This window comes from Dermacentor albipictus, chromosome 3, assembly GCF_038994185.2.
Source record: "Dermacentor albipictus isolate Rhodes 1998 colony chromosome 3, USDA_Dalb.pri_finalv2, whole genome shotgun sequence".
Classification (NCBI taxonomy): Eukaryota; Metazoa; Arthropoda; class Arachnida; order Ixodida; family Ixodidae; genus Dermacentor; species Dermacentor albipictus.
This window is the reverse complement of record NC_091823.1, coordinates 43,024,739-43,278,687: the sequence shown is the minus strand read 5'-3', so window position 1 is coordinate 43,278,687 and position 253,949 is coordinate 43,024,739. Positions and strand designations below refer to the sequence as shown.

Here is a 253,949-nt window from a genome sequence, read left to right as displayed (position 1 = left end):
GGCGTTCGACTATATAAATCACAGTATTCGTTTGACAAAGTGAAGCCACTGTGGGCTACGCAGTCTGCCTCACGAACTTTTAAGGAGTTATCAAATAGATTCCTATTCGTTTCCATAGGTGATGTAGCGTCAGCAAAAGATGAAAAGATTTTCCGAGGTTTCTCAAGGCAGTCTTCTTAATCCTTTGCTTTTCAACTTGTACATACATGGCATAATCCACATTTCTCCCGTTCATAAATATGTAACATGTGCTGATGACACCAGCATCTTCGTAGACTCTTCGCCTCCAGAAGAGGCTTTTTCAAAGGTGAATAGGGTTATCGGAGAACTAGACTCGTGGAGAAAAATAAACAAGCTAAATATCAATACAAATAAAACCAAAGCTTTGATTTTAAAACTAAAAACAAACGAATTTTCGAAGAATATAACATCACTTTTCGTTCTTTGCAAATAGAGATGTGACGTTAGAAGAAAACTTTAATGAATTTCGAGATGAATTAATATAAAATCAAGAATAAAATAGGAGTATCACTAGATAATTTTATCAAATCAATAAGGTAATTGTTTTGTGTCCCCGACAAAGTTGTAAATTACAATAAAGGCGTCCCTGTGGCTGAATCCCAGCGAGGACGCCCCAAAGAAGATAATGAACGGCGAAGTTAGTGAAAGCCCAAGTTGAGGATAAGAAACTTCCAAAAGGTTGCTTTGTCTAGAAAACAGGCGGCATGATAGAAAAGATACTCGATACATTCCGGTATATTACAAACATAACACAGACCCAATAGAGCCAGACCAGAGTTACGTAAATAATATATAAACGACAGAATACGGCATCACAGCTTTGCAAAAAGAAACTGCCTCGAGGGACCCCAATTATCATTTCAGTGGAAACACAGATTATGGGTTCAGGAGACGATGTGAGAGTAAATGTTCTGGAATCTTGAAATATTTATTTACTTATTTATTGATTTATACACACTGCAGCCCGGTTTGTCAATAGCAGGAGGGAGCAAAAAAGTACAAAGCACACACGCACATTGAATCTTAATGATGCGAAAGTAGCAGAAGTCGAGGAGTGTACAAGATTATTTCAAAGTAAAAACTGCAAGACAATCAAACAAACTTGGATAAGAACAATGCCACGTGGGTACGTAACACACCTAGTTATACATTTTCTACACTAGGTTAGAGCATCATTAAAGTTCGAGCATTTGTACTATGTTAGAACACTGAACATCGATAATAACGGATTTGTACCAAGCAATAAATTCCAATGATCGATTGCGCATGAAAAAAAAATAATTTAAATATTTCGGACAGTAAATTATTTTCGGCATGTGTGTGAAAATGTGAGACCACAATCAGAATAGGAATTTATTCATAGAAGTTGGGTCAAATTACAGGTATTTAGTATGCAGGAGGAGGTCACATAGTCAGAGAGAGCATTGTGACATGGAAAGCATGTTTAGAGCATGGTGACTTCGAGTAAAAGATTGGCGGCGATAGTTAGATTGTTATTGGAGAAATACCATAATGAATTGGCGACACAGTGTAACTTCAGTCCCTCATTTTTCCACTGCACTGAAAGTTGTTGAAGGTTAGATGTGCGAAACGCTGATGAGGGTGAAAAATCACGGTCGCCATGTTGATAAAAAAGCCGTATATCATTTCTTTCTATGGCCTCGACTGGATCAATTTCGCATTGTTTATATGGATTCCCAGACGCAAGAAGCCTATTTTAAAATAGGGTGGATAAGTGATTTGTACGTTAGTAGCTTGGTTTCTTTCGGCGCTTTTGCTGATGTTCGGCCTAAGTAATCTGAATTTCGTCATTGTGTTAGAAGGTATATATTCAATGTGTTTCAGCCATGACACGTTAGAAGTGAAAATAACACCCAAGAATTTGTACTTGGTCGCCCTCAGGAGTCAAACATCCTGATCCTCGCAACAGCAATCAAAAAGCAATAGTAAGTGTTTTCTAGAATATGTCATGTTTTTAAGGTAATGGTAATTTGCCAAGTGATACCCCATTTTCGAAAACATGCAAACGAATTGTTAAGGCGACGATTGTCATCAGGAGCGGTAATTTTATCATACAAAGCGCAGTCGTCAGTCTACAGAGAGATTTTAGGTGCAATGTTACGTGGTGAGTCGTTGAGAAATGTTTGTGCCTAGCCGAGGTCACATTAGCCAAAGTCGGCACAACAGAGATAACAGGGCCACCGAGAGATTCTTGTGGAAGCGAATCCGCCATTTCATTCAAGTACAACCCACGGTGACACGGTACCGAAAGCAAGCGAATCTGACGTAAGCGCCGACGAAACACTGAACAAAATGCCCGCAGAATTGTCATAATTGAGGATGCAGTAAGTGCTGCGCATACATTAAGAGTCAGTCACGTACCATAGCGGCTAATGAAGCATTTTGGGGAAGTTTTCATAAGGCTAAGACAATCGCTAGCAATTACGCTTGAAATGTGGTTGCGATTTTGGATAGGCGGTGAGAGAGAGAGAAGTGGTTCTTGTGGGTAAGGAGAAAAGGCTAGCGCTATTTTCTGCAACCCATGCGGGAGCACGGCTGAGCGCCAGCAGGGTGGCGGGGATGGAGTTAAAAGAGAGAGAGGGTAGGAGGGAGAAAGGTAGAGGGTCGTAGAGATGGAAGCGAAATAGTGGCCGATCAGGAAGACCGAGGTGGTGGGATGGCCGTTAGGCCATCCTTCTTTGTAGAAATGTCCTATAGTCTCGCCGAGAGCCCCGACGAGTCGAGCTACTCGATGACACTTAGGAAGGCTGGTAGCTGATTACGACAGGGGAAGAAGATATTTTCCTGTCGTGAACATGGGAGCCCCAGTATTACCATTGAATGGATTCAGATAAGACCCCCTCCCCCACCTGCCTTCTCGTTGCACAAAGAAACGTCAGTAGCTATTAGGTTGTCAGTATAGCGAGCAGGATTAGGTGGTCTTGCAAGATAGCAAATGTCTGCAGCGCAATATTTTAACATTATTTGGAAAGATATCCTCGAACTGAATTTTGAGGAATGGTTGGACATCATTCGAAGGATAAACTTGACATGTGTGCCCATTCAGTGGTTGTAACTGCGCTTGCACAGATATAACTTGAGGCATTTGTAACCGCGACCACGACACGTCTGAACAATGCGGAAGGCTCAGTGATAAATGCATATTGTAAACGTCTCCAATAATATTTTTTTAATGTCTGAACCGTCAGAATGTGGAATCTGCAGGCCATATAGTGGGTGTACGAGCTTCCTGACACAAAACGACCCTGACAAGGAACTCTGGTAGTCCAAGGCGTAAGCGTATCGCTTCCTCTTTCTTAAGGTCAAATCATTAATTTTTTATAGGCGGGGCCACTGGAAAGAATACGCAGTCCAATTCCATTATGGTTTGAACACACATTCTACATGTCATAAGTAGAGTATCCCGGCATTAACTTTTTATGGGCGGGGTCACTGGAAAGAATACGCAGCCAAATTCCAATATGGTTTGAACACACATTGTACATGTCATCAGTAGAGTATCCCGGCGTACTACAGCGCGACTGGCGATGGAGCTGGTTCAGCTCTGCCTTAGATGCAATGTGCTCAACGCGAATAAGCTAGTCGAGCATGCCCTCGTATAGTATTTATTATTATTTATAAAATACCTTACAAGGCCCCTACATGGGGATTGAGTAAGGGGGGCATACAATCAAGTATATACAATGTATTAACAATACTAACAAAATAAAACAGCAGCCAAGTGCACAGCCTAAAAGTCAGAGAAACATATTAGCTACATAAAGGTGCATATGATTACAATAAAAAGGAACAATATAAGTTTGTAACAAACGTATAACAGTATAACAGTATAACACCAAGGTACTTAAGCGAGTCAACTTGAAGAATGATTACTTGGCGTCAATCTCACCATACTACTACCGCCATCTTCGTAGGCCGTGTCATTCCAGCTGTCGTTGTTTTTAATGGCACTCTACCAATTATCGTGCCGAAGTAATCATCTCCCACTGTCACTGATTAATTAAACGCTCCAGAAGCTTTTGATCCTGTGGGTAAAAATGATTCGATATGAAATATTTCTTTGAATTCGAACACGAACACCTATTTGGCTCAAAGCTTCTCTATCCCAAATTGTTCATTAACGATAAATTTAGCGCACTTCCACTATATTCTTGGCATCTCAATAAATGACTGCGCCAATTTGGCGGACGGTCAGAACTGTCGAACAAATAATGGTCAACATTTCCACGGATTGCTGTTAAACCTCCTTCTGAGCTTGCGACATGGTCTGAACAGGAAATCCCTGACATACCCCTCCTTATGTTGGAAAATTAGATATCAATTCTATTTTTATAGCAAAATAAAGATAATCACCATATCCCGAACTTCAATGACGAAAAATAATTTAATTGTCATAGTAGAAAAATTCTGAAAAAGAATTAGGCATTAGCAACAGAGATGAATGTCTACGTTGAGCGATAGCTTCCTGGTGTTACCTGCTAAGCTCAGCGTTGATGTCGAGTGAGTCGATAAAGCGGAATACCGATAAGACGCGGAAGTTCGCGCCGGCGCCAAAATTCAGCATGTCCGGCCCTCGACATTTCGGCTTGGTGCCTCGCTCCGTGTCGATGCAACGCCAGGCGTAACCAGCCGACACCTGTGGAAACTGAATGCGCACGCACCTCGCCACCCGGTTGGTGACGTCACTGCATCTTTCAACCAATCTGGAAACTCCTCTGTTAGAACGTTTACATTGACTCTCCGCCACACGACTTCTTGTGCGCACTCATCTAGTGCTGGTGCACTCATCATGCTAGTGACAGCAGCGTTTGCTCCGACCAACACGGGCACCCCTCTGCTGGAATGTTTCCATTGTTCCCTTCTTTACTTTTCTCCTTGCGCACGCTCCTGACCACCCTGCTGGTGACGTCAGTCCGACCAACCCTGTGCTCGATCCGACCAACCTCCCGGTTGCTCGATCCTGTGCCCTTGGAATGTTTCCATTGCACCACAACCTTCGTCTTTCTCCTTTCCGAAGTTATTGGAACAGGGTTTATCCAACACGGGGGAAGTACGTAGGCGAAGAAAGCTATCGCTCTGAGAAGTCTAAGAACTGCACCCCAGCTCCAGCACTTTTCTGTGGTCAGTCATCCAGTCGGCTTAGGGTTGCACGGAGAGGATGTATATAATAGAGAGTTTTAGGATAGGGGCCCCAAAAGTTTGGGGCCCCAAAGAGATTTGCGGTTGTAAGCGTTGGGGCACGCAGGAGTGAAGAGTTTTAGAATAAGGCTTTGCGTTTGCGGATAATGTCTTGCGCTGACAGCGCCACTACGGCGTCAAAGAAAAGCTATTAGAAATAACTGCATAAAATATACCATTTTATGACAGCAATAGTAATTTTGAGTTGCGTGTATTCGCGTTGAATTACAATTTAGAGGTTATTCTATTAGTTGCGCTTAGTTTTGAGCAAACCAACTTTACGTGCCTTCACCAGCCAAGCTTAGCCGTGTTAGGCCTACGAGCCATAAAATCCACAACCGATTTCGGAATCAGCAGCGTCTAATGAATCAATCTTCATAATACACGCTAGTTGGGAGAAAGCGATAACCGCAGTCACTTCTCCTAGCTTGCGAACTTCAAGCGTTACCACGAATCGAACCCAGTTTGGTGCTATAGGTTAGAGCCGTCGCTTCAATGGGTGCCGCCATGTTTGCTGACGCAAAGCTTCTGGGGCCGCTGTTTGGGCTACCGCGAAATCGATGAAATAGCGTTCCCAACGCAAAACCCAAACGCAATTAGCGTTTCGCGCATGCGCAGTGGCTTCGACGCTGTTTTCATGGGGCCCCAAAACGTTTGGGACCCCTATTCTAAAACTTTCTAATAAGTAAAGGAAGAGCACAGCCGCAAGCGTTTGTGAAGTCGACGTGGGCTGAAAAAAACCACGCGGTATATTGTTCCGAAGCATACTTTTATTGTCACACACACCACACACAAAATCAACTAAGCACATCACTACACAATATACTGGCACTTCAGCCTTATTATAAGCATAGTGCCGCGATTTCAACAAATGCAAAATTGAAGAAATGGGAAACAAAGAATACAAAATTCGCTTCTCGTTAACGCAAAAAAATGGTTAAATAAGTAAGCTACGATCACAGCTTTCTTTGACTTGAAAGAAGCATGTATGGTGTGAGCAATCGCTGGTAAATATTGCACATAGTTAACAATGTGTATGCATAAACAAACCCGGTGGACAATACGTTCCCTTAAAAGGTGTTTACAACGTAGTTATCTTTTTTTTTTCTTGTTCACTGGTTAAATAAAGAGCACATACAAACAAACCCATTTGACAAAGAAACATGTACTTAGCGAGCGAGCAAAAATGTACCAAGGTCAAATTTGCTTTCGTATCACAGTGAGCCAAGTGTGTTTAAATAGAAGAAACCACATCTCCGAATGCTTCACTATTCAGTACAGCTTTGTCTGATTCACTCGTATGCCAATCGCGGTCCGAGATCATGGCGCTCTATTGTTGCCACTGGCGATGCAGAGATATTTTAAGCGCGTATGCGGTTTTTCGTAGATAACGTTCCGTGCTATCACTTGCCTGACTGACGTGAACCTTTCGAGGTGTAATGCAGAGGCCACAAGTGGGGTGCGTTTCAATTCAAGGAAACACAAATAACCAGTTAGTACAGTAAGTCCGCGATCCACTTTCTTTCTGTATTTTATTTTACAGCGGGAACACGTAATTCTGTGGTAGGATGTCTAAGAATTTCAGAGAGCTGTGCCGATAGTTTCAGCGTCGCGCACAATCACGACGACAAGCTATAGAACGGCTTCCCAGGCATTGTAATCGGGCCGCATCTGATCTGTTATTGTTGGCATTCACTGCGAATTGTGCCACAAGGAAATCTGGGTCACCTTTACGCATCAACTCTGAAGCCCTTTCTTAGCAGACCCTCCTTTAAAACGAGTAACCTCGACCGACTTCTTTTTGGCGTGGGACGCCGCGACGCAATTTTTCCGCGATAAGAGCGCGATTTTCAAGCGGCGTGAAACCTCCGAAACATACCTCCGCCTGACAACGTCGAGGTGAAAATACACACATAATGTTGTCGTGCGCGAAGTGCGGCTGCTATTTATCTGAGACCCTAATCTAACGACGTAGCGGGTCGATTTACTTGCCCGTCTCCTTCTTGACGAGACGCGTAGCGGCGGAGATCAGCAACTGCGGAATGTACTATGAGCCGCAAAACAAAATAATTATTATCTACAGGACAGGTGGTGAAAGGGGCTGGGATATCGCGCCGGCGGGAGCCGGAGGAGGCCTAGGCGACCTTGTCTTCCTGCCTGCGCACCCTCTGCAGCACGCCTCGGGCATCGGGCGCGTAGCGCGATTTCCAGGTCATGGCGACCGCGGAGTCGGCGAACATGCTCGGGAGGTTGAAGAGCAGCAGCGCCAGCAGCCAGCCGGCGGTGCCGTCGCAGCGATAGTAGCGCCGCGGCCGCGCCCTGGTGAGCGCGTGCGCCATGGCGTCCACCACCTCGGACAGCTCGCACCGGGACACGCTGGACAGGAAGCGGACCATGGCCCGGCAGCGGTCGCGAGCGTAGCCCTCGCCGTACGCGGCGCGCACGTGGTCCGGGACGGCGGCGAACCGCTTCAGCAGGTCCTGCTCCACGCGCGGGTTGATCTCGGTCCTGCGAAGGCAAGGGCGGGGCGACCGAATGTAAAACCCCTTAAACTTCGTAAAGAAGCGACACTCTCCTTCTCCGCCTTCACTCCTCCTTGTTTCTCCTCTCTTTTACGCTCCCACCTCGACCGTGGCGCCGCCTACATTGCTCGAGCGTAGCAACGGCGCCAACATGCGCTCCTCGCCACTCCGTAGACGCTCCTCGAGCAAAAATGGAGCTGATGCATGGCGCGAGGGCCCACGTGATGCTAATAGGCCAATAGCGACGCCGCGTCGGCCTCGGCCAGAGCGCGCGAGGAGGAGGCGGCATTCTTCAAAGCGTGGCAGTACTTTATGAAGTTTAAGGGGCTTTAACCGAATGTGGAGACCGCTGTGGCAACTGCTCGGAGCGCTATTAAAGCGTCCGTCTTTCTTTATTATGACGCCAGCGCCACCGGACTCGCCGGTTATACGCCGATCTGTGGCCGCGGCATGCACTCACACGTAGTAGGTGGGCTCGATCGTCGACACTCCGACGCCCCACTGGGCAAGCTCCCGCCTGAGGCCGTCGGCGAGTGCGATGACGGCGGCTTTGGTCATGGCGTACGGCACGATCCACACGGGAGCCACGCGACCTGCGCACGTGAGAGGAAGAACACGAGGCGAAAGCTTCGCAGTCTGGAGCCGAAGTGAGTGTGACTGGTTCAGGGAGTCGACCGGATATCGCCGGCACATACATATATCGCGGTGGAACGGTAACCATAGTCTTTCGCGTAATAACAACAGCGCAGAATTGGGAAAAAGAAATCAACTAAAGTAGTGTATTGTTTCCACCTTCTTGCGAGTATAACATCTTTAATCTTAAAGGTCACGTTGATTCGGTCAAGCTATGCTTAGAGGTGCTCTGAAGATACGTGGTCATGTGCAGCGGTGATTCTTCTCTCCATTACGAGACCGAACAAAAAGAAAAAATCTTATTGCTCTGAAATCGGACTATAACATCCTCGACACTTACGACGAACGAGAGCAATGCGTATAGGGCACACACACAGTTCGATTACGCATGGCCTACTTTGCACTGGTGAAGCAAGTTCGGTTACACACTTCGGGAGAAACTCGGTAGTAGACGAGGCACAATACCCTTCCTCAGAAGCTACACAATGGGAACACAAGTATAGTGAAATAAAGAACAAGAACAGGTCACAAGCTATTTTAATTAGATATCATATTATAAGCCGACTGTATATCCATTTCTGAGGTATCCGTCTTTAGAAAACTATGGGCTGATCCCGAAGGCAGTGTACTTTAACTGCGTTTCTAACACTAGCTGTCTTGAGGGAAGAATGCGGTAAACGGGCATGTGCCAGACGTTTCAAAGGGCGACTTTGGAACTAAAGAAGCATGCGGGCGATCGTGCCCTAATGGTTAGAACATTGGGCTGCTGCGCTGGAAGACAGAGACTCGATGCCACCATCGGTCACTAATTTCTTTATAGCATTATAGGAAGGCTTCACGCCTCCTTGCAGGTATATAACGGAAAATTCGAGGTGCGTTGAGCGTACGCGGTCGCGTCACAGTGTGCCCGAAATCGCAAAAGAGATACGAGGCACAGACACGTCACTGGTCAATGAGAGTGCGCAAGGTCACCTGCGACGCACGCACCTTTCAAAACTACGCAATCTAAGCGTGATGTCGCATAGTTAGAGGCGTTTAGCTCTGGCCTAGTCCTTTTCAGCAATCTCTCCTTCCTGGCATCCGTACACGCACGGCTTCTCTCACGGAAATAAAAACTCCTAAAATGTCATCGAGAGCGGGCTGAGATACACATATTTTTCGCACTTAACGAGATCAAATTCGTTCCAAGAACACGACACCTTCTTAAAAAGGCATTACTTGCAATCGTGAGTGCAGCGCGGCATTTTATTTCGGATAAAATTTAAAGCTCACGAGCATCTTCTGAGAAATAGGTCCACATAAAGCAAAGAGTGCGGAAACAGAGCATTGTAAAGAGAAAGGCGCTCACGCGAAGAGCTTTTTCCCGCAGCTGCGCACACCGAGGGTAGTTTTTCTCTTTCCGCCGTGCGTGACTGTGCGAAAGGAATGATTTCTGGGACGGCTCCATGGCCTTGACGCAACCAGCAAAGGGGGACGCGTAACAGCGTCACCCTCCGTGGTTGCTTTATGCCTATGGTGCTCGGCTGCTAAGCACGAGATCGCGGGATCGAATCCCGGCCACGGTGGCGGCATTTCGATGGGGGCGAAATGCGAAAACACCCGTTTGCTTAGATTCAGGTGGGCGCTAAAGAACCCCAGCTAGTCAAAATTAATCCGGAGTCCCTCACTATACGGCCTGCCCCATAATCAGATCGTGATTCTGGCGCGTAAACTCCCATACTTAAAAAAGAAGAAAGCTTTCACCCAGCATTAAGTGATACAAAATCAGTGCACCGTCTTGTACCACGATGAGAAAGCCTAATCACAAACTTCAAAAAATTCAGCACCTTTGAGAAGTGATGTCACCCGCGTAGCACGACGACCTGTCGATTTCAATGAGGGGCAGGAACAAAGTTGAGCGGGCTCATCTCTTACCAGAAAGTGTTGACCTGGGCTGGTTCGTTACGTTCTATGTTGTGAACAGCATGGCATACAAGAAAACCTAATTAAGCCCCATCATATTCCTTCGAGCTGTTTACAGCGTGCGTCGTCGTTCGTTGTAACTGTTCACTGCAGAGTCCGTAACGAGAGTACCGGGCCACCTCCATTATATTTCAACATACAGCGCATAAGAGATGGGTACTGCCGTAATGTCTTAGAATACATTACCGATGTAACGACAGGTTTGAGGCATGTATAGACTAAGTTCCACCGGTAGGCCCGGACTGCGTTCGTTCACATACTCATGGGTCCGGGGGTCCGCGCCGGGCCGGAAAATTCGGCCCGGGCCGTGGTCCAAGTTGGTACCGCGTGGGTCTACACGTGGGCAGTCGGGTGTTGCTGACCAGAGCTAGGCTATTGCCTCGGACACTAGAGAGTTTTAGTTTAGGGGACGCAAGCGGCTTGCTTACGCATGAACTAGGGGCGATGGTACTGGGCATGCGCAGACACCTACGTCCGGATCTGCGCATGCGCAGTACCCTCGCGTCTAGTTCTTGCGTACGCAAGCCGTTTGCGTCCCCTAAACTAAAGCTCTCTACTTTCATTACGGGTTGTAAAAAAAAAAACGAACTGTGACTTCTCTTTCTTCTTGAACGGACCTGCGTAGCTGGCGACGAAAACGAGCCTGCCTCTGGAGCGGCGCAGCAGAGGCAGGAAGGCCCGCGTGACCCGCACCGTGCCGTGCACGTTGACGTCGAACATCCAGCTGACCTCCCTCTGGGTCGTCCACTCGAACTCGGTGAAGATGTTCACGCCGGCGTTGCACACCACGCCCCACAGTTCTGCGCGACAAAATGCCGAGGCGCGTGCGACAGCCCACGAGTGAACGTTACTGTTTGTACGTTCCTGAAACGACGTGCATACCGCAGCACACACGATTAAAATCATCAGGTGCGTGTGCTATCACGCAGATTCAAATGTGATGAATTGCGTAAACTACTCCAATGGGTTGTTACGTTTCCAGGTCCATCTGCATTTGTAACAGTGTCTTAATTCAGACTTCGGAATGTACACTTGATTGGGGCTATATACTCCATGCTTAGAATCCCGCACAGACCGAATGCACCTCGCACCTCCATGTAATTACGCATATCATGCGTTCTGAACGGTTATTTCCTGATCGCGTTTCAATTTATGCTGATGTTGCACATGAAACACGAGTACGAAGGAACAAAAAAAGAAGAAAGAACAAGTTAAACGTCCATTAGCACGTTAAGGGTTTGTCGGCACCAGCACGTTTTAAAGGTTCACCGGAACATGCACGACTCTGCATGCATGTTGCTATGAACGCAACGGTTTCTAGCAATAAAAAGATAAATTCCATCATTCCTACAGCCATATTGATTATGTGACTACGGTGACACATACATTACGGGAAGATATAACTTACCAAGACCTACCGTAACTAACATCCCAAGCAGGAGCCACATTTGATCACTGTTGGCTGCTGTTTTGGTAAACCTTGGGGAATTACAACCGTTAGGGCTCATCATATGTTGCTTCTGAAGCCATTATCTTAATGTTTCAAAGGTTCAGTGCTTTGTCATCGAAATTTAACAAGAGCCAACTCAAACATTACGCTTCCATACTTTATTCTCACTTAACCAAAAGTAAAAAGGCATTGCTTTAGCATTTGCTCTAGAGAATCAGTAATGCAGAAACACTACAGAAGATCATATATACTGCTTTTATTTGTGACCATACCAGAGTACGTGTAGGCTTGCTCGTATCGGCTAAATACCATCAATATGAACTTCACCTCAGATGACAACTAGCCCCCTGACCGGGAAGTTTATGCCCACGCAGTTTTTTAGCCGTTTATAATATACCGGAACCCCTCATTTTGAAGGAGAAATGACTGATGAGGCTAAGACAATACGAAAGTCTGAAAGTGAGCTATATATTACTTCAATGCGAACGTAATGAACAGTGCTTTCTTTAGAGCTTGCCCTCGTTTGCATACTTCAGGGGTAACACTTCAGCAGGTATATACTTTCCGGCCGCATGTGTCAGCGCTATACGAGTACGGCCCCTATTGCGAAACCTCCCCGCCTCGTCGTTGAAGAAACTCACGGTGTTGTCCCGCCAGTTCCCGCTCGACTAGGGTCACTGCTTCGGCGACCTGCTTGTCGTCGGTGACGTCCAGCGGCACCACCCGCAGGCCGGAGCTGCTGGCTTCTTCCAGTTCCGAGCGGCTCTGCTCCGGGAAGAGACAGCCGGCGAACACCTTGTAGCCCTCGCTGTCCAGCCGCTTCGCGAGCAGCCGGCCGAAGCCACGGTCGCAGCCTGCGGCATAGCGCGGGATATAGGAAGACACGTGTGGGCCCGCGGTGAACCGGCGTGGTCATCACACCGACTTCCGTGGTTATTCGTCGAGCCTAACGTCCCGGAGCAACACAGGGGCTATGAGAAACACCGTATATCGGAAGGATCCGGATTGATTTGAGTGCCTGAGATATTTAGATGAGCACAGAATTATGCGGTACGCGAGCGTTCTCGCGTTCCGCCGCCATCAGAAAACGCTCTCTCTCTCTCTCTCTCTCTCTCTCTCTCTCTCTCTCTCTACGGCAGGAATTCGAACCCAAGAGCCCGTGCTAAGCAGCAGTGCACCACGTGTGTTGTGCACCACGGCCTCGCTGATATGGTCACAAACAGTGATGTTTGAATTCATCGGATACCTTGTCTCGGCACTAAGTGCGTCTATTGAAGTATAACTAACTTTGACATGTCATGTAGTTAAAGATTTGTTATCTCGTTTTTATGTGTACTTGACCATTGCTTATGCAAAACCCCAGAACAGGAGTACTCGGGCAGGTAAATAAAAAGACTTTAAATAAATACTTAGATGAGTAGTGCAGGCGAATATCATCATATAGAAAACAATGCGGCGATGTCTTAATCACGTGCTTTGTTTTCGACCACTTCGGGTGCGTTCACCGACATTCGTCGGGTTCGTTCTCCCCGCGAAGCCGGCACGTGCCTCGGGCAGGCGGCCTGTCCGCCTATGCGGGCAAAACGCTGATTAGTTAATCAAGCGGCTCTGTAAAAGAATTCACTGACACATATACATATCGCTTATCTGAAAGGACGAGAGGAGAGAAAAAAATTACCGGAAGCGTATGGAGCATATCGCTTAGAGAACTGCGATGGACATCTCCCGTCCCTCTCATTTGGCACAAGTAATTTGCGGTCTTATTGGATCACCGAGGAAGGGGCTCTATCTATTGTGTCAACAGTGCGACGAAGCCTATAGCGATCTTGTCTCATCCTGTACTCAGTTATATGACAGAGAAGAAATTATCTACCTGCATGCACACCTTACAGGAATGAAAATATGAATTTCAGACGTTTCCCGGTTATCAAACTGAAGCGTATATACTGTATACTTATATCAGCTTGTATTGCGGGTTTTCTTTTGCTGACGTTATTTACGCCATCCAAACAACCGGCGACGTTCAACGACCCAAATGGTGGCTAATGAAGCGGATCAACGCGTTCGCTCGGCTTGCGCTGTCCCGGATGACCGAGGAAAGACAAAGGATGCGAAAACAATTGCAACGCAATCGTTGCCACTTCCTGGACGGGGCTTCAGACCGCAGTAGCGATTCCGCGGCGAAGTGTGTGTGCCAGGAGCCCCGTATATCGACATTTTTTTTTTTTCGTAAACCTGTGTAAGCAAGCAGTATAAACAGAGTGCTATATATTAAAGGCAGAGTTGTCGCTGAGCGCGTTTCTCGAGACAAAGGAATTAGCAACCTTCTTGACGAATGACGTCGTGGTTGAGACCATAGCTTGAGACGCGGAGTGTATATTTCCTATCTTTGACGTCATTGCGTGCGAACAGACGAGCAATTTCCAGCGTATTGGAGAGTGCGCTAAAGAATTACATAAGCACTGACCATCAGCCGTAGGATAATCCATTTACAGTGTCACGGTATAAGATTACGGAAAACGTCGATAAGATGCGTCGTTTAACTTTCGTTATACGCTTTTTTTTACTTTTTTCTTTCCTTCTTCCGTAAAGTGGTATGTTGCCCCGATGGCCGTGGCATTGCGATGACGTCTTTCACCGAGAACTCTTACAGCTAGAAGACAGCTATTTCCTATCCTTTGTGGCAGCTCCCTTTACTATATGCTTTACAGGGGCGTTATCAGAGTACTATCAGAGTACTATGTTGGGCTAGTTGGTGCGTAGCTTAAGAGTGATGTGCGGTGCAAGATCAACGTCAGCGGAAAAATTAAGAGGAGACAGAAAGAGCGCCATACTCGCAACTAATTTTATTCCAGGAAGCATCCAATACATAGGCACATATATTCACACAATGACCACACGCGTCACACGTGAAGGAATGCGGACAAAACAGATGAACTTGCAGGACAGCTATTTCAAGCCAGACAGACTGTGAGCAAACTGAATCTAAAATTTGACATTCGCTTTTGTGATGTGAAACCGGTTTTATCCGGTCTTAGTGTGTCTGAATCGCTGGTTCGGGGCCTGAAAGGCGTCAGCAGAAAGGTCTGGGCTCTTGCAGAGAGAGGAGATAAAAATTTGGAGGACGCTTAAGTTTCGCCTTTAAGAGTGGAACGCGATAGCCTTCAAAGATGCCTGACAGCTTCTCACGCTTCCCGGCAACTGCAGCTTATGTAACTTTAATGTTTACGGAGAAACGCTGGCGGCGGACACTATGCACGAAGGCGAGCTTTCTGGTAGAAACGCGGCCTCTTGCCTGGTCCAAACCCCGAGGTAGTGCCCAGCCACGCCAAAAAAATTAAATCATTTTCAGGTTTTCGTTATCGTTTCGTACATTTAATAATTCAGTCAGAAGATTAACATATAAGGCATGCGCTGTCGGTATATTGTTTCACGACACTTGTTTTTTCGCGGCAGTAATGAGCAAGGGCAGTAAATTCTTGAATGCTTTCCTTGTTAGAACAGAAATAGAGACTTTATTGCAATGAACAGCAATAGTATTCTCGTATGCTAGTACTTTCACATGTGCTGTCTGTAGCTTAAGACCTTTATGCGCTCATTGTTTATGATCCCCAGGCAGAGAGGCTCTAGATAGGCCGCGAACAGCAGGTGTGACAGCGGACAACCTTGTCTTTCCGAAGAGCGCACACAGATGCTGTCAGTGAGCTCACCGTTTAAAATTAATCGCGCCGTGCAGTTCACATACGCCAGCCGGACGCCGTTCGATATGACGTCACCGACGTTTGAGTGTTCCAATAACATAAACAGGACATCATGCGATAGCCGGTCAAATGCTTTGACGAGGTCCGGTTGCATCATTGTTACTCGGGAGCCGGTCACATCAAAGCATTCCAAAACTGTTCGTACAACGTGTACATTTGTTGCTATGCTACGGCCTTTAATGCCACCCGTCTGGTGCGGTCCAACCAGATTTATTATCACACTTTGCAGCCTTTTGGCCAGTATATTCATGAATATTTTGTAATCCACGTTGGTGAGGCTTATTGGACGATAGGACCCCACCAACAAGCGTTTTTCCGGATCGTCCGACTTGGGGATCAAAACAATACGTGAACAGGTAAATGACAGCGGTAGGCCTGCCCACTCTCGTATGATTCAACTAGACTTTGAGCAGAATATTGGCGACGTGGAACTTAAAAGGTTTGCAAAAAGCAGCGCTTAGCCCATCAGTTCTTGGAGACCTTACTGTGGGGAGTTCGTCTATTGCGCAGTCCATTTCAGCCAAAGAAATGGGTCTTTAGAGAGTTGTTTTGAGTTCATCATCAAGCTTTGCCATTAGGTGCAAGAATCCTGTGTGAAAGCCGTATTTCACCTCAAGTCTGTGCCAAGGCAATTCATTGTAGTTTTCTACAATCGCGTTTCGGATCGCAGCAGGCTCTGTAGTGCGACGCCTCTATAATTATATTGCCGTATTTATTTTTGATTCCCGTATCGCTTCTCGTCGGGTAACGCTCGCTTTGTTGTCGTTTCACCCGCCCAGAATTTTTCAGACCTCGCTCTTATCACTGCTTCCTTGTACTTTTCAGTATCAAGGCTTCCAAGCTGTTGTTTCACTTCTTTTATTTATTTCGTTTATTTTCCTGGTTGGAAGCTATCCATGATAACTAAATAATCGAGTTCCTCATGCATTTCTTTCGTTTTTTCTTTTCCGCCTGTCGAATTGCACCGGCTTTTTCGATCGCCATAAGATTTACTCTCTGTTTCATCTCTTCCCACTCAACCGTATAGCGGGAGGGCTGCGTTGAAAGTAATTCTTTTCATTTCTTTCGCTGTCTCTGTTATGAAGTTTTTGTCCTGCAAAAGTTTCGCGCTCAATTTCCACAAATGCCAGTTAAAACGTCATCTCCTCTTCATTGTGCCAAAAGGAACGTTGTGCGAGCAACTAACTGACAGCATGGTGTCTTCTTTCCGTTCTTTGTATACGATTTTCTGCGTTTGCCATTCTGTCGGCGCATCGAGTGACTGCACCGTATTTATTCGAATGAGTCTGGGTATTAATTTGATTTCTGCTGTTTCCACTCAACGCGGTATTCTGCTCGTTGTTCATCTTTTTGTTTTCGAAGCTGAACTGCCGTGCTATCTGCATTTACGCTCCGAACGTCGAGAGTGAATGCCAAGCTTTCTGTGAAGCTATTGAAACGCATCTGAGGCGCGACAAGGTTCTAATACAGCTAGGGGACTTCAATTGCGTTTGTTTTGCTCAAGACCGCGCAAAAGCTTTGCCGCTGAGCGATAACAGTGCCCAATTCCTTAACTCTATGGTCAATGATTGTAACCTAGACGATAGTGGCCAGTTGTTTGCTAGCAACTCAACACAAATATGCACATTTTCAACGATATAGCCACGCCAGATTAGATCGAGTGTATGTCTCTCTAGGACTTGTTCTATTGTGCAATGGGTATGACGTTAAGCCCGTAAGCTTCAGTGACCATTGTTTAGTTATTGCGGCATTAGGCCACAATTGCGCGCATGCTTATACCGTGCCAACGCCAACTATCACTTTGAGACGATTGACACGTGTGTCACATCGCGTGTATCGTGGGTGCGCGGGAGAACATGTGGGTGCACCAGTTTCTTTTGGGCCAAGGAAGTAGAAATAAAATTAACAAATTTATAGCATGAATAACGGTTTCACGAAAGCTCCTTTCTTTCGCATCTGCAGGCGCTTGCGTTCATTTGCCCTATTTTTGAACTTTCATTGGACTGTGTGTAGCACGTGTGCGTTTGTCTTCATGTGTGCGTTTAAATGTAATATAAATAATTTTTGCTAGACGTTACTGATATTCCCATTCAATAAAGAGGAAAAGAAGTGCGGTTGCACATCTTGTAGTAAGCGGGTTATAGTGTGCTACAAACACACGGACAACAGAAGTAGAAGCGGACAAAAGTGGACTGTCCACTACTACTTCCGTTGTCCGTGCGCTTATAGCACAGTAAAAGCCCATTATTACAACATGAACTTCCACCAACTAGCCCAACTTGCTGCTCTACGGCGGTTGTGGCCTAACACTGAGAGCATCGGTCTGCTGTGTTGAGGTGACCGAGGTTCGACCCCACCATCACGCACGTAATTTTTTTTCTAATTATGAGCTACTGAGCAAGAAAAGCAACACCACCCTTCAGTAAGGGTCATACATTTCCTGGAGGGTCTGCAAAGAAAGCTTGGCCTTTAAAAACAACTGCAGCACGGGTAACGCTTTACGAGACGTCGGCGTCCCAGCATATCAAGTGGTATAACGATATGTTCCGGGAATTCCGAGTGCGCATCGGTATGTCCATACGTCACAGCACCCATAGGCCTCCCAGTATTAACCGTTAAATATTGCAACGGACCAAACCGATAAGTGTCCCATCAGCACATATCAACAGATCTACCTGGCAGATATAGCTTGACATTTCCGGGAATTTCTACTCTCGTTTTCTCTTTCTCGGAAGGGTGCCCCGGCTCACCTGTGACTAGCACGGCTTTGCCCCTAGAGCTGAGCTTGGCGTTGGGCAGCAGGAAAGTGGTGAGCGCCCAGCCGAGGAGCAGCGTGAGCGCCAGCAGCGTCAGGAGGGCGCCCAGCCACCACAGCGCGTACGACCACCCGTGTTCGTGGGACCCGGGAAGCCATCGCCACAATGCCACCAAGCAGGCAGCCGCGAACAGGTGCACGGCGGCGTCCCGGCGGACCTGCAGCTGAACGTTTAAAACGTCATCGATTTAAAGGGACACTAAAGTGGAACATTAAACCAGATTAGATTGGTAAGGTATCCCTCCTAATCTCTGTTTTCGCCAATATTGCAATAAGAGGTTCTTGCTAGGTTCTTACTACTGTCATGTCGTCGATTAGGGACCTCCTCCTGCACATTCTTGTTGTCTATTTAAACTTCAAGAGAAAAATAAATTACTGCTACTACTTCTTTCCACTGTAGAAGAGAAATTGAAGGCCAACATTCCTCTTTTTTTAATTTCGCGGTGAAAGCTCGGCGCTGTACGTCAGTGTGACGTCATGGAGTTCACAATACTTTCTCGCTCGTATTTGGGACGTTGTGTCGCATTAAATGTTCTCGAAATTTGCCAAGTCCATTCTCTGGCTCCTTTAGAGCACAACGTGGTCGATCATTACCAATACTGAAAAAAATAAGGCCTGAGCAGGCACCGTCAAAGTCCATGACGTCATGGCTGACTGGCGCGAGAACTTCCAGGAGGCATCGCCACCCGTCTCTGGACTTACCAATCCTCCTCTCAGGATAAGGGCGACTTTTCGGTATTGTAGAAGGCTAATTCACTAATACAGCTCAAATTATTTTTCTGTTTAGTGTACCTTTAACAATTTGCAGCTGCGGCCACCGCTTAACACTTAGAAGTGTGACATACTGAAGCAACTTTTATGTTACAGCGAAGCTATCGTTGCGTTTAGACACGTTGGAGAATGTAAGCTCCAAAGCGGATGCACAAATGTTTGACGAAAATTTGTTGGGAGAACCAATACAGCTAGCGCTAAGAAATTTAGAGCGTATCTTCTTCATGTCGAGCGTCACGTATGTGGAAATGTAAGTGTGTATAAGCAATTACACGCTTTGTGTGTAACCATACCCAAGTTCTCTTAATTGCGCTTAATATAGAACTCGCTGGAGTTGTAACGGAAATTCAGAACTGTTATACATGTCAAGACAAGGCTTAGTAGGAATGACAATGTGATTGACTGAAGTGAGAAACATGGCGCACAAATTTTTAGCACCATAGATGCTTTTGGGCAACCGTGCGAAATTATCAAATATGTGCCAATTGGCGTTCTCAGTACTTTCTGGGGGACTGAAACGTTGGTCGGGGTTACGATTAATTCATCGCCAAGTTCATTAGAGCAGCGATAAGCGTGCGAATGACAGAGATGACCGAGGCAAGAAAAGGTGAGTTCGCTGAGGAATACAACGGGAGGAGGATTACGGTACATGCAGTGTACGCTATTTAGACAGCCACGACCGGGTATACAACGCTATGGCCCCTCAGATTACATCCGTGCCGACTAAAGCGCACATCAGGGGCACTTTTACGCCTGAGGCCGTGTTTAGTTGTCGCTGCGTCAACATGTTTTCATCAGAACCCGCTGTTGGCCGAGTTGATGAAACATTGCAATGCGCGCACACACTAGATGGCCGTCAGTCCGAGCGCTTGTCGCTTTTCCTGTGTAATTTTTTCGCGCTCAGACCATTTTCATACTATCGTGGTGCTTCGACTTTTCCGCTTCCAGTAAACAATCAAGCACTTAAGGAAGGCGTCACGCGGATTTCCGTGCACGTAATGCGAAAAACGAGACGCAAAAAGAGGACAAATAGAAAGCTGTGCCGCCTTTCTTTTGTGTGTCCCGTTTTAGAGCAGTTTCTCGTATTGATGGCTTGCCAAATTGAGTTTCCGTTTCCGCGTGAGGTTCTGGCGAACATGCGCGTTCCAGCTCCAGGAAGGTTCGCCGTATTTCATATCCGAGTCGCATAAGTGAGAAGTGCGGCACCCTGCAACAGCCGGTTGCAGCACGACCGCGTTCGTATGGATCTCGTCACTTTCGGTGCTGCGTACTCGACTGCATGGTTGCTCACAGCAAATACAATGCCTGCGAGAAACGTGTAGTCGCGCCAGTGGAGTCTTGCATATCCGGGCCTCGTCATGCATTACAGAAAAAAAAAGTAGAAGACTTCGACTCCAGTTTAATTGTAGCTCCAGTTCCGGAGCTACACGCGCGTCATGTATCCACAGTTACGTTATAAAAGTGCAGCTGGCGTTCAGCTATCTGCGTGCGCTTGCAACATGCACCGCAAGCAAGGACCTTAGACTGCGCCCCCGCATTTACGAGCCTTGGTAGGATTACTCCGAGAACAGAATAATTCCACAATTCTAGACACGCCCTTTCAGATGTCATGTGTGCTTGTTGTTTCCAATCAAGTACGCGGCTCCTACCCACCATGGGGGATTGGTCAGGAAATAAATTCATTATTCCAAATTATAATGAGGAATAAATTTCCGAACATGTATGAAATTAGCGCTGTAGAACGTAAAATTATCTTTTAAGATAAATCCAGTGAAGTCAGATCGAAAGAATGATAATTAATGTAAAAGTACAAAAAAAGGAAAATTTAGCAGGGCATTCGGTTGGATTCCATAATACATTTTTGGACACGGGAGCAAACATCCCTGTGGTTGAATCCCGAAGTGGAGGCCAAACAAAAGAATAACAGGTTTTGTTAAGTCCAGGCCAAGTCTTGGAAGAGGTATTTCCGATATTCTTTTTCTTGCTGCCGTCGTTTAGTTGTTGGTCTCGTCATCGGCGTTTCACTGTTCCTATGCGTATATCTTATCAGCTCTGTTTACGAAGCTAAACCAGGTCAAATTTATTACAACAGATATTGTGTCCTTTCCATAACTTATCAGCAGTTCATTAAAAAACTATGACACATACAATAGTACAATAAAATGACACTTGAACTACCTCAAATTAGTCTTGTGGAGATCCTCCAGGTGGAACAAAGTCCCATGAAAATGGCAAAATTGTCTTCCGACCGAAAACTTCACAAGATGTCTCCGCGCTACCCTCGGGAATGTAGGCAGACCTTGCGCCTCAGAGATGTCCGGGGCACTGTGCAATTGAGAGCGTCGCTGTCTATGCTAAGCCACCTTGACTCAAGAAAAGAGCGGTGCAGATGCTGACGCGATATCTAAAAGTATACGCGAGAATGCGACCGCTGCTGTGTCATATGTTGTCTCTTGTCAGCATTGTTATATATATATATATATATATATATATATATATATATATATATATATATATATATATATATATATATATATATCGGCATCCGTGTTGTCGTGGCTACACCACTTGAGAACGTTGGTGTCCCTACAGCCGAGTCTATTTAAAGTTTTTTCACAGTATTGCCGGAAGTCATTTTGCGGAAACCGCAGGGCACCACAAAGGCGACCGATAACAGAACTTGCGTCATTAATGAAGGCGTATACGAGAAGAGCAGGAAGAGGCGTAGTCGGAACTTGCCGCAGAGAATTAATGGCAGTGGCATTCCTTACTGCCCAAGCTCTCCTGACGTACAAAAAAAAAAGAACGGCAGTCACGTGACGGGGTCGGCGCTTGTACTACACGTGCAGCTGTGGAGAACAGCGGATCCTCTTTTGCTGCTCACTTTGTCCACGCTGTAACAATACGCCCACGAAGTTGCTCATCACCGCGGTCTCGCGCTCTTAGGTTAAGCACGAACGCGCAGCCGCAAATTTCCTAAGTCGAGGGCGAGTTTCGTTTTTCTTTTTTTTTTCTGGCGCTGTATTTTAAATTATCCTGTATAAGGAGACTTTCATTGCGAAACTTGTACAAGGTGCGAAACGTTTTAAAGGCTCGTTTTCAATTTTTTTTTTCTTATGCTGAAGACAAACCACATAAAGTAGTAACAGACAATGAATACCGAGAAAGCGTAGGGGATGATAATTGTCTTGGTTAATTTAAATGTAGAAATAATCAGGGAGAAAAAGGAAAAGTGAACGAAAGGGTAACTTACCAAAGGTGGGGACTGAACCCGCACCCTCCGCATTAGTCGTTACCAATTATGCAGCTGCGCTGGCCATCCTCTCGTTCACTTTCTTGGGGGTTTTGTGTACAGGAGCGGCCCTGGCAGTGCTAGCCAGAGCCGCTCATGGCCAAGGCGGCGAACGCGGAAAATCCGCCGGCATGTTATTTTTCCGTCAACTTTTCGTTTCTGTTTACGTGGTACTGTCTAGAATTGAAATAAACGCAACAATTAGCTTCCCCGAACCTTTGCCTGGCTTCATTGTCTGTTACTTTGTATATAATTAAGAAGGGGGAGGGCGACCTATGGTGTAGCACGCTGTGATATAGAAGTTACATAAACAGGAAAAAGGGTGCCTCAGAAAGGCTGGCCAACGTTTCGATAGGTTAACATATCTTTGTCAAAGGTCTTGGTCCAAAATAGGTCCACCTATCGAAACGTTGGCCACCCTTTCAGAGGCACTTCAGCCTGTTTATAGAACTTCTGTATCACGGTTCGTGTATTATTGTGACTAACAAAAAAATGCAGCTTCGCGGATCCGCTGCTTCGTCTCGCTCATTGCTCGCTCCTTATCTGTTTTACGAGAACAGTTTGAGTTGCAGACCTGCGAAACAGAAGATTTAGAGAAGTTAGGATTGTTTGGCTCTCTAAAAAAAAACAATTTCGCAACTAACGGCAGCTCGTGGGTGTTCGCGTTAAGCATTAAAAAAACAGTGCGCGCACACCAATGGGTTCGTGGTATCGTTAAATAACCTATGTTAATAAAATACGTGAGACAAAGCTCTCTTGTGGATGTTGTTACTGTGGAAGTGGCATTTGCACTGTATATTGCTAAAGAACAAATGTGCTTGCCGAAACCCTTGAGTTTACTTACCACGTTCGTTCAGATTTGCGAAATATTCTAATTCGGTGGCTTCACCCCATCACAACAACTATTCAGAGACCGCGCCGTCCAACACCATCTATCCACTGCCGCTCTTATGGCTGCATAGAATTTGCGTGATGACACAGGGCAGCAGAAAATTTATTTCCCGATCGATGCAGGGGACGGAGGCCCAGAGGCCAATACTCGAATACTAAATAAAAACGTTTATGCAGCCACCACCTGGCAGCCACCGAGAAAGCGATGACCTAGATATTCTAATAGGGTAAGCGCGCGTTATTGACCTTGTTAAACGTAAACATGGGAAGTTGAGGCACTCGCGGCATATACTATCAGAGCAAAGCATCGAGGTCATCTGGAGGCTATCGCGTAACGTGCATATTTAATGCGCAACTGCTGAATTTGTTTCCTGCGGCGCGTGCTGATGCGATATCAATGCGCTTGGAAATTTTTTTTTGCGTGTGTGTGTGTGTGTGTGTGTGTGTGTGTGTGTGTGTGTGTGTGTGTGTGTGTGTGTGTGTGTGTGTGTCTACAAAGGACTACAATTAAAAAAACTGTGGGCATGATTTCGCGGTTGGAAATATTCGCAGAGCTTTCGGATAAGAGCAAGCTTATTGTTTCGTGCACGCAGCTCGGTAAGTATTGTAATGCCGGGTACGATGTCATGGTGGGGCGCTTTTACTTCAGCGAAGGTATATTATAGTTCCGAAATAGCAAAAAGTATTGCGACCAACGAAATGCCACTTCACACTTTTTTTCGTCAACCTCATCCTTTCTATAGGTTGTGTTCAATAACGAGAACCTTTTACTCAGAATCCTAGGTATCGGAGATTTAGAGATAGAAAAAAAAACATTGTTTCAGTTGAGCACAGCTCGGTTGCTTTTGGACATGTGGAACCGTGCTAATTTTGAAAGATTGTAGCGTTTTGACAACTACAGCACATATTGACTAGCACATTGTAATTTGCATTTACGACCTTCTAAGAAAAATTCAGAGGCTGTCGTAAGTGACAGCAATACCATAGCGAACATTTCTACAAGAACAGCAATGTGAATAGGGGAAACACTGTACTTTAATGTTTAGCCTTTAACAACCCAAAGCTTTACTTTTAGTGTCACAGATCCACGGTCAAGGTTATAATTTGATCATCTGCTGTTCTTTAACCTGGATTTAATCTGAACACTCGAGTATTGCGCATTTCGCATACAAATCTCGCTGCCACGGGTCAGGGTTCAGCCCTTGACGTCCTACCCCATAGTCCACTCCAAGTCCCACATACACCGCCATATACCGTCGGGTGGCGCCGGTTATCAGGGAAGCCGAAACCCAGTACATAATGTGGGGCTCGGCGTACTACTTAAGAATCAACAAAACAGCGCACAATCCCCGTTGCAGCCCATGCATCCTAAAGAACGAAGTAGGCGAACGGTGCTCGTAGGGCACTATCCGATGCAGCGTTGCTGCAAACATACCAGGCCGCCGATGAATCTGTCCGCGGACAGGGACGTGAACATGGGCTACGCAGATTCGGCGTCCCCGGCGCCGCCGCATGGGAGGAGCTGCACGACGCTTGCCTGCAACGCGGGAGCACAGCTCGCTACAGCGTGTGTTGTGAGTATGGTGCAGCAGCAGGCGGCGGCTGCGGCGGGCGGCAATGTGGCGCAACGGAGCAGCCCTGTTTCCTCGAGCCACTTCGAGGTCAGGGCTGTCGTCTTCTCGCCGGCCGGCTCCTCCTTGCCGCTCCAGCGGCTGCGCTGCACGGCGGCGTCATCGTCGCAGTCGTCGCCCCCTCGAGATACCGGCCCTCTCGCCGTGCATGCGTGTCCAGCAGATTCGTTCGGTGACGGGGTTCACGGTGTGTAGCGTCCCAGAAACCGCCCGCGCGAGCGCGCGCGCTTGCGCTCTCGCGTTGTGCAAGTCACCGACGCGCGCGCGCGAAGCCGTCGCCGCCACGCAACCGCCCCGCCGTGTGCAGCGCGGCGTAATTGCCATCTACATGTTGCGCGCACGAATTCTGAACCGTGCATACGGAGCGCCCCACATAAGCGGTGCTGCTCCCAAGGTTCAAGATGCAAAACTAGCTCTTGAAAGCGTGGGTCAAACCGGCTGACGAACAGGGTGGGGGAAAAGAGATTGACGGCTGCAGGTCAGGACGAGTACAAAATAAATGTTTGCACCTAAGTTCTCTTTCCCTTCTTCCCCACCCAACCACCCCCCTTTCTTTCTTTCTCTCTCTCGTTTGTGGTTCTCTAGTATCCAATTGCGAAGTTGAATTGCTTGAGCGCTTGAACTGCTCGAGCGCTGTGAATATTTAATTACGTGATTGTTTTGATTGCTTATTGCTACCAGTACCGGCTTCAATTTCAGGCGTCAAGTCCACCGTGAGGCCGTACGCTTTCACACGACGTCGTGAAGATTACAGTTGATGGCCAAGTGGTATCATAAACAGCTGGCTTGACGATGTGCGTATGACTACACACATATGCGTGCAGGCATATGCAGGCTTACCCACCGTGGTTGCTCAGTGGCTATGGTGTTAGGCTGCTGAGCACAAGGTCGCGGGATCGAATCCCGGCCACGGCGGTCGCATTTCGACGGGGGCGAAAAACACCCGTGTACTTCGATTTAGGTGCACGTTAAAGAACCCCAGGTGGTCGAAATTTCCGGAGTCCTCCACTACGGCGTGCCTCATAATTAGAAAGTGATTTTGGCACGTAAAACGCAATAAATTTAATATGCAGGCTTCGGGCCACAGACCGAAGTATGAGGTGCGTACACATTTCCTTCACCTCCGTGCTGATTCTTTCCTTCTTCCTCGCTTGAGGAGCAGGAGAAGGAAATAGAAAGGGAGGTAAGGAAGTGTAAAATCGGCTGGCTGCCCTGAACTGGGGTAACGGAATGTAGGAAATTAAAGATGGTAGACGAAGAGCTGTAATAAAATAAAGGAAGAGAACAAAAATTTCCCAGAAACCATCGACAATGATCGTCAATATAAGTGAAAAGCCTAAGTGAAACGAACGAACGAATGTTTTTTTCTTGCTGAGTTCTACCACTGGCCTACAACGAAAACAGACGAAAAAGGCAAAGGAGATTGCCTTTAAAGAGTAAGAAGGCGAATTACTGGCCGTCGTCGATGCGTCGCTGATGAGAAGAGCCAGATATACGCGAACGCTGCTTTCACTAGTGATGCAACTAATGTTTCAAGGCCGCAGCAGCTGTTGCAACTCCATGGACACTATAAGTTAACGGATTATTTAGGCACCACCTTGGCATTTCTTCTGTGGTTCCCGATTCATTGGGCGCTTTTGTCTTTTCTGTCTCCGTAATGGCGAAACAATATCTATAATCTGTAATTCTGGGCACAGCAGTGGTGGACACACTCAGAATGCAGTTTGACTGGGCGCACCCTCGAATATGTTCAGTACATTTTCGCATTGTTTCTTTCGGCTGGCAGCGTGCACACGAAAGGTTTTATGCAGCTGCGAATGTGTCCGAACGTCCGCCTTAACACCCTGAAGAGTACCCGCGAAACACGGTTTCTCAACAACAAACAGCCTTGCGAGGAGAACTACGATTCCCTCGTTTTCAAGGCGCAAAGCACAAAGTGCCCGTCCTTGACACCATTTATACGAGCTTGTCCAAATTTTCTGTCATGTAGGCACGTTTCCAAGCGTGGTTAGCAAAGCCACTAACGTAGGCACATCTACTTTCGTCAGAACGTCGAGTTCAAAAAACTAAGCTGGCTCTACGCGCGCTGGGTTTTGTTGCGATAAAAAAAATCAAGTAGAAGCCAACGATTCCTCTTCCCAGCAAAGAACGCAAGGGGCGGCGCGCACAAGGAAGCGAGCGCGCCCTGGAAGGTAGTGACCGTGGGTGAGCAATGTTGCTCAAAGATCAGAACCGAAGGGATGAAGAACGGGCTGCAGCTCAAGCGCTCAATATTATTTGCGATCAATGCTCGGTGGGCTTGGTGAATCGTAGATGAATCGATTAAGAGATTAAAATCATTTGAAAAAGGAACCTGCTCGCACAAAAAATGAACTTATGTTGTAACGCTGAATGCGCGGCTATCGCAAATTCCTCTAAATAGGACAGACGGACAATGCATGCCGTCTACCTCAGTACTCTGTACGTATCCAGAGTAAACAAAGGCGTTTGGACAGAACCTAGAATCCAGCCAAGTTTCATATCACGCTGTTCAACTGTTCAAACAATACAGACACTCACAGGAAGACGGACGCTTGAAGGGATCAACAGTGCTAAAACAAAGAATGTTTCAAGTTGGAGCCAGTGTTTTGGCACGGGGACCTGTCTTTGTCAAGTCGAAACAATACTGCATTGCGCTCAGATGTCCTTGTGTGATGCACAGAAAAAAAAAAAAATCCGACTGACAAAAGCTTCTTGATGGCTTTCTCGATAAGCTCAATGCATAAAATAAAATTTCATTTTTTAAATATAATCCTATACAATGCAGACAAAACCTTTATCATCAATAGTAACAAAGCGGGTGCCGGTCGTCGGGTGTATCAATGTGACTCAGAAACACCGAAACCAGTCTAAAGGTTATGTGGGAATGGCTATCGAAGGGGAGTGTATGACACTGTGGGAGGCGCCCGAAGGAAGCGCAGGGGCAGCAAAGCTTTATGTTCACTTTTCTTTCTTTTCTTTTCCTTTTTTTTGTTCATTTTGCTAAGTGGGCCATCGGCCATGTCTTGATAAATGTACCTGAACCAAAGCAGTATTTGGCTCGGTCAGTCCTTACAAAAGAGAACGCGTGGGAACGCATGGCTCCCGATGCCTCTCCACCTCTCCGTCTGCAGCGGAAGAGTTCGGCTGTCCTTGAGCGAAACAGTTACTGCACGTACGCGGCAGGGGTATGGGCAAAATATAGAACCGCAAAGCATATGCCACTCTTCTCCCAGGAGCCCCTGAAATCTTATTCTACCTCGCCGTGAATACTACGTTTGACAATAGGCTGTGCACATGCCATAGTTAGAACTCTTTAAAAGTGACTTGTGCATACCGTAGCTCAAGTTTTCTTCCATAAATAATGTATAGATTCAAATACAGAAGTACGGTAATCTTCGTTAAACGGAATTGCCTTATTTGTAGGTTGTTTTTTGGCGTGTGTGTGTGGTATAGTTCGCAGTGCATGAATTATCGAGCGTATTATTCCAAGCGCCGGACGCTTTCCGCCACACAAGTCACTACTTAGAGAGACCAGGAGAGGTTCCTCCGTACTCTACAAGTCAATACACTCCCACCCAACCAGACATTAATTTCATAGCCTCTACACAATTCTCTTAAAGACGCCTATCACGTCATTTGAGCGGTGGGAGGTACAGCTGACCGGCGATACCCTGGCGGAACAAGAAGCTCTCGTCCAGCAAGTACGTCGAGCAGCCATGGCCAGTGGAGTCCTGGAATGAGGACACCACCCACTCGACCTCAAGAGCAACCACCTCGATGGTACGAATAAATGTATTCTCTCTCTCTCTCTCTCCGCAATGCAGCTTCTGCGGAGAGTCCAGGTCCCTTAGTAAGGGGTTGCAGACAGGCACCACTTTTGGTGGTGGTGTTTAATTGGCACAACAGTGAGAAATGGTACGTGCGTCGAGAAATGCGAGACGTATATAGTGAGCATCATTCGACGTGTCGATTCCGTGTGCCTTCTTGCTGAGACTATGATCGTCACGTTTCTCGCTGCCACCATGCACTGTTCTTCCGGTTCCCGCATTAGGGTGCCTCCACGTCCCGCATGGGGCCCCCTTCGCCACGCTGCTCGTACATCGCTGAAGTGCCTTTGTTTATCTATATTTGCTCTCTTGTGTATGTATGTAAATAGTTGTCTTCTTTACTCTCTCCTCTCTGTTGCGCCCTCTCCCTGCCCTATTACTCCCCTGACCCCATCCCAGAAAACGCTGACCGCCGTTCAGGTATCAGCAAACTGCGCTATAGAGACAGTTACAGTGCGGTTGCCAATTATCTCCTTTCCTATTAACGCGAAAGACTTAAGTGGCTCGTTGCAATGGCTCACACCCGAAAAAGTCGTCGTCTAGTCCACTGATGCAAAAAAAAATATCATCGTCAGGAATTGCACTTACCCATGTAAGCAAGCAAAGATGCAATGGCTGCATATGAATGAAGAAACGAAAGAAAGAAACAACGAAAGAACAAAGAAATAAAGACGGTTAGAGAGAACGAAAGCAAGAATGGAAGAACCTTTAGGTAGTGCATTAGGTGCTCGCATGCGTAGCTGAGGAGGTCGACCTACAGCGCGTTAGATGCGGATATATACAGAATGAAAGGCAACGGACCTAGAAGATTAGGGGGCCCCTTGCGCATGGGGCCCTATAAACGCTTGCATCCCCCTAATCCAAAGCTCTCTTAATTTGTGCATACGGTGTACCTCAAGGATCCATTCTGGGTTCGTTGCTATACATTCCGTATATAAAAGACATCGCTAACATTTCACTTACCCCGGATGTCATTCCTTAAGCCGATAATACTAGCTTACTTTTTCAGGAAGTAACTTAGGTGAAATGGAAATAGCGGTTAATAAATACATGAGTAAGTTAATCATTTGGTTTAGTTTACAAAAACCAAATATAAATTTTAAAAAGAAACAAATTTATTGTTTTCGAGCCTAGAAATAAACTAGCTAATACTGATATTTGTATTCAATTCAACAGTTGCATGATAGGGCGGGTATCCGTTTTTAAATTCTTAGATGTTGTTATTAAGTAACTCTCAATTGGGCAGCACATGTAAACAAAATACATAAAAGTGTGTCAGGATTATCAGCCGATTTTTACAAGTGTATATTTCTTCTTCCGCAGTGGCTGAAAAGAAAGTCGTATTTCTCACTCATTGAATCCTATCTGAACTACTGCTTATTAATATGGAGTTTAACAAGCAAAACAAACATAGATAGATTAATAATTCTGCAGAAACAAGCAGTGCGGTGCATTGAGGACCTTAATCGTGAAGATCATACGGCAGAATTCTTTCTAAAGCACGGTATTTTAAAAGTTAATGAATTATTCGATTGAAAATTCCCATCATACATATTCTGTAAGATTTGATTATATGAGTCTTCATTCTATAATACGTACCTACCCAGAAATACTCAATGAAACGTTTGATATGTTCGCTTGAAGACACCGCAACACACAACCAATTATACAACAAAATAGCTTAATTGTCAAATGCCAATCTTCTTGCATGCATAAGGTTTCATCGGACTCGTAAAGCAATCAACATCATTCTTCAATTAAAAAAAAAACATGATAAAATCATACCTCCAGTCCTATTCTACTAAACAATAGGAAATTATGCCTGTTCATGACAGGCGTTATACTACATTTATGGTATGCTCATTTTGGCATTGCACTTCTGTATTTATATTTTACTTTGATGAAATAAAGGTGTTGGTTAAAGGGCATATGTACGTAAATTATGTACGTATATGTACGTAACGTTTTCAACATTATTCAATATTTACATTTACTCTATAGGATAAATTTACAAAATTTGCGTACATATGCCCTTTAACTAACACCTTTATTTCATCAAAGTAAAAAACAAATACAGAAGTGCACTCGCATGTGCAATTACCACATGAGCTATGTACGAGTTGCAGGGTCACTGCCAGGCAGGCATCATCTGCCTTTCTGTCATCCAAGACTAAGCTGTGTCTAAAACCATAAACGAAGGAAGGAAACGCGTCATGTATGAGACGCACACTGCAGCCGGGCTCCTCACCCTTCGCTCTGGACACGCTGCGATACATACAGGGTGTTTCAGCGAACACTGTCAAAATTCTTTAAAGGTTGTCTGTGGCAGATAGCACAATTCTAGCTTATGAACCGGTCTACTGGAAGCGGCGGACACTACTTGCACGCACAAAAAAATGAAATGCAAAATCGACTAATTAACAAGACTGCACTAATTAGCTTTTAGCTAATTACCTTATGACGCATATTGCAATTTACAAATTCTAGCAGTGGACTTCGCAGGTCGGGTTCACCTGGAGCGAATTCGAAATATTCTAAATACCCGAACTTTGCGTAGAAGTGCATTGGCGTTCCGGTTACTTGTGTGCTTCAGTGCATGAAAGGACGTTTTGTTAACAAATGAACTGGAACGCCAATGCAGTTCTCCGCAAATTTCTGGAATTTATATCTCGAAACTGGTGTCTTCCTGAGAATTCGTTCCAAGTGGACCCGCCTTGCGAACTCCACGGCTAGAATATGTAAATTACAATATGGATCATAAGATAATTAGCTAAAAGGTAATTAGTGAATTCTTGTTAATTAGTCGATTTTGCATCTAAACATTTGTGCAAGTATTGTACGCCGCTTCGTGTAGACCAGCTCATGAACTAGAATTGTGACATCTGCCACAGGCAACTTTTAAAGATCTTTGAAAGTGTTCGAGAGGTTTAATGGTAGGAATGGTGTAAATAGCAGCCGGAAGCACCTACAAAGTGAGGGTGGGTGGGAATGATGATGATACCTTATATAATGGTACTGGCTCATTGTGTGGGATAGGCGGCAAGAGGTAAAGAAGCTTTGCTGTAAGAATTGAGCACATGCTCCGATTATACTGATGATGATTATGATGATGATGATGATGATGATGATGATGATGATGATGATGATGATGATGATGATGTGCCTTCAGAACATCGCTCGTACCCACTAAGGGGGATGGCCCTGTAATCGAGTGATTTACGTACAGTTAATTAATTTTTCTAAAATGAGATTGAAAAGGCATAACTGGACATAAAACAATAGTTTAAAAAATGGCTACAAGTGTATTCATGTGTGTTGATACATTTATATCTTCATGAATCTTCTTCCTGTGTATCTGTCATGTCTTTTTGTACATGCATGGATATGTAAATCTTAACCGTTAGGTAATACCCCTCCATTCACAGAAAATAAAGAAGAAGAAGGAGGAGGAGGAGCGCGTAATTGTGAAGTGGCACCAGATAACTTAGCAATTATATTTTGGAATAAATAAGAACACCCGCCCTGGTTGCTTAGTGGCTATAGTGCTGGGCTGCTAAGCAAGCGTGGATGCGCGATCGAATCCTGGCCACGGCGGCCGAATCACGGCGGGGGCGAAATGCGAAAACACACGCGTACTTAGATTTTAGGTGCACGTTAAAGAACCCCAGATGGTCCAAACTTCTGGAGACCCCTGGTATACGGCGTGCCTCATGATCAGATCGTGGTTTTGGCACGTAAAACCCCATAATCTAGTTTCTTTTTTTCTTAATTCATTAAACAACTTCGAATGAAGGTGATTTAGAAACATTTACAATGTAGAATTTACCAATTACAATAGGAAAGTGGCAATCAGAATTTCGCACTGGCCTTCGTCATCTTCCTTCGGCCGCACGTTGTCGTGGATGGCCCCGGCACGCACATTGACAGTGGCGCAGTGAGGGGGCGGCCGCCGGCATCGCGAGCACCGCTTCGGAACCCCCCCTGCGAGCCTCGCTGAGCCCGCCGCGCATGTAGCCCACGGGGGGAAACCCATTCACCAAGGCGCTGCCCGCGCGGAGCCACTCGGACCTGCAGCGAGAACAGAGAACCCGCCGCCGCCATGTCCACGCTGACCACGGAGCGGCGAACCACGACCACCAGCACCAACGTGTCGACGTCGACCAGACCGCGCCCTCGGTCATGGTAAGGGAACCTCGCTGCCTTCGCTTCGCTGAGTTACGGGAGCGTCCGCGCGTGCCGGAAAGACTGGGCGAACTGTAAGAGCCTCTCCAGGAGCGTGAGAGTTATTAGCCTGACGGAATCCTGCGAGGTCGACACGCATCCTGTGGTGACACCCAACATCCGCGGGCGCCTCGCCGGGCTCGTTTTGTCAGCGGACTGACAGAAGGAAGACGTTGTTCGCGTTATTCACACCTCGCTTGCTCTTGTTTTTTTTTTTACATACGTCACTACGTTCGCCTGTTCGCCTGCGAGGTGTCACGTGGGACAAATCGCATGTTCTAATTGAATCTTGCGCACAGAAGCACTCAAGCTTGGTGCGTGCTGTAGAAGTTACACCGCTGTGGATGCCGTAGTCTTTTCGTGGAAGCCCTATTGTTGATACGCGAAGTAAATCACTGCTTCCTGGTTTGCTGCTCTTCGCCGCAACGTTCCATGTGCTCAACCGCGCTCAACATCTGCTGAGACGTTGTTTCTAGCTTTCAGAAAGAGAAAAAAAAATGTGAAGTAAGCATAGCAATCACTGCAGCGTATACGTTGGTATATGGTCTCATCCTTGGTCCGCGGTTTCCTTATTAGCAATCTTTGGTGGAGAGAACTATGTGTGCGCTATCACGTCTAGCGACTTATTAAATAGTGCTAGTAGCTTACGATTTTCGAAGACCCTTTAAATTTGTCAACGTCTCCTCTACATAACATAATTTCGTGGATCTAAAACGTCGACATAACCTATCTCGATATCGGCTTGCTTACATACAAGTACACTTGATGAGACAGCTTCTCGAGAAATTTCGTGCCGCTCTTACTGGCTGTCAGAATAAAGGTGAACCATGCCAAGGCTACATCTGTTCATGGGCCGTTGGTTGAAATACCAACTTAGTTCTACTACTTCGACAACCATTCCAGCGGTTAGCGGGTAACTAAAATCAATTAAACCAATTACGCTAGCTTTTAATTCAATGGTTTATACACGACGGCGTACGCTAAATATATTTATTTTATTGCCAATGTTTATGAAAGAGTATAGTGCCATTCAGTTAATCATGCAAATCACATTATCTTGATTGCTTTTGAGAAATACAATGTAACATATTACTTCTTTTTCATTTGAACTGTTGAACTTTCGGGCTCGAATGGATTGCAGCTGGGGCAAACTCGATGAATATATATATATATATATATATATATATATATATATATATATATATATATATATATATATATATATATATATATATATATATATATATATATATATATATATATATATATATATATATATATATATATATATATATATATATATATATATATATATATATATATATATATATATATATATATGTGTATATATATATATATATATATATATATATATATATATATATATATATATATATATATATATAGGAAAGGAAATTGGCGCGGCTAGATTCGGTTCACGTGACCAACTCTGCTCACATGTCGCACTACATTGCCTCTAGTATCCAGAAATACTTTGTTTTTTCACATAAGAAAATGATTACAGAAACTGCTATTGCGATCGCACTTTCCTTTTTTTTTTCTGCGAGCGTAGGCTCGACATGATCGAGGAGAGCCCGAACCGGCGCAAGATCGAGGTCGGACTCATCAGCAGCATCTGCCTGGTGCTCCTCATCGTTTTGTCCCTCACACTCTTCGTGGTGCTCACGCTGCAGACAAGCCGTGAGTTGATTATCGAACAGGCATTCGAACAGGCATTTGGCGGACGTTCTAGAATTCTCGTCGTCGGCGCGAGCTCATTTACAATATTCGGTGACACATGTATCAAAGCTAAAAGCGGCCACACACAAGCACCAGCATAATATTCGACGACTGTCAACCACGCTTGCTGCTTTGGTCACCGCCGAGTTTGTGCTTTGCTTTTTTTTTTCAGGGCGTAAGTTTGCGCAATAAAGTGTTCGCTGTTTATTCTTTCTCTTCGTATTTCCTACCGGCCTGAGCACCGTCACTTGCACGTGACATCTGGTGGAGGCGTGCGGTAGAGTCGAGACTACGGCGATCGCGGCTTTGTGTGTTGCGTTCGTAAAATTGAACGCTTGTGTTTTCGAAGCGCGTGCGCGTGAGAGAGTAACTATGTTGAATACATAGAGAGATTGTAGTGAGTATCAGTGCCAATAACGCTTCTCTTGTGGTACTTGTTTGTGTTTATTCTGTGCACAATCAAAGTAATGAAGATCCGGAGAACGTACCCCGAAATTCGATTCGTGTGCCTGTAGGATACGTACCAGTCATACGACGTGCTTGTGTCTGCGTGCTATTAGAGATATTTAGGCTACATAGCGTTTGGTGATCTTTGTCAACCGCCCGCGCGACCTCTACGTAGTAAAGTTGTGTAGATAAACATAGAGATACCATTCGCTGGCGCTTTCTGCCGCGATAGCCGTCACCACGCAGGCGCAAGCTTCCATCGTGCCTTCGTTTTTTGCAGCCGTGAACAAAGCACCGGTAAACCTGCAGAACGCGGTGTTCTGCGAGAACGCCACGTGCTTCGAGCAAGCCCGTCGCGTCATGGGCTACGTGGAGTGGAGCCGCGAACCATGTGACGACTTCTACACGTACGCGTGCAAGGGATACCACGTGAGCGTGGCCAACTCAGCCTCGAAGTACCCCATCACGCAGGGCGCGCAGGAGCAGCTCAGGGCCGCTGTCGAGGAGGTGCTCGCCAACTGTGAGTGGGCGTGCCTCTCTACGTCGCCTGCTGACTTGGATAAGAATAAGTTTGCCTTTTTGCGTGCACGAATAAAGAGAATAACGAGCTCGAATATTGCACAGATTACTTCTGCAATCCCGCAGGAACAATGTTCCACCAGTGACGGTAGGGTTCATTAAGTCTCGTGGACACTACGTCTGTAGCGAAAACTGTTTCGGCCTCGGTCAAAGCATCGGTAAAAAAAATCACGATCGAGCATTGACAATGGACAAGGTTATGCGAAGAAATTATAAACCAAATTTCGCCAATGATTTTCGCTGCAGTCGCTGAGCAGGATAGGTATGCTTCTGGGGGCTACGTGATCATTTTACAGCGAAGCAGTATGCCTCTACCGTCCAAGAAAATTTTTGTGTCGTTGTTGGCGTGATAAGAAAGAAACTCCCCATACGTGGGCCGATCCCGGAGATAGGGCAATGCCGGGCAGACCAGCGGCGGAGGTGAAGCAGGCGTTAAGCACTCCCCATACGTGGGCCGATGCCGAACATCGTGCAATACCGGCCCGACCTGTGGCGGAGGTGAAGCAGGCGTTAAGCACTCCACATACGTGGACCGATCCGGAAGATAGTGCAATGCCGGGCCGACCCGAGGCGAAGGTGCAGTTCGCCATCAAGGGGCCCGAATACACAGCTTCGCTGGTCAACCTTCTTCACAGAGTGGAAGGGCACTGATTTTTTTGTTTGTCTGCTTGCTTTTTAGAGGTACTCAACAGCGCGGAGCCGCACAGATGTGCCTGCAGCAACTCGCATCGAAACATTGGCACGACTGATTCGCGCGCGAGCTGATTAAAACAACTGCAAGACCGTTAGATAGAAAAGGCAATGCCGCGCTAAAATTATACGAACAAAAGTTGCTATCTTAGGCTGCCCTATAGTAGCACAAACATTGGCTCAAGGTCTCGTCGTCTTCCAGGGCACGCCAACATGAAACCCACGGACAACTTCTACCTGCGTTACGGAGTGAACCTGTTCCAGGAGTGCATGCAGGGAGGTAGGTGCACCGCGATGGCGTACCGTCCGCGTCGTTCAGACGTGTTGCGAACGCCTTCACTATTTCGATCCTCTTTTTGTACTTTTTATTTCTCGCAGTGACGGACGCCAAGGAGCAGTTGCAGAGCGTGTTCGCCGACATGACGTACAACCACAAACCGTTCTTCCTGCCCAAGAGCTTCGACCTGGAGCCGCACACGCTGGCTTCGCGCGTGGGCCGCAACTTCTGGTTCTTCCCGCTGATCACGGTGCGCAAGGACGTCGACCTCGAGAACCGCCAGCGCATGATCGTCCACCTGGACGAGCCCGAACTGACGGCGCCGCGCGCCCTCTTCGACGACGCCGATTTCCAGCGAGAGTACATGCAGGTTAGGGAGAGTACGGAGAACGCACGTTGATGATAACGGCGCGAGAAAGGGGGCATGGACAAGGCACGTTGCTTGCGCAGCAACAGATGCGGTAGCCACTTTATGTAAGCGCAATAGAATGGACGCCAAGCGAAGGGGAGCACGATGGTGGATGCAGGGAATGAGCTGAAAAGTTCACAGCTTAGTGGTGGACGTAGTGCGCTTAATATAGGACAAGGACAAGCTGGTGAATATAATTATCGTGGTGATTTGCACGTGAACTTGTGGCAGGGGTTTAGTTTACCATAGTTTGCATTAGTTCCGTTAGAAGTTGTCAGGAAGAAAATTACTGCGGGAATCCTGGAAGAAAGTGTGGTACATGGATCGAAGCCTGACAGATAGTGCTACACTAATAGCACGTTAGTTTTACGTATCTAGCGCACGTGCTTATATCATTGGCCATTATATTTCCCTCCTGTATCGTTAAAAACAGGCGCCTGTAGTGTTTACATGACTTTTAAGTTATTTTTCGCGAACTTGCAGCCGGTGCATTTTGCATCCGTAAGAACATTTTCACTCGCCACAAAGCAACTTCAACGCCAATATTTAACGTTGATAGACATTGAATTTTTTTTTTACTGGCTGCTACTCTAATTTTCTTTGGCAAGAAAAGAACACGAGAAATCTGATGTGCATGCGCCACCGAGCTAGGCATTTAAATATGAACTCGGTGACTTAATGTCACTTGTATTACGGCGCGCCCTAGACTCCTGGTACTACTGGCTCTAACCAGTGGTACGCTCGACTTGTTTTGCCTCGTTATGACTTGTATATCGGTGAATGTATGCTAGTACGAGTAGGCGTGGTTATGGTAAAAAAAAATCACAATCTCTATATTTAGCATCCGGCATATCACATAGACGTAGTAACTACATGACAATGTGAGACGCTTGAGACAAAACGCGTGATATTGTGTCTAACCTCAGGCGATCCGCGACCTGGCCATCAATCTGGGCTTCGAGAACGTGAACGAGACGGGACGCATCTTCAAGCTGGAGCAGATGCTGTCCAAAGGCACCACCAGTTCTCGGGCACGGGCACCGTACTACAAGAAGGTCAAGCTGGGCTCTTTGTTCCTTGACAAGGTAACCGCATTGCGCCCTTTATGAAATAATAAATAGTATTGTTCTTTCTTTTTGATGAACCTATAGTACCCTCTTTAATAATTACCCAACTGATCTCGTAGTGACTGACCTACCCGGCCGACTCACTGACTGACTCGCTCCCTCACTCACTCAAATGACCCAAGCAAGCAAGCGACCAACCAACCATCGCCTACGAACGCAGCATAGCATACGTGAAATGAAATCAGACTGCGGAGTTTAACGTTCCAAAAAAACACACGAGCATTAAGAGCCGGTGCATAGTAGGGGCCTCCGGGTTAATTCGATCATCACAAGTTCTTTAAAGTGCGCCTAAAAATGAGCGTACAAGGGCGTTTTCGCATTTCATCCTCTTCAAAATGCTATCGTCGCGGTCGGCAGTCGAACCTTTGACCTCTTGCTCAGAAGCAGGACGCCATAGCCACTGAACCACCGTGTCGAGTGCGCGTGCAATACGTGGACATAACGTTAATTTGGTGAGAATGCATTCAGAGCGTTAGTTTCTATCGTGGCTGCTGTGCTCAAACGTGAAACGAGCAAACGAGTTTGTAACGGTTTACTGGTGTGAATTCTCTCATACAAACGCCCGGTCACGTGTTCATCCCTTTTTTCTCTCTTTTAACGACGCAGTGGAACATCTACATGTACCTGAGCAATGTGCTCGGCGAGAACATGTCTCCCGAGGACGAAGTGGCGCTGCGCTCAGAGAAGTACTTCTCGCGGTTCCTCAAGTCTCTCAAGACAACCGAATGGTAAGCGCGTCTGTGCAATTATGGCGTGCAGAAGTCGCGTCTGTTTGTGAGAGATTGCATGACACTCGCCGTCGGCTGATGTGCTGAGCCTGCTGTCGAACCGAACCGGAACTGAACCCGAAAATCAGAGTTGAACCGTTATTTTCCGCTGAACCGGAACCGAAACGAGCCTACGTTTAACCCGCCATCTTGGAACCGAACCTGAGCCGGAACTTCTGGCAGGAACCATTCTGAATCGCTTCGACAGCAGATCCCACCCAGAGTCGTCGTTGCCGAAATTCTACGAAAGCATACGTGCCTCTTGCGAAAGTTCGATGCAGCGCACGGGGTTCTGGCGCGGAAATAGTTATGTGGCTCGCCAGTGATATCACTGGCTCACTGAACTGTACGTGTGGTCAGCTCAACTGTACACTGTGCGAAGAGTCGGTGCTCACTGTCTAGGCAGACCGTCGCTGACGCTGCGTCATGGATTAGGGTACCACTTGTGCTCAGGGCACCTGTTGTGTTCAGGAACAGTACCGAACTGACTGCACTATCCAATAAGCGTGTTGTCGTTTGTGCTGTACACCTCCAGTGACTGCTGTTACTTCCGCAGTATGACTGTGGCTTCCCGCAAATTTTCCACGGCAAAGTCCAGACAGCGACAACATAACGAAGTAGGAGCGGACTTGGCTTCGCGGCGCTTGCCTATTATTCACGAGTTTGTCATTTTAGACTCTCTCTATAGCGTTTGAATTAAAATAATTATTCGTTTGTGAAGCAGTTCCCGCGAGCAGTCCTGGTCACGATGTCTTGAAAGTGCTACGTCGTTCACCAGCTTTATATTTAGATAAATTCCGGGGAGAGAGGGGAGGGGCGACACGTAAGGGCTAAATGAATAAAAATTGATAAGTGTGCCAGAGCTATGTGAGCGTGTTTTATGAACCGCGTAGGAAGTCTACTTCATGTCCCGAAACAAGCCGTCGTGCCACAAAAAAATACCATTTCAAGTTAATATGGTGCATCCCATGAGTGATGTGGGCAGTTTCAAGAGCACCACTTGATTACGAGCATTGCAAAAATCCTTAAGCAAGTGTTCGAAAATGTTATACGGCCGTTAAACGCTGTTTCCCAGAGGGGACTGTGCACGATACTGAGTTCATATTCAGTGGAAGTAGGGGCCGTGTTAGCAGGCACCTGCGAAGAAAACTTAACGTTTCTGCTTAATTATGAGCTTCATAAATAATTAGTTAGCCCTCATTTTCTCCCCATTTCCATGCATTATGGAGTAAGTTTTCATGCAGTAACTTATCCCGGTGTTCTCTGTGTAGTAAACAAGCCACATTGTTTATGTTTGGAGAAATTAAGGAGCCTTGTACGGGTGATGTGTACGCATAGTTCATATTGCATAGTGCAATAGTGCACGCATAGTGCAAAAGAAAATGGTTCGAAGTAGTTCTAACCCAAGCGAACTTGTCTCTCCAAATGCACCGCTCGTGTTTGTGGAAACCGGAGGCACGCGAATGTATTTATTTCTTCGTAACCCGTTTGAGCGCGAAATAACCGGTTTAAACACACACACGCACACAGTTACGCGTCAAGGGCGTGCATTCAGAAAACACAAGGGGGAAGGGAGGGAGAATCATTGGCTCGAAATTACATAGCCCGCGAGTTCACTTTTATGTAGTTAAGCTTCGCTGCAAAGCAAAAAAAATGAATAAGTTCTGCTTCACCTGTATGTTGGTGTGCAAAGGGTGAAGTTAGCTTGCCGGTTAGGTGCGCAAAATTATTGATCTATATAATATGTTACCATTGTGCATGCGTCTCATTCCCCAGTTGCCACATCTCTTATCTCAACGAATATTAGTAATACGAATTGTCATTCTGTGACTCCATGCAGTCAAAGGGGTGGGAAAAAGGTTCGTTGACAATGACATCGGAACTCTACGGTGACACGGAGAGCGTACGAGTTTAGCACGGTTCCTTGCGAAATAAATCCTTCTGCAGAAGAAGAAAAGAAGTAGGGTACGACTGTACAACACAGAAAGTGTTAGTGACAATTTCTATGAGCATTGTTAAAAATGTTAAACACCACAGAAATGACAGACGGAATACAGGAGAAGAGTGCCTCTGCACACATTTCAACAGTTTTCGTTCATTTTCTATGGGTGGCGTGCGCCTGATAGGCCATACACTGTGACACCGTGCATACGTCGACATTGCGTGGTATTTCTACTTGAGATTATATCAGAGTACATAGAGAATAACAATTTTTCTTCTATAGTCGTTATGCTTAATGGCACTTGTCCCTTTATTGGCGCTTTCGGCATGGTGTGAAGCTCAAGGCTTCTTTACCCAAACTATATATTCTCTCCACCGTAACCCCCTTGTACACAATATACACAGACGTCCTAACAACTACTGCAACTTCTACGATTTTAACGATAAGAAATACACAAAAAAAGAAAAATACGCTATAAGACAGACTATAAACTGCGAGAACGAGAAACACGTCAACATCTTGTTGATCGGAAATCTAGGAACTTTTAAAGTATTCATGAATGTTTACAGAAGCAAATGCGGTATATTCACACGTAGTTTTTTCACCAGCGACTCCGTCTAGGCCCGTGGCGTAACGGACACAGTTACCTGCTGTGCCATTCTCCGATACTGGTACTAACTTTCAAGACGCTGTCACGTTGTTCTCTCATGACTTTTGCCAGTTTTCGTGCGCGCTTTCAATTCTATGTCGACCGCGTAGATTTGCTGTAGCTTGCATCGCAAGTCGTTGCACCGCTTCTTGCTGGCGCACTGTTCGAGATACAGCGCTCAAACCACGTGCTGGGTGCGCGATTGACGGCTCGTCCGCTCCGCGCGCTGTGCAGGGGCACGGTGAACAACTTCATCGTGTTCCGGCTGGTGCAGTTCCTGAGCCCGCTGCTGATGCCCAAGGAGTCCAAGATACTGCAGTTCATGTACAAGTACGGCCACGCCTTGCGGCCGCCTCCCTCCAAACGAACCCGCTGCCTGGACATCATGGAGCCTTACTTCAAGCCGCTCCTGCTCACCGCCGCCAAGGTCACCTTCAAGGACACCGAGACCAAACGGGCCGAGGTCCATCCGTTATTTCGTTGATTCAATCGTTCCTTAAGACGCGTTAAAACACATTCGCTGGGCTTCCTTCCCTTTAAAAAAATGCCAAATTGTGATGAAAGGTTTATTGGGTCCATTCGTTCATTCATTTTTCATGCTTCAAGACGTGTTCTCACATACACCTGGCTTCCTTATTTTAAAGCAATTACCGTAACAGTGAAGCAACAAAAGGTCGATTCTATCCTTGCCGGTAAAAAACAAGTACCGCTTATTTGCATCTAGTTCGACCATAGTTTTCCATTCTCTCTAACAGCTCCTTTCATTATTTCCTTTTTTTTAATTAAAAAATGGAAATACGAAATGAGAAAAATAAATAAAGACGACATGTTTTGTGTCTGCGTCACGCAGGCGAGCCGCGCCATCGCCAACCTGAAGGAGTCGTTCAAGCGCATGTCCATCAGGTCGTTCTACCCTCACACGGAGCAGAGCACGCTCAACAACAAGCTGCGGCGCATGCGCATCTACTACTTCTACCCGTACGAGACCAAGGAGTACCAGTACATGAAACAGTGGTACCGCTCCTGGGTAAGCATGCACGTGACCCTCCCTCGACGCGGTTCATGACTGCGCACCCCCGACGAGAACTTAGTACAGCTGACGCTAAGGGTTGTTTGAGAACTATTGCTTTCAATAAACTCCATTTTATAGCAGTAGTTGACCACATGATTTGTAGTTAACAAAGTTAACGGGTTAAGATGTTAATGAAGCTCCCAACAGTATCACAAAAATGTGAGTAAGATTAGAATTAAATTTTACCTCAATGCCTGTCACATCTCAAGAAGTGTAAGTTGCCTTACAGTGCAAGTAGACAACAGCATTGACAAAAAGTGAGCGAGGACAAAGTAAAGCTTACTCGGCGTACAGCAGAATAGTATACTGCGAAAGTTTATGGCCGCCTTGTTTCTGTCGTAAATGTAAATTTCATCGCATTGGCTTATTTATTTTCACGCTGCTGTTCACTATACCTCGTAGCGTACCATTGCCGTACGCATAGAGAAAGGTTATGAGGTGAACAAGGGTGGTTGCTTGGGCTAGTTGGTTATTCATGGTAAAAACTACGTACAGCGCAGAGGACAAGGACTGCGAGAGACGACAAACACAGGTCAGATTTCGCGCTTTTAGATAACGTGGGCGTGAAACTGCGCGGAAACAGTGCCTACAATTATTCAGGACGTTTCGCTTCGAAAACTTTCAGAGGACAAGGTGGAGGCCGACATCAATCTTCCACAGAAGCATTTAAGATCTTGTTGCAAATATAACCGCATTGCACATCGCAGAACAGAAAATTTGCGTGTGTATATAAGGCTGTACATTACCGTACATATGTATAAAAAAGTCGTATGTGACGTTCTAATGCGTTATCTTGGGGCGTCTGTCCTGTTCTAACCAAAGCCGTTATTTTTCTCGTCCATGGCGAAATGCAGAAAAAGCTGCAGTACAAGTACGGCCAGATCGTCAAGAGTTTCCGGAATGCTGGCTTCGAATTCGCCAAGTCCCAAGCTCACAAGACTATCCAGGACTTCGAGTAAGGAGTCGTGCCAAATGATTTTGCGTTTGCGTACTTTCGCGCATTTCTGACTGTTTGCTGCTGCTACTTCGCTCAGGTGGAAGGGCTCCGTGTTCCAGCAGGACCCGTTCTACGACGCCGACAACAACGCTCTTTGTGAGTCGTTGCCGTTAGCTTTCGCCTACACTGTAGGACCACGAATAAAACTCAAACAAATATACGTTCAAAGGATAGTGTTGTTGTTGTTGTTGTTGTTGTTGTTGTTGTTGTTGTTGTTGTTGTTGTTGTTGTTGTTGTTGTTGTTGTTGTTGTTGTTGTTGTTGTTGTTGTTGTTGTTGTTGTTGTTGTTGTTGTTGTTGTTGTTGTTGTTGTTGTTGTTGTTGTTGTTGTTGTTGTTGTTGTTGTTGTTGTTGTTGTTGTTGTGTACACGTCTTGCAAAAAATTGATTGCTTCACTTTGTTTGAGACAATTCTGCATCAGAGAACTTTCAATCGGTGTATTTCGTTGTAAAGTAGACATCTGTTGCTTTTTTTTTTAGAGTTGCAAAGATGCTCACTTCAAAGCAACAATTTAAAGAGTAAAGCTGTTTAAACAATAACAGCAAGTAACCGTTTAACTGTTAGTCCTTGTTCTTACGAATAGAGTATTCGCGAAGAGAGTAATTCCCAATTCCATTCGCACGAAGAATTGCGAAATATTAGGGAGTAAACTTGGCGTATGTGTGGCAGTAACCGACAGGCTTCTTTGGTGAATCCCAATGTTATAACACTTACATTGAACGAAAGACATGTTTAGGCACCTTAAATGCGGGCAGCAATATAGCATGAAATTCTGGCAAAGATATGGCAAAAAATTTCTCACTGCTAGCAAAATCTTTTTTTTTTCTTTATTCCCTCTCTGTAAAACAAAAATTAAGTGGCGACCTACGGCGTGAATTGAAACATCTATATTGAAAATCACATTTTATCAGTAGTATACTTTTATGCTTACCACAACAACTGGTTTATATTATTATGTATATATTTTTTCAGACATCCCTGCAAGCTTGTTCGAACCGCCGCTGTATTACGGAGACTCTTTCTTGTAAGTTGGCGTCGTGTTTATACGTTCCACACTGATCCTAATTTATTTACAGCCTCGTCAACTGCTGTAGCGAATCACCGAGACATGTGCAACATGGTGTTGTGTAATTCCGTCTTGTCACTGCGTGCAGGCCATTCTCCATTCCCATGTATGGCTGGCGAATAGGCGTGAAGATGTTCCAGGCCATCGACTACCGAGGTGAGAAAGATGTGTTCACATGCGTGCACTGCATGTGGCTGGCTGGCTATAGTGGCCGGCTATGACATATGTCCATCTGTTAACGTAACAGTCGATGTCATATATGCTCTTCACTGCACGGAAATAAGCGCAAGAATGAGATGTTCCATTCAGCATCAGGGCACACGGACCACCAGTTCGACATACATATCATGGACTTCGGTATTCTCGAAGTATACTCTCCAAATTCTTTTTTTTTATATTTACCTAGTTATCCTCAATTTGTTTTAAGTACCTTTCATTTTATTGTGCTGTAATTTCTCTGATTTACGCTACTTAATTATGGGTCGATCCCTCCAGAGTTTGCATTTACCAACGTACCGTAAGGCTCTGCTCTGTCTTCTAGATGTACACTGAATTGGTTCGAGGTTCGCTTGATAGATCAAACAAAGAACTGCGCCACACGCGCCGCTTATTTCACATTTGTTGTCTGTGTTGATCGGTCAAACACTAGAATATTTTAGACAAGTATCTCCGTCATACGATATCTCCGTCATACGAGAATATAGAGAAGTGCCTGAGCCAATGCGTACCGTACTCAATCAAGGTCGTGCACATTGCCACGTGTCATCTTCAAGCTCATCTGACCTCCAATCCATGTTTGCTTCAATCATGCGTCTTCGAGTGCGATCGAAGTGTTCAATGCAGGTCGAGCTTAGTGAGGGTCGAAAGCGGCCGTATGGCAGCATGCAATGTTATCGGAAACGACTCGGTTGCGTCCGATAATAAAGACCTTGCTAAGAAATAAACCTTGGCAAGAGGTAAAGAAAACTTACGCTTCGAACGCTTAGCCAAAAACGAGTGAGAACAAATGACCGGTGCTAGCAACTATAAATTTTAGTTTGAGCATGTCGCACACATTTTTAGAAAGCTAAAAACAGGAGGTAAGATTCCAAGCAATCTCTTGAAATGTGTGTTGTTCGTTCAAAATAAGATTTAGCGTGTGTTAGCGCCCATTTTCTTTGTTTTCACTAGTCTCTATAAATGTTTATTTCTCCATTATCTTCCAGGACGTATTAACCTGGCAACATGCATAACGTTTCACAAAGTCCTACAGCCAACGTGTCTCAGTAGCACGTAATTATTACAGAGTGCACGTTTCATAGCCGTCTTTTGAGAGAACTGCGCGCTACTTAATGATATCTGAGACGGCACATTGGCCCACCGGCCTGTTTGTTCAATGTACACATATGCCCACAACAAAGACGAATAGTGTACACGACTCCCGAACTGCACGCGGCAAAGTATTCACGTGCTTCCGGCGGCACGCGCTACCTATAACGAAGTGCCCTGTACCCTTCGTTGCAAGAATGAAACAGATGCGACCGAGTTTGTGGGGGCGCGCAAAATAGAACCTGAACACAAAAACCGCTTCGGTGTTTTCTCCCCACTGCTCGGTTTCAAATGTGCTCACGACGCGTGCACGCAGGCCGCACCATCACGGACAGCGCGCAGTACCGCAACTGGTGGGGCGAGACGCTGATGGCGCGCTACAACGAGGTGGAGAAGTGCTTCCGCAACGCGCACGGCTCGCTCAAGCTGGCGGACGAGTCCGAGCTGTACGACCACATCGCCGACAGCGCGGTGGTCATCGTGCTCTTCCGGGAGTACAAGCGGGTCGTTCAGTCGCGCGTAGGGCCCGACAGGGACATCCGGCTGCGGGACATCAAGCAGTTCTCCGGCGACAACCTCTTCTTCCTCTCGCTGGCGCACGTGAGTCGTTGATGAAAAACTTTATTTATCCCTCTTTAAAGGGAAGGGGGCAATGGAATAGAGGGTGGGGGAGGAACTACTTGAAGTAGGCCTCCTTTATCCTCTCAGCCCACTCCAGGATGGCCTCTTGAAGATCGGGCCTGGAAGGCAGCCTCCCACTGCTCCTCACTAGATATTAATTGCTTGAGGAAAGGGGGAAGGGGGCGCTTAGGGCAGCCCCACATGATGTGGTTTAAGTCTGCTTTGGGAGAGACACAGAATTTACAAGAGGGAGAAAAGTAAATTGCGGGATGAATGCGGTGGAGGAGGTAAGGGGACGGAAAGGTGCGAGTCTGCAGCTGTCGCCACAGAACTTCACACCTACGCGGGTATTTGCCCATGAGTGGCGGAAAGGTTAAGCGGTCTAATCGGTAGTGTGTGCAGATGTCGTGGTAAGTAATATGTCGATCCCGCGCTGTAAACGGCGCCTCCTCCGTGGCGAGGTCCGACACATCTGATGCCTGAGCCCGGACAGTAAATCCTCGGGCACTGGCATGAGCCGCCTCGTTTCCGGCAAGGCCCGCATGCGCGGGAGTCCAGATTAATGCCACAGTTTGATGGAAAGGATGGACCAAGAGGAGAGAAAGGGCTGGCTTAGAGACCCTACCCGCTCCGAAGTTATGTATGGCTGAGGATTGACTGGCGATGCACTAAAACCGAACAAAAAAGAATGCCTGCGAAAGCGTGAGGGTGCGCAATTAGTCCTAAAAACCTGTCGTTAGTCTCTGTGGTGACTAAATGCAAGGACGTGTGCCTCATAATCAGAAAGTGGTTTTGGCACGTAAAAGCCCATTATTCATTCAAATGCAAGGACGAGTGAGCCGTGGCACAAATATTGAAGTCCTTCGTCTTCGGACGGAAAGATGGTCCGTATTGTGTGGTGCGTCATGAAATCGAGTCAAATACAGTCGAAACATTCGTTTTCTACAAATTCAGAAAACAATATCAGCGTAGGGGAGCTTGCATGTTACTTTCTGAAACTCGCGTGAGCACTCCCAGTTAAAATGCCGAATTCTGCAAACTATTATGCAAAGGAGCAACAACCACTCTTTATACAAGGAGCTGAGGGGGTCATTCCCTACTACTTAGTCCTAGGGGACCAACTGCAGCTATAACCCAAGCATTTAGTATTCGATACGATTTTTAGAACCTTTTTTGTAGGCTGTAGGTTTAGCGTAGGTTGAGAATTACTAGAATAGCAACCAAGCATTCGTGGCAGGAGAAGTACACTTGCCACCTACGCGATAACTCTTTTTTTCCATCAGTGACGTAGCCGGGGGGCGGAGGGGGGAGGGGCACATCGAGCATGAGCCTCCTCCCTGAAATTTCTGTATTAGCAGGACTCTGGTGCTAGTATGCGGCTTGCCCAGCGCCCCCCTCCCTCCCTTCTCTCCCCTCGCCCTTCCCGTCCCTGTCGAGTGCATCATGTGGTTGCACGGAGAGGGAAGGCGAAGAGGGGGCTGGCTACGATCTGCCCTATCAGTGCAAGGGGCTACCAGTCTGTATGGTAAGAAATTTGGACAAGTTATTTTAGTCGTCTTGTTTCGCGATTCACGACAAAAGAAGTGCGATATAGTTGCTTGGCTAATATGGCTGCCAATAACGATAGAGCTGCAGTAAACAGTTATGGCCTGCAACAGAACTAGAACCCAGACCAAAACGAAATCGCATTTATGTTTATGGTAATGCAACAGCATGCAAACGAGAAGGACGTGCAAACGAGCTGTCAGGCACTGTAAAAAAAGAAATTTGGTCTATTAATTGTCGCCGAGTAAGAAAAAAACTCAGAAGTCGGGACATTTGGCCGTCCCGGATGGGTTAAGTTGGGTCTCGGGACATTCACGCAGAAGTCACGACTGCCCCAATAAATACGGGATGGCTAGCATTCATAGCTGTGTCCTGTTCGCCTCTGTGTGACGTAGCATGACGTCTGTGATGTAAGGTGACAGCGACCAAGCGATGCCAGCGTCAGTGGCAAGGACGCTGTGTTGACAAGGTCACGTATCATCAAGCGGCAGTATGCAAACCGAACACGCAGCCTCCGACCTTTCTCCGATCTTGTTCGTATTTTAGCCCTTGGATTTGTTTTACATCGTGGCTAAGAGGGTGAAGCAACTTGACCTTGAAACGGCGACAGATGCAGCGGCATGGTGATTATGAAACTGGAGCCATTTACCAGAGAGTGGGGGGCCAAGACTGGGAAGAGGACGCCATACAATGTCACAATCTCACGGTACTCTTGGTTAATTTGTTCCGTCGTTTGCGCTGTCCACAATATTGGAGGTGAGCAACTAACACAGCTTAGAAACCCTCCATCTCGTCGTTCACCATAATAACACGCTGTTTTGCGGAATTAAAACGGGCAAGTTAATCTTTCTTTATTCCCTCCATTTCTCTTTTCAGGGTGTATGCACGCGGATTTTCAGTGACGCGGCGCAAGTACAGAAGAAAGGCGGGAAGCGCATCGCACAGGAGAGGTGAGGCCTGCGTTACGTCAAATTTCTGTTCAGCAGCAACAGGAAAAGGAGACGCAGAATTGGGTTGCATTATTTTTCGAGGAGGTGTTGAGAAACTGCCAAGCACCGCTATCTGAACGACCAATGGTCCTGCTTGTTCGCTGCTTCCATTGAATGCAAGCATGTACTGTGGGCAACTGGCCCGGAGACGACGCAGACTAACTTCCTTTTCAATGAAATATTTGATTCTAAAGAAAGCTACAACAGCTCGTGAGGTTCCATTGGTTTTATATTGCGCGGGAGAAAGATTATAATGCAAACGCACACAGATTATACGGGCTATCTTCTTTTCTTTTCGTCGATGAATAGACGTGTTTGTCCTACGTGCGGCAGGCAGTTACTGACGCCACATGGCGAAGGGTTGGATGTGGTACCAGCTATCTAGCAGGCCAAGTAAGCCAAGGATATTTAGTTTATCGTCACAGCCAGACGTTGAGGCGTTGCAGCTGATAGTCACGCATGTATTCGTAAGTACACTTTCAAAACAGATGCGTTCGTGCCACATTTTTCACGTGACCTGTCCACCAGATGGATGCTGAAATCATTATTACTTATCAACTTATTGCGAGGACACCTCAGACGTGGGAGTAGCCCGCTCTATGGGACCTTGCGCCCCGTAGCTCGCAGGACCTTTCTATAAAGTTACTCCATCCATCCATCCATCCATCCGGCTGCTTCGCTATGCATGCATTGAGGACTCAGCGGTTCTCGGTTAGCAGCTTTAAATATACGAGCACATGTCCCTCAGTAAAACGGACGGAATCAGTGAAGCGGGCTTCTTCACATAGGCTGTGTCATAGTGGCGAAGCCAGATTTACAACCGCTTTGCTCACGGGTGCGCGCACCCACAGGAAGAGAGCGTAAACTTTAATTTCAAATCAGCAAGATTTGAGTCCGGCGTCTTTTAGTGGGTCTGGGCACCCGCCGCGGACGCGGTTCCGAGACCTTGTCTCGAAGCGGCTTCCTCGGCTCGCTGGACGGCCCAGAGTTGTGCTGTCAGGTCAGAGCTGAGCAGTGCGGTCATCCAGCGTGACTGGAGGCTGGCGGTGGAAGAGACAGGAAGAGAAAACTTCGTTTTAATATGGACGCAATGGACGACACAAACAGGACAAGCGCAAACAAGAGGTTACAACCAGGAAGCTCTTGTGTCAGTTGTTCATTAATGCGATTAGCATTCTTTGGAAAATTCACTCAGTTTGCGTTATGTCTGTCTGTCTCACCCTATGTAAACTCTTTCGCGCCAACTTTGGCCACTTGGTAGTCCATGGTCTAGTGGTTAAAGCATCGGGCGACTGTGATGAGGGAACCGGCTTTGAAACCGACCTTCCTACCAACTTGGATCAGCGGGTATGTGATGGGTATGTGCCACCCTTCAATGAACCTCTTTCAGACAAACTCGGGTAACTGTGTATGTGTCACTGCAAGGGTATGCGACAGAGGGTATATACAACTCTTCAATGACAGAAAAAAAGTACTTCGAAAGTTATTCGGTGCTGGGCGGAATCTACCCCTGTCATATATAAATGCGCACAATTTTGTCAGAATATACAGGGTCTCCCATCTAATTTGTGCCAAATTTTTAAAATATATGCGAGTGCCACGTAGTTAAACAGAACCAAGGTAATGTTGTTTGCCGTCTCTTCGAGCAAGTCAGACTATCTTTTGTATTTTGTCTACTTACATTATTAGTTGCTAATTACTATCTTCCCAAATATTATAATCAGAAGAAAACTGCCAATCAGAAAATTATAGGCCCTCATAAAATATGCCCGATCGATCTTCCGGTTGCTGTATACGCGCTACATAAGTGTGCGTGCGTGCGTGCGTGCGTGTGCGTGTGTGTGTGTGTGTGTGTGTGTGTGTGTGTGTGTGTGTGTGTGTGTGTGTGTGTGTGTGTGTGTGTGTGTGTGTGTGTGTGTGTGTGTGAAGTAGTGCCACGCTTTGAAGAATGCCGCCTCCTCCTCGCGCGCTCTGACCGAGGCCGCCGCTGCGTCGCTATTGGTCTAATAGCATCATGTGGGCCCTCGCGCCTTGCATCAGCGCCATTTTTTGCTCAATTAGCGTCTACGGAGTGGCGAGGAGCGCATGCAAAACCGTTGCTACGCTCGAGCAGTGTAGGTAGCGCCACGGTCGTGGCAGGAGCGTGAAAGTGAAGAGAAACGAGGAGGAGTGAAGGCGGAGGAGGAGAGTGTCGCTACTTTACGAAGTTTAAGGGGCGTTACTCCGCTCGACCGAGTGAGTGATCGCTGAGCTAAAGCTCTTGCTTTCGTGTGGCGCACCGCTGCTGTCACCGCTCGCGCGCTGGGCCCGCTGACCCGTAAACCCGCTGGGCTATAACTCTCCATTACCTTGATTCTGTCCAGCTGCGTGGTATTCTCATGTTTTTAATTTTTGGCACAAGTTACTTGGGACACCCTGTACATTCTAACATGCCACGCGGAACCTTATCGTGGCGCCGCTAGATGGTGCGGCGTACCTGGAGGGAAGTGCGGGAGAGGAACCTGGATGCAGTACCCGCCTCACGCGTGGTGCCTTTCGATGGTGGTAATAGTGCGTGTCACTATATTGCTTCGATGATGATCGCATTAACATCGACAGTCATCCTGAAATATTGTTCCTACCGTTCTTTTTTTCGTTTTTTTTTTGCGCCATTCTTATCAAGATATTCGTTGTGCTGCGTGTAGTGGTGACCTTGGTTCTATTACCTTGTGCACCACGCAGGCTAAACATGGCCCTGACGCACTGGCCCATGTTCAAGAGTCTCTACGAATGTCCATCCAGCGCGCACATGGTCCCCCAGAGAAGATGCATGTTCTGGTAGACGGCTGGCGATGAGAGCCCCGCGGGTGTCATCACGACCAATATAACCTGTTTCTCTAATCCCACCGAGCACAGCATTTCATCGCTTAAGACGCCTTGCATGCTATGTTATTATATGAACCACGCACACACACCCACTGGCACAGCCAGACCTCTTTCTTTTTTTTTTCCTAAGAGGGGGTTGGGACTTGTGAATGGTGACCCGCCCCTTGAACTCCACCACCCACCCACCCCTTTCCTTGGCTACGCCATTGCACGACGAAAGAACGAAAGTAAGAACAAAGAAACAAAGACGTAAAGAGAGAACGAAAGAAAGAATGAAAGAACCTTTACGTAGTGCATTAGGTGCTCGCATGTGTCGCTGAGGGGGTCGACCTACAACCTCATACGTTTACTTCGCACTGCGGCTCGTTATGTCTTGCGAGAAGTCTGACCCCTTCGATCGTGTAGCTTAATGTATTATCACTTGTGCGACAGGCTTTCGTCTTCACGTGTTGCAGCAGAGTAACACGCTGCCGAACTTTTTTTTTTTTGAGTAAGGTATACGGAACCTTTTCTCTTTCGTAAAAGATGGGGGAAATGCTCCAACTGGTGTAATTTCGTATTCAAGAAAACACGGACAGAGCCCACAAAGAGGTAGGAAACAGGAAAAGTGATGTCTATTGACATGTGCGCTTTTTTTTTCTTACGCTTTGCGTTTCTCATGCCCGCGATTTGTTTTTGTCGTGATGCAAGTATACCAGCTCGCCCAGTTCACTGACCGTCAATAGTTTTCACATATAGCTTTGCGTTTCGTTTGTTGGCGCAGCTGCGTTTTCTCGCTGCGGAATGGAACGCCCTATATTGCATTTTGAAAGGTTATAAATGCCCAACATCGACTCCGAACGTTAAATGTTTCATGCAAGTCGAACTGTTAATGAATAGGAAAACTATTTAGCACATATTCAAACACCGTGTTGAAAACCACGCGCCGCGAGTAATATTTGCTTGAAGACAGTCTGTGTACCCTTTCATATTGCTTAGGAGTCACGCGTGCGCTTTCCAACGCGAAGGAAAGCGGTAGCAGAAGACTCCTGCGTCAGCAGCTTGGAAGCAGAGAGGACAACCCACTATTTTATTTTTCAATCACATTACTACCCGATTCATGGCCTATCCTTCATAGTGGGTTTGTTCCATTAATTGAGGCTTCATCATCATCATCATCGTCAGTCGCTTGCCTGAAACCATGGTCTATGACATGCACGCTTTACAACAAAGGCAATCAAAGTCATTTGCCATTCGATTTCCTTTTTTGCTAATCTCTCATCTTTGAAGCATATAGTAAGTTTAAAGGTCGATCGCTTCCGAAATTATCACTGATGCCTTGCCCAGAAATCTCTTGCCCCCCTCCCCCCGCCTTTTCCCCCTTCCCCCTGGACGAAGAGGAAAGTAAAGACCTGCCACCATCTTTTCAACCTCTTCCAACATCCACGTTCAGCTGGGATTGCTGGTCGGCCTTGCTGTTATCCGGAAATGTCCTGCAGTCCTGCAATAAAGGAAATTCCCAGAATCGGGAAAAATTTATTCCATCAACCTGTTTGTGGAGATCGAATCAGTAAAGGCACATTTGCTGTGTGCAATGGGGAAGAAAACTGTGATTTCGAGAATTATTTCAAGATAGCGAGTGTTCCGCATGCGATTTAATGCGCTGCTACTTAATGCGATTTAATGCGCTGGTTTTTCAGGAACGGGGAGTCTCTGCTGCATTAATCGTAGTTAGCACGAAGCATATATTTTCATATTGTAAGAAACTCTGCCAAGAAGCACAATTTTTTTATAAACCATATTTTATTTTCTGTGTAAATTCATTTGCGACATTGGCATACAGTCGATGTTGTCGATCGTCACCTAATAGAAAAAAATGTATCCTTTAAGTTTGAGATCTCCACTTCTTTGTGGCTGGCTCATCAACATGCACTTATCTGGAGTAAGTTTACCGGGCGGAATTTATCAGAGGAGGAGAACGAGGACTCGGTTTTTCTTGCTTCTCTTGCCTATCTGGACTGATCTCTGCTAAAATAATTCTTTAGCGATTCTTACTGCTAGGTTAGTTCGGCTTTTCTCGAATTTATATTTTGGCTACCTCGTTAAAGCAGTCCTCACGCTATCCTTGAAGGAAGGAAGGAAATCAACTTTATTCAAGGTCTCGCAGGCCACGAGAGCTTTGGGGCTCTCATGGAGTGGGCGTCTCCCACAACGGAACCGGGAGGTTGAGTTTCCTGGCGGCGTCGTGAACCATGCTGGATGGCCCAGAGTTGGGGAGCGAGTTCTTCGCTCCGGATTGCTTCTTCAAACTTGCGCTTGTCCGGTTCAGAGTTTATGTGAGCTTGCGAGCACGGCCAGAGTATATAAATGACAGACGTTAAGGGACATGTATTGCAATTGGTGCAATAAGACTTGTCGTAGAGCTCAGGCATGTAGTGGTGTAGTCTGTTTTGCGTGTCTCTTTGTAGCATTCTGAGTGTAACCGCTTGAGCTCGAGTGAGCGTGCGGTGTGGCGCGCTATACTCCCCAGGCAGCACACCAGCATTGGTCCAACCATGGCCCAATGCTGGCAAAAATTGGTGCCAATGTTGGACCAATGTTGGCATATTGGCAAAGTGCAACCCAATCCAATGCTGGCCCAGCGTTAAAGCCAAGATTGGACCAATGTTATGCCAATGCAGCAGCCATTGTGCTGCCAGCGTAGGACCAGCGTTAAAGCCAAGATTGGACCAATGTTATGCCAATGCAGCAGCCATCGTAGGACCAGCGTTAAAGCCAAGATTGGGCCAATGTTATGCCAATGCAGCAGCCATCGTGCTGCCAGCGTAGGACCAGCGTTAAAGCCAAGATTGGACCAATGTTTTGCCAATGCAGCAGCCATCGTAGGACCAGCGTTAAAGCCAAGATTGGGCCAATGTTATGCCAATGCAGCAGCCATCGTGCTGCCAGCGTAGGACCAGTGTTGGGCCATATCGTTGCCATTATTAATGCCAGCTTTGAGCCAATGCCCTTTGAATGACGAATATTCTAGATATGCTGGCTTTAGAGCACGCACATATTCTTACAGCAAACATTTTGCTAGCGGCATTTTTTGTAGCAATTGTCCCCTTACCGTCTTCCTCAATAGTAGCTAGGAAAGCTCGACAAAAAGATGTCAAGAAGCAGAAGTCATATATGATTGCAAATAATAATAAATGAATACTGAAATTGACGTTTATGACAGTTTATTTGCGAATAAATTTTCACAAACAGGCATTTTCCGTGGACCTAGATGGGTGACGCTCGGTTATCTTCGAACAGTTTATTTACAGGCACTGCCCTCAGGACAGGAATTGGGCAAGGTGCCGAGGACGGTGGGCTGGCCAGGGGTTTCAGGGCAGGGAGCTGACGTCGGTAGGCAGGTTTGTCAGTGCTTGGATGACAGCGGGCTTATCAGGCCCCCGAGGACCACGATAACGCGGTGGTTTCGTTGATATTGCCACCATAACTGTAAAATGAAAAGAAACATTGTCAGAGATGTTGGTATGACAAATGTATGTGGGAGAGTTTTCATTTGAAAAATCGCCATACTGCAACAATATTATAAGTCTGAGCAGAGAGTTCGAAGGGGTGAATCAAGAAACTTTCTTGCAAGAAATTTGTCAAGTAACACTTCTTAATATTTCGACATATATGACATACCTTGTACAAGGTGTAACGTAATATTTAGAACAGACATAAAATGCGCAGGATCCGTCCGCTTTGTTTACAGCTCATACCTAGTCAGCGTAGCACTTTAAAATTAAAAATTGCAGCAAAACCTGCTGCAGCACAAAAAGCCTAGTTTCAGACTGCGTAGACACAATGCGGCCTTCGTGCGAAATTTTTAATGTGCAAACCGAGAAGTTCCGTCAAGAAACACTAGTAAAAGAAGCATTTAATATACGAAAAGAAATACTGTCAGCTGGAAATGATGTTTGACCTATACCAGTGAGAAGAAGCGTGGTTCCTCGGTATCACTAGCACGATCAGGCCGCACGCGTGGCTTGATAAAATCATAGTCCTGGAATTTGGGTGAAATTCACAGAGATTTACACGTGGTTCTACTACAGGCACTATTCAAAGGCTGCAAATAAAAAGAGCTTTTTAATTACAGGCACTCTACATTAGCCAGGCCTGTTTCAGTAGTATATATACCACGTGATATTGCTTGGGTGATATTGCTTCTGATAAAACTTATAACATGCGCAAAACAAATGCACTCACCATTGTATGATCCATGCTTCTTTATATCCGAGTTCATCCCACATCGAAGACGGTGGCCACGAGCGCCGACTTTTTTTCTAATTGTTGTTTCGCCTATATTAATTCTAACACTCACAAAAATTCGTGGCCACATTGCTGCGTATTTCAAGATGTAGGCTTCTCAGTAGGAATGACGACCGCAAGCAAGCATTTTTCACGAGAGGAGTGCGCTGGCAAGAACGGACGGCAAGCACTCAGGCGGTGTTGCACCCAGTCGGCGTGCTAGCGACGCATAGAAGGAAAGAGTGAAATGAAAGGGTGAACGAAGAATACGGCGTAAACGCCACTTTCCCCCGCTGGGCCTAGCCCGAACGGGTTTTGGGGTGGCAGCGATGGAGGGCGACAAGGAGGACAATAGTGACCCCGCCGCTTTCCCCCATGCTTCCGAGAGCACCCAATTCGACACAGCAGCTTATGGCTGTCTGAACGCTTGACTGATAGCACTGACCAGGCTCACCTGGGTGCGTGGGGGAGAGGCAAGGGGGGGCTGAAGGACGGAAAGCTAGGCCGAAAAAAAAAATCCGGAATGCGCCGTGCCTACTAAAGGCAAAGACAAGAGGTTGTTGACACGCAAATGCCAAAACGTGCAAATAATTTTTTTTTCTGTCAGGGGCATTCATACAAGGAGCTTACTACACATGCACGAACAAACAAATATATTAGAATAGGAGCATGATGTCGCCGCAACATGCCATGCATGCTAAACAAACAAACAATAGTTTCACTAATGCATATGCGCTCCATCTCGATGCAATAAAACGGTTCCATCAGCTCTGAGGCACTGTAATTCTCGATTCTCCTCAGAATCCTGACCCACTAAAGCCGCGGAGCGTACATGCAAAAAATACAATGCGCAGGCAAATTCGCAATACCGTTGCTTCTTATGGAAAGCTCAAGTTCTTATTCACAATCAATAAAGCAGCGGCTAAATTTATGCGACTTCCCCTGCTTGCTACGTGGTACACTGGCTTTTCTCTTTAGGGGTCACATTTCGGTAAACAAGTGCAATAATGGAGGTGTACCATTCATGGAGTTGACATGGGAGAACATATTTTTGGTTCCTGCGCAGTGTGCCTGTGATCACCCAGTTGAAAAAAACAATTGGACCCAATTGGAAAATTTCCACTTGTTTCCAATTGGTCCCATTTGTGTATTAGTACCCAATTGGGCCACTTGGAACAATTGGGCCAATTGGTTGTATACCATCTGGCTCAAATGGTGCAGTTGGCATAAAACCAATTGGTTGTATACCATTTGGCTCAAATGGTGCAGTTGGCATAAAACCAATTGGTTGTTGCCAATTGGGTCACATGGTGCAGTTGGCATAGAACCAATTAGGCCAATTGGCATGGAACCAAATGGTGCAAATGGAGCCGCTCGACGGGTCAAATGGTTTCGACTGTGCACCGCCTGCCTGCGCTGTGTGAATCTGGCAAACTAGCACAGCAATAAGGAACCACATTATTACGTGTTGCTCGGCTAGTTGGTTCATATATATTGTGATCTAATATGATGCAATACAATACGAACAGCACAAAAAGAGAATCTCTTCATTAATACTCTTCCCCATGCTTTTCTTGCTTCACATCATATCACACAAGGAGCCACTACTTCCTTAAGATGATAACTACATGTGACAATGAGGCAACAAGTGAAAAGTAGGATTTAAAGCTTTATTGCTAAGAAAAATGCAATGCGGGATACTGTTCATGGTCCTTTTCCGGTCTAGTCGCGCCACAACCTGCAGAAATGGATAAAAAAGAAAGACAGCATTGTGTATGGAATCCTGAAAAACCTGTTGCCCTCAAAAGCTGGCACGACAGGCAAGCTGATATTAGATAAAAAGGCACCTCAATTTTAATATTCAGCAATCCAACCAGGCTGAAGAGAGTCACAATTTGCGGTTTATGTAGCTAAGGTTCAAGCAGCAAATGCAAGAAAATTGTTCTAATCAGTATATATTTTTCGCTGTTCTGTCAATGTCAGCAATGTTCTCCCCCACGTAGTGATTCATACGTTTCACCAGTGCTGTCACGACGCTCTCGGGGTAACCTTGCTTTTAAAGAAACGCTCATGCAATACACTTGAAGCATTTTTGTCGAAATTAGTTCAGTGCATCATGCATATTTGCTACATTACACAAAAGCGTATACATATATCTGTGCAATCATTTAACTCAAACGAGTGTGCGTGACCCGTGCACTCGTGTAGTGCAGTAATGCAAATTAATTACAAGAGCTTTGGAAACGCGGAAACTTACCTCCGACCTGCAAAATTCTGGCAAGGTAGTGGGCACACGTGCCGGCCGCGTTTGTCCACTTCACCATATAAAAACCCGCCGAAAAGTCGTCGTCAGGCTTGAAGTTCTTTATGTCTGTCACTGGCACAATTGCCAAATGTTTGTCGATTTCGTGCCGCACGAAGCACGCAAGGCGATCAGGACAAAGCGCAGAATGCAGTGCAGCACGCAAGCACGACTGTCGACGACTTTTTTTGTTGCTGCCATGGTTGCTGCACACACGAGCACATGTTGCTAATGTTGATGTCGATTATGCTGTCCCGTTCGGTCGCCAAGGAAAAATGACGCTGAGAGAAAATTTAATTCCAAGGAAGAATTATTTCATAGATGTGAAATATAAAATTTAAACAATATTGCTAAATTACGAATTGCATTGCGCCTAAATGTTATTTGAGTCGTGTGTTTAAGAAACACATAAAAAAGTGCAAGTTTTTTTTTTTACTGTTTAACATGATCAATACATCGCGACCACTTTTTTTACGGTTGTTCCCCATTTACTTGCCCTCCAAATGACAAATAGTGTCTTCCAATCTCACGAATCCAATCTCGAATCTCGCGTCCAAATCTCAAAAGAGAAATCTCAAAAGGAAAAGAGAAATCTGCAAATTTTGTACACAAGAGACATTAACATTTTCTCACTTAAATTTTATCCAAATGGTTTTGATAACTCCAATTGGACCATGTGGCAATTCTGATTTACCCAAATGGTCCTGCTGGAGACTCCATATGAACCAATTGGCCGTTCTAACTGGTCCAAATGGTCCTGTTGGAGAAAACACTTGGTCCAATTGGAAATTGCCGTTTCCAGTTGGACCCATTGATATTTCCAAATGGTTTCAATTGTTTTTTTCGACTGGGCAGTGCGTTAGTTTTCAAAACACGTTGTTCAATCTCAGCAAGTCGTAGAGCACTAAAAGCCGACAAGGCGAAAATTAGCTTATTACGGGCCAATGTCCTCCAAAGAAAGCCAACTAGTAACCCATATTGGCAAATCCATACGAAAGTCGGTCCAATAATTCCCGCCTTGTTGAACGGCAGTGCCAATATTGTTTACTGACTGTGTAAAGTGGGCCAACATTGGATCTCTATCAGAATGGCACAGCCAATATTGTTTACTTACTGTGTAAAGTGGGCCAACATTGGATCTCTATCAGAATGGCACAGCCAATATTGTTTACTGACTGTGTAAAGTGGGCCAACATTGGATCTCTATCAGAATGGCACAGCCAATATTGTTTACTGACTGTGTAATGTGGGCCAACGTTGGATCTCTATCAGAATGGCACAGCCAATATTGGCGCCACGCTGTTAACCTTAGGCCAACATTGGGCCAGGAACCAGAATGGCACTGCCAATATTGGAACCACGCTGTTAATCTTAGGCCGTCATTGGGCCAAGATGTGCCAATATGTTTCCAACGTTGGCCCAACCTGACGTGCCACCTGGGTCTGTACGTTGTAGGTAGTATAGTGTTTAGTGATTTCATTGTATGTAGTGGGACGTCCTAGGACATCAGCGTCATACGGCAAACATAAGAAGAATCCGAGTGCCAGAAAGACTAATGAAGACGAAGACCGTGCCCCGGCACCCATACAAGCCACGCTTCGAAACTGTCACTTTTTAACATGTGTGTTCAGACTGCGAAATTGTATTATTAGATTTTTTACTGCCTGGTTGCGCTGCGTTTACAGTGGTTTATCCGTACCTCCCGAACTTAGGGATAAGTTGTGATGGCTAGCTAAACGAGCAGCCGCAAATCGAATCATACGCTAATAAAGGAATGTGCAATGGCATTGTTGCGCCGATTCAGTAATAAAAGCACAGGGATGCGTAGAGCTGCGTTGCTGATGATTTATAGACTTTACGTCCGCACCAGTCTCGAGTTTGGCTGTTTTCTTTTTTCAGGGTGTGGTGCATACAAGCTAAGACCTTTACTACTGATAGAATTACAAGCGCTGCGTCTATGTCTTGGGTTGCCACGCTTCGCGGCTAACGACGTGCTTTATCTGGAGGCTGGAATCCTTCCGCTTGAGTCCGCATTTAAGCAACTTACTGTCCTGACTTTTCTGAAGCTATACAATGCAATCCTTTCCCGTTTGCAGTCCATCTTCATCAATTCTCCCGATTCATTTTTCAGAACACATTGCCGGCGTTATCGACAACCACAAGTTGTTTTTGTTCAGACGCTGTTATCGAAACTTGATGCTCGGCTACCGTGCCTGATTTCTCCAAAAACTAATTCTTTAAAGGGACCCTGAAACGATTTTGGCGATTTTCTACAAACGTACTGAGTCGTTAGAGTAGGTTCTTCTGATCATTAATTGATGCATCTAAGTGCTCTGCGTAAAGCGTGGAATTTATTATAAGCTTTTAAAAATACACATCGCTGCCGATCGTAGCGCACTGCTCGGCGGAATTTTAAGCCGCCCCTACCCATATGATGCAAATAACCCATATTACGTCACATGGGCGAGCTATCTGATTGGCTGACCAGGGCGCGTGGTCGATAATTTTTCCAACTTTATGCTGAACAAATGATGCTCGTAATAGTTGGAATGTTAGTTACTTTGTTTTTGTAAAAAGAAAATAACTTAAAGAGAATACACAAGAATAGTTTTTTTAGTACACTTCAGCACTTCCGGCACACAGCAAGTGTCGTCTGCTTGTGTTACAACGTACTCCATTTTGACGAGAGCTCCGCGGTCAGAGTCGGTCTCAGTCTTTTCGCGAGCACTATGATTCGACTTTGTTGCCTTGTGGACTGCAAACCTAGCGCCCTGCAAACCGCGAGTCCAGTATTAGGGCAAACGCAAGCGCAAGGGGACAGGGTCTGGCCGCTTGACTGTGCCGGGATGAGCCACGAGATGAGCAGAAGAGCAAATGTGAACAGTCTGCACGGTGCAGCCACCTGGTGGCACAGAGCTCAACCATACACAGTAGCAGCAACAAAGTGTATTCTTTGCTGCTGGTGTGTATTTTTCGCAGGAGTGTAATCATCAACACGTTGATTTATAAATGTTTAAAATGTTTTACACTTAGAGCAATATTCGCGCTTTGTTTGACTGGTTAAGCGCTGCGCCAGCAAGTGTCTGGACCGTGCAGACCGATCAGGCTGCTCACGTACGTCTACGCTAAAGTTCCTTCATCAGCTTGAGTTTATGCCTCCAGTCATTTGCCGAAATGACCAGCTTGCCTGTTTTTAGCGGAGTACCGGACACGTTCGGCGCTACGACAGAATGCTCGCAACGCACGCTGCTTCGATAGCTCTCGGTCGAAGGCCAAGCGGCTAGCGGAGAGGTCTCGCGCGGGAGGGGGCGTGCTCCTAAACAACCGGAAGTGAGCGATGTGACGTCGCATCGTGACGCTGAACCAGTGAAGGCGGAGCTTAGCGCCGCTCGCTCGGCGAGCGAGTTGAGGAGGAAAAGCATAGCTAGGGAGGAGAGTAACTTCTAATCGCTTGCAGCTCCTTTAATACGTAACGCTTCACTTAAATTGTGGTGCGAATGTTCTACTTAAGCTGTACCCTACGCGCCTACAAAATTTGTCCGAACCGTTTCAGGGGCCCTTTAAAGGTGAAACTGATTTTTGATGACATTTTTTTCCAAAACACGCAAAATTTCTTCCAGCGCGCATACTTGAAGGTCTGCTTCAAGATCATCTTTGTAAATTTCGGTCTAACTTGGTTATTTCTACAGATGCATCACGATATTTAGGGAAGGCCAGAGTTGGCATCTTTTCATATCAGCTTAACTGGTCTCTTGCTCTCCGTCTCGCTGATTATACCCCAATATTTCTTGCAGAATTTCTGGCAATTATTCTAGCTATGAGAAAGTTGGGTACACAGAATTCTAATGTAATAGTTTGACTTAGTAGTACTGCGGAAACCCGCAAGGTGGAGAGAAGTAATTATTAAAGGGAAAATCAGACATCCACCCGTTCGTAGCAATTGCTACAAAGGAAACCCATATGGGTTCCTCGAAAAAAAAGCCTCAGAGTTGTAGAAAAAAATAAATTCTACAACTCTGAGGCTTTTCTACAACTCTGAGGCTTTTCTCTCGAGGAACCCGTATGGGTTTCCTTTGTAGCAATTGCTACGAACGGGTGGATGTCTGATTTTCCCTTCATTAAAGTAATAGTTGTTACTGATGCACTTTCGGTTTGCATTCATTTAACTTCTAATAATCGGTCACACCTTCCGAGTATATTTTCGACGCTTGCCCCGAACAATTTGTCTGAAGTCCGCTTTGTCCAGGTCCCCAGTAGTGGAATTTTTTTAAATGAATCAGCTGACTCGCTGAATAAATATTCTTAAATATTTTTCCTGATTTCGCTTTTATAACAAGAGCTAGATTTAACGCCTTTTATTGATGAATTGTAATGAATCATCAATATTTTCCGCAGATGATTTTCGACATCTAAAATTTCGGTGGAACACGAGCAAATCCTTTCACACTAATGTGAGGGGACGTTATCCCAAGTAACCACGGATATCCGGGCGACGTCCGACGGACGTCCTTTCTGGATATTCGGGATGTCCGTGGGATATCCATGAATGTCCGACGTACGTCCGAGGGACGTCCCTGGGGAATCCAAAGGTAATCGCTTTGGCATCCGTAGTACGTCCGACGCGGACATCCAGCATGGACATTCAGGGGACGTTCAGGATATATATATATATATATATATATATATATATATATATATATATATATATGTGTGTGTGTGTGTGTGTGTGTGTGTGTGTGTGTGTGTGTGTGTGTGTGTGTGTGTGTGTGTGTGTGTGTGTGTGTGTGTCTTCCCGGGGATATTCCAGATATACACATGCCTTGAAGCGACAGTAGTGGCCGGGACACATTCAAGCACCGGACCATTATATATACATATATTACATTGGTCTAATGCTTGAATGCATTCTTGTTTTAAATAAACGAGAAATGAACTTACACCAACTTCCAAATACAATTAAACGTTTATTGTCGCCTTATACATATACATAAAAAGACCAATAAGCAGATATATGCGTACTGTTCAAAGAACAAATAAATACACGGATAAAGAAGAAAACTTGCAATTTCAATAGCACAACACAAGGTAGAGAACAGCAGAACAAAAAATACTTATTGCCCACCCTGCTTTGACATTTGTGTTTGCAGCATGGAATAAAAAGAAAGAGCAAAAATACATCAATTAGCATTATTAAGCAGCGAAAGCAACAGAAATGACATGAAGGAATTAATCTTGACTACATCACTTCACTAGCACTCTGCGACACGGGCACAAAAAATGACATTAACTGGCTAATGCCTTAAACTTTAATGTCATTCGCGGGGTGCCACACGGACATGCTTAATGGTATTGCAGCTTAAATGTTATTCGCGACGTAGTGCGTTCTCGTAAGTCAACTTGCCGTCAAATGCGTACTCTCGTTCCCAATGTCTCCACATTCTGACGTGGCTGAACGAACTATTAGTGAAGAACAATCAATATATTCTTCACTTTCTTTAAACAATAGCTCTTTCTCGTGGCGTAGTGCGTTCTTACAATTATTAAAACTCACTTGGCCATCGAATGCGTACTCTCGTTTACAATGTCCCCGCCGTGGCCGTAGTGACCATATTCTCACGATATTAAACAAACTTGTAGATAAAAACAACTAATATATTCTTCACTTTTTTAAAAGGAGCTTTTTATTTTTCGTAGAGATCAGCAGGCGATCTTGCTGCTACTGACGGCTACAGCTCTGATCATGAGCGCATTAGCCAGGAGAAGCTCTTTGCCAGGAGAATCAAAAGGGCGCCAATGAAGAGTCCGCGGTAGCTAAAGAAAAATGTAGACTCCGGGGTCCTGCTTACCAGAAAACCCGCATTGACTTGTGCGTACACCTCTCCTAAGGGATCCTGTTCCGTTCTCACAGCGAAGTGAACCATCCGAAGCGTCACGTAGAGTATATCCATCAGGGAAACAAGGCACATTGTCCTTAGTGAGCGTAGTGTCACAACCACCGTCCTGAACTTCCGATGTCGCCTCGGTGCAGCGACCAACATCACAAGGCGTACAAATGTTTGCAGGGACAGCCCGACCGCACATGTTAATGCATGCGTGCGGGGTATACGCGCCACTGCACAGTTCTAGACTTGCGAATTCTCGAGCTGTTGACTGCTGGCTGCCGGTGCGAGATCCGAAGTCCTCGAATATCGTCTTTGTTTCCAGCGACGCTCTTTTTTCGCGCGTGCGGCTTCTCCCGCAGTCTAGGCATCCTGGCACCTGTGAAGAAAACACATTTCAATACCCAAACGAATTAAAAAAGAAATCGATGTAGCTGTCATACCTTGGTAGCTGAGTAGGAGACTTCGGCAGGCACGGAAGGTGACAAACGCTGCTCCGCTGCCCTAAAACGATCGCAGAATGAAAAAATGGCGTGGCGACGATGGCTAGAGCTTGGATTGGATTGGATGACTGCAGCGTTCTGCTTTGCCAAGGTTCTAACACTTCCACGTGCATCTACGCAAACATAAATAGGTTTTTTAAATATTCTATTATTACACAGTTAAATATTTACTTATTCTGGGAATATTCGGTATCTGATTTTCGAGTTTTTTTAGTTTCTGCTAAAGCTGTCGGCGCCAGAATAACATAGCCTTTGAGATTACTGTCAATGCATGGCGGCTCTGGCGCATTATAGCTTTCGTAATCGCTTTCAACGCATGCAGCCACCAAAAGCGTAGCCTTTGAGATTTGTTTTTGTTACCTATAATGATATTATTGTATGCACAATTGAACACTGCAGACAACTTCCTGTTTTAAGAAACCAGCCAAAAACAGGCGCACACAGGAAACATACGAGAAGACAGGAAAGAGGCTGGAAGAGGCCTGTCTTGTGTATGTTTCCTGTGTCCGTCTTTTTTTTTGCTGGTTTTTTTCTTAATACAATGCACCAACTAGCCCAACAACGTGTTTTACTTCCTGTTCCAATGATAAACCTGAACCTACATGTTAGGAGGTCAGGACCAAAACTCTATGATCAGGAACTTTTCATAATGAGGGGTAACTTGAGTGCTTGGCTCTAGGTCGAATAAGTGGCTTCAAATGGGCGCTTATATATTCTGCTAGTCATCCACAAGCATTTTTTTTAAAGCAAACTACAAATTGTTTGTATGACCCACCGATAGAAAAAAAATCGTAGTTTAATACTGCGATGTTAAAGTGGGCAGAATTTATATCAAGTTGGAAATATATTTATTTTGCTTTGAAAAAAAGAATGAACTGTGTCCGATAGAGAACAAAAATAAACAGATATAATATGAACAAACTAAAATTTCCGGCAATATATTTATGCTAGTTTATATATAACTCACTAGTGTATATCCTGGGCATGCCTATTTATGGACAGCCAGCGGACGTTCAAAATGGGATGTCCCATGGACATCCCGGTGGGATGTCCTTCGAACATCCAAACAGGATATGGACTTTTCATGTACGTCCCACGGACGTCCGTGTTGGATATCCGGATGGATGGACGTTGGGACTTATGGTGGACGTCCCACGGATATCCGTGGTTACTTGGGATCAAGCTTCCGCTGTAGAATTCCCCAACTAAATTTTTACCTCCATAGATTTGGTTTATCCATAATTGACCTCTGTCCTTGTGTAATGAACCAAAAACTATCGACCATTTCTTTCTTTCTTGCTGCCGCTTCTCCTCCCTCCCCAGAATGTCCCTCATATTTCCAACTAGAAAACTGGGTTTAGCACTTACAACACCAAACATGTTGTGTTTTGGTGCCTGTCAATTAGGCAGCTCGATTATTACTGATCTGCACAAGTTCATTGAAGCATCCGGAGGATACACTGCTAGGGTACCAACTGTGGGGCATTTTCTATCATTTCTTTATTTAGTTTGTGTATAGGTCCTCTCAACATCTGTGTTATCAGTTAGTTGCCAACTGCTCGTTCTGAATGTTCGCCTTTACCCCTTTTGGTGTGTTGTTATTGGGTGTACGCTTCTATCCATCGACTGTGGCCAATACCCCTCGTGTGTACGAGCCATGTTTTGAGACAACAATCCACCCAAACTAGAGTCCCAGCTTTACGCAACCAATCGATCACCCGAGTCCCAGCTTTTTCTGCGATCTCCTTGCAGATATGTTTGACGGTGTATATGTAGTCGTGCCTACACTTGGTCCGCTGCAAGCCGGCGCTGAAGGTGTAGATGTAGATCCTTGTGACCTGCTGGCAAGTACCCACTCTTAGGGATCGGCAAAGAATCGGGTAGGTTATAGTGAAGTGCAAAACAAGTCAAAATTGTATAATAGGCAAGCTATAATCGAACGATAGAGATTGTAGAGCCTGCACAATTTTATGAAACTGAAAATTCTACCAATTACCATAAATTTGCTGGGGCGGCAAGGCAGCTCCGCCTGTGGCCAACATCCTCCTCCTACTTTTCGGAATAATTGCTCGAAAAAGATGTGAAATATAGGTACTAAAAATTAATTCGTGAAATTAGTTCGTGCAAATTAATTCGTCATGGTGGCAAGCGTCCAACGATTTGCGTCTTTATTGGTTTCCCGGCCACGCGGCACGAAGTCCGTACCATTGAAAAATCTCACGCACTAACCGGCAGCTCGGACGTCGCATATGCGAAATCGCAAGTAAAATCTCGCCATGTGAAACGGGAAACTGGCGCCGTTCGCAAACCCGGCTATCGTACAGCAGCGGTTGTCTGAAGCCAAGTTAAAAGAAATCGCCGACTGTAGGTTTTTAATTCATTCGGTGCACTAAAACTGCTTTCCGTTATCCGACAAAGGTGGAGTCATAAAATTTCAGCTTTGACAGCGCCTGGCCACACTGATGAGGGCGGCCTCCGGTCGCCATATTCTTTTCGCTGTGCATGGTGGGCAGGCAGGTGAGTTCCCAGTGTTCAATTTTTTTCCCAAGATTCTTCGAGTGTCTTCGGATGCTGTTTCATTGGTGTCGACCGCGCAGCGTGTTTGAGCTGACAAGTGTGGTCAATTTTAGGCAAAAAATCACCCATAACGGTTGTTTTTATGATCGCAAATGCTCAAAATGTGCTGCGAGGTTGCCATTTGCCGAAACGAGATGCCGTCACGTCGTTCTTTAAATGGTGAACTATGCCCGACACGTTGCTAGCCTTGCTTGTTTTGCAACACTCGCATTGAGGTGCACCATTACGTTAAGGGAGGCACTGCGTAGTCCCAAAAGGGCTATTTTATATTCGGCATCGTAGTTTGGAAGCACTCAGTGAATGTCAGACGCGTACCTTTTGACAGCTGAGCCTCGCCACAGGTTATGCAGCCTTCACGGCCGGCCAAATACCGGCCCATCCTGCTCTTGCCAGCCGCGTACTGCGAATTACGCACGTGTTCTCTTGTTTAGTTCGAACTCCTTATTAGTTCGTGACGACGACGTAGGTAGTGCTGCTGCGTGCGATACATTGGGATAACAAAAATAGTCTTTTGAACGATCTTGGATTGTGAATCCTTTATCCTGTGAGAAGGCTGTTTTCCATTGTTGTAGCGCAGGCGCAAAACACTGACGCATGTGCACCGCTCACTGCAGTGCATATCTATACGTTCAATGCCCACAATACACAAACTTTCAGCTGCATGTTTTGCAACCGTGCTAACCAGAAAAGCCATGCGCTTTGTTTCTGCCGGTGCCTGTTTGGTTTAGTAGGCAACTCGGGCAGTTTAATAAATATATTGAAAGGACACTTTGTATGTATCTTTACTTACGTCAGTACATCATGCAGGTCTAGCAGCTTCGAATGGATGACCAAGAGAGCAATGAAGGAGCCAGTAATGTTCAGGAAGTCGTCAGCCTCCTGCTTACTCCAAACGTGACCTTGGTAGGCAAGACACATTTTCTGAAAGCAGATTTATTTACTTTTGTTGTTTGTTGTTTTTGGCTCAAGGTGGTGAGTATGTCTGAATCCTAAATCTTTTACGATTGGTTCTGAAGCATACATTGCTAAACTGTTCATGCTCCCACAAGTCTTTGAGGCACACGCGCACTAACCTTCTTTTCTCTTCGATATATGTTTTCTTAAATTTCAAGCTGCAGCCAAAGAAATATTTTCAGCTGCCAAGCTTTCGTTTCATACTCTTTATTATTAAACATTGGCTGCTGTCATATTCAGTGCTTAGTTTGCAGAATGTAAAAAGTCGAGTTCACCACAAGCTTTCTTTTCATAATTGATTGAGGTAAGCACAATATGCTGTAGATGCCTTGCTTGCCTAACTTTTTCATAAAGCGTGCTCTTTGAAGCACTTCTCTAGCAATATCTGTGGACAGCTCTGAATTCATCGAATTCTAGTCAAGCTAGAACCCCAAGGTTTTCACATACTGTAGTTTATGAGTTTAATGGCGCAAGGGCCATGTATGACCAAAGAGTGCCAAGTACACACTGCAGTTGAGAGCCAGTATGTATGACCGCGACATCACAGAAAATCTGCACTCACTGGAGCAAACATTTATTGACCACGACATCAGCTAATATTGAATATTTCTTCAAGCACAGCCATCCAATGTGAAGTTGTCGCAGCTTATTGCATTGGTCTGCATGCTTTGGCTGTGAATAAAAAAATAAATTTTGTGCCATTTTGCTCTCCATACTTTTCATGGTTTATTGTACACTGCAACTGTAGATTAAACTACTTGTAAAGCAGTTTCACTGATATTTGATGCATTTAAATGAAATTGTTGTAGAAAATCAGATAGCTCTGGCGAAAATTTGTTTGCTGGTGTGTAATAGTTTTCATGTTTGTCAGATTACACGACTGTATAGCAGCATTGTTTTTTTCTAAACTTGGATGGACTGATGTAATTGGTTGTTAGCTGGCTGATGTAGTGTGCTACAGTACAACTGTACAAGTACCACGTGTGTAGCGCTGGGTTGCATTTTATAGTGTCGATATCAGATGAGCATTCTTTGACAATAACCCAGGAACCATTTTATAAACTGGTTATCTAACGTTTGTGCTAGGGGTGTGCAAATAATTGGACATTAAATAATTTGTCTTGGTGTTTAATTCAAGCACTCATTGTACAGTATAGTCAAATATTCATTTCTCTTCTAATATAAAGGATATATAGAGATTTTAACACTTATGGGAGGCTCGAGGAAGAGCAACCGATGGGTGAGGGAAGTGTTCCAAGCATTTCGCTGCAGGACAGTCACAGCTGCTGTGCAGAAAAATGAGTTTCCAGGCAAACGCAAGTAACAGATAACTTTTGCTTCAAAAATTCCAGTCATTCAATAATTATATAGCTCCAGCTTAACATGCTCCAGGCATTAAAGGATTGGCTAAGCTCTTTATTTTTTAATCGGCCAGTCTCGCGAGGTCTCTATCTTCTTGAAACAGCGTGGTACCTTAATATCACTCTTGTCTCCTTCAATGAACATAACATTCTGCATGTGTCTGCTGGCGGGCTCCTCCCTCGTTTTCTTACTGCCATTTCCATGGTTCACTGGGTAACTGAAAGCAGTTCTATCTCTCCTCAGTTAACGACTCCATGTGCATGTATCAAATAATTTACATAAGGTTATTAAGGCAGCAATGCAGGAAAGACTAAAAGGACCAATTAGCCCATCCACACATGCTAATTAAGTATTCTTTTTTTACAATCATATGGACCTCATGAAAACTTTATATATCACTTTCTTTTGGGGGGGGGGGGGTGAGAAAATATTTTGTGTTTGATTCAGTAGTCAAAGGTCGTTTTTCTCTAATAATATTTTTATTCACTTCGATATGGAAATATTTCTATTCAACATCCCTAAATTTAATCTCTTCTAGACATGATTTTCCAAGTCATGCTCAAAGAATGAAGGGCTCAGCTTTTAATGCCATATCAGATTAGGCCAGCAGTCATGGTTGACAAGGGATGTGTAGACGAGTTGCTGTGTCATGCGCTATGAGAAGGAACTTGTTGTAATGTAATAATTTCGTATAAAGAAAAGCAAGGCAAAAAAAAAAGGATGACACTACATTTCACTACCTGCATGAATCAAACTTGCAACCTCTGCCTTACACGCGGTGCTCTTATCACTTGACCTACGTTGTACATATGTGCATGCACACAGACACGCACTCACACACTAACAGGAAAAGCAAACAGATGAAAGAGTACTGGTTACTCACAATGGGACAACCTGCTTAGGGACTGTCTGATGTAGACACTTGTACAGTGTTATGAAACCGTTTGAAATTAATCGGCCACCATGCCGTTTGATGTACAGCTACAATGTCAGTCACAGAGCTTTTGTTTCTCAGGATGAAGATGTCGCGGTGGCAGGAGCAGAGGTAGAAGAAGAAACATCTAACCAAGACCTGTGCGATCCTGGAGGGGCCGAGGTTGCCTCGGCCGTGGCTACTCTTGGTCTCTCACAGGTCAGTCGCGCAAGTTCTTTTTTCGTCTTTTCTTTTTTTACCCAGTGTTTGTCAGAAAATTTCGCTTTGTCTACAAGACACGAGAAAACTGCCCTCTTTCTAACTGTCCTACGTAAAATACCATATTTGCACAATTACAACGCACACTTCTTTTTAGTAAAAGGTGTGTTCAAATTTGCATGTGCGTTACAATTGCAACTAATTCTATCAAAATCAAAAATGAAACTGATTCTTACTAAAGTATACATGTATCTACGCAAGGTAGTTAGCTGCACGGCCATTAAACAGGTCGTTTGAAGAAAGCGACGCTTGGAGACGTCGCAAGGTAAGTTAATAGTGCATGGAAAGCCCTCCCGTAGACTGTGGTTATGCAAGTTTTCAAGAAGCGTGGCATTTCTAATACATTAAATGAAACTGAAGATTACTTACTGTTGCCAGTAGACATAAAAGTAGGTGGCGTCTGTCTATGATAGTGACTAGCTAGCTGCTAAGATTCAGCTCTGTACATGCCTGTGTGCCTTTGTATGTTCCATAAAATTGTTTCTGCATGCTGTGCGTCGACTCGGGTTTCGTTACTTGATGTGCGCAGTAGAATCGGCACCAAGTTTTTTTAATATTTGGGTGGTAATAAAACTACGCATTACAATTGGTGGCACGGCAGAATCGTACAAATATGGTATTTATAACCACACAAGTTATGTGCGTCGAAATACATTTCTGTGGGACTTGGCAAATCTTGAAAATTGAACAGTGCCACTAGGTGAACATTTCTCAGTATGATTAAAGGGCCCCTTGCCAGGTCTGGCCATTTTGAGCTGACAAGCACAGAGCATACAGTGCACGCTAACGGTCGTGTTTGCAAATAATTACATTGCTATGTGCCCCGGAAAGATCTGAAATTTCAATCCGAACGCCGTTTTCCCTTTACCCTTGTGGCGACCGCACTCCAACCCGGGGGGTAACATAGTCGTTTCCGCAGTGTGACATTGCTCGTGATGACACATGACTTTGATAATTATTCAAGGCAACATCTGTAATTTGTTTGATCTGTTGCTTGAATTGACGAATTGAAGTTTAGAGAATTAATAAAACACACAAACGACATGTCTGCCTTTTTTTTCTTTTTTTCTTTAACTTTGCACTGAAGCAAGAGAGATGTCGTGTAGTCACGTGCACAGGTACGGAAACTATGCCATTTTCTACCGTGTTCCAGCGCATGATCATGCTCTGCGATCCGCTTGGTCTGCCTCAGTATTCGTGTAGCACAGAATTATACCGCTAATCATGTTGCCTTGTGCACAGCGCGCTAAATCATGCGCTGCGCGAGACGAGACATCATAACAGCTCACGCGCAAAGCCGTCAGCAGAAGTGTACAGCACCGGGGAAACAAACAAAAAAAAAAGTGAGAAAAAAAAGTGAAGGCGGGGCCCGTGATGTATGCATCACGCTATCCTCGAGGTCCAGTATGGGAGAACGCAGGGAAGGAATTTGCTTGCGGAGGCTAGGCGGTGGAAGTGGAGAGAGTGTCTCGCTATGCAGTGGAGCTTGCCTTCTGAAATCAGGAGTTCGCGGCACTGAAATATTTCTATCTTGGCTATTAATGAGTCGAATTGAAAAATTTTTGTGGCAGAATGCTACCTAGAGGACACGTAACAACTTCCAGCGTATAACCAAAATTTGCTATGGGGCCTGGTGAGGAGCCCTTTCATAGAGCACATACAAGCTTTCCAGTACTGTGCCACTTGTTCATGTAGAGGTTAAGACAGTCTCTCGTAGAGCACTGCATTGGTCGTTTTTTCTTCTGGCACGTGCTTGGCCCGAGCTCAAAAGTATCGTGAACTGGCCCACCCATGCATGGCGCGGTGGTTTAAAACCTGGCCTGTACCCGCAAGGGCCTGGAAAATATGGACCCGTCCTGGCTCTCCATCCTGAAATGTGATACTCAGAGCGCAGGTTTGCTGGCCCTCGTTAGCATCACTGGTGGCCACTAGGCACACAGAGTTGATGCATTTTCTATCACATGAAAGAGAGAGCCTTCGTGATGCATCATGACTGCATTACAAGTCACTCTCCCATCCTAAACCCAAAGCTCTTAGGCCCGCATCAAAATTTTCTAAAATCAGCTCTTGGGCCATGCCAGGTCATGGCTTTTGAGAAAGCTCAAGCCTTGCAGTGTGCCCTTTTCTATTGTTTCCTTTAGCTACGTCTCTAAATGTTCTAATCAGCTCAATAATAGTCATGTCAGTCCTGGTGAATGTGCATGGTGAATGGTACTGTTTGCAACACCACAATCCACCTTGTTGAATTATTAGCCCTGAATTTTCTGTTTTATCACTGTGTTCTGTGTATAACAGGAAAGCAGTTTGAAAAATTACCGGTTTGAAAGCAACTGCCAGAGTTGTGTCAGATAAAGTTTCACATCAAAGCTGCCATTTTGATCCTGTTTCATGAATGAGGCCATATGTTAACGTTGCATGGGTGTCGTAGTTATTGGTTCCCTTTTTAAGCATAAGAATTACCTTTAAATTTGAAGTTCTTTAAATTTCTCTTGTACGTGCCATAGGAAGTTGACCCATGTGGCCTTGGAGTCAAACTGGAAGATGGCTCAACGGCATTTCTCCAAGGCTTAGATCCCAAGCTTCTAGGTGGAACCACACATGCCATTACCCTGGAGGATGGCTCCACAGCCTACATACAAGCTGGACCAAGGGGAGCCATAGGTTGGTTGGCCAATTACATCTTTGTCATTCTAAGGTGACACGGAAGGAACTTACAAACATTACTAGCTGCACATGACACAGATGATTGTTACGTGAAGGAAGAATAAACAACTGTTAACTTTTCATCATTAAACTTATCCTATCAGACCGTAAACCTTCATCGCAGTCTTACGTGCTCCTGTTAATGACAGAGTCCTCTTTAACCCTTTAAGTCCCAAATTAATTCTGGAACAACTACCAGAGTTTCCAGATTTTTTATGTTGTCATAATTTTTGCTGTCATTCTGATTCTGAAAATGTATGACTTGTTTGGTTTCTGGTTAAAATTAACACTTTTTTTTTTGTTAAATAAGAAGAATGTCTCTCTTGAGGGCAACTTTTCCTCAATGCCAACTGTAACTCATCCTTGGCAGGGGGAGCAGCACAACATCAGGCTGAATGAGCGTGACTGGTCATTGGCAATGTTGGTACAACCTCCCATGGCGAGTACAGCTTGGGATTGATTGGTGGTTAAAGGGCCCCTCACCTGTTTCGGATGTTGCTAATACACAAGCACGGCGGACGTAGATCACGCGGTGGCAATCATTTCTGCAAAGTGTCACGCGGCTGCACTGTGCAAAAACAGCTGAAATTCCAAACAAGCTCACGCACCCTGATCTTGTGGGATCCCCAATTCCAGCCAGAGAGTCAATGTCACACGGACAGATGCCTCTACATAAGACACAGTGTCAACTTCACCAATTATGGTATGTGTCCCCGGTAAACCACTCAATGCACAATGCACCCACTGGGAGTGTGCCTTGCAGAAGGAGGAGTAAGGAGAAGAAAAAAAGTGAGTCAGAGCTTGTGACATAAATGTGACCAATTCCTTGGCTCCTGTGCATGAGAAGGCAAGGAAGGAATGTTGCTTGTGGACCATAGTCGAGGCAGAAGAAGAGCGTGTCTACGTTGGTGGGTAAGCTTGCCTCCTGGCATCATGACAATACGGAATTTCAATTTCTTCCATCTCCTGTAGTTGTGAACACATTTGAAAAATTCTTCCTTCCAGTGAGATGCTGCCTTAACGGTGCCCTGCAACCTACGGTGTGTAACCAAGGGATGTATTTTGGGACGATCACTTTCGACAGTACTATCGCCTCAGCCATCAGGCGTACACTGATTGGCTGGTTGAGCAAAACTGGATGAGCTAATTGGCTAGTGTCACACTGTGTCTAGAGAAGGCGATAGTATAGCCGAAAGTGATCGTCCGAGAATAGGTCCCCAAAATTTCCAATGTGGCCTGGTGAGGGGCCCTTCAACAGTTTCAACATGTTAGGAGACTGCCTGTAGACTTTATGCAGTTTTTTTTAGCTACTGGAAATGCATACATATGCTATTGCTCTGAAAACTAAAGAACTGTAGTAAACCAACAACAGGGCTTTATTACAGCTTCTGGTGCAGTCTAGTTGCCTCTGCACTAGGGAAAATAAAAAAGGACTTGAACACTGCTACATGTGCAGTGCGGTGACACCAAAACCATGCAAGACAGTGTGTTCTCAATTGAATCTTCATCCTTGATAATACTGTAATGATGGCCTTCTGAACATAATGAACACCAAGGAAGACGAGCTGTAAAGGTCACTTACCGCTGTAGTGACTCAGTTGCTGTGGCATTGCACTGCCGAGCACAAGGTCACTGACTCTACTCTCCTGCAGCAGCTGAATTTCGATGGGGGAGGAATGCAAAAACACTAATTGAAATCTGGGGTTTGAAGGGATCTGGCCTAGTCGGAAGAGGCACGACAAATAAAAGGTACACTTTTTCTTAGTGATAAATTACAAGACATCAGGGCTCCCGTGTGGGAGCTGAAAATTTGTCTTGGTCGGTGTTCCCTTTTTTTTTCGTCAAAAACGCTCGTTTACCATTCGTTTTGGTTGCATGTTGAAGAACCCCAGATGGTCAGGTTTAATCCGGAGTCCTTCACTATGGCAATCCTCATAACACATAGTGCAGTTTTGGAAGGTTAAATTCCACAATTTAATTTTGCAAAGTTCACAAAAGGAGGTAAGGCTTAGAACTTGGTATTGAGCTCCTTAAGTGTATGCACCAAATGAGACGGAGAGTCAGTGGTGCATTGCTTTTTCTCATTCAAGATCCTGCCTTGCAACAAGCACTCTTTTTTTCTCATGGCCCTTATTGTGAATTGAGCCACAATTTTTGATTCCATCTTCTGCCTCTAGAGGGCCTCCAGGCGGTGACCTTAGAAGACGGCACAACTGCCTACATCTCCACGACGACAACTGCTGAGCAGTTGTTCGGCTCTGATGTGTCAGAGGCTACACTTGGCTTAGAAAGCATTGCTGCTCAGGTAGGTCCTCCTTTTACTCTTTTTCTTTATTTGCATTTCCACATTAAATATACATTTCACAATAAATATAAATATATGTCATTGGACTATTGCTGAACATATGCATGTAGCATTCTCATGTATTTATGTAACAGTAATGAGTTAACATACTGTCTATGTTATGTGCTTATGCAAGAAAAAAAGTTAATTTGAGGTGATGGTTACAGGCATTGCAGTCATTTACCTCTTCATTTAGTCAGAGTTGAGTAAAATATTCCACAAGCAATTTCAGCCAATATAATTGCACACATATGATGTGAAGCTATCTCTGCATTAGGTTTTAGGTTAGAATCTTATGATGACTCGACTTTTCCTCGAGGAAACTGGTTTCTCTTACAAGAGTGTCGGCTTTTGCAGGCTTCAGGTGATAACATTCAAGAAGAAGAGACTGGTGCTAGATCTACAAATGTGAGTTCAGTTCTTCCTAGCAAGCAGTACATTGGCTACAATAATGTGCCTTAGCTGAAATATTCCTGAAGTGTGAGTAGCATATCCTCTGCCCTCATTATAGAAGAGGCACACAAAGTCAAGTGTTTCCTAATTGTTTCTCAGCTTTTCTACAATGCAGTCTGCCAGTGAAATGGCAATACATTCAGCTTTTGTGTCACAAGGTGCATAGATAAGGTGTTAGCTGCAGAAGATGTTGATTTGTCTCGCATGGTAATCTCGTTTGCAGCTGTCAAGAGCTATAATATACTCACTTTACACTTTCTTTTAGAGCACAGCTCTTAGGCGCCCGTTCCTACATTGTGTGTTGGCGAGGCTCGGCGTACTTCGGCGTAACCGAGTGAACGAGTGCAGCAGTAGATCAAAGAGCGCGCGAGGAGGAAAGTGGAGGAGGAGCGGAGGAGAAATGGCCTGTGCATTTGCTGAGTTGTCGGTGGCCACGGCTTCCACAGCTGCATGGGCAGTTTCATCTGTGCTTCCGAGGGGGCGGGAAGGGGCGGGGGGGGGGGGGGGGCAGGGTGGCGTGAGGTAGGAAGGGCTATGCTCGTCCATAGCGTCAGCTGTTTAGGTCAGTCCGTGGTACCAGCGAGTGGGGCGGGAATCACTGATCTTTCAAGGGGCAATGGCAAGCGGCTACAAGTAAGGCTTGATGTGATGCTCCCTTGGGTGTTGTCGCCGCTTACACTGGTGGTACAATTTCCACACGACGAAGGGACGCTCTCGTGATTGGTGGAATGAAAGTGTGAGACGAAAAGTGTAGTGCTACGCAAGACAGGCTGTGCAGCGACGATGGCTGTGATTTGGCGCCAGAGTAGCACACATCATCTGTATGGAAACAAAGCGTGCTACTCACAGCATTCTCTTCGTAATATAAACCATGGGCCTATATACAGCAAAAGCTCGTTAATTAACAACTCATTAATTTGAAATTTCGCATAATTCAAAGTAGCCGCCGCGGTCCGTCCGGCAATGTATTGAAACCAATATGTAACACATCTCGCTAATTCACACTGAAATCCCCACCGTTGCCGATAATTCGAACTCCATGCCATCGCGGATGGGGAGTGCGCTAGTGCGCGTGAGTATGGTGGCAACGCTGGCGGGCCACGTGGCTTTGGTTTTTCCGTCTGCTGCCCTTTGTTTAGGCCTGACTGGAGAGAAACACATTTGCGCCTGGCCAGGCATGGCCAACGCCTCTGTTGCAGGTCGCTTCTCCTGTGAGGTTCCGTTTAAAGCTTAAGGGCAATAAAATTGTCGCCATGCGCCGTATGCTATATGTGTGATCGAAAGCGTGGGAGGGTGGGCCGGCATACGTGGCTCAGTCTCATGTGCGCGAGCGAGGAAGGCGGGGCAGATGTTCACCCTGTCCTGTCGCACGTGAGGCACGGGGGTGAGGCGGAAGGAGGGAGCAAGGGGGGCGGGACATTCTTCTTCGGCAGCAGCTGCTTACGGCACGACCATGCAGGGGCTGTATCTTTGACGCGGCCAAAGTGCACGCCCGCATGGGCCTCATCTTCAAAGTGATCTGCCATATTTGCAGAGTGCGCGTAGTGCTGGTAGCTTCGTATGCAATGTGCTTTCCACGTTTCGTTCGCGTTGAAGCAAGAGCTATACGAAGGTCAATCCTCTCGCTGTTACTGCCGCGATTCCTCACTCCAGCGTTTTTCAGTGAGTTTCCACAGTCATCGAGCAAGATGTGTTCATGTTTACCTTTGCATCCATAACACTGTAGTTGTTAATTTAGTTAGTAATAGAATGTTTCCAAGTTTATATGGCCGACAAAACTACTATCCTTACTTTGTATAGCTATCTACTAATTTCCTATCACAATCGATGCTTCGCTTTTCGGGTGAAACTGCGGGAAAAAAAATTTTCTGCACAACGAACGCGCAGATGGAGCAAGAGCCACATCGACGTCGGCACATTGGACTACGTTGACCGCGTCTGGTTACGTTGGCTGCGCCAGTGCTATGAAGTAGACATTGTTGGTCACGCCACCATGACGTAGCGTATGTGCACACGTGCCACACCACATCGAACTGTATACACGCCTTGACCAAGCAATCTTTTTCTCTGACTCTCATTAGTTCGAATTTTTGTAGCATCCCTGGGGAAATTCGAATTAATGAGCTTTTACTGTAATCATAATACAAAATATTGACACACGAAATGAAAACACGTGTAGAGCTGCATGCAAATTTCGCATTAGAGAGTATCGTAATTGTTGGTGAATTTTGTTTTTGTTTTGTTTTTGTTTTTTTTCAATCGGCATCATTTCATTGATTATTAAATGTGCAGTGTCTAAAAGCGTACTTAACAATAAAAAAAATTCTATCGTGGTGCATCTTTTAATCACGTATTATACATGTCTGCATTCTCTTTTCTCCTTCGCAGATTGTTCATATTTCAAATGGGGGCTCCAGCAGTGGGACGCCAGGTGAAAAAGCATTTATGTGTGCTTTTGAAGGCTGCGGCAAAATGTACACTACACCCCATCACCTCAAGGTATGCATTTAGCTGTATACATTTAGCTGTGTTTCTTAAGGAGACTCTGAAACAACGATGGCTGTGTTAAAATTCAGTGAATCACTAATGAAGTACCTCATGAATTAATAGAAAGGTGAAGCTCAAGTACTTTGCTTAAAACCATGAAATTTTTTAATCAGTATTCTACATTGTACCTATTAATAAAGGGAGCAATTGAAGAAAAATTCGTCCTGGTCCGGAACTCGAACCGGGCACCACTGCCTTTCCGGGGCAGCTGCTCTACCATCTGAGCTAATTAGGAGGTTAGCAAGCGTCAAACTCTTGCCTTTGCTTCGAGTTGTTCATAAGTTTGGCGTCACCCTGCCATCTGCTAACCGCCTGGTTAGCTCAGATGGTAGAGTGACTGCCCTGGAAAGGTGGTGGTCCCAGGTTCGAGTCCCAGGCCAGGACAAATTTTTCTACAACTGCGGCTCCCCCCCCCCAAGGAACTCGTATGGGTTTTCTATGTAGGAATTGCTACGATTGGGTGAATGTCTCATTTTCCCTTTATTAATTACTTCTCTTCACCTTGCTGTTTTCCCCGGAACTATTACATCAAACTCTTGCCTTCGCTTCGAGTTGTTGATAAGTTTGATTTCGCCCTGCCATCTGCTAGCTGCCTGTTTAGCTCAGATGGTAGAGTGGCTGCCCTGGAAAGGCGGTGGTCTCAGGTTTGAGTTGCGGACGAGGACAAATTTTTCTACTACTGCGATGCTTTTCTTTCGAGGAACATGTATGGATTTCTTTTGTAGCAATTGCTACGATTGGATGGATGTCTCATTCTTCTCTTTATTAATTACTTCTCTCCACCTTGTGGGTTTCTGTAAAACTAGTACATCATTTGCCTATTCATGAGTCATGGCAATGCAAGCGTTGCTTGTGTTGTAATACTATGATGATCATGGCTGTGGACTTCTTAAGGCATTATGGCAAGCTTCTCATGGCAAAATGAGCACAGCGTGGAAGGCAGGAACACAGAAAGAAATACAGTCAAACCTGGATATATTGAACCCACATATAACAAACTATTGTGTATAACGAACAGCAGTAAAATCAGCTTGAAAATTTTTGTATAGAATTTTTATTTTATATATCGAATTACCTATATATTGTGATTTTTCGTGATCTCCTTTAGATTCAATATATCCAGGTTCGACTGTACGCACATGAACCTTTTTCTTTTGTGCCCATGAACCAGTGATGGTCCTTAATTGGATATCGGAGATTGGATCGGATGCCAGACCAAGACCTCCTGGGTCTACCACAGCATCTATCAGAAACGTATATATGGTCTCTTTATCACCGATAAACATTGTTATAATTCAGCAGCGTGGGAAAGATTGAGGAAGCAGTAAAAATGGCCACAGCATGAAATCACCGAGAAGAAAACTTGGCGTAGGACAAGGCAAGGTGTATGCAGTGAAAGGTAAACAGGATAATTTCATTGGCAATTTTGATGATATAGTGGAAGCACCAGAAGCATTCTATACTGGCCTTTTGTGCAGTAGTCAGAGCAGCCATGCTACCTTCATTGGAAGGGATGATGTACAGGATGCAAAGGCTCCTTATATAACTAGAGATGAAGTTAGGAGGGCGTTGGAAGACATGTCCTGAGAAAAAGCGGCAGGAGAAGATTGATTAACAGTCGATTGAATCAAAGATGGAGGAGATGTGCTTGAAATGTTTGGGGCCCTTTATAAGCAATGCCTCACGGCTTCAAGTGTACCATAGAGCCGGAAGAATGCCAATATTGTAGTCATCCATAAGAAGGGAGACATGAAAAGTGAATTATAGGTCCATTAGCTTGCTCTCTATATTGTATAAAATATTCACCAAGATAATTTTCAGTAGAATGAGAGCCACATTTGACTTCAATTGGCCAATAAAACAGGTTGGCTTCAGGAAGGGATATTCTACAATAGATAAATTGATGTCATCAATCAGGTATTTGAGAAATCTACTGAGTGCAATCAGCGTCTCTATATGGACATTAGCAGTGTGTTCAAAGGGGCTGGTTGGTTCATCACAGGAATAAAGCAGAAACAGTGCGACGCAGGACGAGCGAGTAAAGAGCATAGTAAACAGTGCGCCCAGGAAATCTTCCAGGCCTTTTGCATATTCACAAGTGGTGACCCACGCGTCAGTTCTGTTTAGCTCACGCTATCAACAAAATAACTGAATTATCTTCATGGCTAACGCTTACCCATATTCTTTTTCTTTCTTTTATGTCACCTTCAATGATGTCTTTATATGCTGCTTCTGCAAATAAAGCATTTGGTTGCTAGTCAGCACTCTGTCCTCTGCTGTTTACTCGCTTGTCCTCTGTCGTGCTGTTTCCGTTTTACTCCGTGTGGCTTTTATATATTATGAAAAGGCATTTGGTTCATTAGAGATACCTGCAGTCATGGAGGCATTGCGTAATCAAGGAGTGCGAAAGGCATGAGTGAGTACTTTGGGAAATGTCTACAAAGACTCTGCAGTTCCCTTGGGTCTCCACAAGAAAAGCAGAAAGTTATCTGTCAAAAACAGGTTCAGGCAAGGAGGCACAACCTCCAATGCTATTCGCTGCTTGCTTTTTGCTGCACTCGTGCTGTGCTCATCTTACCATGAATTACCCTTATCAGGTTTCTCATAGATATTAAATGGAGTGGTCTGTATGCAATCCAGCCCAGATTATCTTGTGATTGTTGGGCTGTGTGGGCTTTGCTGCCATATCCTGTTGTCCCTGGTTGAACAGGTGCATGGACGCATACACTCGGGTGATCGACCCTTCAAGTGCCTGGTGGTCGGCTGCAACAAGAGCTTCGTTACTGGCTATGGCCTCAAGAGCCACACGCGCGTCCACACAGGCGAGACGCCTTACCGGTGCACACATGACGGCTGCACCAAGACTTTCAAGACTTCAGGAGACCTGCAAAAGCATGTTCGAACACATACAGGTGTGTCTGTGTGGTTGTCTTGCAACGTACGCTGTCTCTGTAACCTATGGATAATAATTAACCAGCCCTAAGTTCAGACATGGCATAAGATTAGTGCTGGACTATGACTGATCTTTAAATGTTGCGAAACCTCTTCTGTGCCGCTCATGGACGCACTGCACCATTGGACAGGAAAGAAAGGAACTATATTTTAATTTCCTAATCAATCTGCATTTTTCTCAGTTTGTGGTCATTTTTGAACGCGAACGCGCTTTCAAGTTTTGCGATCGTCGAAGTAGAAAGCAAAAATAGCTGCCTCCGGAAGCACCACACACACTTTGAAAGATTGCAAATCTCTTTATTCTGCTGCTCTGTGGCTGATTTTATCAATAGATTTGGCAGCAGTGAGTCGGCATGTTGCCTTTTCGTCAATCTTTTACTCTGAGAGCGATGACGAGACAAACCAGCCTGGAAAATCGGTGGCCGCAGCCCAGCTAGTTTCGCTTTTTGCTTTGGTCCGTTGTCGTTTGCAGTGCTTGATAGAACTTATAAAAACTACAAGAAATGCTATGACAGGAAATTTGAGCAGAAAACAAGTGTTTACTGCAAAACATGCAACATTCCACTATGTTCTACATCGAGGAACTGCTTTGCTGCATGGCACGCCCAACTGTAGCACTTGCAGTTAAATTTTTGTAGTGGTAGACCTGTATACCTGTTATGAGACAACAGTACATCTTGTATATCTCGTAATTCTTGTTACACTTTCTTTTTTTAGTAGATACAAGCATGTCCTTACAACCTTTGTTCAATTTCATCCCACAATCTTGATTATGGCAATTATATCTTTTTTACGACATAGACCTCGTTAATAAAACTTATGCATGAAAGGTCCAGCAGTTCCTTCAGAAAAAGAAACCTGGTGTAACCTACAAAAACACCTATTTTCCTCACAGTAGGGAGAGAGTTAACGCCTAATCCCATGTTGTACTCGTCATAGCAGGTTGCGCCAATATCGCGAATGACAAGTGACACTCGTTCAGACCAATGTTGTGCAGCTTCCATCGCCAAAGACGAGTAATGGTTGATAATTGGCTTTAATTTCAATTTTTAACATTAAAGGGCAGTAGAAGTCCAGAAAAAAAAAAACACATTTAGCACACTTACTATGTGTTTAGCCCAGCAACGGATATTTAAAATGGTGGCACACATGAGGAATGCATGTGTCAGCGATGTCTCTAGAAAAAGAGCAGCTGCTTGTAGTAGTTCTGACAGCAGCATTGCTGAAGACCTCGAATTTGTCTCAGAGAGCGACCCCAACTTTGTTTACGAGTATCAGACAGCATTAGGTGATGACGAGGACACAGTGTGTAGTGCACATGAGTCCCAGTGCGGGCTAATTTTCATGTTGATTCAAACCAGAAACCAATCAAGTAATGTATTTTCAGAATCAGAATGAAAAAAAAAAAATTGGACGACATAAGAAGATTTGGCAAATTTGGCAAGTCTTTTTCGGAATCAATTTGGATGTTAAAAGTGTTAAAAAGCAATTGCAAAAGTAGTATTGCTGATAAAGCTTTCCCTCAGGCTGAATTCTGGGGACATACCGTATAGAATAGTGTAGACTAATATATAGAATAGCGTAAGGGCAGTACCCCCTGCTTGGCAGCCCCAATTCCCAACGGAGAAGCAATCGCTTTCGGTGCCGAGATGCCATTTGCACATCGGCGAATTTTTGTGCGCTGCGCACTTCCCCGTGCCGCTACTAGAAAGCGAGAGCTGCGCATTGACCTTTGATGCAGTGGCACATCTGGGGTGTGCACAAGTCACTGGCTGCGCTGTCACCATTTTGACCAGGTCCCGTGTGAGAGCTGTTCCGTGTCCAAATTCTGAAAAAGAAAGTGTGAACCTTACACGTCTACTATACAGTATTTTTTTATGATTCCTTTCATTTACCACTATGGCTCTTCATTAATTGGCTCACATGAACCCACGCCTCTGCTATCAGGACTAATAGTGAGAAAAAGGATTGTTGCAAAATACTCCGTGTTTGTTACTGAGGTAATAAGCTCTGCTTTAGATGTAAGAGCTCATAATTTATCCTGTGTTCATGTTCACCCTCCCGTAAATCAGTTGGCTCATTTTCAAAAGTGGCGCAGTCTGTAACTACAATCGAACCCAAATATAGTGGAGCCATATCAAGCAAATTATACTCTATATCGAACGTCTGAAACCTACTGAGTGATACTCGTGTAAAACACTAGTTCCCTCATAATGAACCAGACATTTGAAATATCAAACTCTGGGTGTCCAAGGACATCTTCACTCTTGAATGTGAAGATCTGGCTTGCCTGATGCTTCAGAAAGCACAGTGAATGTCCTGCACTGGTGCTGCTCCAACAGTGAAGTGGGCTGGAACAGGTCTACACTATCTTATGCATTGAGAACAGCATTCTTACCCCCGTATGCAGAGATGCAACTTAAGTCGAAGCACATGCTTGACTTGATCCGAGTGACGCCTATCGGGAACGCGCCGAAGGAAACGCAGTGAGCGTCTCTGGGCACGTTAACGCCAGGCGTCATCTAAATCAAGTCAAGCATGTGCTTCGACTTAAGTTGAATCTCTGCATACGGGGGTTAGTGATGCTGAGAAACAGGTGAATGCACAGCCTAGCATTATTGCTTACTACGTGTTGTTTAAGTTCTAAGAAGATAGGTTCCTTCCTTGCTCCTTTACTTTACTGGAGATTCTGTATGTAACGAATGCATCACAAAATTCGTTTATGTTTGTTATAGACATGTTTGGTTATATCAATATACCTGATAAATTGGGCAGCTTATAGGTAATAAGCATAGTCGTTATAACCCAGTTAGACTAAGCGAATGCAGTCACAGTTTTTTTTTAGTTTGTTTGGCATTGTTGAGCTGCAGACATTCATTGCATATCTTGAACGGTGCGGCATTGTTTACCTGTACAGGGGAACGGCCTTTCAAGTGCCCTTTTGAGGATTGCAATCGTGCCTTCACCACCTCAAATATCCGAAAGGTGCACATGCGCACACACACTGGCGAGCGACCTTACGTCTGCAAAGAGGAGAACTGCGGCCGTTCCTTTGCCAGTGCCACAAACTACAAGAATCACATACGCATTCACACAGGTTTGTATGGTGGGAGGGCTGCCCTGTTCCTGGGTCTTTATTCTTGTTCACCTGTAGCAGGCTCAAAGTGATTTAGAGTGATTTAGAAATTTTGCAATAAAATCAGCCCCCCCAGCTTGGTGAGCAGGCCCAGTGGTATCACATGTGGTCGCCACATGTACTGTGTGTTTCAGTGTTGGCCTTCTCTAATTAGTCAAAATAGGGGATTTGAGAAAAAAGGATCAGTTTTGCTGAACGAGTTTCACAGCAGTAGTGAACATAACCATAGGCTTTGGGGGACAAGGTGTAATGGCATAGTTGAAATCGTAAAGTACTTGAAGCATAAGCTTTTGCTAGAAAGTCTATACCTTGCACGAATTCTCAGATTCTAAGAGAATTCTTGCCTCCTTGGAGCAGTCTCAACATTTGATTTCCTATTACTCAATCAGACACTTTCAGGGCTACTACCAATCCATACCTGCCAAGTCTCCAGAATTTGTCGGAAAGTTTACGAATTTGGGCTCGTTCTACGATTTTATGAATGTTGCATCAATTTTTACGAGAAATGTGCTTTGTTCACAAAAATGTTAGGTGTGGAAGGATAGGGCGACCTAGATTGAAGAAAAAGATGCATACAAGAAAGAAGTTGCGGTAGTACCTGTGCCACCTTTTTTGTGGCGATGCAAGGCACTAAATAGAGGGCTACTGCTTCAGGCATGTTTATTGGGACATCTTCCTGAAGCAGGCTAAATGGGCAAACGCAAAGGCACTGAAAAAGTCACAGTGATCTAAGAACACTGCATTGCCTCTAAGTTTCTGCTTTTCCTAGCTTGCTGGTTCTTATGTTGTGCGTCTATATGTAAATAATCATAAATAAAGCTCAGTTTATGAAATTCAATGTTCATGAGTTCGCAGCTATGTAAATGTTCGTTAACAACTATCAGTGGGGATGAGAGTGGGGCATTACAACACAGGCAATTTCATTTTACAGTTGCTTAGGGACTGAGAGAACAGTTTTTTTGTCATAGTTTAATTTCTGCATTGCACCTTCTTAAGCTCTGGCGTGGCATTGAGACAGATAATCATAGCAGCATCTCATTTCAGATGTCATGCTGTTTTGATGCCACACCCGCCTAAGTTACTGAGAAAATAGAGCAGCATACCAGCATGAGTGCATAGATGTCGCTCTTTTTTTTTTATTTATGTAGGAATTACTATTACTTCCTTTATCATAGATGATGGCTGTTAATGACTTATACTCAGAGCTGCTAATTGTGTAGATTTTCAAAGTCACACTGAGTCACACATAAACCTGACTGTTGCAAGGGCTTTCATCAAAGGGGCATCATTGCACATGCAAGTGCCAGAAAATATACTGTTCTCACTAGCTGCACTGATCTAATTGATATGTGTGTCTCTGGTTCACGCTGTGCGAGCCTCAGGTCTTCGACAATTCCAATTTTTGTCGTTTGCTTCTTGCTGCGTGTGCAGGCGAGAAGCCATACGTGTGCTTGGTGGCATCCTGCGGTAAGCGCTTCACCGAATACTCGTCCCTGTACAAGCACCACGTGGTGCACACGCACAGCAAGCCGTACATGTGCAATCTGTGCGGCAAGAACTACCGGCAGACCTCCACTCTGGCCATGCACAAGCGGACAGCCCACGGCTTGCTCATGGACGACCCTCGCCTTGGTATGACTCAGCACTTCTATGAGTACTTGTCAGCTTTTGCTACCTCGTTGTCACCCTTCTGGGGCCTTCAGCACCACGTGCATGTGTGCAAGTGTTTTTTTAGTACTCTTACCATTGATGTGTCATGCGTTTTACTTCAAGTAGCATTAGTGCTGTACGCATGTGTGTGGGTGTTTCCTCAACTCTATGAGCTAAGGTATTGTGCATGATATTGCAGATGGCGTTAGGCATTCTACTACATTAAAATCTTGTTAATTTGGATTTCACAGGGCCAGAATAAATGTGCCAATTAACTTTGAATTATCAAACTGCATTAACGTGCCTTTATGTACTATATATAAATCCGCTAGTCTCATTTTTATTTTACACAAAATCAGCGTCGAAGCCGTGATTCTCATCTTCTCTTGACTGATAAGTGCCACAGCGGCGAGGGCCTTTGAACTTCCTTCACAGTATCTCATCAGCATGAGATGCGCATTTTTATTCAAGTACATGTGATTTCCACTACTGCACATACGTCCCGATTATTTTTTCTGTCTGTAAGCTGTCTAGGAATTAATCGTTTGTCGCAATTTAGCCAATCAGTTTGAATTCAGTTTGACGCCAGTACGAGGGATGCATTAAAACTGCTTTTCATCCTTAGTGGTCTTTGCGGTGTTTGCAGCATCACATGCTGTGCACTAAAACAGAACGAAACTAGTGCTTTCCACAGCTGATGCAGAAAAATTCGGGGTTGCTATTTTTGCCACCACGGATAGCAACCATGCAGTACTGCAAGCACACAGCCAGACTCTGCCGCTTCCATTGGACGCTAATGCTACCTACCCTGCTCTTGCTCTTTTGCGTCGCACATTTACCGTTGTTCTGTGTGCACTGGCAGTAGTCTGTATTAACTATTACACAGCCAAAAATGTTTGAATTAATGAGAGTTTAATGCCATTAAATAATCTATATGCTTGCCAGGACAATAGGATGAGTCCCAATTATCATATTTCCCGAATTTACTAGATTTTACTGTACAGATAGGCTGGGTGCTCAGGGTGCGTTACATCGATGGCCCTTAAACGAGCCAAAACATCAGAAGTTGAATGAGGCTAACGGCCTTGTGCTGCTGCTGAACTAAAAGCAAAGAGGAGCAAGAACAGCAGTTAAAAGCAGGATTAGGACAAGGTTCTGCCAAAAACATTGTACTACGTATAGATGTGTCGTACTTCCAGGTGTTGTCACCCACGGCAATGGTGTAGTGATTGTGCCGGCGTTTGGTGTTCTCACTTTTCAGGCATCATATAAAATATGGTTTGCTGCTGTGTCACGGTGTATAGAAATTTGCAAAATCCTACAAAAGTGCAACTGGCAACATGAGGAACCTGGTGGGCAATACACAAAAGATATACACCCCAAGTGTATTTGTTAGTGTCCCTGCAACACTTTTTGTGCTAGACATGAGACAATGCTGCTGTGAGCACACAAGCCAAGTATTACTCGCTTTCATGCAAGCAAGTAATGTATAAAGATTGCTTCATGCTTTACTGCAGCTTTGTCAGATCCCTGCCATTTGAACTCCACATGATGACTCAGTGGCACCCTCGTATGGCTATTTGCTGGATTTTATGGAAACACCACCAATCAATGATTATATTATCAAAGGCCACAAAAGTGTCTCCAAAGCTAACAGTGTTCATATTGCATCACACGTCTAAAAATGACAAAATTCCACTGCGTCAACAGTCTTATAAAAATTCTGTTATGTACTTTGGTATTCGGCATCCGTCATCTTCTCAAGTTATACCGGCTCCTCCACAGTGCTAAAGCCTGTTTATACACATGGTGTTGTTTGGATGGAAGGGCTCTACGCAGTGCAAGACCGCGCCACCAGTGAAGTTTCACTGACCTCTACCATAGTGTGCATCTGCATTTTGCAGTTTTGCGGGAAGCATCACTACTTTACATAACATTGCACGGTGGTGCATCAGGATATATGTCGAAGTGCCCGCAGCCGCCGAATGCTTTAGTTGTTGCAAAAAGAGGTACATCATCGTATGTACAGCACGAGGGAGATCTCATGGCCGCTAGTGCAGCAAACTACAGCAAAACGGCAAAGACTGTGTAGTTTCTTTTAACTCTTTCGGGACCGGGGAAAAAACAGGCAATTCTGATGGGTGTCAAAAATTATTTTTTATTACGAATAGTCATTACGCTATATTGCTGCAATGTTTATCAAAATGTAGCTAATTAGATGGTCTTTCATGCATACAGAAAGGTTAGACTTAAAAGTGATATATAATATTTTTAAAAAAATCTCAAATTCAAGATTTGCTGAAAGAACAACATAAAAAAGTTGGAAAAGTCATGGATATACAAGTGGAAAAACATAATAAAAAAAATTCAAGATATACAAAATGTGCTACAATGCCTCCTTTCTTGCTTGTGAAAATTTGGCACGCGTATCTACAACTGTCTTTTTTTTGTGTGAAATCTAGCTTGCACCAGTGGTCAGCCACTCAGGTCCCACGGTTCTTGTGCCACTCGACGAAGCAGTTCCGGGCAGTCGTAAAACACAAGTGAACTTGGCATGTGCTTCAAAAGACATTAGTTTTGAGCTCGATTTTCTTCTGCTCATAGCACAGCTTGCAGTTTCTGCGTTTTGCCACTTTTTCCGGCTTGTGGAGTGCATGTTTTGCGACGGGTGGTGGAGGCGTGTGTGCTTGCTTGGCACCGTCAAGATTCAGAAGCTGCCGAATGAGCTCTTCTCTAAAAGCTAGGTGGTCAAACCCGGCAGTCCGTGCCAGCTCAGGAATCTCTGGGTGCAATGTGCGGTGAGCTTGGAAGAGTACGAAACTGTTCACACATGCAATATCAATGCAGTGGAAGAACAGAGTCTTCCACCACCGTACGCTTCTCATGAGAACATTATAATATCCAATCATTTGATCCGATTTATCTACGCCTAGCATGCCAGCATTATAATCATGGATCAGCAGAGGCTTTGTTATAGATATCTGAGTCCAGGAGTTTTGCCTTCTTTCCCTTCTTTTTGCGGTGACCGTGTCATTTGCAGTATGAACCGTGCTCATCATGTTGACAACACGCCGGTCTTTCCACTGAAGGTACAGGATGTTCTGATCGCGCAACCATCGAATGTCGCCACGTCGAGCTTTTTTTTCCCACCGTGCATCCTTCAGTTCGGCAGGAAATCCTCGGCGATCCTTGCGTGTGGTTCCGCAAGCCAATGTTTTTCGGCTGAGAAGATGACTGAACAGGCTAGTAGAAGTGTAAAAATTGTCCATAAAGATCCTGTAGCCCTGATCAAGATATCTGTGACACAGCTGGCAAACTACGTCGAAAGCTAAGCCATGGGGCCCTGGCTGCTCACGCTTACCGGTATACACACTAAACTGCACAGTATATCCGGTGCCAGGGTCAGCTAGGACCCACAGCTTGTAGCCCCATTTTGTTACTTTATCTTTGATATACTGTCGGATGCCTGACCGCCCTTTCGATTTCACCATGCGCTCATCCACGGAAAGATCGCGATGTGGCTGGAAAAGATTCGCTGACACTTCGTTCATGTGTTGCAGGAGCCACCACATGTATCGGAGCTTTCCTCTTGAACTTTGAGTGACATCGTCCAAGTCTGCAACTTGCAACATTGCGAGTAGAGCTATGAACCGGCGTCGCCGCATGATCCGTGGTGGGAGCAGACCGCTGTACAGATCTCCTACGTTCCAATACAGCTTCAGCCGAGGAACCTTCACAACGCCCATGTAAATTACGAGTCCGATAAACTTTAGCATTTCACTTGGGGTGACTTCTTCCCAAGATCCATCGGAACAAGCATGCGTTGGTTTTTCCAAAATGTGAGTCCAAGCATACCTGTTCGTGTTGTCACAAATTGTTTCGATCACATTCATCGAGAAAAAAAGAAGAAAGAAGTCCAGAGCAGTCAAGAATTTCTTTGATCCGCTTCTGAGCGCCACGCCCACTTCTGCGTCCAAGTACACGCCAGGTTCCCGTCGCGGCGAAAACTCAATCCGCTTCTGCGCTGGCGGCAGCAGATCATTGCCGTAGCTTGTTGAGACCCTATCAAGTAAAGATAAAATAATGAGAACATATAGCGAGCCCGTTCACCTACTCCAGAAAGAAATGAATGTGGAACTATGCTCACCTTCGGCTACTAGATGAAGTCCGTGGCTCATCATCATCCGAATCGGAGTCCGAAATAAAATCGGAGCTGCCGAAGTCGTCTTCAGACTCTTCGCTGCTCGGTTCATCAAAAAAATCCGTTGCCGAAGCAGCGGAATCGCGCGATTGACGGCGTTCTTTTCGAGCGACCGGACGCGAGCACGACGCCATTTTCCACTGCGTCCGCCGCCGCCGCAATCGAGAAAATTCTCTCTCGCGTATCGCCACCTGCTGGAAATGAAAGAAACTATGCCGAAACCGAGAGTCTAGTTCCTGACGACCTCCTAGATGGAGCTACATGTCCAAGCGCGCGGAAATTTGAACGGGGCAGTGCGCGCAAAACCATCGATCATATATGATCGATGGCCTATGGGCCGGTCCCGAAAGTGTTAACTTGTTTGAATGCCACAGCTAGAGTGATAGTGCTCACCGTGGGAATCCATAATTTGTATATGTAGTAACTCAACCGTAAATTAAAGGAGAGCCTTCAAGTTTAGCATGTCATGTGCACCAAAACCGGTAATGGCATTCGCATGAATGTCCAAAATGAAAATTAGACTGTGCATTGTGATCACAAGCAGTGAGAGGGGTTGAGAGCACCGCCCTGCTCAGCTGGCGCGTCTGCATGCACCGCGGAGAGGACGAAGGGGGATCTTTGGATAGCTCCAGTTCTATTGAACACATTAAAATATTTTTTAGTTGAAAATATTGATACTATAAAAGTGCCCTTTAATTGAAAAACAGATTCAAATACTTTTTATGCGAAAGAATCAAATGGCCCATTGAGTGAAAAAGCCGATGAGGTCTGCAGCAGTGAAACAGCACCTAAACTTCCATTGGCTGCGAACCACGTCATTAGCATGCCTCGACGGAGGAGGGTGGGCAAAAAAGCACACCTGCTGCTGCGGTAGCATGCCAGGTGTTGCGTGAGGGAAGAGGGCATCATGCCACGCCACGTCACCCTTGCTCTCGCTCTCGGAAGCTGGCATGTGGTCCGTATCTCTTTTACCACCACTGGACTTGGCTGCTCAGCGCACCTGCCGGCCTTGGTGGCCGCTGCTGCTTCCTCGGTCCCTCGTAACACAGTATGTTGGTGGCAAGCGGCATGGGCACCGCAGGCTGCTGCTGCTCGCTGGCTCGGGCAGCCCGTACCACCATAGTGCGTAACTTACAGCGCAAAACTCCGGACTCCTCAGCGGCGTTCAATTGGACATTAGTGCTTTCACATTCAAGTAAGAAGTACCTAGGTGACCTCGGATTTCTTGTAGCTTTGAGCAACCCGTCGCATAACTAGTACTCTGACCACCTGGCTACAGACATCTGCAGGGATGGTGGATGGACACAGAGAGGGGGGTGCCTCACGAAAATTTGCCATGACTCGCCCTATTTCAGAGCCTTACACGGGGACAAATGATGCTGAACCTGACCATGAAAAGGCACCATTGGCGCAACCTTGGTAGACCTGCACAGCACCAACTATGGCAATGCACGAAGCCATGATTCAGTCCCGTGATGCGCAGTTCATGCAGATTGACCATCATGAGCTGATGAAAACCCACAAAACTTACCTGTCCGTAAAGCTGGGAAAACCCTTCTGTATTTTGGAGGAAAACTGGAAAAGAAAACTTTATATGCAATAAAAGGTTGTCATAAAAAGAGGTAGATTATTCTTCCAAAGTAATACTAAACTAATGCCCTTTAACGGTAAATAAATTTCACGAGTTCATTAAAATGTGTTGAAAACCCCCTTTTTCATCACATTTGACGTAATAGTTCTACGGAAACCCACAAGGTGGAGAGAAGTAATTTAGGGGAAATTAAGACATACACCCAACCATAGCAATTGCTACACAGAAAACCCATAGGGGTTCCTCGAAAGAAAAGCCTCACAGTTGAAAGAAGAAAATTTGTCACCGTCTGGTACTCGAACCCGGGATCCACCGCCTTTCTTGGGCAGCCGCTCTACCATCTGGGCTAACCAGGTGGCTAGCAGATGGCAGGGTGAAGTCAAATGTGTCAACTCAAAGCAAAGGCAAGAGTTTGACAAAATAGTTCTGCGGAAACCCGCAAGGTGGAGAGAAGTAATTAATTTATGACAAAAAATAAGAAACTCACCCAATTGTAGCAGTTGCTACAAAGCAACCCATACGAATGTATTCCCGCATCAGTTTTTTGCTTTTATGATTCACGAGTGGAATCAGTTAGATGCGAGTGTCATCCATGTTCCCACAAAAAAGTTTTCCTCTTGCTTGCAAGATGTATGCTTTAGTTGAATTTTCAAGTGACATCTGTGCCTGTCTGCTTTCCTATTTTGATTGTGGCTCTTGTTTCAACCCCCCTAAAATAATGCCCAACTGGGCAATGTAGGTTTATAAATAAATCAGTAAAAATTTACTTCGGTGTCTCTCGATGGACCTGTGCAAAGTAGTGTATCGTTGGCCCCTTATCACCTGCAGAACTGGGTGTGGAGGAAGAGCTGGAAGCAGACCTGGATGAAGCAGAAACTATCCAAGACGTAGAGGTCATGCATGAGCCAAAGCCAGCTGGAAGACGCCGTAGGGCGGCGAACATGTCCAGCACGGCTGCCACTACGACAACCCTGGTGGTGCAGCAGGCAGGCTCTGCAGCTGGCGACACCCTGCGCCTCTCGTTCGACCCCCAGACATTACAGGCAAGTGTTTATCTGGAGTCACTGCTGGTGGTATACCTGGCAGTTCCGAATTTTTGTAAAGTTTATGAATTTTGGCTCATTCTGCGATTTTAGGAATGCCGGGTCAAGTTTTACGGAAAATAAAAGCTGTTTGCAAAGAAGTTGTAAAGGTGATCAAAGGTGAGGCAATGCAACGGCAAAAAGAAATTCATGCAAGAAATAAAATGGTGGTACCTGTGCCGTTCTGATGTGGCAGCACGAGACACCATGTCAGATAGTTATTTGCTTCAGACAAGCTCTGACAAGTTTCTGAAGCACGTAAAACCGGCTACAGTGCAGTCAATAAGTCACTGTGTTCCAAAAACATTGTTTTGTTTCTCAGTTATCACTATTACAAATTTAATTCTGCCTTTGTGCTGTGCCTAGAGGTAAAGAGTAACTAATAAGCTGCATGATATTCAACATAAAGTGCACAATTGGTGCAAACTTTAGAAAATGTGTGGTATTCCTCCCAAGGAGCACCCGCTGCGGTGGCTTGGCGACTGTAGTGTTGCACTGCAAAGCATGAGGACAATGGATCAAATCCTGGCCGCCACAGCTGCATTTCAAGGCAAAATGCAAAAACACCCATGTCCCATGCATTAGGGGCACGTTAAAGGGACACTAAAGTGAAAAATGATTTCTTCTGCATCAGTAAATTACCGTTCTACAACGCCAAAAACACCACTCTTACAACGATAAGACGTTCGGTAAGCCAGAAAAAGTGCAAGAACGAAATACGGGTGGCGACGCCTACTTAAGTTCCCGCACCTGGAGGCTGTGATGTCTTGGATTTTGATGGCATCTTCTAGGGCCTACTAATTATATATAGCGGTACAGATTGACTACATTGTCTTCTAAAGGAACCAAATATTAAACATGGCAAGTTTCGGGAACCTTTATTCAGCCAACGCGGCTGAAATGCGAAAACATACTTTGCAATCCCTGACGTCACGCTGATGTACCGGCGCTTGCGTTTCGGCGCGAAATTCAAATACTGATACTTGGACCTTCATTTTCTCATCTAATAGTCAAACTATTGTTTTGAAACGACTGCCTGCAGTTTCTCAAACAACGCTTTATTAGTCTAAACTGATTTGTTGTTTCGCTTTAGTGTCCCTTTAAAGATACCCCAGTGGTCAAAATCGATCTGGAATCTGTGTAGCTCAACCTTTTCCAGTACGTGACCCCTTTCAGCAGTACAGTCGGCTTCTGTTATTTCGACCCTGACGAGACCAACGAAATTGACTGACTTGCACAAGATGCAGAAAAAAACATCCAAACAACTGCTGATTCATTTGTTAGTATTTGCTCAATTCTAAAATGCCTCTGAATCAAACACGCACCTGCTTTCTATGTGTCAAAAGTAAATAATATAGAGATAACGTTCATGCTCCTAAAAGAAGTTGAAATCTAACATGCACCCAGGTTTTTAGCAAGAAAAGGGGGCAATATGCATTGCATGGTGGCATCCAGTTTCCTAAAGTCACCTTCGCCGTAACACAGACACGTTGCACAGCAGACCATACAAATGCCGTGAAGGCTGTTTTCGGCTTGATTTTCTTTTGGGAGGGGAAGGTCATCGTCATCTGTTGCATGTTAGAACCGGTTAAACATGTAATCAGACATTGTGAGCAGCCGTTATTGCTTGAACATAATCCTAGCGCAGGCTGAAAACAGGCATTTTCAACAGGAGATTTTACATGTGTTTAATGCATTCACTATCCCCTAAGTTCTTCCAAGACAGATGCTGCCAGTAAAGTGGTTGCTACTGGGGTCACCATACGAGTCATGCATGTGAATGTTGACTGGTCAAGTTCAAATTATCTACCTGAGGCCAATCTTAGGACTGAAATAATGAAAGTTTGGGCCCATAGGCGCGTACTTTCATTACGGGCATACGTGCCGGCGGGGACCTTCGGTCAAGATTAAATTGACCAAAAATTTAAATTGACCAAAGCCAAGTTAACGTAAGTCTACTGTACCGAACCTACCGTGGTCCTCTCCATCTCTATACACCTTCTGAACATATACCTTTTTCAATGACACAGACACGTTAACATGTTAATTTATTTAACAGGCATTAACCACAGCAAAGAGAGCAACCAAAAATACTTTTTAATGTTTTTAACAAGGATTCATTTATTCATGTATTTTAATAAAAAGGATATATTCGGTTTCTTGATAAAACTATGTGCTGAACTGCCCTCTTCTACAGTTTCGGTGACACAAGACTGGCTGGAGTTGGAAGTCCATGTTCGGTGAAGTTTGCTTTGTGGCGACTGAAGGTTTAGGTCGCTGTCTGTCTCTCCATTTTGCCGTCCATCTTATGGCCAAACCTAATATTACATTCTGCATAATAACCTACCTTTTCTACCTTTTCAAATGGCTACCTTTTCAAACGAAAAGAGCTTGAGCTATGCTACAAGGTAAACAGAACAAGTATTTAATTTCAACAGTTTTGACCAGGGGACCACTCTTTTTCAGGTTTTACGAAAAAGTGTGCATGTGTGTGCGTCTGTTACTCTTTAAAAAATGGCATTGAAATAGTATAGCCACCTAGACTGACAATTCATTTCTGTTCCGGCAATCAGAATGTATATGTAATTGGACCCTCCATGACCCCACAATAAACCTCATGAGCCGTTTGGGAGTCATGACCCGCAGTTTGAGTAACACTGCTTTAACGTGTTAATGCAGAAGTAGTTTACATTCATGCCACTGTTATACAATGTTTAGAAGCCAGCTTGCCAGAGGTGAGAGAGCCTTTTGCTAAAAAACTTTGAAATAGAATTGCTTTTAATTAAATAAAAAAAATTTGTTTTCCTCTCTGCATTTCTTGTCACATTTTCAGATGCTGAAAAATATTGAGTATACTTGGTTTGACATTAAAGAAGCCCGATCAATTGAACAGTATTCATATTTGATTCAGCTAAAAAATTTCACTGTTCGAAAACTTCTATGGAGTGCCATTTCGTACCTATCTCCTGTGGGCAACACTCAGTACATTAACATGTGTACATTGTTCATCTTTTTCCGGTGACTGTTTTTCACTGGCCAACCACTGCTACAATGTTATCATTCTGCATTCAGAACTATATATCAGAACTTTCTTAAATATTGTCACTGATTCCTTAGTGAAAGAATCTTGTCTAATCAGCAGGCTCAAAGCGAATAGTGCTGTACATTCTTTAATGTACACAAGCCCCAGTGATTACACTGTAATGTACGATGAGTCATGTATAAATAGCCAACGCACTTGGCCTGTAGACCGGACTTGTCAAGTACATTCTTCATTTCCAAAAATCCTCGGCCCATGCGCACACACGCCTTCAATCTTCTCACTCCTCGCCACCCACCGTTGCCTACCGTCCTGTCCTTGCTACTCTACACAGTTGCCTACCGTCTCGTGCTTTCGACTCTACGCCACCTGGCGTCGGCTCGGTACCCTCACAGACTTTAACGACCAGCGACTGTGCTCACCGCCATCATTGTACTTTCAGTGTTACTTTTATTTCTGGACACAAGTTCGCCCAATGAAGAGTTGGATTCTTGTCTCACAGTTACAGTACTGTCTGGTTCAACGTTACTGCAACTTGACAATATGAACCACTGTCACATAAAAGACTAGAAATAGCCTGAAAGACTGAGATATGGTTTCACTCTTTTGTTCTCTCTCCAGGAGGAAGGCACACTAGTGCAGACACCATCCGGCCAGCAAATCTTGCTCGTGGCTAACCCTGCTCAGTTGCTGGCACTACAGCAGTTGGCACTTCAACAAGACCAAGCCTTGACTGCATCCGAAGAGCAACAGGACAGTGTCCTCGGAGGGGACGATGTTGTCATCGCTACGGCCTCCATGTCCGACCATTGAGCATTGGCTTGCCTTCATCTGTGTTCACCACCAATGTTCATTGTCTCCTTCCTTCTTTCTTATTTTTTTTTCTTTGTACATATTATGAGGCATTACAGCATCCACTGGCACTAGTTACCAAATGTAAGGCATTTTGAGACAATGTCACAATTTCTTGTTGACCAATGTTTATAGCAGAAGTGGTGTAGTAATCGTAAGTTTGTTATCTAAAAAAACTTTCGTGGAGATATTGCAAACATGGAATTCAGGGTAGTTGATGTGAAAGCACATCCACTTGGTAGGAATTTGGAGATTAGCACCAGTTTCATGATATCTATCCCTAAACTTATTGCAGTGTATTGGCTTTCTACCTATAATTTGCCCTACAAAACCTTTCTTGGGATTGCTGGACAATGTGGAACATCGGTATGTTTCACCACTGGTCTAGCAACATTTATCCCAAAACTGGTGACAGTCTCAGGATTGCTGCTATAATTGAACATGCGTGGATCGCTGACCAGCCTGAATTTCATAGTTGTTGAATGTTCACTAAAGTTTTTACTTTAAAGGTCTGTATATAAGTGATGCTTTGCTAATTAATGAATTGTTGTCAACTCAGTTTCTGGTGTAGGTCACCACTAGGAATTTTGGATCACAAGAATTGTCATCTTGTCAAATTTCCTTCTGTAGTTAAAGAAAGTCACCTTATGAACACGTCGAATGTAAATCAGTGTACAGGATAATAAAAATGCCTTTGAGCGCACAAACTAATGTCGTGTGACTCTGTGAAAGATAGATTGAATGAGTGACTTTTTGTTTTGTATAAAAATGCCAAGGCATTGCTGACGCTGTGCATCAGAAGTTGTCTTTGAGTGTAGAAATAAAGGATATACCTAATGTGTAGTCTGGTTGTATCTTCTTCCTTATTATTATTATTATTTTATTTTTTATTTTTTTTCTTGCACTGTGCTCATGTGTTGTGACTCCAAGCTAGAGGGAAGGTGTGTTCTGTCATGTTTGTTATATGGCCTCCAAGATTGTGGGAGTGCCATGCCTTTAGTCTCAGAGGCCATAACATAATCACTACTGTTTCAAAAGACACTATGCTGTGCCTAGTTAGCTGCACGCAGTGACATGCAGCACGTTAAGTTGTGAAGTAGAGCTTGTGTGTTAAATAGCCCTAGTTACCAAGACATCTGTCAGCCTGTCCATGACGTGCCGCCCTGGTCCAGCCCCGCTTATTTCACTTCTACAGTGGTTTCAACTGTCGGCCTCTACAGCTTTTGATTGTAAGTGAAATAAGTTAAGAGGAAGCTTCAGGCTCGGGCCCAACTTCGATGCTACTTATTAAATGTAAATGTATTAATGTAAAACACAAGTGCTTTTCTGAGGTAACCACTGGGCCAATTTTAATGAAACTTGTTGCATTTGAGAGAATATTAAATTCTAGTGACTTTAGGAAGCAAAATTTCATTTAGGGCCGCAATTTTTTAGGAGCCTTTCGAGAATTGGTAAGCTAGAAAAGATGGAAGCACGAAGTTTGGAGCTCTGCACTAAAAGCAGATATTCCAGTTCTGTAAACTGCATCCGTCAGAGCACCCAAAGCGGACAAATTTGATGTGTCAATTCACATCTTGCGTGAATTTGATGCATTGTTTGCAAGAGTTTTGCAGAAGTCCTACCCACATATTAGCGGTCTATTTGAAAGCCATGTAAAATAAATTTTGTCCACTTTAGATGTACTACTATATACGATTTGCGCAATTGTGATATCAGAGAGTTCCAAACTTTATTGCTTCATTTTCTGAAAATACAATTTTCAGCAATCTTTCCTTAAAAACTTAAGAGCATAAATCAGATTCGTTACCACCATTCACTAGATTTTAACTTTTTCTTTTAGATGCACCAACAAGCCATCAAATTTGATGCAGTGGTCGTCGAGAAAAATTTCTGCTTTCCAACATATTTAGGTACGAGCCCCCGCGCTAAAGCTACCTGTTAAAGCCGAAATTGTATAGACTGGGCCACAATTAAGTCCGTTATGTCGATGACAATTGGCCGAGTAATTGAATAAAAAATCATTTTTGCTCAATTTTAAAAGACTTCGAAAACTTAGCCATGCTAATTTTGCAAACTTCCACAAATAGGATGAAAATGTGCGAAACTCGCAAAATTGTAAACTTTTCCATGACCTCGCAAGCACCAGCTTTGGCGCGAAATTAAAGAAATTAAGCTTATTTTCTCGACCAATAGTACACTCAACACTCTTAAAAAAGTTTACACTCATTGGGGCTTGTGCAAAAACGATAATTATCATCTACCTTGCATGCGTTTCCTATCTTGAAAACTCTGTGCTCGCTGCTTTCCTGTCGAGAATGCTGTGTCACGCTGATAACGTGCAAGCCGTTCTCGACTTGGAAGTACCAGGGTCGAAGCGCTAAAGAAAGGAAAAGTGGGCAAGACAGATGAAAATTATCGTTGTGGGACAAGATACACTCTTAGAAAAATTTACACCCTTCGGGACTTATCTTGTCCCACAACAATAATCGTCATCCGTCTTGCCCGCGTTTCCGTTCTTTAACGCGGCGAGCCCGGTACTTCCCAGTCACGAACGGCGTGCGCGTTATCAGTGTGACGCAGCATTCTCGACAGGAAAGTAGCGAGCGCCGAGTTTTCAGGAAAGGAAACGCAAGCAAGGCAGATGACGATTATTGTTGTGGGACAAATTTACACCCCAAAGGGTGCAACCGTTTTGAGAGAGTATGACCCAAGGGTGTAAACGTTTTTAAGTGTGTAAGAAAAGTTAGCGCCCTCTGGGGTTTATCTTGTCCCCAAACAATTGCCTTGTAACTTGTGTGCCTTTCAATTATTTAACGCTGTGCACCCAGTACTTTCAGGTCACCAACAGCTTGCGCATACACTCTTCAAACAGTTGCACTTTTTGGGCTGTATATTTGTCCCACAACAATAACAATCTGCCCTACTTGCGTTTCCTTTTGTGAAAACGCTGCGCTCGCTAACGCTACGTCACGCTGATAAAGCACATGCTGTGTTCGTGACTTGGAGGTACCGAGCTCGCAGTGGTAAAGGAAATGCGGGTATACCACTCTTAAAACGGTTGCACCCTTTGGGGTGTATATTTGTCCCACAACGATAATTGTCATCCGCCTTGCTTGCGTTTCCTTTCTTGAAAACTCGGCTCTCGCTACTTTCCTGTCGAGAAGCTGCGTCACGCTGATAACGCGCATGCCGTTCTTGACTGGGAAGTACCGGGCTCGCAGCGTTAAAGAAAGGAAACGCGGGCAAGACCGATGACGATTATTGTTGTGGGACAAGATAAGCCCCAAAGGGTGTAAATTTTTTTAAGAGTGTAAGACATACTCTTAAAATGGTTGCACCCTTTGGGGTGTATATTTGTCCCGCATCAATAATCGTCATCTCCCTTGCTTGCGTTTCCTTGAAAACTCGGAGCTCGCTACTTTCCTGTCGAGAACGCTTTGTCACTCTGATTACGTGCAAGCCGTTCGTGACTTAACCGTGACATAGAAGTACATTTGCTTAAGAGTGTAGACAAAGGTACACCCTTTGGGGTGTATAACTGCCACGCAACAATAATCGTAATCTGCCTTGCTTGCTTTTCCTTTCTTGAAAACGCCGCGCCCGCTACTTTCCTGTCGAGAATGCTGTGTCACGCTGATAATGTGCAAGCCGTTCATGACTTGGAAGTACCAGGCTCGCGGCGCTAAAGAAAGGAAAAGCGTGCAAGACAGATGAAAAATATCGTTGTTGGACAAGATACGACCCAAAGGGTGTAATTTTCTTTAGGGTGTAGTTTTTAAGAGAGGAAACGCAAACAAGGCAGGTGGCGATTATTATTAGGAGACAAGATAGGCCCCAAAGAGCGTAAACTTTTTTTAGAGTGCACTTTAAAGAAATCCAGTGCGATTCCACTCTGTGAAGAAGGATGACCAGCGAAGCTGTGTATGTGGGCCCCTGAATGACGAACTGCACCTCCGCCGCAGGTCAGCCCGGCATTGCACTATCTTCGGTATCGGCCCACGTATGGGGGCCGATACCGAAGTATCGATACCGATACGTTACCGATATCGATACCGATACGATACCGATACGATAATTAAGTATCGATACCGATACTTAACACCTACTTCCAGTGGCGTAGCTAGGTCGTCTGGCACCCGGGGCTATTCTGTCGCCTACACGCCCCCCCCCCCCCCCTGGGTGTATTCGAGGATATCGACAATTTTCGAGTGTTTTCAGACGTATACGACCCCCCCCCCCCCCTACTGGCCCCGTGCACCCGGGGCCCACGGCCCCCCCGTTGCTACGCCACTGCCTACTTCACCTCCGCCGTGAATCGGCGCGGCATGGCACTATCTTTTGGATCGGCCTACATATGGGGACTGCTTAACACCTGCTTCCCCTCCGCCGCGGGTCGGCCCGGCATTTAACTATATTCGGGATCGGCCCGCGTATTGGGAGTCCTTAACGCCTGCATCACCTCCGCGGCAGGTCGGCCCGGCATTGCACTATCTTCGGGATCGGCACACGTATGGGGAGCTCCCCATACGTGAATACACTCTAAAAGAAGGTTACACCCTGTGGGTTGTATTTTGTCCCCAAACAAGAATAGTCATATCTGTCTTGCCCGCATTTCCGTTCTTTAATGCTGCGAGCCGGCACTTCTTAGTCACGAGCGGCTTGCGCGTTATCAGCTTGACAAAGCATTCTCGACAGGAAAGTAGCGAGCGCCGAATTTTCAAGAGAGGAAACGCAAGCAAGGCAGATGACGATTATCGTTTGGGGGCAAGATAAGCCCCAAAGGGTGTAAACTTTTTTTACACTCTTAGAAAAATTTACACCCTTTGGGGTGTATCTTGTCCCACAACAATAATCGTCATCTGTCTGGCCCGCGTTTCCTTTCTTTAACGCTGCGAGCACGGTACTTTCCAGTCACGAACGACATGCGCCTTATCAGTGTGACGCAGCATTCTCGACAGGAAAGTAGTGAGCGCCGAGTTTTCAGGAAAGGAAACGCAAGCAAGGCAGATGACGATTATTGTTGTGGGACAAATATACACCCCAAAGGGTGCAACCGTTTTAAGAGTACACTCTTAAAACGGTTGCACCCTTTGGGGTGTACACTCTTAAAACGGTTGCACCCTTTGGGGTGTATATTTGTCCCACAACAATAATCGTCATCTGCCTTGCTTGCGTTTCCTTTCCTGAAAACTCGGCGCTCACTACTTTCCTGTCGAGAATGCTGCGTCACACTGATAAGGCGCATGTCGTTCGTGACTGGAAAGTACCGTGCTCGCAGCGTTAAAGAAAGGAAACGCGGGCAGTACGGATGACCATTATTGTTGTGGGACAAGATACGCCCCAAAGGGTGTAAATTTTTCTAAGAGTGTACACTCAAAAAAGTTTCCAACCTTTGGGGTGTATATCTGCCACACAACGATAATCGTCATCTGCCTTGATGCGTTTCCTTTCTTGAGAACGCCGCGCCCGCTACTTTCCAGTCGGGAATGCTGTGTCATGCTGATAACGCGCATGCCGTTCGCGACCTGGAAGTACCGGCCGCACAGAGTTAAACAAAGGAAATGTGGGCAAGCTAGTTGAAGATTATCGTTGTGTTACAAGATAAGCCTCAAAAGGCGCAAACTTTTTTAAGAGTGGAGGACATGTTGACACATTCAAATTTGTTCATCGCGCGCTTTCACAAAAGCTGCTGTTGCAATATCCACACCCAGGCCTCGCAGGCGCGCGGATGAAGTGGAGGAACAAGAGTAAAACGAATTTATCACATTCTAATTTAGTCAGCGTACCTCCCACAGAGCAGTTTGAGTCACTACAGAGTCATAATACAGTTTGAGTCACTGTATTTGCCATATCCATGGCTATTTTTTGAACTTAATGACAAGGGAATATTTTATTAGAGCGTTTTTCCGTAAGGTGCGCTGGCTGCGCTTCGCCTGTGCGACTTCTCTCTCGTTGCCCTTCCCCTTCTCCATCTCTCCCCTCTACCTTGATCCGCTTGCTCCTGCGTGAATCGGCCAGTCGATTATAGGCGGCTAGGTCAGCTAGGCCGTCGCAGTAAGATGTGTTCGTGCTGCTGAAAGTGGTCTGTTGTGTGGTACTCTTACGCAGATTGTGGTTAATTGTGCGCGTGCACTGTCTTGTCTGAAGGACACTGTGATCTTAAACTACGTGCCAAGGATTCTTGTTCACGTGCGTTGTGCTACTACGTAAGTACGTGCTAATCTCCACTCGGTTTCCTTGCCAGGCGCGAGCTTTCTCTAGCAGCCTTTCGATTTACGCGCACTTTCTGTGTTTGTGAAAACTGGATTAAATTTTCCCTGATGAGTCGTATACTCTGTGCAGCTGTTCGAGTATGCCATCCTCGGAGCTTGTTGACGTTTGACAACAACAGATTATGTTAGAAGCGCGCCGAGGAGTTCGTACGGCGAGTCGTGACCATCATATGTTATTAAAGGCTTCCGATCACCGTGCGGCGTTTTGTAGCTTACAAGATTATGTCGCCCCTTGGTCCGTCATGCCGTTTTTGTTAGTTGACAGCGTTGTGAGTTGCTTGGAATACATTTCGTACATGTTTATAACGTTTTTTTTTTTTCCTTTGCATCGCGGGAAGAATCGGTCCATGCTCTTGTTTTCGAGCTACCGTGCGCGAAGTCGCTCACGTGCGAGATACATGGAAGCCTTGGCCCGGCGCTTCCTTGCACCAGAAGTTGGCGGAATATGCGGGAAAACATTGTTCTAGATGTTAGCTACCCGATAGGCCATAATGAGTGCGTGCCGAGGATCAGGGAAAACCGAACAAGTTATTAAAAACACACATGCTTTTTTTGCAAAGCATCAAAAGAAAACGGGTTAAGAGAAGCGAACGTAACACCTTTAAATGCTAATGTGGCAAGCGTGTTTGCCAAACTCGCTTGCGTGTTTCGATCATCAAGGCCGATGTTTTGCAGAACGGAACACTGAACGAGTGGCCTTGAAGGTGTGCTTGTTTTTCCTATCGCGGCAGCCAGGCGTTGCGTAGTGTTTTCAAAAATCTTCCGCGCGCGTCATAGATTGGCCAACAGCTTGTCTGTCGCTGCGATTCCTCTCTCCACCGGACGCGAGTCACATGCGCGTGCACGTGAGCTGACGAAATGCAGAACGCGGTGCCTTTCCTTGATAAATACGATCATAACTCGCGTTGTGTCAGGACTTGGACATGGGCAACGTGACCGTGAGCTGACAGATAGTTACGACTTCCCCTCCTTCCTGGCACCCACTTTGTGGACTCGGAGCATTAACGGGCGGATGTGGAGCTCCTAATCTCTCGAGTGCGCGCTCGATAAGCCAAAGGACCTGCCGCGTGCGTTGCCTTGCAGCGGCACAACCGGTACTGATACCATACACACGTCTATTCCCAGGAAGTTGTGGCCAGCACGTTTGTTAATTGCTGTTTGTAGCGCGCCTTCGCAGGGGCTATATACCACGAGCTTCATATGCATTAGGCTGCATTGCTTCATTGTTCTCATTCAGTAAGCATTGCAGTATCCAGGCTAGGTAAATGAAAATTGCTCACGTTTATTTGCCCGGACTATTGTCACTAGCATAGCCTAATGGAGCTGATAATGGTATCGAATGCCTGCAGGAGCAGTATTTGGATATCGTCTCGGTATTGCAAATACACTATTTGTGAATCTGTGAAACTATGACCGATAAAAATAATTTTATGTTATGTTTCTTAGCAGTGCCGTGTCCTTTTTCAGTTCATTTGTACGCAAGTTAACACTTGCCATTGACCTGAGCTGTTTTGCATTTCAGGACTCATCATGCATCTGGGTAAAACAACGAAGACGCGAGAGAACTTTGGTGGTTGGGTGCTGCCCGTCGAGCAGATGGACAATCTTAAAAAGAAGCCATATGTATACAATGCAAGTGCAGGCTCGGTTTTGGAGCTTCTATTTCTCCAGAGGTTAGTGTCACTGAGTGACCTTTAAATAAAAGAGAAGACATTTGTGTATAAATGCTGTAAACCTTCATGATATGGTACCTGAAGAGTAGAAAGGTAGTGTACCCCTTCTGGTGGAAGGTGCTAGCCTGCTCCTTGCCTTTTTTTTTTTTACTTAAAGCATATATGTTTTCAAAAAATAATAATGAAGCAGCAACAACTAAAATGCTGTTATAACCAGTATTGATAAATGCACAGGAATCTCAAGGCAGTTTTATAGTAACCTGGAATATTCACGGTAACATTGATTGTAGATTTACCAAAAACAATTTTCCTTGGTCAGTCACCTTTGGTATGCTTTCTGTTTTGTATGATGTAATGTTTGACACAATGCGTCAAATTGGAGCAAGGGGTATGCTGTCTGCTGGGTTTTCCAGCGAATGTACAATTAAAATGGCATTACTGAAACACGATCAACCGAGAATATAGTCCCTCGTGGTGCGACATTTCTAAGTGTAGGAAAAGTGTAACTGCAGTAGGGTAACAGCTAGTGCCAGTACTAGGGATTCCTTTTTTATAATATCATGGCATTTATCATAGGTTCGCATTTACAGCCACTAATCTCACCTTAATGTGGATGTTAAATCATCAGGTATCTGATATCTATAGTTTAGCCTAGCTACCTTACATTTCTAGCATAAGCTTCTGCAGTGGCATCAAACATTCTCACTTGAGCATTGACCGTACTGCACTCGGTCCACACATTGTTAGTTCACTAAAACTAGAGAAGCGAGACAAGTTTTGGTGTGACTGTGTGAATTTAATTTTATTATTGTCATTATTTCTTGCAGTGTTTTTCCGTGTTTAAGGTATCACTGTCATCACATTCTTGTTGAACATGTTTCTCTTTTCACATGTGCACGAGTGCAGGTGTACAACTTCTAGAAATAACATATTGACTTTTCTATTCCTACTCTCACATTGTATTAAAGTTTCTTGCCCCTCAACTTCGTGTATCTGGTATAAAAAAAAGAAACTATCACTTAAGAATGAAACCATAAACTACTGTGAATAAAGTGGTAACCTAACTAATATGACGTTATTAATATGATGGGGTATTGGGGCACATTCTTTACTTGGCAGAGTGTTTCACCTAAAAGTTAAAGCTAGCTACTACTGTTGTTATTGTCATACAGTGAAAAATGCTTCCATATTAACACGTTCCATATTTATTTCCTGTAGTGATGGTCGTGAACTTGCAAATCTTGGTTTTGTCCTAAAAAGCTTGGTTTCACAATGTATTCGATGGCAGTATTTCACTAAACAACATATTCACTTTATCCACCTAGGTTTTGGGTGTGGTGTGTCCAGTTTGTGCCTGCAAGGATAGCACCGTGTGTTCTCACGTGTTCAGGACTTCTAATAAATGTGTGTTGCTGCTTGCTTCTGCTAAGCTACAGCACTGATCTGCGCTCAGAGGTAAGCCTTCTTTTTTTTTTTTCTTTATGCACGTGACCGTGCCTCTGACTTTGTCTGTGTACTCGCCAGCAAGCTGAATTAAAAAAAAAAAAGCTGCTGTGTGGAGTAACCAATTCTGAAGAAATAATTACCCCTTAAACATTTTTGAAATAAAAGAAAATGTTAGTAAAAATTAAAAAGAAATACAACTGTAAGTGAGTAGCTTAATACCTCCTTATTATCTCCAGCATACTTCAAAGAATCGAAATGTAGCTTTTCTTGCCTTAGTGATTTTTGATAGTGTTAATTTTTTTGTAATGCAGAAACAGCCAATCTTTGCCTAGATCATTTTTGTTCTATTCTCACGCATTCTGTTCCAATGGTTTTGCATGGTGGGAGGGCTCACCGCTTGCTTGTTATTCCTGTGCGGTGTATAAATAACTCGGTGGGCCTTCCTGTGCCTCGGTTGCCTTGCAGCATGTGTGTGATGTTTATGGAAACATGTGGTTGGGGCATACCATTTCTTTTGCTAAAGTTGGCTTAATGCCATGTACTTATTGTCCAGATGGCAGTTCTGGAAAAGGATGAACTGGAACCTGCAATAAACAATGCATAAAGATGTCACTGGAAGGGACACCTTGTGCTCATTTAGTTATGTCTCTAAGCGTGTCATTGCACACATGCAGCTGCTTCATTGCATTCTTCATAGTTGTGCGTGAGTTGTTGCAGCCTATGAGTTCTAAAGGCGATGTGTGTTGTCGCATAAATGAGCTTTTCACTCCTTTCAAATAGTGATTGGTTTTATTTGTGGCCAAAGACCGGCGACAGCAATTGCTAACGTGACACTAATCTTAGAAGATGGGATACAAGGGAGAGGATTGCGATTTTTAATGTTTTCTTTCTGTGTTTCCCAAAATTTTAGTATATTTAAAAAAGAAAACCTGATGTAAAAAAAAATCTATTGTTTATGTTTTTTGTTTTCCTAAAATGACCTTCGCCTAACAAACTGTAGTGCTATCTAGTGTACAGAACTAGCACTGTCGCATTTAAAGAAAAAAGAAGTTGGAGTGAGGACGTTGTGAAAGATGGTAAATACAAACCTAGGCTGGTAAACTTTATATATGGCGTACCAAATGGGCAATATACACCAGCAGTGAAGGATAGGCACGACAGAAAACTACATAATGATATGGTGCAGGGCAATACCGCATCAAAAATTCTGCACTGTAATATCATGTCATAGGTGTTTCACATCATGCCATAGGTCAGGACAAGAACTAACTTTTTAATTAACAGAGACAGCATTTGTATGCAAAAAGTACTGTGAAATGTGTCATGTGCATTTAATTGTTTATTTGCAGAAAATAATAATGATAATACAAGTAATGAATAGATGGAGAAAGAGTAATGAGGTGTCATTGTTCTGGCCTGCGGTTCAAAGGTGGAAATCCTCGCAGTTCAATTTCTTCAATAATATAATTATTCAATGCTCGAAAATGGCAGAAGAGAGTTGTATAAAAGTAATCCACCAGTCTGGGCATAAGAAATAGCTCACTTTGCAACCCATTTAAGTGTGTTAGATATATGGTGAGCTCCTGAAGTACATTTTTTTGCATGTGCCACAACATTAATTTGCTGATTGCTCTGATTGAACATGGGAAGTTGCAAGCACTGAGCTTCTGTGGGCACCATGCACAACCTTGAGTGATATGTAAAGGAACATTAACTTATTTTTCAAGCAGCCATCACTTTTGTGAATGGATTATAACTTGATATGCGGACCTGTACAGAGGAGATAAAGTATAGTGCACTGTTAAAGGGAACACCCATTTTGTATTGGCTACCAAGTGTAGCTGAAATATGGCACGAAGGCAGCAGACATTATTGTAATGCTGTTGGCCTAATAAATGCTCTTGGCTATTGTTTTTCTCAATAATGTAGGAGTGTTTGTTGTATTGGCTTTTTTACCAGCCAGGTGTTCCCTTTAAGATGAGACCGTGCTGTACACTGCGGGCTCTAAATGTGAATCTGTTCTGTCATGTTGTATTCCACTGCACATCAAGCCTTTATAATAGAAAGCGTATTATCACGTACACTTTGACTTTGAAGAGGTGGAGTTTGTTCTGCCATGGGGGCCATGTCTGTTAAGCTGGTACTTCCATAGTACTTTGTCCTATGACACATATCCAAAGAATGCATACCATCTGGGAAAAGAACAGATTTATCCACTGAAGGCGTTACAACATATACCAATAAAGACTGTCTCAGTGGTTGCAATAAACTATATTCGGGTACAGCTTTAGAAGGCAGTGGTATTTGCCATTCAAAGGCAGATGTACACAATCCTCCACCAATAGGCGCGCACTCTAGACTGGCGTCATAAGCCTGATGGCCAGTGACCCTGCTGATGGAAATTGTGGCAATCCGTGCTTTGAACTGGGCGGAGTTGCATCAGCAGGACTATTTCTTTAGTTGCGGAGTCATTCGGCTACCGTGCTTCAGTTATCTGGACGGAGGCCTCTTCTGCCTTTATAAGTTGTACCCGACTATAGGAATATATTGGTTTCTGTATTGGTTTTGTTGTGCCCTATGCTAGGCATATTCTGTTGATTTTGTGCATGACTGCTACTGACATATTTCAATCAAGGCTGTAAGGAAACTGTGCAATGAAGTGGGCTGGAACTGTAATCTGTATTTACTAAATAAAATGCCTTGTGCTTTTGTTGCAGTATTTGTGTTTGTGCATGTTCAAGGCTTATTGTTCTGCAACATGTGCAAATAAACCTTTGCAGTTTGGATCTTTTTAATCCAAAATAAGTCTTTGTAAATATGAAAATTGTGTGACTCAGAAATGAAATACTAACTCCAATGAGCTAGAACTTTAATTTTGATCATGTTGAAATTCATGTTAACTGTAGTTCTTTCATTGGTCTAATGAAATGGTAGGCTGTACAAGTGGATGCTTGGGCAAAATAATATTAAATAAGGAGGGAGGGAGGGGGGGTACACGGTGAGCAAGGCAACAAGAAATAGCAAATGTGGCTGTGTCTCAAAAATGCTTATTGGTAAGGTACACGTAACCTATATACAGGGGCATAAAAGGAAAAGGAAACAGCTAATGCCTTTTTACTGAGAGCCTTATTGCTGTTCAGAGCTGTCCATAACTTTCTCTTTTTTTTCCTTTGTTTAAATGGACTTGCCGTGGACGTTCAGGGACTACAACATTGCGCCGCTGAGGCTCGAGGTTAAATCTTGGCTGTGGAGGCTATATTCCAATGAGGGGAGAACTAAAAAACGGTTGTGTACTCACATTTAAATGCACATTGAAGAACCCTTGGTGGTCAAAATTAATCCGGAGTCCTGCATTAATAAACATGTGCCTCATAATCCATGGTTTTGGCATGTAAAACCTGAAAGGATAATTAATTCTTTTTATTCGTGTAAACAAGTCTTCAATATTATGAGCCATTCTTAACTCCCTTATATGGCACAGTTATATATTTTAAGCCCATAATTAAAATTAGCCTAATCATGGACAGGCAAGTAACGAGAAAAATAAAAGATAGACAATTGGCTATGCTCACAGTTGACTGGAGTGTTGGTAAAGTACAGAAAAATTGTCTTTAATTATTTTCCTTTGCCACTAGCTGTGCTGGTTAGGAGATGCTAACGCTGGTGATCTGGGTTTAGCTTGGCCTGGAAAATAGTTTTGTTATTGTGCTTGTAGAGCTCCATGTTCTAAGAATGCCATTATGGAGATTTGTGCACGTTAGGTTCCCTTAGGATTTAGTAGCCTGCCAGATTAAAATTTTCTCTGTAAAAGAAAAAAGCCAATTTCTTTTGTTCAGTTTACTGTCAGAGTAGACGTCGTAATTTTAGGAAAAGCGATGGTTCCTAAGATGGGGGCATCTGGCTATGCATGCGAGCTCAGTGTGAACATTGCAAAAGACACACACACACGTGCCACTGTTAAATGTGTTCAGATCAGCTGTATTTCACACTTTCCAAAGCTTTCATAGTCTCGTGTGTCTCAGTTTCTAAAGAATTCTGTTTCGTCATTTATGAAAATGAATAAATAAATGGTTAGGTTTGTTTGCCAACCAACTATCTTGTCCTGTCGAAAACAGTGCTTATAATGTCAAGTATATTTAAAAGACTAATTTAAATTCTGTGTATGCGCTTCAAGAAGGAAAATGTGGTCATTCACTTACTTGCTGCTATCCGCACTGGTTGTGGTGTGAGTAAAAAGCCTGTTGCACTTGCGCATGCACTGTGGAAAAATCCTACTGCTTCTAACCTCTGAAAAAAAAAAAAAAACGGAAAACGGGTCGCAACATGTGGTTTATGGATAAAGTGCGCAAGTTTGACTAACAGGCAGAGGGCTGCTGTGTCTTCTCTCTCTCTCTCTTTCTCTACCCCTCACCGTTACTCTGGTAACTAGGCGCCATGGTGGACCTTTGTGCTGTGTGCATTGTCTTTGTTCCTGTACCAACTGCTGGACGCTTTAGATGGCAAACAGGCCATCAAGGTGCAGAATACCGCCCTGGAGGAAGTTTATGACCATGGTTGTGATGCCCTGTCTACTTGTGAGTTTGCCCTCATTTTTTACTTAATGCCTGTTCTGCTTCACTGCCGTACTGGTTGAAAGAAATTACTTATTTGTACAGATGTAGTCCTCTCTTCTGTCACTGAGTATTTTACTGGCAGACGTACCTGCGATTGATTACTTTTGGCGACAACTGCATTGCTGTGCTACAATGATGAGGTGTGGCAAATTTAGCATCCAGCATTAATTCATAGCACTTCTGCTACCCACGTGGTCAGTGCACTTTTTATCTGTGCATAGGAAAGATAATGGTAATGAGGAGTGTGTCTTCTCATAATATTGTGTGATCATATCTGATCTTACTAATTTGGCCAACTAACGCATGCTGAAAGTGATCAGTCGAGAATGTGGCCCTCCGCTTGTGTCGGAACTTACACGTTTGACATGACGCCCCTGAGAAGTTACTTTAGTTGCACCTCTGGCAGGATCGGTTCCTAACCTTGCATATTGATAGGATGTGAGCGTCTCCTTCATTTAATAATGCTTTTTGCATTGCCTGTGCTACTGTAAAATGAGACAGTGTCCTGCCTTGGGTTGCACTCCATAGTCTGTGCACGTTTGTTCTGGTAGCAAACCCAGCATTGAATTTTAGGCTGAAACCATGATTTCAAAAATGTATCTACTTAGAATGTCCTGTACATCTGTATGCTTCAGTGCTGGATATGAAATAAACAGAAAACTGGTGCCCGATTTAAATTTGACCAGTGAACCTAGCCAACTGATCTTGCTTGCATTGCCATTTACCACAACAGAACAAAACCTGCCACACATAGACCGGGGGTGGAATCAATCCTTGATAATTGTTATTGTTCATTAGATGATGACACAAGTGGAGCTAGTAGTGCGACCTTCCCCTTTTGTTCCGGTTTAGCTTGATTTGTAGAAAATAAGTGCATTATTATATACATAGTCTTGTTACTAACTTAATATTGCTGTGCAAGGTACAAATGGAATGTGCAACTGGAATTTAGTCGCTATCTTATGGATTGCTTTAGTAACTATTGTATTTGCACATAATAAATTGTCACGGGGATGTTGGGAGTAAAGAAAGACTGTATTTACAATATATACATAAGCAGAGTCAGTGTAGGTAAAAATGGCTTACCAGCAACAACACGCAGCAGTCAGCATCTCGCGATCTTCTTCTTCCTTGCTCTTCTTTTCCTTCCGTAACAATATATATAATATATATTGTGATTATACATTTCACGAACCTGAATACAATGTAAGTTGTGTTCTGAGGTTGGAAATTTCTAAAAAAAAGCTCACGGTATAATCATGAAAATACGATACTTGTGCAAGTTTTCTGATTTCTTTATATGCAGACATTTCCTTGAACTTGTATTGCTTTAAATGATAAAATAATCATGGCCATGGAAAGGAACTTTTGGAAAAAATCCTCACTTTTGTGCTGTTGCATTGTGAATCCTTAATTTGAACTGCCATAGCATGATATTTGTGCCTTTGCTACCTGTAATTGATAATCTACTTGTAGGACAGACAGGCTTGATCTTTTATCTTGTTGGGATGCTGTAAAACAGAAGGCCGTCTGCCTGTAAGCCTGCATAAGCTGTCATAGCACAGGATTTAATAGAAATTTTTATAAGTTACTTACATCGCTATGTTTAATTAATCAGCAGTGCCACTTAATGCAGTCTTTTAATGCTGTTGTACTTTGACTATTGTTTTTGACCTAACATAAGAACTGCTGATTATTCTATGCGTGTTACCTGTTTGCCAGATAAAGTAATACAGGCACCAGCAGCCTCGGCAGTTTTACAGCGTAAGCTGTTATGGGCTCGCTCCAATAGCTGTTTCAGCTGGCGATGGTGTCAGCTATCGATGGTAGCAGCTATCGCTGGGAATGAGAAAAAAATCCCCAATTCCTGCCGGGATTGAACCCGGGCCTGCTGCGCGGGAGTCAGCTACACTACCACTGACCCACGCCAGCGCTTGCTAGCGTGCAGTGGAAAAATGCCCTATAGACGTGTCCTAGCACGCGAGGAGACATGCAATGTGACATGTGCACTGTGTAGTGTCCGTAGTGCACATTTTGCATTGCAGTTGCATATTATTACACCACGTAGAGCACCATGTAGCAGATCCACAGGTTAAAGGCAGTTAAGGAAAACTTGAGGAAGAAAAAGAAGCTTAAAGAGATCTATACAAGAATGCTAGAAAAAATATATATATTGTGTACCTGATTAAATCACGCTGGTTAGGTGACTGTCACCGCCGTGTTTCAGAGGGGATACAAATAAATCATTATCATCACCGTCATTAGCATCGTATCGTGCCACTTGTCAAACCAAGCTGGCTAGGTGACTATGTCACTGCCACGTTTCAAAGCGTATGCCAACAAACAGTCATCATCAGCAGCAGTACTGTGCCTTGCAATGCGAGATGCGTGCCGCACAGCATCTATATGTGCGCCCTTTGCATTGCAGTTGCATAATATTACGTCAGGTGGCACGCCATGTAGCAACTGCATAGGTAATGGTACAGGGTACATAGAGAAGTCTTGAGGAAGAAAAAGCAGATCTTGGAGACGTATAAATATTGGTGTAATTAATAAAGGGAAAAATCAGACATCCACCCGTTCGTAGTAGTTGTTACAAAGTAAGGGTTCCTCGAATGTAAAACATGTATGGCATACCTGATTAATTCAAGCAGGCCAGGAGACACTTTCTCACCATTTTGTAGCAAAGGAAATGACATTAAATAAACATCATCGTTATTAGCATAGTGATATGCACGCTGCATAGCATTGATATGTATAAACTTAGCATTGCAGTTCCATTATATTCCACCAGGTGTCCCGACCTGTAGCCGTCGCATATAGCACTTGCATGCTGCATTTAGCAGGGCCTGGTTAACTCAAGTAGGCTAGGTGACTAGGCCGAAAAGGATGCCAATAAACCATCATCATCATCATCAAAAGCAAATGTGCTGCTGCACGGGTCAAGGGATGTGACATGTAAGCCGCGCAGTCTGGATACATGTGTTTACTCTTCGGTACACGTTATGGTGCCTCCTTGCAAGGCACAAACTGCTGCTGAAGAAGCGAATCGTAGAGCTACGCGCGCTGCTGCAACCAGGCAACATAGGGCTGAGCAGACTGCTGTGCAGAGAGCAGGATAGGCCGTACCACAATCTGCAGCTTGCCGCCGTCGACACCGGGCAGACAGTTAAGATTATTCTCGTGGAAACGACGGAATGACCCTGTAGTGCGTGGGGCCGAAAAAAGAGCTACCATGGAACGGCTCCTCCAGCTTACGCTGTGACTGTGCTGCATGTGTCGTGCAGGCCTGTGACATTTTTTATTGAAGCGGCCACTAAGGTTCTCTAAAGAGCACAATGTTGATTAGCAGGTAGTAAAGTTGTGCAGCCATCTTCATGTAATGTTTTGCATATATTGAAGTTTATTGTAGACTTTCATGTACAGGTACAGTGCACTTTAGACACTCTGGGGCCCAACAAAACTGTCAGGGATTCTTGATTGTTATAGTTCAGTTGTGAAAGGTCCTGATCATGGGATTGTATTAGGTCGTGCTTCTTTTTGCCATGTAGTTTAGCAGTTTTTTAAAGGAAGGGATAAGGTGACTATAAATCGATTAACAGCAATGCTTGCTTGCTGCCTTGCATTAACTGCAATTAGGTAGCATGATCATACTGTGTCCCATTTTGGCAGCTCTGGGATGTAGGGTAGACCATTTTGTGGGGTATGTGTGACATGATGTGGCTATTCAGTAGAATTTCTTCATCCATTGTTATCATTGTTGCCTTGCATGTGCCTCTCTGGCTCCATGGCATTTTCACTTTCACAGAAAATGGTTTTCTGAGCTCACTGCTCCACAAGGATGAGGTGAATAATTCATTTTTCAGACTGTTGATGTACAATTTTTAACATGTGAGTTTGCACCTGGAAAGCCACTGCACCTCAATAAGAGGAGCTTTTTGAAGACTGTTCGGGATCTGTTAAGCAAGGTGTCTAGCGACCTAGAAAACTAAAGATATGTAACCATCAGGGAATTCAGAAAAGTTGTGGGATTGTCGGGAAAACTTTAAAAGAAAGTTAACATTCTGGGAGACACGTCAAATGTCAAAACTCTGTATCTTGGCTCTTTGTCATAGCCAAAGAGCTCTGCCAAATTTCGAGCTGAAAATTTTTCTGTAAAGCACATTTCTACTCCAAAGCTACACAAAGTACGAGTAGAAATAACTTAGATTGATAGGTTGCACTTCAGAAATTGCAAATCTAGCAACCTTCATGTGAATGGAGGCTTGTTAAACAAGAAGGAATGTGTGAGCGAAAGATAAGTGGCACCACCACCTTGAAATTTGCAGACTGACTTTCTCTGATGGTGTGGATTTTGGAAGTGACAGGTTTACTTGAAAGTCTGTGACTACAAGTTGCCACTGACGACTATTTTCTGTTTTTTCCTTCCTATATTCACATTCTCCTGTGAACGGTCGCAGACTAGCTCACTTCTCATTTTAACCATCCTAACTTTCCTTTGGTTATTTTCTCTCTCTCTCTCAGCAGCATCTGCTTTATGCTAGTAAAATGTTTGATAATGAAAAATGCATTGAATTTTTAAGTAAGGAAAGATGCAGCATGGCAACTTATTCGTGACATAGAAAGCCAAAAATCAAAGAATACTAGGGAATTCATGACTTTAGATTAACTTGAGTGATGCTGCTGTTTGAGTGAAAAATTTGGAAATGTAGACATTCATTTTTTTCTACTGACATTGAACCATTTTCTTTCGTCTAAATCAGAGCAGACAGTGTTTTTAAAAATAATCTACCAGTCCAAACTGACTTCGTTGTCTTCTCTTCAGTGATATTAAAGACAAAATGCTCAGTATAAATACACAAATGGGAAAATACTGGTCAGGTTTGTTTAGCTTTACTCTTTTATTTTACTTTCCTCATGAATACTAATCCAGAAATTTGATATAACAGTTAAACAATGTGTACTTCTTAATGACTGCTGCTTTGACAGTCCCGAAAATTGTACCAAGATAATTGACGGGGAACATGAAAAACATCCGAAATATTCATAAAGAGGGATTAGCTAGACACCTTGCAAACATTTCCAGCTCAGTGGTTGCGGAGCATCAACTCAAATACCTAACACTGTTGTCTTGAAAGCTTTTGCCAGGTTGTGGATGGGATTCTGCGTGAGCCATCAGAGGTGCAAAAGATTGTTACCACTGATGTGTGACTTGGGAAGGGAGCTGTGGCAATGTTAAATGGTGGGTGCCACCAAAGGATTCCATAATAGGGTTACTGGCACTGGAAATTTCCGAAGGACCATGGGAATCTTTAGTAGCACATAGATTTTTCTATTTTGCGTGGACTTATTGAGAATGCTGAGCGCAGTTTCTTTATTGTTCCTTGAAGTTCATTTAGGTAGTGTGCTTGCCTCACAATATTTATTTGGGATACTATTTAAGTGTTTTATGCTCATGACTGATCCATTTTATGACTTAATTTTCAGAGCATAAATTAAATCTTGGCATTTTTGAGTATGTGTGCCACTAAATCTATAGTTATCGATGATACTTTGCTATAGCTTATTGTGTGTAACAATTTTTATAAATATTTATTAAAGAATTCAAATTCTGTGTGATCCTTTGAAAGCAGTTGGATTGTGGAAATTGCAGGATAATTTAGACTAAGCATTGCAGTATGCAGGATTTGTGATTATAAATAAATGTCGACATGGCAGTGCAAAGCCAGAAGGACAAAGCTTAGACAAATTACTAAGCAGTCCATCATTCCAGTGCTGTCCTAGCTGCCATACTAGTGTGTAAGCTGACACTGGCACCAGATTTTTGTCTAGCACTCCTAGCACGGAACTCTGTGTGTGTGGTGTAATAATGGCCATATAATATTATTTCTTAATGACCTTCCCTTCTGTTCTGGAGGAAATTTCCAATGGAAGTGTCATGTTTCTGTTTTATTATTATTATTTTTTCTTAAGTTGTGGGGGGCGAGAGGAACAATGGCTAGAGGTGATTTGTTTGATGCTCTACACCTTTCTAATTAAGCTTTTCAATATATTCATATGAGTGTTTGGACGTCTGATTGATGCCAGTTATTCAATTAACAACTATGTTTCACAACAACACAGCTTAGCTTCATTTTCACATATTAATCAAGACATTTTAACTTTAGTCGCTTAAATACGAGGAAGAAAAGAGAAAAGGGAGCTCTTTGGTCTTGTACGAGCATGACATGAAAGACAGGTGGTTGCTGTTAGTTTTCATAAAGTGGAAAATGGTCAGAGTGCTTACTACTTGCTGCTGTTGCTCATATTAGCACAGGTTTATGCTAATAATTTGCATCACTTTGGAAGTTATCTCAATGCATACTAACTAGCTGCTATTGCTCACACATGCAGTTACTAAAACTAATTAGGTTCTTCTATCAATACTAAAGTTGCTGCTGGTTATATCTGCTGTTCTCAGTAAAATTAACGAGTTTCATTTTCATTTTTAGTTTATTCTTACTGTTTGATCCTTTTCCAGCAATCATGTTGCAGCCCTTGAATTGCTTATAGTAAACCTTAACAAGTGGGCTGGCACACTTGTAGCGACGTAAGCCCTTATGTACTGTGTAAGTGCAAGTTGTTACAGTTACATTAGGCTCATGATAACTCAAATACTTCCGTATTGCAGGTTTCACGTTTGACGTTTAAGGTTTGGCATTATATTGCAAGGCATTGAATTAATCAAGTCTAAATAACGAAGCAAGCGAATTTTGAAACAAAAAATATATATACTGTAGCACTGAAGCTAATAACATATACCAAAAAATTTACTTTTACATCCTTTTTTTGTGCATCTGTGCCTGAACTGCTTAAAGAGGGCCTGTAACACTATCTATCTGTGAGAGTTATTGAATGTGTCTGGTATTATAGGACTTCTTGCAAAACATTTTTTGAATGCGCATAAGTGATCAAGTGATGCCCCTTCCATGCTGTTAGGCCTTGTCTTCCTCTTTGCCGTTTTTACTATGCTTGAAGTTGTGCCACTTAAACTGTGCAGCACAGTGCCCACCAGCTTTGATATTGGCGTGGCCTCCAAGACGGGCTGGTAAAATGCCCTTTGTAGTGCCCAATTTTGGAGGCCATAATGTTGACACTGTAGTATCGTCCTCTGCCGCCAGATGGTACCACCTCCTTTCAGTGATTTCATTTTTGTTTACTTCACTTCTCTCAGATGCACTAATTAGTTGTCTAACAAAATCTGCGAAATTAAAAGCCATTGTGTTTATTGATGTATAACAGACACATCGTGTGGTGTGTACATGAGGAAGCTGAAAAAAAAGAAAAAGGGCAGCTGTTTTTGGCAAAATTCTCATCTCTTATGATGCATGTACAGAAATAATAATTGGAATAGAGGTTCATTATGCCATTGTGTAGCAACTAATCAGGCTTGTTTAACATGTTAAAAAGTGTCACAGGGCCCCTTTAATCATAGTAATTCTGTACTGCTATGTGAATATTAGTGTTCAGGCACAAACACTTACCAAAACTGCTTTTTCTCAGCAGAAGTCCTGCATTTCATGATGCCACCAGAGGCTTGAATTAAGCATATGCCATTTTGCATTACATGGCTTTGATGTGTTGAAGATGCTGTGTACCAACTAATCAATATTTTAACCAGAAGTGCAAAACCTGCAAACTTGAATTGCTGGGATAGTTGACGGCAAACTTTAGTAATCAGTCAAAACATATAGCTTTGTCTTACAACTCTGCAAGCAAGCTTGGCTTGTGATTTTATTGGCTTTGACCAGTGAAGAAAACCTTAAGTATTTTGCTCTGATAATTCTTACAACATTGAATTGCATATCCATCAGTAAATGTATAAATGCATTACACTAGACGAGGCACTGAAGTAGGCGTTTGCTTTTCTATTTTTTTGGTTTACTTGAATAAATAGCCAGCTTCCCTAGAGTGCCAGCTGGGGCACAAATACAAAATGCAGTCATCTGTTTTTTTTTTTTTGCTGCTCTGTGGTGAAAGAATATTCAAAAGCAGAAAAGCATCAACAGCTTTTGCCAAATGTTTTGAGTCTACCCTAGCATTGATTGGTTTTTCACTTACTGCAGTCTGTGTGAAACTTAGAGGACCAGTACCCCTCATACCTGTGAGCTTCAATATGCTTGAGTTGTTACAAGAGTCCTACCACGAGCCACAGCTTTTACCTAGGGTGCAGTGGCTTTGAAACTTTTGGCAGAGGCTGTACTACGCACCTGCAGTAGGATGCAAACAACTTATCTAGGACTTTTAAAATCGAGTACATAGGCTGATATACTATTTGAATTTAAGTTCTGATCAAGTTATGTGTAAGGCTATCATGTTGAATGCACACAGGACTGACTTGAGTGCCCCATGAACTTATTGGTTGCATAAATGCATGTCTTTGCAGTCTTTGTCACTACATCTGCTTCCATCGCCATGCAGCTGGGGGATTCTCCTGCCCTCCTGGTCACTTTCTTTTTTCTGTCTGCACTGGCATTCTATTCTACTCATTGGCAGGACTATGTGACTCATGTAATGGTCTTTGGCAAGTGAGTTGTCCTTCAGTTTTGACATTCTTTGATCTGCTTGCCTGTGAGGCTTCTTGCCACTCACACCTTGCATGTGTTTCTTGCTGTGCACGTACATTCTTCTGTCAATAAGTGGGCCACTCTGTGGCCTGTTATCAGCAGGAATTCCTTGTGGTCAGCAACCATTGTGTCGTTAATACTTACTATCTATTGTGGTATTTTGTCTGTCCTTGATGTGAGAATCCTCCTGATATCTGTTTAGAGAAGCATTGAATGCATTGTTCCAGTATTTGCCTGATACAGCAGCCTGAGGAGTGAAGGACACTGAAAGGCATAACCACTTGCCAAGTTGACCCTTATTATTGACTGGTTCGCTACGAACATGAAAAGCAAATTTTTCATTTGAGCACCACAGTTAGCAGCTGTATGCAGCATCTCCATGTACATGGTCAAAGTAACCATCTCCTCATGTTCGTTGTGGTAAAAACCACTTTTCTTTGGTAAAACGGAAAATCAAGAGATAACATCATATAGTGGCTTGTCATGTTGATGCTGCATCCTGTATTTTCTCGACATTTTGCAGTATTCAGAATAGACTTCACTGGCACTTTTTGTTGCCTATGATGACATGGCAGTCCAGGTTAAATTTAATGTAAATATGAATATTCAGGAACCTGTACACATGTTCGCATTGTCACTCTCACATGTGCCAATAAACATAAAAGTGTAAAGTTATTTTTATGTTTATTGGCACATATGAGAGTTACAATGCGGACACGTGTACAGGTTCCTGAATGAAATATATGTATGTTGCTTGCTTTCCAAAAATCAACAGTTGGCAGTCTGCGCTCTTTCTTGTGTCCTCGTTTTTTTTTTTTTTCGTGCACTTAAAGAAAACGTCTAAAGCTATCAACCAACTAGCCCACCAGAACGTCCTGCTTTAAAACCTCAATATAACGAAGTGTGTTTATAAATGATCTCAATATAGTGAAATTTCACTGCTGCCATGAAAGAATACCAAGGCAATAAATAGAAACTTCCAACGATGCAGATGTTCAAGTAGTGGAATTATATGTTGCTGCTGGTGCCGTGCGACCAAGAGCTACCGCTGAAGCGGAGTAGCGTCACATTCCATATAAAATACAAGTGCGATACGATCCTATCGCACCCCGCGCACTGTATGCTTTTGGTGCCAGTGAAAACATGCAAGGGTGAGCCAAGAAGGATGGTGGCTTGATGAGCGTCGCCTTCCCGTGCGAACAGTGGGAAAGAAGGGAAGGGAACTCGCTCCCTTTAATGCACTCAGGCACGTGTGAGGGCTGGGGAGTGAGGGGCAGGTTGGTGCGCATTCCCTTTTCTAGCATGGTCGTGGCTGCGCACGTCTGTCAGCGCGGCTGAGCGCGTACGCAGCCCATGCATCCTGCTTTAGAGGTAATCTGCCGCGTGTGCATAGAGTGGGCGTGATGAGATAGCATAGCGTCATGTGTGCCGTCTTCGTGTGCATTTAGTGCTAGAGGTTGCCTAATCTTGAGTTTTTGAGATGTGTCCCGCCATGGTTGCTTAGTGACTATGGTGTTGCGTTGCTGAGCACGAGGTCGCGGGATCAAATCCCGATCACTGTGCCCGCATTTCAACATGGGCAAAATGCAATAACGCCTGTGTACTTGGATTTAGGTGCGCATTAAAGAACCCCAGGTGGTCGGAATTAATCCAAAATAGTGGTCTTGGCACGTAACACCCCTTGTGTAATTAAATTTTCCTTTTTCGAGACATATTGAAGCGAGAGGTAGACGAGGCATTTGCTCCCTGCTGCCGGTGCTTTTTATGGTAGCATCGTTCCACTGCAGGTGACAATGACAGCTGTAGGGGCGGAGTAGATGCGAAAATGTGGCTGGTTTCGCTTAATTAATACTACCAATGTAAAGATATTGCCGATACAGCATGAAACTGGATCTTTTGTCACTGACTCTCAAACTCAACAAAAGGAATTTTCTTTCTTATTCACATTTGCTTTTTTTCGATTGCCCAATAAATTGGAAATTTTTGCGGCCCCTTCTGTGCAAGAAACATCAATCGGTGACTGTAATTATTTGTGTAAAATGTTGAATTTCAACACAACGAAATTTCGATGTGACAAAGCAAATTGCCCATTTTACAGACTTCGTTATATCTAGGTTTAACTGTAAAATGTATGAGGGAGTCTCTGGAGAATACATGTACAAATTGACAGCTTTTTCCCTGGTGATGTCACATGAATGATTCTGTTAGCATCATGATGTGTGAAAAGGTACCTGAAAAGCCTGGAGAAGAGCGTGCAATTTTTTTTTTATGAATTATCATAGTTGGGGCAAGGGCCCTTTAATCAAATGGTCTATAAGAATTTGCAATGGAGGTACTCCATTGTGGACTTGTTTACCACTCTGCATATGTGCTGCTGTCTCGATTTTCTTTCTTTCTTCAGTCATTTGCAATGTTAGCTTGTGGTAATCAAATGGTGTAAGCTGTGCTTGGGCATTGTATCATATTCTGTCCTTTCTTTCCTTTTCTTTTTCTTCACAAGGATGGATGTCTCTGAGTGTCAGTGTACCATGATGGCTGTGCACCTTTTAACAGCTATCTATGGCCAAAATTTATGGATGCAGAACGTAAGTAACGATGTCTAGTCTATATTAAAAGATACTGAGTGTTATGACCTTGATGAGTATGCACACCTCATTAACACACAAGAACAATTTGCCACTACAGAATCCTCCTCCTTTGTTTAATCTTGCAATAATTAGATATTTTTGAATTCTCCTTGTATAACTTTTCTACGTTAGACTTAACGCGAGGCCGCTTTTCAACCTTCCGTTAGCTTGGAATCTTCCATGTTAGTATACAGTACTCGCAGAATGAAATATCAACGGGAATTTTATTGTAGAACACCAAATAAGGTGCAATTAATAGAGAGTAGAATGTCAGGCCACTATGCGTCTGATCGGTAAAGGTGGTATGAACCCTGATCCAAGCACAAGAACCAAAACTATACATACGTAACATGGACTGGAGACAGCAAAAACGAAAGTATGCATATTAGGCCTAAACTGACACCTTTCATTCGTTGAGAATAGTCATGACTGTTTCACAGAGAAGCTGTTATAGGCTCATCCAAACAGGTGTTTTGTTTGGTGATGTCCACCACCGCATGAGAAAAAAAATAATAATAACAAGTACCCTCTGGGATCAAACTTGAGCACTCTTCATGGGAGTCAGTTACCCTACCACGGCGCCACGCCAGTGCTTGCTAGCTGTTGCGAAAACATGCCATATGCACACGTCCTAGCGCGCAAGGAATATGCAATGCGAGATGCATGCTGTGTAGCGTTGATATGTACTCGCTTTGCATAGCATATTCATATTGTAGAAGGGTGGCACACCTTGTAGCAGCTGCATAGGTAGCGGTACAAGGTAAATTGAGAAGCTTTGAGGAAGAAAAAGAAGATTAAGGAAATGTATACAAAAATGCTAGAATGAAGAACATGTAAACATACCTGATTAAATCAAGCAGGCTTGGTGACTATTTGTCACTGCCCGGTTTCAAAGGGGATGGCAGTAAATCAGCATCAGCGGCACCGTATCGTGCTACTTGTCACACGATATGAGATGTGCGTCGCGTAGCGTCTATACGTGCCAACTTTGCATTGCAGTTACATTGTATTCCACTAGGTGATACAACATGTAGCTGCGGCATCATATTGTGCCACATGTCAAGGAATGTGACATGTGCTCTGTGTAGTCTCGATACTTGTGTTTACTCTTCAGTATATGTTATGGCGTCTCTTCATGAGGTACGAACCGCTGCTGAAGAAACAAATCATGGAGCTATGCGTGCGGCTGCAATCGGGCAACGTTGGGCTCCGCAAACTGCTGTGCACAGAGCAGCACAAGCCGCAGCTCGCTGCCGATGACGGGCGGACAGTTCAGTTTGCTCTATCAGAAATGACGCAAAGATACTCCGCTGCATGGGCCCTCTAGTTCATGCTGTTGAAAGTAGAGCTTTTCCTATGGAGCCGCTCCTCCCGCTTACGGTGTGACTGTGCTGCACAGGCCTGTGACTTTTTCATGAAGTGAAAAATTTCTATTGGTGTAGGCATGGTAGCTTCCTGGCATCACGTGTGTGTTTAGTGTGAAAATCAGCACGAGTAAGGCAGCTACACAGGTCACCATTCTTTGAGAGGCTGGGAGGTTATCCTTGGTAGATGCCTTTAAGCTTTGTAGATGCCCTTAACCTCTATTATTATTATTGTTATATTACCTTTTATCTATAAGTAAATGTCTTGTGTTATAATTTTAACCTGGTTGGTTGCTTCTTTCATTGCGCAGGTGTTTTACGGTGTTCAGCTACGCGAGATCATGGTGCTTTTGTCTTATTGCTGCCTGGTCTTTGCGACATTAGGCAACATCCGCATTGTTCTTGGTGGCAAGACCCCTCTTGATGGCCTTGTCAAGATTCCTCGCCGTACGGTATGTAACTACTTGTTGCTACCATATTTCTCCCCTTTTTACTTTTACATAGGCGTATGCTTGCTTTTGCCAAAGAATTTACCATACTCTGGCAGTTTGTTATGGATGAGTCTGAAAACTCAGCAACACAGATTGTAACAAATATTAGTCATGATGCTGCTGAAATGTTTAGCTGAAAACTACTCGCTGGTTGCTTCCAGCCATTTTGCTTTGTCCGCAATTTGGTCTCTGCATAACGTATGCTGTTTTGTGATTCAGTCAGAGTTCAAAATGATATGAAACTGTTTTTACACAATTTCAAGCAGCAATGAACAGCAGTGAAGCATTCAATGTGGAATAATTGCTTTGTTTTTGTGCTTTCTTTAGGAGCGCACATGGTACCCTCTGGCTGCTCTTCTGAGCCTGTCTGCTTGTCTATGGGCTACCTTTAAGGCTGGTCTCATGATCGCCCACCCTGTGATGTTCCTGGTCACATATGGCTTTGCTTTTGCAAAGATCACCGTCAGGCTAGTGGTGAGTGAAAACTATTTTACGTTATCGTTTGGTTTGCATTTATTAAAGTACCTCAGAATTTTAAAGCAATACTCTGCCCTTCTACAGTATATATATATATGTATATATAAACAAAGCCGCTCTTACCTTGAAAGAAGGCTTGATAGGCCAGAAAATATCTGAGAATGAAAGTGGGCGACACACTTGCTTGCCATGATTTAACGGCATGGGCAACTCTGGTACAAGAGGAACTTGCTTCTTTCTCTTTAACTATGGGGCGGCAGCACTTGTAGATATACTGTACGCTCACTGCTGTGCTATGCGAGACTAAGCCATTAAAGGTTCCCCGTTCAACTTCAGAAAGCAGCACAGACACAGTCAAACATAGTCTCCCCGTAACAATATGCCCAGTATCCTCTACTGGTTAGTCGGCCTTCCTTGATTCCATAGTGTGTTCCATCAAGATACTATTCCTTGTACTGCATATATTGACTAGCTTGTGTTCTTGCATAGAAGGAGCAATAAATGCACTTTATACACAGGGATTGCATAATTTCCAGCAAGCGGTGATGGCGGCGATTTTAGTTTTGTATCAAAAGTGCCAATATTCGTTAGCGTTTTGTGACTCGCCGGCTCGTACTTCAAGTGTAGAATTTCACTGCGAGAGTGCTATATATCTACATTATCTAAAACTAGGCTTTCTACACAATTCAAATTTGTGCTGAAGTTTGCCTTTAAACCTGATCCCTAAAAGCATAAGGGAGAACTTAGTGGCAGGAATTCATAGTCATACTACAGGTACGCTTTGTTTTGTGCCATCATACCTTGCAGACGCTGTTAGTTTCATTGTGTGCACATTTGCAGGTGACAACGGTGTCCGACGGAGAATTGGACCTTTGGGACAGCAGCCTGGTGGCACCCCTGTTCCTCTGCCTGAATGCTCTGCTCAGTGCGACGCCCCTTTCGCTACCCATCTCCTCAGCACTCATGTGCGCTATGGTAAGTCTCCAAGTGTTAAGCTGTTGTATTCGTCAACAGAAGCATGCGTGCGTGCACACACACACGTACACTCGCATGTACACACACACACACACACACACACACACACACACACACACACACACACACACACACCAATGTCGCTCTGAACCTATATAAAAAGTGTGCTTTCTGTTGTGGTGACCCATCTGTTGAGATGGGTCTGTTGAGATGACTGTTGAGACTGTTGGACTTCTTCTTGCAAGGCGGTGAACTGACCACCACGAAGCCATCGAGAACCGTGTTAGCGACTTTAGCATTGTGCCGCTAAGCATGAGATTGTGGGTTCAAATCTCGAACGGGGCGTCTTTGCATTTTGTCTCTTTTAAAAGTGGCGAAACGCAAAAATGCCCATGCACCATGCATTGGGTGCACATTAAGGAACCCCGCATGGTCGAAATTCATCCGGAGTTCCACATTGCCTCTAATCTGCAATGCCGCAGTGTCTCATAATCAAATTGAGGTTTTGGCACGTAAAACTCCAGAATTTAAATACTTGACAGTCTCTTGCGCTCATGCCAAAAGGAAACTCTGGCCTACTCCACAGTTAACTTCCGAGCTTGATCTTGGTTTTGTGTCCGATAGCAATGCGCAAGTAATCTTCGGCCAGTTTTCTTTTTGAAAAACAAAGGCACACATCAGAATTAGGTAAAAATGTAATGAGACATTGTGCGCAGTGGTTATTGTTTAAAAATATTCTTCAGGCAGACTGGAAATAGATGTTTTCAACAGCAGATTGACGTGTCAATCTTCAATGCATTCTCTGCCCCCAAGCACCGCAGAGACAGACGCTGCCACTAAAGAGGTCACTGTTAGGGTCATCGTAGGCGTCAGGCAGATGCGTGCTGACTGGTAAAGTTCAAATGATCTGGTGAAGGGTAATTTTAGGATTGAAATAACGAAACTCTAGGCTCGTAGAAATGAATAGGCGTCGGCGGGGCCCTTCAGTTGGGATTGAATTAACCAGAGTCAAATTAACAGAAGTCTACTGTGTTTGTTCATTTTGTGCAAATGTGCAAATTCTGGAATGCCAAACATGAAATCACAGACAGTGTACATTTTTTTAATGCTATATGGAAGGACTTTTTTTTTTAAATTTCATCTCTACCTGCAGGTGTACAGTGTGATGGACTTTGCTCGTTACTTCACCTACGCTAGCTGGGACATGCGGGATGCACTGGACGTGTGGATATTTTCTCTCAAGTACCCTGTTGGAGACCCACGATGTCGTAATGGCAATAACGGCGTGTACCTGACGGGCCTCAACAATGATGAGCTGCTTAAGAAGGCATGTGCTGAAGCATCGTCTGCCAGTGTTGGGGCAGCATCATCCTCTAGCACAAAGCAGAAGAGTGGCAAGCTGAGGCTACGAAAGCATCTTGGTCGTAGCATGGGGAAGGAGTGCCTCAACTGAAAGTGGCCATAGTGTACAGAAGATGATGCCCGAGATATGTGTGGGAATAATGTAACGATTCTATTCGAGTGCTAGTCTTTTTTGATTTTTTGTCACTGGTTCAGGCGTCACTCCAATATATCACTGGGGTCGGCCGGTCGTGAGTGGTAGGTGATTATGAATAGAATTGAGTGAAAGGAATCCTTGCATTATGCCGTCCCTGGATGTGAACAATGATTGCTTCGGTTGAATGCAACAAGAGTTGTGCAAGGGGGTGTGCAGAAATTTAATTTTGCTGAAAAAAGGAATTATATGAGAAGGGTTGCTTGTGCCAGGCTTGAACACTTAATATTGAGGCACTTATGTAAATAGTTACGATAATGAATCTATAGTTTTATTCGCGCACAAGAGGGAAAACTTGGGAAAGACTGTAAAACAGGAGATTGGCTGCAGATGCCGTATCTGCAAACATTAATGATGGAAAGCGAAGAGAGGAAGGAAAGTTAATATATAACTCATTTGAATGAAGTCTCATTTCACCTACAGTTCAACTCATTTGAATGAAGTGTTTGAAAGGGCAGATGCACAATTTATAGTATAATTGCAATCAATTTGTCCAGCCAACCCTGGTTAAACTGCAACTAGGAGTTTTTAATCATTTGCCTTAATTTTAGAACTGGTCATAATACTTAAGTGAGGCAAAATTGGAAGAGTAGAGAAAGCTTCCATGATGGAGAAACCGCTGTTGCAGAAATGCAGCATCAAGGCTTGTTTTTGTGGAAAGAAACATCTCATAGAGAGATGAAAAAAGTTTTTACACTTGTTTCCTGTGTGTTCTGGTTGTTTGTGAGAGTGAGAGTTTTTGGCCACTTGATTGTTACCTAAAGATGAAGCATGCAATCAGAATTTTAGAGAGATAAAAATAAAACGAAGGTTAAATTGAATGAAAGTTTTGGCCTCCCTTGGGTTAGAAGGGAAAAGCATCAAATTGGTTGCTGCCCCAGACAGCACCACCAATATCATCCACATAAAGTGATGCATTGTTGAACCGTTGTTATAAGCATGCAGAATATTCTAAGGCAATTTCTTTTCATCACGAGGCTTTATTTGTGCATTCTTCAGACGTTCTGAGTGAAGTGTACTAGCCAAGGCCAGTTGCTTAATATAGTGTAGAATAGTTCACATCGGAAAAGTTGTTCGGCAGTCAGTAATGTTCTCTACTTAAACAAATGACCAGGCTTGCGTGTTATTCATGCACTGATTGCTACCAACAGGGAATTGTTTAATTGTAACTAAAATCTAGTTAGTGCATAACTGTGGTTGATTGAGGAAGAATATAGGGCCAGAGATTGCTTCAACAGCCGCTTGGATGAAAGTGTGTGGATGATGGAATCCTGTATGATTGGGGAGGTTCGTTATAAACATCAACCACAAAAGTTACTTGGATTACTATTTGTGAGAAAGGTTTCTGTGTGAGAGCTGAAACGTTAATTCTACAAACTTTGTTGTAGTCGGCCCCTTTAGTTGTTTGTTTATTCTTTAGGAGGTTTTGAAGTTCTATGGAAACAACATGAAACGCAACAGATTGCCGACTGCAGTGAAGTGGAATTTAAGGTAGAGCAACACATGCTTTTGCCATCTGCTAAGTGTGTGCACATTAGATATTAATTGTCAGGTCTTTGACCTGCTGTTTACATTGACGACTAACTATGTGCCACCAATGGCATTTGTTTCACTACCTTGTTAAATTTTGCAAGAGAACAGGCAGGCCGCCTAATATGGTAATGCACTCATGCGCACACCGATGTTGTCATTATTAAGTTTCATTTTTAAAGCTTTTGCTTTTCACAAATTGTTTCTCAGCTGGGGAGCTGGTCTTTTGAAAAAATAAAAAGTTTTTTGTGTTCAAAGCAGCAAGATGATGGTGTCATAATGGTATGTGATGCAAGTATTTATTGTGCTATGGTTTTGGAACTCACTGCCTTTAAGAACTCTTCTGTTGAGCAAATCAAAGTCATGTTGATGTGTGTGACTCTAGTGTTGGCAACATTATTAGAATTATGGGCTTTGTTACCATGGGAATAGCAGCATATATTTGTGAGGTGTTTGCCAAGTGTATGTGCATGTACATTTCACTTGTGATTTTCTGTTCTGATGATTTCTAGTGCTTCAGTGCAGCTTCGGCAGGCTACCTGCTTATTGCACCAAAGCAGTCTGTTAAAGGGGTATCAAAGGCAAAGCACGTCAAGCTAACCCGGTGATTGCTTCTCCAGAATATCCAAAGTTACCAAGTGATGTAAATATAGGACAGGGTTGGCAGAATCATTGCGAAAATGTGGCTTCAGATTTTGAAATGCCAGCACTAATATTGTTCACCACTATTGTGAAATACACCAGCTCCTTCCTGGTGGTGTCCTCATGTATGGTAAATAGTTGTCAACTGCTGGTAATTGGTAACTATACGATAACTTCATTTCATTTCACCATTAAAGGAAATCTAAGTCTGGCTAACTTTATAAAATTTCCCTTTGGAAAAATTTGCTGACGTTGTTTCTCAGTATTGCTCTGGTGGTACTGCTTGCACGAATTTGGCACCCACCAGTGAATCGCCGAGGTAGTATTACTCAGCAGAGCATGATTCCCGACATTGCGATGCATTTGCTGTTTTCCCCGGTGACATGCTTAGATTTCTTTTGCGTCAACTGAGTTGTCTCTTGGTACAAAAAAAATTATGAGATATTCTGTAGTGTTGTTGATCAATCTATTTAAGAGAATGTTTGCCTTTGGTAACCTTTTAGTGTGAACTCATATCGACTTTGCTGGTATGGGATGTGATATGTGATGTGTGTATGGCGTATGCGAGACCTTATGCATGGTATGTGATGGAAGCCACAGTTGGGGCAGTAATCAAATGGGCTGCGGTTTGTGCCTGTGGTGCAAGTCTGCGATGTGCGGCAAAAGTTGTTGGCAATTGTGTGGCAAGGCACGTGCTTACACGCGGTGAGGTTTGGCCGAAACTTTTGAACATTGCTGATACGACAATTTAGGGTTGTTACGGAAACAGCTTAGTTGCATTTGCTAGGCAGTGGTATGCTGTGGCAGCACAAAGTAGTGTGTCCTTTGCATGAAGTTGCTACAGATTGTATTAGTTTCATGTCAAAAATTTTTATTGAAACCAACACGCTCTGGTCTGGTTGTTGAGAGCCAGTTTTGTTTTATTTTGCCTGTGAAGGTTGCTAAGGCTTTCTTCTTTTAGTCTGGTGCACCTTTTTGCAGGTGTGTGCTGCATTATGTTTAGTTCCAACCGGACGAAAGCGGCTATAGTGAGGCTGTAGTTTATTATTGTAATAAAACTTTAACGGGAGGCCCAGAGCATTCGATTAGTGCCAATAGTGTAGTCTAAAGGAATGTTTCTCTTGAGTGCTGTAAGATGAGGGGCATTAAGATGTCCTTGCAGCTTAATTTTATTTTTCTGTATTAGTTATAGCAATATATTTTTGTGCATTTTGTTTGTGCTCTGCACTGGTGCGCAATTCAAAGTAGGTTGAATGACCAAAACAATCAAATCAGATCATGTACTCTGTGCTGTCTTCAATTTTACATTGTGGTCGTTGCAACTTCTTTTCTAATCAGCAGTTGGATGGTTTCTGTTGCTTGACTTTTTTAGCCCACTTCTTTTCCAGTTTTATTTTACTCAAGTTTTTAACTTTTCTGTCTACCTGTTTAAAGTAAGTTTTTCATACTTAATTTTCTAGGTCTTCATTGTGCACGTTGCTCATTTTGGTTGTTTGTCGCCTCTTGTTGTCTTTGTCAACATGCTGTGAATAAAGATGGAGACTGCTTATATTTGGCAGCAGGAAGTGCCAAGGTGTGTGTTAGAGCTAGTCCTACTGAACTTTAAGATCAACTCTTGCTGTAACATGCTTAGTGCCAAGTGATAATGACTGGTGATATTGAGAGTACCTGAGCTTGGCTTGCTTTCTCAATGCACAAGTTGCAGGCAAAGGTAGTGCAGCAATACTTCAGATGAAAGTGTGTACATGCTTAATTTCTACTTACAGTATGCCTTAATGTGCTGTGCAAGCATAGCAGGGGCGAAATATTTACATTTATTAGGATTATGTAGCATAATAGAGGTGCAAGAGCTTAGACATACTGTAATGGCGGAAGATGTGGGGCAGCACTAATGACAATATCTTTGGATGCTACGACTAGCCACAACATTCTAGAAACATTCTTGTTCCCCAAAGCTGTTTCTTCAAGGTTGGAGGTATACAAAAGTACCCTTCTCGTGATTGCACATATGCCAGCAGAAAAACGGAATACAGCTAGCTAGTTATCCCAAATAAGTTCTGGACGTTTTCGAAAAGGTGCCACAAGGTGTCACTGTCAGCACTGCTGCTCGCATCTGCATCTACTGGTATACATATGTCTACGCTGAAATTCTCTAGTCTCTTTGCACCATCTACAAAGTGTCATTAGTACAGGACATGAACTTGGTTTCTCTTGAGCATGGTGTTACTTCTTCCAGCATTTGCAGTGCACAAAATTTCATTGCAATAAGTGTCAATAACAAACCAAATTGAGAAATTGACAGAAGTGCTCGAGCTTCAGATCAAGATCAGAGTTTCCCATTAATAAGCTTATTCAGTAACAGTGTGCAGGCGAGAGTATGATGTTGTGGCGATAGATGCTGAACAAATATTTTACATTTTTGCACATGTTGTCACTTCATGAAAATGTAAAAATATTTTCCCCTTTTTCTTACTGTATTCTTTCATTGCATATGTGCAAACGGTGTAGTGTACTGCACTTGGCTTGACACAGTGCTGTAAAGTGCTGCTGTGCTTTTTCTTAGTTTTATAATGATGGTTTATCAGAAGTGTATAAAAGTGTGATGTACTTGTTACGTGCCGTTTTAAATAAAACAGTACGACTGTTACTTGCCCCGTTTGTTTACTCAGCAAGACTGAAACTACGACTGCGAAGACAGTGGGTTTACGTGCCCGTTTTATTGCAACATAGACCTATGTACTTGGCATGCTACATAGTGCATGCAAAGGTGTACAGCATGGGTCAAACTTAAGAGAACGTCCTACATGTGTTCTAGCTCGCATTACCAATTGGGAATCCATATGACGACCTGCAGGTTGGTCTTTTTCTGGTGACTAGCTGGTAGCGACCACCTTTTGTGAAAGGCAACGGTAACTTTGCTTGAGCATCTTCAAAGTTTGCCCCAGTACTGCACTGCACGGACTTATAAAGCTTGCAGTCTTTCTCAACACTAACGCAACAATCGAGTCGCAAGTACAACGCGCACGTGTACTGGGGGCTACGGCAGCTTCACAGAATCGCGACCGTTCACTTCCTGCATATCGTTCTGCTCGAGGCGAAAATTACGTTCTGCGTTCTGGCAAGCGGTCGCTTACCGTATTTTGATACGTATTTCGATGCAATTCCCTTCGACTTTGATTATATTATCTTTCATAGGGAGTGGCTGGCTCTCGAGATAACGGCTCCGTACAAGCCAATGATGAAGAGCGAAAGGTTAAAGGACAGTTAAAAAGAAATTTTGTCCCAGTACTAAGAGAAGAGTTGGCCAGTGCCGTTGAGGCAAACGGAAAGAAATTACTACCGCACGGCAAGTGCATGGGGGACTACATGCTTGCCTGCAGAGCACCAGAAGCAATTTTGTTGCCTGATTGAAACGAACTAGTGCGGCAAATTATGTCTAACTTCCTTCATCACGCAGGCCGCAGAAAGTTTCGCTATTCACGGAATCTGACTTCGCAAATGGTCGTGGAGAATCAACGCATGCAATTTGTTGAAGACGGCATCTGCTGCATCCTGCTCTACGCGACACAATGTACATCTAAGTACTCAGTTGCAAAATAAAAGGGTAAAAAAAAGAAGGCCACAAAGAACAAGCCATGATATCGCTACCAAGCTTATCGTAACCAAGGATCGTATTCGCATCACTAGCCGCGCGCGGCGCCATCTTGGCTGTTCTCGGGCTGTGGTCACCCCTCTCAAACGAGCGCACGACCAGTCTAAAACTCATTTATTTTGTCTTTAGACGTTCCATACTGTGCTTAGCGCTTCATTTTTATCACATAAATATTTCCATGCGTCGTCTGCATGCGAAAGAAGCCGGCAGGTTGGTCGCCAATAAAGACGAAGCTTCTTGTTTTTATGACGAATGATTTCGTTGTCCATTGGCGCAGGTTTTCCATAGTCAACCGGAGCCAATCAAGAGAACCTCCCGCTGAACCAGTGCGCTTCTACGAATGTAAGTTGGCAAATTATCTTCGATTTAGACCGCGGGTGCTTCGCTCGGGATTCGCTGGCGCGGTGTTTGCGTTGTGGTCCCTGCTTTCACGTGTGCACTTGAGTATTTTGACCCGAGGAACGCTCGTATGGTTTCGACTCTCGAGGCAATGGCGTTCTCGCGTTGTTTTCCCCTGCGACACAAAGCATGCGAAGCGCTCACTTTCCGCAAACATTTTCATGCAAGCCACTTTTGCGTGTGTGGATGATCGTGTGCTACCTTAAACGCTCGTATGTTAACATTCGTGGGTTGTAAACAGCCGCGAGCGTGCGACGTGTGTTACAGTGTTCGTAAAAAAAGGTCATCAGCGAAATTGCGCGTCGTCGTGTGGGGAGATTTTTATCCATTTGCATGTCGTTAGGCCTACCTTGCCCGGGATATTTTCGCTTCGTGGCAACCAAGTATTCGAGCCGCTTAGCAGTCGTTCACCTTGCCCGTGCGTTAAGAAAGAAGGTCCGTTGCTGATGCGTTATTTTGGCAGACAAAACAGCAAAATGACTGTGATCAGCTTCATTGGTTGGTCATGGCACATTTGAAAAAAAAAGTGACCCGTCTCGGAGAGGCGACGCGCGATGCGTATTGCCTTGTTCCGTTATGTCGTAAATAACCTTTCCGCCGCAGCTGTGCATTGAGCGATAGTCGCGGCGTTTTGTAAATAGGTGTGCAGTGCGTTCGTTAATGCGGAATGTTTCCTCGGCGTAGTGGCTAGTAATCCGCTAGGAAAGAATCTCAACCTGAATTAGCATTCACATTTAGGTTGGTTGGTTTCCTGCATTGGAATTTTCTTGCGCTGGTTTACCACTGGTATTCGGCGTTTTGGGAGCTAATCGCTCACATGTTCCTATAGTTTTCGCGGCTCCTGTTGGTGTTCGTGATAGAATTGACGCGCGCTACGTTCGTGGTTCTCCAGTCCGCTGTGCGCTTCCACTAATAAAGCTTTCGAACGTTTTAACGGAGTACTGTGAAAAGCACTTTTGCACAAGCTTTGGTTGACGTCACGACCCGGCCGACACGTGGCCTGAAACATTTGTTATAAATGGTTAATACAGATTTGCAAGCTTAGGAGTGCAAAAAAAAAAAAGAGAAAAAGAGGGTGGAGATGAAGGCCTGCGCGCTCAAGAGACATTTTGACTAACTTAGTTGACCATCTCATTCGAATACGTTGTGACTTATTACTTCGTTCTCACACCAAAGGTCGTGGTTTCGACTTCCACATAAGCTCGAGGGTTCGAGTGCCTAAATTAACTCTGTCTTACTTACCGCTGCTTTTTTTTTTTGGGGTGCATGATCGTCATCGTAGCCAGCTGTGGAAGAACGCGGGAGCAGTGGCACGAGCGCGTGTCTGCGTGGAGCGAGCTCACGTGACTTTGTGTACCGCACGCCGCGTTTTCCAGACCGTCGTTGCACGAGTCGCATAGCTTCAAAAACAAGATCTTGCTTTGGAGCACACTTTGGAAGTGTGCACTTCAATGCATGAACAGGCTACGTCGATACACTTGCGTCTTAATACGTGGCGGCGCCGGCTTTATCTTTCGCTGTAAACAATACCTGTTGACCTTGTCAAACATATTTGCAGCTGCTTGTGAAAGTGATACGTTCGCAAAAGGCCCGCACGTGATGATGTTCCTAGCGGAGCTGTAAAAGGCATGATGCAAACGAGCCGATCAATCGAGCAGAAAGTAGCATTTTTATTGTTTTCCAAATGTTTGCAAAATGTGAATTTCAGCTGCGACTTTAAACATAAGGCATTCGATTTACATTAAGCCAGACTTGTGGAGACCACACTTATTAGTTTATAATTGCCGGTTTTGAAATATGCAAAAATAAATATAATGCTGAAATTCACAACTCCCATTTGGAGAATGACATGTCCAATGTCATCAGGACTAAAAACAAACATTGCCAGGCAGGCCCTTTTAATGACCTGCATTATAAAGCTCTGTGTAGTTAGTTACCTTGTGAGCATGCTATTTTCAAAATAAAATTTTCTGTGAACACCTTCATTTAAAGTCAAATCAAATTCTGGGGTTTTATTTTAAATGTTAAAAGCCATGATCTGGTTATGAGGCATGCTGTGGTGGGAGGCTCTGGATTAATTTTGACTACCTGGGCTTCTTTAATGTGTCCCTAATATAAGTACAAGTGCTTTTGCATATCACTCTCATCGAAAGTGGCTGCCATGGCAACCGTCATTTGCCTACCTGGCATGCAGATAGGCAAATGGTCTGTGGTGGCCTGCAGCCACCACAGACCTTTACCTCTTTAGGCCATGAATGCTACAATGGTTTTTTTTTTTTTTGTGAGCTGAGAAGTTTAAGTTATCAGTATAGTCTGTTTGAATTAAACGGATTAATGAATGCACTTAAATGTTACTGCAATAATGAATTATTTCTGAGTTGACTGACAGTATGGTAAGGCTGCATAATAAATGAGGTGCAATAACAATATTACATAACTTTAATAGTCTAGCTGGCAATATAAACAAGGCAAGTCAGGTTTGTATACAGAATAATGCTTTTTCTTAGATCCATGAAATTAATGTGCAATGATTATTTGAAAGAAACAATATTGTTCATTGGAAATGTTAACTGGAAGTGAAAAATTTCTTTTAAATGGTTAAGCCAAGAGCTTGCTCTTTCCACTTTCAGCTGCAGTTAGTCTAAATGATCAGCCTTTCAAGTAAAACATTAGGTAATTCTGTCTGCTCTGCACAGTCATTACCTATAAGCAAAAGTAAATATTTATTACAGACAGAACAAAATTGGAGGATGCTTAAGCTTTGCTTTAAGAGTGGAATGCAATAGCATTCAAAGTTCCCTGACTGCTTCTCATGCCTCCCGGTAACTGCAGCTTATGTAACCATAATGTTTGCCGGGTAATGCTGGTGGCGAGCTTTCTGGTAGAAGTGCGGCCTCTTGCGTGTGCAGATCCTTGAGTTAGTGCACAGCTACGGCAAAAAATTTCATCATTTTCAGGTTTCTGTTATTGCCTCGCACTTTTAATATTAAAGTCTGAGAAGATTTAACATAAAAGGCATGTGCTGTTGGTGTTTTATTTCATGACATTTGTTTGTGCACTGTCATTCTCAACATTCTGAGGAGAAATAAAATTGTCAAGAATGTGAGACAAGGTATGAGCAACCTTAGTGATAGAATGGTGTGGCGATATAACCCACATATACTGCATGTCACATAGCAAGGCGCAGCATATACATATACCTAAATATATATGGAAATTTTTGCTCATGCACAACTCCGCCGATACCAGATTTTCTGCGTCATGGGGCCCTTAACACTATCGCGTTAAAATGTTAATGAAATGTAGTCATCAGTGGTGGTTTGTATATTACATACAACACTGTTGGCTCTTGAGCTGTTAGAGTGGTTTGGAACACCACACAAAGTTTGAAATGGAACTACACAATAAAATGCAAATAGAGCACGAAATACAATCTCGTGAAGAAATTCCAAAGCTCCATATTTGAACTATTAATTAAATTAAAATAACAGTGTAACCCCAAGTACCTGTGAACAGACAGCTGTGCAACACATCTTAAACTGGAAAGTATGGTCGAACTGCTCACAAGCTACTGTGAAACTTCAACTGCTCACAAGCTACTGTGAAACTTCTTGTATATTGCTTCTAACTTCATCAGATATTTTTTTTTAAATAATGGAAATGTGGTAGAAGGTACCAATTAAATTTAATGTTTATTGCTCCAGTAGACATTTTACATTTGTGTAGTTCAAGCCAGTCATGCTGAAGGCACGTTCAATTATAGATGTCTAGACTCAATAGACCATTGCGAGCCTCAATATATCTTTCCTAGAAACTCGCAGTGAATTGCATTGCTGTTCCGTGTAGCTATCGTGCAGTCTGTAAGAGTGTGTTGTGGAAAATATATAGGTGGAATGTCGATGTGTTAAATGGTGCTAATTTCATGGTTCCTTAAAATGGGTGTGCCTTGAGCGTCTGAAGTATACATGTTTATTTAGCTAATTTAACTGTGCTATCCCTTCAAGGTGGTGTGCCTAGCCAAGTAATCCCACTACGGAGTCAGAATTATGTTATCTGTCACAGACAATTTATAAAGATCTGGTGCATACAAAAAAGGCATTGCTTATTCTTTCTTTGAACCCTGATAGACATGCAGTATCTGCCATATATTGCAATCTGAATGAGAAATGTTTAGCATGAATGGATGCCTTCTGGAACACATCAACATGGTCAGATTAAAAGTCATCTTGAGTCAGGTCATGTTGAACTAACCGGAGTTAATAGAATGTACATTACCAGTAGTGCTGGCAACCATAAAAACTGGTTAACAGAAACACTTCAAATTTGAAATATTGTCTCAGTCCTTCTTTAAAAGCTGTAAGCCAGGCTTTTCTTGGACTTCATGTTATCTGTTGGCTTCTATGGGCAGCCTCTGTTGTTTCAGTCCAGTGTTTGCCTTGTGTGCCTTTAAGTGAGTTCACATTGCAACAGGCATGCCTTGCTGATGCCTTGGTGAGTGAAATGGGGACCAGGGCAGCCATCAGCAAACAAGTTTAATCATGCTAACATCACAGCACACACAGATTATAATTGGGTGCCTCATCCCAAACCTGCCATTCACTCCTTCCAAAGTACAGACCACAAGCCACCTATATGTAGCTGTATTGTGGTGCAGCACACAGTATGTGCAGCTGCTTTTTGCAACAAGATAAATTGGATGTCCTGTTGTACGGTGCAGTTTTTGAGGTCACGCAAATTCTTTCCTCTGGCAAGTGAACAATTTCCCGGCTTTATAGCAGATGACAGGGTGGTTTTGTGAGGATAGCACCTTTGTGCAGACCTGTGTAAGTGCGTTAGCATAGCTTCAGCTGGCATTTGCAGCTAGAGTGCCGGTAAACTGTTTCTTTTAATAAAAAAAATGTTTCTTTAATGCGGCCCGTTACGAGCGGCAGCGTGGTTTCGCGGTTGCAGTCACGGACCATAGCGGAACTTGCGTCGCGAGCGCGACGATACGCACGGAAGAGACGGAGGCGGCCGAGGAAGCAGCGATAGCCCTCGCGGTGGCCACCACGGATGCCGAGGTGATAATCAGCGACTCGCAGGCAGCGATACGCAACTATGCTAGCGGCCGGATCTCCCGGGAAGCGGCCCACATTCTCCAAATTCAACAGGGCAATATTTGCCGCAAAAACGACCGTTTCCTCGTATGGACCCCCGCCCACACGGACCCTCCGCTCTCGGGAAACGAGACGGCCCACGCCACGGCTCGAGGACTTACATGCCGAGCCGCGGCGCCCGCCGGCAATCCCGACGTCTCGCCCACCGCGAGAGCGATGCAGGAGTGGACGTGGGGGGATCGCATGACCACTTTCAGAGACATCACGCAACACTACAGATTGAACAGATGTAAATACCCACCACCGCACGCCAACCTAAACAAGAAACAGGCGGTTGCCTGGAGGCAATTGCAGACACACACATATCCTAACCCGGTGATCCTTCACCTCTGCTACCCCGACATATATCCGTCCGACGCCTGTAAAGCGTGCGGAGCCAGAGCGACGCTGCAGCACATGCTGTGGGCATGCGCCGGTAGCCAGCAGCAGGAGTCTCCGACGAACGGGATAGAAATGGCAGTCTCGGACCGAGGGGCGCGTTGGGAGGCGGCCCTGCTCAGCCACGACCTCGCCGATCAACTGTGGGCCGTCCGGCACGCCGAGGAAGCCGCCCGGGTCCAAGGACTCGAGGCCGTCACCTAGGCTGGGGTGCTTATGGCCCCACCCCACCCAAATCGCCGGGCATTTTCAATAAAGTTTTTCATCATCATCATCATCATCTTTTAATATTGGGCCACACTGTACTGTTGGCACCAAAAATTTATGGACTATAGAATCTGAGAGACAAGGCTAAATATTTCTGCAGCCTGGGATTTGAATTTCCAACTTGTACTAATATATGCAATCAATGTACGTTTCTTGCTGTCTGTGGTCACAAACTGCTAGAAAATTTATTGTTTTCTCGAATTCCATGGCCTGTAAATATTTCATAATTGTATGCATGCCAATCACTGTCATCGTATCTTTTTGGCGTGCGTCACTATACCGAGACAAAAAAGGCATAAAATGTCTGCTAAATGTTGCTCAAGGTTTTCAAATGTTTGCTAAAGCTGAATTTGAAATTACGCAGGCATTTTGAAACACTATAACAGCTAACAGTGTGCTAATTATCTGCCAACTCATTTCAAGTAGTGTCTGCGGAGGTGAGGAATAAGCAGTAAGTTTATGGGCAAGGTATATAGGGGTGTTAATTGACTAATATATCTACACAACAGCTGAAAGAAGCTGAAATGTTATGTTTACCATCATATTGTGAGGTTACAAATCTAGGACAAACAAGAAACAACATGGGTAATCTAATTTCTTAGCACAAAAACTCGGCTGGTTGGGCCACATCATCTTAGCAAGTATTATAGTTCTTGTGCTCTATAAAAGAGAACGAGATCTTTTGACATGCCTTTAGTCTTATGTTTTTAACACTGTGATGACAATTGCATGACCTTTATTTAGGTCAAATACGAAGCCTCTACCTCTTGAGTCACTCGAAAGCTTCATGCAGCACTGATTTATCCAAAAGCTGTGAGAAACTGAAACAGTGCATTCAGATTCGAATGGATCAGGCCAGCCACTCTGACATGCAGGCCTTTCTACAATCAATCTGTCTGATTGTGCATCTGCTGCATTTTAAATCTCACAATACACATTTTTGCAATTAGTTCTGGTAATTTTTTACTGCTACCGTTGTAAATGTTCACCTTGAGCATATTTATTGAAACTATAAAGCATGCAGCACTAAGATTTTTCAAAATAAATGAAATAAGAAGACTCATTTTGTGAGGCCTGTTCAGACCGTGCTGTGAAACTGAAGCACATGTGGACACCCCCAATGAGAAGAGAACTGTTGCTTAACCATGGCCGTAGATATCAGGCGCGATAAGGTCAATTTGGGCTGCTTACTTGTAGTTTTTGAGTATAAAAGTGCATACTGAAAGCCATTTTCGAAGCAACTCAATGTCGCCCAAATGTTGCAAATTGTTATGTCATGCCATTAAAATGTTGCCAATTGCTAAATAGACGAAAAAGTAGCTAAATCTAGTGCCACTGATGCCAATTAGGTGTGTGGCGCAACTTCTGGAACCTCTTGTCTACAGCTGAATGTGTGACAGTCGCAGGCATGTACGTTGATGTTGCTGCCACGTTTGACAACTTGCAGCGCTACAGGTGGGGCACAAAGGGCAGGAGCCTGGCTTGACGGGCCGAGGGGGCAAGCATGCAGATGGAGCAGTACCAGGTGGTGAGCTCGGTCGGGGCAAGCCCCTCGCAGGGGCAGCCTCTGGCTGTGGCCGCCACTGACCAACAGCAGCAGCAGCAGGTGGCTGTCATGCAGTCCCTCTCGGGGACGCCCATTGCCCATGTCACTACTGCACAGCCACAGGTGAGGGTGCCAGTGATGCTCGCCATTGTAGACGTGTCAGAGGTATGCACCATACATTGGCCCCACTAACAACACTTCCTGTGCTGTGGTGCTTCAACGTCCCTGCGATTTCTCATATTCAGTTCTTGCGATTTTTCCATCTCTTTGATCTAATAGTCAGTACCGCGTTAATATGCATGGAGTTACAATTCAAACAATACATGATATTACCATTAACATGCTTTCCAGCTTTTGTACGTATGTGTATCACCTGTCAAAAATGCTCCTTTTCAAAAGAGTTGTGGCAGATGTCAACACTTTCATGTTGACGCTTCAATGTTTAGTGCAGTGTAGTGTGAAACGAAGCTTGCAGCCCAGTCATTTTCTTATGATGAGGTTTGGAGCTTGTACTTATTTTTCACATTTGTAGCTACTAAGGTTTTGAGATTATAGATTGCTGTTTAAGAGCAGGCTATAGCTTGGAATTGACTCTGATTGTCCTAGTCAGATATATGTAAGACACAGAAATGCTTTTATGAAATAAGTGCTGGATCAATTTGAATGAATGTTTTTACATTTCAGAGAGAAAGTTAGTCTGGGAAAAAAAATTTTATTTAGGACCTTGAATATTTTAGAACTATTTCTGAAAATCTGTAAGTTCAAAGAAATAAAAGCATGAAGTTTACAAATTTGTAACTGCAGCAAAAACAGATATCGTGAACAGATATTGCAGTTCTGTAAACCGCATCTGTTAGAGCATCTCAAGCGGACAAGTGCGTTACGTGAATTTACAGCTTACATAAAATTGTTACACTACTTAAGAGGGTTCGCAAAAGTCCTACTCACAAATTAGCCATCTATTACAGAGCAGTGTTGCCTGTTTTAGACACATTATTAAGTGCAGTTTACATAATTGTGATATCAGATTTTCTTTTTACGAGGATCTTGCAAAAGTCCTACTGGCAAATTAACCGTATATTTCAGAGCAGTATATAATATATCAATCTTGTCCACCTTAGACATTTTTATAAGTGCAGTTTGCATAATTGTGATATCGTTTCTTTTTTATTATTGCCAAGTTACAGAACTGCAAACTTGATAAAATTTATTGAAATTTCGCACTTTATAAGAACTTGTATAAAAAACAATTATTGCATAAAGTGTAAGCCCACCTTCTACAGTTAGTATATTGATTTTAACGTTTCCTTTTAGAATACAACAGACCTTATCAAAATTTGAGCAGTGGATTCTGAGAAAAGCAATTTGTCCCTCCAGTCCACGTGTTTATATAGGCGCTCCAGAGCTAAAGCTTCTTCTTAAGTTCTCATGACACTTCGTGCGAAGGCAAGGAAAAGATATGCTCTTCGCAGTGAGGCATCTGTTTCTTTTTTTTCATTCTTCCTCAATGTGGTTCTTGCCTTTCACATGGGTATCTATTGCTGCCAATAGGCTATGAGAGTGTGGGAGCTTGTGCTAGCTGCCATAACCTGCAGGCGCTTTACAGCAATTTAGCATGGGTATGGGCATGCGACCCCACTGCCACTGAGTGCCTTCTGGCTGCCCCTTCCCAAGATCAGACAATGTTCTGAGTAAATGCAGAAAAGTGCTGTTTTCGCTTTCTGGGGGAATTATTTTCACCAGTGACGCAACACTTTTGACCGTAACCGCTAACAGAATGTTGGTGCAGGTGACATTCTACACAGGCCATTATTTTAGCGTTGTCGCAGTGAGCGAATATTCCAATTTGGTGTGTGTGCATTCTCCAATTAAGTAATAACTGATTGCACCGGCTTCTTGCTCTTCTATTTTGTCATAACAGCAGGGCGCTCTTACTACCTCAGTCCTGTGTGATCCATTGTGGCAGTAGCTATGTGCTGGCAATTCGCTGATAATATTGTTTTCAGTGCCATTAAAAATGTCTTTGTTGTTTTCTCACAACAATCGGCTCTGAAAGTGCAGCAGATAGATAATTCCTAGACGTGCATGAGCAGTGAGAACAGTAAAAGCTATATATACATAAAGGTCTGGTCACATAATTATCCTATTGTTATACTATTAGCTTATTGGTCAGAAGATTAGTCATTCGAATAAGAAAAAGTTAGACCTAATTAAAATGTTGCACTGAAACTGACTTTCTTTGTTCTTTGACAAAACTGCAGTCAGTTAATGGTGTTTGGTTGTGCTTTATTTACTCTGAACAAAATTTGCAGTGACAATAGCTTTGTAATTCCTGTCCCTCCCACAACATAGCCAGGAAAACATATGTTTACACAGTCAAAGGGACATTCTTGGCTTATCATCATGACTGTACGTGCAGTCCACTGTGATGAGGCATTGCAAACAAGCCCTGATGAGTCGTCTCCTCCTGTTAATAAAATGCACATTACCAGCCTCGAAATCTTTAAGTATGGCCATGCAGTGGCATATACAGTCAATGAACTGAAGCTCAATACTTTTCATAGCTCACTCACGGTTGTAACTGCTCATTATGCATTTATATTGGAAGTGACATCTTTTTTTCAGTGCCGAGTTGCTAATATTTAAAGGTACTCATCTATCTATGATACATAACTATTTATTTGTTAAAACTCACTCTTCATAATGCATAAACTCTTGTTTCCCCTTTTTGGTGCTTCAGGGAACACGTAAATCGCGTAATGTGAGAGAATACTTTCTTCAATGTACAACCACACTGTGTATGCGTAATATGTTATCCTATACAGTTAATAGTTGGCACAGCAAGCCCATTCTCCTCTTGAGGCGATTCAGCCATTTGGCTGCACTGCGAAGGCGTTGTATGGCGTCGGAGCCAATAGCGCCATCTGGATACTTTTGTGCATCGCAATCTTGTGACTATAGACTGTCTGTACAACATGATCCTTGCAGTGACACAGGTGCCCATGTGGAAGTTCACATTGCACAGCAGAATCCAGAGCTCTCTGTTGAGTGATTGTGGCTTTTTAAATGTGGTGGCAGGCCCTGTTGTGTTTACGCACCATATGCTTTCCTAGTGACGGATAACATACAAGTGAGCAAATGTGACACTACCAGCAACTTTGTTTCTCTCAGTATGGCCTTTACTGTAAAGGCCGTAGTGAGAGAAACAAAGTTGCTAGTAGTAGTGTAAAATTTGCTCACTTGTGAGTGTGAGAGTATCACATCAAATCAAATCTTTATTTCCACCATTTACATTACAGATCAAGGACAGCGGAAAAAAAACTGCCAGTAGGCAGCTTGACGAGCCTGCAGCCCCCATGTAGTGAGCGATGCTTGAGCTACAGCAATGAAAAAAAAAAAAACAAACATTTGATCAGTGCTGAACAAAAGTAAAACATAATGATGTGAAATAACAGATGCCAGGATAAGTAAAGTCGGTTTTCTTTTTCTTTAAACATAGATCTAAGTTTAGAAGTGGAACGAATAGATAAGAGCATTCACTTTTCTTGAGAACAAACGTTGCCTATCCAGTAGCCGTGTGGCAGTGTGAATTGTACGTTTATTAAAACCCATGCTCAACTGGCACGTGTAAGCCACCTAATGAGTAAACATTGCTCTTCACTGCCCAGGTGCTCCAAGTCTCCCAGGGCAATGGCCAGACTCAGCTGTTGCAAGCAGGCGGCCAGCAGATCATGGTGCAGACATTGCCAAATGGCCAGACTGCTGCCATTCAGATACAAGGCCAGCCAGGCCAGCAGATACCGCAGGTACATGCCAACTCGCGCTTCTGTTATTGTGCCGTGTACTATGCCACTTGTTTGAACTTTCAGCACATTTTGTTTATTTTAGACCAGCCACTTTTGCAGCATAGCTCTTCATGTGCACAGGCCTAATAAATGATCAGGACTGAATGTGGTGAGACAAACCTAAGGATCAACATGCCTGTTATTAGCTTTATTTCTATAATGTGAAGTTGTCAAGTGTGTTGACAGGGTCAGCACCACAGAGACAGTAATGTCAGTAGATCCCTATCACTGCTGTGGTATATCGTCGTGTGTGTTAGCCCACATGAAGGCAATTGATGAAGACTGCAGTCCATGTGTTGTCCTTCAATGCTCTGTGTTGTGCTGAATGCTTAGTTACTTCAAGAGAGATTTCTATTTTTAGATTGCTATGTGGAAATATTTGTCCTAATTAAATAGAACCGAAGAGGGCATGCGCGAGCCAGGTCACAGATGTCATAGCTAGCAAGTTTGTAATACCTGTGGTCAATGTGGACATCCGTTAAAAGGCAGCATTTATTCTGTCACGATGCTCTACTGTACAGTAAGTCCTCCAGGTATTCGTTGAATGTACTGAACCAAGAGTGTCAATACAAAGGGGAATCTTTTTTGATGCCAGGTGTGCCAGTGCACACACACGCACATACAAACAACAACAACAACAACAACAATAATAATAATAATAATAATAATAATTTGACAGTCTTGTATGGATAAGTAGCTGTAAAAAAATGTTAAGTGAAGTAAGTTCTCTGCTTTCTCCTCTGCAGCTTCAAGTGATCCCCATCAGCCAGCTCCAGGGCCAGCAGGGCCAGCAGGTATGTACACCACAAAGCAGTGGACTCCTGGTGTGTTTCTTGTGTGGTACATATTTGACTGCCATGCCCTCACGGCATGTTCACACTGACAGAGGTCGCTCAACAGATGCGAGTGGCAACCAAGCTGTAACTTGTAGCAACTGTGTTCACACCGGCTAGCATGACCTGCCCGTCGTCCTACCTCTCGACTGGTGCTGCTGATTGGTTTGGCAGCTTTGCGACTTTAGTAACATGACTGAAATATCAAACAATGAGCAACTCACCCAAAATGGCTGCTTTTCGACCAAAGCGACCATTTGTGAATGGCTCTGTGTGACCAACTCGGTCGTGCGACTTCTGCATGTCGTTGGTGTGAATGAGCCCTCCAACACAAGAGTTACAGGTGTGTTTTAGACACAACACAGAAAGAACAGCTACGCCGGCAGCTATCGCATCTGGTCACCTACCATTCTTTCACTTCCAGCAAATGATCACACATGTTTTTGCGTTGGAATGAGAAAATAAAAAGTTTGAAGCATCAGCTTTGTTGTATAAATAAACCTAAGAAGGTTACATCGATGTTAATGTAACGCACACACATAAAAAAAGGCTAACATCTTCAACATGCAATTTTGTGACAGTGTGATGCATCATTGCTGCACTTGTATGGTGTAGCGTATTCCCAACTCTTGTCTAAGACTGAGTCATGCCAGTGTCAAACACACAGGTGAGTAAGGAAGCACAATAAGATGCAATCCTGCATATTTTAACGAGTTGCCATTACATTTAATGTCTATGTGGTGAGAGACTCTCTCTTCATTTCTTTTTTTCTTTCCAACAGATCATTATCCAGCAACCCCAGCAAGGCCAAATTCTGCAAACATCAGACGGACAAACGCTCGTGTACCAGCCTGTCACAGTCGATGGCACCAACTTTGTGCAGGGCCCTGGAGGTGTGTATAACACACGGCAGGCACTGCACTGCCTTTGCTGCAAAGTGCAGTTGTGGCAATGTGTGGGTGTGAGGCTTGCTAATTTATTTGCATCTCTCTTTTCTGTGTTCAGGCATAATCCAGATTCCTCAGGGTGCGCCACAAATGGTGCAGGCAGCGCAGGCAACACCACAGACCATAACCCTGCCATCCTCTGTGGGTGGAGGAAACATTGTCATGGTGGGTGGCTTTTGCCTGATGTTTGTTTAGTTTCTTGCAGACTTGATGCTAGAAGGCATTGCAAGCTTGCTGTTAAATTGCATACACAATTGTTTGTTTCAAGGAAAAAATGAAGGTGCTCTAATTACTTCTGTGTTGTGCATTCCTTAATTTCATCACTCCACCTAAACCTTTCCTGCCTTTGACTGTCTTTCAGTTGCACTGATTTCATTACTCCTAATAGATCATGAGCCATCTTTTCTGTGCAGTGCATACGTGACATGCCGTACTTCACTTCTTCCTTTTCTTCCTTTTAATCTCAACTAGGGTATCAGCTATTTGCATTTGTATCAGCGATCTGCATCTGCTCTGTAACCCATACTGCATTGTATACCATTTTCTGTTCCATCACGTCTTACATGGTCCTTAATTCTTTTTAAGTTTCTTAGCTAACACCCAATTATAAGCCTTGTAAGTTAGTACTGACTAAATGCACTAATTATATACTTTTCAAGAATATTGGTAAGCTGCTGTTCACGGCTTCAGAGTGTGGGTCAAACATCCTTCAACCAGATCATGAGCTATTTTGCGACATGGGTTTCCTGTGACTGCTTCGGTAGTCTGACCGCAAATGTAAAGCTTTTGTTCCTTTGCCAGACTATGAGACGTTACTTTAATTTCCTGCATATTAATCTTCAAACCGAGCCTTATACTTTGCTGGTTCAAATCCCCAGTCATAATTGGTCTTTAATGTTGCCCACAAGTGATTTTACCTGCCATTTATTAATGCAAATGGGCTTTCTGAGAAGAACACATCTAGCCTGTGCTATGGAACACCGAATGTTATTGAAGATCATCATGTGGCAGCTGGTGTAGTGAATGACACTGACGCCAGCGAAGTTCCAACAGGTGATGCCCAACCATAATGCCGTGGCGGCAGCTCAGGCAGCGAATGCCGGGGCAGCAACGCTGCAGGCAGTACAACGCATCCCGCTGCCAGGAGCCACCACAACCACCACGACCGCTCCTGCTGACGTAGTGGAAGAGGAGCCCCTGTATGTCAATGCCAAGCAGTACCATCGCATCCTTAAGCGACGCCAAGCCAGGGCACGACTTGAAGCCGAAGGACGCATACCCAAGGAGCGGAGGGTGAGTGCTACTGTTAGCCATCGTTCTCTCATGGAAAGAACTGTTCACCTCACCTTTATTGATGCACGAAGGCACATTTATTGCCAAAAAGCCATGTTTGTCCTTGCACCGCGAGTTGTGGTAGTCCAAAATTGCTGTAGCACATTGAAAGGGTGCTAAAGGAAGACTTTGAATCAATCTTAAATATGTTAGATCACCTGTTCAGAAAGATGGCAACATTTGTTTTATGTTGAGACATGACTCAGTTGATGCAAATATTGTGAAAGAAGGGGACTGCATAATAGACTCAACTCACCACATCAGCATACCTGCTCTGCTGATACCATTATTCCAGTAGTTGCCACTTTCCCGCTTTACTCGGGTTCAAGGTGCTATTGAGGGGAATGCCGTTTTGAATTTTTCCACTGAATGTGTTAAAGGGAAAGGTGCTTTCTTAGCGTGGCCTGTGTTGTAGAATAATTTTATTCTCACTTGCCTGCCTCATCATCTCAAAGGTTAAAGCCAGTTTGCCATGGTTAAAGAAAGATCTTTGTGCTCCTCAGCATAGCCTGCTAGGGATCACAGCTTGTGGCATCCTTTGCGGCAGGGTTTGCATAGTGAAGTCCATGGATTTACCTACGAAATTTACTGGAAGGGAAATCCAGCACTATAGTGTCTACACATGCCGCCATAGCAGGACTTCCCTAGACATGGAAATTATGGTTAGTACATGAATTTGTCTAAGCTTCGTCCTTCTGGTTTCGAACAACCTTAGCGTTACTTATTTTAAACTGGTATTCTCACCTCACAGTTGCTGTACGACTATCGTCGTTTACCTTCTCATTTCTACCATTGTATATTTTTCAGTACTACTTTACAAGTGACCTCTTTAATATGTCAGCGCAGTCACGCATGGCAAGTGTCGCCACCAAAAGAAAGTCGCCCAGAATTAGTGGTACACATAATCTAAACTGTTGAGACTTTGTGATTTCAAAATTACGTAACAGAATGCCATAGTTATGTAGAGGAAGTTGCAGGGGAGTTTTTTCTCATTGCTCTTTGACATGCTGAATGTCAAACAGGCTTTTCCTCAACACATGCCACGTGCTGAGCTTCTTTATTTTCCTCACCCTTAGCATGCGAGGCCTGCTTTAGTGAAGCCATTTTAGCAAAAACAAAGCGCATGCACGCACACACACACACACAAACACACAAAAGACTGGATGCCACAGCTGTTGCATTCACAACACTAACTCATTGCCTCAGTGACATGTCTGCCTATCTTTCTGGAAGTGCCATTCAGTTTTTTTAAATCTTTTTCTTTGCAAGGATGAAAGTGTATGCATAGGCACTATCACATACTTTTTTTTTTCTGGTCTTCTATATGACTGGAATAAATCAGTTCTGAACGTAGCATCCATGATGTCTGGTCCTCTATGCATCTTTGCTACTGTGCCTTCACCAAGTATCAGTTGGCTTGACTAAGGACAAGTTATTTTGAGGACCACTATGTTTTGTTTTATGTGTGCAAGCAAAGCAAACGTTGCCAGCTCTGCAGAACCCTGTCAACATGCAATTCTGCACTTGTGTCTTGACATTTATACATCTGATGAGTTTGTCACATGTTGGCATATTGCAGAAGTACCTACACGAGTCGCGGCACCGGCACGCCATGAACCGGATCCGCGGCGAGGGTGGGCGATTTCATTCGGGTAGCTCGCGCAAGGATCATGGAGAGAACTCGCCTGGTGATGCTGGCAGCAACCACAACTCCGTGGATGGCTCCTCACAGCACGATGACGTCTCTAACGGGCTTCACTCCCTTGAGGTACTCGAGGTGTGCCAAAACGACATTTTCACTGCTTGCTATTTGCATGCTTATACTGGAACCACATGGGAGCCCTGTTAATACACCTTTGAGTCTAGAACACCAGATCGTTACTTTTTTCTGACCTTTCAAGTGGGTGTCAAAGGGGGGTGCTTTCAAGTGAGTGTCAGCAACATTCCAAGTGTATTTAATGTAATGGTGCTGAGATGGCCTTTGCTGGAAAGAGCTATGTTGGCATTCGAAGATTTGATAATAAGTGTTCACCAGTGGCAAGAATACCCCCTTAACACGGAGTACATGCTTGACTTGATCTAAATAATGCCTGGCATGAATGTGCCCAGGATGCTCATCGCGTTTCCTTCGCCACGTTCATGACAGCCATTGTTAAGGTCAAGTCAAGCATAGATAAGCTTCAAATTAAGATGCATTCCTAATATGGGAATGAGACTGCACAGCTTTGGCTTTGACAAGAGGCAACAAAAGACAGAGCACTGCACCCACTTGTCAGCAAAATTTTTCAGATAGAAAGATGTGCACTAATTACGAAGTCTGTTCTGTCCTTTTTAGTCCGTTCGGATGCCCATTGCATGCAGTGTATAAACACTTTGTTAAATTGAAACTCTGATGCAAAATTGACTTGCAAGTCACAGTGAAAGGAGAGAAAACTTTTTCTTTGTGTTAAATTGCAAATATATCAACGGCTCATTGCACCAGTGTGCAGCTGCATTCAATACACACATTCAGTTCTCAAAGTTGATGTCAATGTCAGCAAGTTTCGAAAATGCTTGTACAGTGTACGTTGAAATTTGTTAAAAACTAGGTGTTGCAAACAGTAAAAGTACACGAGCTAACAAGGTACATTGGCTACAGTAGTTATTTAAATGTTGAAAATGTAAATAGGCATTTATTACATTTTATCACCAACAAATACAGTATGTAGTTCAACGAGTCAACTGCTTTTTGCATATTGACATTAAAAAGCATTTCTTAGGAGCCCTTTTGCTGGCTTTGCTTGTTACCACCTGTTACTAATCGGCTGCCTTTCATCACTTGTTGCAGAACCAATCGTCAAAGTACACCTTCACTGTGCAGAATGGTCTCATCAACGTGATGCCCTCAGAACTTATGGTCGCGAGTGGAGATTCAAACTGACAGCCGGTGACCAGCAGCAACCATCATCAAAACTTTGTCATCATCATCATAATCACCGTCATCACTCAACCTTCGCATCTGTACAAAGGACACCACGCCTGGCATTCAGAATGCATTGCAACCATATGTACATATCTCAAAAAGAAGCTACTGACATTGTCGACGAAAGACAGACATTTGATGCTGCCACGTGTGTGTTTGACACCTCGACAACTGCTTATGATAGTTTGCTTGGACTGTGTGTGGCGGTTGGTGAAAGTCTAGCAGTGCAAGTGCTCCCCTGTTTCCCTCTGTGCCGATCATAGTGCAGCAAACTATACGTATTGGTTTGTTTCTCGATAATTTTATATTTTCTGAGATAACTGTCTTGAATTTGTTTTGTGTGTACAGCATGCAGGGTTGCAGTATACTGAAAACATATCAATGCCAACGCATTAGTGGAAATGTGTTTTTGGGTAAGATTCCAAATTTGTGATTGCCGATGAAGTGTATTTGTGTGCTGTAATTCAAGAACTGAAAAATTACTTGCAAGGTCAGAAAATGTACAAACAATTAAAGTACTACTTTTCTTTTCTATTGAACACATGAACATTCGCTCTGCCTGTTGCAATCGTTTTGTGCTCTGAGCCTACAGCTACTTTACGATCATGTCAATGAAGCACGAAGTCCAGTTGAAACGATGGAATTCTGCACCAAGAGAGCTTGAAAGTTGCGTGTTGTGTGAAATGCTGGGTATTTTGGTACCACACTAACGCGCTAGCGCCATTGCTGTTGTGTTAGACCTCATTTGCATGCAAGTGTGAAAGTGTGTGACAGTAAACGTGCATATATAAACTTCTCAATAAGAAAGCAAGCATGCTACAGTCTGGGTTTTGTTTTTAATGAGTTGCTTGGAAAAGTCAATGCGTGTCGTGCACACATTTAGTTGTTTGTGCTCTGATAACAGCAGCATTTTGTTTGCGCTGGCTAAAATTATTGTAAGTTCTAGACAGGTTAGTATGGTCCATGTACCTTGTCTTTTCAGTGCTTGACGTTGCCCTTTTAAGCAAAAGGCGCAATGGGTAAATGCCATTGAGAGGATGGAAATCGAAGTGTTGTCCTGTGTGATTTGTTTCAGTAGTGAAATACAGGCCTGTGCCTAATTCCAAGCAAGCAAGCACACGCTAATGCAAGCTTTGTACATATACGCTGGGAAATAGTTAAACAAGTGCCAGTATGCTTTTTCTGTTTTTTTTAATAATGAAATGAGTAGAGAGGCGAGTTTTACACTGTTTTACGAGTGAAGGTATACTTCAGCAATGCCTTTCATTTAAGTCACTTTGGTCATTTGTTAATGGCATGGGCAATTTATTTTCCGGAAGAAAGCTCCCGGGAGTTGTTGATGCCACTTGTTCACATCACCAACAGAACTGGTACTTAATGCAATGAAATGCCATGCAAATTGTACGTCTGCTGAAGTGTTTCAAAAGTCACCGTGGTCATCTGTTTATGGCATTGGCAATTTATATTCTGGAAGAAAGCTTCCAGGAGTTGCTGATACCACTTGTTCGCATTATCAACAGAACTGGTACTTAATGCGATGAAATACCATGCAAACTCTACATCTCCTGAGGTGTTTCACACTGGTTTCAATTAGAGCTGCTCAGCGAAATTGGGCCAGCATACGTATTGTGTGGTTTTAGCCATCACACTGTGATGCCTAAAGTTAAATGTTATGCCAACTAACATATGCACTTTTGTAGTTGTACGAATGGAAATATGTTCCCTCTACTGATCATACGACGTGCAAGTTGTTCTTAATTTTGTGTTGTACTGTTGCAGTAGCCTGAAATGTGTGCTTGTTACAATTAAATTTCTTATTGACGACTCCCAAGTAGTATGTTTCACTTCACCTTCATTCAGCAGTCGGGCTGTTTCTACTCATCGTAAAAATGGGCATCAAGCATGCAACGGGAAACTAACATTTCAACAGTTTTTACTGATTAGAGAAAAATCTTCTAGAAGCTTGTAATAACAATAACATTTCAACAGTTTTTACTGATTAGAGAAAAATCTTCTAGAAGCTTGTAATAACAATACTTGATGTCGAATTCCATGTCGTACCAGTAATTGAGTGCAACACATCCATGACTCTGTCGGACATGGTGGAACCACAAGCAAGGCAGGTACAGTATATCACCAGCACTGACCCTACATTTGACTGGTGATGCACGTCGATAGTGTGGATATCTGTCGAAGTCTGGATTTTCTGGATCTAGGGAAATCCATGGCACTGATGAACCGTCACCTGCACAATGGTGAAGGTAAATTGTGTAGCATTGCCTGTAACAAAGCAGAGCAATATGTGCAAATTTTTGCTAAACCGAAGCTGACTGCAAAGCTGGAGCACAATGCATAATTTGCTATTTATTGTCGACTGTGTGAACACGGCTTGAGTGGCACATTACGCATATGCTAAAGCGGAAGGAAACTAGGTGCAGTCCTGTAAGCAGCTACCTCCATGAATGAGCGAGGTACACGGCGGACAAATTGCGAGCTGTCGTTTAGATTGTTGGAAATGAGACTGGCCGATGCGCACGTGGTCGTTTTTTTTCTCTAACAATTGCAGAAACAATTGCACATGGTCGTACGGTGTTGCGTATAACTCTTGATTACAAATTCTTAGACGGATTGAACATACCAGTGTAATACGCAGAGCAATAATACGAAACGACACACACACACACAGGTATACCTGAAGCGATTACGTCGAACTGGCCGTTCGCGATTTCACAAAATTGTCCCGTTTTATAATTTTCATAAGGCACCCACGGTAAATCGGTCGGCGGCAACAGGATAAAGTCTTTGTGGCCCGAAACTACGCAGTAGATGTTCTCGTAGTGGTCACGATGCATGGAAGTGACGGCCCGCTCGTCGCCCATCCAGAAATTGACTGCGTCGGGCGTCTTGCCGAAAGCTGCTGTCGCCCAGCAAATGTCCGTCTCAACGTCCCCTGCGAGCATCCGAAACTCGTCGGTGAAGTTCGAGTTTTGCTTCTGAATGTAAAAGACCGCATTTGGGCGTTCGCGGCCTTCGAGGATGTCCAAGAACTCGCCGAATTTCATGACACGTTCCTCAGGAGTTACGAATACACTTCCGTGCACAGCGTCCGCAAAACCATTTGGAGTGACAGCTACGGTGACCGCTAGGTCTCCGATTTTTTCCCTCAGGTATGCATGAGTCCATTTATTCACAGCAGCCCAGTGGGACACGCCTCCACGGACGATGACAGGCAGGTTCGGCGAAACCCAGCGCCTGTGAAACTCCAACGGGCTCGGCACCTCCGTGATTTCGGCCACAGTGCGTGGGTGAAATAAGTCCTTGCAGTTTTCGTTGAAGCGTCCCAGTGCATCATGCAGAGGTGCCGATTCCATCCCATTCATTTGGCGCTCGCAGTGTACTTCCACTTGCGCGAACGAAGTACCGCCAACGTCTTCGAAAACATGTGCTCAAATGGAGGTGTTGGGTGATCTGAGGCGCTCACATGTGCTTTTTCCACAGAACACCTAGCTTTTTCTCCGGCCCCACTCCGGCCCCTCAGGCCCCCTTCGTATTCGCGGAGCTGTCGCAATGCACCGGCAGATGGCAGCACTTACCCTCAAAAGCCTCACGTAAGTTTTTTTTCTTTTTTTTTCTAGCTGGCTCAGTTGTGCGGAGTTTTGTCGTAAGTCAAGCCGAGACGTTCTGCGGACTTGAATTTGCGCGGGAGCATCTTACAGTGCGTAATGGTATTAATTAGAGATGCAGGGAAAACACGGGAAAGGCGGGAGATGGAAATTCAAGACGATGAGCAAAACGAGAACAAGGTGAACAAGGAGAACTTGTCTTCAAGACATTGAAGAAGACAAGTCCGCTTTTTGGTTCTTTATTCTATGTCCGCTTGTCGAAATGTTGGCTCCTGCTTTCACCTTGTTCTCGTTTTGCTCGTCGTCATTAATTGGAGATGGTATTCCTAAACTGTCACTGTGGGTTAGGCAATTAAAAAACAATTTGCTGCCATACCCTGGTGCTCTAAATGCATTGAAGGCCAGCTGCAATAAAATTTTGGGTCGTGTGAGAACCCTATTTTCAGATAGTGCGCAAAGTTAACGTTTGAAATACGAGCGGATAAGCCACGAAAGGCTCGCAAAAGTAGAATTTCTTTTTGGTCGAAAGGGGACGGAGAGAGCGCGAGTCGCATGCATCTGTACTTAATTAACGTACATTTAGAGGCCATATTCGTTTATAAACACTGAGAGTCATATGAGATTCTCGGAGCGTGCGGCAGTGCTGCGTCACGTGGTTACGTGGGCACATAACTCACAAGAAGCTGCCCACGCGTCGTCGATCGCAACTCTTCTGTATAGATCTGAGAGCGTTGTTCAAACTCACAGACGTGTTCTAGCTTCTAGCAACCTGCTTGGCGCAGCCTGGGCACCTGAGACGTATTAAACGTTGGCGCAGTGCGTAGCCACAGGGTGGCTAGCTGCGGACATGCCTACTTAGGATATTGCTGTGTTAAGTGCCCTGCCCCCGTCCCCTGCCAAATGCGTGCCCACTCCTCCTCGCAAAAATTTCTGGCTACGCCATTCGACGCGGGTACAATCGTGTTTTGCCGCGAATTATCTTGCACGCATTGTCGAAAAGAAAAAAAATTTTATATAATTAACTTTGCATTATTTATTTATTAATTTCAATACCTTCAAGGCCCGTAGGGCGTTACAGAAGGGAGTGGTTGTTTACCAACATATTACAGAACAAAAAACAAAAAAATATGGTAAAATACATGGAAAATCGACAATTACGATGACAGCAAAAGCACAGTATCAGTCATGGAAACTCAAACACGTCACACAAAAATGTTACAATATTATACAAAAAAAAACATGGTTAATCAGCTAGATGCAAAGAAATGCTCGACAGCGGTTTTAAAAGCAGCACTATCGGCAAGATTTGCAACGGAGAACGGCAGGTTATACCATTCTTTAGACTTCTTCACAAGAAACGAATAACAGAATGAATTGGCACGGATGAAAGGGACATTTACTTTGTGCGCGTGATCAGTACGTGAAGATAGCTATGAAGGGGCCGAAAAGAGCTCGCGTTTTAGATTCGTGTTGGTAAATTTTGTGGAACAAACCGAGGCGAAATGATTTCCTGCAAAAAAGAGAGAAGTGTATAATTCTGTTTAATCATGTTTTTCATGGCTTGTTTACTTGGAACTGTCAGGATTCGTTGTACTCAACAGAACTTGTGAGAGGTTTCCCTGTTTTTCTTCGTTAATACATTGTGTGCCACACTGAAAACTCGCTCGCGCCACGTTGATCTGCGATTCGCGTTTTCTCCCCCGTCTTGGGAACAGGTCATTTTATATATATATATATATATATATATATATATATAGATATATATATATATATATATATATATATATATATATATAGACATACCACGCGCCACGATTTAAATATATGCAAATGCCACGTTGCTGGACAGAACCAAGGTAATGTTGTTTGCTGTCACTTGGAGATATTAAAATACAATTTTTTTTTTTTTTGCGGAAGAAGTGGCTCTTGTGTGGAACCCCGTTTTCTGCTGCTCTCATTTTGCGAGTATTTTTGCGTGTTTTCGGGAGGCGCCGCTTCCGAGACCTTCGGCGAAGGAAGCGGAGTCAGCTAGACGTCCGGAGGAGACCGACGTCACAGCGTCGAGCGCTCCGAGGAAGCGCAATCACCTGATGAGCGACACGGGTAGCGAGGACACCTTGCTGTATTACTCTGCTTCAGAGGAAGATCTGTCGGATGACGGCGACTACTTGACAGTTGTGAGGCAAAAAGGAAAGAGGAGAATCGTCACTGCTTCCTCGTCTTCAACAAGGACGACGGCGGCAGCAAAGGCCAATGACACGGCTCATGCCATCCTCTTCTTGCCCGAGACGCCGACCGACAACCTGAATGGGGTAAACAGGCAAGCCATATCTGTCACACTGGAGGCTCTAGTTCCAAATGAGATCACGGATATGAGAATTAACACCCGTAAGAACATTCTCGCGGTTGATGTCAAGAACAAAGCAGCATTGTATATCTTGAGTACAGTGAAAATGCTGGGCAAGATAAATGTTCGCACCATAATACCAGGACAGCAATACTATATCAAGCGTGATTTATGATGTCGATGAGTCAATCGACGACAACGATCTGTCTTATTTGGTCAAACCAGCCACAGCACATGTAACTATTATTGAAATCCGTCGCCTAGGAGATTCACGCTGTGTGAGGATAACTTTCAAGGGAGGTAGCTTGCCGTCCCACGTGAAAGTTGGATTTTTTTCGTCATCCAGTGCGACCGTTCGTTCCAAGACCACTTCAGTGCCGTAATTGTTTGAAGATCGGGCATGTCAGCGGTATATGCAAAAATTCGAGCGTGTGCGCAAGATGTTCTGAGCGGCACAGTGCTGATGCTCGCCGTGCGACTCACTTCAAGTGTGCCAATTGCTCTGGTCCCGATGAAGCATCGTCGAAAGACTGCCCGAGACACAAGACAGGGTGGAAAGCCCTAAAACAAATGGTGAGAGACAACTCAACTCACAGAGAAGCCGCCGCCAAAGTGCGACGGCTCAGTGTCCGCCGTCACCGTAGACGATCTTCGTCTACTAGAAATACTGATACCGTCGCAAGACAGACGCTACTTCCTGAGGCTGGTGCTACCAAGGCGCTCACCCACACTAACAACACGGTGTCTGATGACGCAGTGAATGCCTCTACTGCAAACGACTGGCCTGCACTTCCGACATTAAGTCCTCCAGCCCTACAAAGGTCGACGGTGGACTGCTGACGAACCAATGAGGGTACAGATCACGTGCGAGGTCAAGACAAGCAAGTAATCGCCATAATAAAATCTCTAATGAAATTCATTCGCGTGTTGATAAATGACATGCAGACGCCATCTGCTCGAGGTGCACTACAAGTGCTGGACGGCCTGGATCCGGTTCTTGCGAGCCTCGAGTAGCAAGCACAATGGCTCTACCGCGTCAGCCGTTCTTCTGACAAGTCAAGGAAGCATCTATTATGCAGTGGCATGTCCGTGGCCTGAAATCCCGCAGTGATTTTCGCCATTACGTTTTCACCAATCGATTTCCCATTGTTGTCGTCTGTGAACCGAAGCTACAGAAACCCGTCCGGATCTCAGGCCCTGAACCTCATGTGTCATCGACTTGTACTGACATTAGCAAAGTCACCATCTACATACGGTGTGAACTGACTTACGTTGTTCTTCCAGTGCGGTCACATCACACTAATCAGTATGTGCGTTTGACCGTGAAAAAACAAAAACTTGCGTTTACTTTAGTGGGCGCTTACCTTTCTCCATCAAGTCGTTTCGATAGGCAGAGACTGAGTGACATTATCGATGCGACACCTGATCCATGGATTGCTGTTGGGGACTTCAACGCGCATCATCCACTTTGGGGAAGCAACAAGATAAATTCCAAAGGAAGAAACCTCCTGTCCTTCGCTTGCGACCATGAACTTTGTTGTCTAAATGATGGCAGCCCCACGTTCCTGCGCGGCCGGACGTACAGTAGTTGTTTAGACTTAGCTTTTGTTTCGCGATGCCTCACTCGCTGCGTCCATTGGTTCACAGATATAGAAACCCACGGAATTGCGACCACATTCCTACCTACCTGAAGATAAAAGGCCTCACCAAATCCGTTCCATCAAATTTTAAACAAACAATAGATTGGCCTGTGTTTAAATCACTTATGGAAGACACATGCCGCGAAGGCATTTCGTCGACACTAGAATTTGAGATCGCCAAGGCTATGCAGGATGCTATGCGCTCATTTCGGCCATTAGAGAAATACACAGATTTTGATTCGGAAATACAGAGCCTCCGTGCAATCCGCCGGCGAGCGGAGCGACGGTGCAGACGGACTAAATCGTTCTACGACCTTAGAGAGGCTAGACGAATTCAAAAGAAAATTCAGCGTCGCCTTGCTGTGCTGCAAAATCAACGCTGGAAATCGTTTTGTGAGTCTCTCGACCCGCGTAAACCTCTGTCGTTTGTCTGGAAGACAATCCGTGGACTTCGATCAGCTCCTCAACAGCGTCGTCCATTTAAGACTCTAGCCCTACATCAAGGACGCCGAGAAGTCGAGGTAGCCGAAGATTACTGCACAAGTATCGCGGGTCTGGCGCTCACGTATTCACCTTGCGCACCTATTCCCATTGTGCCCCCTTGCTCCCGAGATCCTCGTATGGACGCTGCTTTCTCCATCGAAGAAGTGGAGGCTGCACTTGCTGGGTGCAGGCGATCTTCGTCACCAGGACACGATGGCATCACATACTCTGTGCTTGCAAACCTTGGTCAAGAGGCCAGAGATGCCCCTCTTGGCCTATACAAGGCATCATGGCGTGAAGGGGCCTGGTCCCTACAATGTGGAAATCCAGTCGGCTTGTTCCACTCCTCAAGGCTGGCAAATCCCCGTTGGAACTGTCATCTTACCATCCAAGGGCACTGGCCAGCTGTGTCGGCAAGGTAATGGAGGGAATGATCCTTACACGGTTAGAATGGTACTTGGAATTTTGCAACGTCTATCCAGAGGTGATGGCTGGTTTTCGACGCGGTCGCTCGTCAATAGATAGCGTTATCGACCTGGTAACATACGTACAACACCAGAAACATCTGAAACGAATCACTGCGGCCCTATTCCTTGATGTTAAAGGTACGTATGACAATGTAGATCATCATGCAATTCTGGACACCTTAGAAGCTGTAGGGATTGGTGGACGCACCTTTCGCTGGATACGCAACTATTTGAATGGAAGATCTTTCTTTATTTTGACTGAAGACGGACAAACACCGTCTAGCTATACCAATCGTGGTGTACCGCAAGGCGGAGTACTCAGCCCTACCCTTTCCAACCTGGTGCTCGTTGGTCTCGCTGATTCGTTACCGCAAACCGTTCAGCTGCAGACGACATTTACATATGGGCTTCATGCGTGACGTGTACAAGTCCGCGCACGACTTCAGAAAGCCTCAACGGCTGTGTCAACATACCTAAGAAGACAAGGCCTGGAACTTTCCGCTGAGAAATGTGCACTCGTTGTTTTTACTCGCAAAGCGATGGCCCCGTATGCTTTGCGGATTAATGACCAAATTATACGATATAGACGAACGCACCGATTTCTTGGCGTCATCATTGATAGAGACTTGTCTTGGAGCCCTCACATCTCGTACATGACAAAGCGTTTGGCCGCCATTGTGGACCCCCTTGCGTTTCTCGGCGGGAAGTCCTGGGGCGCAACAGTACCGTCAATGTTGCAACTATATAAAGCACTGTTTTTGGGCTTCCTGCGGTACAGCTTACCTGTGCTAGGAAATACTTGCACTACGAATATTCGCAAACTCCAGAGCGTGCAAGCCCAAGCACTCAGGACTTGTCTCGGTCTTCCTAAAAATACGTCATCGATTGCGACAGTGGCCATAGCCAGAGACGCTCCTTTGACAGTCTACATTGATACAGATGTCCTGAGAGCACACATCCGACACCTGACTCGGATTTCCTCACACCATCTTGCTTGCTTGCCAGCAAAAAGGCCACTTTCAACTTTTGCTAAAACTATTGTAAGACATCAGTCCTACTTGCCATCAGAATTTACGCCCGCTACACAATTGCCAGATCCATTGTGGTGTCTGCACCGGCCGCAAGTGCAACTGACAATTCCAGGAATCAGAAAGAAAGCTGGAGCGCCATTGCAAGCTTTGAAACAAGCAACTTTGGAGCACATTCACAACGTGCACAGATTCCGGCAGCATGTATATACAGATGGTTCAGTAAAACTCAACAGCTCTGCTGCTGCAGTCATCATCCCGGCAAAATCTGAGGAAATCAAATTAAGAACTTCATGTGTGACCACATCGACGGGTGCAGAACTCGCGGCGCTCCGTGCTGCACTTGATTTCATTAAGCAGAAGCCACCGCAACAATGGACTGTCTTTAGTGACTCCAAGGCAGCCCTTCAGTGCATGCGAAGCCCAATGCGCCACGGACCCAATGAACAACTGGCCTCAGAAATTCGGCACATATATAATCAAAGCCATGGCAAGGGACACAACATAATCTTTAAGTGGCTTCCAGGACATTGCAACATTAGCGGGAATGACCACGCCGACGAAGCCGCCCGATCTGCACATGAAAGTGATCAACGAGTCTTCATTCCGCTTTCGCGAACAGACGCTGCGGCTGGGCTGCGATTGATGACCCGTGAGTGCATTTTGCCGCTGTGGGACTCATTGTTTTCACTATGTGTCGGTTGCGTTCCTTGTCTCCGGACATACGGATGCACCTCCCGCCTGGGTTACCACGACGTGAACAGACCATGCTCTACCGTCTGTTGCTAGGCGTTGCCTTTACGAACTCATATGTTTTCCTCATTGGAATGGCCAACAGCCCCACGTGCGACAAATGTAACATCGACGAGACGCTCGCACACATTATCTGTGTCTGCCCGCGATACAGTGCTGAGAGACAAGTTATGTGCAGAGTACTGGACCAGTTGGACAATCGTCCACTTTCAGAACTAAAATCTTTAGGCCAATGCTCCGAAAGAACATCCGCGTTGAAGGCCTTACTCGCGCTATTAAGGTTCTTGCGGTCTACGGGGCTTCACGACAGACTCTAAAAATGTCGCCCCCTACCGCTTTGTAGTGTACGCGCTTAGCTCGTGCTTGTCTCCCTTTCTTTCTACCTCTCCCTTCTACTCAGTTTCCCTTTTTATCCCTCTTAACCCTTCCCCCTGCGCAGGGTAGCCAACCGGAACTACCTCTAGTTAACCTCCCTGCCTTTCTCTGCATTATTTTCTCTCTCTCTATTTTTTTTTGCATTTCGTCCAGTCCCAAATTAGTCTTAATAAATATTCAACATCTCCAACATTATAGTTAGATGAAAAATGTAAATGGGAAAATTGTGGACAAACATGAGAAACTCCCGATACAGCTTTCTGTTGCTCAATACGTGCTACATAATGGTAGCAGCAGCTCATGTATTAGCACAGTGTCATTCAGCCTAACAAAATTTGAGAGAAATTTTCTAGATAAGCACATCTACTTGTAGAGAGTACGCACGCCTTTTAACCTACTTGGTTATTGTTCTTTATTCTTTTTTTAACATGTTATAAAAGCTGGTTAGTCTTTCAATCGGCAGTACACAGCTCGTCCTGTTAAATTTATTTTCGATTCCTGTTCTCGTCTTCTTCGCGCTGCTTAAAGTTTTACTCTACAAAATAATGTTTTTCCGAGCGTGAAATAAGTCTGCGAATACAAGCAAAGTGCCACAAGTAGCCAGTCGGGTGGCCAGTCATCATCATCACCATCATCATCATCATCATCATCATCATCATCAGCTTTGCTGGAAATTGGGTTGTGTTTCCTCGAGGTCGCACAAGTCTGTTGTATTTTTTTTCTTTATGTGGATGCACCGCATACCGCGAGATCCTTGACGTATCCTTCCTACGCAGTGGTTTTGCGCCACTGTATTAATTTCGAGAACAACCACTTAAAAAGAACGAGAAGAAGACGACGTCGATTAGCCATGGCTCGCTTGTGGGTTCAGGTTACCAAGAAGAAGCAGTTCTTTTGTGTCTTATACAGTGCATTTTGCCACGTTTTCTTCTACGTCGTAGTGGCCGTGTTGAGGCCCCTGTTAAAGGACACCCGTTGTCCAAGGGATATCTGCTACACACCCCCGGCTGCTCGCTTCCGCTCTACGACTCCTATCATTGGACCCTTGGCCCATCGTTAGCCTCCTTACGAAAGGATGTGCTCGAGCCAAAAGCCCACTGTCTTTGTCCAGCAGTACGACCGCCTCACTTTGAACGCCAGTGCTCTTCGCCGCAACTACAATGTATCTGAGCGGAGCATCACGTGTTACTACCGCGAGGTATTTCGAAATGAAAGTGCTCGGGAGCCCGACAACACGCCGATGCTCGGACCAGCCGTGCCACTGAAACTTGGGGCTGGACTCAGCGCGGAGTACGTGCGAGTCACGTGCGAGGCGTACAATAAAACTCTCTTCAAGGAATACTTTCTTCTGCCTCGATCTAAACCGCTCGCAACAAATGAAGCGGGGCCAAACGAAAGGTCACCAGGGGATGACAGGAAGATGAGCGTTCTAATCCTCGGCCTTGACTCGACGTCCAGGATGAACTTCCATCGCTGGATGGTCAAGACGGGCAGATATCTCAAAGAAGAACTGAACGCGTTTGAATTTCTCGCGCTCAACAAGGTCGGGGACAATAGTTATCACAATTTGATTCCACTTCTCACAGGAATGGCCGGCTCCGAAGCGGAAAGTATATACAGACGATATGGAAAATTCGATGTGCTCCCGCTTGTTTGGAAGACTTACAAGCGCAAAGGTTACACGACGCTGTTCATAGACGAATGGCAGAACTCAGGCATTTTCGTCTTGGAAACTACAGACTATTCCACCTCGCCAACCTTTGCTGGGTTTATGAGCGTGCCTACCGATTACTGCCCAAGTTCTATCCTATACGGCTGATGGATGACCAAGACGGGAACAAAACAAAGTGCATGGGCTCTCGCTTAAAGACGAGAATACTGGTCGAGTACTTAGCCGACGTCTTGAAACTCAATCGCGAGAGGCCAATGTTCTCGTTCGTCTGGTCCTCGTACGTCACTCACGATATCATAAATGGACTTCAGCTCATGGACGATTCAATGGAGGCCTTTCTCAGGGAGCTGTCGGCGTACGGCATCTTGGAAAACACTGCTCTACTGTTCATGAGCGACCACGGCTTGCGCATGGGCGACTTCAGGGGTACCGAGATCGGTCGCTATGAGGACAAGAACCCCTTCTGTTTCTTAGCGCTACCGAACCGCTTTCTGGCGGATAACCCGGTGCTTGCCGCCCAGTTAGAGGTGAATCAGCGCCGCTTGATCACCAATTACGACCTGCACGCCACGCTGATCGCCCTGTCCAAATTGCCCGAACTTGACACGAACTCCACCGAAAAGGGTTTGAGTCTCTTCGGCCCGATACCCCCGGAGAGGACGTGCGCTGACGCTTACATACCACGCCAGTTCTGCGCCTGCCTTGACGAGAGCCGGAAGCTGAACGATCTCGAGATGTCGTTGTCCTTCGCACATCACGCCGTGGCTCACATCAACTCCCTGGCGGAGCTGTACTTCCAGAAACGCTGCGTCGTCTGGCGGCTCGGCAGCGTCGACGACGCCTCCATTCTCGGAGACTTCGCGGCCGGTGCAGCGCAGCTCCGGATGCAGATAACCATGGTGCCGGCGGCGGTCTTCGAAGTGTACGGCGCTCTCGGTAACCTGTCCTCGTCGGAGTGGCGTGTGGACCTAGTACTGAGGCTGGACAAGTACGGCAGCAAGACCACGTGCCTGCCCAGAAGCAAGTGGCAGAGAATTTGCATGTGCAAGTCTCTAAACCGGTCGTCGACGACGCGTGAAACTTTACCATTTCGGCTTTGGCTTCTCGCATTGACTCTGGCGGCACTAATTTTCGCTAAGTGCACTTTATCGAGAATGTAATATCTTTTTTAATTAACAACTAGTTGTATATATAGCTCGTTACTTTTCCTGGTGAGCGACAGTCCTCCATACATATGTTTGCCTGTGGTAACCTTCAACGTTTTGTACACTTTTAACGGCTAAAAATTAACGTATTGCACGCACTACGCTGTCACCAGCACGGAGTGTGAGGAAGGGAGTTTACGTGAAACAGCACATGCCACTTTCATATACGAAAATACATGTAGATGTATTACGTGGTGGGACGACGTTGTGAATAGCGCGCGGGAGCTGTTAAGGAGGAAAACGCAATATCGTACAGTGTAGGAACACCGTTGCGCAGGCGCTCCCGGACCGCAAAAATCCGGCAGAACGCATCTCAGGACGAATGTCGAAGTTAATGCGACCAGCGTTGAAGCCATGTGTCGACACACTGTATATTGCAACCACTGAAACGCGTCATGTATTGGGCATGTATGCAGCCGGGATGCTCTCTCGCGCTTTCCTTTGAACACGCTGCGCAATCTATCGTCGCCGCAGCAAAGTCCCCGGGTGGCGCGTGTGCGAATGCTATACATACGAGATTGGATGAATATTTATGACGCGAGTTCGGCTACGCCCACAGCCTGTGAAATTGAAATGATTTTAACGTGTTAGCATTCGGGTCATTCACTCACGTTTCGGGGGTTATCTATATTTCTTTTTTTGGTATGTAACCGTTTTTCCGCCAACTGGGGTCAATGAGTATGTGGCAAGGTGTATATAGGTCTATTCGATTCAGCCAAGTTTCTCTGCACCTCCTGCACCTACTCACGGTGCACTGCACCTAGGCTGTGGATTCCCCGAGGTTCAGCAGGGCACCCAGCACTCCAGTGCTCGATTGAACGGGGTGCAAGGCAAGGTGCCGCCGCGGTGCAGTACACCCTTGAACCTTACAGCGAGTGGGTGCAGCCCGGCACACCATAATTGGCACCCCCAGCACCCCTTCATTTGTGGTGCCGCGCACCTTTTTCTGAATCAAACAAACATCATATGTATCCCTCTTCAACAGACCTCTTTCACGCCGACATTGGTCACTGGGACTGGATTTCTACGGTGCTCAGCGCAATCCAAGCCGCGCCTCAACACCACAGCGTCATGAGTGCAATGAACGCGGAATTCTCCGAGTTCGCAGGCACCGACGCGCCACGCTTCTAGTCTCGGAGGCCACGCCCTGACTTCTCGACAGCGCCGCTAGATGGCGCAGCGTGTCCAGAACGAAGATTGTCTACAGCTTTTGAGAGAGATTCACCTAGAAAATACCGTTTGCGTTGAATGGGAAGGGATGAGGAGCGAGGAGAAAGTTCATATCAGCAAGGGACTGAGGCAGGGGTGCCCTTTATTCCCGCTGCTGTTTATGATGTACATGGTGAGTATGGGGAGGGCGCTATAGAAGGAAGTAATTCCGGCTTCAATCTTTCATACAAACAGGCGGGTACAGTAGTAGAGCAGCAACTCCCAGGTTTATTTTATGCGGACGACAATGTGTTGCTAGCTAACAAGCAAAGTGGTTTGCAACGTCTGGCTAATATCTGCGGACAGGAAGGCAACAATTTAGGTTTTAAATTTAGTGTTAGAAAATCAGGTATTATGGTTTTCAATGAAAACAGTGAACAGACAGTGGAGATACAGGGACAGGAAATACCTCGGGTAACAGAATATAAATACTTTGGTATATGGATAAACGAAGGCAATAGATATATGGAAACACAGGAAAAAACCATAACAGTAAAGGGGAAGAGAAATTCAGACATAACGAAGCACAGAGCGGTATGGGGATACAATAGGTACGAGGTCCTCCGAGGTATGTGGAAAGGTGTAATGGTTCCAGGACTTGCTTTTGGAAATACGGTTGTTTGCTTTAAATCAGGGGTACAATCAGGACTGGACGGGAACTAAAGGTCTGTGGGTCGTCTCGCATTGGGCGCTCACGGGAAGACTACAAATGAAGCTGTGTAAGGTGATATGGGCTGGACTAGTTTTGAAGAGAGGAAAACTCGCAGTAAAATTGAGTATGAAGAACGGCTGAGGAATATGGAAGAAAGTAAATGGGCTGGGGGAGTGTTCAGGTATCTGCACAGGAAAAACATTGATTCACAGTGGAGGAAAAGAACTAGGAAGCTTAAAAGCAAGTATGCGGCCTGTATGGTGAGCAACACAGCAACAAAGAATGTCAAGCGGAAAGTCGGAGAAGCTGAAATAATCTCATGGGTGGCGTCAATGGAAAGAAACCTGCCATGAGTAACTACTTAAGGAAAAAAAAACGAAATCAGGAAAGAAACAATTTATGATAACTCAAAGGGAAGCTCATTACTTTTCGAAGCGAGATCGGGATGCCTTAGAACACGCACCTATAAAGCGAGATATAAGAAGGAAGAAGAAGCATGTGCTTGCTGCGGTAAAGCTAGGGAAACGACGGAGCATGTTTTATTAGCATGTGAAGACGTCTACCCAGCGGTCGATTAAGGCACCACTGGCCTCCTTGTAGCCCTTGGGTTCAGCGAGAGCAGTGGAAAAGTAAACAGGTCCGCAATAGACATTAGTAAGAGGCGATTGGAGGATTGGTGGCAGAAAAGTAGGGAAACGAAAAAAGACGGAGACGTGCAAAAGCACAGTTCGAGATAGGGGATCAGAAAATTTGGGTGTGGTAGTTCATAGTGTTTTTTTATTTTTTATTGTTTAACCTAGGTAGGACATTAGGCAGTATAATGGCAAGAGCTTGGGGGCGCAACCCACCGCCCCGTTCCAAAGGGGACGCTCATAACATTCATCCATCCATCCGAAGCGCGAGAGGAGCCGGGTTGCCACGCGTTTCACAGCATTCGGCTGCCACGCGCAGGAGCAGGAGGTCACGCGCGTTTCTAATTTCGGAGACCACATAACTCGCTTCCACGGTGGCAATACGTTGTGTCACTGTATTGATTAGTTTGATCGATTACACTGATCGATTGATATATAGACTACGCTGTGTCGCTCTATTGATTGCCGTCGACATTTATCGTGAGATGGGTTAATAAAGGGAAAATCAGACATCCACCCGTTCGTAGCAATTGCTACAAAGGAAACCCATATGGGTTCCTCGAAAGAAAAGCCTCAAAGAAAAATTCGTCCTGCTCCGGGACTCGAACCCGGGAGCACCGCCTTTCCGAGGCAGCCGCTCTACCATCTGAGCTAACCAGGAGCAGGAGCTGTGCCAATATTTAAAACAAACTACAATATAGTAGTGTAAACACCAGGGTTTAAGTATAGCGCATGTGCACGGTATACGTACACGACATATAGAATTTATGATGCAAGGTGTATGCCCTGTTCGTCCGTTGCTACATGTCGGCGCGTGGGCGGAAGAAACAACGCTGGCACACACGTCAGGAGGCACACTGAAGATATCCTTTGCACATGGAGACCTTCGGGACGAGGGGCTCTTCGTTGTGTAGGCCATGTACAGGGTGGCACTCCTGAAAGGGCAGCCCTTCACTTCGCTTTACCAGGTCGTGTTCCACCAGTGGGCCACAGGCAAAGCTAAATTTAATTAGATATAGTCGAGTGTTCGACGAAAACTCGTCTGGGGAGGAAAGATATCGGTGCCAAAAAACGTGCACTCGCCAAGAAAGAAATAAAAATGAAAATATTTTTATTTTTATTTCATTTTGGCGAGTGCACGTTTTCTGGCACCAATTTAATTAGGTAGGAATCGGGATTCTATTTTGACTTTTTATTCGCTTCCTTTCTTATGTCTGATTGTTCATCATCATCATCATCATCATCATCATCATCATCATCATCATCATTATCCTGGCTACGCCCACTGCAGGGCAAAATAGGACTCTCCCATACTTCTCCAAGTACCCCAATCATGTGCTGATTGTGGCCAGGTTGTCCCTGCATACTTCTTAATCTCATCCGCCCACCTAACTTTCTGCCGTCCCCTGTTACGCTTCCTTTCTCTTGGAATCCAGTCCGTAACCCTTAATGACCATCGGCTATCTTCCCTCCTCATTACATGTCCTGCCTATGCCCATTTCTTTTTCATGATTTCAAGTAAGATGTCATTAACTCGCGTTTGTTCCCTCACCCAATCTGTTCTTTTCTTATCCCTTAACGTTACACTCCTCATTCTTCTTTCAATAGCTCGTTGCGTCGTCCTCAATTTAAGAAGAACCCTTTTCGTAAGCCTCCAGGTTTCTGCCCCGTAGGTGAGTACTGGTAAGGCACAGCTGCTATACACTTTTCTCTTGAGGGATAATGGCAACCTGCTGTTCATGATCTGAGAATGCCTGCCAAACGCGCCGCAGCCCGTTCTTATTCTTGTGATTATTTCAGTCTCATGATCCGGATCCGCGGTCACTGCCTGCCCTAAGTAGATGTATTCCTTTAGCACTTCCAATGCCTCGCTACCTATCGTAAACTGCTGTTCTCTTCCGAGACTGTTAAGCATTACTTTAGTTTTCTGCAGATTAATTTTTAGACCCACCCTCCTGCCTTGCCTCTCCAGGTCACTGAGCATGCATTGCAATTGGTCCCCAGAGTTACAAGCAAGGCAATATCATCAGCGAATCGCAAGTTACTAAGGTATTCTCCATTAACTCTTATCCCCAATTCTCCCTAATCGAGGTCTCTGAATACCTCCTGATTGTTCACGGGACAGTAAAGTGATGACCGCGAAGCTGCGTAGTGCGCGCCGACGGACGCGCCACTGGTGGCGGCCTTGCGAAGTGCGCTCGGGAAAGGAGGCAGCCGACGCGCCGTAGTTTTCTGCGTCGTTGATCGTGATTCTCTGCCGCATTCGCGTTTTCAAAGCATAATGAGCAACACCCTTCGCATGTGTGGGGTGCCCGAAGCTTCAAGGCAGGTCGAAGAAGAATTGTTGCACCGTGGGGCACTCAAATACCGGTGAAAACGTGCCGGCGAAAAGATTCTAATCATTCTCCGCAAAACCTGATCAGCGGGAGCAGTGGTTTAGCAATGCATCGCCGCCGTTCGGCGGGAAATTTCTTGTTCTCATGCGTTCTTTTCTCGTGTCGGTGATTTCTGCACTCGATGATATTTAGACGGGTAAGCGACAGAGTTCACCAGGGCCTGCCCGTGTATTGTTCGGTTCGTCCGCAGTGCAGATGCGGTTTAAATGCGTTTCGCTAAAGTTCTGAATGCCGCTTGCCGCTTCTCATTTGCCGCTTTTTTACCGTGTTGCGCTATAGCTAGGCAGCACGACTGAACCATTGCATCGTGTTGTATGTTAAAGCTACTGACGCTTGCAAGAACTGTAATTGTTGGTTTTATGCGGCGCAGTAAATCCTAGCACAGCTGTCACGCAATCAATGTTTTTGCATATATTTTAAGCGTGGCTTCGCGCATGTTGAACTATTGCTAGTTGCGTCATTCGGAACTGTTGTTAAGTTTTATAAGGTAGAGATTTTCACCTTGCCTCGTTTGTAAAGGGCCTAAACCAGGCTGTGTTTTATCGGGATTATGACAGACGAGTGCTCATTTAACGGCTTTATTATTTTCGCCCGAGGTCAATATTGTGGTTTCTTGAGAAATCTGTTAAGAAAATAGGTAGGTCAAGGCGATAATGGCTAATAGTTGCTGCATATGGTATTTCTGTTCCATTTTCGCTGAAAAGATCGCGTCACCTTTCGGAAGTTTTTACACCTTAATGCTGTCTGGGCAGACTCACTAAGCCCAGTGATTTGTTTGTTTCTCAACGTAGTCCCCTTTTGCATGAGCATTTTGTACTGAACTGAATGCCTTCTTATTATCTTACACCGCCGAGGATTAAACCCAGCCTTGCCGCTAGAGCTCATTTACTCTGGCTGGCCCTGCTCTGCCTTGAAATATATCATGTGGCATCTCTCTCTGTAGTCGGACGCAACATAAGAGGGGCCCTTAGATCGGGCCCAACTCCGACGAGGCCTATTCAAGTACACGTAAAACGCAAAACTGTTTTCTGAGATAACCACTGGACCGATTTTAATGAAGTTTCTTGTATTTCAGATAGCAACTCAAATTAAAGTGACTGTTGCAAGCGGAAGTTCGGCTTAGGGCCTGAATTTTATTGAAAATTTGTCCAAAAATCCGAAATTAAAACAAAAATATAGAATCACGAAGTTTACAAATTAATAGCTCTCCGTCAAGAGCAGATATCGCGGTTCTGTAAACGGCATCCATTAGATCGTTGAAAGCGAAATTCTGTATGTCAGATTTTATATTACATGAATTTGTTACGTTGTGTACAAGGGTTTTGCAAAAGCTTCATTTCCACATTACATAATTTATTTAGATTCATGTGTAACATATGAATTGTGTCCCCTTTAGATGTACTATCAGATGCAATTCACAGAATTGTGATATCGTTTTTCATAGTAGAGATACCAGGTTGTAAACTTCATAGTTTCGTTTTCTGAAAATGTGCGATTTTGCCCATTTTTAGCATAAAATGACGACTTAAATAAAAAATTCGGAACCAACAGTCACTAGATTTTAGGGGTTTCTTTTAAATGCAACAAATATCGTCAAGTTTGGTGCAGTCATTGTTGAGAAAAAAAAACGAATTCTCCTTTTACACGTATTTAGATAGGAGCACCCGAGCTAACTCTTCCTCTTAAGTCTGCAGTGAAGCCCCGCCCACGCACTCATAACCGCCAGCCACTGTTCCTCCGCTAGGCTGCAAGTAGTTCGTATTTCAAACTTTCCCTGTTACCTAAATAAGGTGATAACCCCAAAAAATAAAGCTATGAGGCCTTAATTTTATTTCTTCACTCGTCTATTATAGTGGAATGGTGAAAGCCTAATTCTTTATTGAACTGAAATAAAAACTCTTGCTTCGCTGCAACTATTTACTGTCAAGTTTCACTTCTGTTGGCATTGAAGTTTTATGAGTAAAACGGACTCGGCAGTGAAATGAACTGTACCGTGGACTTTTGAAGAGTGCAGCGCTCGGACTCCTACACATTGTCAATGTCTGTTGCACACCTCATCCCTTCCGTCGATGAAAAGACTCTCCAACAACTGCAGACGCTCCGAAGGCATCAAGTACGACGCCATTTTGAAAACATCGCATGACGACGACTTCGTTTGCTTCTGTGATTGGCTAGGGGAGTAACACAATGCCGCGCGGTCCCTGTGCCTTGGTTGCCAAGTACTGTTTTTTTAAGTTGTATCCTACTATAGTAACACTCGAGAGAAAAAAAAAACTACTGCAAAGTTGGCCAGACTTTAGCTTGGTACTTTTCCAAGCAGCTCTCTAAGGGAATCTAAAATTGCGAAAACTGCAGTGGGAACGGCAGTTCGTCAGCGTATGTGGCAGAATTGCATCGGTGGTACAGCGCAAACTCGCGCTCTTATTAACCCGTGCGCTTGGTGGCTTCGTTGTCTAGTGCACGCGTTTTCTTCAATAAATTCGCAAGTATACACTTTTTGAGGCGACTTTGACGGTACTTATTCGGCGATGTCACATGTATTCATCGGCAGAAAGATCACTACGACATGTGCAGACATCGAAACGTGCAGATTTGTTTGAAATGTAAGTCAGCACTAACGACGTGTGCCTGACATTGAGGTACAGAAGCAGTATTACGGTAAAGGTAGAATTAAAAGAAAGGAAACGATCGAGACATCGCATTACTTAACAAAACCAAGCGGCTAGTTAACATGAGCTCCACTTCGTGTAACTCCATGGGTTCATTGCGTTTGTATGCGGAACGCACCTGGCGCGTTTTTGGACCGGGCTGTCCCAAACACTGGTGAAATCGGATTCATGTCCACTCCCACAGAGGTCAGCGTCTTTTCTGCAGCTGTCGCCGCGGAAGAAGCAGTCTGGCACCCGACCAAAGGAGAAATCGCAGCTGCGAACTCCAGCCATGCATCCTTGCTGCAAAGGGTTGTCGTCTGCTACTGCCAACGAGCGTACTTTTGGAAGCGCCCGTTAGGTGGCTGCGCACTACGCGTATATGATAACTTTTTTCAATTACCCACAAACTAACGTTTACAGTCAAAGCCCTTTACAACGAAGCGCTTTGGAACCTCCAAAATCCTTTGTTGTACAGTTCGTTGTAAAGGTCGCATGCGAGCCGTTCGCCAGAGAATTGACTAATCACATTCAACAAAACATAACCTTTATTTAACATAATTTCAGGAAGCATACAACTAAAGAGGTCGCAGCTTTCATTCTGAACACTTCTTCGAACGCAACGTGCGACTTCAGTCGACCTCATGGCGTGGAGAGGTTCACGGCATGTTTCCCGGCGAAACCGGGCTACCATGGGTAACAGCAGTGCCCGGACACCCCCACGTGGCATTTCTTGTGTTGTCGGCCAGTGCTCTCTATGTAATACCACAGCTCGTGGGCGGCTAGCTGCGAGAGTGCATCGGCGGTGTGGCTACGTGCGTTCTTTGTAAGGTAACTAATAGGTCGGTGGGGGAAGTCAAGAGAGAGAGAGAGAGAGAGAGAGAGAGAGAGAGAGGGGCAGGGTGGTTAACCAGATATTAGCATCCGGTTTGTTACCCTACACTGGGGTTGGGAGATAGGGGTTAGAAATAGGACAAATTTCTTCTTATATATAGTAGAGGCAAATTCGATGTAGTGCTCTTCGTTATAGGGGCGTTCACAATACATATGAAAGACAGGAATTCGGCTGGGACATACGGAATCCTTTGTTACACAAGTCATTTGGTTGTAGAGGCGTTCGCTGAAGAGGCGCTCGACTGTAATATGTTCAACATGGTGGATACACCTGAACTGAATGAATTGAACGCAAGATTGGAGAGGGGCGCAATAATTTGAGTTTGCTTGAATTGGGCTGAAACGATGCTGTTCGGGAGGCGATGAACAACGACGGGCGCAGTTATTGGGGATGCTGCCATAGTCCGGAAAGTACGTACGCAAAGGCCAGCACGAAGAAGAAAAGGAACATGTAGACGAATGCCGACGGGCCCTTCTTTTGTCTCTCGAAGGAGGCGCATCGATCGTTGAGCGGGTACATCACCCTGTAGCTGGTGTCGAGGATGGCCTGCCGTGCGCCGGACCACGGGTGCGGGCCTTCGAGCCGAAACTGGTACGGCACGCAGGGTCCGAGCAGCGCGCGGAAGAGCTCGTTGTCCGTGAAGAAGTACTTCAGGATGTTGGGTCGTGCGCCGATCTGGCTGGCCAGTTCGTCCATGTAGTCGATCCAGTCCACCTGGATGGTGTGGCGTAGCGATGCGACGTAGCGCCGTCGCATGGAGTCCCGCTTCTTGCGGATGCCCTCCAACATGGCTTCCTCCGAAGGGAGCGAGCGTTTCTCGAACAGCATGTGGGCCATCCAGCGGCTCTGTGCACATGCGCAATCGAGACAAATATTAGTCAACCCTGCTGTCAATGGAAGCATAGAAAGGTGAGATGATAGTTAGTCAACCCTGCTGTCAATGGAAACATAGAAAGGTGAGGTGATAATGCGGGAGAAAGAGCTGCGCAAACTGACACACACACACACACACACACACACACACACACACACACACACACACACACACACACACACACACACACACACACACACACACACACACAAACAAACAAACAAACAAACAAACACGCGCGCGCGCGCACACGCTCACGCACGCTGCGTACTGTCTGAGGCGTACTGTCTGAGACTCACCTGCAGCTCAGATATGGGGAACATGGCTCCGGCCGGCTGGACGAGCCCGATGATGGCCAGACTCGGATGCTTCAGCTGGGGCGGGAAGACGTACTTGTACAGCTGCACCTGGTTGTCCACCACGGGCACCGCGTCATTTGGCAAGAAAGGAAACTTGATCTGGTATCCCGTGGCCAGGATGACATCGTCCAATAGGGTCGCCTGAAACACCACACGCCCATAAAACCCTGAGATGATGTCATCTCAGGTAGAATTTACTTTTATGCGAAGCATACTAGCCGCACAACCACGCTCTTCCTTGCTGCGCCGAGCACGGCTGCGTAGCTACCATTGAGGGTATGAGCCATTGTTCATTGCTGCGCGTCTCATATGTGGGTCTATTCTCTTTTAAGTTTGCTATGTTTGTTATTAAGTTGCTTCTATTTTTATGCGTTGCATAATGCAATCACTCAGTTCAGCCCTTGGGCGCGGCCGGGCAGCCACCATTGACCTTTAGCGCAACCACGTGACGTGACGTCACGACAGCCGGAGGAAAAGCTGGGCCCCAACTCGCGCAATATGCAACGCATGCTTGGCTTAACCAAGCTAAGCCTGGCCATTTTTATGCGAAGCATACTAGCCGCACAACCACGCTCTTCCTTGCTGCGCCGCGCGCGGCCGCGTAGCTACCATATGACGTCATAACAGCTGCAAAAGCGGAGGCTCAACTCGTGCGCTCGCTTGCGCCTGCGTATCTACATAGCCGGGTCTCAGCTCGTGCGCTCGCCTGCATGAGTTGTTTCTTTGTCTAGCTGAACCAAATATAGCCAAGCAACAGCAGTTCACCAGGCTAAACAGTGGTTCAACAACTAAAATAAAGGCTAGTATGCTTCGCATCCTGGGCTTAAGCTTAGCTAAGCCACAGCCATTTTATAATCACATCTCCAGACGTTTATACCCTGACTACTCGGCATTAGTCACACAAATGAAGCCAAATACAAACTTTTTTCTTTTTTTGTTAAAGACGTAATTATCGTAAATTCTGGTGGCCCGGACAGATGGCACATGCTATATCTAATTCTAAAATCAGCGCTTTAACATAAGACATATACTTTAATTTAGGCTGACACCCAAAACGTGGTTGAGTTTTATGTCATTTCGTGCCGCCGTTCTACTGTGATGTGAAAAAAGAAAGAAAACCAGGTATACATTTTTAACGCATCTCGTCAGTGTATAAAGCAATAAATATTTCAGTAAGTTTAAAATCACATGCATTGTGCTGATAAAACTGATTTTATTTCCGAGATGCATATTACGTAGATGCATAGTCGCGCAGCTATTAGCGATGCGAGAAAGAGGGATTCTGCTCTATGAGAAGCGAAACCTAGGAAAAAATTATGGTTTCGTTTAGAACGTGGATTTGAATGTGCAAAACATCCGCATGCGTTCGCCAGCTTGGGCGCTATAACGTAAAACTATTCCAAACTTTTCTATTCCAATTCTGCTATCAGCCCTCCACGATTGGTAAAAAAACTTTTTTCGACCACGCCCACTTCACCTGTCTGTCGCACGACGTCACGAAAACCGCGATACCTCCCCATCTGATCTGATGTGTACACACTGATTATGCATGATTTGACAGAAAAAAGAAAAATAGTTATTTCTGATTCGACCCCTTTTCGCCATTAGCCGTCGGCTATTGGTAAAACGTTTTCGGGCTGCACCCACTTCACCTGCCTGTAACACGACGTCACAAAACCGCACAAACTCACCGCGTCAAAGTGACGTGTACGCGATAAAGATGCATTAATATGCCGAACAAAACTGAATTCTTTCGGAATAGCCGCAGGCTGCCCCGTTCCGAAAGGAATAAAAGATCGCTGCCGCCGATCGCTGAGACGCTGGCTAGTCGCACCTGCCGGAGAGCATGGGTGTATTTGCGTATAATAAAACTTCTTGCGTGGCCGTGTAACGTTTTCGAGCCATTTCGGCACGTTTACCACCTCATTCTGCCAACTCTTCTTTGCTGAGGGTCCATTTTAGCGTCATTCTTGAGCTTCCGTTGCATGCCGCCGCGATTTTCGACCAGCCACCACAAGCTAAGTACGGGAAAGCCGACCAATCGCAGGCGCCGGCACCACCCTCTTCATCCGGTTATCGATTTTCAGTGCACTGGCTCTGCCCCAGCGAATCCTTCTCTACTTGAGCGTTCTCCTCGCCTCTTGTCAGCCAATTAGATACGACAAGCCGCTGAGTGTAGGCAATGTTATTCGTTTTTCAAGCAAACAAAAGTGACCTCCTATGAACGAGGAGAGCGTTTGATTGGTTTGTTCAGACAACCCTGTGGGTGACCGCCCGGTGCTTGCGTCGGTGGTTACGCAAATTTGACGTCAGGAGATTGGAATAGAAACATATTGGAATAGTTTTACGTTATAGGGCCCCTTATTTTCAAAAAACGGTCTTTCGCTTGAACGTGTTGGTCTCCTTGCGCTCTGACCCGCCGTGGTGGCTTAGGGGATATGGTGTTGCTCTGCTAAACACGAGGTCGCAGGATGGTATGGTATGGTACAGTTTTATTAAAAGGCGTGACTCATCGGCCTATTAAGGGTAACGGAGTTGAGGAATTGGGAGATGAGGACAGGGCCAGCCACCGATGAATGCTTCCCGCACGGTTGCACCATGCGAAGATTCATGCCCGATCCCGCAGCAAAGGCGAACAGCGCTCGCAGGACACTGTCGGCCTCCGCTAAGGGATGAATCCACTCTTTGAAGCTGGCCACATGCCCCCGGTGTTTTTGTCGGAGGGGTGCATACTTTAGGTAGCTCCCACAGCAAGTGCCTGGAGGTTGTCGCAGCTGCCGTTTTGAACGCTGGGCGACCTGTCTGTATGGGTGGTAGCTCTTTCGCCTTTTTGCCCCAAGAGACGTCTTCTTTCCTTGTGTGCACGCCAGCGTGCAAGTACATCTGGCATAAGTGCATTCAGTACCGGTGCGGCCCTTGTGCACGAGTACTTGACATGCGCGTCTGTATGCGCTTGCAACACTTGCCTGCAGGCTTGTCGCGGGATCAAATCCCGGCCGTGGTGGCCGCATTTCGATGGGAGCTAAATGCAAAAACGCCCGTGTCCCATGCATTGGGAAACGTTAAAGATCCCCTGGTGGTATAAATCCGGAGTGCCTCACTACGGCGTGCCTCGTAATCAAACGTGGTTTCGGCAAGTAGAACCCCAGAATTCAATTCAATTCAATTTGCACTGTGGTCTCACATATGCTTTACAATAAAAAAAGAAGAACCTCGTTCTCTGCGGAAACGCTGAAAACAGTTGAAATGCGACAGCAATTGAATGTTTCAGTAACAACTACGAGTTTAAATATATGTACTACGTGTTCACATACGCGTGCTTGTTCCATGCCTCTTTAGAGCGCAGGTCTAATGGCCCGTTCCTGCGGCGAGCGGCGGCGGCAGCGTAACCGAGCGAGCGAGCACAACAGCGACAGGTGAAAGAGCGAATGCGTATAGCGGCAGATGAGAACCGCGAGCCGCGAACAGCGGAGACCAATGAAACCGGCCCCGTCAGTGACGTACGCGCGGGAAACTGGTTTCAATTTTTTGCAGTAAAATTTCCAACACTCCATGGTAGAGGAGTTCGAGCACTCCTCTACCGCATGGCGCAACGCAACCTGCACCTTCCTAATATTAACCTAAGTCACTGTTTTCACGATGTACCGAAGAGTGACGCGCATGGATTGTGCAACCTATGTAACAAGCTTAAGGGATTTCGTTTTGACGAACAAAGGGATCGAGAAATTTATCACTTTCCGGTAGTAGTTTTGCCAAAAGCTAAGTTGCGCGACGACTCACCTTGTCGTCGCCTTGGAAGAGCACACCGTCCTCGGTGAACTCGACGATGTCTTTCTTGACGCGAACCTTCCCGCTCAGGATGAGGTTCGGCAACGCGTCGTTGATGGTCGGGTGCTGCGCGTTGTAGCGGTACTCAGGCTTGAGTCCGTAAGCCTCGTGGTTGAAGAGCCCGTTCAACAAGTTCTCCACGTAGTCGTTGGTGAATGAGACCGGCAAGGCGCGCAGCAGGTAGGTCTTGAGTCGCGTTTTAAGGAAGATGTCGATGGGCACGCCGTTGGGGCCCACGCGCCGGGAGACCCAAGCTCCCCTCCTCGTGGACAGATACGTCTGCGAGGAATTCGTTGCTTAAGCAGCCCGGAGGGGCCGGGTAGGATCCCGCGTGTTAGACAGAGTAACAAGCTGCGTCCAACATGTTTCCAACAAATTTCAGCCGGTCAGAACATTTGGAAGAGCCATATTTTCGTCGCGGCACCACGCTGGAGGGGTAGGAAGGTTGTATTCACTGTTTTCTGCATGCGAGGATATAGGCCAACGCACATGCCCATGAATGTTATTTGATCTTCGTCCTGTCTTTCTTTCCTTTAAACTATGTGATGCTGACACTGATGGCACCTTATACTGGTCATTCAAAGCGCTCCGGTAGCTTTTCAAAGGTATCGTAAGACAGCGAAGATAAGCTTTACTGTGAGCTTAAGTGGGCCATATTAGCAATGAATAAAGTTCGACTTACGCGTGCTGACCTGCTTATTACCGCGTTTAAAGCTGTCTTTCGCAGAACTTATAGTAACGCTGCAAGAGCGCTTCGAAGCGACTAGACAAAAGTTTCATCGGACGTTACGGACTCGGCCAGCTGATGTACAGACGCGTAGACACACGCTTACGCAACGGTCCATCAGGGGTGCTACTATGTAAAACTATCAAATTGCGCCATATATCGTCAAATTTGCCCACTTGTGAGTTCTGACTGGCTCACTGCGCCCTCTCTCACTCACTCAAAACGCCAACATAACATAACTTGAAAACACGGAGGAATTTGACGGGACCCAGATCTTGGGCTGGTATAATTTAAGTCTTCGCCTTTCGCTCGAATCCATTTGTTTTTTATCATTCACCTATCATGGTTGGCCTGCCCTGGTGACAACTTGTGCGGATCGAGCACCGCTCGGTCCTCGCACGAAGTGCGGAAAGGAAGAGCATTGAACAAGAATCGTTACTTATTCCGGCCCTGGTGTGGGGCATTAGTGAAATGGCTCCGCGCAGAAATGACGAAATTTTTAAGTCACGCTTACCTCAGGCGCCACGTGACTGACCTGCACGGACCTTTGAAACATCCATGCTGATGGAGAAGCGTAGTCACACGCACAAAACGCAGTGATCTGTGCCTGCGGTCTGAATATGTTCACGAGGGTTTCGACGGGAATTTAGGGCGCATGCTCCTTTCCCAAGCCTATCACCCCTGAAGATAGTCGAACGCCAGGCCTTGGTACACTTGTGCCCATTTGAGTACCAGTGGGTGCGCGGCTGCGGTGGGAAGCGAACCCACAATCTCCCGCAGCCGTGGCGGGCGCTCTACAACTATAGCCACGGATTCGGGAGGTTGATGCAGTCGCGATCGAGCTGCTATACGTCATGCTTACCTCGAAGGCAACGTAACTGGCGTCGACGACAGCGTCGAGCCCTGAGTTTCCGATGCCGATCACGGCCACCCGGCGGTCTCGGAACGTATCGGCGTTCTTCAGGCTGTGCGTATGCACAATACGGCCGCGGAACTTCTCCTGTCCCTTGAAGTGCGGCACGTTCGGGTGCACGTGGTGGCCGACGCACACGGACACGGCGTCGTACGTATCCGTGCGGTAGGTGTTCGCTTCCAGGTCCCTGACGAGCACGTCCCAGCGGCCCGTCTTCTCGTAGTCGGCGGCAGGCGTGATCTGCACCACTTCGTGCCTTGTCTTCACGTGCTTGGTGACGCCGAAATGGTCGGCGTAGCTCCGGAAGTAGCCCAGCATCTTGGTGTTGTGCATGTAGTTGGGGACGTCCTTGGGCATCGGATAGTCACTGCGGGCAGAGAAACTCCTAAAGATGCTCTTGGTCTTGATGCTTAAGGGTGGCGACCTCAGCTCAGGATGCCTTGAGCTCGAGCAGTATCAATAGGCCTTTCAACTAACCGAAGCTGGTCGTCCGGACCAGAGCTCGCCGAGTCTATCTCCTAAAGCTCGAGTGTGGAAAGGTGGAGGTTGGGGGAGGGAGTAAGTGGATACCGATCGCACCCGCCCACCATGTGCCTGAGCGTCACGGCCTTCTCACTGAAGCGGCAATGCGGGGAGTGCTGGCTAGGATAAAAAAGGTAGAGCTGATTTGAAAATTATAACAGCGCTAATACATGCAACCACAAAGGAACAAGTTTGCATGTATTAGCGCTGTTGCGATTTTCAAATCAAGTATGCACCAACTCGGCCAAAAAGAAGATTTAGTGAGGTGGAGCAGGGAAGGATGAGGGAAGGAATTGGTCTGGAGCGCGCGAACATGTCGTTTTTGCTCTCTAGGTAGGGATTTGTGCGTGTGTGTAGGGCTGGGGGGGGGGGAGATAATGTTTGTCGCGACAGTCTATAGTGCAGCGCCGTGTCTTTGTTTACAGGTATCAAGGGCTGCATGTGCTCGGGATCGGCTGCCTTAATTTCGGCGCCCTCACTGTGAGTCAATGCTTGAGCGATGGCGTTAGCCGCGATCTTGTACGCGTTCCAAACTCGAACGGAGGCGGTCCGTTCTTTCCGTCGCGAAATTGGCGGTCCGTTCTGTTGCGTTCGTCCGATAGCAGACAACACGGAATGATTGACAGCAGATATCACTTCACAATTGACGTCATGGCATTCGTCGCGGTTCAAACTGACCAAGCGTGTGCGGCTCGGTGGAACGGACCGCCTCCGTTCTATTTTGGAACGCGTACAAGATCGCACCACTGGAGACCGCTGAGAAGGGAGCCTTCGCCCGGCAGTGAACTTAAAGGAAACGTGGCAATGTAGTAACTTTTTGAAAACAGGCTGGTGATGATCATACCTGAATGCGCTCATCTCTTTGCTGGTGTTGATAACGGTGGTGCGCATAACGGACGCCCGCCCCTCGACGTCATCGTCGTGGTACGCCCAGAGGCCTCCGATGTCCGCGGACCGCTCGTACAGCACCACGTCGAAGCCGTAGTCGAGCATCTGGCGCGAGCACGTCAGTCCGCTCGACCCGGCGCCCACTACGCAGACCTCCTTCTTCGACATGGTCTGGTTCCAAGATTACTGGTGCTGACTCGAGGAAGAAAAAAATAAAGCCAGCCAAATTAATGGTAACGGGACATATAACAGTCAGCACCAGAAGGAGAGAAAGAGGGATGCAAAAAAGTAGTGGAAAGGCTTGCCCATCAATCGAGAGCTGGTTACTGCAATGCTTTATGCTAGTTACTACCCGTGGAGCTGGAAGTACAGGAGCACATATGGTGTCAATATCAACACAACTCACACTGCGCCACACTTTGTCGTCTGCACTATACGTATATAAGTAATTTGGGCTCTTTATATCTACATACACCATGTGCGCTATATGCGCAGGTTTCTCTACTATTCGCTAAATAGAAAACAAAACATCATTAGTAATCGTCCGCCGATGGCAGCTTCAATATAGCACTGGGAACTGGAGCAGAAGATACAGGGAGTTTCCTTTGCAAGTTCTCTATGTAGTTGGCCACCTTCGCTAATAGTTTCACCATCTTGATGTGCTGACCCCTACTCGTAATTACAGTCGGTTCCAGCGTAGGAACTTTACTGGGATGTGGGCCTTGGACAATATTTCATGAGACATCTGGTTGAGCTGTCAGACCTGCCACTAAATAGTATTCCCATAAATTGGAATACATGTTGGAGCTATATTGGGCTGAATGGCAATGAAACTTTGTGGATAATAATGTGCGACTCTGTGCATTGCGGATATCTTCTATCCATCGTGCATTCTTCTTCTATCCATCGTGCATCGTGCAAGTTTGTAGGCGTTCATAACTTCACCAGCGTGACTAGGACAAATACCGCGGGAAGGAGGGGGAACCCCATGGCTCTAACTTTCAGTTGAATTTTACTGTAAAGAAACAACCAATGTATAAATAACTACAAAAACTCCGTCATTCTGTGAGTGAACATAAAGGATCACGGCCACGTTTTTGCGTGTAATCCCAGTCGGTTTTGCTTTTAGCTCACGCCAAAGAAGCAACATTTTCCAAGTCCTCTGCCTCCTTTAACCTGCATGATCACATGATTATAGTTGCACTCGGCTGCAGAAGGCGATAAAAACTCTTGATTAGCAGAGCTCTAATGATATACGTTCCAATACCAACCTTTGAATGTTTCGAATGACTGGAACGAAGGCCAAAAGAAACAATATTTTGCTTTTTCTATTATGTATTCTATTATTCTATTATGCATTCTATTATTCTATTATGCATCTAGAAAGGAATAATTTAAGCCAACGGGCTTAAATTATTCCTTTCTAGATGCATAAAAGAATTTTTTGGTCGTCTTCTCGCGGTAGGTGCCGAAACTGCTATCACCATAACATCACTGCAGCCTCTTCGTTATGACAAGAGTTCGTGTTCCCGGCGTTATAAACCTACCACGACGAATGGAATTGATATTCTGTTGTCTGGTTTGCACAAGGAAGCTTGCAAATTGCTTACCAACCCTTCGCTTATGACATAACCATACTTTGTGAAAACAGGCTGAGAAACTTGAACAAGAGCATATTCGCCCTTTCCTTATTTTCAAGTCGGTATCAGCAACTCTCGACGTTACGGAAACGAAGGAGTGGGCTAGAATTTAGGTTTTCTTCGTTTAGAAAGAAAGGCTTGCATAAATGCACCGCTTCTTCAGTTACTTTGCAATTAATTTTGAGCAGAGTCTATATTGTATACGACAGAGCGAACTAACAGACACTTACTCACAAATGCTTACCGTACAAATGCGAGCTGTCTTCGGCGACAGACCGATATGCGACGGACCAATTACAAAATGGGTTAAAAACTACCTCTCTAGCAGGACTCAGCTTGTCGAAGTGAATCACGAGTGTTCTGAGATTACCACTTTTACCTCCGGTGTTCCGCAGGGTACTGTCCTTCCCCAATCTTATTCCTAATATTTATTAATGATCTGCCTGGTATTGTCAGTACTAACATAAGACTATTTGCTGACGATTGCATAATTAATCAAGGAATCAACTCACTTGTGGATCACGATGTACTGAATCATGCGCGAAAATCCATAACAGACTGGTGTTGTAACTTACAAATGAGTTTTAATGTAAGCAAATCAGCCGTCATGCGTATTACTAGAAAGCAGAACGTCTCGATATACCCTTACGCAGTTGGCAGCACTCCGTTGACAACAGTTAAAGAGTATAAATATCTTGGCCTGGTAATGTCAGACAATCTCAGGTGGGACTCTCACGTTAAAGCCGAAAACATCTAAAGCTTTAAGAAGACTTTTCTTCCTCCGAAGGCGCCTCCATCAAACTACACCAGAAATTAAATTACTCGCCTATACCACATTCGTTAGACCTATCTTAGAATACGCTAACGTCTCCTGGTTTCCACATACTAATAAACTAATAACAATGCTAGAGAGAGTGCAGAGAAAGGCAATCAGATTTATTTACAACGAGTACAACCTAACTGCCTTTCCATCCCAATAATTAACAGAGCCGGATTACTCACTTTACAAAATCGTACCCAACTTGCTCGTCTGAAAGTAATCTACCAACTACTACATGTTATTTATATATAGCTTCCGCTGCTTGGCTAAATTTGAAACTAGGCAAATGCGTCATAATCATCCCAAATGACTACAAAATTACCGTTTTAGCACCGACTACTTTAGATTGTCACTCTTTACACTCTCATCCAGAGAATGCAACAACTTACCTTCACATATCACTATGTCCATCAGCCCATCACTAGAAGCCTTCTTACATTTTTATGAGATTCACTTACATGCCTCGCAGACATGACTTGTCCACCTTATTCCATTGTGTTGCAAATACCATTAAAAAACTTGTTAATTGTTGTTTATGGCTTCCTTAAATTATTCTCTTCTCTGTAAAAATTGTAGCCCACAAAAATATATATAATCTAATTCACTTTGTACCACCCCTTGTATTCGGGCATATTGATGACGTAGTCTTGATGACTAATATTGTATGTTCTCCATGAACAACAATATTGTAATACTTTCACTATTCCACAAGAAATTACTCCACCTGTATACTCACTCTTCGACCTGTATTGTTTGTATTGTGCGTTTCTTGCCCTCCGTGCAATAACCCCTACTTGCGATTGGCAGTATGTTCAAAGTAAATTTTAAAAAAATGCGACTGACATACAGCAAATACAGCAAAGCTGTATGTCAGTTGCGCGTACAGGTCTCGTACCTTCACAGCCGTCCGACTGAGCAACGCTTGCTTAGACATCAGCGTTGACCATGGCAGCCTGCAACGCTCGCTATGCTCAGCTACAAACGCCAGCTATTTTCGGCCTTGACATCGCTTTACTTGCGCGTAATTCCTTTGCCTCCACTACATATATACAACAGCTTCTGTTTTTTGGCCGAGTGGGTTTCTTGTCAACAACGCGCTTCAAGTGAAGTATCTGCTGGTTGTTTCCACCACGACTGTTTACAGTTATAAAGGGTATGGAATCAGAGACAGTCTCGCTTGCTGTGTGTTGTATTGTTTCGGCGCTATAACCCTCTTCTGGAAACATGCACCAACTAGCCCCCCAACAAGTATTACTCAGTTACATAATAACAATTCTCACTTAGCAAAACTCAGTGCAACAAAGGTCACAAGAAATTTGGTAATAATCGGGAATATTCCCTGTAATTTTTCTTTTTGATAACTCTAGCTCTCTTGTTGTTGTGGGATTGAACCCAGTTAGTGTTTGAGGCATGTCCACTTAAGACTATCATCAGTATCGACTTGTGCGTGCCTAAAATTATCGACGAAATATATTGGCCTTTGACGTACTTTCGTTGTCGACTCACGCTATACTCAAAGACCTTTTCGCACAAGAATACGTGGATTGCCCTTTAGCAGAAAGTTTAGGGCTGGATCACGGGGTAAGTAAGAATAGGTTGGTTGGATGTATCCAAAAGGATGCTAGCCTCACGATGGACATATCTTGGTATGATTTTAGGAATTACAACAAACGCACTAGTAGCGTATTAAGGTTCATTACTGAGTCACTTAGTTCATTAAGTAACTTATTAGCGATCACCGTTTGATATATTGTTGCGCGTCGCTGCTGTGAGTTTTGACAAGCGAAAATTGTCACTGTGTCTCAAATTTCCTGTTGTTTGTTTGTTTAATAACCGCACACAAATGGGAAGGTAGACTACATAAGAGCCGGCTATCCCAGTACACAGTTGAAAAATTGTGGCTACCAATTTCCCCATATATATAAACACACACATGCTACAAACACATACTTCTAGCAGTTAGAGGCGTGTTTTGGAAACATCCCATATTCACACCGGAACAGGTAACCACCCCGTAATTAAATCAAAACTCACCCGGACAGCTAATAGCGGCGTTGTAGATATGCCATACGAATGCGCCACGTCTATACGTACTTTAAGGGTCTTTGCCTCGAAAAAGCTTCGCTGGTTACAGCGGCCGTTGTGCAAAGCACTAAATACTAATACATGGACCCGAGAAACGTGAGGACGAGTGCGCAGTTGCACATAGCGACGGCAGAGGAGATTACGGAAGGATGTCGTTGTAGCGGCCTATCGCAGAGCTCGTTTTCATTTTTTTCCCCTCTCTTATGGAGGGTAACATCTGTGGCCCATATCTGCAGAACTCCGCACCTCATGAGCGAAGGGGATCTCTGCTATATAGCTCTGCTGTCTTTGTTTTTCTCTCACGCACACACATGTACGTACGCCTGCGCGCACGCGCGTCTGTGTGTCTGTATGTGTGTGTGTGTGTGTGTGTGTGTGTGTGTGTGTGTGTGTGTGTGTGTGTGTGTGTGTGTGTGTGTGTGTGTGTGTGTGTGTGTGTGTGTGCGTGTGCGTGCGTGCGTGCGTGCGTGTGTGTGTGTGTGTTTGTGTGTGTGTGTATAAGCATGCAAGCATGTAGAAAAGGCAGAAAGACAATGAGAATGAAAACCAATAAGTATAAAAACGAAACGATCATAAGAGCACTGAGACGTAAGCGGCTGTTTCATGACCTACGTGACACGCATGCCATGACATTCATGTCATAAACTATCATTTATGTTCGTCACACACTCTTGTCATATTATGCCAATTTTGGTACATACCAAGACGTACGCGGCTGTTTCGTGACCTGCATGACACGCATGTCACGACCTATTATATATGTTCGTCATACACTCTTGTCATACAATGCCAATTTTGGTACATACCAAGTTAACTAAACGGCTATGAGAGCACCAAGACGCAGGCGGCTACATAGATAGATAGATAGATAGATAGATAGATAGATAGATAGATAGATAGATAGATAGATAGATAGATAGATAGATAGATAGATAGATAGATAGATAGACAGATAGATAGATAGATAGATAGATAGATAGATAGATAGATAGATAGATAGATAGATAGATAGATAGATAGATAGATAGATAGATAGATAGATAGATAGATAGTGTCAAAGTGGCAAATGTACGTCAAGAAGAGCTTCGCATTTAATAACGAGTAGGAAATGTCCACGACCATGAGGCGCCGGGCACCATGACGTTCTGTCACGCAGTGTCGATATCTTCAAAAAAACACAGTTCTTTTACTGCCACTCGACTTGACGGTCAAGTCGGTCAAGTGACTTGCGGCGGTCACCGCATGTCACTTTTTACAGATACTGCTGTTGTATTGTTTTTTGTTTACATGTACCGATATTTTGTATCTTTTTTGTTGTATTTCTGTCTACTCCTGTAATGGTCCGTTCTTGGACTGACAGAACAAACAAACAAACAAACAAACAAACAAACAAACAAACAAACAAACAAACAAACAAGTACTGTGCTTGGGATCTCCAGGGCGGACGATGAAATCCTGGTGGTGGAGGTGCCTTTCTTTTCTTTTACTTATAGGTTGTTTTCCTTTTATTGCAACAAAACGCTCTCTGTTGCTTTCTGTATTAAAAAAGGATATGTACACGGTAGTCAGGCACCACGCATTTCTCGCTGCTTTTCGCACCAGTACCCAACGCAGTCCAGTATGCCGCGCCTGTCCAGCGCGCGACACGCTCATAATCAGGTAATGCACTGGACAATCGATACTGGGTTTTACCGCGACAGCACTAAGGGCCCTGTGTCGCAGAAAATCCGGTGTCGGCGTTGGCGGCGTTGTCCGTTAGCGAAAAAAATCATCGCAAATCGCGCATCCCGAAGAACGCAGGCCCTCTGCATGGCGCAGAGGCGTTACTGAACTAATTGAATTTCTCAAAGTAAAATGCGTCAGAGAAGTATTAAAGTACTACTTTTACACAACCTACAGACATGATAGCGTCGGATTGTAATCCTGTCAAAACGCTGGCTCCTGATTTCACCTTGTTCTCGCTTTGCTCATCGTATTGAATTTCCATCTGCCGCCTTCCCCGTGTTTTCCATGTAGTCTGCAAGGGTTTTATCGGTGCTCGGCCCCGGCTGTTCACTATCCATGAAGAAGAGCAAGACAGACAGGTCACGCCGCCTATTCTGCATGTTTAAGAGATGAGCGGCTTAACAGGCCGTACCCATTGTTCTGGTCTCCTCACGTCTCGACAGCGCACCGTTGTCGGAGGATGTTATTTTAGGCTCTTGGCCAGACGCTCAGTCTAGTTTCAAGGCCATCAAGGCATTACTGAACTTTTTAAAAATTACGGGCCTGGACTGCAGACTTTGAGCATGCCAAACTGCTTGCCATATGTTCTACATCTTCCTTCTATCGTCATCGTCACCCATCATGCACCTCTTTCTTCCCTCTTTCTTTCCCTCTTCCCCTTCCCCCATGCCGAGTAGCTGGCTAGAGGAATATACCTCAGGCCGACCTCTCGGCATTTCGTGTCATTAAACTTCTTTCTCTCTTCTCTTCTCACCTCGTGCTCTTCACTGACAAGCTGCATTTCTAAAGGCAAACGGCGGTCTCCGAAAAAAAGAGGGGGTGGGGGGGTTGAGAAGTTACGGGGTAAACAAACTCCGGCATCTGACACCGTTGACCCACGTATGGCTGTAAAGAGAGATAGCTACAGAGATAAGCTTTATTGTCCCTGAGACCCAAGTCCGTTTGGCTAATGTTGTTTCCAGATATAGCGGTGTGCGAAGGCAAGGAAAACCGAGGGGATCGCTTTTTCAGTAATAATAACGAGATGAAGCCAACGAAGGCACAGAGAAAATTCACACATTTTTTTCATTAAACTGTGTAGTTTAGTGCTGATTAGGGTTAAATTTGCGATAGAGTTCGTATTTAAAATAGAGAAATATGGAAATCAAAGTGGAAGAAACAAACTTTGCTGCCTGTGAGAGCCAGGCCCACAACCTCCGCATGACATGTGTGTGTGTGTGTGTAGAGAGAGAGAGAGAGAGAGAGAGAGAGAGAGAGAGAGAGAGAGAGAGAGACTTTAACGAAAACAGGATAGTTTTATTGAGAGTTGCTTCGCGCCCCACCTAGCGTGTTACTCCAGGCGGATGCGATGATATTAAAGGATACATGCAGAAAATGCGGCAGACACATTATAACATGCACAAGACAAACATCATATATACAGAATGCAAATATCTAGCTGAGACCAGCTTCTCGTGTTGCAGACACGTGCAGTGCTCAACCAAATGAGCTACGGCAACGGTTGTTAAATAAATAATGAGTAATGGAAATAACAGGCCAACGTAGGGCCGGTTATACCAATCATCAAAATAAGCTCCAGCGATGAAGGAATGTATGGAACAAACAAAACGGACGAAGAAAACAAAAAGGAAAGCAAGGAGGGAAAAATAGTGCAGGAATAGAGTATCACTTAACTCCGGTGTAGCCTACTTACAATATCGTCTAGAGCGCTTAGAATCGGCGATATGGAAGCGTCTAGCCACCATCGAGGGTTACCAAAACAGCCTTGATCTGCGTAGTCATGGTGTAAAAAAGCAAAACACCACAAAGAATAAAGCACTACAGGTACTACAAGTTCACATAAACGTGCAAAAAGTCAGGTAGCAAGCACTTATCGTGTTTCAGAGGAAGGAAGGAAGCAGGAATAGCCGGAAAGACAGAGAGGTTAACCAGTTCTCAGACCGGCTGGCTACCCTGTGCGGGGTAAGGGGGTAAGGGGAATAAAAGAAAATAGGAAAGAGATGTCACGAAAGAAAAAAGGAAAGAATAGCAATAAAGAAAAGGTAAAAAGGAAAGGAGAAAACGGCACTGCTGAAAGTCTGCCTCTAAGACAAGTTAGGCGTGAATGTACTGCATAAAGCCACTATCTGTCAGAACGTCGCGAATAGTTGCGACAGCGTGTCTGTGTTTGTCTGCGCACGACAAGGGAGCAAGGAACTTTCTGCAGATAAAGGACGCTTACCCAGCTAATTCAAACGGCTGCGCAGGGTCGTCTCTCGCGTCAGCTCGTATTGCGTATGCACACGATGAGCAGATGTTCCACTGACGCATCCAGAGTGTTACAGTATGTGCAGGTAGCGGATGGCCTCATCTTGATTCGATGCATCAAGTGAGGTGTTCGATGCATCAAGTAAGGGACTACTTCCAGGCGTAGTCGATGCATCAGTGTATCAAGAGGCGATTTATGCGTCACTATATGCTGTGACAGTTATCCATGCACCAACTCCGTTCCATGTTTATCTGCATTTTGTATATAATATAGTTCTGTAATTGTCAGCCAGCGCTAATCGTAGCCACGGAGACGGATGTGGATCTCCCATTAAACTGCAGACGTATCGCAGGCTGTCTACTAGTCAGGCGGAGCTAGTCGTGGGTTCGGCGCCCACGACTAGTAAACTTTACTTTTCTTTCACTTTCATTTCCTTTCCTTATTGCAATATAAAGGTTTTCGGAAATCTAACCTCGATATATTGGTAATTATGCACTTCAATAAAAGAAACAGCTAATTTCTTTTTTTTCATTGGGTTAGTTGTCTGCTGGCATCATATGCTTGCACCGTATAAGTCGTTCTCAGATTTCTCCTCTCCCACATAGGCCAGTAGGACAAGTTGCTGATAGTGCCGTAGAGTACAGTGTCAGTAACTTGCCGCAGTAGGAGAAGCGTGCAAACTTTGTACCGCATTTTGACAGGCAAGCAGATCAACGAAGCCGCGCTCTCTGAAGTGGGCGAGCAATTGTAAATGAGTTTCGTACCAGCGCCTGCCGTGAAGAGGGACAACGTTGCGCGTTGCTTCCTCCACTCACTTTTGTGGCAGCTCATTACGCTGATTAGAATGCATTGGGTGAAGTCGAGAGTCTGATGGAAGCCCTTCTGGTCGGGATGATGCATACTTAAAGGGAAGAGGTCTGAAACTTAAATAACCATTTGAAACCATTTTGGTCGGTGTCCGGACCTCTTCCCTTTAAGAATGCATTGGGTATGGCTTATTAGAGCATTATTTTCCTAAGAGACGATAATCTTTATTACGTTGCGTACGTGTGTTTGCTTTGAGTTCACTTGTTTGCTCTGCCTGTGTTTGGTTACTTTCATCACTTGTAACTCTTTCCTATTCTGTATATGTCCGGCACAGAGGCAGTAGTCAGGTGTGAGCACGCGAACATCCTTACAGAGGCTGAGCGACACGGAGTCAATATTATGGCTGAAGGTTATGGCGTCTTAAGGTTCCACAGTAGTACCGACCACCCCGGTGTCGAGCTTAGAGAGTCAGGGCCGCGTCAGCCATCAGCCTCTAGCGCACCGCTGCGTGCGAGCTCAGGCCACAAGGGGCTACCGAGCGACGCACGCGAGAACACAGTATTGGCATGAGTTGACGGAAATTGTTTATTTTATCCGCCGCCACCCGACACCGCACAAACGCCCGGTCCCGGGGCGGCTGGTAACCAACGGGGTCTCACACCAAGGGCGAAAATATACGCAGGGGCGCCTATAGCACGTCGCTGCGAGAGCACACGCTCAAGCTGGGACATGCCATTGGAAAAGTCCCGGTGGCTATGCTATTTTCTCTGGCGATAACCAATGCATGGGCCAACTCGCGAGAGCTCGGGCAATCAATCTCCTTTGACTTGGGCCTCCGATAAGTGCGGGTCGGCGTGGTACGACCTAGCGCGAGCACTAGGCACCCGTTCTTATAGGCTCAGCTAACCAACTAAGCCGTTCCGATAAATTGCAATGGAGGCACAATGGGCTGAAGGTAGGGAGATTAGAGAAGGTCAAGATCATACAGATGATTGGGAAAACGCATCTGCATGCAGCAAAATGCGCCCTCCCAGACAGACAGACAGACAAAGAACTTTAATAGCAAGGTCCTGAGACGCTTTGCCCTAGGGCAGAGCTGCGGGCCGTTCTCACGTGGGGACTGGTAGGCCGAGCCTAACTGCCGCATCGTGGGCTCTCTGGACAGCCCAAGTTTGATGTGCATATTCTGAGCTCCGGATGGCAGAGCTCCATCCTTGTTCTGTGATGCGATTGGGTCCATGTAACGAGGGGCATCGCCAGAGCATGTGTGCGAGATTGCTAACAGCCCCACAGTCGGGGCAAGTAGAGCTGAAAGCCTCTGGAGTGATCATGTGGAAAAGGGCCAGCCAGGTTCGGATAGCACTGCGTCTGAAGCATGCGTAAAGTGGACGCCAGAGGTCTAGCCAGTTTGCAGTGAAGGGGAGGATAAGTCCTCCTACCCAGATGATAGTGCGTAGTAATTTCGCTGAAAGTAGTGAGAATGTCCCGAAACTCGAGAACCCCAGAGTCTGAGCTCAATCTTGCTCCCGCGCGGTGGGTTAGTGCGCGCGCTTGGGAGTGGGCAATGTCATTAAGATTGGGAAACGAGTCAAGCTGGGGGTCGAGGTGAGCCGGAAACCACGTGATGGTGTGCGGAGAGATTATCTTGTTCTTGAGAATCTTGTGAGCCTCCTCAGCGATGGATCATGAAGCGAAAGCCTTGACCGCCGATCTCGAATCAGCCATTCTAATAACGAACTGGTTAAACCTACAGTGCACCTGTGTTCAGCACTCTACGCCAAGTTAAATTGAGACCAAGTGCAGTGAAAAAGAGTGAGAGATAACCGAAGAATTCACGCGTGCTAGGAGCCTGTCGAGATCGGTACATCAATCAAATCCCAGGCAAATCAAAGGCGCAGGCATGCAGCTGAATGGTGTAGCACTTATAAGTTGCAGGGAAGCGGCCGAATTCAAAGCAAGAGAGTGCACTTGATACCGCGAGTACTTTGCATTCAGCAGCCTACAAATGCACCAGGAGTGGACTCGAGTCACCTAATAGCTCTGTGATTTATGGCGAATAGCTTTGAACACGCTTACGATGTGTGTTTCCGATAGTGATTACACCCAGACTGTGTACGGTCAACGTCAGTCACTCACGTGCCTATCCCATGTCGGTGTGAACGATCGATGCTGTCGAGGTAGTTTAGGGGTATAACGCAGATAAATCATTGCATAGCAAAAGAATAGAAAGTTGGGCGAGTTGGTACGGTAACATATTCTTGGACTGTAGCACGAAGTGACACACACACAGACTGGAAGAAGCGCTCGTCCTGTCTTCTTCTAGAACACTGCATAGCAGTCCCAGTATGAAACACGTCGGTATCGCGGAAAGGAGGTAATCAAAGTAAAATACAAATTATTTGACCACGGCTATTATTTGTCTTGATCTCGCAAGTGCGCCTATAGGGAACGCAGGGCTTATGAGGCAAATTAGCGCAAAAAAGACAATAAGCACAACGGAAGGGAAGACAAAGACGTCTTTTTTTGTTGCGGTAATTTTACTTATCAGCAACGCAAGGCCAACTGGCCCAACAATTAATTCTAGGGAACGTATATTCAAGGGAACAGGTATGAACTAAAGCAATTTTTAAAACGACGGCAAGCATCACCGGGAAACTGTAATCACTTTATTTTCAACAAAACAATGTGTAATATACGGAATTACGTAAGTCTCACGATAAGCAATAAGCTCAACTGCATCCCTAACCCGTATTCTGAGTTTTTGGTGCAAGGCGTACCTTGTTTGTCCGTTGGAGCACATCAACGCGGAACAGAGGTTATCATCTTCTTCTGGCGCCCATTTCTAGGACACGCACATCAATGGGCTTAGCGAATAAACCTTCGCATTTTGAGTCCTGAGGGAGGAGATCAACAAGGACGGTCGAAGTTATCAAGAATGTTCCAGCGGTCCAGAAAGTACGTATGCAACGACCAGCACGAAGAAGAAAAGGAAGATGTAGAGGAATGCCGACGGGCCCTTCTTTTGTCTCTCGAAGGAGGCGCATCGATCGTTGAGCGGGTACATCACCCGGTAGCTCGTGTCGAGGATGGCCTGCCGCGCGCCGGACCACGGGTGCGGGCCTTCGAGCCGGAACTGGTACGGCACGCAGGGTCCGAGCAGCGCGCGGAAGAGCTCGTTGTCCGTGAAGAAGTACTTCAGGATGTTGGGTCGGGCTCCGATCTGGCTGGTTAGTTCGTCCATGTAGCTCACCCAGTCCACCTCCATGTTGTAGCGCGGCGATGCGACGTAGCGACGTCGCATGGAGTCCCGCTTCTTGCGGATGTCCTCCAACATGGCTTCCTCCGAGGGGAGCAAGCGTTTCTCGAACAGCATGTGGGCCATCCAGCGGCTCTGTGTATATGCACGTGAGGCAAATGATATGAGTCAGCCCTATATTGTCACTGAAAACGTGGAATGGTTGATAAGATGAGAACTAACGTTACAACGTCGCGCGGCATCATTGTCGTTGCATCGTACAGTTTCTGTCGTTCCGATGCTCGCATGTGGTCTGCTCTAAACGCCCCCCCCCCCCCCTCTAAAAAAATAATAATAAATAAAAGGACAGAATTGAGTGCGCTGAGTGCACTGAGAAAACTGAGCGGGCAGTTTGAGGAGGACGGTTTAAAGCATAGAACTTACAGTCGTTACGCAAAAAGTACACGAACCGCTAGGAAACGAAGGTGACGTTTTCAAATGTTCTCTACAAGCCTTGTATTCATATTGTGGACGTACAATGTTAATTGAGACGCTTGGTAATTGATCACTGCAGTCGAATTAATAGGAACATAAAATATATCGACGGCTTCTTCAGGAGGCTGCAAACAACGTACGGCATACAATAGATACAGTTTATTTCATCCGCATAGAAAACTTCGCTCTTTTTATTTAAGCTTTATTCGTCTTACCCGAGACACAGTGTGTATATATATATTATAACATGGGAAATTCATTATGCTTATTGCATTTTTGTTTTCGTGCGCCAAGATAAAAGCCTCTCCACTGATGATAGGACATTTGAGAGGGAGCGGTGCGAATCAGGAACACGGCCTTTAGTTTTACGTAATTAACAAGAAAAACAAAAACAAAAAATCATTGCGAAATGGCACGATGCAATTTTTAGTCTGTTAAAAACAGTTCTTGCCATTCAGCTATAGATATAGTGGAACCTGGATGCTGTAAAAAACTTTGGAAAGTCGAATCACGTGTTTAAAGTAAACTTTTAAACTGGAGGTCGCGCCTGCAAATGCTCCTGCGAACATGTGCATTGTTCGCACAAAAAAAAAATAAACTAGAGGAGAGAAAGAGAAATAGCTATGGTGGTAAGGAATTCCAGCGAGTAATTATACGTTTTAACGTTAAATGAATTCTGGGGTGTTACTCGCCAACACCACGATACGGTTTATGAGGCACGCCACAGCGGGAGCCTACGGATAAATTAGGACCACCTGGGGTTCTTTAACGTGCACCCAATGCATGGAGCACTGCCGTTTTTGCATTTGGCTTCCATAGAAATATGTCCACCGCGGCCGGGATTTGGTCCCTCGCCTCCGGGCTTAGGAGCGCAACGTCGAAGCCGCTACGCTATACTACGGCGGATCTTTAACGTTACGCGTTTAAGTGAAATATGGAGTCTGTAACGGAAGTAGTAGCGCTCGTGCTAAGATGAGGTCACGCTGCGGTCAGACTAGAAGCCGCTGAGAGCGACACTTCTGGGTGGAACCAATGCTTGCGTCGTGGTTAAAAGCTTCAAGACAATAGAATTAAGCGCACAGCCACGGAATACATTACAAGAAGAGACCATTTCGCTGTTTGCCAACGGCGAATGCGGAAAGCTTCCGGTTTTGTCACAAATATAGCCCACTAAATTTATCGGACAGCACACACAATGACGAGCTGCCGTTGTGCGGCAATACGAGATTTGACAAGAGATTTTTAACACTTTGTCCTCTGCGCCTAATCAAAACTTTATAAATCATTTTCGCTATCGTTTACGCAAGAAAGTGGTACATATTTGCACATTTATTACTTTTACGCATTACCTTTATTTCAAAATGTAGGAATAAATGTTTTGTACTTATTGAACTAATTTGAAAAAATCAACACACACCTGCTGGACTGATATGACATGCGACGGGACACTTCTTGGGACGCAGGCTCATGAAATTTTAGGCCATGATATTCAAAGTGCCTTAATCAAAATTTCAGAGGGAACTTTGGTGCCACCGTCATTCACATACCATGGGAATGACTGTTAGCACATGGATTTGTCTTGTCTTCGTGCTTGTGGCTTGATACGCCCTTGCAACTTTTCTTTTACTAAGCGTTACCTGCGTCTATCGCACTAAATATTGAAGCCGTATTTTCGAAACAGAAATAAGACTCGGCGCACATGCATAATAACTGTGAATTTTTACGCTTATACCGTAATAAAATAAAATAAAATAAAATAAAATAAAATAAAATAATATAAAATAAAATAAAATAAAACGTAATGGTTTGATGAAACTAATCAGTTTGCAATGTTGCAGTGCCTTTTGAAGCCGGAGGGAAGGAGTTCAGGCAAAAACACGCACTAACCATGATTCTCACTCTTGCTCAACCGCCATGCTTTCACCTCCCACAGAGGCTATAACACCAGACTTCTTTCTATATAGTAATTTTTGTAGAAATGTTGGCTCCATTTGTGATCACCGTGCCACAGGATGTCGTCATAGTTACTGTTCTTAATTGGCGCTTTACGACGTTCCTGTAGGTAGCGCCTCCCTTGAAAGGCTACGGCCAAACTCCGTGACTCACTTGCATCTCAGCTGCTGGGAATATGGGGCCGAGGGGCTGGATGAGTCCTATGACAGCCAGGCTTGGGTGTTTCAACTGCGGCGGGAAGACGTACTTGTACAGATGCACATGGTTGTCCACCACGGAGACCATGTCCTTCGACAGGAAAGGAAACTTGATCTGGTAACCCGTGGCCAGGACGACGTCGTCCAGCGGGGTCACCTGAAATACCGCAAGCAGCTGTGAGATGACGTCTTATCAAGTAGAGTATACTCGAATCGCATCTCCACAGGCTTATTCTTTGTCTGCTCGGCGTTGGTTACGCAACTAAAGCCAAGGAATGCCAGGTCTCGGCAAACATATTTTTTTTCGAATGAAGAATTCGTAATTCTCTTTGAAGCCCGGTAACGGCACACAGAACAAGATGAGTAATACAGACTATTTCATTTTCTGTTCAGCGTACTAAAATTTCATTTCATTGTTACGTTTAACTTCAAGCACGTATACTATAGTCACGTTGCCAGGACTGAAATGTTAATTGTAAATTATTAGTTCAGGGAAATTTATACTTCTAGTAAACGACAAATTTTTTGAAATGCAACTCCTGTTTATATGTATATTAAATTGCAAAAATGCGCACTTCTACTATTAAGTTACCATGTTTAGAGTATACAAGTATAACCATATATATGTATATGTTTACACAGGTTTCTCTTTTCCACTTTCTCTTTCCGCTATAATGTCAGTTCCCCTCCACCTATTATCTAGGTTTATCGTATACAGGAAGCGTCGACATTGTGCATCATGACCTTCGTAAGCATCTTTGTCCTCGCAGATAGCCTCGTCACCCGCGCCGTCGGGTCCTTTTCATGTAGAGCACGCGTTTTCAGGCTCCTGCGGTCTTCATTTCAACATTGTTAATCGACCTCCACTGCTACGACTTTAAGTCGACTTCTAGCTTTTAGACAACATGTTTCAAGTCAAAACTTGATATTCGCATGCATACGACACATGAATGACCGGGAAATTATCTTCGGGGCACGGGAAGATCAAGATGTGGGCTAAAAAAAAATTAAAGGAATAAGATACTGGACACTGCTGTTAAGTTCACACACTCCTCTACCGCGTGTTGCACAGCGTAAAGTTGCTGAATTCCACTTTCATGCCATGGCGCGAGCAGTGGCGTGGATGCCTTTGTGCAACGAAGTGCTACAAAATAGAGTTGCTTTTGATAAAATAAGGGATAGAGAAATTTAGCAGGTTGCAAAGGCAGCATTTTTACCAACACCTAAGTCATTGTGCGACTCACCTTGTCATCGCCTTCGAAGAGCACACCGTCTTCGGTGAACTCTACGATGTTCTTCTTGATACGAACCTTCCCGCTGATAATGAGGCTCGGCAACGCGTCGTTGACGGTCGGGTGCTGCGCGCTGTAGCGGTGCTCGGGTTTGAGCCCGTAAGCCTCGTGGTTGAAGAAGCCGTTCAAGATGTTTTCCACGTAGTCGTTGACCAATGAGCCCGGCAAGACGTGCCTCAGGTAGGAGTTGAGTCGCGTGTTAAAGAACAAGTCGATGGGCATGCCGTTGGGGCCGACGCGTTTCAACAACCAGGCTCCTCTCCTCGCGGACAGGTACGTCTGCGAGGAAATCGTTGGGCAAAGAACACCGCGTGTTGTATGGAGTAACAACCTGCGTCCAACATGCATACAACGAATTCCAGCAAGTTTCAACATTTGGAAGAGCCATATGACTTGTCCGTATGCTCTTCGAAAGCGTATGCTTTCGTGGCGACACCGCGTCTGAGGACAGGGGGGCGTAGGAGGGAGTAGGAGGAGGATGTACTGTCTGTTATTCTTGCATACGAGGGTATGGGAATATGCGCATAAATGTTTTCTGTGCGTCCAGTCTTTGTCTCTGTTAAACTCTGTGACATTGAGATTCTACATAATGGTATCTTCGGCTGGTCATTTCAAGATACTTCGGCAACTCTTCAAAGCTCTCGTAAGACAGCAACAATAAGTTTCACTGTGAGCACAAGTGGTTCCAAAGGATAAAGTGCGGTTTACACGATTTGACCCGCTTAACATCGCACTGCAATAGCGCTGGTAACAGAGCGCTCGAATGACTTCTGATACTTTAAGTTCACAGAGCTAACAGACGTGTAGTCAGACGCGCACCCAACGGGCGTTGAGTGTTGCTTTCTGGACACTGTGAAATTCCTCCGCATAAAATCCACCATCTCTTCAGCTCTGCATGATTGGTTCATTACGCCCTCTCTGATTGGCTCAAAACGCCATCATGACAAAACTTGACAACGCGGCGGAATTCGACATTGTCCAGAATAACACTCTGGTTTGGACCATCCGCGAAATGTTTTCGCGCAGAGGGGACGAAACCTCAACGTCATGCTTACCTCACGTGCCACGTGACTGACGTCTTCGACAGCGTCGAGCCCTGAGTTTCCGATGCCGACCACGGCCACCCGGCGGTCCCGGAACATGTCGGCGTTCTTCAGGCTGTGCGTGTGCACAATGCGGCCGCGGAACTTCTCCTGTCCCTTGAAGTGCGGCACGTTCGGGTATACGTGGTGTCCCACGCACACGACCACGGCGTCGTACGTCTCCGTTCGGTCGGTGTTCGCCTCCAGGTCTCTGACGAGCACGTCCCAGCGGCCTGTGTTCTCGTAGTCGGCGGCTGGCGTCACCTGCACCACGTCGTGCCTCGTCTTGACGTGCTTGGTGACGCCGAAGTGGTCGGCGTAGCTCCGGAAGTAGTCCAGCATCTTAGCGCTGTGCATGTAGTTTGCGAGGTCCTTGGGCGGTGGGAAGTCGCTGCAAGGAAGAAAAATTGCGCGAAAAGGGAGACATGTTTGAATTTCGTCAGACCTCGACGTGGATCTTGATGAAAACGTTGACGATCCACAGCTTGGCCGTACGTAAATTTAATCAGATAGACAAATGTTTCTGGGAATGGAGAAGAATTAGCCTAGACGTTCGATTGGCTGTTCGTTCATGATGTCGTTACCCCGCGGGACTGAAGATTTTTAATGTTTTCGCTTGTTTCGATTGTTAATCATAGTTATATTTTAGCTATTTTCTTGGTCATTGGTGTCTGATTTACTCAATCCCGCTAAGCATTGTGGTAAGGGACGAGTGTCTTATTCCACTGGCTTATTCCTTCATATGGAAATGGTAGGAGTTGGGTGGCGGGGGATTTCACTACAATTTCCGTATGTATGCCCGTGATATGAGTGATAGCGCTCTGGATTAAGTTCTTGACAGGATTTAATAAACATTGGCAGACTTTCCGTGAACTGCATACCATTGATATCCATATGGCATCTTTTCAGAGACTAGTGTTTTCGGGAATAATACTCAGAATACCCGCGATGTATAATGCATATGCGTGTACATATACGAATTGTTGTTGCCGAATATTCTGTAAGGGGACGGCGGGCGTCGTCAAGCTGCCTCTACTGGAGCAGCTTTTACTTGCAGCCTCCTCCATCAAGTAGATGGAAATAAAGTTGTTATTATATTATAATATACTGTCGCTAACAGCGACGCTGCTACTGTGACGTCGCAAGATGCGAGGTGCAAGAAGATTGACCGTTCACACCATTGATTCCATGGTAAAGAATGAGGGATTATAACCTGCATTTTCGGTTTCTTAAGACTATCCTCGAGGGGAAGGTAGGTTTACGAAATTGACAGCTTCGTACAATGAGACTGGGCCAACGAACCAATTTAGAAAGGCACTAAAGAGCAGCGCTAGAGTAACCGAGAGGGCTAGATCCCTGTTCAAAAAGCCTTGCAAGCTGGAAAGAGAGATATATTTGCAGAAGGAAAGGCAGGAGGTTTTTCAGTGTAGCGCTCGGCTGGTTACTCTACACATCGGAAAGAAGAAAAGGGGAAAGAAATATAAATCCTTACTTCTGAAGCATATGAAAGCCAAGGTACGTATAAGAACAAAAGGTACAATGTTAAGCAGATTAGGGCAAAGTGAGACACAAACGACATATACGGGCGCCAACTTCCAAGTGTTTATTTACCAGAAACCACGAAACTTTATACATGAAAGCTAAGTGCAAAGTATTCACAGTAAAAATAAACTAATAAATGTGATAGGAGCTAACGATCGCTCGTAATCGAGTGATCATCAGAGTGGATATACCTAACGATGTAACTGCAGTGACCTGAACCGTCAATGCAGGCACATGGGAACACGCGCGCATTACATGCGCAAACCGAGCAGCCAACCAAATGGGGCAGCTGCACGTTCTAATCTCTGCAGCGATTACAGGTTATCTGTTATGAATGAAACTTCTTTGTCACTTAATGTTACTGACAGCGTGCTGAAACTACAAATGTTTCAGCGCCGATCCTGCAAAATGTTCACATTGCTTATACCTGAGCGCGAAATTACCAGAATTCGTTACAAGAATGTTAAGGAGACAGTTCTCGAACGACGGCAGTACGGAGCAGAGAATGAATGCGGCCGGTAGATGATGTCTAGTTTAAACTAGGAAGGAAAAGTTCAGTTGGGTGAGTCATGTGGTAAGTAAAACGAATAACCAGTGGTCCCCTTTTTTTATTGGCATGATATAAGGAGATGCTGTAGGAGATATACAAGTCAAACTAACCTTACGACATTACAAAGCTACTCCTAGAGCGATAGAATGCGTGCCAACGGAGGGGAAACACAGTTCAGGAAGCCAGAGGATTGAGTGGTGCGATGAGGATAAGAAACTTGCCAGCGTAGAATGTAGCCGGCTGGCGCATGACGGAGGTAACAGGATATCGTTACGTAAGCCTTCGTCCGGCAGTGAAGAAGGAAAAAGGCATGACACTGTACAAATACTATGAAAGAAAGGCCGATAACTATGGTAAATGTGATACCTGAATGCACTCATTTCCTTGCTGGAGTTGATGATGGTGGTGCGCATCACGGACGCCTGTCCCTCGACGTCATCGTCCTTGTATACCCAGAGACCTCCGATGTCGGCGGACCGGTCGTACAGCACCACGTCGAAGTCGTAGTCGAGCATCTGGCGCGCGCACGCGAGGCCGCTGGGCCCGGCGCCCACTACGCAGACTTTACTCTTCGACATCGTTCGGGTTCCAAGGTTGCCTTTACTAAATAAGGGAAGGAAACAAAGCCAGCCAAATTGACAATAATGAGACGCAATGCCCCGCAGCAGAACGAGATAGACGTTGTGGCTAGTATTGCACGAGCCCATAGGGATACCGAACTTCAGGACCGGGCATTGGGCACGTTAATATGTTCGTGGCTGCTCGTTCTCTCAACCAATTTTCATTGCAAGAAAACAGACGATATAACGAACAAGTGACACGTAGTCTCAACTTCCTCAGCTCACATAAAGAATCGCCATCGCGGAACATCTGCCAAGTTAGCAGCTTGCAATTATTTGCTGGTTCCACGCGCTTCAACACGAAACAGAAACGAATTAACAAAAAAATTGAAAAAAATCAAGGCAAAAATTATGCGAATGCCATGCACTATTGTAAACGAAGCTTTCTGTGCTGTTTTCTTTGATTGACGATAATTAGTGATGATGTCGACGAAGAATGTTTAATTTCTTCACCATTTTGCGCAATACAAGAGTGGGGAGGTGATGTTAAATGTTGCCTAGCGTGCACCACTATGTTTTTTTTTTTTCTGCGTAGTCTACAGAGGACAAAGCGAGTCGTGTCGGCTTGATGCGTTCTTGTGCGCCATTGTACATAACCTCCGAGAATGTTAGCATTGTCATTGCCTCACACGGCACATCGCTTCGTGGAAAAAGTGTTAAACATTCATTGAATTACGAGGTTATACGTGCGAAAACCACAATCCGATCATGAGGCACGCCGTAGTGGTGGACTCCGGATTAATTTTCACCCACCCGCGGGGTTCTTTAAGGCGCGCTTAAATGTAAGTACCCGAACGTTCTTGCATTTCGCCTCCATGGAAGTGTGGCTGCCATGGTCGGGATTGAACCCACGACCTCGAGCAATGTCGTAGCCACAAAGCTACCGCGGCGGGCACAGTAGTGTTAATTTGGGGTGCGACCATTTCGATAGTGTCGCCTAGACGCTGCGGCTTTAATTAGGCCTTGCATCTGCACGTCGTGCGTCAGGTATCCCCTTGCAAAATTTGCATGGTGTTTATTTTTCAGAAACAGCAGAAACGTACCGTGGTGTACCTTGAACTTAAATTTGTCCACTTTGTCCGCAGCCGCTGTCGTGTCTAGTAGCAGCGTCTCCTTGCCTTCTTACGACTTTTCGCTCTCCCGGCCTTCCCCCATGTAAGCGAGCTGCAAATGAAGAGTGACTTTTTGTGATTGCGTCGGTTCTACGCATTCTCTGCCACCTTTCCCTACCTCTCCTCTATCTCCACTCTGGTCTATGCGTTCACCTTTCTATCGAAAGGTGCGCACTGCAGTTTCTGCAGTGCTTTTGCAGGGGGTCACAGATAATTACAGCTGTCAAGAGTGTTCCAGAGGGCATTGTGCACATTCGACGCGATGGAAAGGTCCAAACGAGTTTCTCGCATCGCCTTTCATCTCTACTATGCTCCTGCCATATATATGAGTGTTCTGAACTACCTCCTGACGCGGCGTACAAAAGACAGCAGCAGCGGCGGCGGCGGCGGCAGCAAAATAATGTAACTATATATATGCTCCCTGCAGAGGAGTGGCACGTAGGTCGGCCATCTTGCCCGCCGACGCATCCACGTTAAGCAGGAATGCCACTCCTCTTGAATGCAGGAAACGGCGTAACTCAGCGGTCGAGTGTGCTTGCTCGTTCATTTCGCGCCGTGGCGCCAAGAAGACGTTCACAAAAAAAAGGTAAAGTCGGATAAAGAACAAATTTAGTTCAAATTGATGCTATGCATTGTTCGCTGAGAGTCACTATCGGCAGAAGCATTTTTTTAAGTAAGGGAAAACTCGAACAGACACTATACTAGATAAAGTTCTAGAAATCGTTCGTTGCACGTAGTTTTTGACATACTGCCTTGAAAGACAAATTAGGTAATTTGAGCGAACAACGAATGCTACAAGTTATCTGTGCTTTGTGCTTTATAAATAACGCAAGCTAAGTAAAATTTTGCGCAAATCGAGGCAGGTCAGGCATAACAGACGCTGGATACGGCTTCAAATTTTATACTCCGCAGTTCGATGGACTATGACGGCCTGTATAGAATTTACTATGCTGCCCTGATACATCTGCAAGGCGAATCTTTATATATGTATTCACATGCGCACATTCGTATCTTTTTCCGGTACAGTTTTTTCACTGGCAAACCAGCTGTTACATAGCGCGAGAGGAGCCATAGGTGTCTTGAACGTTATCACCCATTCTCATCGAAAAAAATAATGCTAATGAGATTTGTACTTACTCTATATGATCAGATTTCTTGCGTGGCGCTGGCGCGAACAAGTTTGTGCAATATAGAAGGTACCGCTACGCTGGAACAAATAACGAGTCTTATTGAATAGCCGACGCACTCCACTTGCAGCACCAATTTCGACGCGCGACGATCATTTTTGTGATAGAATGTGTAAGCGTGACTGAACGAGGATGTAGAAACAATCAGACACACAGAGACAGCGCTACTTTCAACAATTGACTTTATTTTTCGCACACATCGATAAACGAACGAGCGGAAACAAACGCGCACATATACTGAACGAGCGGAAACAAACGAGACAAAAAAGAGCATTCAGGGGTGCATGTCGATGAACCGTAGACGTGTCTAAAGCATGATCAAAACATACACTGCAACAGTTACAACCATAAACCGAGGAATCATATTTCTTTTTCAGATAGCGACCCTGAAGGCTCGGTCACGCACCTTTCTTCTAATTTTGCAATTTCATAGGCCTCCACAATCTCCCTTGTCATTATACTATGAGTCCTATACAAAATAGAAGTACTTTCAAGCATGGGTTTGCAGGGACAATCTCGGCGATGAATGCCCAAATGACCCGAGATTACTCTAGTGGTCTTATATTGTTGCTCTTTTAGTCTCCGATTGGTGCATTTGCCAATTTGACCAACATACGTGTTTCTGCACGAAAGCGGAATGGCATAGACGACGTTATGAGTGCAGGTTACGAATTTTTTGTGATGTTGAAGTAGAACATGCGTTCGTTTTGTTGTTCTCTGAATTAACTTGTTTGCATAGCTTCTGTAGACGTTCAGGGGCAGAGAAAACCACGGCCACCCCCGACTTTGCCGCTATTCTTGTGAGACTATGTATATACAATGAATCTATGGTACCGCAGCAACTTTCTTTGTTCTAGAATTGCTACTGCTTCCCTTCGGTGCGTTTCCGCTCAAGCCGCCCGCCACCGAGGTGAGCGTACGCATCGGCAACAAAAATCTTCCAGACGCTTGGGCTGATCTCTGAAACTGGTTGCCGTTTTGTGGTCACATGACTTCATGAGGGAATTATTGAAACCAAATGTTATTATTGTGCGTTTTACGAGTTTTTAATGAGCGGGAGGAAATGGTAGGACTGGCTTATTACCTCTCGGCTGATAACTCCAGCAGACCTTTTGTGGTGAAAAGTACAAGGCCAAGTTTAAAAACCTTATGAAATGGCCTACGAGGACTTCATGCGTCAACGACAAAGGAGACAACACTTCGGTGGACGAGGTTAGGGTTTTTGAAACCACCAGCCAAAATTAGCTTATTCGTTACTCAATATAATTAACAAAAATTGTCAACAAACCTGAACAGTTTCACGACATCGGTGTTATATTTCAGATGTTCATCTGAAACCTGGTCATGGTTAGCTAGATATAAGTCACTTAAGCAGTGAAAAATACATGACCCAAAAGCCTGTGCCATATTTTTTTTAACAACATTTCCCTCCCAAGTCGCGTAAGTAGAGTTAACATAAAAACTAAGAAGTTCTAGAAATTTGTCGCAAGTGAAACCGGAAGCGTTTTGAAATCGAACTGTTCCAAACTTGCCAATGTAGTCACACATTTGATCAAGTCATACTGTAGGAGTGAACGGTATAGGTTTTTTAAGTCAACAGAAAAATCGACACTGGTAAGAAAGGAACTTTGTCGCTTTTTGATCATGCCTTAGTCACGTGTATGGTTCGTCGACATGCACCACTGAACCTCCCTTTTTGTATCGTTTGCTTCCGCTCGTTCGGTATAATTTATAGATGCGTGCGAAAATAAACTCTATAGTTGAAAGTAACGTTGTCTCTGCGTGTCTGTTTCTTTCTACGTCCTCGTTGAGTCGCGCTTACACGTTCTATCATGTATTCAAACCGACTAGCCTGCCAACGTGTTTTAACGATTATTTTGCGTCGAGTGTCACTTGTTCTTTTTTTTTTGGCACATGTTTGACAAGCGAGCCAGTTCCCTTTTTTTATGCTTTGAAAATGCATGACGCGGGGGTGAGAGAAAGAGCTGATTGTTAACAAGATTGTCGAATACCCAGATTCGTCAGTCATAGATATGGCGCTGTCTTGTTCTTTACTTCCACTAGTAAAGCAGTAAATGTAATCAGATAAAACGCCCTATTACAAAATTCTGGGAAGCATCGTATAGAACTGAGAAGCACCTTATAGTAATCTTGACGTAGCGCTGTAGGGCAACAAAAATAATGTCCATCCAAATTTGCCCTAAACAACACACCAACACGACACATCCAACACTGACGTGGCAGAGGCGGCAGTGCAGGCGCAGCCGTGAAGTTGGCTTTCCCTCAAAAGCTGCCTTTTTGCGCGTGTGACCAGATTTTGCGAATAGGGGCGCGGGCGGCGCATTGTTTTCATTCCACAACTTGCAATAACACGCCTCCATACTTAGAGTATTTTAGCGTAAAAAATACAGAAGTCTGTAATTTCATTCTGGTGGCACTATTTCATCGGTACTATGGTAAAATTTCAGCTCTTGCACAGCAAGCACGTTAAAAAAGAACCATGCGCATGAAAGCCACCACGCTTCATTGATAGAAGACAGACAGCTGATGCTGCAAAGAATGCATGCACAGACCTCATTGTTTATAAACATTGTTACACTGAACTCTTGATTAAGATACACTGAGGAACATAGTTTACTTTCCAGTGATGTAGTGAAATGAGGATTTTCGGATAAGACTAAAGAAATTACAAGTTCTCCTCGGGTGCAAAAATTTTCACTAACATACATGCTTTATAGCTGAATCAAAAACTCGATCATACATGTTCGAGTCTAAACAACGGCATTCGTTACCTTAGTTTCTGTGAATGCGAAAGGTATGCCACGCTAAAGCAGCATAAGGCACGGTTTCGTGAAAACAGGAAACAGGAGTGTAATAGATACATATTTTTTGTAGAACTGCTTTCGTTACCGAACTCCAACAAGGCTGCGTTTCCCGCTTGAAAAACGTGAGGTCAGGGCCTCCATTATTTTGTTCCTTTCCCCCACGAGTCATCTAGAACCGCGGAGCCGCCGTGGCGACAGGAAAGCGCGTGCTCGTCTCACACCCCGAAAGCCCGTGCTCGATTCCACATCCGGGCCGAAACCTACAATACTTTCTTTTCAAAGGGAATAATTCACTTTGTTTACAGGAACCTTTCAGATAAATGTGGCGTCAATTCGAGTATATTGTTGCGCGCTTCCACTGTTTCCGTCGTCGGCCATTTTTCCTGCCGTCATTCGGTGACGCCGGCGGCGACGCATTTTCGGGGGCATATGATGCTTTCGCATTAATAACCAAAGTCACAAGGACGTCCGGATCCACAAGCAGGAAGATCAGACGAATACATGTGCTACGCATCATGCCCATGGCGGCTAGATGAACGGTTACAGCATTATAGTTCCCTCTAGTACCTAATTATGGCACGAAACTCTATGCTCTCACCCTTTTGCTCGGCTCTTACTTTCTCCCACTTCAGACCGGGTGCATCCGCCTGGCTTGATAAACGGAATCTCGCTGTTTTCTCTCAGTACAGGCGCTGTGCAGGAATTTTTACACGAAAAATGCGTGAAAAGAACGGGCGCTTTTACGGCGAAACTGTTAGCCTCTCCCTGATCGGCATTTTTCATGTCGTCGTCTGTGGACAAAAAGAATGTTGGTCAATTCCGGAGGTAGTGCAACATCGGGCCGACCTGAGGTGAAGCAGGCTTCAAGCACTCAGCAAATTGAAGCGAAAAGTGCATACATTCTTTCTAATCACGCATACAACCTACACAATAGCATTCGTTTCAATAAAGAACAAGCACGAAACAAGCATCCGAGCCACATCATTGATGATGAAGCGCTCCTGATAACATTGTGAAGCACGTAGGGCTCCCCGCGTACATCTCCCGGCAAACATTACGGTTGCGCGGGCTACCGCGGCGACGGCAGCTTGGGACCTGGGGAGTGACGTCACTAGCCTTTGGCATATAAAATAAACAGCCGTGCAATTGGTTTCATTGTTGTTTGAGTACCGCTATGGGTGCCTTGCGCGTGACGGAAGACGGCGCGCTTCCTCCCCGCTTTCCTCCCTTGCGCGCGCGAGATTGATCTGCCATGGTCGGCTCACCCTCGCAAGCTTTCACTAGCGCATACAGCACACGGTGCGCGGCGACGATGATATCGCCCTCGGACTTTTACGAAATATCACGGCGACCTCGATGGCAGAAATGCGCCTGGAGTGTCCATATAATTGATATCGCAACAAAAGATTGGAATAAAGAACGCTCTACATGCACTGAAGAAGCCTCATACGATTTTTTATTATATTCACTTATATATTTTGACAATTCTTGAGGGGCACGCATTTGTGTACTGTCTTACAAACTCACTTAAGCTTCTTCGTAGCTGGACACGCAGCATTCACTTGGAAATTTGATGCCACCTTCCTTAGTGCTTAGTGTTTAGTGTTCTCTATACCATAAGGTATCATGGCAACTCTGCAGCACGTGTGTTCCTCAGGTAGACTTTTATTGTGATTAGCATTGTTAGGATGCAACGTGCCGCTATTCAATGCCAAGAAATCGCTTAACATTTCTAGCATGCTGGGCACAATCGAACCCGCATCATGTGTATTCAGATAGTGTCCGTGTCATGTGTCATGCGTCATGTGTATTCAGAGAGGATAAGTAGGCATCTAGGTATTATCGAGAAGCCGAAAATTTGGGATTACACGATGAAGATTTGCTCCTTAGATGGAACAAACACCGAGAAAAGAAAAGGATGGGCGAGTGAGTTCGTGCAAGAAAACATTAAAGGCTCAAGTGAAAATTATGTGCATAGCATTCGGAAAAAAGACAAAGGTGCCCCAAAACGATTATGTAACCATATAAGAGCACTCGGCGCTCCAACTGAAAATTCGCAAAGGGCTATAGGGCATGAGGACGTTAACATCTACGAAGGAGACGATGCACCGCGGTACATCACAGACGTTATTAGGGAGAACTTCTGCACGAAAGAAAGCGTAGCTGACTCAAGCAGATTCAGCAACAGCTGTGAAGCCTGAGAGATCAAAAATTAACATAAAAAGAGTTTATTGAAAAAAAAACAGAAGAAAATGTCCGAAATAACATGGCAGCAGGACCCGATGAAATCTCAATACAGCTAAACAATAACCTCGCTCCAACAAGCAAGGCACTGCTGACTAATGCCATGGAGCAAGTGACATTAACAAAGAACATTCCGGTTGGATGGCGTGAAACAAGATGAAGCTCATCTACAAAGGCAAAGGTGATAAGGATAAGGCGAGCTATACATGCCAGTCACAGTAACGTCGGTGAGATGTAGAATGGTAATGCTAGCCATAAATTTGGAACTGTCGAAGTGGGTGGTGAAAAATGATGTACTGGGGGAACTCTAGAATGGGTTCAGGCCAGGCAGACACTTAGAGGATAATATGCTTGTACTAAGTCAGTGCATAAATATTTAAGCAGCTCAGAATAGACATTTATCGATAGCATTTCTAGATATTAAAGGAGTCTATGACAACGTAGACAAGGAATTGTTATGGGCTATTCTTAAGCACGAAGGCATAGGGACGATTTCGTGGAGCTGCTGAGGGAGATATATGGAGACAACCTAATACAAGTTGCATGGGAAGGTTGAAAAGGTAATGAAGTGGTGTAAATTCACCAAGGACTGAAGAAAGGATGTCCTCTATTGCCGTTGTTGTTCACGCTTATTATTATTATTATTTGTTTTGAACACATATACACATATACACAGGTATTAGGAAAGGGAAAGCGAGGGGCAGGCTGGCAACTGCCACCGGAAAGGGCACAACGCCTGCCTACTCTTCTGAAGGGAGGTGACAGCAACACAGAAATAGAGGATAGGAAGGAGGGGAGGAAAACGGAAAGAGGAAAGGAGAGCAACAGGACACTGCGACAGGACAAATCGAAAGACTGAAGTAGAACTCAGCATCCGGAATTAAAGTGACGCCGCGTCGAGCAGCCTCCACAATTATCAACCACATCCATGGCTAGTTCGCTATGCGGCTAATTGTGTTCTCCACACGCTTTATGTTTAGAGCATAGAAAGAAGACTGGAAAACAGCGAATTAGGGTTTGATTTATCCTACGTGCGTAATGGACAAACGGTGCGACAGAAGCTCCTTGGACTGATGTATGCGGACGACATAGTGCTACTAGAGGACAATAAAAGAGATTTGCAGACACTTGCGAATAGCTTTGGCAACGCAGCGACAAATCTAGGCCTCAAGTTTAGCAGAGAGAAATCGGGAATTGTGATCTTTAATGAAGATACGAGTAATTGCGCGGTGTCAGTTCAACAGCAAGTCATACCCGTAGTCAAGCAATATAAATACCTCGGCATATACATAAACGAAGGAAAGACTTACCCAAGCACCCACCAAGATAATCTGAAAAGAAAGGGGAAGCGGAATGCTGCCATAATGAAACACAGAGTACTGTGGTGTTACAGTAAGTACGAGATGGTGCGTGGAATCTGGTAAGAAGTAATGGTGCCAGCGCTATAACGTTCGCAGATGCCATTCTATGCTTAAAATCAGATATTTTGTCGGGGTTGGAAGTTAACCAAAGAACGGTAGACCAATTGGCGTTGGGAGCCTGCGCTAAAACCACAAATGAGGCAGTGCAGGGTGACATGGGTTGGATCTCTTTTGAAGTCAGAGAAGCACACAGCAAAATTAGTTTTGAAGAAAGGCTCAGGAACATGGATGAAAATAAACGGGCAGCTAAAGTACACAAGTATCTGTACTTGAAAAGCGTGGACACAAAATTGAGGAAGAGGTCAGGAGGAGGAGGAGGAGGAGGAGACGATAAATAGAGAAGGCAGGAATGTTAGCCAGCAACGCGTCCGGTTGGCTACTTGGGGACGGGAGAGAGGGAATAAAAAGATGAGATAGAGGGAGGGGAGCGGGGAAGAAAGCTGCCATGAGCTCGCGCACGCACACAGAGGGCCTGAGTGAGTCAAAGGCGTTCGCATAGGTCAGCCACCCTCAATAAATACAAAAGTGCCTCCACAGGTTTGTGGGCGGACGAGCGATAGGGACGGTTTTCAAGTAGCACCTGCACAGACAACTGCCGATCGTCTAGTCGTCGCAATGCGGTAGATAATGTTTGTCTTTCCGACTGAAATCGATGACATTGGCACAATAAACGTCCGATGTCGGCAACGAAGTACAAGGTAATTGAAACTGTAAAAAAAAAATTAGAGAAACAGAGACAGTTAATTGGATGCAAAGAAAAGAAACAAAAAGGATCATGGAGATTTCCAAGAATGAGAAGAAAGAAATTAGAAGGGAAAACCTCTATGATAACACAAATAGCAGTGTCTTGCTATTTGAGGCTCGAGCCAGTCGCCTAAGGACAAAAACATGCCGGAGAAAATACTCGGAAATACATGAGGCATGTGTATGGCTGCAGTAAAAATCCGGAGACCACTCAGCACATCCTAATTGAACCATTGAGAACCAGATTCACCCAGTGAGAACCGGAGGTAACGTACACCTTCCAGAAGCGCTTGCGTTTAAAGTGGACGGAAGCGTCAACCGGACAAAAGTCGGGATAAGCAAGAGACGTTTAGAGTATTGGTGAAAAAATAAAACAAAGAGGTTGATACGACCGTATTTCTTACAGTCACGGCTAGTGGCACAAGGTAGATTTTGAAGGGGGAAAAATATTAAGGAGTCGTTTTTTATCTAGCGTTTTTGTATACATGTATAGCATACCTGATTAAATCAAGCAGGCTAGATGACTATTTATCACCGCCCCATTTTAAAGAGGATGCCATTAAATCCTCATCCTCATCATCATGGGAACTAAGTACAGGGCAATTGAAAGTGTAAGTAGACAACCAGGAGCCATCAGAAAGAAAAGGAGAGAGACATAGACAGTGAAATGGATGCAAAGAATGAAAAGAAGAGGCCATGTAGATTTACAAGAACGAGAAGAAAGAAATTACAAGAGAAAATCTGTACGATAACACGAAGGGAAGTGCTTTGCCACTTGAGGCTCGAGCCGGTTGCCTAAGGATAAAAAGATACCAGAGCAAATATTCGCAACTAGATGAGGCATGTGTATGCTACAGCAAAAAATCCGCAGACTACTCAGCGCATCCTAATAGAATGCGAAGTGATCCACCCAGTGAGACCCGTAGGTAACGTACACCTTCCAGAAGCGCTTGCGTTTAAAGTGGCCCGAAGCATCAACCGGTCAGCAGTCGAGACGAGCAAGAGAAGTTTGGAGTATTGGCGGAAAAAAGGCAGGGAAGAGATTGATACCACGGGATCCGTTACAAGCATAGGTAGCCGTACAAGGTAGATAGAGACGTTTTGAGGAAGAGAAAAAGGTTCGAGACACATACAAAAATGCTAGAGTGAAAAGTATGCATGACATACCTGTATAACTCAAGCAGGCTAGATGACTATTTGTCACCGCCCCGTTTCTAACGGAATGCCAATAAATCTTTATATCATCATCGCAACGCGAGATGAGAGCCCCATTGCATACACGCCGCGTACATGACTAGTGTATGTGGTGACAATAAGTTATGTCTCTACATTGCTTCAATGCTAATCGCATTCACGTCAAAATTTATAGTGAGATGGGTTCTGCTGATAATTTTCTGTTTAGTGTCTTTACCTCCGGAACCAGTTTTTATCACGTCAAGAAAATAAGGGGTTTCGGGTATCCGCGCCTCTTTTAACCTGGTTAGTTATGTTCTTCTGCAGAAAACGAAAACAATTCTTGATTAGTGTGCGTTTGTGTTCGTGGATATTGCAACACCATTTTTAATCAGTTTTGAATGGTTCGACTGAAAGTCAACAAGGAACAAAGTTTGCATTCTAGGTAGATATAAGCTCGGTAAAATGTGTTGCTGGGCGAGTTGGTGTAAAACTAAGGAATACATATTATACGAGACAGGAGGGAGAGGAAAGAAACAGAGCCGGTGCTAATAATAAAATTATAAGCTTGTGGCTTACATATATGTTAATTGTTATCGCAACCAAGTATATTTGGTTGCGATAACAGTTAGGTATATAGACACTCTAGGCGCATTTGTGATTTCGTTGTCACCGTCAGCGTCGGCCTTTTCGTAATGTTCCTTATAAACTCTAAGGGCGATAACAGTGTCGCAGCGCGCCGTATGCTGTATGTGCGAGTGAAAGCATGCGACGGTGAGCTGACGATGGCGATTCAATCTCGCGCGCGTAAAGGAGGAAAGCGGAGAGAAAGCGCGTTGTCTTCCGTCGCGTGCAATGCTGAGGTAAGGTGGGGTGGGGGGTTCTACTCTGGCTCCTGCGGCATATGGGTGGGCCGCACGGGCCTTAGCTTGAAAGCGACCTGCGATGGGAAAGAGCGCGCGCACATGCTGATAGCTTCGAGTGCGCTGTGTTTTCGCCGATTTTTTTTTATTATTGATATGATATAAGGAGATGTTGGCGCGCAATTTAAGGCGCCGGCTACTCCTTATCTCTTGGGTGGTTCCGTCATACATCATTCAGGGTTCACGGTTACATATCAAATAATCTTTTCACACAAGCACCAGGACTTATAACGCAACGTTTCCACAGGAAGACTATGGCGTAAGGAACACATGGTACATACAATATGCATGGCAAATGTCTCCACACTTATGTAGTCGAAAGTCTCAAAAGTACAAACGATACTGTCGCCTAATAACACATTTTCTAGTCAGCGGGTCAGCGGGTACATACAATATACATGGCAAATGTCTCTACACTTATGTAGTCGAAAGTCTCAAAAGTACAAACGATACTGTCGCCTAATAACACATTGTCTAGTCAGCGGGTGGTATATACATCGTGTAAATATATTAGCACATACAGTCACAAGAGGACAGTCAACATATTTCCCAAACAGATGCGTATATAGAGTGACATTGAAATGAACAGAACAATGAAAGCACTAATAACGTCCAACGATGCCGCTGTCTTCAAGAAAAGTCTTTAGCGCTTAGTTCGCGTTGAAGCGAGAGGCAGCACGAATGACAATTCGCTCGCTGCTGCTGCCGCGCTTCCTCACTCCAGCGTTTCGACAGCGAGTTCCCGCGGTCATCGAGTGAGATGTGTTCATGCTTGCTTGTGCGCGCGTGACACCATGCTTGTTAATTTAGCTAGTAAGCGAATGTTTATACGGCTGAAAGAACTACTATCCTTACTTCGTATAGCTGTCCACTAATTTGCTATCGCAATCGATGCTTCGCCTGCGAAACAGCGACTTTTTTTTCTTCCTTGGCCATAACAGAAGATTCTTGTCATGTTGTCGCGACAGACAGCGAAGTTTCATGTTACGACAACAGTACAGCAGCCTCTTCATTACTGAAGGCGCCGCGTTTATGACAGTATTGAACCAAACACGAAGAACCGAACTGATTTTTTTGCTTCCTACTTGGACATTCTACTTGACTTAGAAGCTTGAACAAGAGCAGATTTGCGTTTATATTTTAAGTCTTCGTAACATTAACACTTCACTTAATAGAAATAAAGTAATGTAATCGAAATTTGGTGTCCTTCGCTTAAAAAGAATTAAAATAGATGGCAAACTTATTTAGTTCGTTCTCAATTTATTTTGAGAAGCGCGCATATTGTATATGGTAGAGCGAACAGGACATTATTAACTCATGAATGCTATCGCAGAAATGCAACTTGAATTGATGCGATAGATATAGCCGTATGTCAGATGCACGCATAGGTCACCCGCGCAGCCGGAGCAACACTTGCTTAAAAATCAGTGTGGAACAAGGCAGCCCGCAGCGTTCGCGACGCGCCGCCAAAATAGGCATCTGTTTTTAGGCTCTGACATCGCTGCACTTGCGCATCATTCCTCTGCCTCTGCTATCTGCGCAGCAGCTTCGTGATGACCACGCGATTCGATTTTGGTGTGTACAGTGCGGTCCACTCTTAAAGAGAACGCAGGAATGCCAATCCCGTGCGAATTTCCCCCTCTGGCAAGTGTACAATCGCCCCGCTTTGCTGCCGATGAGTTGTGGTTGGTGGTGCTGACACCTTTCTACACACTGGTGCGGTGCATGGATATGTACTGTACACTGACGTTGACATTCAGCATGTTCATGCAGCACATTAGCGTGTTCTCTTTAACAGCAGACCGCACTGTACACGTTGTTTCCACCGGAACTGTTTACTGTTACAAAGGATGCGGAATCCGAGACAAAGGGACAATATCTAATAAGCGAAAGTCAGCGCGATTGCGAATATGGTCTCTAACCTATTTTGTGCATAGCTCTAGGTGCGATGTTGTCTACGGCGCTGAAACCACCTAGGGATCGTGAGACTATATAGCACCAGTGTCAACGTATGAATGCCTAAAATTATCGACGAAATACATTGGTACGTGTTTGTCATGAACTCACGGTATATACATAAAGAAGGTTTTCTGACAAAAGAATACGCCGAAGGTTTAGAGACGGATGTTTTGAAACAGCGCCTACAGCCTCATATGGACGCACCTTAATTGAGCACTGACTGGCATGATTTTCGCACCTGCAACGAATGCGCTAAAGTACTGATTTACAAAAGGCAATTAGTGAAAATTTATTGGCTAGGCGTGACAGCGATCATCGTCCAATGTATGTCTCAGCACCACTGCTGTGAGCGTTGGCCAGCAAAAATTGTCACTGTGTGTGGAATTCTCTATTTCTAGTAATTATGGGCATGTTGTTGAAACATCCCGTATTCACACTGAAACAGCCGCCACGTAAATAAATAAAAACTCACCCTGACTACTGATAGCGTCGTTGGAGCTATTCCGTACGAATGCGCAATGTGTACACGTACTTCAGTGGCTCTTGCCTCGAATTGGCTTCGCGGGGCACTGCGGCAGCTGTGAAGATAGCTATATACTACTCTATGGACACAGCCTGGGAAAGGCGAGGGCGACCGTCAAGTTCCTGATAGCGATACCGGAGAAGGTTATCGAGGTTATCGAAGGATATCTTCTTGTAGTCGCGTATCGCAGAGCTCTTTTTCATTTTCGTTTCTCTATTAACGATATATATATATATATATATATATATATATATATATATATATATATATATATATATATATATATATATATATATATATATATATATATATATATATGGGGGAAGCACAATCCGCTATCGCAAACCGCTCACCCATGTCTGGCTGTAGACAGAGAAAGAGAGAGAGAGAGATAAGCTTTATTGTCTCAGAGACTGAAGTCCATCTGGCTATAGTGTCAAAGAGACGATGAAATCGCCGAGCTTCGCAAGTGTAGTTTCTATTATAGTGATGTGCGAAAAGAAGAAAAACCGAGGCGATGGCTTTTTTTTTTTAGCAACAATCACATGAATCCAAGGAAGGCATTGGGGAAATAAACACCGTTTCCTCCATCAAACTGTATAATGTAATTCTGATGAGGGTCAAATTTGCGATGAAGTTCGTATTCGCAATAAAGGAATATGCATGTGAAAGTGTAAGAGAAAAAAAAGCTTTGTTGCCTCTGCGAGCCAGACCACACAACCTACGCATGAAACGTGCAGTGAGGGAGAGATAGTCTTGAATGAAACTTGGGAGGTGGCCTGCTTGGCGGCACATCTGTAACATACTACTCCAGATGTACGCGATGATGAACTGAAAATTTCACACGCAGGGCATGCGGCAGACACACAATGAACACAAAAGACCCAACACACAGAAATAATGTATCTCGTGTCACAGAAACGTGCCGCGCTCAACTAACTGAGCTACGGCGACGGTACTGCATGCGTTAGCTTCGTTACGCATTTCTGTGCACGAGTTCATATCCTATAGCCCCGGAAGCGTCAGCCAGCACCACTCGTAGCCGGGACGACGGATGCGGGGCACCCTCTAAACTGCAGGCTTCACGCACGCGTCACGCAGGCTACACGCGCGTCATGCAGAGGTCGTGGGCTCGGCACCCAGCTGTGGTAAAGTTGCGTTTTCTTCAACTTTCATTTCCTTTTTCGTGCATTGCAAATGTGACGTTTGTCGCATTGTTAATCCTCATATAATAATTAACTGTGTACTTCAGTAAAAGAATTACTCTTTGCTTCTATTGGCATAATTGTCTGCTGGCTTCATATGCTTGTTCCGTGTAGTAAGTCATTCTCAGGCCTTTTTTTTTTTTTTCAGACAGGCCAATAGGACAAGTTGTTTATGGTGCCGAAGTGTGCGGCACTCTGTGTAACTTGTCCTTGTAGTGGAAACGCGTGAACTTTGTAGAGGCTGGGATAGGTAAGCAGAGCAACGACACCGCGTGCCCGAAGCTGTCGAAGATTGGAAGTTCATTTGTTATTTGCGGCGTCAGTGTTCGTTGACGTGAAGAGGGGCCATGTGGCCCATTGTTTCCTGCGCCCACTTACTACGCAGCACTGTAAACGACTACTAGCTACTAAAAGCATCAGGTGGTATCGTAATATTGTATTTAGCACAGAGCGATGCTCCTGTACACGTTCTGTACATGTGATTGCTCTTCCGTATATAGTTTCTTCGTTTGGCCACCTTCATAGCTTGTGACTATTTGCTGTTTTGTTGTATTGAGTAACTACTAAAAGAAGAAGAAAAGAAGAAAGACGTTTTTATGAGCAGATGCCAGTATAGCTTGCGCAGAGGATAGTAGTGAGATTTGAGCGCACGAGCAAAAGCGCAGAGGCTGAACGGCGCGGTGGAGGAGGAGAAGGAAATAAAAAAAGAGATTGCAGGGATGTTAACCAGAAATGCGTCTGGTTGGCTACCCTACTCTGGGGGACGGGAAAGAGGGAATAGAAAGATAAGATAAACAGAGGGAGGGGAGGGGAACGGCGTGGAGGTTCACAAATCACTAATGAGGCAAAGGATGACTGAGAGCGGTGGATCTTACACCACAGGTAGCTGTGGTTAATGGTGCGTACTTTTATTTTCACTCGTGATATCTTCTCCGCATGAAAAACCAGCTGAGTCGTAGCGATAAATTGCGATGGAGGCTCAATGGCGTGAAGGTATATAGGGAGATTAGAAGAGCACGAGTTCATCTTGCAGATAATTGCGGATTCGTGTCTGCCCGCAGCAAAATGCTCCCTCCCCTTCACTCCATTAATTCTTTCATTAAATTCACAATGCAAACCGGAGACTCATATCTGGTTAACCTCCCTGCCTTCCCTCTTCATTCTCTCTCTCTGTCACAATGCACCTGCCCTCGGCATTCCACGCAAAGGTGCAATGAGACTGTGGGGGTGCCGTACGTTGCTGGGGTACCAACCACTAAGATTTCGGGCTTAACGAGCCTCAGGACCGCGTCAGCCGTCGCCTCGCGTAATCTACCGCGCCACTATGCGCGTGCGCAGCCTGAAGAAGGGACACCGATGGCTGCGCACGCATGAAAACACAGTGTTGCCATAAGTTAACGTGAATAGGTTTATTTGTATCTGGCGACAACCAACACTGCACAATACCCAGTCCCAGTGCGGTGGGGTGAGCAAACAGGCTCGTGTACCATGCAAGGGAGAAAAAATACCGAAAAAAAGAGGCGTAACTGGCAAGTCACTGCGTAAGGCTGGCTCCCCACATCACGCCGCTAGGGAAGAGTGTCCCCGCGGCTATGCTGCGTAATCTCGCGAGGACCAATGGCAGTGACCCTAGCTCTAGCTGCTCGCTAGAGCTGGGAGAGAGACAGAGGAAAGGGGAAAGGCAGGGAGGTTAACCAGAGGGGAAGATCCGGTTTGCTAGCCTGCGCTGGGGAAAGAGGGGAGGGGGAGGTTAGAGCTAGGGAAATCGCCATCGGCTTGGGCCGCCGATAAGTGCGGTTCGGCAGCTGTAGTACGACTGCGTACTCACGAGCACTAGGCACACGAGGCCCTCTTTCTCGCGTTTGCCCGAGCATTGTACCCGATCGTTGTGCGCATGCGTTGTGTGTTGGCGCCTGTTCTTTTTTCTTCCCTATGTTTCGCCACCAAGCCTGACACGGACGTTTCCTGCCAAGAGAGCGGAGCGACCCGACGGGAAGCTCGGTGGTGGGTGCTTAGGTAGATTCCACTTTAGTGCGTAAGCAGACCGATGAATGACACGTTGTTACTGCGAATTCGTTTATTCTTTATTATTCAATTGCACTTTATGCTGCAGTTCATGTTCGTCGCTGGGTGGCGTGTACGCAGAGCATGCCCATGTGGCACTATACTCCTCCCGTCACCGACGATCGTACCATTCATTGGCTGAGCGCCGAAGACGCATAGCGAAGCGGCAAACCCTATGTTACGTACTCCCCGGTGACACGGGTTAACCACTAACGACGAAAAACTGACGCTTCGCAATTACACACTTTGTGTAGGCCACTATGATCCCGTTTGGACGAAAGTTTAGGTGACGAAGCAAACCGGGTCGTTCTTCTTAGAATTTACACAAAGGTACATTTTTGAGGCGCCACAGAGGCAAAATTCGCCAGCAACAAGTTTCTACAGAGATAAGGTTCCCCAGTACAATGTGCTCCCTTTTCTCTCTGCAGACCTTTTGGGTCGGGCAAACGCGATAAAGAATCTCTCATCACTAAGCAACGCTCTTCGTCTTAACGTTCGGAAAAAGTGCAACACAAGGCACGCGCTCCTCTTAGGTGCAAGGCACCGCAGACGAGCTCAATTCCTAGCGACGCGCAAACGAAGGGGCCGGTGTAACAGAGGATAAAACGTGTACTACGTACCGTGAGCTGTCGCGGATAAGAAGCCTCCCTCACTCTCGCTCGGTCGATCTGGGACATTTTTATGCCGATTGCGCCAGTCGCGCCGCCGCGGTCGGCAGCGCTAGCGTCATCGCCCCAAACCGGTCGGCGGCAAAAGCCACCCCCGACAACCGTCGCGGGTGGAAAGGGAGAGGCATAGGGAAGACAGAACGAGTGAATGCCCGCACAACGCTGCGTGCACTGCAGCTGGCGGACTTCCTTTTTCCAGCTCAAGCCTTCTGAACTTGCGAGTAGCATCATCAAGCTAATTCATGGCTCTCCTGCACTTCCTTGTGACGAGCAAGAACGTTGCTCCTGAGCATACTCCAGAAAATAAAAAGCACTTTACGCTACGCTACCATGTATTGCGAGTGCTAGCTGTGATGCAGTGCCGTGTTTTGTTTAAGGCTATAGTTTGCTGTAAATTTGTTGGCGTTGCTGGTTTACGCGTGCGACGGAATAATTACCCTATTACATTCAAATATAGGTATACGACCGTCAAAGGCTCAAACTATTATTTTGAATATGCTACAGGTGCTACTCTCATCATAGATCATACAGTTAATCATGAATACTTTGTTTAGCGCAAAACGACATATACAAGAAAGACGACAGGACAAGGCGTATTCATGGATTCATGGAATTCATGGATTCATGGAATTCATGGAATTCATGGTATTCATGGAACAAAGTATTCATGGATTCGCACCAACTAGCCCGCCAACGCATTGTGCTGAACAGTTAATCATATTATCGAACAAGGTAAGAAATAGTTTCTTTTTTCTGCAGGAAAGCAAGTTTATTGGCAAGAAAGGTTGTTGACTTATATTGCAAACGTGTACAGCTCGATCGACACAAATTACCATACATCTCGTTTACAATAGCGCCAATACTGGCAAAGAAATAAACCCAGGGAGTTTAGTTGTGCGAATGTCAATATTCATTCGATTCTGTTTTGCATTCTTTCAGACCAAATCATTTTCATTACGCATTTCGTAGTATAAGAACACACCCTGACCGAATTACGTTCGCATACAGCACCTACGTACTCGCTCGTAAAACAAATATCAACTCTGACTCGCTCTCCCTTTAGAGGGACTGATGAAGGGCTATTTCGTCCGTGGAGAACGTGTGCTGCTCTACATAGACTCAATTGTAACGTGTTTACCGAACAAAACATAATTAAGAGCTCTGTAGTTTTGCTTCTCAAACGTGGAAACAAACAGCTGATGGACAAGGCAAGTACGTTACCTTCACAAGTGACAGAGCTAGGCTGTATTTAGAGATCTGTAACTGTCCATGGTGTCACTATGAAGATGGTTTCCAGTTTTGATACAGTCATAAATACGCCGCAGTTCCGCTGTTATACGGCCGCCGCAGCAGCAGCACACGACGCACGCCGCTTGCGACAGCCCTCCGACAGCGGCGCCATTTTTGTCGTCATGAGGCGGAGAAGCGCTGAACTACGCTTCACGCCCGGCAGCCTGCACACCTACCCACGTAGGCACATTACCACATCCACCGCTGCAACCGTTTGTTCTCCATACATCGTGAATCAGCCGTGCACCTTTCCTGTTCATTTCGAAACGAACGGCGTCGTTCAGAGGGCGCCGTTACCGCATCGCTGAAACGAATGGCAAAGTGCAGCACCTCGTGAACAGGTTCAGGTCGTGCAGGCGAATCGAATAGACCTTCAATGCAGCGGAGAAGGCCGAGGGATTCATGATATAGGTGCACGCGCGCTCCGAGAAATGGCGAAATCGGAGACAAATCAAGGATGCACGCAGCTGAATGATGTAGCCCGTGTAGGTTCCATGGGGAGTGGGCAAATTCAGAGAGGACGTACCTGGAACCGCGAGTAATTTGCGTGCGCCAACCTTCGAATGCGCTCAGAGTATTTTATCCAGCTACCTATTAACTCTACTTGTGGTTCGTGCAGAATGTATTTGAAAACGCTTACCATATCTGCGTAGCCGATTGTGGCTTCCCCGTGAGTATGGATATGAAGCTTCACCGGGGAGTGAATGATCAATGTCAAGCCACTCACGTGTGCATTTCATGTCGGTGTGAAAGGTCGATGCCGTCGAAGTATTTTAGGGGCAACCCATGTTAATCACTGAACGTTGATTCCAGTAGGAAAGACGTCATGATCGGTAAGCGAGAAATCAAAGTACAGGTTATTGAGCCACGACTCTTAGTTGCAGTGATCGCACAAGTACGGCTAAGGAAGCATATTGTTTGTCTTTTCGGGTGACTGCTTTTCACCATCTACACTCTTAAACAAATGTACACCCTTTGGGGTGTATATTTGCCACATAACGATAATCGTCATCTGTCTTGCGTTTCCTTTCTTGAAAACGCTTCGCTCGCTATTTTCCTGTTGATAATACTGTCCTTCTGATAACGTGCATGCCGTTCGTGACTTGGAATTACCGGGCTCGCAGCATTAAAGAAAGGAAATGCGGACAACACAGATGACAATTCTTGTGTGGCAAGATACGACCCAAAGGGTGTAATTTTGCTTAAGAGTGTAGCAAATGCTATCGCTTAGCGCGGGACGCGCCCGCACGTATCTCAAGTTTCTCGAATGTTATCGATGGTTATTTATGCTGTCTGTTGTCACCGAACCTTGTGTAATCTGATTTCATGTATGCGTGACGCGAATGGTGTAGAACTTTCTGGAAGGCACCCGGGCGCCAGCCATTGCTCTGGATCCTTCGATGAATGATGTATAAAAAAACTACCGCTCTTGAACCGCTGAGCAGACTTCCGAGGATCGGCGACCGTGTCCGCCGCCATCATTGTTCTTTTGAGTGTAACTTGCTTTTGAGGGCACAGGTTCACCCAATAAAACGCTAGTTTTGTCATTCACAGTTTTGCTGCCTTCTTCACCGTCACTACCACGTGACAATATTGAAAGGAATATGTATTAAAAAAGAACACTTTCTAAAATGACGGCAAGCGTCGAGACGAAACTATAATTTCTTTATTTTCAACAAAACAATGTGCATTATTCGCAGCAACATAAATGTCACAGTGGACAGTAAACTCAACTGCACTGTATACACGACTAGTCCGTATGCTGCGTTTATGGTGCACTTGTTCGTCCGTTGGAACACATCAGCGCTGAACAGGAGATATCACCTGCTTCTGGCACCCGCTTCTAGGACACGCGCTCCAATGGGCTTAGCGAATAAACCTTTGCATTTTGAGTCCTTAGGGAGGAGATCAACAAGGACGGGCGAAGTTATTAGGAATGTTGCCGTATTCCAGAAAGCGCGTATGCAACGGCCAGCACGAAGAAGAAAAGGAACATGTAGAGGAATGCCGACGGGCCCTTCTTCTTGCGCCTGAAGGAGGTGCATTGGTCGTTGAGCGGGTACATCACCCGGTAGCGCGAGTCGAGGATCGCCTGCCGCGCGCCGGACCACGGGTGCGGACCTTCGAGCCGGAACTGGTACGGCACGCAGGGCCCGAGCAGCGCGCGGAAGAGTTCGTTGTCCGTGAATAAGTACTTGAGGAGGTTAGGTCGGGCGTCGATCTGGCTGGCCAGCTCGTCCATGTAGTTGATCCAGTCCACTTGGATGGTGTGACGCGGGGACGAAACGTAGCGGCGCCGCATGTATTCTTGCTTCTTGCGGATGTTCTCGAACATGGCCTCCTCCGAGGGTAGCGAGCGTTTCTTGGACAACAGCTCGGCCATCCAGCGGCTCTGTGCATGCGAATGTCAGACCAAACATATACTGTCAGGGTAACTAGAACACAGTCAACAAGAACGAATAGATCTATGGCATGGTTTCGTATACACACCATCGGATTTTCTATGCAGTGCTTCGTGGCATTAGTTTGTAGACGTGCGCGGTCGCGAGAGGCGAGTCCCCGCCTAAAACCGTACAAGTGGCGACGCCGTATTTTTCGGTAGCACGCGAAACTCTTGTTGCGATCACTCGCTTTGTTAGTGTTTCGCAGCCGTAAACGTGCGGTATTTCTGGCGATTTATTAATTATCCGAGGTCAGTCGTTCCGCGCAGAATATGTTTCTACTACATTCTAGTTGAAGACTGCGTCGCGCAAGAAGTCGCCATCGGCATTATTACTCATGCGCCCGCTGATGTTCGGCATACGTGGTTTGCAGCGAAAATTATTGCTGTGAGTCGCACACCAAAAAAGTGAGAGAGGATGTAGCGGCGCTGCTCCCTCGCTGTGTGTCCATCCGAAAGGACCCGGTTGAACTGCAGTACGTACTAGCCCGATTACTGTATGACAAGACAGAATCTTATGCGTGCACTTTTTAGAGCCCAGCTCTTAGGCACCTGTTGAGCCTCGGCGTGTCTCGGCGTCGTTCCTCGGCGTAAACGAGCGAACGAGCACAGCGACGGATGAGAGCGAACGCGGAGCTTCGCGTGAGATGAAAGAAGAGAGTGTGAGGAGGAAAGTGGAGGAGGAGAGTATGGTGACAGGGCGAAGAGGAAAGCAGAGTGCCACCACGAGACTACGAGATGGCGCCATGGTATTTTTTCTCGATTGTATGCGCGACGCGAATTGTGTAGTTCTTTCTGGAAGCCGCGCGATTACGCTTGAACCTTCGACGAGTCATTTATAAAAGCCGACGCACTTGACCGGCAGATTAGATTTTCAACGATCGTTGACTCTGCTCGCCGCTATCGTTGTGCTTGAGTGTTAGTTGTTTTAAACGCTTCGCTCTGCTTGCAACGTACCGCGCGACACATCAGCCAATATATCATGGAACGAAAAAAGGTATAGAGCTGCGTTTAAATTTCGCATTAGGGACTCTATCATAATCGTCGGTGAATTTTTTTGTGCAATTCATCTTTAGTGTTTGTCGACATTGAGATCGACGAAAAGAGGGAACAAAAAAATGAAGGCCTAAATTCTCGTGTATGTATGTATGAATAGTGCAGAAACTCATCATATATTGCAAAAGGCCTAGATAAAGGATTTTTGAAAGGAAGGAACTGTGTTCAAGTATGTCCAGCCTTTTCGGGAAGGCCGTGAAGGCCCCAATGAAAATGCAATACCAGAGTGCTTCTACATCTCGGATGAAGTTTAAGCATTGATCGTGCGTGTTCTCTTGTGCTAAGTGACCGCTGAATAACTGTTAGAATGGTAGCAGGGTCACTTTCTTTTGGGCAAATTCTTGCGTTATAGAGATATGGATGGAAATTTTGGAAATTAAGGAGGTTTTTACCAATATAGTGCCGAAATTGCTGACTCCTGAACAAAAAATGAAAATATAGTAGCTTTGGTTGGAAAACCTCAGACTAAGATGAATTATTGCACAGGCTCGTCAGCGGCGACGAAGCTTAACATTTGCGAATACGACATCGTACTGGAGTCGCAGAGCTTAAGGAGCGGAAAAATATGAGTCAAGGCCAAAAAAAATGTCACGGAACAGAAAAAAAAGCAAAACTCAAAATCATGTGTTTTTTTACTGCCATCGAATTGTGCATCACGAATCTGTACCTCAAGGTCAAACTTTCAAGGAAGCTTTCTACGTGGAACTCATGGAGCGTCTGAGAGATCGAGTGAGCCGCGAGCGACCCAATTTGTCGATGGAGGGGCTCTGGTTTCTGCACCACGATAATGCCCCCGCACACTCTGCAATAATAGTGCGTGTATTTTTGGCCCGCAACTCCATCGCTGGGCTGGAACACCCTTCCCTTTCCAACTAACAGGATTTAGCCCCCAGTGGTTTTTTCTTTCCCCCAACTGCAAGCTGGCGCTCCGGGGACTGCATTGCAAGGATGTGACGACAATCCAATTAACAGGAAACGACATCGCTGCTGAAGTACTCAACAGAAGATCACTCCCAAGAGTGCTTCCAGCAATGGAAGAAGGGGTATTGTATCTAATGTGGAGAACTTTGAAGATGACCACATGGATGTATCTGAAGGTTTGCGAAATGAATTTTTTTGAACGAACTGCGCGATATTTTGGGGGTATACCTTGTTTGTCTACGTCGGTGCTATATACTGCCTTATGCTGAGTTCTTTAATGGTTCAAACAGACTCACTTGCATCTCGGCAATTGGAAATATGGCGCCGACTGGTTGGATGAGCCCAATGATGGCCAGACTCGGATGCTTCAACTGGGGCGGGAAGACGTACTTGTACAGCTGCACTTGGTTGTCCACTACGGACACCACGTCCTTCGGTAAGAAAGGAAACTTGATCTGGTATCCTGTGGCCAGGATGACGTCGTCCAGCAGGGTCACCTGAAGCAGCACATACCTTTTTTAAAGGCTTGTCACCATACAGGCTGCTTCCCCAAATGCACTGTTTATGTAGCTCTGTGTACTTCACCGTATACAAGCCCTTTGATTGATCGAAGGCTCTGTAGCGCGCTGCCCCATCGAATTCTGTACGTGCTCTGTTTGCTCTTAACAGTGTTATATTACATAGCGTCATACGTCAACGATGCTCAGATCCAAGATTTCTTCATGACGACACTGGCACAGTTTGCAACAGGCACAGTATACAGTCCAATCACCGGCCGCTTGCTTAAGTTAACCAATGCCTATCCGCTCAGATTTCGACACAGGAACGACTCTTTTTTTTTGCCAGAAATGATGGACCATGATAATAAAATGATGGTTTTGTTTAGCGTATTTAACATGCACTTTTGTGCATAGCACTATTGTGCAGACCTACAGAAACGCCTAATTTTACGTCGTGACCTTAAAATAACGCATCTGACGCCGCCAGTTCCGGACGAACGAAGAAATTTAACTGGTTTTGACTGCACAACAAAAATGTCTCTATGTGATTCCGCGTGCGATGCGAAGTTCGATCCGCGTACCACCAACAGCCGCATCCCAAAAGTTTCCGAGTGGTTCGATATCACAGGCTCCCCAATAATAGAACTGTTCGATCAGCTATTTATATTTTTGAGATATGTCGCATATTGTATCCAACGTGACATCGTACATCACGGTGGAAACACAGCTGCTGCGACTAATGCAACCTAGCGGAAGCTTGTTGGAGGCGGTTGTAAGTGGTTTGTATACGTGCAGTCTGAGCGAGTATAGCTATGTGTATAGTATACTAAGTATAGTATAGCTAAGTATAGCTTTGTGAACTCGGCCCCAGAAAAAGACTTCCTCATTGGCCTCCCTCTGATCTCCCTCCGCGTGCGCTTAGCCATTAGCCGGCAACATTCGTTGATATATCCAGCATTACGATTGACTGAAGCTTTGTCTTACGAACAATTCTAGAGCACGAGCTTTCTTATGAATACGGGCCCAGATGATTTTTATGCGCAAGTGTGGGAAACACAAACGGGCAAAAAGTATTCGATCCATAGAACCGACACATCGAACCGTCAGAAAGATAAGCGCTTCGGACTGCTCAAACCTGTTGGAAACTTGTTCGATGCGACTGTTGGATAGCCTACAAGTATATACGAAGGATCGGACGGCTTTTACGTCAACATACTTGTTTGGAGGTTGAGATCTCATGTCAACTCACCTTGTCGTCGCCTTGAAAGAGTACGCCGTCTTCGGTGAACTCGGCGATGTCCTTCTTCACGCAAACCTTGCCACTGAGGATGAGGTTGGGCAGCGCGTCGTTGACGGTCGGGTGCTGCGCGTTGTAGCGGTGCTTGGGCTTGAGTCCGTAAGCCTCGTGGTTGAAGAACCCGTTCAAGATGTTCTCCAGATAGTCGTTGGTCACCGATTCCGGCAGGGCGCGCGTCATGTAGTTCTTGAGCCGCGTGGCTAGGAAGATGTCGATGGGCATGCCGTTGGGGCCGACGCGCTTGGCCACCCAGGCGCCCCTTCTCGTGGACAGGTACGTCTGCGAGTTTAAACACGTGCGCGCAAGTTTGAACACGTGTAAAGGTAAACACGCGTAAACTATTGGGACGAAGCTCAGGCTTCGAACCTTAAATATATACCTGCTGCTTCAATGAAGCGAGCGCGGATCCTTTTTTAAGACTGTGTGCGATGGTGATTATCCAGTTATTTTTTCCGTAACTCAATATTAGTGGCATTAAATGTCAGTAAACCTGTGATAATTCCGGATAAATATTAGTCGTAATTGAAAGTAACTATTGCTGATTTAAGTGAGAGCACACGATGCAATATAAGGGTTGAAGCGAGTAAGTTCTCAAGCCATGTCCACTTAGTAGCAATCTTGGGACTATAGTACCGGTTCTGAGGTGTACTTCTCACAAGCTTGCGGATATATACGCTGGATTTCCACTGAGTATCTTGCTATCCTAAAAACCTTCCTGGCGCACGAGACTGCCTTCAACATAACTGGCCTTCCGACATGTAGCGGCTGCTGTATTTTCTTGCTTGAATGAACAATTCTGGAAATCAGCGCTTCGTGAGTTTGTTTACGAGTCTTCTTTGCCCCCGTGTATTCGTCTATTCCGCAAACCTGCGTGGACTCCTGAAATCTGCGCGCTGGATGCAGAAGAGTGGTCACGCGCACAAAACGCAATTATTTGTGCATGCGGTATCGATATTAAGGAAATGATCTGATGCAGACGCGATGAAGCTGTTACGTCATGTTTACCTCGAGGGCAACGTAACTGACGTCGACGACGGCGTCGACCGCCGAGTTGCCGATGCCAACCACGGCCACCCGGTGGTCCCGGAACGTGTCGGCGTTCTTCAGGCTGTGCGTGTGCACAATGCGGCCGCGAAACTTCTCCTGTCCCTTGAAGTGCGGCACGTTCGGGTACACGTGGTGTCCCACGCACACGGCCACGGCGTCGAACGTCTCCGTGCGGTCGGTGTTCGCTTCCAGGTCCCTGACGAGCACGTCCCAGCGGCCCGTCTTCTCGTAGTCCGCGGCTGGCGTCACCTGCACCACGTCGTGCCTCGTCTTCACGTGCTTGGTGACGCCGAAGTGGTCGGCGTAGCTCCGGAAGTAGCCCAGCATCTTGGTGTTGTGCATGTAGTTGGGGAGGTCCTTGGGCGGTGGAAAGTCACTGCGTGACGGAAAAATTGCGCGAAATAGATGCAGTTTGGATTGGTTTGATCGGTGCTGGGTGCTGGGAGAAGGTCGCGAGAAAGTTTGTTTGGTTGACTATTGGTTGATTACTCGGTTTAGTTATCTTGTTATCTGATTAATATATGCGGATTCCCAACACAATAATGTTCTTCAAGAGGACTGACTGTTGGACTGTAGTTGGTCTTGTATTCTTACTGTGGTTGTTTAGTGCGAAGTGATGGACGGACACAAACAAAACGGCAAAATTGACGACAAGGACAGGCGTCGTTCTTTCGTTTCGATTGTGTCCGTCAGACACTTTACGCTCAGCTGCGACAGTCAAAAATGTTCCTCCTCCCTATTTCACAGGGGAGAGAGAGAGAAAATGATAAAAGGAAGGTAGGGAGGTTAACCAGGTCTGAGCCCGGTTGGCTACCCTACACTGGGGAAAGGGAAAGGAGGACGGAAAGATGAAAAGAAGACGTTTATAAAACCCATCCGTCCTCCCCATGGTGTCGAGTGGGATGTCGGGTAAAGGAAACTACGTCTATAGAATGCGGCAGGGTCAAGGGAGGGGGGGGGGGGGCGTCTCCTGGCTCACCTGAAGGCGCTCATCTCTTTGCTGGTGTTTATAATGGTAGTGCGCATGACGGACGCCCGCCCCTCGACGTCATCGTCGTGGTACGCCCAGAGGCCTCCGATGTCCGCGGACCGCTCGTACAGCACCACGTCGAAGCCGTAGTCGAGCATCTGGCGCGCGCACGTCAGTCCGCTCGACCCGGCGCCCGCAATGCATACTTTCTTCTTCGACATGATTTAGTGACACCCGGATACGTCCGTGCCACACCTTCTTTCAGCGGAGGCCACGCCACGTGCCTAACAACTGCAAGGGGAGAAATAAAAAAAGAAAGTCACATCTTGTAAGTAGTCGGAAATATAGATATATAAAAAGATAGCCATGGTTTTCAATAACAGATGTTTTTCGGAACGTTGTACCGAAACTTGTGGAAAACGGAACCTGAGCCTCACCCTATGTGGGAAATAGTTTCCTAGGGGTTTTAAACGCGATCTATAAGCGGCTAGAAATTGTAGATGGCTAGATGGCTTAGTGTATCTAACCATTCATTCATTCATTCATTCATTCATTCATTCATTCATTCATTCATTCATTCATTCATTCATTCATTCATTCATTCATTCATTTATAAAAGTACCAAAAGAACACTGGAGCTACGAGTGAGAGGGAGGTCAACTTAGCTTTGCGGCGTTCTTTGTTCGAGTGGTCTAGGAACGTTGCAGTAAAGAGCTCCGGATGACCACCTGTAATTCTTTAACACTTATTCAAGTTTATTCAAATTAATTAGTGTTTCTTCATTAATGATGCTGCTTTTCCATAAAGCTACATTCAATATTATTAATACAGAGAGAGTCCCAAAGCTAGTAATTGTCAGGGGGGTTTAGGCGTCAGAGGGGATTTACGTGCAAGTAAATCTTGAAACACAAGAGCATTTTCACATTCCGTTTCTTACCGAATGCTCCTTCCACGGCCAGGGACCAAACCCGCGATTTCTTTCTCAGCAGAAATGTTTCATTCTTCATTGTGCCACTCCCAAATAAGGGAGAGAGAGAGAGAGAGAGAGAATATGACGTAAGGAACTTAGATATGTTAATGGGAATGTGTCCAGTTGCCTTGGCTGGTCAGGAGAAAAGTCCACGAATTAGTAATACTCCTGGTTGGTACTTTGCATTTCGAGTACTGTGTCACTTAGGGGTGTAGCTCGACAGTACGACGGTTGTTGTTGTTGTTCAAGTGTGTCAGTGTCGTGCGCGGTGTCACTGAATGCTATAACGCAGCACGGAAACACTAGAGCACCGAGCCAAGCTTGCTTTGCCTGCTTTCCCGGATTTGGCGTGGCTGCCTGGCTGCTGTTGAATCGGTATTATATATATATATATATATATATATATATATATATATATATATATATATATATATATATATATATATATATATATATATATATATATATATATATATATATATATATATATATATATATACGTGTGTGTGTGTGTGTGTGTGTGTGTGTGTGTGTGTGTGTGTGTGTGTGTGTGTGTGTGTGTGTGTGTGTGTGTGTGTGTGTGTGTGTGTGTGTGTGTGTGTGTGTGTGTGTGTGTAGAGTTCTGCAATAGAAACGTGATGAATTTCAACGCTTCGATACAAGGAGAGCATATAGCCGTGATACGAACTGTAAGAGAGTCCACGTATATTATTGAATGCGCGTGTGTAAAGTAACTTGTGCGGATGACTCAATATCAAGCACTGCATTTCCGCAACGCTCTTCACAAGACCGCAGGCAAATTCGACACGGCACCCTCTGACTCGGCAGGTGAACTACACATACATTTAGCAGACGCTGTTTACAGAGGCATATTGAGGAGTGAAGATTCATGGCAGACTCAGCGATAGGCGCTTCAACATGCCAAATGTGCCGGCTATGTTACACCAAATATTTTACTCCTCATTGTGACATGCATATAAGAGCTGACAAGTGAAAAGAAAAGTACACTGAGCGTTTATCGACCTATTATTCGAGGCACAGTCCGCTCCATATTAAGCGAGTAAAAGTACCTTCCGTTTGTTTGTTTCTGTGTTGTTGGTTTTCGCGCAACGACACAGCATAACAACCCTACGCTGCACAGCACGAAAATGCGAGGCAAAGTGAGGACGCCCATAAGAGAGTCGTCAACAACTACAATAAAAGCTGATTGTTCCTATTGACTCCTTGACAGGACAGGCAATTAGCTTGCTTCTTCTGTGTCACGCTGATCCAAGTCATATCTGTAGAACGAGCTTCGTTCCTGTAAGACCTGAAGGAATCAATACCCATATGAAGGGCTTGAACTTGAATAAACTGGTTCAAAACAGCACTACCATACACAGCCATATACCACTCTACCAACCCGTGAGGTCCACGATGCCGTTGTTTCGCGAAGTCATCAATATCGCATATCCTCGGCTTCGTTGCAACTCAAAGTGCGCATGCCTTTCTCCGCTTCTTCTAATGACGCAGCAGCCTCCGCCTCTGATCGAACGAGCGAAGGACCTTTCCGGCAATGCACGCTTCAGCCCTAGCGCTACCACCATGCCTCCAGCAGCTCTGAACAAACACCGTCAACTTGCTCATTGATGCAGCTGGCGCGGAGGCAAATACGAACTCACCCGGGCTGTCAACGGCGAGGTCGATGCTGTTCAGCGTTAACGGGAGTTTCCGCTCGACGGATGGGTTCGGGGGCCAGCTTTGCCTGCCTCGAACAAACTTCGCGCAGTGCTGAGGCCTCTGATTTAAGGGCGGAGCGCGCGGGCGCGCGAAACGGGAGAACGGCTGCGTAGTTGGCGATAGCATCCTCCACGAGAAGGTTATCGAAGGCAGTCGCGGTGGCTGAAGAGCTCGTCGCCCTGCGGCGTCTATTTACCGCTTCTTTATCGTCTCACGAGGGCGTATCTTTGACCTAAGTCTGCGGCTCCCTTGAAGGGAAACAAGACTCCGTGGCAACGGTGCATTACGCATATGCGTGATCGGCACGTGCACGAGTGGCGTCCGGTATCACGCACAACAACAAGCTGAAGTCTCTTGTACAATCGCACAAAGAGCGTTTACGGAACACGGTTTCCACGACAAACGACGATCTCTATTCTTTTAAGGCATGGCGCTACTAACTCAATGAATCAATATATATGTATGGCGGAAAAACTACTACAGATTGGAACTTTCAATTTAAAGCTGTGCGGCACAGACTTCGCGAAAATTCCGTTTATTTCGCAAGTGTACTTTGTCCCTTAAACTTTTGCGGCCAACTGTACCTAAAGGCTACATTCAAAACCTGCATCCAGTGCAGTGACTACTACGCTTACTGAATTGTAGTTAAATGGACACAATGAACACATATACTAAATCATTTATTAAAATGATTGAATATTAGCGACAAAAAAAGAAGGCCGAAATTTAATTCTCGAATTCAGCGCTCAGACCACGGAGCCAATGACGTGAGTGCGACGTTACAAATTTCAATGAGATTTCGCGCATATGAGCATCTTTTGCGCACGAGAAGTTTTTGTAAGTTCGCAAGTTGAGTCATAGCATACATTTTGAATGCAATCTAATCATTTTTCTACCTGCAGGCGCCGCCAGAATCTGTGACGTCATGAGAGGAGGCCAGCGCGAAAATATCACTGTCGCGGATCTACCTTTTTGTCACTTTTGCGCCCTTTCTTGGCTTACAGATTCCTCCGATCACTGTAAGAATGACATATATTTACATTCCAAAAGCGTACTCAAGGAATGGAGATTAATATCTCACTTTAGTGTTGGCTTAGTGTTTATTGGTTGCATCATCGGCAACATGCTTTGATATTTTCAAACGAAAAAAAGAATGTGGCATCGTTAATAATAGGTCAGAAGCACACGCCAGACATCACCTGCGGGCCCAACTTACTTCCGGTTCAAACATTCAACACCTGCAGCTGGTGTAAAGAACTCCTGTAGTGACCTTTAATTTCTCAGAAACAAGCACTATTCCTTTTTTTTTCAAGGGGCGCTGGCTTCGTTGTCACGTCTGTGCGCATGCATTCTCAAAAGAAACGATGCGACCGTGGCCCCAGGAGCACTCGAAAGCTCTAGAGAGGGTGGTGACCCCACTTCCTTAAGTATTCAGCGTTACACCACCAGGAGTCCCACGCCTGCGACACGACGACCAGTCATCTGGACACGGCAACACTCACGTTCTTAGTGGCCTCGTTTCATTGGCAAAAGCCGTACATAATTTCTTGTCTTTGGGTTTGCATCACTGGTATATTCAAGTGCATCCTGTAGCCGGCACACCTTGCCGTTGCCTGCGCTGCACACAAGCTCATATCAGCATGTCTGGCTGCAGCTTTCCTGTGGTACATATTCCTCTTCGCTAGCGGCCTCATTAATTAATGCTCGGCCGCAATAAAGTAATTGCTTGTCCTATCTGCAACATCAGTAAATGCCAGCTAGGTTTCTTTTGGGAATTTTCAGTGAAAGCGTCAGTTATAGGGCCCGCACGTTCACAATTCTGTACGACTAATTGCGTGTATTTAGGCTCTGTTATGTGAACAATGGGAATGACGTGGTTCGTGATATGCTCGTGGTGTCGATATTTAGGCGGAAGAAGACAGAAATGCTTCACTCCTTTGCGTTCTGTCAGTGCACGGTCTGCGTCTTGTACGAGTTATGAGATGCTCTTGAACGGTGCTCGAAAGGCTAGATAATGGAAGCACTGGGAGACTCGACCTGGCCGCTCCATATGGGAGTGAAGTGCAGGCGTACGCTATCTACGTTACCGTTAGGCGTACACAAAAGATGATCGGGTCTTTGACGTCGATCGTCTATTGTGGTGCATCGGTCAACGACCTGAAACAGACATTGGAGCGTTTAGGGTTCAGTTAGTTGCTTACACGTAGAGACTGTATTGTAGCCTACTCCCCCTCCTTGCACTCCCCTTGTCTCCCCCCCTCCCCCCCCCCCCCAAATGTTCTCTCGTTCCATCATTTTCGTTTTTAAGCTCGAAGTACGTAGGTAAGCGACTTTTTGCAGCTGATACCTGATATTGACTTATACCTGTGAAACAGGGGCACTTTCGATCGGGATCGATCCCGATTGGGATGATATTTTTCGATCAGTCCTTCGCGCAAACTTACGGAATGAAGCCAACCGCGATCGGAAGAACTTGGTACCGATTGGACTCGATCACGATCGACAGTGCCCGCGTGACGCTGGTATAAGTGGCAAATGGAGGTACTTCAGCGAAACAGAAAACTGAGCGAGTTGGCATAGCTTGACCATATTGAACTGTGGCGGAAAAAGACGGAGCACGAGAAACGGAGGAGGACGTACGCGGGAATCTCGCACTTCTCGCAAAGCTTGAAGAAGCTAACCGGTAATCTATTACCTCGGAGTAATGGGTGCTGGGAAAAAGATGTAGTCGGGATCGGCAGGTGGTTAGGTGCGGCGGTGAGATGAGGAAATGTGCATGCACCGTTTGGAGTTCGCTGACGCGTGACAAAGACGAATGAGTAAATAATTTGTGAGGAATGTGGCACACCGGCCTGTGAGTATAGCGTGTGAAACTTGAAACAGAGAAGTGGGCTTCCGTTTTTAGCCGAAAACTGCCTAAAGGCATCCGAAGACAAAGAGGCTGACGCATACGTCAAACGTGAAACACGCACGTGCTTATGCACAAGCATTTGGCTTTGCGATTTCTCCCACTGCGTACTGAGTAACGCTATCATTGCATACGAGCCTTGTAGTCAGCAACGACGAGCTGCTCGTATTTGTCTATGCCACACAGCGTGCCCAAAAAAATTATAGTTGGGGGTTGATTGTTGCACTAAATACAGTTCGATCAGATGTAATCTGGTAGGAATAAACACTCTTCTCACCAATTCCCTCATTACTTGCTATGAGTAATGCGTGCGGGCATAGATAATTTCTTTCTTCCTTATGCGGGGCCGTTCTGTTCTTCTTCGTATTTTAATAGTAAAGGAGAAACTTAAACAAGCTGTCTAATATTTTGAAGAAGCTTAGGCGCCGTATTCGTCTTTAGCTAATATTGCTGTTAACTTTTACCTTTGAGCTGAAGGTCAAGAAAAGTACTAGCTCGTTGATTTACTTATTATGAATTGGAAACGTTGGCAACAAGTACAATATGCCGCCTGCTACGTCTCCGAAACGCTAACTTTGGTAAATAAGTGAGTTACAATAATTGGAGGAAATGAAGCATTTTAGCCATCAACACCCGTCGCAGTTGCAATAGAAAATTGGGGGAAGGGGAGGTGGGGGGGCTCTCATATACTTCCCTCGGAGATTCCTTATAGCCTTACGTAAAGTCTAACTTCAACCTCCTTTATATTCTTGTGTTTCTTATTTCGCGATATTCTACGTTCTCTTATTTTTTTGCTTTTGTGGATAAACTTTTAATGTTGGCGTACGTATTTGATTAGATGATATGCACCATGTTTTTCGTGCGGTTTGCTACACAGCTGTGCGATTATATTCAGATTTGTTCTTTCTTAGTGACTAAACTGCAGTGGTGCATTATTATCGTTACACTTCCATTTCGCGGCTATGGAGTGCTCCTGTTTGCAAAAAACCGCGGCCCCGTATCCACAAAGAGCTCTAATGCTACAATTGTTCGCAAGAGCTAATGCCAGCCAACTCGAATACTGAACATTCTGTATTGGCGTAGCTTGCCAGCTATAATGGAAAGATAACAGTTACGAAAGGCGAAAAAGCTTTGCGAATTCGCCCCCGAATTAGCACGCGACGCTTTCTAAGGTACAGGCATTGTTCGCAGTCGAAAGTTCTCGAAGCGTCCTATGTTAAGTATCCGCCGAGTAGTTCAAGTTGTTCGCTCAAAAATCGACCAGAACGTGGGGTATGTATACCAGAGAAACCAGTATGCGTCGCGTGCAAAACAATTCGTCGCTGTGGGAAACGGCGCCCACTCACAGGGCCTTGAAGTGGTTGGTGTTCGCTGCTGGCAGAAAATTTCCCTAGCACTAACTTGGTTTTCTAATGATGGCAACGAGCATGACACAATAGATAAGAGATACACGTGATGAGGCGAATAAGACACGACGGGCATTCTTATAAGGTGTGTTTCTTTTTTTTTTACGCTAAGAAGGCCTACGTGCAAATACCGCATTGACTCGTGTAAGGGCCGCAGCCGTGCAAGGGCCGCGCCCCTAACTTGGCAGCCAAAATTTTGGAAAAAGAAATCTCTATGGGCGAAGCAATCGCATTTGGGGCACCGATGCCGCGCGCGAATCGGCTAAGTTTCGCGCGCTGCGAAACTTCCGCTTGCCGGTACTAGATGGCGAGCGCTCCACATTGACCTCTGATGCAAAGGTGCATTCGGGGATCCGGGGTGTGCCGTAGTCTCTAGCTATGCCGGCACCATTTTGACAAAAAGGTGCGGTCCCGTGTAAGAGCCGCACCTCGTCGAAATTGTGCGGCCCTTACACGAGTCCATGCGGTAATAATGCCGGGTCGTATTCACGAAAGCGCCCTTACGCTACAATCTGCGCAAGAGTGAATTCTAGCCAATCTTGATACTAGACATATCATTAGCAAAGGTGGTCAGCCAATGGTCTTTGCCCATGGCAAAGATCACCGTGAATACGAGCCCCGATCTCCGTACTGTTAAAATTGTTGTCTGTGACTTATCCTGTTTCTTTTTTCTCTTTTGCAAATGTTTAGCATTTTTTAAAATTTCTTCACATTTATGGAGCGACACAGTGAAATACATCAATTCACTAAGAAGATGGTAAACGTTAAAATTCGCCCGCCAATACAGCGATCCGCCCCCGCGTGGTTTACTCTTCCCAATCTCTGTATTTTTACTGTCATTAGGGATGTCAGTATTGTGTTGCCCTTACAAAAGACGTCTGTTGGGCTGTGGTCCGCTTTATTACCAAGTATCAATTGCTTCGGAGTCTAAATCTTCCTTTGGCTTTCTTTTTCCTTTGAAGGTTATAGAAAAGAGGTCTCGAAAGGAAATAAAAGTATTATGCACATTAACGTTCCTTCTGAGGTCAATCATAAACAGTGTCTACGTGCCACGGCCAAAGGTGTGAAAGATTTCGCTGGCCTTTAACTGTGGGGCTGCAAGCCCCGCCTTCACTACGCTTCCATGCAAAAGTTGCGCTTTCATTCACGCTCGCCCTTCTCTGTAACGTGGTTCAGGAAAACTAAAATGGTTTGTCAGGATGGGCCAGCTTACTACCAAGTAGTTATCACTTACCGCTATTGCTTGCGGGCAAGTTGCCCAGCGAACTTTAAAAGAAAGGAAGCTTACAGTGCGTCTAGGAGCTTTAGATGTGATCGTGTACGGCACTGAAACGCGATCTGTATCGTCAAGGGTAGGCGACTACACGAGAAGCGTGCTTACGGCTTTTAACCGATAGCGATCGGCTCTCCCACCCTTCCTGCGTCGGCAACCTTGCCTTATGCGTGACGCGGTGTTTCTCAAAGCACCCCTTGGTGGAGCGTATACGTGTAACTGTTCTTTCAGGCCACGCACAATCGCCTTTGCGTGACGTCAGAGTCAGAATTGATTATTAAAATTTCGGTCATATTACAGGTATTTAGTACACAGAGGGAGGTCCCATAGTCATAGGCTGTATCGAGATCTCCAGTGAAAACAAACAAACAACTATGATAGTTGCAATGACGTGTGCAAATGTTAAACTTTTTTCTCATGAACGGCGCAGTCAGCACAGTGCCTCTCCCGTCTTCTTACACGAATTTTGTCGTTTATCAAGCTGGTAAGCATCTATCAAGTCACCTATAACAAACCAGCTTAGCAACAAGATTTAATAACAATCGTCTTTTCAACGTGTTTGTGCATGTATTAATTAATTCATTCATTCGCGCTTTGGCTCACTGACCCGTAGTGTGAAACACATCTTCCTCATGCACGTTGCAGCGAAAAGTGATTCTCATATTCTTATACATCTGACAAACTTGAAATGCAACGCAAAACGACACATACACTAGAGTTCGTACAGAACATCTGACTCGACAAGGACAATTAAAGAAATTCGAGGAGGCTGTAGGCTAAAATTCAAGGAGTGGGGGAGGGGGAAGTAAACTTTACTCACTCATTGAACTAACAAATGCTCAATTCTCCTTAATAGCGGCAATTTTGGACATGCGCTTCATACGTTTCAGCTGGTTCTTCTAGTCGGCGCCGACTTGCCCATTCAATTACACAGCCTTCACACACACCACACGCTTCACTCGATGAGTATTAATAACGTACGGCTTCACCCAGTGACTACGCAGATTAGCTATAACGTAAAGCTATTCCAAGTGGTTTCTATCCCATATCTGCAATCAGCCCTCTATGACTGGTGAAACGCTTTTTGGCCGTGATGTCATGTAAGAGACTGGCATAGTGGGTGAGCCACTATGCCAGTCTCTCACATGACATCACGGAAACCGCGAAAACTTTCCACGAGATATGGCATGTACAAACTGATTATGCATCATTAGACCGAACAGAAGAAGAGTAATTATTTCCGATTCTACGCTTTTTTTTTTACATCAACCCACTGCTATTGGTCGAAATATTTTTCGGGCTGCGCTCATTTCATCTGTCTGTCACGCGACGCCACAAGACCACGAAAACTCACGATGCCAAAATGACGGGTACGCTTTACAGGCGCATTAATTAGCCGAAGATAACTGATTTTTTTTTCTTAATAGCCGGGGACTGCCCCGTCGCGAATGAAATAGAAGATGGCTCCCCGCCGATCGCTCTGGCACTGGGTACTCGGACCTGCCGAGAAGAATAATTTATTCGCGTTCAATAAAAACATTTTCGTAGCAGAATAACGTTGTCTAGCCCTTTTGGCCACGTATACAACATCACTCTGCCAACTTGTATTCGACGAAAATCCGTTTTAGTGGAGTTTTTAACCCCCCGTTGCACGCCACCACGATGTTCGACCAGCAACCACAAGCTAAGCAAGGGGAAGCGGACCAATTGCAGACTCCGGCACTGCCTTCCTCGCCCAGTAGTTTCACTGCGCTAGCTCGGACCTACCGAAACCCTTTACACTTCTGCATGTTCCCACATTTTGTCAGCCAACCAGATAAGAAAAAAAAAGCAGCCAAGGCAGGCAATGCTATTCGTTTTCAAAGCAAGCAAAAGTTATCTCCCATAAACGAGGAAAGCGTTTGATTGGGCTCTCCAGACAACGCTGCGGCACACCTCCCGATGCTAGCGTTGGTACTTACAGAAATGTGACGTCAGGAGGTTGAAACAAAAGCTAATTGGAACAGTTTTACGTTCTAGTGCCCCTGGTCACATTCAAGCAGCATGGCTTAACCAGACTTTACTCTAGGCATATAAAGAGCCCAAGGCTTCAAGACCGCGATGCGAGCCAACGAGCAAAACAACAAAAATGAGGGCACGGCAGTGTCCACGGCGTATCACAGATGCGTAGTTCATTAGGTTGAAAGTTTTACTATGCGTAAGTCGCTCCTCAACCCTAATTTTCAAAGAATTTAAGAAAAAATAATTCGGTTGCCTGACTTAAATGTGTGATAGATTAGAATGGCGCAGCGTAATTATTTTCCTTTCTACCAGGACTACTTCTCAGGGAGCATACTTACTTATAGTAAATGTCCTTATTCAGCAGAAAAGATTTTATGCAATTTTTAAATTGATGAGCATAAGAATGACTTTCCTGCTCGACAATATTTAATAGCAGGGCTATCGGTAGTCTGTAGGTGTGCCCAACCATATTTGTTCGGGTGAATGGTGCTCTGGGTTGTTTGCGCAACGGGTAACGTAATGTAGAGGCGGCTTTGCTAATGATGTGAAGCCAATTACTTTTTATATGTAAATGTAATCTAAAAATATATATTTGGCTCTCTTGGAGCAATGAGTGCTTGTAAAAGAAGTTATGTGCCTGTAGATTTCGCGGCCTAGCATGATAGTTTTCGAACATTCGTATTACCTTTTTTGTAGAAGTGCTAATTTATCGTACTTTTTGCAGTTTTGTTCCCCAATTTAACAGGGAATAAGTAATCTTAATTTAAGAAAGTGCACAGTACGTTGCTTTTTTCAGCCTTAATGAGCAACATCATGATACCTACAGCTTACTAGTTTACTAAACTCATTGACATGGGCTTAGTAAAGCTTACTTAACTTACATGAGTTCCAACCGAGTTTATCTTGGGACCAGACCCCCAAGAGTTTTAGTTTTTTTACTTGTTCTAGGTACTTCATTTGAAATAAAACAGTTCATCCATGCGATAATCCGATCGATTGTATGACTGTGTAGTCTGCGTTTAAGTTATCGGACCCGCTGACAAAATTGACCGTGACATTAGGATGCAGAAATTCACCTGATCACTTTATCGTCCATGAACACGCTACGACTAATAAAAGTACTAAAGAAGGGTTTGTGTGTGTGCGCGCCTGGTCTACTGAAAATACTAAGCAATCGGTCATCTACGGAGTTGACCCCCATATAAAATGTCACTTGGATGTAGACCTTTCAAGAAATATTGACACACTAATTCGTCGACCGCGCTTTGGAACAGCATACACAAAACACTTCCATAATTGCCGAACGGACGTCATTCCCAGCTACCTCATGTGGCAATGACGATGTGCGCCATATACTCGTCGATTGCCCCAGACACGATACGCACAGAGAGCAGTTAGAACAAGAGCTAAATGCAATTGATCCTAACCTACTTTTCTCACTCACGAAATTGCTGGGCGCAAGACCACCGAAAGCAACACAGCGAAAAGTGACCCTTAAATTTATCCGATGTGGAAGGGAATCGAACCCACGTCACTAGGATTCCTCAAGGACAGCAACCCGACGCATTAGCGGGCTATGTGACAGACGCACTGGGTAGGTGACGCCTTTCAACGCCTTTCACGCCAACGCTTTAGCGAACTGCGCCACGAATGCACTGAGTATGTGCCGCTTTTCAACGAAGCTATCGCCGACTTGGGTCACTGAGTATGAGCCACAGAGTGTGCGGCAGAGCGAGGATACAATACTCAGCGTTCGCTGCCACCGACACGCCACGCTTCTAGTCTCGGAGGCCACGCCCTGACTCCTCGGCAGTGACACTAGATGGCGCAGCGTGTCCAGAAAGAAGCGCAAGACAGGAGCCCGATTGCCCCGCGACGCGTTTTTCCGCATTCGTACGCGGAGGCGCGCCATGTCTTTCGGAAGCCACGCACAGATTTCGCGGCGTTAGATGGCACGGAGCGTCCTTAGGGAAACGCGAAAGAGGAGTCCCGCTCCAATACACGCCTCATACATAATCAGTTCCGATGGTGGCAGTACGTGTGTCACTGTAATGATTCAATGCTAAACGCATTACCACCGGCAGTCATCGTGAGATGGGTTCTGCCGCAATGCTTGGTTACGAAGCGCGGTCTACCAATCCCAAAGCAACATTTATGAACGAAAACCTTTGTTATTTTTGCCTCCGTTTTCTTTAACGAGCGCCCCCACTCGGTATAAATGGCTGTTTTTGTATTACGCCCGCACCGGCATGTGACCATTGCGTACACGAATCGTACCCGCTACCTTGCGTTCAACGGCAGAGCGCCATGGCCACCGAGCCACCGCCACGCGCATGCATTAACGAAGCGTGGCTTTCAGAATGACCTTACTCAAGGCCGGCGAGCCCGCGTTTTTATTGCCCAAAGGAGTTAGTTGACGAAGACGCGTGGCAGAGTTATCGAGAGAGACTTACTCTACTGGCATTTTCGCGGGAAAGACAGCACTCGGTGCACAAGGTCCTGTTGTTGATGATTGTCACAGCATATCTCGAACGGCGCCGATGTCGCGGTTCGAATGCATAGCACGCGTCCAGTCTTCGTTTCGCTTCTCGTCACGCCGTCGGGTGGAAAATGCGCCGCCGGTGAAGGCGATGACCTTCAAGGCCGAGGAAAAACGTTTTACAGCGAGAGCAGTTGAGTTACTCTTTAGGAAATTTTGATGGCTCCGTTCGTATAATTGCACCATATAGCCTGTTCATAACGTTTTCTTTGCAGAAGGCAGCAGTCGCCAGGTAAAGGCCACTTGTTTACCGCACCAAGGCGTCCATATCAAGTTCGCGACGTGTTGTGACGTCACGCCATCGTCGCCAGGAGTGGTGGTCATCATCTATGTTCTTGTCGTCCTTGTTCTCGTCGTCATCGCCTCTATCGTGGTCGTCGGGCCAGCTATCGCGGTTTGTTTACGTTTTACGCTGTTTACGCTTCCTGACTGAATCACCCTGAATAGTCTTCTACAGGGTGGCTTGTTAATGCCTCCAACGTAGCATTACCGACTCTGCCAACAAAATCGCATCACATGGGGTATCTGTCGTTGCCCAATGGATTCCTTCACACGTAGGGATCGCCGGCAATGAAGAGGCTGATCGGCTGGCTTCAACTTGCGCTATAACGGCTGTGTCTGGCACGAAATTTTGTGCAAGCTTAATGACGCTCGTCTGCTGATTCGTCGTCACCTGCTCAAGCAGCATCCAAACCAGCGCGTCGTAAATGGAATGTTTCCGCTTCGCGTTCGCAGTCGAGGCTTGCCTCGTCGCGCTAGAGCACTGCTACTCAAGCTAAGGGTTGGCTGCGTGAACATGTTCGAACGCTTATACCGACAGGGACGTGCGGCCAGTCCGTCGTGTACGTCTTGCGGTTGCTGCGAGGCACTTCAGCACCTGATATTGGAGCGTCCCGCTTTCATTGAAAAGCGCACGTCGCTGCTGAGGGACTATCACCTCCTTGGCCTGCGGTGTATGATGCTCGACAAATGTTTGTGCCCCAGTGGTTGGTACGTCTCGACACAATCGGGCTCATCGCGCTCTCCTTACTACTCTAGAAGTAATTAATTTAGGTTCACGTTTGTGGCCTATTTCTGCGTTTCAAATGACAATGAGGTTACCTCAGATACAATTCTATCTTAACATTCTTCGGTAACGTGACCTGCAGTGACCGGCCCTACTGTGTGCGGCCTGTGCTGTGTGCGTTCTACTTTATTCTTTGATATTTGTCATCTTTCTCTTTCTTTCCTCTTCCCTCCCCTTCTTCCTATCTTCCATTTCTGTGTTTCTGTCTCCTCCTTTATGAAAAGTAGGCAGGCGTTGTGCCCCCCCCTGCTCATCGCTTTTTCTTTCCTGTCATGTGTATATATGTTATCAAAGCGAATAATAATAATAACGTACACTGGAATTCGCACTATGATTCTTACACTATGATCATGATGACCCTACGGTACCTTCAGAGTTTTTGTTTTTGTTGTTGTTGTTATCCTGAATGCTCGGGGTGCATATATTGGGTGTTCCAGTTAACTTGGACCAAGATTAAAAAAAGAAAGAAACTCGAGCTATAGAGAAATCGTACCGACTGCGTAGTAGCCGTAGCCATGTGTACTTACAGCGAGTATTTTCTTCAGCACGACGTAATAAATAATTAATTGCTAATAATTAGCGAACTTTTTAAATTATTGCTCGAATCGCAAACATATCAATTAGAATGTTGTAGGGCACTTTAAATAACCTCCGAATCAAGTATTTACTTCGTGCTGAAGTGTGCCTGGTTGTTAATTCCTAGAAAAAACGAAATCCCGCGATATACGCGAAAGACGAAACAGATGAGGGCTCGTGGACCACTACTCAAGCGCCTCCAAGCAACCTTTGAAATATGTGTGCAAAGTTTCGTCATGTAGGATGGCTCGAGAGATTTTGCGACCTAACAAGCGTGGTGCGACAAGCGTCGGCATCTGTAGAAGCAAGAATGTTGTGCTATATATCCCCAAATAGTGACTGCGCAGTGAGCTGGGCTGGATCGTTAAGTATGTCGTCCGGGTTCAGCCTAGCGAGGTCACTTTCGTGTTAAAGTTCTTGTATAAAGTAGTGCTATTAAAAACTTCCGAGCTAGGGCAACAACGACAACTTACGCACGTAGATGCACAGATGCGAAATTATACAGCGTTCGGTGTCAACGCTAAGCGCCTCGTCACTGTGAATCTCCCGGGGCAAGGCATTGATTACAGCTGAAATCACCACGCGGGCAGATTGGCAAACTACCCGACTTGGCCGAACGGCGTCCTCGCAGTCATCGGACACTTGCGAAGGAAATCGTAAACCCACATTCAGGCTCACCCTTCTATGCATGTTAAATAGATGGCAGATTGGAGAGCAACGGTATCCGTCTATGAGCGAAAACTTTTGTGTTCTTTTTTTCCTAAGCGCTGCCGGACGACGTACTAAAACGTCCTCACGCTGCACAGAAATGCACACCTTGGATCGACGACTAACCTTGCTACTGCCCGCGCCACCGTATTCGAACATGTTTTAAAGCACAGGATGTCACGCACAAGAGAGCGGCACAGCCGGTGTGATTGTCCACAACGTGTTTCTCGAATGTTTCGTTGTGTGTGTAGTCTTGGAACTCCTGTTGACTTCTTCGTGCTGTCACGATTGTACCGAAGAATTTGCGTTGAGTGTGTCCTCGTCTGACTGCTGTTCGCTCTCTACTGGTTGCCTATAAACACTTGTCCCGACATTGTTTCATGTTTTTTTCCCGCAAGTACTGTGGCCCAGCTAGTGCCGTTGCTGTACGCTGTTCATCGGCTAGTCACACCGCCTTGGGCACCCGTTGTATTTTACTCGCTGAAGATAAACGTTGGTTAGCAAGGCTGGGATGTCTTTCCTCAGTGCAGTTCACGTCTGGTACGATGAGCATGGCTCATTTTCACGCTCTCGTTGGCACCAATCCCCTTTTTGACCACAACCGCGGTACAACGAAGCGTCTCGTCTGCAGTTCTCAGCGAGTCCGAAGCCCAGTAAGTCGTCACGCAGAGTCCACTTATGCAGTTTGAGGAGATTAAAAGTATTGCTGCAGCAAAAGTGCTGTAGAACTGCAGGCGTTGGTATGCATTAGTACTTAGAAAAAGGAAAGGGGAAAAATACCTGAGGCAGAAGAGAAGGGCAAAAAGCACGGCGATCACAAAAAGTTCCGCGCATTCTATTCGTCGCCCTGCGTTTTATCGACCCGTCTTTTCTCCCCTTTATTTAACACGGAAACTTCCTGCACTGCTAATAGCCTGTATGACAAATGCTCATAGTTGGGTAGTAGCAGTAGCATAAATTTTATTTATCTTGCGTGTTTTGGTTGGTGGATGGGCCCTTATTACGGGGCGCCACTGGTCTCTTTGTTTCGCTGGGCTTAATCGAGAAGAGCTCTCTGGCTCTCTAGATTTTCGCTGGTGTTGCGACTCGGGGTTCGAAGATGTGGTTTATCCTTTCATCGTGGAGGAGTAAGAGAACGTGGGGCTGGGCCCGATATCCAAGGCGTCTTACACACAAGCTTATATTAAACAATTACAAAAGTTTCAAAGAAGTACTGAAACATAAGTTCACGTGGAAGTTGTAGCCGCCGATCACTCCAGACGTCCGTCGCTCTTTTTATCCCATTCGTTCTCATAGTTCAGTCGCCTTCCCCCAATCCGGCGTCAGGAGACGGATGACATCAGGTCCCACCAATCCGGAGGTGTGTTGCCCTTTCCCTCCGAAAGGAGCTTTATACAAAACACACGCACATTACGGGGCACGAACAGGGGAGGGAGGATAGCACACTGACCCCGACTCCGGCGTGCACGTGCGAGTTTGGGCGGGTGGCAGGTGAAGGACAGTCGCCTCGCTAATTGTCAAACATCTCCTGACAGAGGTGCTCCACTGGTGGCCATATATCATCCAAGTGGAGAACTGTGTTGACGACGCCGTCGGCCCGTTCCCCACTATCGCGGTATCCGTGACCGGCGGTTGTCGCGGGGTAAGCGGCCATCACAACACCAGCAAGACAAACCTTCTACTGCCTATTACATGTCACTTCTTTATGGATCACTCTCGTTACTCTCCACAATGTCTTCGTTTAGCCATTCAACTTGCCACTTTCGCCGGCTTAGAACATCAACGGCCTCCTTTTGGCAGCAAAAAGTCCTCAACGTTACGTGGTTGATCGCAATAACAATAGAAACGTCCTCCAATATTTGACCTCCCCCCCCCCCCCACCCCCACCAAGACAAAAGCAAAGAAGAAAAATATATCAACAATGTTCCAATTGGACAGGCGGCAGAAGCCCAGAGAAATGCCGCGTCGAGGTTAGCTGCTTTGAGATCTAGAACGCGATCGCAATCGAAGCAGTGCGTTCGCAAAACGGCAGGACTAGGCACGGGAGAGCCACCGGTAGTCATCAAAACCTAGATTAACATGTAGGGCAATGCAAGGGCACTGTGTTCCAGGTCTCGCCAGGTCTCTCTGCTGATCGAGAGACCGGTCATATACGAAGTCAGAACAGGCCCGGGAGGCCGCGAGGCGACATTGAACGCATTTTGCCGCGGCTGTGATTCAGCTAAAAATGATTGTTGTTTACTTTTCAGACGGCGACCGACGTAACCTCGCTCCGGGCGGCTATGATCGATTTTACAATTGTTTGTGAGTGTCCTTCAATGTCGCGCCGCTGCTTGTTTCAAGGGGGGAAGCGGTCGACCTTGTCCAAGGTCCGCTCGCGCGTGCCTTTCGCCGCCTTTTTCTTTCTTCTTATTTTTTTTTATCCGAAGGAGAAACGGCGTCAGTGATCGCGTCGCGGTTCACGTGCACGCCGCGGGGCATCTGTGCGTGCGCGAGACTAAAAAAATTTTAAAAATAACATGCGCCGCGGAGGGCATCTTCGTCGTCGTCGTCTCGATCATCCAGTGTTGCCCCATCTGTATTCCTATACGGCAGGATGCCAGGTGTTATTTCCTCGTAAATCGTCGGCTATCGGGGAGTCCTCCATATTCCTTGCGCATGCCTATAAGTGGAGGCTGCAGACCGAGAGAAGGCTTAACTTACGGCATACTACTGTCCTTGCGGCATACTACTGAGGTGACTGCAAGCTGGAAGGCGGGCGTAAACACGAGGAAACACGACTTGGATGGTGAGGCGCCTCGTGTTTGCGTTGTTAACACGAAAAACTGCGCTAGTTGCTAACTTCATAATTAAAAACCAGAGCAATAGAACGCTGAGAGAAGAGCAACATGTAGACGTCGCTCGTGTTTTCCTTTTTTTTTTAGATGTATAAACATAGGCATGTAGGCTGCGTAAGAACCGGCTATACCAAAATCTCGAACTCGTAACTCAAGCAACAAATTGAGAAAAAAGAAAGAAAGAAAAGAAGAAAATATAAAAAAACTTAACAAATACACCAACGCAAGGGTACATATAATTTCTCTACGGGTACCAGCACCGAAAGCACAGTCCAGAAACTACAGGATGGTCACCCATTACACAGGAATGAAGAAGTCCGCACAAGTCTCTTTACACATACGTAAGGTCAACATCACCGCGAGATCAGCTCGGTAAAAAAGAAGCCCAACATGGAGAAGAGAAAACAGTAATGTCACTTATAGGCAGTCTATAAGGTTACCCTCTAATGAACAATCTTGAAGGGCACTAACGGCACGCTCTTCCTTGTTGGGGCATGACCACGGTCTGAGCACTTTGCTCAGTGGGACAGGACGTCTGTCATAGATGTTCAAAACCGTCACGCAAGCGAGTTCGCTGTTCGTCACATTGAGAACATTCTATGATAATCTGCACCACCGAAGCGTCGGAGGGATCACATTAACTACAATGTGGCGACGTTCGTCTTTTGGCACGACACAAGAAGTGAGGCGTCTAGGCCGCTTCTAATGCAGACAATGGAGGAGCGTGTCAAACGTGCCGCACATTTTTTTTTTTGTTGTTTCGGTGAAAACCGCAGAAATGGGTCAACTGTGTATAGCAGTGAAGACTTTGCATGTTCGTCGAACTGCATGTCACTGCAAGGAGTGCACCGTAGGGCGCAAAGAGCATTCTTGGCGTCTGGTGCAGAAACTGTCACGGGCGTCAGGGTTCTTAATGTGCATGCTGCGATGGCTAGTCTGTCTGCGAGTTCGTTTCTTACGATTATCACGTGGCATCGTGCTGTGTCTGTGTGTGTTCCTATTCTCTATTCCGTCGGCTTTCTGTTTTCCCTGGTTTTAATCACGTGCTTCTGTTCGTAAGCGTAGTCCAGCCGCAGTGAGATTGACAACGCGAACACTACGGAGGCACTGTAAAGAAGTTCAAGCAGCGTCCCAGTTTTTTAAGCCTCGTGCGGGTGGTCTCCGAGGTAGTGAAAATGGGGATAAGAGGATCTACTATCTTGCTGACCTCCTCATCACGGTTACAAAAAGCGAGGCATTACTATGTAGGAAGCTGGGTTCGTATTCGCGAAAAAGTTATTACTCTTAAGCTTTTCTTAAGAGCTGAAGTCAACCAATCATGGTGCCGGACAGTAGTGGCGAAGACGGCCGACCAATAACGAACGGAACTTACGAACGAAAAGCTTCGTATTCGCAACGGTTTTTCGGTCATGTTTTTTGCCATTGGCTGGCCGCCTTGGCTAATAATATGTCTGGCACCAAGATTGGCTGCAATTTTCTCTTACGAACAACTCTAGCGTAAAGGCTTTTCGTGAATAAGGACCCCGGGCCCGTATTCACAAAACGTTCTTACGCTAAAAGCGTTCGTGCCAGCCAATAGTGATGTAGGACACATCATTAGCGAAGGCGATCAGCCAATGACAAACAGCATTTACGAACGAAAAGCTTTGTGAATTCGGCCCTGATACTTTAGCAGAGGGAAATGAGCTTGAACGTTTACTTTCAGTGTTACGTTTTTTTTTTTGCCGTACGATAATGAGATGCGATTTATGCAAAAGCAGCCGACGCCTGACGTCTTGCAGCCGGTGTTTTTAGGAAGATTGCAGGATTTCAGAAGAGTGCTGAATGAAAAAAAGCATGGCACACCAAGACGACTTCGCACAAAAAATCTACATCGCAATTCCGTAAGCTCAGAGCATATATATATATATATATATATGTGTGTGTGTGTGTGTGTGTGTGTGTGTGTGTGTGTGTGTGTGTGTGTGTGTGTGTGTGTGTGTGTGGAAAGTAAGATAAAATATTTTATTTTGCAGTTTCGGTGTAACGGTTACATTTTTTATCCAAGTTTTACGAGGTTACTATTCACCAGTTATCGGCATATTTCAGAGTGCGGCGTAATATATCCATTTTCTTACGTTTTGTATACGTCCCTAAACAAATTCAGTACAAACAATTCTGATGACTTGTTCGTGAAAAGATGGTAAAGTTGATGCTCTTTAAAATTTATTTAGCAGTTTGCTTGTGATATTGAAAAAAAAACAAGCTATGGGTTCTAAATCAAAAATACATTCGTTCAAACGGCGATCAGAATTTCGTTCCTATAAATGCAACACATATCGTTAAAACAGGTTCAGCGGCCTCCAAACAGGAGCGTTGCTGTGTTGAATATCTAAATTGGCGAGTAATCAACGTAATGCCTCATCTGATGTAGCGGCAGATTGACAGACCGTTGTGTGCCTATCATTGTGACAGCACAGGCACCCTGACCTAGTGTGTCTGAGCGCCTGTCATCATTGGCCAGCTTCCATGTTTACATATTAGATATATGCGCCGCCGTCTCTTGCCGACTTCCGTAGCAAGACTTGGCAGCGCAGCGAGTAGTATTCTGCCGAGAATTGTTGGTGTTCTTGAAGCAAATATGTGACCTCGCATGCATTGATAGCGTCTTTTCCACTTTTCCTGTATAGACATGATCATTCCGGCGGGCCATTTCATTTCTTTTTTGTTTTTGTCTTCTTCACGAAGGAAATTCCCCAGACCGTATCTAAATGTTAAAGGCAACAGCGCGGTGCCTTCGTGGTTCACAGCAATGCTACGCTTCGGCTCGTTTGTAAGCCTGCCAGTGAAAATTCGGCGAACATGCGAGTGTGGCGACTGCATTGATGTGACCCTGCGCCGCTGTTCGTTATATCTGCCTTTGTTATACGGTGTAGCCATGGGGCCGAAATCGCAAAGCTCTTCGTTCACAAGTGCTCTTTGGGAGTGGCTGCATGGTCGCCTACGCCAATGATAAGTCCAACATCGAGACTGACAGGCACCTGCTTTTACGAAGAACTCCATAGCGCAAAAACGTTTTTGTGAATCCGGGGCCAGCGTTCTAAACTTCATTCTTCATTTCTTTGTTTTATTTATTTACTGGCTTTCGTATATCTTTTTAACGAGGAAGAACTAGGGGCCTATATTGAAAATATATTCATCTAAACTCGCAAGTCGTTCTTTCGAAAACATTGTGGACATTACCGGGTGTTTTTTTTTTTCCGATAGACTAAAGAAATTGCATGGAGTGTGTAGCGCAATCTGGCCGGTTCTGGTTCTCTACCTACAGAGGCGGACTTTGCTTAGCCGCTAAATCGCACTGCGCAGATAGCTATAATTAAAAAGGGATTCACTAGTTAGCTCGTTAAATATTCACTGTAGAATGCGTGTTGCAATTGTGAAACTTAAGCCAAGCAGTGGTGAAATCATGTGTACCTGGAGGAAGGCCTAGGCATCACCGATATCCGTCCCCAAAATCTGACAATAAAAAATGAATTGTCCTTTCACTGAAGGTCGTCACGAACTGCCCAAAAGGGCATTTTTAAGAAACAGTTATAGCTGAAACGTTCTTTTTTTTTCATGCATGTTTGAAGGACGTTTTCGCTACGCACTCGGAATGTTAGGAATTGACCAAGCTGAGGACTCTGAGCAATGGCTCGTTGACAAATAATAATAATAATAATAATAATAATAATAATAATAATAATAATAATAATAATAATAATAATAATAATAATAATAATAATAATAATAATTTAGTTGATCATTTCTTTCTGTAGAAAGAGGCATGCTTGAGGAAACGCCCAGAAGCCGTATTAAACCAATTTTCATTCGGTAATGTTGTTTGCCGAATTGGCCCACTACTTTCGCTGATGTGCTCGACGATCCGTTCGCATGTTCTTAGGAGCAGTTCTTGCACTAGAACTTTTTTTTTTTTTTGCGAATAGGGACCCAGGTTCACTTTATGGAAGTTTGCGATTATCCCAGCTGTAGAGAGCTTGCGCGGCAAATGAAGGCGAGAAAAAAAAAAGAGCTTTAGAATTTCAAGGGCAAGGTGGGTTTCTTGTATGCGTCAGATGTTTAACGAATGTGAGCACTAAACATCGGTTAAAGTCGCCTATCTTTATGTTGCTAATGAAATGAACAAACGCCCGACCGATCTCCAACAGCGGCAGCTCGGGACCCTGCTACAAACTAAACTCTTTCACTCTGTGATACGCAGAAAAAAAGAAAACGAATTCGGCAGAGCCACTTAGGACTGCTTACGTATGGGAATGGGAAAGCATTATGCCGTTCGTAGACCTCGGAACGTCATGAACGCGCTCATTACACGCATCAACGAGCTCGTGAACGCGCGCACTATAGGCTCACCTTTAGTCAGGCTGAACCGTGATGCCCTGTTGAATAAAAGTTTTCACCACTTCATGTCCCACTCAGACCGGTGTGTACGAAAGTTTATTTACAAAGCCATTGATTTACCTTGTTTACAGGAACCTCCCTGAGAAATTTGACGTCAATCCGAGCATTCTTTCACGCGTTCGTGCTCTTCGAGCCGTCGGCCACATTCGGCACCACGTTTCGATCCAGTCGGCGGATTTTTCGCGTAATGGGGCATATAGTGCATTCTCAATAAGAAAATTGCATGCGGACTCTCCCCGGGGAAGTTATCTGAATGACGGGTAAGCATCTCGTAGTAACGAGGCGCTGTGTTGAGTGGTCGCGCGCTGCTGCGTTTCGCATTATTGCGAGAATGGCCGTGAAAGAAACGTAAAACGGAGATGTGCGGTTGCGACACCGAAATATTAAGTTGCGCTGATGGCTTTCCGATCCGAAGCCTCGGTTGCACCACGGTTCTGGCTTTACTAAAGGTGTGCCTAGTGCGTGCCCGATTGCGCACGTCACGTGATCACAGAGACGCGCTCGTGCCACTGCTCGCTCGTCGTCGTCGTCTTCCACAGGTGACTTGCTCTATGTTGAAAGTCATCGTCTTACGCCAAGGACAGAGGGACAGACGCACGGACAGTTTTCTCCTTAGGTAACCGTAGGAATGCTCATGCATTGGGAGCGCTTCAGTTTAGCGCATTGCCGAGCACAATGACCGCTCAGAGTGACACTTAATTTGTTCGTCTGTTGCCATGCGCCGCGCACGTGAACCTATGCGCTGGATTCGGCCAGGAATTTGCAGCAATAGCGTTTTTACTTCGGAAACGTTTCTAACGAGAACCACTCGGACTCCAATAAGGCAATAACGAATCAAATTATTTTCCCACACTAGCTGCTGTCCTATACCACGACCGCCGAAATAAATGCCCTAGCGTACCGACGCGGAAGTGTTTAATACCTTTTTCATATGATGCTGCCAGTATCGTTTTTCTAGTACTCCAATTTATACCAGAACAGCTGCTCGAGCGCAACACACGATCCGCAAAACACAATACGCAGCGAAGGCCCGTTATTTCCGTCGCGCATGCGACGACAACGGACGCAGCTGTTACGTAAAAATGATTAAAAAAATAAAAATAAAGGGAGGGGGGCGGGGGGACGTGATCGACGAAGCGACACTCACGTTCTCCCTGCTTGCAGCTGCGTCCGGACGGCGATGTTGTCGTATACTGCGGCTGTGCGCCGCGTACTCCACGAACAGACCAAGGAAACTGTCTCGCAGCCGCTGCTCTTGAATTCCCGGCGAATGCCTCCTGCCTGGCATTGACTCCTCAAGTCTTTTCCAGGCGCAGGTCTCTCCGACAGCGCAGCCGATTCTTGCTCTCTGGAGGCGTGCGCAAACGCGCACGCTGTCGAAGGTCGGCAATATGGGAAAGGACCCTCCGTCCGCCGGAGAGCCGCTAAACGAGCCCGATAAAAACGAAACCCCCCGCGCGTACGGTACCGCAGCCAGCGGCAGCAGCAGCAAGCCTCCCTGCTGCTCTCTCACTCACTCAATTTCTCACTCTCCACACTTTCGCCCTCGTGTTTCCGGCTCGGGATGTTGCTTGGCGCTCCCTCGCCACTTGACGGCCTCGCAGCAATGGCGATGGTCGGCATTGGTGCGCGCCGATTGAGACGACGCGCGCGATTCTAAAAAATCGAAGGGCACTCACTCGCCGTGTGCCCTTCTCTACCAGTGTGTGGGTAGGACACTCTTCCGTGCGTGCGGTATGTGCGCGTAGTACGGTACTACGCAGGCCACCCATTTAGTTGCGCTATCGCCGTCGTCGCGGCAAATTTGTTTGGAGGACAGTGGCGCCGATTACGGCGAGATAAAGGACCGAGCCGGCCCCTGGTCGCGAGTGCGCCAACCTCTGGGAAAAGCGAGAGCTCTCACTCGAGGTCGTGGTGGCACAGCTCGCTGAAAATCCTCCACCGCCTTTGATGCGACGACGATGACAACACTGATGTTATCTTCCTGCATCGCGTCGCGGAGGCAAGCGTCTCCCGGCGAACGTCTGGGAGAACTGCAGCGACTTCGGCATACTTATACCTGACCAGCCATATAGCTAAGAAGGTTCTTGAACGCCAAAATAGCCGAAGTCTCTAAATATGTGCCCTTTAAGGAAGGATACAAAGTAACGGCAGGCTGCATTTTCAGATTCAAGGCAGTCTCCAATTAGACTCCACAGAGGCACAAAAAGAACATTGCACCGCCCGACGCGAT

At 45.2% G+C, this 253,949-nt stretch overlaps 10 protein-coding genes, 2 long non-coding RNA genes and 1 pseudogene across 27 annotated transcripts; 5 read left to right on the top strand and 8 right to left on the bottom strand.

Moving 5' to 3' along the window:
* Positions 1 to 5,970: 5,970 nt before the first annotated feature.
* LOC135902523 (retinol dehydrogenase 5-like) lies at positions 5,971 to 25,303 on the bottom strand. Of its 2 annotated transcripts, XM_065432639.2 has the most exons (6): positions 24,753 to 25,303; positions 18,299 to 18,527; positions 12,429 to 12,641; positions 10,955 to 11,137; positions 8,203 to 8,335; positions 5,971 to 7,728 (listed from the first exon to the last, which is right to left on the bottom strand). In XM_065432639.2, exons 1-6 carry the CDS (start codon positions 24,792 to 24,794, stop codon positions 7,356 to 7,358), a joined length of 1,173 nt encoding a protein of 390 aa, XP_065288711.1. In that variant the 5' UTR covers positions 24,795 to 25,303; the 3' UTR covers positions 5,971 to 7,355. The 2 variants fall into 2 exon arrangements, with proteins under 2 accessions (XP_065288711.1, XP_065288712.1); XM_065432640.2 differs by lacking the exon at positions 18,299 to 18,527.
* Positions 25,304 to 32,704: 7,401 nt separating this feature from the next.
* On the top strand, positions 32,705 to 52,126 carry LOC135902524 (neprilysin-1-like). The gene is made up of 16 exons (XM_065432641.2): positions 32,705 to 32,978; positions 34,591 to 34,718; positions 35,485 to 35,724; positions 36,676 to 36,753; positions 36,852 to 37,120; positions 38,086 to 38,244; positions 38,893 to 39,014; positions 41,879 to 42,107; positions 42,495 to 42,671; positions 43,571 to 43,671; positions 43,751 to 43,809; positions 44,685 to 44,736; positions 44,867 to 44,934; positions 46,403 to 46,686; positions 49,129 to 49,202; positions 51,963 to 52,126. The coding sequence occupies exons 1-16, from the start codon at positions 32,896 to 32,898 to the stop codon at positions 52,060 to 52,062; spliced, it is 2,223 nt and encodes a 740-aa protein (XP_065288713.1). The 5' UTR covers positions 32,705 to 32,895; the 3' UTR covers positions 52,063 to 52,126.
* An 11,492-nt stretch (positions 52,127 to 63,618) lies between these two features.
* On the bottom strand, positions 63,619 to 65,312 carry LOC139057843 (uncharacterized). The gene is made up of 2 exons (XR_011513036.1): positions 64,997 to 65,312; positions 63,619 to 64,932 (listed from the first exon to the last, which is right to left on the bottom strand). It is a non-coding gene; the product is annotated as an uncharacterized lncRNA (long non-coding RNA).
* Positions 65,313 to 67,292: 1,980 nt separating this feature from the next.
* LOC135902527 (zinc finger protein 143-like) lies at positions 67,293 to 98,535 on the top strand. 2 transcript variants are annotated; one of them, XM_065432647.1, is made up of 12 exons: positions 67,293 to 67,573; positions 68,441 to 68,536; positions 70,965 to 71,081; positions 73,646 to 73,802; positions 76,022 to 76,149; positions 76,546 to 76,596; positions 79,030 to 79,140; positions 81,899 to 82,100; positions 85,058 to 85,237; positions 86,708 to 86,908; positions 93,547 to 93,761; positions 97,462 to 98,535. In XM_065432647.1, the coding sequence occupies exons 2-12, from the start codon at positions 68,456 to 68,458 to the stop codon at positions 97,651 to 97,653; spliced, it is 1,635 nt and encodes a 544-aa protein (XP_065288719.1). In that variant the 5' UTR covers positions 67,293 to 67,573; positions 68,441 to 68,455; the 3' UTR covers positions 97,654 to 98,535. The 2 variants fall into 2 exon arrangements, with proteins under 2 accessions (XP_065288719.1, XP_065288720.1); XM_065432648.2 differs by lacking the exon at positions 67,293 to 67,573 and adding an exon at positions 67,621 to 67,792.
* LOC135902600 (piggyBac transposable element-derived protein 4-like) lies at positions 89,124 to 91,728 on the bottom strand. The gene is made up of 2 exons (XM_065432792.2): positions 91,074 to 91,728; positions 89,124 to 90,988 (listed from the first exon to the last, which is right to left on the bottom strand). Exons 1-2 carry the CDS (start codon positions 91,259 to 91,261, stop codon positions 89,488 to 89,490), a joined length of 1,689 nt encoding a protein of 562 aa, XP_065288864.1. The 5' UTR covers positions 91,262 to 91,728; the 3' UTR covers positions 89,124 to 89,487.
* LOC135902534 (uncharacterized) lies at positions 93,779 to 135,823 on the bottom strand. Of its 3 annotated transcripts, none has more exons than XR_011512716.1 (6): positions 112,783 to 115,495; positions 111,283 to 111,370; positions 110,382 to 110,481; positions 109,166 to 109,275; positions 107,478 to 107,667; positions 93,779 to 94,295 (listed from the first exon to the last, which is right to left on the bottom strand). It is a non-coding gene; the product is annotated as an uncharacterized lncRNA (long non-coding RNA). The 3 variants fall into 3 exon arrangements; XR_010564532.2 differs by lacking the exon at positions 93,779 to 94,295 and adding an exon at positions 135,257 to 135,823 and having other exon boundaries at positions 107,106 to 107,667; positions 112,783 to 112,841; XR_011512715.1 differs by lacking the exon at positions 93,779 to 94,295 and having other exon boundaries at positions 107,106 to 107,667; positions 112,783 to 115,489.
* On the top strand, positions 103,692 to 132,610 carry LOC135902528 (cholinephosphotransferase 1-like). Of its 4 annotated transcripts, none has more exons than XM_065432651.2 (10): positions 103,692 to 103,902; positions 105,487 to 105,637; positions 106,963 to 107,092; positions 111,513 to 111,657; positions 120,122 to 120,263; positions 122,803 to 122,887; positions 124,605 to 124,745; positions 125,112 to 125,258; positions 126,102 to 126,236; positions 127,390 to 132,610. In XM_065432651.2, exons 2-10 carry the CDS (start codon positions 105,495 to 105,497, stop codon positions 127,687 to 127,689), a joined length of 1,368 nt encoding a protein of 455 aa, XP_065288723.1. In that variant the 5' UTR covers positions 103,692 to 103,902; positions 105,487 to 105,494; the 3' UTR covers positions 127,690 to 132,610. The 4 variants fall into 4 exon arrangements, with proteins under 4 accessions (XP_065288723.1, XP_065288721.1, XP_065288722.1 ...); XM_065432649.2 differs by having other exon boundaries at positions 103,693 to 103,898; XM_065432650.2 differs by lacking the exon at positions 103,692 to 103,902 and adding an exon at positions 104,808 to 105,058.
* Nf-YA (nuclear factor Y-box A) lies at positions 133,670 to 153,107 on the top strand. 5 transcript variants are annotated; one of them, XM_065432658.2, is made up of 10 exons: positions 133,670 to 133,825; positions 133,893 to 133,957; positions 141,263 to 141,484; positions 145,030 to 145,167; positions 145,953 to 146,000; positions 146,821 to 146,932; positions 147,045 to 147,151; positions 148,040 to 148,279; positions 149,898 to 150,086; positions 151,146 to 153,107. In XM_065432658.2, exons 3-10 carry the CDS (start codon positions 141,320 to 141,322, stop codon positions 151,236 to 151,238), a joined length of 1,092 nt encoding a protein of 363 aa, XP_065288730.1. In that variant the 5' UTR covers positions 133,670 to 133,825; positions 133,893 to 133,957; positions 141,263 to 141,319; the 3' UTR covers positions 151,239 to 153,107. The 5 variants fall into 5 exon arrangements, with proteins under 5 accessions (XP_065288730.1, XP_065288729.1, XP_065288726.1 ...); XM_065432657.2 differs by having other exon boundaries at positions 148,031 to 148,279; XM_065432654.2 differs by having other exon boundaries at positions 148,031 to 148,279; positions 149,898 to 150,095.
* On the bottom strand, positions 144,624 to 154,870 carry JMJD7 (Jumonji domain containing 7). Of its 2 annotated transcripts, XM_065432664.2 has the most exons (3): positions 153,973 to 154,870; positions 153,342 to 153,525; positions 144,624 to 144,738 (listed from the first exon to the last, which is right to left on the bottom strand). In XM_065432664.2, the coding sequence occupies exons 1-3, from the start codon at positions 154,658 to 154,660 to the stop codon at positions 144,624 to 144,626; spliced, it is 987 nt and encodes a 328-aa protein (XP_065288736.1). In that variant the 5' UTR covers positions 154,661 to 154,870. The 2 variants fall into 2 exon arrangements, with proteins under 2 accessions (XP_065288736.1, XP_065288737.1); XM_065432665.2 differs by lacking the exon at positions 144,624 to 144,738 and having other exon boundaries at positions 153,256 to 153,525; positions 153,973 to 154,869.
* A 7,944-nt stretch (positions 154,871 to 162,814) lies between these two features.
* On the top strand, positions 162,815 to 164,868 carry LOC135902601 (uncharacterized; annotated as a pseudogene).
* An 8,072-nt stretch (positions 164,869 to 172,940) lies between these two features.
* Positions 172,941 to 186,044, bottom strand: LOC135902602 (flavin-containing monooxygenase 5-like). The gene is made up of 6 exons (XM_065432793.1): positions 185,911 to 186,044; positions 181,373 to 181,608; positions 179,956 to 180,373; positions 178,319 to 178,645; positions 174,479 to 174,679; positions 172,941 to 174,151 (listed from the first exon to the last, which is right to left on the bottom strand). Exons 2-6 carry the CDS (start codon positions 181,582 to 181,584, stop codon positions 173,687 to 173,689), a joined length of 1,623 nt encoding a protein of 540 aa, XP_065288865.1. The 5' UTR covers positions 181,585 to 181,608; positions 185,911 to 186,044; the 3' UTR covers positions 172,941 to 173,686.
* Positions 186,045 to 193,335: 7,291 nt separating this feature from the next.
* On the bottom strand, positions 193,336 to 219,769 carry LOC135902603 (flavin-containing monooxygenase 5-like). 3 transcript variants are annotated; one of them, XM_065432796.2, is made up of 7 exons: positions 219,708 to 219,769; positions 202,751 to 202,871; positions 201,454 to 201,690; positions 198,969 to 199,386; positions 197,866 to 198,192; positions 196,578 to 196,778; positions 193,336 to 194,132 (listed from the first exon to the last, which is right to left on the bottom strand). In XM_065432796.2, exons 3-7 carry the CDS (start codon positions 201,663 to 201,665, stop codon positions 193,671 to 193,673), a joined length of 1,620 nt encoding a protein of 539 aa, XP_065288868.1. In that variant the 5' UTR covers positions 201,666 to 201,690; positions 202,751 to 202,871; positions 219,708 to 219,769; the 3' UTR covers positions 193,336 to 193,670. The 3 variants fall into 3 exon arrangements, with proteins under 3 accessions (XP_065288868.1, XP_065288867.1, XP_065288869.1); XM_065432795.2 differs by lacking the exon at positions 219,708 to 219,769 and adding an exon at positions 215,768 to 215,859; XM_065432797.2 differs by lacking the exon at positions 202,751 to 202,871 and having other exon boundaries at positions 219,708 to 219,756.
* Positions 219,770 to 222,689: 2,920 nt separating this feature from the next.
* On the bottom strand, positions 222,690 to 253,159 carry LOC135902525 (flavin-containing monooxygenase 5-like). Of its 2 annotated transcripts, none has more exons than XM_065432642.2 (6): positions 252,864 to 253,159; positions 229,286 to 229,567; positions 228,265 to 228,682; positions 227,212 to 227,538; positions 225,759 to 225,959; positions 222,690 to 223,437 (listed from the first exon to the last, which is right to left on the bottom strand). In XM_065432642.2, the coding sequence occupies exons 2-6, from the start codon at positions 229,495 to 229,497 to the stop codon at positions 222,976 to 222,978; spliced, it is 1,620 nt and encodes a 539-aa protein (XP_065288714.1). In that variant the 5' UTR covers positions 229,498 to 229,567; positions 252,864 to 253,159; the 3' UTR covers positions 222,690 to 222,975. The 2 variants fall into 2 exon arrangements, with proteins under 2 accessions (XP_065288714.1, XP_065288716.1); XM_065432644.1 differs by lacking the exon at positions 252,864 to 253,159 and adding an exon at positions 231,908 to 232,054.
* Positions 253,160 to 253,949: the final 790 nt, after the last annotated feature.

Bases quoted from the DNA above. Each gene is read 5' to 3' on its own strand.
- LOC135902527 (XM_065432647.1), top strand. From the start codon at position 68,456: ATGGATGACCAAGAGAGCAATGAAGGAGCCAGTAATGTTCAGGAAGTC. The intron at 76,150-76,545 runs GTAGGTCCTCCT...CGGCTTTTGCAG, and splicing joins TAGAAAGCATTGCTGCTCAG to GCTTCAGGTGATAACATTCA. The intron at 79,141-81,898 runs GTATGCATTTAG...CTGGTTGAACAG, and splicing joins CTACACCCCATCACCTCAAG to GTGCATGGACGCATACACTC.
- LOC135902603 (XM_065432796.2), bottom strand. From the start codon at position 201,665: ATGTCGAAGAGTAAAGTCTGCGTAGTGGGCGCCGGGCCCAGCGGCCTC. The intron at 199,387-201,453 runs GTATCACATTTA...TCTTCCTTGCAG, and splicing joins AAGGAAATGAGTGCATTCAG to CGACTTCCCACCGCCCAAGG. The intron at 198,193-198,968 runs GTAAGCATGACG...ATTTCCTCGCAG, and splicing joins TCAGTCACGTGGCACGTGAG to ACGTACCTGTCCGCGAGGAG.
- LOC135902524 (XM_065432641.2), top strand. From the start codon at position 32,896: ATGTCCACGCTGACCACGGAGCGGCGAACCACGACCACCAGCACCAAC. The intron at 42,672-43,570 runs GTAAGCATGCAC...GGCGAAATGCAG, and splicing joins AACAGTGGTACCGCTCCTGG to AAAAAGCTGCAGTACAAGTA. The intron at 49,203-51,962 runs GTGAGGCCTGCG...TGCACCACGCAG, and splicing joins AAGCGCATCGCACAGGAGAG to GCTAAACATGGCCCTGACGC.
- LOC135902528 (XM_065432651.2), top strand. From the start codon at position 105,495: ATGCATCTGGGTAAAACAACGAAGACGCGAGAGAACTTTGGTGGTTGG. The intron at 120,264-122,802 runs GTGAGTTGTCCT...TTTCTTCACAAG, and splicing joins CATGTAATGGTCTTTGGCAA to GATGGATGTCTCTGAGTGTC. The intron at 124,746-125,111 runs GTATGTAACTAC...TGCTTTCTTTAG, and splicing joins TCAAGATTCCTCGCCGTACG to GAGCGCACATGGTACCCTCT.
- LOC135902525 (XM_065432642.2), bottom strand. From the start codon at position 229,497: ATGTCGAAGAAGAAAGTATGCATTGCGGGCGCCGGGTCGAGCGGACTG. The intron at 228,683-229,285 runs GTGAGCCAGGAG...TCCGTCACGCAG, and splicing joins AAAGAGATGAGCGCCTTCAG to TGACTTTCCACCGCCCAAGG. The intron at 227,539-228,264 runs GTAAACATGACG...TTAAACTCGCAG, and splicing joins TCAGTTACGTTGCCCTCGAG to ACGTACCTGTCCACGAGAAG.
- LOC135902600 (XM_065432792.2), bottom strand. From the start codon at position 91,261: ATGGCGTCGTGCTCGCGTCCGGTCGCTCGAAAAGAACGCCGTCAATCG. The intron at 90,989-91,073 runs GTGAGCATAGTT...TTTACTTGATAG, and splicing joins ACTTCATCTAGTAGCCGAAG to GGTCTCAACAAGCTACGGCA.
- LOC135902602 (XM_065432793.1), bottom strand. From the start codon at position 181,584: ATGTCGAAGAAGGAGGTCTGCGTAGTGGGCGCCGGGTCGAGCGGACTG. The intron at 174,680-178,318 runs GTGAGTCGTCGC...GTGGTGTTTCAG, and splicing joins TCTTCCAAGGCGACGACAAG to GCGACCCTATTGGACGATGT. The intron at 174,152-174,478 runs GTGAGTCTCAGA...GCATGTGCACAG, and splicing joins TCCCCATATCTGAGCTGCAG to AGCCGCTGGATGGCCCACAT.
- JMJD7 (XM_065432664.2), bottom strand. From the start codon at position 154,660: ATGAATGGGATGGAATCGGCACCTCTGCATGATGCACTGGGACGCTTC. The intron at 153,526-153,972 runs GTATACCTGTGT...ACCATTGTGCAG, and splicing joins GTTCGACGTAATCGCTTCAG to GTGACGGTTCATCAGTGCCA. The intron at 144,739-153,341 runs GTACGACATGGA...TCATTGCTGTAG, and splicing joins TGTGTTGCACTCAATTACTG to CTCAAGCATCGCTCACTACA.
- LOC135902523 (XM_065432639.2), bottom strand. From the start codon at position 24,794: ATGTTCACGTCCCTGTCCGCGGACAGATTCATCGGCGGCCTG. The intron at 8,336-10,954 runs GTCCGTTCAAGA...TCACGTGCGCAG, and splicing joins TTTCGTCGCCAGCTACGCAG to GTCGCGTGGCTCCCGTGTGG. The intron at 7,729-8,202 runs GTGAGTGCATGC...TTGCCTTCGCAG, and splicing joins ATCGAGCCCACCTACTACGT to GACCGAGATCAACCCGCGCG.
- Nf-YA (XM_065432654.2), top strand. From the start codon at position 141,320: ATGCAGATGGAGCAGTACCAGGTGGTGAGCTCGGTCGGGGCAAGCCCC. The intron at 145,168-145,952 runs GTACATGCCAAC...TCTCCTCTGCAG, and splicing joins CAGGCCAGCAGATACCGCAG to CTTCAAGTGATCCCCATCAG. The intron at 146,933-147,044 runs GTGTGTATAACA...TTCTGTGTTCAG, and splicing joins CTTTGTGCAGGGCCCTGGAG to GCATAATCCAGATTCCTCAG.